Consider the following 288,358-nt stretch of genomic DNA (forward strand, 5'->3'; position numbering starts at 1 on the left):
AAAAAATAAACATGAAACCCAACATTAATCATATTATTGAATAAGTAATTAATTCATACTATAGATTTGATGTTCTCATCTACATGAGTTATGGTCACCTTGCAATTGTACAACCTAAACTCCCCTGCTTTCATATTCATCTCCCAAATAAGCGTCAATCAAGAGAAATCAAGATCTGCAACATAAATCGAGTTAAAGATATAATCACGCATTATATGTAGTGTAACTGTAAATGTAAGTATGTAATGTTGTTCAATCGATACTTTATCACATTCCTCATAAGGATATGATAACTTTTGGTTTTCTAAGAAAGAATGAGTCCCTTCTTGTGTGGTGGTATATTCAACCATTTGATGTGAACAATGTTAAGTAGTTAGTCTCTTAGTCGGTAAAGAAACAAGAGAACTATATCTTTTGAGACTCATCAAGAAATACGATGTAAGGTAAATGGTCTCTATTAGTTGTATTATTGTTGTCATGTCATGTTTGTGATTTTCAATAATTCTTTGTATGAATTTGTTTAGATTTTACATAAATAACATATGTGATACATTCATGTTAGATTTAAATAAGTCTACATACAAAAGTAACAAACAAACAAATATGCAAAATTAACACCTACAATTATGATCAACTATGTGTCCATGAAAAAATTATGCTTGGACAACTCTTCTTCTTCACAACCACGTGGTTGATTGTCATCAACCTATTTTCATAGCTAATTGCAATTGAATATATACATGTACATATAGCACCACTAATTATATACACACATAACTTATTTCATTATACATCTTACTTTTCATTATGCAACTCGTCAATCAACTGATATACCATCGCTTGACTAATTTTCAATTGCCCTTCATTAAATGAAAATCCATTAAACAAGAACATATTCCACCATATTTCATTAGTATAAAAGCAGAAAATAATTATAATGCTCAATAAATGCTCATATAGCTTGTAAAACATACCAAGGTTTAACTTTCCAATTGCCATGTGTGCATCATTTGTATATGTCATTAATTATCTCATGTCATCAGTGTCTTGTTCCTCATAACACAAAGACAAAACCACCAAATATTAAATAAAGGTTAAGAAAATAAACATAAATCATCTACAACACCAACAAATATATATCTATAAAAAAACCTAAACATAATAAACCCTAAATAAAAAATTCAGTGTCAAATATTAAATAAAACACATAAAATATATACAAATCATCTATAACAACCAAACACAAATACTACAAGGTTGTATATATATATATATATATATATATATATATATATATATATATATATATATATATATATATATATATATATATATATATAAAACTTTTTGACCTAACTGAAAGATGAAAAAGTTGACCAAAAAAATGTTGCAACCTCACTGAAATGTTGTAAGATGATTTTGCAGGAATCACCACAAAGAGGGGAGGGAAAAATGTTAGGGTTCTAACAAGAAACAAAAACAATGAAAAAAAGACCGCAATGACTTTATATATATGAATCAATAAGCATGTGAATGTATGAACATTCACAACAAAAATTTGCAAATGTCAACAAACATTTGTGAACGCATGTGAGAAGTATTAGGTTAAAGGAGGTTTGCAGGTTTTCTTCATAAAGGTCACACTATATTTGCGGAGATCAAATTAGAGTGTGAACGTCGGGGACATTCGCAATACGTGACAACAAATGTCTAGCATACATTTATGGACCTCCTTGAGGAGTATTTACTTTAAGGGAGATTCATAGAATATCTTCGCGAAGGTCATACTATATTCGCGAAGGTTGTACTATATCTGCGGAGGTTCGTAGACTTTCAATTAAAGGAGGTTCATGGTAGCAACCTAGGTTTTGGAGAAGAGAGAGAAGTTGGAGATGGCATGAGAGGGAGAGAGAGGAAGAGAAAGATTGGAAAATGGGTGCGAGAGAGAGAGAGAGAGGGGAGTTTATGAATTTGAAAAGGGAAAGAAAAGAAGGAATCTCCTTTAGAAACTCAAGGGAGCCAATCTCTTCAAAAAAGGAAGAGTCAATCCTATTATAATATTCAATAGGCCCTAAATTAAAATTAAATTCAGAATAACATGCATTTTATAATGTCTTAACAAGTATTTATAGACCTCCAAGCCACCTGGACATTTTCATCTTAAAAAATATCTCTGAGAGAGATTATCTCCCTCGACAAATGATGACAATGCCCCTAAGAGGTGTTGAGACATATAAAAAGACCACCAGGTCCCTGGTGGGGCATTGAGACAAACCAAAGGACTTCCTTGCCCTTGACAATTCAATTATTTTTTATGCAACCCTTATTGACCCTAAAAGATATCTGTATCCTTCTTAATAACTCCTAATACCCTATACATCCACTTGGATCATCAAATCCATAAGTTTATATTGAGAGAGATATCCAAACCTACTCCAATCAAAAAATACAACAAAAAAAAATTATGAGGGTAGTGCCAAGCTAGTATCCGTCTACATGACATATGCATAAATTTTGGGACTAAGGCAAATGCATGGGGCAAACCTAGCAAGCTAAAACCATTCAATTAGATAAGGCTTACATGGGGGTTGCAAACCTCAAGAGATGCATGCGCTTGATATACAAATCTCCTTTGTTAGAATAAAAGTTAGCCAAAATTCATGATGTTCGTGAAATGGCTGTGTAAATCTTCTTTTTATTGAAAGGTTTCAAACTTCCTACAACATACCTATATATCGCATGAACCTAAGTAGGTTTGCATGCACAAAGGACAGGAATGTCCTAAAAAAGTAAAAAATCAAAGATTTTGAATATGGAGGAGATTTCATCAAATTAGTAGGCATTTCATAAAGCGCACCATTTTGTAAGGACAATATAGTCATTTTTTGTTCTATAAATGTATCATTTTATTAGCTTAACCATGGGTTTGGATAGGGATATTAACCATTCTAGGAGAGAAAGTGTTTATTTTTTATAAATTAACATTAAATGCAAAATGAATTTAGAAAAAATTACAAATACCCACCTTTTTTTGACTTATTTACAAATACCTGTCAACTTTTAAAATATTACAATGGGCTGCCTGAGTTTCCAAATTAATTTGCAAATCACGTCTATCCTAACTCTGGTCAAAATCTGGTTACCAGTATAAATTGACATTTTTACCCTGCTAAAGCCCATTTTACCATTCTCTTCTCCGGTTCTCCCCCATGGAATAAAAAAAAGGTTCTTCCATATTTACCCCACCAAAAACTCGTCATCAAAGGAAAGCTTAACTTTATATTTTATATAAAATGTGTGTGTATATATATATATATATTGTAGTATGTTACCAATATATTATATACAATATGAATTATATGATATTTTTATAATGTTTAATGTATACTTTTATTAATATCTATAATTAAATTTTTATATATAATATACATAATATTCATATTAGGGTAAATATTGGCTACTAATGAGTAAAAAACCACTTTTTTCTTCAAAAAATTTCAATTCTTTGTAGATCAAATGTTACGGGTGTTAAACTTGTTTTGAATCATGTGATTATGACAAGTAATTAAGTATTTAAAAAGGTTCAAAAATCAACAGCCCACAATGTGCCAAAAATTCATAACTCAAAAGATAACATTTTTACATAAAAAAAGAACAATCCAAGGCTTGATCCTTTGCAAACAAACCATGTTGAACACATCTATGTGGTTAGATTGAGTCGATACAACTTGAACCTATGATTTCTAACTCATTAGTTCCTTACCTTCATTAGTAGCAAATATTTTTCCTTTATATTGTATTTCATATAATATATGTAACTATATACAAAATATAATATATATGTATGACTCGGCTGAGTCAGCCCATGGGCTGACACAAGTCATGCTAAAACTCGGCTGACTTGGCCGAGTTTTGTTAATTTCTGGGTTATTCACTGGGTTGACCCAATAATTGACCGAGTCACTGGGTTGACTCGGTGAGTTTTTAAACTACAACCAAAATGCAGTGAGCTCTGGTGGGTAGGCTGCAATAAAAACGGAATGGCAACGAGTCTTTGGTGGGTTGCAACCATAGGGTGCCCAATGAAGAGCGTTGAACGAATGGTGGTGATTTATACTATGGATAGGATACCAATGGAAGCAAGTTTTTTATGGTGATTGAAGGGTAGCAAGCTTATGATAGTAAACTGTGGAAGAACCCTCATCTAACTCATCCATGGGAGAGAATAGGATGGTAAATGCGTTGATTGAAGGGTGGCAAGGTTCTAATGGGTGGTAGAAACCCTTGTTTTAACCCATGGGAGAGAAGCGAATGGTAAAGGGGCTATAAGAGGGATAAAATTGTCAATTTGTAATAGATAACAAGGATTAAAGGACTAGAGTTAGGACAGGCGTATGTTTGAGAATTAGTTTGTAAACTCAGGCAGTCCTTTGTAACATTTCAAAAGGGAGGCGGTATTTGTAAATAAGGCAAAGGTTGAGTGTGTATTTATAAAATTGCTCATGAATATAACATTCTATAAATAATCAAGTGAAGTTCCTGCCGTTTAAAAATAAATGTTATGAAAGGATGGCATAAACATGAGAAGACCTTGCCAACTTGTGAGCTTTCCAAAGAAGAAAGAAAAAGCACTTCTTGCAAGTAACCTTGGCAAGTAAACGAAAGTTTAAATTGAAAAAACAACATTATGACTCTGTCCACTTCATAATCAACACCAACATAAGCTTAAACTAAATGCAATAGGGAAGTGGATGGTATGGTATTTGCTCAATGGTCTTGGTTGGGTCAGTCACACCCCATCAAGCGCACCCCCCCCCCCCCCCCATGATGGATCAGATCAAGCAAAGGGCAGCATTAAGATGGACATACTAAACCATGGGTGAATATGCAACATTAACTCTAATTGGTCAAATGTTGCAGATGGAGAAGGGAATAAGCTTGTTTATCCAAGAACAGAAGCCGAAACCTTCAACATTAAATCATGTTCAAACTCTGGAAATGTGAGTAAAATGGAAGTAGACTGTCAAAAATACTATACAAACAAAAACACAAACGAACACTAGTATTTCACAAACTTCCAGAAAAACAAAACCACTGTTTTCCTTTCTCCAAATCTTGGTATATTTTACCGAGAATGACTCACATATTTCCATATTGAATCAGATAAGCTGAGACAACAGTTCGTCACAGAAAGCCAACCTCAGGGTCTCTCTCTTCTGTTCAAATCATAGACCACACAAACATCTGCGGCAGTCTTCATCTGAAAATTTCCCAGACAAAATGTTACCTCTCTAGGATATCACAAAATTAAGGATTGAGAGCATAGTTCATAGATGGCTTAACACCCAAGGATTCATACAGATCAGTTAGTTCAGTTGAGCTGTTGCGACATCCAAGTAACAAACCAACCCGATTGACACAAACTGAATGTGTATGTGGAACCAGGTTGTTTGACCTATTCATAAATGGCTTTGAACAGCCCAGTGATCGGTAGTGGACCAGGACTTTAATAAAGTTTGGCACAATTTAATTAGCTACACGAATCACCACAAATATATATATATATATATATATATATATATATATATATATATATATATATATATATATATATATATATAATCTCTCTCTCTCTCTTGTTTGTGCTTATCTGCACCTACATGAAATATTAATTTTTTGCAAGAACTCTGTTCAGGAAGACCTAAAGAATAAATATCATAAGGGAATAATTTTAGAAAATCTAAGTAAATGATAAAAAAAGAACAAAAAAACTTTTTGACCAAGTGGCTAGAAAATATCTAAAATCCTTGAGGTTTTCTAAAGCAATGAAAAAAAATTAGATCATGAAATGGGAAAACAGTACCAAGATTTAAAATAAAACTGAAACTTTTTACAATCTTACTTAAAAAATGAAATATTAGTTTTGAACTTCAAAGCAAGGCACACAGTTATAGTTATTTGAAGTTCTCATAAATTATCATCATAAACTCAATGGCCATGAAACTGAAAACAGTCTATTTTTTCTTAGTTATTTTCTCATGAAATTTTTTCAATTGTTGGAAACAATCAACACTGTCCTAGGTGAAATTGGACTGCGTGGAGCAGGCCACAAAATCAGTGCGCCGATCCAACTTTACAAAGAGTACATAAGCTGAAGAATCAGCCTTAGTTTCAGGACCATCATAAAGAACACACAAATACAAGAGAATTCCATGTGTAAAAAGAGATTGCAATTACCTGTATAACATTTACTATTTGCTTTATAGCCCATCCAGGCAAAGCTAAAAGAATCGGAAAAGAAAATACTGATTTCTGCCTCACAGCATCCACAAGAACCTGATAGGAACAAGTAAAGATCTTTTAAGCAATCAACATGATTGAGAACATCATGTGAGCCAACAGTCCCGAAGAACACTTACATCAATCACACTTTCCGATTGGCTACTAGACAGAAGGAAGAGGATGATATAAAGAATCTGCCATATTGTAAAAGATGTTTATCTTTAGTGGATAGACAATTGAAATAATCAAGACAATCAAATGAATAATAGAAGACAGGCAAAAGAATCCCTTGCCTCGGATCCCACGCAACAATACCCCATGAATAACCTCTGTCCGTAGTAGGCCCTAAGCAGCCAGCTCGTGCTGTCCTTCACATCTTTATGGCTAGTCTTGCTTGAGAGGAAAGTACTGCCAGCATGGAACGAGAATATGAGCACACAATGAGACAAAATAAACAGATGGTGATAGCCATGTATATTAACAAGGGCAGACCAACAAGTCTGGATCAAGCTGAGTCATGAGTAACACTATGCTTGTAACTTACTACTTTTTTTAAAGTTTTTTTCATACATACTGCTGGTGAAATCATAAAAAAATATGAATTTTTCTATGACAACTTTTCTCTCAATTGGAAGTGCAAAGGAAGCTATACTTCTCTCATTTTGTCAAGGTTGTCTGTGTCATACTGTATTGTATGATACGGTATGATACATATCGTTACTATGGGGTGTTCCAATACGCTACACCCCCCGTATCTTACGATAGGCCCCATATCTTACGATACACTACGCTATAAATGCAGTTTAAATGCACTTATTTCAATTTTTTATTTCAAAAACATATAAAGCCCCTTGTGGCTAGTTCATATTCATCCCTAAAGAGCTTAAAAGTGATTTAGAGATTTTTTTTTCTAAAAAAAGAAGAAGAAGATGATGATGTAATGAAGGAACAAGTGCACAAAATACTATGCCACAAAGTGGCTACAAAGGTGCACACTCACAAGTACAAGAGCCACTAATGGGCCAAATACAAATAGCCACTAAGGGCTAATCACACAAACTCTCAAAAGAGAGCAAGAAAACAAAAAGTAAGAATCTTTATTCCAATATGCTTGGCAACAAGCATTACTTTTACAAGTGGAAACCAGCACCCAATGCTGTTCAGCAGCATTTACAAAGAAAATAAAAAACAAAAATAAAAAGAAATAAAAAATGCATGAGGTCATCAGTCCCTAGTGGACTGACACCTGTTACACAGTGAAGTTACTGAAATACCCCTCAGGGGTATTTCAGTTTACACACACACACACACACACACACACACACACACACACACACATACACACACATATATATATATATAATACAAATATGTCACATATACAATACATTTTAACAGATGATACTCAATGATTGACGTTATCTAATTCATTTTTGTTGGAAACTTTAAAAAAATTAGTTATGTAAAATTTTTAAGCATTAAAAAAAACAATGTGTTTTTTTTGTTCATGTAACCACACATTATTATGAATCTTGTAACTTATTAGCTTAGATTCATTATTTAATATGCATATTATTTCATAGTTTGCATTTTTCTTGTGAGATTGCAATTTATAGCATATTATCTTGATTATTTAAGGTTCAATGTCTCATGCATGCCATTCATACCAAGACATAAATGCTTCATATGTGATTTTATGGTTGTATTTTGTGAAATTCATCATTGTTTCATGTGTTATGTTTTTTTAGGATTTTTGCTATTTTTTCTGATTTTTCTTGATTTTTGGATTTTTTAGAAAATTTTTATTAAAAATTTAATACGTTTACGATACGATATGATACAGTGTAACTATGGGCCCGACCGATACGGGTTACGATACAATACATACAACCTTGCATTTTGTAACCGAATTTTCCCATTATTTTTGCACTTCCAAACGTGAAGGACCAAATACATATCAAGCAAGAGTGAATCATTTCCTGCCTAGATAACTTCTGGAACAGACAATGTAAAACTTAGGACCAATCTAACCAACAGGAAAACCAGAGTAGGAGAAACCAAAACCATCTGCGTTAAGAAGCAATTCAGGTGAATAATAAGATTGCTTTGATGCATTTTTCAACTACAATAATTTGCAGACTTATAACTGATCAGCACACAATGGTAATTCCCGAAAAGCTAGATTACCTGTACATCTGTAACCAATGGCTTGCAATATCCAAAGCAAGCAGTGACAGAAAGAAACCAAAGCATGATCTGCAAAATATATATTTGCTCCTTGTGTTACTCCTTCCAAACAAAGAAAGGCTAATGCAGAAAACTGCAACAACAAACATAAAATAAATTACCTGTAAAAGTGAGAAAGGACTACCAGCAGGCAAGCCGTGCTTACCCTGAGAAGGATAGCACACAAATCAGTTCAGAAGCAGACAGGGTTACTTGTGAATCAGTTCCCACCTGCATCCAGTAGCAGGGAGATTGATCCAAAGGAAATACTGGCAAACAATGAACAGAGGAACACCTATCAGTAACCATGTCAAGGACTGCTCCAAAAGTTGACACTGCATAACAAGTAAGCAAAAAAGTAAAAAGAAAAGTTAAAAGCACTACAGGCCTGAAGGTATTCTAGGAGGAAACTTTTCAATAGATTAAGCCTTGCTAAAGGATCATCACTACAGAAAACACAATATAACATTTGATACATAATAAAGGAGTAAAAATAAACTCTATCAAAACACAATGGAAAGTCTTAAAGGCTTAATGCACATACAGATGTACACTGAAGTGCAGAATACAAAAATATAAATAAATAAATAAGCCATTTTCATGGATTATGGTTTACTCTTAAATCATTAACATGCATGGATTATTGGAGACATTTAAAAATGTTTTGTTCCACAAAACTTTACTCACCTTGATTAAGCATGCGAGCAAATCGGCCGTCTAACTCATCACATACAAAGCTGGAAAAAAAATGAGAACAGGATTTGTTGGAAATCTGTTGCATTTCTTCAAAGAGAATAAGAAAACTGAACCCACAAAATTGTGTGAAATAATCACCTTATGAAATAAAGAACAGTGAAGATCTTCTTATCAGAAAAACAGTGTCCAAATGCAATACAATTTGCAATAATCCGTATGTATCCTGAATCGATTTTAGCCAAAAGTTAAACACTACAAAGAACATAAATCTCTTGTAAAAGGAAAAATGAAGCTATGTTGAGATTCAAATAAATACATGGACAAGAGCAAATCATCAGAAAAAGAACTTTTATCGGAACAACTTAATGGATTTAAACAAATCAACCATGGACAACTGAAAGTTTAACCTTTCAAGCTTTCATTGCTTTTATATGCATAGTTACATCCAAAACATTCAATAATATACTAAACCCTCAACTTCTTTTTATTTAAAAAAAATCTTAAAAATTTGATGCTAAAGTAATCAATAAGAATAGCAGATCACCCGGGAAAACAAAAGTGATCGAAAAAAGTCGAGCAAATTACCAATGATGTTGGGAACGTAAAGATACACGGGCCATGCTTTCTTTTTGGACTTATCAGCCATCCCACACCTTTAGAGCGATCTTACAATCGAAAAACGTATCTGGTTCCACACAATGTTCACCTAGTCTCTCTCGCTGCTCTTCCAACTTTAGTGATATTCAATGCAATTAATGAACATTAAGACCTTTCAGATAGAGCATTTATCATTAATTTTACCAAAGAAAAAACATCAATGATGGAAAAATGCACAAAGCAGGCGGGCCGTAGTAGTAGTTTGAGAGTAAACAGGTGAAATAGTTCAAGATCGCATCTTATGAACTCAAGGAATCCAGTAAGTCAACCAGAGAATAGGGATACTATCAAACAAACAGATCTAAGACAATGGTAGCATTAAAATAACAACAAAATGGTCGAATTCTAGTTGCTACCAATATCAATGATATTGTAAGCCCCTCGAAAATTCAAAAACACTGCTGCAGATGTTCCAACAACCAGAGCACAGCCAGATTTGAAGTTACAGTGGTATCATGAACAAAGATTCTTCTGTATTTCGCAAAAATCCGAATTAACAAGGAAAAGAACTCTCCAAATTTTTGGAGAATTCCCGAGATAACGTCCTCCAGAACGTTCTGATGCCCCAGTTATCCTTGCAACTAGGATAAGCTTGGAATTTGCGTTTTGCAGTATGAATCACAATGTAAGTTTCCCAACAGACGGGATAAGACGATATGTTGGGGTCTGGGGGTTTTAGAGGACGATCCCAACTTATCCAGAATTTCGGGATTAGCGGCTGCGTCCAAACAGTTCCGGAAACCATCGGAAATCGCCCATTTCCGAGTAGGCATGATAAAAGCCCCAAGATTCTCACACACAGACGCACATGCAGAGAGAAAACACCATCCCACCGAAGAAGAACACAAAGAAAAAACAGAAGAGAAAAATCGAAGCAAACGCTAGGTTAGTCTTTACTTTTTACCCGCAAGATTCGGAGGGCGCCGGAGCGTCGAACTCGCCAGTATCCGTCCGCCGGAGATCGAGATTCCGGCAAGTAGCGGCGTGGATTTCTCGGAGGGTCGGGAAATCTCGGGAGTCCTAAGGATTGAAGCGTCGAGGGGCGTTCTCGATTCGTTGCCCTAAGGATTGAAGCGAGGCTGGAGAAGAGCTTGTCGAGGTAAAAGACGGCTAGGAGGCTCACGTTTTGTTGAGTCAGATAAATGAATTGATCCGAATCAAAATCCGACCCGATTACAATTTTTACATGTAAATAGCTTGTTTTTGTTCTATTTTTTCGGATCTAGTATTACCACATGTGTTTCGGATTCAGATTCAGATTCAATGTGGATCAACTGCTAACACTTCGGATTCTGATTCGGATCTGACAAGATCCAGCCTGAGTCCGACCCTACATAAAAGTAGTTCAAGCATAATTTCTCAAAAAATGATTGCATTTATCCTAAATATTTGTAAAACTAAGGGGCTAAAAATCTTGGTATTTATGTTTTTTCATAAATCTGGCTAGAAATTGCTGTTTTAAACTTTCAGGCAATTTCTCACGATATTATCGCGAGATTTTCATAAATCTCACGATATTTGTCACTATGCATATGCCATACATGAACGCCCATATGTAAATTTCCCCTTTTCTATTTGTGGGTTCTGGTATTCTTTGTTTAGGATGTGTTTGGATTGGAGGAATCAGGTGGAAATGGAACCAAATTCCATGAAAATTAGCCTTTTTACTATTTTTGGCAGAAGTCATGAATCAAGGCATATGCTACATTACATATATTGCCAATATTTTGAGAATCCCCTGATTTTATGTGATGTGTTAAAAAAAGAATTTTGATATGATCATGATTAGGGATGTATCAGATCTACACATTATCGTGTCCAACTTTGATCCAGCATAATCATATCTGGATTCGGATTCAGGGCCTGATGGTGATCATCTAGTTCCGAATCCAAATCCGACTAGCTTGAAATCTGACATGTACATGTATCTGGATTAAGATGTAAAACTCAATACCCAGCCTAGATCAACTTTGGTTGCCGAATCTGACTAAAAGGATTCGGATTTGATTGGATATCCAACCTGAATCCAAACCGTTTACATCCAATGTCCATGAAATATCACTCATTCAAAATACAATATTTTCATCAATGTTATTGTTGACCATATACATATGATTTACTACTTGATTTTATAGGAATCAGCTCTTAAAGTATTTGATTTAGGTTTTTATAATATTCAAAAAGTCAACGGTCCAAAATCTTTGCAATTTTTTTAGGCTCTAAATATCACAAATTTTTTTTCATAAAAAAAAACATGATCTAAGCATCAATTCCTATTAAAGTGACCATGCTAAACTCATATATGGGATCAAATTGTGAAAAAAAAAACAACCAAAGGGGCCTCCGCTTGTCGGGCAGGAGCAGTTAGTGCACGTCACTTTGTGTTGGGTCATTGCAAGTTCAAACCCCAATGGTATATGGTTGCATAACTGGTAGGGGTCTGCCTAAACCCAGCTTTCTGTCAAAAAAAATTATGAAGAAAGCACCAAAAACTCAGAAAAAAACCCGTTTAACATATTTTCTATCACCATATATATTATGTGTGTGTGTGTGCGCGCGCCTTGTGAGTAAGGAGCTCGTCAGTTGGAACTCATAGTGGGAGATTGATTGTTTTGACCAAATCTAACCATATGGATATATTTAGCATGACCAAAATAGCAGGAATTGATTATTGGATTGTTTTTATGAGGTAAAAATATCAATTTATAAGGGTTGAAAATTTGGTACCTTATAGGCTATTCACCTTTCAACACTTGCAAAAATCTTACACGTGGGAATAACATGATCCAAGCACTGATTTCAAGGCTGGCTGGCAAATGAGTCATACCAGCCGAGCATGAAGTGTTCAAGCTTGGCTCATTCTTGTGGCCAGTCAAGCATAGTTCAAGTTCATAATGGGTCTGAGTTAAACAAACTGAGTTCGAGCTGGCTTGTTTACAGAAAAAATGCATTGTTTAGAGCTGGAAGAAATAAGATTACAAAAAAAAATGCATTCAGAGCTAGAAGTAATAAGATTTTATGATTATACTTATTTTTTGCAAATTAAGTAGTTGAATTATATATATATATATATATATATATATATATATATATATATATATATATTACTACCTAATGGCCTTGTACTAGCCCAGCAGCGCCAACCACCTATTGTTCATATTTAGTTTGTCGAGCCTATTTTACAAGTTTGAACAAGCGCTTTAAGAGCAGAACATGAGCCCAGCCACAAGCGGCCAGCTTGTTTCCCAGCCCTACTCTTAAGTTCCAACCAACTAGGTTCCGTCCTCTTTCTTTCTCTCTCTCATGAAATGAACGCAAAATATAGCAGGGTGATGCAGGGCATACCCAAGGTATTTTGGATTCAGGTTTTCAATGTCACCTCATGGTTTGGATTCAAATTGGCAAAGTGATCTAAGTTCTTTAGTAGACCTGGCAATCGACCGATGACCAAATCAAGTAAAGTGTATCCTACGCAGGTCGACTAAGACTACAAGAGGACAAAAGGGTACGCTTATAGCCTATCTGCTCCATGGTATGCATGACTCTTACCTGAACCCATCACGGATCTATGCAATTCAATGTCTGATCCACTTTTAGATCCAGTTGTCTTTATTAAACTTTTGTATATCTAAGGAAACTGAGATCCATCTTGCTCTCGTCTATAAATACATGAGGGGATTCATTAGTAGCTTAGTTTTGATGGGATATTATTTTTGAATATTTTTATTTTTCGTGTTATTTTGGGTTGTTTATTTCTTACTTACTATCAATTTCAGTTATCTTTCCAGTTAATATAGTTCTTCCCATTGCATCACAGGGTAAGGCTAAGGAGTTGCCCTGTTTGTTTTCCATGCTTACAAAATTAACTAATCAGATTCATTTAGTTCATTAGGAGCCCAAATCAAGTCCATGCTCCAAAACTATATGGGCCTGGCAGTTGGGGTAGGCGTTGGATCTATTATCTTCAACAACTGTTGTTTAGAAGAAAAGTGTTGAGAAGGAACTACTTTGGTGAGGCTACATAAGGTGAAATCACATTACACAAATGCACCTGATCACCCTTCATTTGTTTTTGTACAATAACAGGTGGAATGGAAGGTGATCAAGCATATATATATATATATATAGTATTTTTTTGAGGTAAAAAATATAGGGTTCAAAATTTGCTGGTTGTAGGCCATTCATTTTTCAACACCTGCAAAAATCTTATTAAGCATTGGTTTCTATTAACCCAAACATTAAAAAATAAAAATATTGCAGGTTTTTACTAGGAGTTATCGTTGTAGAAATTTAGCCTTCGTAAGTACATATCGTTGTAATGTTTGACCTTCATAAGAACAAATCATGCTAACTGTCTTTCAATGCCCAGAAGGTGGATAAGTACAAATCGATTTGTTTTAGTCTGAAAATAGGTGTTATATAGCCTGAACAGTACAACCAGTTATATGATTTATCATTCAAATTTTCAAATCGATTTGTTTACATAACGAAACCTTACAAAAAACTCACCGAAAGAACATAAGTTTTGTTAATCCGACAATGGAGGAGAAACACCTAGAAGGTAGATGCAGCCGATGGTGGCAACGGTGCTTTGACTACGCTCCGACGGCAGCAGATGACAAAAATGGGTGTTCTGACGGTACCAGACGACGACAAAGGGGTGCTCCAACGACAACAGATGACGACAAAGGATGCTCTTGTGGCAGCAGATGACGGCAAAGGCTGCATCGTCAAAAGGAGCTCATGTTACAGCAGATGGTGCATCATCAAAGGGTGATCTAGAATGTTTAGGGCGACATATTGCGAGGAGCTCCTGTTAAAACATAGGACTTTACTCCTTATGGCGAAAACGATGATGATTTTAACCCTTTCTGGTGGGAGAACATTTTTGTCCTTTATTCAAAATATCGTTTTATGGCGCTAATGGTAGAAAAGGTTACTTAAGTCTTTGCAAATGCACTAGACTCCGATGCTAAGTGATGCCAACACACACGGAGAAACGAGCCCTATGTGCTTACATACGTGGCACTCATTCAGACCCAAGAACATGCACTTGCATGTTTCGAGGGGAAACATATAACCTGCTTCGACCCACGAGGACATCTAACATTCTCTCTCTCACACGTGCACACACACACACACACACACACATCCTTTTTATTGTTACGAAATTCAACAAGATTTTCATCAGGATTTTAATTGTCATGGGATTTTGCTACTACAAATGAGAAAAAAAAAGTAACTCTATGGGCACGTTTGAAAGCGAGAAAAACTCTCATAGAAAAAGAAAGTTTTGCCTATGAGAAGTTAAAAAAAAAATCAATTGTTTGTGTAGCATGAGAAAAGCAGAGTGAAAAAATGAGAGAGAGGATGATGGTGGTGGTAGAGCTTTTCCACCATCTTTCATTTTTTTTCTTTCACTTTCTTATACACCGCTCCCTCATCTACAAACCCATCACCACAACCAACGTCTGAGTTGGCTAAATGACCGTCAGAGGCCACTCCAACGGGTACATCTCTCTCTCACTCTTTGTTTTTCTCATTTTCTCTTCCTCACCTCTTTTTCAGCCATAGCCGATCAAAACACTCTTTGAAGATAGGAATAGAGGTCGTGCCTGTGAGTTTATTGGATGAAGGCTGCATCATCATCGGATGGAGGCTGCACCATCGCTGGAGATGTGAGTCATAAGGGAGAGAGAAGTGGGAGAGAGAGCAGAGGCAGCAGAGGAAATGAGAGATATCGAGAGTGGGTGATGGGTCATCAGATCTGAGTGCTTGTTGGAGGTGAGATGGACGGTGGTAGTGGTGAGATGGTGGGTGGTGAGAGGGGTGGTGGAGAGTGTAAAAATAAATTTTCTCTTGATAGAAAACGTAGGGTTGGTGGAGAGTGTAAAAATAAATTTTCTCTTGGTAGAAAACGTTCCTGCACTCTTTGAGGGAATGTTTTCTATCAAAAAATATACTTTTTAAAAAACCTCTCAGCCAAAAAGTCTCTCTTGTTTGAAAGAGTGGCAAAATCCATATGGATTTTGCATCACATTTCCTACATCTTTCTCGCTTCCAAACATGCCCAATGTGACACTAGTTTGGGTGTTGATGTGAAAGCTTTTTCTCCCACCAAACCACCACAATCAATTGTTTCGTGTACTAAAATTAGTGTGCCCATTAGTCAGATTTTGCTGTTAAAATTTGCATTAAGAAAAAATGCCCAAGATATTTCTAATGTAGCATAAGTTAGGCCTATGGTGTTGGCCTTTTGACTAATCTCCAAACTTATGTACTAGAGTTCAAAATACAATGCATATTTATTCCTTATTAGGGATGGCAGTGGACTAGGAAAACGGTCTCCACCCTGCCTCACCCTATTTAGACCAAGGATGGAAGACATTAAACGGGGATGGATGCAAGGATGGAGGTTAAAATCAAAATCCGTGTGGGGATGGAGGCGAGGGTGGACTTACGCTTTCCCCCACCCCACCCCGTCTCCGTCCCCATCCCGATCCCCATCTTGCCCTGCCTCGCCCCATCCCCAATCATTCTTTAGGGATGGCAATTGACTGAGGAGAAATGGGGCCTCGCTCCACCTCGCCCCATTTGGACCGGGGATGAAAGACATGAAACGGGGATGGAGGTTAAAATCAAAACTCATGCGGGGATAGAGGGCAGGATTTTGAGATGGGAGGGGGTGGAGACCTTGTCCCCTGCCCAGGCCCCCACCCCGGTCCACCGCCATCCCTACTCCTTATGGATAGAATGATACAAAGTTGTGTAACTTAGGCCAACATAACTAGCAAACCCATGTGCTATCATTTAGGGCAAACTGCATATTCGGTGCTTATGGATGTACGTGAGTGCCACAACTTTCTTGCTAATTAATGGGGCTCAAAAACTGTTTCAAAATAGTATAAAGTTGTGTACCGTGTCTCACAATAGCCATATACAATATTATATTTAGACTCCCTAAATATCTTGTTCAAAAGCACTGCTTGAATAATGTGGATGAATTATTTTAGCACAATTTGAGCAACCTAATCAAGTTTAAAACTAGGCTTGTAAACACCATACTCTCTTTAAGTACGCCAGCAAATGAGCCAAACCAGCAGAGCATGAAGTGTTCAAGCTTGGCTCATTCTTGTGGCAAGTCAAGCCAAGTTAAAGCTCATAATGAGTCTGAGTTAAAATGAGTTGAGTTTGAGCTGGCTTGTTTACAAGAAAAATACATTGTTTTAGAGCGGGCATAAATAGGATTACAAAAAAAATGCGTTGTTTCAGAACTAGAAGTAATAAGATTTTATGACTATACCTTTTATGGTAGACCAAGTAGTTGAATCATATGTTTTGATGTAACATATATCTAAAATATAGTTTTAAATACTTAATGGGCTTGCACTAGCTGAGCCGAGCCAAGCACCTATTGTTCATGTTCAGCTTGTCAAGCCTATTTTACAAGTTTGAACACGAGCCCATAGTTCTTTCCATAGTTGGTAGATTCATTGGTGCAATCTTGCTCTCGAGATTGCATCACAGGGTAAGCTAAGTAGTTGCCCTGTTTGTTTTTCATGCTTACAAAATTAAATAATTAGATTCATTTAGTTCAATATGAGCCCAAATCGAGTCTCATGCTCCAAAACTATATGGGCCTGGCAGTTGGGGGTAGGCGTTGGATCTACTATCTTCAACAATGGTTGTTTAGAAGAAATGTGTTGAGAAGGCATTACTTTGGTGAGGCTAGATAAGGTGCAATCACATTACACAAATGCACCTGATCACCCTTTATTTGTTGTTGGGTCCCACTCTGACAGGCTGTGCAATAGCAGTTGTAAGATGATCAGGTGCAGCAACACATTGCATTTGTCTGATGCAATTGCACTTGATCCCACGAGGACTCTGGTCGTCTGGTAGGAGCTGCTTGTGCATGTTACCAAGTGAGGGTATGTTGCAAGATAAAAATCAACGGTATTAGTGTGCTGAACAATTTGAATAAATGCCATAGGGGTGATGAGCCTAGGGGTGGCAATTTCTGACACGACCCGCCAACCCCACCCGCCAACCCGCCTCTTAGGCGGGTTCGGGTTGGGCTTAAGCCAACCCGTTTAATAAACGGGTCGACCCGCCTAACCCGTTTAATAAACGGATCGGGTTCGGGTTGGGGGTATGCCAACCCGCCAACCCGATTGACCCGTTTAATAAACGGGTTAGGCGGGTGGGTCAACCCGCCAACCCGTCTGCCAACCTGTCTGCCAACCCGCCAACCCGCCAACCCGTCAACCCGACCCGCCAACCTGACTACCTGCCAACCCGATCCGTCAACCCGCCAACCTGAAAACCCGTTTACCCGACCCAACCCATTTATTAAATGGGTTGGCGGGTCGTGTCGGGTTACCCGTTTATTAAACGGGTCAGGTTCGTGTTTGCCACAGCCGACCCGTTTAATAAACGGGTCGGGTTCGGGTTGAGGTATGCTGACCCGCCAACCCGACCCGCCAACCCGACCCGATTGCCACCCCTAGGTGAGCCCATCCCAGCTTGTCTTTCCAAAAAAAAAAGAAAAAGAAATGGTATTTGCCAAATCCAAGAACTGGAGGACTTTGCTTAATCTAACCTGTTTTATCCGTTTGTGGAGATTCTGATGGCCCAACTGATTGGAGATCAACAGATCTGTGGTGCATTGAGAGAAAATAAAAGGCTTGCTTCAGGAGAAATCAAAGGTTCTTCTATAAAATAAAAAACTCTTCATTTTTAGTAGAACCTGAGCAATACATAGTGTTGCCGAGTGCCCAGAATAACCGACTCTCACAAAAAAGCACATCTCTAGTCCATAAAACATAAAAAAAAATATAAAAAAAAACAAACAAAAAAGAGTAGTTTGGATAAAGATATCGTAATAATGCATTTGAGATGAGTGAGCCCTACTCACCTCAAATGCATGGGCCCCACTAAGAAAGCACTGTGGCCATGACCCACTAATTAATATGGGCCAACATCTCCCACTTGGTCATGATGGCCGAACAAAAAAAAAATGCAATAATTTACCTTTCTTTGAACAAGGGTTTTCACATGCATTCAGATCTAGTATTGTACTTTCAATTTGATTTTAGACATATCTTAAACCCATGCATGAAACATGTATAAAAAATAATTCATCATATATATATTTTGTTAAGGGGTAAGAAACCATATCAATAGTTGACAATTTATAATCTCATTATTTTCAATCATGTCATGAATATAATGGTGATTTACCATTATATGTTTGCTTCTAGAGTTATTTGCTCCACTTTTCATCAAGCTAATAGCATATTGATTATCATAGTATAACTTTACTAACTCTATCTCCAACTTCAAATCATTCATGAAGCGGCTTATTCATACGACAAAAGTAACAACCATGTTATATGCTACATATTCTACTTTTTGTGTATGTAGAGCTATGCAACCTTATTTCTTGCAAGTTCATGAAACAACACCACCTCTAAAGAGAAAAATATAGCCTAAAGTAGATTTATTGTCATTCTTGCTTTCAACAAAATCAGTATGATAACATAATTTTAAGTTTTTAATCCCTTTCAAATATCTATATATTTCTTTTACAGCTTGCCAATAAGACCATGTAAGATTACTTTGATATCGACTTACAAGACCCATAATAAAGCTAATATTCGGTCAAGTACATAGCGTAGCATACATCAAGCTTCCAACAACTTGAGCATAAAGAACGTTCAATTTCTATTGTGCTTCACTAAGACAATCATTATTGCTTAACTTGACCCCTTTAGCCACAAGAGTTTCAATTGACTTATAGTTATGTATTTTAAACTTTATAAGTATATGATCAATATATTTCTCTTGTCTTAAATGTAAAAGCCTAGAACTCTTGTCTCGAGAAATTTATATTTCAAGAACATAAAATGCCTCACCCATGTCTTTTATTTCAAATTGAGTACTTAACCACGTCTTAATTTTGGCAATCATATCATTGTCATTTTCAATTAAAAGTATATCATCAACATAAAAAGATGAAATAACAAAATTGCTTTTCACTTTTCATAAATACACACAATGGTCAAGAGCATTAGCTACATATCCAACATCATATATGGCTTTGTGAAATTTTAAGTACCATTGATGTGGTGATTGCTTACGACTGCATAAGGATTTTTTTCAACTTATATACCTTATCTTCTTGACCATTAATGACATAGCCTTCTGGTTGTATCATAAAAATGGTTTCCTTCATATTATCATTCAAGAATGCAATTTTGGCATCTATCTGATATAGATCTAGATCATAATATGCTACAATAACAAAAATTATCCTTATGGATGCAAACTTTATAACTAGAGAATAGGTTTCTCCATAATCCATTGATTTCCTTTGCTTAAAACCTTTCACCACTAAATGAACTTTAAATTTATCAATGTTTTTATTAGACTTATATTTCTTTCTTAAAACCAATTTACACCCAATGAGTTTTCTTTCATCAAGTAAATTTGATAATTCTCATAGTTTTTTTTCAATGAATTTAATTTCTTAATCCATAGCTTTTACCTAGTTTGATGATTCATGTGAAACAATTGCTTCACTATATGTTAAATTTATCAGTTATTTCATCCAAATCTACTGAGTAAAATATCTTCTTTGATAAGTATACATAGTAATCATCTAAGTATGATGAAGGAGTTCTAGACCTTTTATGACGACTTAACATTTGGTGTGAAGATGAAGAAGTTACATATGAAGTTGTATCATCTCTTGAATGGTCAAAAGTATCTTTCTCAGTCGATTCATTATTGAATTATTTGATAGAATCATCAATATCAATAAGATCATCAAGATCATTGTCAACATCTATTAGAGCATTACCATTGACAATTGATTTTTCAAAAAGTCAACATCTTTGCTTTCAATTAGACTGATACTTGCATCATAAAACTTGTAGCCTTTTGATCCAATAGAATATCCAATGAATATACATCTAATAGACATAGTATCCAACTTGTCTCTTAATTGATCGAGGATTTTCATGTGCTATAAAACTCCACCTTCGAAGGCAACTTAAGTCTGACTTCCTACCAAACCAAAGTTCATAAAGAATTGAGATTATAACCTTGCAGAGAACTCTATTTAGAATGTACATGGCTATGCACACTATTTATCTCCAGAACACTTTAGGCAGAGACATAATAACAACATAAACTGAACCATGTTCATGAGGGGTATGTTATATCTCTCAGAGACACCATTTTATTGTGTTGTTCGAGGCATTGATGTATGCCAAAAAATCTCATGTCCTTGACAATATTTTTTAAATTCATTTGACGTATATTCACCATCTCTATCAGACCTTAAGATTTTAATATTACGTCCCAAATTGTCTTTCCATTTTCTTATGTTATTCTTTAAATTTATTCAATGCCTCAGACTTATGAGACATTAAGTATATATATTCTAATCTTAAAAAGTCATTTATAAAAATAATTAAGTATATAATTCCTCTAGGGGTCTAGACTCTAAAGGTTCACAAATATCCAAATGAACTATTTTCAATAATTCTGATGCTCTAATGACTTTTTTTGAAAAAAGGTTTCTAATCATTTTTCTCACATATACAAGACACACTTATTAAATGTTTTTGTCATTAAAATTTGCTAATAATCTCAGTCTAACCATTTTTTTCATCTTATCTAAACTAACATGTCTCAGTATTTGGTGTCAAATATTTACATCAACAATTAAGGCACTATCAATTATTCATATCATCATACTTGAGCTTAAATATCCCATGTTCTTTATCAAATACACCCTCAAAGTTAATATGAGCATGTTTGAGGGTTAAACCTAACCTTAAATCTCTTCTTTACGAGGGCTGAAATAAACACCAAATTCTACCTCATAGATGGTACAAACAATACATTAATTAACAAAACATTAGTTTTATATGTACTAACACCCAAAACATCACTATAAGTGTTGTTGTCTATGTAAATATAGTGTTTACCATGTTTGTATTCTTCAAGTGTGTTCGCCCCCTCTTTACTCTTAGCAATATACCTTGTTGCTCTTGAGCCCACTCACCATCCAGTTAGTTCTTGATGAAGATATCACACAAACATATTTCTCTTTGTTGTGCCTATCATTGCCCTTGTTGTTGAATTTGTTCTTGTGGGCGCGGCAATTCCTTTTGATGTATACAGGTTTTCTACAATTATAGCAATTGATCTGAAGGGAAGATACCTGCGGCTTGCGAAATATTAGACCATTCTTATTAAATTTACCAAATTTATTATTTGGTTTTCTTTTAAATTGTGTGTGTTTAAAGGGTCAATGACTACTGCTGAGAGCGTCCTTAGCAATTAGCAATTCATTATACTTGTCATTTTTCATGTGTTTATGTTCTATAGCTAGTTGTATGGGCAATTTGTATAGTAAGACTTGAGATGAGCTCAAGCTCGTGGAAATAGTGATCATTTTTCAAGAAAGAGATAAGTTGTTACATATTGTGGAGTTATGCATGTGGTATAAGATCACATTTCCAACCATTGCAAGGTTTTTACTCATAACCAACATATTATTCACATGATTTACGATATTATCCTTTTTATTCATTTTGCAAGAATTATATTTTTCAAGAAACAAGTGCATATGTGTCTTATAGGTCATGTTATATTTCAGAGTGATTGCCTCAAACATTTTCACAACTATAGGGTAATCTTCAAAAACCTTAATAAGGTTATCATGCGTGTAAGTGAGCATGATTGTCTTAGCTAACTTATCATCTTTTTTATATTTTTATATTTCTTTTTATCTTCCTTAGATGCCTTGTCACTTGGATTTTTCATTTCATTTTTTAAGACATATTCAATTTCTTTCGAGGATAACATAAGTGAGATCCTCAATATTCATGTACGAAAATTTGTTCCATTTAGTTTATCCGTTTTAGCTAACTTAGTAGCACAAAATATACTTGTCATTGTTCTGGATCTGGTGATCACGACATTCTATATGTTCTAATAATGTGGCTCTGCTGATGACCCAATTGATTGGAGATTCAACATATTTGCAGTGAATATATATATATATATATATATATATATATATATATATATATATATATATATATAGAGAGAGAGAGAGAGAGAGAGAGAGAGAGAGAATAGAAGGCTTGCTTTAAGAGGGTTTAAAGGTTCTTCTATCAGAAAAACTCTTTGGGTAATAAATAGTTCCACCTCCTGGTGTTGCCTAGTGCCTAGATAATCGATTCTCTCACCAAAAAGCATATCTCTATTGTGGCTTTATCTATAAAACGTGAAAAGAAATAATTTTATAAATAAAAACAAATAAAAAAAGTAGTTTGGATAAAAATAACACAAGGTTATCATATCGATACAATTGAGATGAGTGGACCCTACTCACCTCAAATGCATGGGTCCTACTGAGAAGGCACCATGGCCACAACTCACTACTGTGGGCCAATAGACTCATATCATCCTTAGATCCCTGCTATTTTATAAGAATCAAGTTAGATCAAGCATGATCAGACCTAGATCCAACCCACTTTCATATATAGTCCCCACCACCTACATGAATCAATACATGATTGTGCCAAATTAGGTAAGATCTGACTGCCCCTTCTTGATATTAAGATGGGCATTCTCCCCAGGCCTGCTGCCACTCTAGTGACCTAGACAAAAGTGTGTTGGCATTCAATAAACAATTCAGATTTCAGATAAGAAAATACATTGGGGAGTCGGATCAGATCAGATCCAAAACAACTAAATTTTGCAAAATCCCCATCCTAAATCTGAAGCAATTGCAACCCTGAGATAATTGATGTTGTTGGATTTACGCTCGAATCCTATTCGAATATGACCCAACCTCAAATATACTTCTCGGATCTGATTCAAAATCAGACTTACTACTAAAAATCATTCAGATCTGTCATGCGCACCCAACCTCTTAGGAGTGAATTAGTGCTATCACAAAAATTAAAAAATAGGCTACATCAAAGTAGAGGGAAAGATGAACGAAAACAACTTTCTCACACTAGAAAAAAAGAAGCCGATGCGCCACCAACACAAAAAGTTGAAAGGAAACGGAATCCCATCGTACACCTGTTCTTAGTCTTGTCAAGATCATCTTATATCACACCGCGTTGCATCGAAGATTTTTTTACAGAACCGTTCGAGATTTTTCTATTTGGTAGCTTCCTTAAAGACACGCGTCAATCTCAGCTCAACTCATTGGGATGCAACTCTTCCTGTCTCAATCGGGTACCATGTGTCATTCCAATAGTGGTTATCTTCTAAACATGTTCAACTTTCATTCGCTGACCCAAAGCTTAATAGAGCCACGTGTCCACCAATTCACACGGTGCTCATCCTCTATACACGCATATGCACTCGAGGAAAAAAGAAGGGTAGTGAGCAGGGGTGCAGATGGGCCAAAAACTTGAGGTCTGGTGATAGAAAAATGACTTCGTTGAGTCGGGGCTGCTGAACGAGCGTGTTTTGTTCCTGGTGTTTCGGTCGATGAATTGGAACCTTCACATGATTTGTACGACTGCGTGCATGAGCCGAAAGCTGGAGGTGATCACCAAGCGCAAAATCTGACACGAGATCTACACTGTGTGCATGCCCGGGATGATGACCAAGCTGACTCGAGCAAGCCACCAGGTGACTAGCTCTGACCAAGATCTTCCTTTTCTACTGTGGAGCATGACTGAGGCTAGGCTCGTGCCACGTAGTGCCTCACGACAGTTGGGATCACACCACGATAAGGTCGAGTTCTTTGTATGCGTCAATGACCACTTGTATAATACATGTTTGCTGGTTCCTTTGTCCAACGCTGATGATGACAATGAAGATGAGGATGATGACGTGGTAACGTCTTTGAAGAGAGAAAATTGTATGAGGTGGATGAGTGTAGTGCTTTTAGCACACGGGCTCGATAGCTCAATCTCTACTTAATTAAGGAGATTATATAACACAAAATTGTTTTAACTCATTCAAACATTGTGAAATTCAAACCCCATCTCTTGGTGACTTTGAGCATGGCCTCCTTGAACACGAATCTAAACAAAACATTTTGGATGGTTTGGTTGCCTCACGTGTGTATATATATAAAAAAATGATAGTTGTGCACTTAAGTGCACTACTTATGGTATCACGTTGGTCATCTATCACAGAGTTTGATGGACAACCAGTGCAAAAAAACATAAAAAAATGCTAGAATGTTCTTTTTTGTGTATTTTAGATTCTTTAACGGTGGGTGGTCAAATCGCCGCTAAAGGGGGCAAAAAGCAGAAAAAAGTATGTTTTGCTTTTTTTGGCCATCCATCACAGGGTGCACATCTCTCTATATATATAGAAAGAGAGAGAGGCTTTTTTTTGGGTTGTGGTGCATAGGAGAGTTTTTGGGTTGTGGTGCATAGGAGAGTTGGTTGAGTGACCCAATTTTAGGGGTTGTTTCTCTAATTAAGTACTCCCTTTGAGAGTTTTTGTTTAATGAGGTTGCTTGGCTTAATTCTTTTTATTTTATTTTCTAGCATTGGTGCTTGTAGATGGTTTTGAGGTCTCTTTGTTTGACAGTGTTGTTTGTGAATATAATGATTGAGGCGACATATAATAGAAGTGTTGCTTTGTTTGCTTGTCATGTACTTTTGTTTCTACATAGTAAAGAGAACACACTTGATTTTTGCACTTTGAAAAACCTACATGATCCTTTCACTGTGTCGAAGAGTTCCGATACGAGATATTCTCAAAAGGTTTGTTTGGTAATGAGAAATTGAACAAAAAAATGAAGATGTTGGGTCTTAACATGGAGTCACGGGTCTATAAGTCACATTTGCATCGGATATTAGCTTGACCGATTATGATACAACTGAATATAGCTTAACTCAAATGAACTTGAACTCATCCTCAAATAGCATGATCCCTTGTCTTGTTAGCTCTCACCTCTAATTGGATCTAATTTACGTGCAATTGGATTCAGAAGTTTGTTGGTATCAGAATTGAAAACCCCAAATACCAAACTCACCCATCCTTTTTTTTTAAAAGGCAAGCTGGGGTTAGGCATACCCCTACTAGTTATACAACGACACCATCGGGGTTTGAACTTGCAACGTCCTAGGTGATGCACACTAACTGTTCCTACCAGACAAGCGGAGCCCCAACATGGTAAACTCATCCATCCTTTGTGTACTTCAATCAAGTTGCTTTTGAGAGGGCTGCTCCAATTACCATACTAGGGGGTGTTTGCATCATGTGGTAATACTCGCAATGCACCAATGGGGGCTCCGCGTGGTTGGTAGAAGTTGTCAATGCATGTCTCCTTGTGGTGGGACGTTGCAGGTTCAAACTCGAGTGGTAACTGGGGGTCTGCCTAATGCAGCTTGCCTTTCAAAAAAAAACAAAATACTCTCAATGCAATATATTGTAGAGATTATGACCGCAGAGGCAAAGTCCAATCACCCCCCATTGGACTTCATTTTCACAGTAAAAGAGGGTGAAGCACATAAAACAATAGATATGGCACAAATCCCCAACCCTTTTGAAGTCGTCTTTCAAGTAGGAATGTAAACGGGTTGGTCTGGTCTAGGCATTATCATGTCTGACCCACTCAGATTTGGATTATGTTCAGAGTTCAATGGAATTAGGTAAAACCAAATCCAGATCCAATCGACCAACTTAAAAACTGACTTTTACATGTACATGGATTTGGATTTTAGTCAAATTTGGATCTTAGTTGGGTACATATGTAAAAGTCAATAATTAGTTTGGATTTTATTATAAATCAAATCTCACTTTGGATGTCCAATCTTACTAAATAGATTCATATTCAGATCCAAGTTAGATGTCAGACAACATCATCTTAATCAAGCACTTAGAACACATCTCAGATTTGAAAATTTATGAAAAAAACCCTTCAAAAACCTGGTAGGCCAAGGTCAACATGGATTAGAGTAGGCTAGCACCTACTATCACCTAAAGAAAGCTTTAATTTTTAAAATTTTTTGAGATTTTTTGTTGATTAGACTATATAGATATGATGTACATGCCTTTTTTAGTACAAAACAAGTTTTGAACCATGTGAATGTAACTTATACGTACGTTTTTTAAGATTTAAAAAAAAACTAGGGCTCACAATGTACCAAATTTTCAAGACCTAAAAAGCTTATTTTTGTGTCCAAAAAACATAATCCAAATACTAATTCCTATGAAATAAACTATGTTGAATGCATCTATGAAGTCTGATTGAGAAAATATAACTTACACGTATGGTTTATATATATATATATATATATATATATATATATACATATATATATATATATATACATATATATATATATATATACATATATATATATATATATATATATATATATATATAGAGAGAGAGAGAGAGAGAGAGAGAGAGAGAGAGCAGCTGCCTATGATAGCCTACCGTGAGTAAATGGGGGTTTTCAAGTAATTCCCAAATCTGACCGCACATTTGCTTTCAGCATGGTTGATTTGCTAGGAAATGACCTTTGGATCATATTTTTTGATAAAAAAATGTGATTTTTTAAGCTTTGAATATTTATAAAATTTTACATCATCGATTTTTAAACCATATAAAAACCTACTTGCACGTCAGAATCGAATGATGCAAGAGTATATTCTTATAAAATCAAACACATAGAACACATCTATACAGTCAGATTTGAGAAAAATAGGAAAAAGAACCGTTCAAAATCCCATAAGTAGCAGTATGCACGGATCGGTGTAGGCAACTACTCTCTCTTTATATATATATATATATATATATATATATATATATATATATATATATATATATATATATATATATATATATATATATATATATATATATATAAGGTATAACATCGAACAACCAAGTCGTTCGAAAGCAATCGGTTGCCCTAGGTGTTTTTCATTGTGAGTACGATCAACAACATATTTGTTCACAAAAATAACCTTTAGCAGGTCAGTGGTTGCTGCTAAAGGCTCTTTTTTGTACCGATTTTGCACAAAATGGACACTCAATAAGCATTTGATTTGTTTGACACTTAGGAGGGCCTGATTACCCATTATATATATATATATATATATATATATATATATATATATATATATATATAGAGAGAGAGAGAGAGAGAGAGAGAGAGAGAGTTGAGGGCTGGTGACCATTCGATTTAGCTCAAAATCTAATGGTTACATACCATCTCTTAAAAACTGAAGTTTTCCATTTTTTTTTTATTCCTATCCACATGATAAACACACATTCTCTCTCTCTAAAATGTATATTGACAATGCCCACTTGCTGAAATGAGAGATCGCCTGAACTCCCATCCACTCAACCCCTTTCTCCCTTTCTCAGGCTGGAAAATGGAGATTGCTTTTTCCATGATGACCACCTACCCTAGTTGATGGTCGGATTCCTCTGCTGCTTGCTAGGATCTCCAAAGTGCGATTGTATCCAACCTAGGAATCCTAGTGGACCAGGGGAAAATGAGGCCTTGCCGCATCTCGCCCTGTTTGGACAGGGGTTGGAGGACATGAAATGAGGAATGGACGAGGGATGAAGGTTAAAATCAAAACCCATGCGAGGATGGAGGCAGGGATGGACATACTCTTGCCCCCGCCCCACTCCGTCCTTTATTCTCATTAAAGAAATTATTAGTATACCCTTATACATATATATATATATATTCTTAACCCTAACGTAAAACCCTTTCTCAATCTCCCCTCTCTCCTTCATCTACTTTTTCTATCGAGCCACACGAGCTGCCATTTCTCTCATCTCCTTCCTCTAATGGTGGAAGGACTCGAGAAATGAGGCCCCACCCCACCTTGTCTCGTTTGGACCAAAGATGAAGGACATGAAGTGAGGAATGAACTGAGGATGGAGGTTTAAATCGAAACCTGTGCGGCAATGCAAGGATAGGGGGCAAAATTTTGAGACATGGCAGGGGTAGAAACCTTGTCTCCCACCCCCACCCAGGTCCACTGCCATCCTTAATCTAACCCTATTGCACTAGAGTTCACACCCGGTGGGATAACAATCGCTTTTTTAACAAAGCAATTTCTGCGCACCTCCAAGCTTTTGTTCTCACTTGTTGTGAAGAAAATTCTAACAAATGTTGACACCAACTTAATGTACCTTAAGACTCCTTAAAAAGTGCTCTAAAACACCACAACCAAATTAAATAAATAATATAAAAATGACCCCATAATAAAAAATGGTTCCATGTCACATTTCAAATGATTATGAAAAAAGAAATCAAATTTGGCATAGTCTATCCCAATCCAACTTAAAAAGGTGTTGGATAGATGGACCTACATGAACTCTTGAATTTTATATATTGATGTTATGTTCAATATTTTGTAAAAATAGAAAAATGACAGTAATGCATGACAAAAATAATGTGTTTTAAAAAATATCCTATAATTTTCAAAATTTGCTGGATGTTCAAATTCACAATTTTTTTATTGTAAAAGAACATTTTTACCCTTTACACAAGCGATTTTTTTTCAAATATACGAATTTTCTCTTAAATATCTAAATATATGAATTTCATTTTAAACATGCAAATTTTTTTGTAAATATAAAGATTTTCTCCCACACATTTGTGAATGTCCTCCTGCCTGTGCCCCTTATTCAATTTTATTAAAAGAAGGCTCACACATTTTGGGGACATTAACAACCATGAGTTGCTAAGGTCTCAAAAAATGTCTGCACCTTTTTTAAATAAATACCCTCCAAAAATTCTCATTTCGAGATAAAAATCAAGCTCCACACTTCTCGAACAATTCACATATTTTGGAGACTTTTGCAACTCATGGTTGCAAATATCGTAGTATATATGTGAATCTCAGGACATGTTAGACAAAGTGTCTCGTGTTTTGTATTTGCAAAATTGTTGTTAAAAATAAAAATAAAACCTTTAGCAGGGTTTTAAAAGCATTGCTAAAACCTTTAGTACTGTTTCAAAAGTGTCACTAAAGCCTTAAAAAATTTTGCATACTTAACAAGAAAAATCACATATTCTTATATTTGAGAGAAAAAATACATATTTAGGAGAAAATTCACATATGTAAAAAAAATTACATATTTGGATATTTGGAAGGAAGTAGGCTTATCCAAAAGACATTTACTTCTACAAAAGGTAAAAACGTCTTTTTATAGCTAGACATTTGAGAATTGGGCATCAGACACATTTCAAATTTGATAGGACATTTTGAAAAACACATCATTTTGACTGATAGTACCATCATTTTTTGTTTGTAAAATGTCAGAGTTCATGATCCATTGTGTTTCATCTAAACTTTTGGCACTTAATTAAAGCTACATCTATTATGAAGCAAAGCATGACCAAGATTGCGAACTGCAATCTTTCTGCTATTATGTTTTGCTTGACAAGTTGCATGAAACTTGCCCAAGTTTACGAACTCAAAAAAAGTTGGAACTTGCAACTCTTGTCCAGTTCAAAGTTCATGTAATAAGTTGGTAGGGTTCCATGTGACATCCCCACGTACCGAAAGCTGCACCCCTCCGGCACTATCATTATTGGTATGCAAAATATGGTTCTTGACATGTCCCCTTGTCCATTTTGCAAACAGCCTTATATGGCACACCATTCAGATCCTTTGCTAATGATAGTTTAACTTGGGCTCGAGTTTAATTTGGTTAATAAAAAATGAAAATGGTACTGATCCCTTTGTCCCAAGTTCGACTCCCACCGAGTTTTAGGTGCTTTTCACTGGTGGACTTCTTTTTAAGGGTTTGAGTGTCGGTGACCCACCGAAAGATTACCCACTTTGCTTAGGAACTTAGTCATTAAAAAAATGAGAATGTTATAGTTATTTTTTTTTTCGATAGAGAAAGCTCTGTTTATTAAATGAAACTAATTACGAATTTTACAGCCGGGGAGTCCAATCAGCAGTCATATCAAACCATTGTCGGTTACGGTTTGAGAAAGCAACTGGCTAAATACTGGGCTAAGGCTAGGTATTTTAAAATGTGCAAGGACATGGTGGCCCACCTAAAAGTATTAAAATAATATTCAACATCAGTTCTCCTGTCCAGGTGAAAAGATCAGGTGCAATATGATTGCACAAATATTTGTGCATTAAGTACCTGATCACCCTCCATCTTAAGGACATGACCTGTGTCAGTTGTGGGGGGATCAAGGCTTGATGGAAGGCAATCAAGTGCTTAATGCACAAATTTTGTGCCATGCGATTGCACCTGATTAATCACTAGAATTTATCCTGTTGTTTTTGTTGTTGCTCTATTATTTTTTGGCTATGTGCAATTGATGGTCTCACTTCAAAAGGTACGATGATACACCCACCCAGGTCCCCGAGTGGTGGGTGAAGGTGTTGACCCCTTCATCCCAAGTTCAAGTTCTTGGTGAGGGTTCTACGAAGATGATGAATTATGTGAGAAATGTATTTTTTTTTAAGGCAAGCTTGAGTTAGGCATACTCCTACCAGAGCAACACCCCCCACATGTGACAGAGGGATTCGATCCTGGGCCTTCGACACAGGACCCCACTTACCACATGGGATACCACCTCGGCAGTAATGGGTGAGAAATGTTATGCACACTCTGTGGATGTTTGTATGTGGTTCTAAGTTTATGTGAAATCATCTTTCATTCATGCATAGTAGAAACATTGCCTCCATCATGCCTTGTCGATATCTATTATTCCCTGTGGTCGACGTGCGATGAATCACAGATGCATGGCTTCCCCTGCAACAAAATCGCAAGGTCATGTATGAAGCTGCGTAATTTTTTCTTTTAGCTTGGAGAAACCACAGCTATAGTTTGGACGTTCCATTACGGGTCGAGAGGTGTCATGTCGATCATGGACTTGAGTCGATGTCCACAGTGTAGAACTTCACAAGTACTTACCCTGCCCAGCCGAACTGGTTTCCTACTTGGCATAAGCCTTGGGACAAAAGACATGTACTCCACTTTATAGCTTTAAGCTAACTCACCTAGCCAGGTGTCTGTGGAGATCTTGCTTGACCATCCAAACACAATCTAGAAACTGTGAACAAAACCCTTGGTGTTCATGATTTTCCTTTCACTACACACTCGATCGTGGGATCCCCCCTCCTTGTCTATCCTCTATCAGACATCATCTTGTGATCGGCACGTGTGTAGGGTCATTCTGGTCTACCTCATATCCACACCGAATTTGTTCCACAGGGACACGTGTTGCTAGCTAAGTGGGCAAGCCATAGAGAGGTTTGACACTAAAGATAATGTTTTGCTGCACATTGTGGGCCCTCCACCATGCCCAACAAAATCTGGCATGTGTGGTTCTAGCTTTCTCAAGCCTGTTTGCCAACCAAAATACAACTATAAAAAAGATTCCTAGTGAAATGGATGTATTGCTAGTGGCAGGCACAGACAGATGACGGTAGGGTCATTGCCACACGTAAGAAGGTAAGTTACTGAGGGCCAGGTCAGAAGGCCATCAGGTGCAATGTGATTGCACGCTTTTGGTGTACAGTTACACAAATCTGCTCATCTCCAAAAGTCATCCCTATCTTCCTACCATTCCTTGAGATTTCATTGACACAAATTTGTTTTGATCAAATCGAACTCCATATATGTCATCTTCTACATCATTCATTTAGTGAAGATTGGCATCAATTTAAATCTTCTAAATCAAACTTGTGTGCTTTTTTTTTTTGTGATTAAAAAAATCAACGGGTGACAAAAAGCAAATCCAAGGGTTGATTCTTATTAAATGGACCATGTTGAATCCATCTCTATGATCAGATTTGATAAAAAAAACTAACATCATAAGGTTGAAGAAGGGTATGAAGATGGAGATGACATAGGGGATGAGTCATGAAATCAAACTGTACTGTAGCACCTAATCACCCACCAGGGCCACCACATCTTTGGGATACAGCCTGTGGGACCCAACCGTTGATCAGCAGCATACTAAAAGTGTGCAATCATATTGCACCTAATCCTTCTTCTTCTTGCCAGACTGTTGAAACTGTGAATATAGACCCAATGATGAGCTGAATCACACGTATAGCAGAAACAGATCTTGTCATATAAACCCCTTTTTTTTTAATTGTTTCTGATGAGAAAGGTCTTCGTAAACCTAAGCTGGTGTGATGCCGTAACTCGCGCCAATGGCTCGAAAGCAAGCAAGATGGAAGCAAGCGGTGAGGCAACGATGGGGGAAGCTCTGCATAATGCGCGAGTGTGTGTTGATGCTGCTGTGCTGGCACAAGTATGAATATACAGATAGCATGGACGCTTGTGCATAATGTGGAGGACTATTACTGCTACCAGTTGGTCCTCATCCACAACAAGCTTTGAAGCTTCAAGACCGCTTTGCCTTGTAGATGGTAAGTAAAGTTGTTTTAGAATCCTCCAGACTAGACATTTTTGTGGTTACCAATGGCTTAGTTGAAGCAGAAGCAGACACTGAGCTGATGGATACGCTCATGGGATTTCAACCGTTTAAGGGCAAGGGGTGCGCCACTTGTTTACGCTGCCAGGAGAGCGACCTGACAGCTACCGTAAGTACCGCAGCCAAGCCAGTGTGAAGAGATCTCTGTGTTGGGGGTGGGTTTTTTTGTTCTTCATGGAAAAAAAATGTTGTTTTGTAGATAAAAAATGTGATTTTGCTACGCAGTATCTAGCGCAGAGTTGTCCATCAAAGAAGCAGGAGTGGAAAGCGATTTGGGAAGCTAAAGCAGGAAGCAAGGTACTTTTAAAATTTAAAAAAGAAAGAAAGCACAGGACGACTTAGAAGCTAATAAAAAATTATCTCGAAAGCAAAAAGAAAAATGAACTAGATTAAGCGACCTAAGAGTAAATAAGAATCAAGATTTTTAGATATTGGGCAACAAAAATTTGTTAAAAGCTCCAAGCTCCCAAAAAAACTCACTTCCTAATATTGAGAAGTGAGTGAGAAGCCAACTTCGTGCTTTCCCATAAATGGAAAGCATGCTTCCCATTTAAAAGGGCACTTCTGCGTGAGTTTTGAATTAGTACGTTTTTTGAGTTTTATAGCATTTTCGGTAACCCTGGTCTAGCTAGATCTTGTTCCTTGAAATTTGTTAGGGTGACTGCCTGACTCGGTTTCCACATCTCAAACTGCATATGACGTGCTTATATTGTGTAATGGGATGCCTTGTAACTGGTCAGGGTCTGCCTAACCCCAGCTTGCCAATAAAAATTGGTAAAAAATCCATGTGTTGGCAAGCATTTTTAAGTTGATATAGCACATGTAGACGACTGAATTTCCTCTTTAAATCTTGAAGGGGCTTTGGGTACACAAGATGGGAAGCAATAGTAGTTAGTATTAGCATATGGGTGTATTCAGGCCCGGATGGAGCCCGAGTAGGGTTGGTTTTCGTTATCAAACTTACAATGAAGGCCCTGCCCTATCTGAAAGGTTCCGCGCCTCTTCCATAACGCTTCCGTTGTCGACCTGTAGGCTTGCATAGCACAGGCTATGCATTGGAGTGGATAGTAGGAAAACGTCACACTTATACAAACAAGAAAACATCAAATCCGTGGAACTCTTGTTTGAAGACGAAACTCCAAAAAAGGCATCGTACCAGGAGCGTGTGTCCTCTTCACCAGAGTTGTCTATGTGAGCACTTACGAAAGCGCAAAAGCTCGCTCTGCGTAGGCTACACTCGTAGTAGAGCAATTACAGAATACTCAGGCCACACAAAACACATGCTGTGGGTGTAGCGATTTTCTTTGATTTGTGTTTTACACAAAATCACTTAGAGGTAGCAATTTCTTGTATTTGTTTTACACAGAAAATCACTGCACGCAGTAGACATTTTCTGTGTGTTGTGTGGCCCTGAGCACTTTGTAAAGTGCTCCAGCCCGATCGCCTAACAATGCAGTAATAAAAAATGATTATCAATCATCTTAATTTTATATGATGGATCCAAGTTTTAGATGGCTCAAGCATCTCTCTTTCTTTCTCTGGCTAAATGATCGGTGTGTTTGTGTGTGCAGAGGCTGATCCATGGGGTTAGGAGGGCTTGAGCCCCTCCTAAAGTTTTGAAAAGAAATAAATAAAAAATTTAAAAAGAAAAAAGAAAAAAAGGCAAGGTTATGAAAAAATTTTGCCCCTCTTTTGAGCAAAATTTTGATTTTTTGTCCTTTTTATACTTTTGAAGTTTTTTTGCCCCCTTTAAGCAAAATCCTGGATCCACTGTGTGTATGTGAGCTTGCTTGCATGTGCATGCCGTGAAAATCAAGAAATAGAAACTTAGCTTTAAACTGCACTTCTGTTAATGCCACATTACTTCTGCTATATATACACATAATGAATGTGACTTGACTGTTTACAAGAGTCCAACATGCAACCCTCACAATACAATACTAACAATTTTAGAAGCTGGCAGCGAGGTTGGCTGGATCCTTACCAGTTTCACTAGCAAAAGGAAAATCCCAGGCCAGCTAATATGGGAAACAAGGTACAGCAGAACCCCCTCTTTGACTGAAAAGACGGATCAGTGACACGATTTTTAAACAATTCGTGAGAAAGCAAGGTGAGCAGGTGTGCAAAACGAGCGTCATATGCACATGGAGGTGGTGCAGAGACACTTGTGAGCCCCATGGGAAGTTGGTGTTTCTGCGAAGCCTCTTTCACCATAGCTGGGAGGTGGGTCAAGACCCGACATCCACGGCAGGCTTTGCTAATCAAGAACCACCATTTGTGGAGAGGGTGGTGTATGTTCTCCCTCGATGATGCATTGAATCCCACATCTCATGTTCGGGGGTCCGAATGAGCGCCACGTATGTAAGCACATGGGGCTCATGTTCTTGTGTATGTCAACATCAATTAGCATCGGAGTCTGGTGCAGTTGCAAAGACTTAAGTACCCTTTCTTGCTATTATTGCCATAAAACGACGGTTTGAAAAAATGACAAAAATGTCCTCCATTAAAAAAAAGGGAAACAAAGGGTTCACAACATGTCCTCCATCCAAAAAGTCGAGGATGATATTGACTCTTCAAAGTCTAAATAGCGAAACGAACCTGAGCCGACGATCCGATGGTGATCCGGCGAAACGAACCTGAGCCATCAAAAATGTTTGTTTGAACTTTTTGTCACCATCTACTTCTTCCTTCTCCGTAAAACATTGTAAAACCCTCTCTCTATCTCTAGAGAAGAAATCAAGGGAGGCAAAGAGCCGACGATCCGATGGTGATTGTCATCCTTTTTCTGCTAGCAGTGGCCAGAATGCTGCCCTCATCTAGCGGGCAACCGACTGCGGCAATTTCTCCTCCGCCTTTGATGAACACCTACAACGGAATCTTCCTCCAGTACACCTACAACGGAGTACAACCTTCGACTTCTCCATCATGAACCTCAAGACTGCCATCAGGATGGCTGATGACTACAACCTGATCACGATGAAGATCGTGCTCAAAGGGACGGTGTTCGGCATCGCGATTTATGAAAATCGCGTCGCGCAAAAAAAATGGCAAATCGTAAAATCGAGTACCGATTTATGAAAATCACGTAGCAAAAAAAAATAGAAAATCGCTATGCGATTTTAGTAAATTGTTATATCGAGTAGCGATTTACGAAAATCACGTAGCGAAAAAATGACAAATCGCTAAATTGAGTAGCGATTTATGAAAATCGCGCAGCAAAAAAAATGGCAAATCGCTAAATCGAGTAGCGATTTATGAAAATCGAATAGCGAAAAAAAAGTAGAAAAAATATGGGAAAGGGTGTTACGAAAACCTCGAACAAGAAACAACTGAAGGAAACATGAGCACCACGATTAAACAAAACACTTTATTGCTCTTTTTCGATAGTTACAAGAGGAAAAGAAAAGAAAAAATTTATACAAGGCTCAAAAAAAAATTGGTCTGAAACCCACGCTGGGGAGAGCCCCCGGACCCCCCTCCTGTAAGGGCAAAAACTCTGAATCAGACTCCACAACTCATCAAGTTGAACCATGCTATAATCAGTGTGCAGGTCAGTCGGTGCTTGATGGAGCAGTGTAGGATCGTCTGCTGGATGTGCACAGAAGCAGAAAGAGAAGGGAGAGAGAGGGTTAATGTTCATGGCCTTCTCCAGGAGGGATTCCTTTCTCGGATAATCATGTAGTGCAGAAATAACCATCTTCAGGGTACTTAAGTCTTTGCAACCACTCCTCTTCTAGAATCGTCGTTTTTTTTTTGCACCAATGGAGAAAAAGGTACTTAAGTCTTTGCAACCATATCAGACTCCAATGCTAAGTGATGCTAACAAACATGGGGATACGAGCAGTACATGCTTACATACGTGGTACTTATTGGGACCCTCGAACAAGATATAGCTAACGGCCATCTTCGGGGGGGGGGGGGGGGAAGGGAACATATAACCTCCTTCACCATTTGTGTGTGTGCTTCCATTGGCAGCACAGTTGATTGCTAAGATGGCTTATCATGTCTTTCAATTGCCATGATCAATCGTGTCTCTTCGGATGAGGTTTAGCCTCACAGCATCATCCTCTTTCAGACAGGTACAGAATCTATATCTTGACAATTGAGTGGTACATCTATGTGGGCACCGTATACAATGTAAGATCAAGGCCTCAAATTGGAATGCATCCAATTATACAAATTGTTGACTAGTCATGCTATTAACAGTATTAACATATATGGAATATCACATGACGTTCCAAACGTCTCAAATGAGGATGAAGATAGGACTCTCCCAAAGGTGTAATAAGATATGGACTCTCATGCACAACGTGACTCTCTCAAATGTGGATAAACATGAGACTCTCATGCTCAACGTGCCAATCGTGGATAAACCCGTTTGGCGTGTGACGTATGCCTTGGAGAGACTCTAAGAGATAATACTGAAGATAGACGATCCATCAAGAAAAGATGGACCTCTATTTTGGACAATGAATGACAATATAAATTGTAAACAGGCTAAGCCCTGCATGAGTTACGAAAGGAAAGACTTGCTTGCTTCCCGTGGACGTAGGTGTGTTTGATCTCTCTCTCTCTCTCTGCGTGTTTTTTTTTCTACCTACGACTCCAAAATAGTTTATGGTATCAGATCTGGTCGTGTGAAACCTTCTTTCTTATCGTCAATGGCTGGTACATATCTGCTACGGCTGCTGCTCCTAAATTCACGTACCCTACGATCGTAAATGTCGCCAACTTTGTTTCTATAAAACTGTCTCACTCAAACTATTTGATGTGGAGGACCCAACTTTTGGGCCTGATAGAAAGCCATGATCTATAAGGTTTCATTGATGGCAATATCAAAGCTCCGAGCCAATATCTCATTGGTACTGATGGAGTTCGTATAGAGAACCCTGACTACACTACACGGAGGAAGTCAAATAGACTTCTGAGAGGATGGATCACTGACACTTTATCCGAGGAATGTGCTCGAATTGAGTTGTTAGCCTTGATACTACTACTCAAGTATGGTCGACCATTGAAGAAGCGTTTATAACGATAATGTTATCTCCTTCAAAAATTACAAACTTTTCGAAAGTAAAATCTCTCGCTTTCTGAGTATATTGTTGCTTTTAAGAGCATTACTTGTGATGAGCTTGCCGCTGTAGGGGAAATCTTTCGATGATCGTGTAAAGGTTTTTTACTTCTTAATGGATTAAGGCAAGGTTATGAGGCCTTTGTCACCTCTATGATGAAACCCCCTGATTCCTACATACAAGCAACTTGTATCGTTGGTTTAGGGACATGAGTCTCTCAGATCTCTGCAATCTCTAAAAAATAATCATTGACCAAACTAGAACATGACCTTTTTTAACCAACGGCAAGACAAGAATAATAATAGGCGTGGTGGTTTTCAAACCCGATTCTCATCTAAAGGGTGTGGATTCTCCCAAACAGGAAATCAACCCGTGTGAGATGAACCATAATTCTTGTCAAAATTAAGGGCTATCGAACAACTAGAATTGTCAAAGTAAACCTCCTACCAATGGCCAACAAAAGGATAAAAATATTGTGTGTCAGGTATGTTTCAAACATAATCACAACACTACCTTGAAGTACTACCATCGATTTAATCAGATGTATCAAGCAGGTGATATACCGCAGGCCTTGGCAGCTATGTCGATCTCAAATAGTAAGTCAATGCTTGGTTCTCGAACACATATGCTAATTCTCATGTCAGTGTAGAAAACATTTTAGTTGTTCTTGAGATGAAGAAAAACCTTATTTCTGTTAGTCAGTTAACATCTGATTTTTTTGAGTTTTATGTTGATAAGTTTCTTATAAAGGACAAAAATATCAAGAAAGTGATAGCATTAGTAGGCACATATTGGCCGAACCACATAAACCCTGTACTTGATCTCTCGACCTCTATCTCTCCTCTCTCTCTCTCTCTCTCTCTCTCTCTCTCTCTCTCTCTCTCTCTCTCTCTCTCTCTGCATGTTTTTCTTTCTACCTACGACGACTCCAAAATCGTTTAAACTTGGCCTCACTCTAAATTTCCCAATTCATTGCAATAAACTACTGACATCGACCCACAACTTTCTCAACCATATGATCGAGAGAGGAGCAAGGGATATGTGATTTGTTCTGCACCTGATTGCCCTTCATCTTTGAGATATAGCATGTCAAGCTGTGGGGTTGAACAGCAAATGGTGGGTGATCAGGTGCAGAGCACACCAAAAGTGTGCAATCGCATTGCACCTGATCTTTCTTCTATATGACCATAGCCCTTGACTTCTCAATTAAATGTAGCTTTGAGGAGGTGCCACCTCCATAATCCACATCATGCTGGCCACAAATTCTGGTGAGTGAACAAGTATGACTGGTTGGGCGTGCCTGGATGTTAATTGCAGGTGGGTCTATTTGCCTATTAATTTCAATTTCACCACTTGGCTGAACCTATTATAATTGTGCGAGTCCGTATCAAGATCAGGTGCCATCACATGGCACATTTTTTGAGCCTTAGGCACCTGATCGCCCTCCATCAGGTCATGGGCCTCACACCTGACAGGCCCTATCCCCGCGCGACACAAAAAATTGTGCCATGTGATGGCACCTGATCTTTTGCTTAATGGTAGACCATGGTTAGCGATTGAACAAAAAGTTGAACTGTTCACAGACACCGGTTGGAGTTTAAGAACCAGTCGTTGATCTGTCTCATATGATAGAACAGGGGATGAATTTTACCAGGTCAGAAAATGTGGGAATTAATTATAGAAAAATATCTTGTGCAACCACAAGGGCTCTCCTAATCTAGCAAGGGTGACTTGTGAATGTCATCAAGTTGACAGGGACGTTACCAGTTCGAAACCATCGATGGCGTCCCTTGCTACAAGGTCTAAACTGGGTGCACTCCCTGATGAACGTGGAGGACCTCAAGGGTTTTACCAACCTGAGGCCAGCCAATGTGGGTTCCGCGATGAGTTTTTTTTTGTTGGATTATCAAAAAAAAAAAAAAAATCTTGCTCGTGTACAAAAGGAGATATCTCCCTTTATTCTTAAGGCAAGAGGCTATCCCTTTTTAAAAAATGATTATACCTTTCCTGTACAAATCTACCCTTTTCAGCCACTCATTAGTGGCCCGTTTCTTGATTTTTAACTTTTTAAATATATTCAAAACACTGTAAACAAGCTGATTTCTTATCCTGTAAAATACGTTCAGCAAGTTGAACATTTCTGAGTTCGTTAAGTAGTAAAATATATTACATCGTATAGTATATATAAAACATATTGAAGAGATACGAAAACATACCTTTCACGTTGTTGCGGAAGCGGAAAAACAGCGGATGGATGATGCTCGCTTTTGCTCAACGGATGTGTGCTCTCACTTGGAGAGAACGATGATTCCACGAGTCCAAATGCTAATCACGTTGATTCACCACAAAACACATTATCCTCTTCTTCTTACTGTTTCTTTTCTCTGTGCACAAATCTCTCTATTGAGATTTCTCTCTCTCAAAGAGACAATGCACTGTAACCCACTGTGTACCAGCATACACAGTGCTTTCTCTTACCCTTAAGCACACTCCAAAAAGAAAAAACCAGCCTTTTTGTCTTCCTGTATATTTTCTTTCTTCTCTGTTTTCGCCAAATGAGAGAGCTTCAGTAAATGGGGAGTGGGTGGTTTCCAAAACCGTCCGTCCCCTCCTCAAATGGTGGGTCGGGTCCGGATCTCGCCCATCATGGGCGGACCCGGTACCCAACCCAACATTCTCCCACTCGCACATGATGGGAAGAGATCTTAGAAGAAGGAACATCAAACGTGCTCATATGGTGAATAACATCGTGTATTCATACTGGCAAATGGACCGTGCGACCCGTGAGCTTAGGGAGAGGAGGCATATTATGTACCGGTTAGTGTAACATAATAGCCTAAACCTGCAAACAATAAGATAACACAAGGTATACATGCACAAGCCAAGTAAGAAGCTCACTGTGTCCTAGATCAAATACATTTTTCATATTCTAGCATATTGAATCCCTCTGCACATATTATAGTGCTAAGCTATGCTAGACAATGCCTTTCATTATGCCACATGTTTCATCATAAACTCAAACATCTCCAGGATGCAGTAAAATAAGCTAGCTTTTAACATGTGCATAATCTGAAAATGTCAAATGATCTTCCTTTCCAACTCTTATTCTTTGAATCGAGATAAGTTGCTTTCCCAGACATGTTCTTTTAGACCGAATCATACATGTTCTTAAGCAACATGCTAAAGTAGCAACATTCATCTTTCTTCTTCAAATAAAGTTAAAAGTCAATAAGGACATCAATATATATATCTATATATATATATAAATTAAGGACTCACACAATGAAGAAGCAGGGATCATTCTTCATTTCCTTTTGTGGTCGACTTATAGTCATGGTGCGACATACGTGGTATGACTCACGTATTATGGCAAGACTTTCTCACTCCAGTGAGTGTATGCATACACCATACATTCTTTGCCGTACAGATCTTTATTAGTTCAGTTTCTCCCCGAGAAACTAACTTGAGTCTTTCAGGATGCACATTCCCATGCAATGTCTATCCAAGTCCTCAGATCTGGTCAACCAAGTTACTCTTGACATTTAGATATCAAGGTCGGTCTTTCCATATAGTTAAATATACACAAGACCTCATCCTAACCCGGTTAGGGCGATGTATCCCATATACATATATATGACAGATATCATAACTCATTGTACTCTCACTCTTTTGAGTTATTATCACATGATATCCCCAAAATCCGACATGCTTCTTAATTCAGCAATCATGGATTTTGTTACATCTCATCTCAGCCCGCCCACAAGCAGCGTCTGAGGCGATAAATCCGTGTGAGAAGATTTATCTCAAACCTGGTAGCATACTCATATAGATGTGCAACATGCTATACAATGATCATAGAAAGAAAAATATGAATAACATTAGCATATCAAATCTTACAAATACCCATAGATTTTACATGTTTAACATAAGAATCCCTATTGATTGGCTTAGTAAAGGGATCTGCCACCATATCTTGGGTATTAACATATGCCAAGGCAACCTTGCCTTTAGATACAATATCGCGCATATACTTGCATCTCGTATCAATATGTTTGGTTCTATTGTGAAACTTGGGATCCTTAGCAAACGCAATTGCCGCTTGATTATCACAAAATAAAGTCACTGGCAGTTTTGCTTCAGAAGAGAGTCCCAAATGTTTGATGAATCTCCTTAACCAAACACATTCTTGCACTGCGAACGATCCTGCAACAAATTCAGCTTCCATTGTGGACAAAGCTACACACGTCTGCTTCTTGCTACACCAAGATATAGCACCATTGTTCATCAAGAACACATAGCCAGATGTAGACTTACGCTCATCAGGGTCCCCACCCCAATCTGCGTCAGTATAGCCTACCACACGCATGTTACCACCATGGTAACAAAGAACTGAATCCGATGTGCCTTTAAGATATCTCATAATCCTCTTGACAACCTTCCAATGGGCTTGTCCTGGATTAAGTTGATATCTACTCACCAACCCTACTGCATAACATATGTCAGGTCGGGTGCACATCATAAGGTACATAAGGCTGCCTACTGCATTGGAGTAAGGGACTTTGGACATAGCTTCTATTTCTTTAGATTCCTTTGGACACATCTTAAGACTTAAATCATTCCCTTTTGCAACAGGAGTATCTATGGGTTTACTATCTTGCATATGAAATCGTTTCAAGACCTTCTTTATATATGACTCTTGTGAAAGAGAAAAAAGTCTTTTTGAACGGTCTCTTGTTATCTCTATGCCCAGCATAAAGCATGCTTCACCCATGTCTTTCATTTCAAAATGAATGGACAACCATTCTTTAATGGTTTTTAGAAACTCCAAATGATTACTAGCCAATAAAATATCATCCACATATAGAGTTAGAATCACAAATTTTGGACCTTGACGCTTAAGATAAACACAGTGGTCCTCATCAATCATAGCAAAGTTATTGCTCATGATAGTTTCATGAAACCTTAAATACCACTGTCTGGATGACTGCTTTAATCCATAAATGGATCGTTTGAGCTTGCACACTTTGCGCTCAAAACCAGCAGTAACAAACCCCTCGGGTTGTTCCATATATATTTCTTCATCCAGTTTTCCATTAAGGAATGCAGTTTTAACGTCCATCTGATGTAATTCTAAATCCATATGTGACACTATGGCTAACAAAAGGCGAATAGAGGTCAATTTGACCACAGGTGAGAATGTTTCATCATAGTCTATCCCTGTCATTTGTGTGTATCCTTTAGCAACCAAACGAGCTTTATATCGCTCGATAGATCCATCAGCATTTCTTTTAATATTGAGAACCCATTTGCTCCCAATAGGTTTTCTTCCTTTTGGAAGATTAACAAGATCCCAGACCTCGTTGGATACCATGGATTTCATTTCCTCTTCCATTGCCTTGTGCCATTCATTCCTTTTAGGACAAGATAGAGCATCTCTAACACTCTTAGGTATATTATCATCTTGGGGCAAAACCACAAAGGCTTCCCCTTCGATTTGGAATCTCCGACGAGGAATTCTCTTCCTCAGACTCTTTCGAGTTGTCAGATCTTCATCAAAATCAATATTCACTTGAGTGTTACTCCCACTATCCAATAGTGGTATAGACACATCCTCTTGTGTCTCTAAAACATGATGATCAATCTCTTTAGATTGATCTTCATCATCCAATTCATAGAACTGGAAGTGACGCTCTATCTCTCCCCTTTTAGAAAATTCACTTTCAATAAATGTGGCATCTCTAGAATCTATTTCAGAAATACTCCCATCAGTATTCTCTCCTAAGAATACATATCCCTTTGAATGTTCACAGTATCTTATAAAGATACACTTCTTTCCCCTAGGACCCAATTTTCCATATTGATGAGAAAGATTATGGACATATGCAGCAGACCCCCAGGGCCTGAGATAAGCCAATTCTGGCTTTCTGCCTTTCCACAATTCATAGGGAGTTGAAGAAATAGATTTAGATGGTACACGATTTAATACATGAGCGGCAGTTAATAAGCAATCACCCCAAAAGGAAATAGGTAAATTTGCCTGCGCCATCATGGACCTGACCATCTCTAAGAGGGTCCTATTCCTCCTTTCTGCAACACCATTTTGTTGCGGAGTTCGAGGAGTAGTTAATTGTCTATCTATCCCTTTATCATCACACAATTTCTTGAATTGTTCAGATAGATATTCACGTCCACGATCTGTTCTCAAAGCCTTGATCCTACGATCAAGTTGATTCTCTACTATGTTCATAAAAGATCTAAAGCAATCCAATGCTTCAGATTTATGCGTAATTAAATACACATGGCTAAATCGTGTATAATCATCAATAAAAGTGATGAAATATGAAGCTCCATGCCTCGTTGCCACATTTATTGGCCCACATATATCTGAATGAATTAATTGAAGAGGATAGGTTGCTCTAATTGCCATTCCAAAAGGTAATCGAGTTGCTTTTCCAGCAAGACAATGCTCACATATAGGCATTTCAATCTTCGCATGAGATCCCAAAAGACCCTCTCGTGCGAGCCTATCCATTCTCTTTTGCCCTATATGTCCAAGCCGAGCATGCCATACAGATACATCCACATCCATATTATTAGCAGTTGAAACAAGTGAAAAACATTCATCATTAACATTCAAATTAATAAGTTCTGTGTCCAACACATAGAAACCATTCATCAAGAAACCAGAAGCAACTAAAGTTTGTCCACAAATGATGTCAACATTGACATCCCCAAACACAAGTTTATAGTTTAACATTGACAAAGCAGAAACTGAAATCAAATTTCGTCGAATCTCTGGAACATGCAAAACATCATATAATAATAAAGATCGTCTTCCTCGCAAATCCAATTTGCAAGTCCCGATTCCCTTGACTTCTGCTCTAGTGTTATTCCCCAGGAACAACCACTTCGAACCAGATGACATCTTCCTATATTCGACGAAGTTTGTGCGGTCTTTGGTCACATGGTCAGTGGCTCCTGAGTCTACAATCCACATAGGATTAGATTCAATAATTAGTGCACAACTACAAACATTTGCACAAAAAACAGGAGTCATAAGAAAATGTACCTTCTCCTGCTCATGACATTCACGAGCATAGTGACCCAAATTTCCACACTTAAAGCATTTTGCATTTGCCTTATTTTTCTTGCTTCCACGCTTCCCAGAGTGCTGATAAGGCTTCTTTTCTTGCTCTTTGTCTTGTCCCTTCTTATTACCCTTCTTGAACCTTCTTGGTCCATAGAATTTCTTCTTAAAAGATTTTTGCTTTTTCGAACTTTCTGCCACATATGCCCTCATGCCAGATTGTTGAGTCGCTTCAAGGCGATCATTTTCCAGCTCTACATGACGGACGATATCATCGAAAGTCTTAATACTTTCATTATGAGTCATATTAATTTTCATATGTTCCCAACTGTGTGGCAGAGAACGAATCACAGCCTGTACCTGTTGTTCATCTGTAAGGGTATGCCCTGCACTATTGAGCTCTCTAATCATGTTTGCCATCTCCCTGAGATGCTGGCTCATAGTGTGCTGAGGAGACTTTCTGTATGAATCGAACCTGATGGTCAGCCTCCTTAGTTTTGTGGCTGATGTTCCCCCAAACTTATCTTTAAGGGCCATCCACATCTGTTGAGCAGTCTTATAATGCTCAAATTGGCACATGATGTCATCCTGCATAGAACATAGCATGGTGACACGCGCAACAGTATTCATGCGCTTCCATTTCTCATAGGTTTCCATATCCTTACGAGATTGTGCCCCAGTACCAATTTCAGGTCGTTCCACAGTATGGTTGAGAGCCTCCAAGGCCTCAGCCTCCTCCAGTGTAAACTGAATCTTTCTATGCCATATATCATAATTATCACCATTCAGTTTTTCAATTCGTGCTAAGTCCATTATTGATTTACTTGGTGCAGCCATGTCCTTTCAGATAAGAATAAAGAAATGCGCAAAAAATAATGTTATTCAAGCATGTTATGATCTAATCATTAGCACATCTATATGCAGTTATAATCACACGATTAGATAACATATAATTTTTCATAGGGTGTGGAATCGAAAGATCACTACGTTCACAATCATCTCCCACTTTCCCTAAGATAATTATATTCATCTAAACTGTATTATGACTGTTTGAATAAGATATTAATTCATAGAATAAGTACTTCCAAAGTACTTAAAAATTCATCGTATAATCAATATGATTATATCATATTCATTCACATACATGAATAAAATATATAATAAAATGGATTCATGAATCCCAGGCTTATCCGTGGCATAAACAAACATATGATTCCAATTACTAGTCAATATGCCTCGACCCACATGGACCCTGGCCTTGCCAGGGTTCAGCCAAAAAAAATTTTTTTCCAGCTCGTGCCGCAGTTCCAGGAACTCGGCCTGCAGCCTATGCCGCAAGGCCTGTCAGGCCGGGCTAGGTCTGTGGCCTATGCCACAAGGCAGAGAGCATAAAAGTCTGCAGCCTGAGCCGCAGGCGGGTCAGGCGGGATGACTAAGCCTGCGGCCTATGCCGCAAGGCTGGAAGCATAAAAGCATGTGGCATGTGGCATGTGCCGCTGGGCAAGGTTAGGCCAGACTGAGCCTGCGGCTTATGCCACAAGGTGGGAGCAAAAAAAATTTTGCGTCCAGTGCTGCCGCAGGACCTGGGCAGGCCTACGGCCTGTGCCGCAGGGTCTGGCCCATGGTCGGGCCTGCCCTGTAACAGGGTTTGCTGCGGCCCAGGTCTGCGACCTAGTCGCAGAACCTGCGGCTGTAGCAGACCGCCTGGCCGGAGGCCAGACCAACGTCCTAGCCGCAGGGCCGGTGGCAAAAAAACAAGCCCACCGACCAGGCCTGCGGTCTGGCTACAGTTGGGCCGGCAAAAAAAAATGATTTGGCCCGAACATTAATACCGGACGATCTCATATGACGCCCTTTTTCAAACATCCGGCTATGAAACAGCAAAAAAAAATTCTGCAAGCAAAAACGGCATCTAAAACCCGTTGCTCTGATACCAATGAAGAGATACGAAAACATACCTTTCACGTTGTTGCGGAAGCGGAAAAATAGCGGATAGATGATGCTCGCTTTTGCTCAACGGATGTGTGCTCTCACTTGGAGAGAACGATGATTCCACGAGTCCAAATGCTAATCACGTTGATTCACCACAAAACGCATTATCCTCTTCTTCTTACTGTTTCTTTTCTCTGTGCACAAATCTCTCTATTGAGATTTCTCTCTCTCAAAGAGACAATGCACTGTAACCCACTGTGTACCAGCGTACACAGTGCTTTCTCTTACCCTTAAGCACACTCCAAAAAGAAAAAACCAGCCTTTTTATCTTCCTGTATATTTTCTTTCTTCTCTGTTTTCGCCCAAATGAGAGAGCTTCAGTAAATGGGGAGTGGGTGGTTTCCAAAACCGTTCGTCCCCTCCTCAAATGGTGGGTCAGGTCGGGTCCGGATCTCGCCCATCATGGGCGGACCCGGTACCCAACCCAACACATATGATTGAACTATAATTAGTTCGCAAAAAAATAGGATTAGTGATAACATCTTATTACTTCAAGCTTTGAAACATCGTGTTTTTCTTTATAATCCTATTGCTTTCAGCTCTAAAACAATGTATTTTTTTCGTAAACAAGTTAGCTCGAACTCGACTTATTTTACTCTGGCTCCGTAGCTCGTCACAAGAACGAGCCAAATTCTGCTCGTTCGGCCTGTTTACCATCCTTACACACATAGACACCTCCTAATATTGGCATTACGGAAAAGGTTTGGATGACAGGAATCTGAACCATGAACCATATATAACAATAGGACCATGACTTGATCCACACTGGTAGGCAAAAATCCTTGTGGTGGGAAGAAAACCAAGGGGGCCCAACGGAAGCAGATCAGGTCATGCTGAACATGAGCGTTTTTGCTCATGCCGACATCGTGGCCATCAGTTTGCATTTTGGATGAATGCCACATGGTTTTGTTGACTTTTGAGCTTTTTAAAATGCAAATCGGATGGCCACGATATCGGCATGAGCAAAAACTCTCACGTTCAGCATGACCTGATCTGCTTCTGTGCCCAACAGACTGAAACCAAGGGTTAAGTACTTTATATATATATATATATATCGAGAGGATAAGTCCCACGTTGGTGGTCGAGCATATGGCTGTCAAGGAAAGGTCGCTTCCACGTAAATGGGCATGTGGCAATATCCGACCGTGGCCTTGTCACGTAGCTCAGCTGGCCATGGCCGGCCGGCCAAACTGCTATAACCAGCAACCCTTCTCTCCCTTCTCCTCCCCTTAATCATTGGTGCTTTTTCTCTCTTTATCTACTTCACTTCCTCGCAGTTAATGGGTAGGGGTGGGTAGTGCCTCGTTCCCCTTCCTGTGTGCCCTACTCACTCCCTCTTGTTGGAATAAACCACCACGTTGGTGGTGGTGGTTACCCACGATATGGGTAACGCTCCCTCATGAATGTGCTCCTTCCCTTAAACCTGCACAAAATCAGGGAGCACGGTTACACAACCGTTCTCATTTTGTGCCTATAAAAGGGTATCCATGAGCGACCCTTTGTGTGTGCAAAAATACAGAAAAGGGTTAAGGCATAAATTACCTTTTATGGTGGATTTTTTATAAAGGAACGGAAGAGGGATCCTGCGCACTGATTGTTGGATCCTGCGCTCATTGGAGGGCTGCAATCCGGCTGAGGAGCGAAGCTTTCCCCTACTCCAGCCACCACCTGCTCCTTTCCTTTGCTCCAGCCGACCTCCGTTTTCTGGCAAGCTTAGCAGCCTATCAATGGTTGCCTCAGGTACGCAGTCCTCTTCTATATTTTATTCTGTTTAATAGAGTGGTTTAATAGAGTGGTGCTCTGTGTTTTCTGTCTTTACGTAGGGCCACCACCTTTCAGGGGAGGCCAGCCGGACCAGCGACCCAACACCTCTCTCATTTCGTTCTTCCCAGCTCCTCTTCCCCAACCCTACTCTCTCTCTCTATTCTTTAGTTTTGTGCCTCCTCAACTCCTCGCTTCTCAGGTAAGATTCTGCCACCACTCTCTTCTAAGCTTTTTTTTTTCTTCTTTTCATCTCTCCCTCGTTTCTTCTTTTCTGTTTTTTTTTTCTTCTTCTTCTTTTATGTCCCTCTCCCTGTCTCTTCTTTTTCTCTGTCTCTCTCCCTCTTCTTCATTTTCTTCTCTTTTTTCCCTACTTCTCTTTCTTCTTCGGTTTCCTTTTTTTTCTGTTTTCTGCCTCTTTTCTTTGTTTCTTCTTCATCTTTTCTCCATTATTTTTTTTTCTTTTTCGTCTTCTTTTGTTTCTTGTTTTATTTTTTCTCCTCCGTGATGGTGTCTCTGTCTTTGAAATTCTGATTTTTTTTCCTTTTTTTTTCTTTGTTTATAAGGATCAATGATTGAACTTTGGTCTACTTGGTTTGGCAGTTTATAAACTCAAATATAAGCTTGTGCTTTGATCACTTTATTGACATTTTGTGTTTCACGGGCCAATAGAGGTGGAACTAAGAGTGAATTTATGTACCTTTTTGGTTGTTGATTGAGTGCAACGATGAAATAGTTTGGAGATGATTTGTGATTGATTGTACAATCGGATGAATATCTAGAAAAAGATTAGAATTTGTTCCATAAATCATTTGTTTGTTCAGGAGTTTTGGCCGTTTACTTTGTAGATAGTTTCTTATTGATGAGCTAATCCTTTGAGCCTTGGCTCTGTCAATTGTGGATTAAGTTATTTGGAAGTTTTGGATGTACTGTGAGGGTATGAAATATTTACACTGAAGTGTATTTGCTGGTTTGTAGGTGAAAAAATTGAAGGCATTGGTATTGATCGGTTGATTTTTATGAACCATTTCAGTTGTGTGGTTGGTACTTGACTTGGAAGAATACGTGATGTTTTTCTTGTTTAGTTTTGTTCTTTTGTCTTCTTAATGTGTAAGCAATTAACTCAATTGTTGCTCAATCTAGTTTAAAATTCAATTTGGAGCTAGATTGATATGATCGTTGCAGTTTGTTTCTATTTATGCTTGTATCTTATTAGTTCTCTGTCTTTTATGATGAAACTGTTGAATTCATTTAGTCTATTTTAAGTTAAAACCTTTTTCTTTCTATAGAGAATGGAACTAAGAATTTGAATAGTCTGCAATAGAATTAATGTTTAAAGTACTTGAGAGAGGACTACCTAGGTCAAATATTTGTCAGCATCTACAACGGGAAAAAGGAACTGAACTTCTTGTGGCTATGCTTATGTAAGAGCTCATTTGAGTGCTTATGTAATACAACATTTGAGCTTATAAAATAGGCTCAGCAATCCGAGTATAAGCAAGATTTATTTGTAATGCCAAGTGCGAGCATAGTATCCTGCTAGTATAAACATTAAAAAAGCAATATTTTTTTTTTTAGTTTTTTGCTTGAACTTTATGTTTGTAGTTGGAAGTCTGGTATTACTTGATATAGCCAATCCTTCGTGATGCTGGCTAGCATATTTGATACACCCACAATGTTAGAAGATATGAAATATAAAAGGGACAATTAAAACCATAAGGAGAGATAGAAATTACCTCTTCTAGCAGCATCACCCCTGGTCCTAGTGGCTAAAAGGTGTAAGTGAGAAAGTCAAGCGTTTTGCCAACCAGTCTTGCCAATGCGGCCTTGCCAAAAAAGAAAAGTTGAAAATTCTATTTAGGCTAAACTTTTGTATCTTACTCTATTTTTTCCTTCTTGTCTTTCTCCCTTTTTATTTTCGGATTCTTTTTTTTTATTCTTCTTTTTCTTCTCTTGTTTGTTTTGCTTCTTCTCCTCTACCTTGCCTCTCTCCCTCCTCTTAATTCTTTTTTTCTTCTCCTCTGTTTTTTTTCATTTTCTTTTTCTTTTGCTTTTCTTTTTTTCTTGCTTCTTCTCCAACACCTCTCCTGTCTCTCTCCCTTCGTCTCTTCTTCTTTTCCTTCTTTCTTTTTTTTCCTTCTTCTCTATCTCTCCCTCTATTTCTGTTTTTTCTTTTCTTCTTCTTCTCCTTCTCCTTGTCTCGCCCTCTATCTCTTCTTCTTCTATATTTGACTAATATAGCAAAATTGAAATTTTAATGAATTGCCTGGACATTATAATGTAAGAAGTTTAATTTGGTTCATTTTCAGTATATCATGATATATTTACAGTTCTTTTTTAATTTTTTGGAACTCCTGAAAACTGATTTAAATGAAAAAAAATGTTGATATTAATGATTATAGTTTTAAGCCAAATGCTAAGTTCGATGGGTTCAATACTTCATTATAATGATTTGACTGTCTTAATGGGTTTAGATTATGCAGATTATTCTCCTCCATGAATCCATATAGATCTTTCTGACGACTTGATTGTCTTTAAGTTAACGTATTTTATGAATTCTTGAGTGGGTCATATTTTGAGATCTTGGATGTGTTTAAGATGGAAACTTGAGATTGGTTACACTACATTATCTATAGAAGGTAATTCCTTTAATCTTTATATCAAACAAAACTAAATTTTGGAGTATACATGCAAGTTCAATCATTTTCAATAATTTCTTTATTACTGAAAATGTATTGTTTAGTTTCAAGCAAAGTTCCTAATTATGAATTATGAATGTGACATTATGTAGTTCTTCAATTTTTTTGCACTTTGCTATAGTTTATTATCATAGAAACTAATTTTTTTTTTACCTTGTATTTGTGCCCACCCTAGTTTAAATCCTGGCTCCGCCTCTTGTTCACAAGCGAGCAAAGGGTAAAGTGCGGTAGAGTCTATATACAGAAAAAAAAAGCTCAGCCTTGTTCATCACACTTCCATCCTTTTTTTCCCATTCTCAAGATAAACAGAAACATGTCTTCTTCAGGTTCATGCACCTCAAAATTCCCTAAGTACCAAGCGTTGTTGGATCGATGCTTCAGGCACGTGAGGGAGCTGAGTTCCAGATTCTACATCGTCTGGAGATGCTGACCAGTTTTGGTGGAGGTCACTGAATCAGTGGGGCATGTCGCTAGAAGGACTCTATTAAGGTAAGTGCTGACCAGGTCCAGGACACGCAGGACCAGCCCTGTGTGGCCCAAGGGTCCTTTTTGGCCTTGTAAGTATCATAGGAGACGTGGTGCCAGCCCCGTGCCAATGCGTGCCAAGCTCCCACTCATACCTAGGGGAACCTTTCATGAAAATTTATGGTTTTCAGGTGTTTTCGGATTCTTCCTATCCATGGGGTAGCATCTAAACTACTTGTAGAGGAGAACTCGTTGGTAGGTAGAACTTCGCTTGAAGGTTCACTCTCCAAGACCGTCTCACTTTACATTGCCCCCACAGTGACTTGACATATCACATTTGTGTCACATCTATAAGTGTCGCTTGGCCAACTTATGAATACAAGTTGCTTCATCAACACCGAGTCTTTGACCCTTTCCATTGTTTTGTTTAGGTGCTGCATTGCACTCGTGTGTGCTTGTAGGTTATCCAAACTCCTCGGTGATTGCTCGCCTATGTGGTCGTATGTGGCCGTCTTTCTTGGGTTGCTGTTTGCCCTCCCAAGTGCTGCGAGTACTGATTGGGCATTCACTCTCACACGGTGGCCTTTGATAGTTGTCTACAAAGGAAGAGAATTGTGACCAGACACATGAATCAAGTCAATAAGATGCTGATTGTGAGCATAGAGAAGTTTAAATTGCAGGGTAGCCAGTGTAGGGAACTCGGTTTCAAAATTGGCGTAACGGAAACTGCTTCCTCACCCTAAAATAGTTCATGCTCTTTGGACATCCCATGATTTTAAGGATACGTACCAACAGGCCCAGTCAGTATCCCTTAGCAATTCATTAGTAACTGCTCCTTTTGTAAGAGATCTTTGCAACGGTTAGAGGTATAAAAATCATAACAAAAAGAAATTGCAAAATTAACTGCAATACAATGTGCACTATGCAGTAAAGGAACCAACACTGTTATATCTATCTACAAGACATTACAGGAAGAAAGGACAAAGTATGCCAAGCAGCTTTCAAAATGTGGTTTTCTTGCTTATTCTTCTAATGTATGCAACACAGGAATTAAAAAAAAAAACTGTAAAACAGAAGCAAAACTTATCCATTTACCCATCTACTGCTTTTAGTCACACCAATTCAGCACTCAAATCAGAATCATCCTTTAAAAACTCCCATGGTTCATCCCATGACTCTTCTTAGCTAACCATCTCCTTCACTGCAATCTGCTCATCTGTTCCCTCACACTGTTCATCAGTTGCAAAGTCCGGATTACTCTTGAGAGACAAATTCAAAGATGATGAAACACAATATGTGTCATTGCTCAATTTCGAACAAAGGAAACTTGAGCTGCTAACACTTGAACCTTTATCAAATCTTTCCTTTAGTAACTTCACATCCTCACAAATTACTGAAATTTCTCCTCTGCAAACAACAAAATATAACCAAGTCAGTATCTTTGATGAAATATTGATATACCAATTAATGCCTTTGAAAATTATAGGTACTTTTATCATTCAAACAAAAGCAAATCAATTCAATATATACTTACTGCAACACATCAACAATGTGCCTACGGTCTATTAGAAATTCACGTAGCTGGAAAGCAACATCAAGAAGAATCATGTATTAATGAAATATAAGTTCTAGCCTTTTAGGCAGTTGTTGCGTCCAACATTAAATATATCACATTTTAACTAAAAATATATCACCTTAGAATTCTCCTCCGCCTGTTGCTGAAGTTTCTTTGACTCTGCAACCACTTTCCCCATCATCAGTTCCTGTTCAGCTAGAGCTTTACGTGTAGATTCCTCCTCTAATTTCTCTTGCTCTGTTGCTGCTTTTACTGCATTTGCTGCAGCTATTCTGGCTTGAAGATCTCTGCTCATCTGTAATGTGTGTTGGCCAAGTATAAATCAGACAATGAAAACATTTTCTGGCATAAACCATTCAGCTTTAGTCTTCACAGAAATTGCAGAAAGTTATGGTTGACAGTATCAGAAACACCAAGTGGGGAAAAGAACTTTATAAGAAACTGAAAAGGTAATAAACAAGCATACTAACAGTATCAGAAACTACAAGTTGGGAAAAAGCTTAAAAAGAACAGAAAAAGAGCACTAAACAAGCACAGAATAGCAACTTAATACTCAGGATGTTTACACATGAAAGGTTGCAGAATTATAACAAAAAAGGTATGCAGCAACAGTAAGTCCAAAATTTCAAACTCTCTCCAATCTTTCAGAAGTATTCTTGTCTAGACCTCAACCTGTACTTGAATTTTCATAAATCATGTAAAGAACATAAATTACCTTTAAATTATAACAGGAGCTCAGAAACTACCAAGTAAATATAATAGTGGTTGCAGTTTCCATCTATTTAAGGGCTAAAATGATGAAACCTCTCAAGGTAGAATATGCACCAGTACATGCATTAAAAAGAGTAAACTAAACACGTTCTGCAGAACATACAGTTCCTAGCTATGATAAGATCAAACTTTCTACCTCGTCAATTATGGAGAGAAATTTCTCTTTCCTCAGACAGATGCAACAACCGTGACTGTAGTTCCCATGTTTCCGTTGCCAAAATAGATTTCTCTCCATAAAGTTCTCCATCATGCTGCTATTAAGGAAAGGAAAAACATAAAAAGGAAAAACCTCAGCACTTCTGTTTATTGCTATTAACAAGAATCCTCACAGCTTAAGAAGAATATTACACAACCATGTCATTTTCAGCCTTAGCATTTGCCAACATAGTTTTGAGGTCTTCAACCTTATGGAGAGCCTCAGCCCCAGCAAGGATTGCTTTTTCTTTGGCAGATTCTGCTTCCTTCTCATGTATCTCTATCTGTTTCATCAAATGAGTGACTGATGTGATTGCTTTCAATAACATAACCTGCATCAGGATGGAACTGATTCAAAATTCCCAATTAAGAAAATAAACCGGATGGTATCTCAGTATCAAGTGAAATGAAATACACAACCAAAAAACACTTGCGTGCATAAGATACGAATCCTAAAATTACATTTTCATCTATTTTTATTAAGATATTTAACTTTTGAGAAAAGAACATGCAGAAATAGCAATACAAAGGGGAATAAGATGCAGGAATGGTTGCTATTAGTGCAATAAAAGGAACATACTTTTTATAATTATGATTACATGTTCCCAGATTAACCTTCAGCCAAATAATTACCTTTAAAGGAAAAAAATACTATCATTCCCCTGAAGTTAGGGTCAAAAACATAAATATCACGCCAAACAAAAAATCTCATCAGAGATTAGGTTGCAGTCAAATACATTGAAAGAAATGATTTGTTAAATAGGAGTATGAAGTGGTTACACCAAAGCAGTTCCAATTGCCTAAGATGTTCCAAAACATAATTCTACAGATGAATAACCCCACTGATATTCTTACTTCAACCTCCAAGAAGTATCAACTTCCCAATTGAATTTACTATGCATCATTATGCATGGCAATCATATCATTGGCGCATGATACACATAATTAACACATTTCATCAATAATGTAAGACCAACTGAATTATGCTGGTAGCCAAACTTCAACATGGCCTCATTGAGTTTTGGAATTAAGTAGTGGGACAGTATTAGCGCCTGAAGTGCTTTCTTGAGTTTTGGAAGGACAAAAACCTGTGAGCTAGAAGAAAAAGAGATGTCTTCTATCCAACTCAGCCATGAATGGAATTGTCTACACAAAATTCAGTCTCATGCATACTTTATGACCATCAACCTTGTTCTACATCTTTTAATTTCCCCAACGCTTCAGATGGACATCTATTACAGTTATGCCCACCTCAGGCTGGAGATGCAGGAGATGCTGATTGAGGAAAAAGTAAGTGATGCAAAATAAAAACCATGTTGGGCCAAGCCAAACTATGAAAAGAATTCCAATCCCAAAGCCAAGCCCGAGTTGTTATAACTGCCCAAACCTCCATTTTTGGGCCCAAATCCAGCCACATCAGCACAGTTTTCCCAAGCACATAAGGACAATTGGCCTGATTTCCTCTGTAGTTTAAATCATAATTGCAAAAAAGTGAGTAAGTAATTTTTCCTTGGGAAGTTTTTGAGAAGAAAGCTTTTGGGAAGTAATTTCTCCTTGGGAAAACAAGCAACTCATATATGAAAGACTATCCCAATGAAGACTAGGGTCAGTTCTAGTTGTTAAGATGTATGTATGTGTACATATACATATATGTATATGTATATATAAATTTCTGTAAACCGAAATACCCATAAAGGATATTTTGGTCTTTTCAATGTAATATGCATCAGCCCACTAGGGGCTGACAACCTGTTTTTTCTGTCTTTTTTTACTGTTTCTTTACTGTTTCTTTTTGCAACTTTTTACTGTAGTTTTTTCTGCTTTTTGGGAGCAACTCCAAAGTAGCTGTTGGTGTAATGAAAAGAGGTGGAAGCACCAATAGAGCAAAAGGCACTCTTTAAGAGTGACCACTAGAGCCAAGAACACAAGCACTAAAAGTGCACATACAAAAACTCTCAAAAGTAAAAATGACTCAAAGTATTGAAGAAAGGAAGAGAAGGGTGAAAACCCAATACATTTACAAGGGGGAGCCTCCTCTATATATAGAGGAGGAGAGCTTAAAGGAGAACCATAAAGGGGGCTCCCTTCTAGTCGTTGGGAGCCCCAACGGTCATAAATATGACTGTTGGGGCCCCAACGACTAGATTGGTGGGGCCCCTTATGGCCCTTTAAAGGTCAAACTGAAAAAGTAAAAGGAAAAAGGAAAAAGGGGAAAAGAAAGAAAAAAGGAAAAAAAGGCAAAAAGAGAAATACATGTGGATTTACCAAAACACCCCTATCGGGTTTTTGATTTGTACAGAAAAAGAAAAAGAGATATTATGTATATATACATATATACATATATATACTTATATATATACGAATGTATATATAAGTATATGTATATATATATTTATACATACATAATTTAACATGCCCTCTCAAACTTTACGGGGAGAAGACCGAAAGTTTGCCAAGAAGAAACATGAATCGTGGAGTTGGGAGCACCTTGGTGAAGAAGTCAGCCAGTTGATATTCTGAAGTGACATATGGTAATGTGATGGTCCCTTTGAGATATTTGTCTCGAACATAATGGCAATCCATTTCGATATGCTTGGTCCGCTCATGAAAGGTGTGATTGCTGGCAATGTATATCGCACTTTTGTTATCACAACAGAGCTTGGTGGGAGTGAAAATGAGAACGCCCATGTCACCAAAGAGACTTCTGAGTCATACGATTTTCATAGTTGTCATAGCCATAGCCCGATATTCAACTTCAGTAGATGATAGTGAGACCTTCTGATGCTTCTTGCATCTCCACGAAATGAGAGATTCACCTAAAAAAATGCAAAGGCCCCTAATTGAGATACGATCATTGGGATTTCCTCCCCAATCAGCATCAGTAAAAGCAGTCAATTCAAGAGATGAGGAAGAGGATAAAAAGAGTCCCTTGAAGATGGTATTTTTGATATATCGCACAATTCTCATCCGGCCGCCATATGAACCGAAGTAGGTGCATGCTGAAACTGGCTTGCTGCATGAACCACATGAGCTATATCTGGACGTGTGATGGATAGATAGGTGAGGGATCCGATTAACTGACGGTAGGGGGTTGGATCCTCAAGAAGAACACCATCTTCAAGTATCAGCTTCGCATTGATAACTTCGGGAGTCTCAACTTTCTTTTCATCAGATATTCCTGATTTGGTACAAATTTCTGCAGCTAATTTCATTTGAGATAGGATGTATCCTCGCGCGGAATAAGCCACTTCAATGCCTAAAAAATATCTCAAATATCCAAGATCAGACATATCAAACGTTTCTTTTAACATAGACTTTACATCATTTACTCCTTTTTTGTCATTCTCAGTGATGATCATATCATCAACATACAGTAGAAGCATAATAATGGAGTCACCTGTCTTTTTAACAAAAAGAGCAGTGTCTGTATAACAAGAAGAAAAACCTAAATTGATTAATACATTACTAAACCTGTCATACCAAGCTTTAGGAGCTTGCTTAAGTCCATATAAGGCCTTTTTTAATTTCAAATTTTTTCCATTTAAATTCATACCTGAAGGTGGTTCCATATAAACTTCTTCATTCAAATTACCATTCAAAAAGGCATTTTTGACATCAAGTTGAAAGATTGGCCATTTTTTAACCGAGGCTATAGCAATAAGAGCTCGAATACTAGTCATTCGAGCAACTGAGGCAAAAGTTTCATCATAATCTACCCGATACTCTTGGGCATATCCTTTGGCTACCAACCTAGCCTTATATCTTTCTAATGAACCATCACTCTTAGTTTTTACTTTAAAAACCCATCTACAACCAATGGGTTTCTTGCCATTGGGAGCATCAATGATTTCCAAAGTTTGCGCCCTTTTAAGAGAATTAAGTTCTAGTTCCATAGCTTCATTCCAATGAGCATATTGTTTAGCATAATTGTAATGAGATGGTTCATAAAAGGAGTAAAGAGCAAGTAGGCATGCTCGAAAATTAGGGGGAAAAGAATCATAAGAAACAAATCTATTTGGTATTTTGGAAATATGATTTGATTTTCTTTGAGAGGTTCCTTCGATCGACTCACTTTGAGAGAATTTTTCAAGGGCACAAGGAGGATTCCTTTCATTTCTTCTAGAGTAGACTTGTATTTGTCTTGAAACATTTTCTTCTAAGTTTTGATCATCATTTGGATGTTCAAAAAGATCTTCACTAAGAGATTCACTAGGATCAATATGATTATCTATGATGTTTTCTTGAGGCAACAAGTCAAATAGAAAGGAATAATCAATATTTTCATTTGGTTGGTGCGAAAAACCATTTGAAGAAGCGTACATGAATCCCCCTCCTGGTTTGTCTTTAGCACATGAAAAAACTTTCTGCTTACGTAAGGCCTTGTATAGCCTAAAGCAAGCTCCAAAAGCTTGGTATGATAGGTTCAGTGATGAGATGACACAACTTCATTTTAAATCTTACTTTACTGATACTGTATTGTTTGTTAAGTCTTCTAATGCAGGAATGATGATTTTACTACTATACGTAAACGATATGATAATCACATGAGATGATAAGTAGAGAGTTAACCACATCAAAGATGTGCCTAAAGCCAACTTTGATATGACAGATCTTGGTTTTTTATGATATTTTCTTAGAATAAAAGTTGCTTACTCACATCGTGGTTATTTTTTGTCACAGACTAAATATGAAGCAGAAATCATTGAAAGATCAGGACTCTCAGATGAAAAATTGGTCGATAGTCCGAAAGTCACAAATGCCAAAATGAAGATAGAAGATGGAGAACTCTTGCAAGATCCGACAGCCTACAGACAGATGATTGGGACTTTGTCTTATCTTTCCATTACTCGTTCTGATATATCTTATGTTATTCATTCTGCTAGTCAATTTCAGCATGCTCTTACTACAGTGCATACGAGTGTTGTAATAAGAATTGTTAGATATATTAAAAAATCTTTTAATCTTGGTATGTTTTTATCATCCTCCTCTTCATTAGAAGTCATTGCCTATTATGATTCTGATTGGGGGAGGGGATGTCAATGATAAACGCTCAACCACTGGGTTATGTGTATTTGTAGGTGACTCTAATTTCATGGCGATGCAAAAAATAACAGAAGGTGTCACTCTCCTCCACTGAAGCTAAGTATCGTGCCATGGCAACTACTACGTCTAAATTAGTATGGTTGAGACAACTTCTTGAAGATATGGGAGTTCACATTGCAGAACCTTCAAAATTGTGTTGTGACAACAAAAGTGTTGTATACATTGCAAACAAGCATACATTTTCACGAAAGGACGAAACACATTGAGATGGATTGCCACTACATTCGTGAAGAATTCCTGCGGAAGATCAACTAGCGGATTTCTTCACCAAAGCGCTACCATCACCCATATTCCACTTCTTATTTGGCAAACTGTCGATTGTTGGACCATGAGTTTTAGGGGGGGTGTTAAGATGTACATATATGTATACATATACATGTATGTATATATATATAAATTTCTGTAAACCGAAATACCCATAAAGGGTATTTCGGTCTTTTCAATGTAATAGGTGTCAGCCCACTGGGGACTGACAACATGTTTGTCTGTCTTTTTTTACTGTTTCTTTTTGCAGCTTTTTACTGCAGTTTTTCTGCTTTGGGGGAGCAACTCCAAAGTAGCTGTTGGAGCTGCTCCCAACGGTTATAATTCTAACCGTTGGGAGCAGCCCAACAGCCACTTTGGGATGCCCCCCCTTGTGGTGATTATTGTATAAATAGGCCACTAGTGGCCATGTATTCTTTAACACTCTTATGAGTGATTAATTTATATGCAATAACAACATTTGTTAAGACCCTTGTGTGGGTGGTTCCGTGATTCAATCAAGCATTTCACTTGATTGAAGGAGTGTTCTTGCATGTGTTTTGGATTCTATCCATTTCATTACACTAGTAACCTCTGTTTAAACTTTACTACTTGTACCCAGTTCCATCATATTGATACTGCTTTGCAGAAATCCTTTCTAGTGCCTACAGCTCAGAAACAATGCTACTTTCTGAATAGGGATCTTAGATAGCCTCCCCAGTATAAAAACTGCACAAGAAATGAAAGAGCAATATGTAGGAGATAGAATAGTGGGAAACAATTAATGACCAGTAACAAACTACTTGCCTTTTACAAACTGCATTTCTTGAGGATTGAACATATTGATGTCAGAGGAATCTCCTGTATTATGACCTACCCAAACTCATTTCAACCAGTCTGACATCCACCCCCCTTATTGTATGACAAGTTTTCATAGATGGAAAGATATCAATTTAAAAAGGTTATGCTCCATGAGGATCATAACATTAATAAACACCCAGATACATTAAAAAAATTTGATCCTCATCATGTTTCAACTTTCAATGTGTTTTTTTTAAAATAATTTCCTAAAATGTTCCATATTGCAATTTCAAATCAATGTCTGTGGAACTGATGCTACATTTGATACGTGAAACTAAAAGCCATCCAACAAAGTTGATAACTAATGTTTCTGGTGAGTTGTCACATACTTTATAATAAAAGAATAAAAGGCATTCATAGATATTAATTATGTTTGCCCATTTTTTTTTCCCAATCTGGATACCATGGATTAGAATAGAACTTATATTTCAAACTATCTGCTTTCGTTCCAAGAGCCAAAAATGCCCAAAATTTCAAGTGTCTTGGATCAACACAAGAATCATCATTACTTAACTACCAGGGATTAAAATATTACTGTATGCACGTAAAGATTGTAGATGCATGTTCAACTAATATGTCTTAGGGATGTCAATGGATAGGGGTTTAATTTTTATCCAGCCTAACATGATTCTGACCATACACAAACTGGACAAGAACACACCTAAGCAGACTTGACAAGTTCACTAGGTGAGTTCAGCAGGGTCTTCTACAGAGCCAGAGCTCCCACAACAGTTTCTAACTCAGGCGAGAATGCCAGATCTTGTTCGAAAAATGGAAACAGGGGGGCATAAATCAGATCAATTTGGGTTTGATTCATGCATAAAACCTGGAACAGGACATAGATTTGGATACACAAGGGTTCAGCATAGACATAAACAGACCTATTATTGGCGCCCATGAGGCACGAGCAGCTGACCACGATATCCAAACATAAGAAAGGATCCACGTAAGACCATTCATGCATCGTCAAAGACAAATGAAGCTTTAGTCTGCAGCTTCCTATCAAAATTAAAGTATGTCATCAAATAAATGATGAAGATTCAAATAGGAATACATTCAGAAGCAATTATTGTTGGTTGAAACCTATGTAGTCAAAAGCCCAAACTACACACCGACTAGTCGGCTAAGTAAAACGCCTAGGCTTTGCAATTCCTAGGTGGGTACCTTAAAAGGTACCAATTTTGCTAACTAGGCACCGACTAAGGCACCTAGTCGGCGACTAATCTACCTCCGCCCAGTCACGAGGGCAGTTTAGTTATTTATTATTCGCATATACATATATATATATATATATATATATTTTTAATATATAATTATATGTATGTGTGTGTATTTGTGTGATTTGTCCTGTGAAATCATAAAAACATGCATAGTTATTAATATTTATATGTGTGTGCTACTTTGCTTTTCAGATTTTTTTGTGAAACATTAAAAGCATGCACAAATAATTTTAATTGATTATGTTTTTTATATATGTGTGTTACTTTGTTTCCGATGATTTTTTCTATAAAAGCCTGAAAGCATGTTTAGCATTATGAATTATGTAATATGTTATTTATATATGTATGTGTTATTGTGCTTCTGTGAAAGGTTGAAAGCATATTTTGTTGATTATACTGAATATGTTATGAATAATTGAATATATATATATTCTAGTTATGTATATTAATATATTTAAGCATGTGTAATTTTGTACTTGTGTAATGAAATCATCTTATTAGTAAAAGAATTAAACATATTTTTATGTATATTTTGTGTATTTTTTATATTTAATTGGGGTACAGGCTAGTCCGACTAGTCCTTGACTAGTCTTTTTAGGGGTCTACCGACTAGGCACCGCCTAGCGCTTTTGACTACATAGGTTGAAACGCCACCCAACATTTAAACCAAACCTGCAATAGAAACATCCGAGCTTAATTCTAGAGAATGTTAAGCAATGAAAAATCAGAAGTATACCTTATTCTTTATACCGTTGTTGATCAAGTCCTCGAGAAAATCAATGTTGATAATTTGGCTAGTGTGACCAACTGCACTAGTAGAAAGAGACTCTTCAGCAGCTCTCATGGATGATTTCTCATCAGAAACCAAGTCTTCAGGACCATCATGTAGCTTCTGCCACCAAGGCTCATCATTTTTAGTACTACTGGTGTTGATATTCCTTTCAAAAGGAACATGAGACTCCATCAGATCAAATAACTTTGGAGCATTCTGAACCGAAGGCACAGTTTCTATACCACAGAAATTAGCAGTCAGCTGCAAATGCCCTCGATCATGCTCCTCAAGAGGTGTTAAATGCTTATTATTAACCACTACATTTATGACCGGGTTGAAACAACCAAAAACAGTACCAGTGGAACATTCGATCGAAACCAATCCAGGATTTGTTGAAGAGTCTTCTTCTAAATCAATGGTGGTGGTATCGGGAAACATTGAAGCATTAGCTAAAGTAGGAAAATCCTCATGAGATTCAAGTCTAAAAGGAGTTCCTTGCTTTTCGGGAGAGGAGAGGAGATCCTTGGATTCAACTAAGTAACATAAAAAAACTTCTTAGCCACCAGATGTTGAAGAAAGACATGAAAGCATCATATGAGTTAGAAGATAATTAAATCCACATAACCAAGTTTAGAAAATAATTATTTCAAGGAATTGAAGGGAGTGTTTCGTGAGTATAATTTAGACTGCAAAAGTTGTAAAACGAATCTAATTTTCACTAATGAAGGGAATCACGATGGAATAACATTTCATTATTACCTCCAGTTGAAAAACATGGCGTTCCTAGAGCATTTGCAGTGGCACTTTTTGAACCCATATAGGGAAGTGCCTCATTAACAATAAAATTTATAGCTGATTCAAGCTCATGGACATGTTCAAGGGCAGCAGCCTTTAGCAAACGATCATCAACCTGTTACACATATTTCAGAACTTTCTACTTCAGACATAAGTCACATGTGCAGGTACATGTCAAGAGCACCATCAATATGACAAGCCACAATCGTGTTATGGAGTATTCATTTACAAAACAAATCAGTAAAAGTATATGTATATGAATCACATGAATAAACAGTTATTTGTTTCATAGTTTTTGTAAGGCTACTACTAATGTTGTGAAGTACAAATCAAATATAGGGACCCAGAACAAACCATGTGAATTACATTCTGAGCCAAAAGTTTTATTCTGATGACTGAAAACAAATATTCTGTTCAATAGAAAGATATCCAAAATTCACAACAGATCACCGCATCAGCATATCATACATGGAGACCAAAAAGTGAGCCAAGTGAGAATGGAGTACGGACATGTAAAGTCACTATAATTAATGCACAAAAAGGAAAAAAATTCAATCATCCCAATCTTTTTTCAAGGTTAGGATAGGACCTTAGATTTCTTGTGTTAAGCACAGCATAGCAGACATGGACAACCACATAGGGAAGTCAAGTGGTGTTTTTTTACTTGACCCATCCTAAGAGATACAGGACTCGGATCCACCTAAGAAGAGGGAACAAGCACATCAGAGTTAGGACAATAGGGAACAATTGTATGCTGAAGCTGAGCCTGGTTTAAGCACCTACACATGAAGACCAAGACATTGGACGCCCTAACCACTATGAACTGGTTTTTTTCCCTTAAAAGAATACTAGAAAACATGAAACTTACATATCAGTAATTCAAATGTATTTAGGAAAAACTTAAAACCTAGAAACTAACCTGAGAGAGAAGAAAGAACACAGATGACTAGCTTTTCACATCAGAAATGGGGGATAACATACCTGGGGGAATAACTCTTTCAGAGTCTTATAAGGTGCGACGAAACTCATCCCTCCAAGCTGCCTAATATCTGAAAGAAAAAGGATAAAAGGTTAGATTATTCATTTTATCCATCCTCATTAGCAGCAAAGAGAAAGCGCATGACAATTTAAATTGCTAACTTCATCGCCACTAAAAAACTACGGATCATGAACAGTCCCCCCCCCCCCCCCCCCAAATCAGTTCAAAAGATGGCAAAGAAAAATAAGTCAACAATAAAGCAATCGAAGCTGCCCTATGAAAGGAAAACATCAACACCACAATACTTGACACAAGTTCCAACTTTGTCATCAGCACGGAATAGTCCTCTAAGATGCAAAAAATGATGCAACAATCTATGATAATCAAGTTCTGTACAAATCTCCTAATGTTCTTTACTGGCATAAGTTCTTAATCATCAAGACGAACAAATTTCTACAGTAAAATCCAAGCTTTGTAACAATGATAAAGGAGAGACAAAGTGCCTTGGAATAGCCAATAAACCATTAAGATTGATTCAATTTTCACAGTCCTTATCAGACAATTAAAAATTACATGATAATTTTATGATCAGAACCAATGAAAATTCCTCTGACAAATCCTAATGACAACAAACAAGCACAAAAAAAATGACAAACAATGGAACAATCCTTAGAAGAAAACAACCTTTTTTGGCAAGAAATCAAAATTAAGCCTCCATGAATTTAGATAAACACGTTGCTAGGAAAAAAAGGATGAGTCAGCGTAGGAATTTATTCTACTTCGCTCATTTTAACTCTTTCATGAAAAAACGAAAAGAGCGCGCGCGCGCGAGAGAGAGAACACTTAAAAGAAGAAGAAGAAAAACTAAAATCCCATCCATCAAACTCATACCAAAACATAAAAGAACGATAATTGCGATCGACATAAACTATTAAATTCAGGATGAAGAAACCAACGAAAACCACGCCAAAAGGGCGGGGGGTGGCGAAAGAGACTAGCAAATTCACATCAAAGAGGGAAAAAAGAAAATAAACAAAAAGAAAAAGCGAAGAACGAATAATCAAGAAAAAATTCACCGATTCGTGAGAACCAATGAGAGACTTCAAGAAACTAAGTCATTCGTACCAAAAAATTCACCGAGAGACGAAAGAAAATCTCCGAGTCTTCACAGAGAGAGAGACGATGACAAAAAACCTAATTCTGAGTGGGGAAGGAAAAAGGGAAAAAAAACGATGAAGGGAGAAACGGAAATCCCTAACTTCCAGAAACTGCGGGCAGAGCGATCTATCCAAACGCGTACTGAGAACGCGACGTAACTCCCGTTTCTATAAGGGGTAGGACGGAGGAATTCCCGGCATCGCTGGAGGAGAGGGCATCTTCGTCATTTCGCACAGATGAAGATACTTCGACAATGCGCCCGCGAGAGAAGGGGCATTTCGGTCATTATGCAGCCATAAAAAAAACCCACAGATATGTCAACGGGTCGGATCCACTTTAGTTTAGCTTAGCTTGAAAGGTTTCAATTTTTCTTTCTTTTTTTTGTGATAACCAGGAAGAAAGCGAGAGCCGATCAAGTCAGAGGTGCGCCGTTTGGATAAACGGTCGGGATTGCTTTGATGCCGTTCATCCATGGGATTGAACAGCATCAAACTGTCATGGTGTTTGCTCTTCACTCAGCCATCCATTCTATAAAAGTAAGATGCGTTCATCACGAGCATCACTGATGTGTTTCTAAAATTTTATAATTTTCAAAAATCCACCTCATGTCCCAAACTGCAAATGTTTGGCATTAAAATGATCATTTTAACCGGTGCAAGTATTACATCCAAAATTCATGCCAGACTTTGTTCCTCATTTTTGAACTAGGAAATAAAAAATTATGAAAAAAAACAAAAAAAATAAAGAAACTACACAAAATTACCTTTCCAACGATATTTAATTCGTTGAAAAATGATGAATAGACACTAAAATACAGCCCCGATAATGTTCTTAAAACAAAAGATGAAAAAACAAAAAATCTAAAAAAAATAAAATGAAGAAAGAAAGATGAGGACGTATCTTTCCAATACTATCAAGATCACCTTAATTTGATGAACTGATGAAAAAAAATGTCATTCGAAAGATAAACTGGTCATAGTTCCAAAGATTGTTTTGCAAAAAACAGTTAGATGTTTGAAAAAAAAGTTCTTAAAAAGATCTTTTTAAATTCAGATATTTACAAATTTGAACATAAGAGATAATATAAAAAATTAAAAAGTTTTTTAAAAAATACGTCAAATTACCCCTACAGTAAAATCATTTTCCGTTGAATTAATATTGCATGATGAAATCAGTAAAGAGCTCAACTCGAGGGCGATGGAGAGCCGTGACCTAGAGACGACCATAACCCTATAGTTATGCATGAAGTGTCGAACCCATGATCGTTTGCTGAGTAGACAAATCTGTCAATTTTTCAGGAGATTTTTGGTCGGGGTGATGAGGTTGGTTATAAAAGCTTCATCATGCTTGAGGTAATGTCTGCAGACTCGGGAGGGAAATGCGCACGATACACAGTCAAACTTCAATGTTACCCACAATAGCAATCAAAAGTCCAATAGAAAACTAAACATTCCTCTCCTTTCCAAGTATTCTCCATTGCAAGTCCTTCAATTGAAGTCATGGGATCGAAGGAACTCACTGTACAACATAAAGAACCAAAAATGAGAGATAACTGGCTTTCCATTCCTCCTAATAGAAATATACAAATAAAAGAAAAGAATTAAAAAAAAAACAAAGATAAACTCAACCCTGAGTTGCACATTGATCAGCTCATCTTATTTGATGCCCCATATGCCACAAACCGCAAACCATTTCTACAAGGAATTACATGATAGATAAAGATTTCTTGAATTATGAGGAAACCAGTGGATTACTGCACTTATGCTCTTCTCGTCCCCAGGAGCGACGGCTCAAGGGGACTTCCTTGGCTTCTTGCCCACTTCGGTTCTTGAGATCTTGCGGAGTTAGGTTCTTGGGATTTTGCTGAATTTGGTTCTTCATCTGATGGATTCTTTTGGACTGAGTTAAGCAGTTGGCCTTGTCTATTTTGGACACCCTGCAGAAGGATCTAAATTTCAGTCATCGACAGAGAAACAAAGATTATGGAACATGCAACAACTAAACACCAGGTCCAAGGGCTGCATACAATAGCCTCCCTAATTATTCTAGCTTACTACTCACCGTAGTCACCAGTATAGTTCTCGGCCATTTCTCGTTGAGGGATTTTATTACAGAGTTTGTAATAATTTTCTTGATAAAATATAAGGAAACAAGTAGAAAAGTTCTTAAAATACAAAAGAAACAAAGGAAAACAGGCTTAAAATATATAAAAATAAGAAAAAAATTCAGAAATCACACAAAAATATCATGACAATACCATGATATATATATTTAGGCAATATTTTGAAAATATCACAATATTTCGAAAATATCACAATACTTTCCGATAATTTCGGCTTACCTCAAAAAACTGATAATATCACAATATTTTCAAATATCAGTGTCTATGACACTGACTGATAAAGCATGACTAGCTGAGTGGAACCATCCTAAATGAGGGGTCTTAGGCTGTGGAGCCATCAGGGGTTATTCCCCATCTTGTATTTTTGGAGAAAAAAAAGATGGAAGTAAAAAGTGCTCTCAGCCAGCTATCAAAAGGTTAAGTTTTTTATTTTCCAAACATGCTTTTGGGAAACAAATGGTGAAGAGGAATTAATCTGTACCAGAAAGACTATGATGCCAAAGAATTAAACCATGCAACTCATTAGGAGCAATCATATTCAGAACATCAAGAAGAATAATCTTATTCAAGCCAGTTTAGAATCAAGGGATGCAGGGGACTCATTAAAGAATCACATACTCCCGTCTTTTGCCCAGTTAACCTCCGAGAAGATGGAGCTCGCGCAACAGATGAGGCTGCAGCAGCTGCTACAACACGAATCCTGCAAACACATCATATTCCAGGTTACAAGGTCTCAGACTATTTCAAGTTTCTACAGGAGTCTGCAGTTTCAACCAAAATAATGAAATTATAAAAAATAAACAAATATTATCAATTTTTTAACTCAAAATATGAAAAATCTGCATCCACCAATGTTCCTCTGTTCACTCACTGTAAAGGACATGGAACACCCATACTGTAGGACAAGATAACTAATCATGCTCATTGTACAGATGAATTCATCATTTGATGGCACAGAGGAGATATTACTAGTGCAATGCTAACCAATCATCTTCTTTAAATGGAAATAAGCGGGAAAGTAATAAGTTTAGCTAATGTAAACTCAGTTTTCTATTCTGCGTGTGAATTAAACAAGTCCATCATCAAATGGGTAAAGTCATGCAAGATTATTGAGCTGAAAAAAATCTAGATGATTTCGATAGCAAAACAGAAATGAGAAAGCAAGAGCAGAAAGCTATCACACTCTAGAGAAATAAGATGATTCATGCACTAATAAAGAACACAGCTTTACAGAACCAACAAAGAATAACTAGGATGGAATTAAAGCTATATGTTAAATGGGGTTAGTAAACAAGTCACTCTCACATGTGAACCATAGTCACAAATATCAGCCATTTTCTGAAAATCTCGGGATATCCCGAGATTTTCAAAAATCAATATAATACTGACAAAATGCATTGTTTTCAAAATGTCGCATATTTTGAAAACATCATTTTTTTATCCCAAAATTCTTAACTCCTGTATTTCTTTTGTTGCTCGGTCGCTTTGCTCCCTAAATGAGTTAGTTGTTTTTGTCCCTTAGCAGCCTCCAATTTGTTGCTTGGTAGCTTTGCTCCCTAACTGATTGAATTGTTTAGTGTTTGTTATCAATAGATGAGTGGTGACGTCCACTCCTCTATTGGGTTAGGCACCCATGTTATTAACTCGATATTCACATGTTTATATTTATAATGTTTTTTCTTATATTTTTAATATACCAATATTTTCCCCAGATTTTCCAAGAAAATTAATTTTTTGAATTTATCATGAGATTTTCCTTTGCTGAGAAAATCACGATAAATGAGATTTGTGACTATGATTTGAAGTTGAACTAAGGACAGGCCAGGCCAGAGTTTTATGCTAAATGTCATGTTGCACATTGATTTCACCATCTTCTATCGGGACAGGGAACTGAACCCAACACAAAATTTCCATCGTGCATGACCACTAAAAGCATTGAGTTTTTTTTCAGAAGTAATTGTAAGAGATGACATGCAAAGGTATTTTCATCATTAGACACACTAGGGGTAATCTGATCATTATACACTAGTGCAGGGAGAGATTGGTATACTTGTAATTACTCATAGTTTACATTATAGTCATAGTATATATTATGATGTTAAGAAGGTATTCTCGGGTCTCTTCTTCAACCAGCCAGGATACTCTGTCGCTCTCTCCTTCTCATCTATTGTCACAACTACCAGCAAATCTAGCATGGCATCAAAAGAGGAAGGTGATCAAAGAAATACCCAACAATCTTTTCTTTGTCTATTTTCTTGAAACTTCTTTCTTTTCTCCTACTTAATCTCTTTCTTTCCTTAAATCTTTCAACATCTCCATTACTTTTCTTAAATCTTTCAAGCTTTTTTTAAACTTTTGTTCATAAAAAAATCAAATCAGAAAATCCTTAAAACTTCTCTCTTGACATCTAGTTGTTATTTGGACTTCAGATCTAATCTAGTGTCTTGATAAGATCTTACTCCTTTTTATCCAAAAAAAAAAAAGGTTGGCATCACCTGCCATGCAGCTGATGTCAACAACCACTGGCAGTACTTTGCCTGTGTCTCTGGTTGGTTTTCTCCTTCAGCTGCAAGAGAAAAAGGGAAAGGTAAAAAAAGGAAGAAAGTGGGGAAAAGGCAAGACGGATCTGATCTTGGGTTCTTATTTCAGTTTATTTAAAAAATGTGCTCTTATATTGAACTTCCATGTTCTCTGAAAACAAATAGATCCCTTCCTTCGAAGCCTAGAATTGATGGGTCATCTCGATGGTAGCACGATTTCACCATGAAAGTACATGTCAATAGAGGAAGTTGATGAGAAAGGTGGACAAAAGTTGGCAACAAGACTCAATCCTTATCATGAGTAGGTGAAGAGTGATCAGACCACTGTGGCCTATGTGACACCCTCTCAATTGAAGTCCTCAATTAAGTCCCGGACAAATGCATTCTCGTGGCATGTCAGATCTCCTTCAGAAGTGGTTCATCCAAATACCTACTCCTCGAAACTATCAATTAAAAGAAGAATCCAACAGTCTACGTCAAGGGAGCATGCTTGGCATAGAGTACCTCAACAAAATTAAGACCATTATCCATCTGTTAGCTACTGAATGATAGTCTCGTTTCAAACCAGGATAAAACCATTCAGAAGCTTCAAGGGTTAGGACCATATTACAAGATCTTCAGCACCATGGTCACTAGACCAGTACCACAATCCTCTTTTAAAGAACCGCCTTCTATGATACTATGGTATGATTCTTTATATATGTCCAGTATGTCCACCATTCTTAGAGTCAACATACTCATGAAATGCTAGTCACTAACACTGGTGAGGAAGGTTCCCGTTATACAGGGAAAGAGGAAGGAACAATTTTCAAGGTGGACGAGGCAACTATAATGCTGGCCAAAGACTAATCCTATTGCCTAATGCTCCTCCATCACTAGACCAGTACCACAATCCTCTTTTAAAGAACTGCCTTCTATGATACTATGGTATGATTCATTATATATGTCCAGCATGTCCACCATTCTTACAGTCAACATACTCATGAAATGCTAGTCACTAACACTGGTGAGGAAGGTTCCCATTATACAGGGAAAGAGGAAGGAACAATTTTCAAGGTGGACGAGGCAACTATAATGCTGGCCAAAGACTAATCCTATTGCCTAATGCTCCTCCATTTCTTCAAAAAAGTTCATGCAACATGTGGTCTACATAATATTATAATCATAATACAGAGTTTTGCCCCCAATGTAGGATCCATTGATCAAAGATTTTATAGCATGTTGCCCACGACCATTTTATTGTCTTTCATGCCATATGCTACTCCTTCTGCACCACACGTTGCCTAACTATTGCACTTTCAGCATTGAATGTATATAATGGCGAGGAGAGTGGATGGTATCTTCATTCTAGGCTATATCATATGGACACTTAGCATATGTATCCAGTTTACATACGACACGACACTCGGACACTTCATGAACACAATTAAACAAGGGTTGAACACAGTTAACATTGTGTTATTAACTTTATCTATTTTCTTTTATGATCTTGATTACTTATTTTGTATTCACCTGAATTCTTTTTCTTTTAAATTTGACACACCAACTATATAGTCATATTACATTTCAATTTTAACTTAGTTTTATTATTTAATGTTTTTACTTATAGTGACTTAAAATTGTTATTCAAGATTTTCACTTGAGATAATATTCATGTTTTATTGCTTTAAATCATAGTCACCAGTATTGTTCTCAGCTTGTGCCATTAACTTTATCTATTTTCTTTTACGATCTTGAATACTTATATTTGTAGTCACCTGTATTTTTTTTCTTTATCAATTACATTACATTTCAATAGTTCTCTCCCTTCAAGAGATAAAAAAATCACTCACAAAACTATAGAACATAGGAACATGGATGCACCTTACAAAGCAAGAAGGGGCTGTGCTACTTTGTTTGCAAGGATTTCACGCTAGTCATGAATCCCTAGCTTGGTTCCTGGGATATCTCGACTCTTTTTATGATGATGTAAAGGTCAAAAACAACTCCCCTTGGGGAATAAGGAATCGATCGTCAACGTCTTTGGTGAAAAGAAGTCGTCATTGGGTCTTGGACCCAACTTATGTATATGCAGGATTCGACCCGATTCGTGTACCGGATCGGGTCAAGATCTAATTTCTATGCAATGTAATTTAAGATGTCATTAGAGGGTATTTTCGTACCCTAGAATTGTATATTGAATATATACTCAATAGAATGGAAGACGCAGAGGATCTGACGCCTTTTCTCTGCAGACTCTTCTTCCAATATCTCGTTCTCTTCTCGCTTGCACAGGTCAGCGTGAAGACCCTTTTCGAACATGGTATCAGAGCCAGCATAACTTTCTGGCGTGAAGAGCCGATCCCTTCTCCTCGTCGACAGATCTCCCCTTCACGTCGATAGGTCACCCTACTGGAGACTCTGCTCCATCATCGTGAAGAGTCGACCCCTTCTCCTCGTCGACAGATCTCACTACCATCATCGTGAAGAGCGGACCCCTTCTCCTCGTCGACAGGTCACCCTACTCCTCTTTTTCCTTTCAAGTTATTCTACTATTCTCCAACGTTGCCATCTGTCGACAAAATCTCCTTTTTTCTGTCAAGTTATTTTAACGTGGATCTGAAACCCATCCAGATCTGATATTACATTCTGTGTTTTGTTTCCTGCTGTCATCTTTCTTCACGCTAAAGCCGAACCAAGTTCTGTTATTTTCTTTTCTCTCACGTGACCTGCTCAGTCACGGTGGTTCTTCTGCTCTCGTTTCTTCTTTCTAATCACCTGCATCACGTCAATCTAAACAAAGCCGAACCGAGTCTCCCCTGTTTGTCCCTCTTTTCTATTTCTTTTCATTTCATCTCGACCCTTTTTGTTTGCACGAACCTTTCCCATTCATCCTTCATATCTTAATATTGTTTCAGATTCACCGTCTCTCATACACAATTCTAAAATCATATATTTAATCATTTGCTTTCATTCCCTATCTGAATATTATCTCCTTCCTTATCAAAGTTAAACAAAATATCCCTAGTCCAGACATTAATTTCTCTGTCCTAGTCCTCTCTTTTCCCAAGCTTTCAAATGGATTCACCACATCCACAGTCAGGACTTTCCTCCAATTTCCATGGCCAATTAGTATCTGAAAAACTGAATACTGGAAAAGACAGATTGTTCCTTTTATAAGGAGTCAAGACCTCTCTGGTTATCTAGATGGATCGGTCTCACCACCGCCAGAGTTCATTTCGCAAGAAAACACAGACGATAAAGGGGTGCAATTTACTGTTCTTCTCAAAAATCCAGAATATCTTGCTTGGATAAAAAGAGATCAATCATTAGTGGCATACATCACTTCAACACTCTCACAGGATGTACTTGTAGTCATTCCTGATGATTGCTCTGCTAAAGAACTGTGGGACAAGCTAGTTCAGACATATTCGCAGATCTTTGAGGCGAGAATCATGTTTCTCAAGCGAGAATTTCAAATGTTGAAGAAAGATTCAATGTCTATTATGGAATACCTGAATAAAATGAAAGGCATCATGGATCAGCTAGCCATTATGGGATGTCTAGTCAGTGATAAAGATAAGGTGCAGCAAGCCTTGAGTGGACTGGGGCCAGACTATCATGTTCTGATGATGACTTTATTGTGTCTCCCAGAGCTTCCAAAGCTTGAAGACCTTCGTGCAAAGCTATTACAGTATGAAATGACTCTGAAAGGATCTTCTGATGACACTCATGGGTATTCAGGAACCCAAGACGTGCTGGCCACAGGGATGACTTATGGTAAAGGTAGAGGAAATTTCTTTCGAGGAAAGGGAGGACAAGGGAGAAATAACTTTGGGGGTCGTGGTATACTTCCTACGCCCAATATACAATGACAAAGACCTATTCCCACCTGCTTTTTATGTAATAAGAAAGGGCATATTAAAGCAAATTGTTGGTTCAACTCTCAAAACAAGAGAAAAGCTCCACAAGCAGAGGCTAGGAGGGATGGAGAAGTAAAATAGTTGTTGTTGGCAGCCTTGGCAGGGTTGAATATGAAGCAAAATGATAAAGGCACTTGGTACGTCGACTCTGGAGCAACGACTCATGTCACGGGTGATGCGGGTAAACTCTTGAATCTCACTCCTTATGTTGGTAAGAATAGCATAGTCACAGGAGATGGTTCACATCACTCCATCTCACATATTGGAAATGCCATTATACCCATGTCCAAGTCCTCTCTTAATCTTTCAAAGGTTATTCATGCTCCTAATATTCAGAAGAACATTGTTTCTGTCTCAAAACTTGTTGATGATGTTAATGCTTTAGTTGAATTTACTCCTTCTGTTTATGTTAAGGATCTTCACAAGCGGAAGACATTCGATGAGGGAAAAAGATGGAGCAACATGTACGTCTTTCAAGAAGATCCTTCCTCTGTTCATTCTACCCGTTCATCCTTGAAGCCTCATCAACACCAATCTCTTGCTCCTTCTGATTTTATGTTTGCTATTTCTGAATGTAATAAGCCAAGACTTTGGCATAGTCGTCTAGGTCATTGTGGTTGTCATTTTATTGAAAAGCTTGTCTCGAATAATCTCATTCCTAAATCCAGTCTGAGTTCAGAAGTCACTGATATAAAGTATTCTAGTTGTCATTTATGTAAGAGTCATGTTCTGTCATTCAATCCCATTAATAAGAGAGCTTTAAGGCCCTTTGAGGTCATATGTTCTGATGTCTGGGGTCTTGCCCTGATTGTTTCTCCTTCTGGTAGTAAATATTACCTTATTTTTGTTGATAGTTACTCACGCTATACTTGAATATTTTTCATGAAGCACAAATCAGAAGTTTGTGGATTGTTTCAGAAATTTCATTCATTTGTTCAAAACCACTTATCTACCAACATTCTCAATTTCCAATGTGATGGAGGAGGTGTATTCTCCTCTACTGACTTTGTTAGTTTTCTTCAACATAACGGGATAAAGAGAAGAGTGTCTTGCCCACATACACCTCAACAAAATGTGATTGCTGAGAGGAAGCATCGACATATTGTTGAGAGTGCAATGAGCATGATGCACGGGAGCAATCTTCCTGTAGCTCTATGGACTGAAGCTTTTCACACCACGGTTCATGTGATAAATCGACTGCCCATGATCATTTTAGAAAATAAGTCACCTTATTTTTCTCTATTTGGCATTCAACCCGATTATCACGAATTACTTGTGTTTGGGTCTATTTGCTATGTTCACATTGACAGCTCATTGAGACATAAGTTTCAAGACAAAGCCTTAAAGTGCAGATTTGTGGGATATGTTGAAGACTATAAAGGATATAGGTGCTATGATCCATTGAGCAAACCCATCAAAATATCGAGAAATGTAGTTTTTGACGAAATGAATTTTGATGATCAGTCGACTAATTCAAGCCTTTATGTTGTTAACTCAAGTCCCAGTGTCGAGGTATACTATCCATGGTTAAATTCAGAACTCTTCTCCAATGCTAAGGAAGACTGCCCAGCAGACTGTAGTCAGAAGGAGATATATGAAGAATCAACAAATGCAGCTCAAACAGAAGAGATTGTCAAACAAAACCTGGAGCCAATAAGGTATAAGGGTGTTGTGTACACCAGGCGTGAGAAAGAGACATCACCCACTTCTTGTACAGATACGGGTCCTCTTGGTCTCGCTCCAAAGACACTGGATATCAGAAGATCCTCACGGACTCGACATCCACTTGACAGGTAGGTAAGCTATAAAAAATTTTCATTGGATTTTCAGTTATTCTTGACGTCCATAAATAAAGAGGATGAGCCACTCATGTTCTATCAAGTTGCAAGTTCTAGAAGATGGGTTGAAGCAATGAATGAAGAAATGGAAGCCCTACATGAATGTGGGACATGGAAGATTGTGCCTAGACCACTAGATAGAAATGTCGTTGGGTCAAAATGGGTATACAAGATAAAGTATAAACCAGATGGGAGCATTGAAAGGTATAAAGCTAGACTTGTAGCCAAGGGATTTACACAAGAACAAGGACAAGACTTCGATGAAACTTTCAGCCTTGTTGTTAAGATGCGGACCATTCGCATTGTGTTGAGTCTAGCCATTGAACATGGATGGACATTGAGCCAGTTAGATGTAAAAAATGCATTCTTGCATGGGGATTTAAAAGAGGAAGTCTACATGGAACAACCCACTGGGTATGCAGAACGAGACGCCAAGCAGTATGTATGCAAGCTAAAAAAGACACTCTATGGATTGAAACAAGCTTCTTGTTCCTAGTTCGAGAGTTTTTCGCTGGAGATACAAAGGCACGACTTCTCTCGGTCCTTTCTGGATCATTCGTTATTTATTCACAATGAACGAGATGTCACTACTCTTCTATTGATATATGTAGATGATATCATCATCACAAGGAACTGCAAAGGTCATATTGAGAAAATAAATAAGTTAAATCAGAGATTCAAAATGAAAGATTTAGGGGAGCTGCGATATTTCCTTGGAGTGAAAGTTGATAAAAGATGTGATGAACTCACACTTACTCAACACAAATACATGTTGGACATTCTCAGCAGGGCAGACATGAAAGATTGTAAGCCGTTAGCAACTCCAAGTGTCATCCATTAGAAACTGAGTTCTAAAGAAGGGGATATATATGGAGATCCCACTAAGTATCGTAGCATAGTCGACATGCTGCAATACATAACCTTCACTAGACCTGATATAGTATATTCGGTCAATCAGGTGTCTCAGTTTATGCATGAACCTCATACATCACATATGGAGGCAGTAAAACGAATACTTCGTTATCTGAAGGGTACAATTGGTGATGGACTAGTATACAAGAAAAATGAATTAGATCCAGGCGGCGGTCATGAGATCATTATTTATGTATTTATGCTGATGCAGATTGGGCAGGTGATCCAGATGAACGACGATCAGTATCTGGTTATTGCAGCTTAATTGGTTCGAACTTGGTATCTTAGAGTAATAGAAAACAAAAGGCGGTTACTAGGTCGAGCACTGAGGCTGAATACAGATCGATGGTTGCTGCCACTGTTGAGGCTACATGGATAAGACATCTCCTAACAGAAATGGGAGAACCGATTGCTCGGTCACTGCTATTGTGTGACAATCAAAGTGCCATCAATATGTCCTTCAATCCCATTCATCATAGTCGAGCAAAGCATATTGAGATAGATCAACATTTTGTTAGGAAAAAGGTTGAAGAAAAAGAGATTGAGCCCATGTTTGTGCGAACTAAAAAACAAGTTGCTGACATTTTCACCAAAGGGTTGACAAAGGACAAATTTTGGTTTCTGAAAGGCAAGTTGTTCATGGTCCAGGACCATGCACAACTTGAGGGAGGCTGAAAAGAAGTCGTCATTGGGTCTTGGACCCAACTTATGTATATGTAGGACCCGACCCGATTCATGTACCGGATCGGGTCAAGATCCAATTTCTATGCAATGTAATTTAAGATGTCATTAGAGGGTATTTTTGTACGCTAGAATTGTATATTGAATATATACTCAATAGAATGGAAGACGCAAGGGATCTGATGCCTTTTCTCTGCAGACTCTTCTTCCAATATCTTGTTCTCTTCTCTCTTGCACAAGTCAGCGTAAAGACCCTTTTCGAACATTTGGTTCCCGCCAATCGATTTTCTGTAGGAGAAGGAGGTAGCATGAATCCCCTCTTTCTTTGTTTAGAAGAGTAGTGTGAAGAATGGAAGAAAGAAGAATAACAATAGCAAGTCGCCTTGACTACTCTTGCCCTTCCTTGGGTTCGTAGAATCAGGTTTGCAATTTACAACGGAGGAGCCACCCCCACCTGGCAAGTGGCCATGGGTCATAACGCACTCTTTGCATCCCTCCCCTTAAAAAGGGAGATGGAATACGAGATTCTAGTAACGTCATGGCATTTCAACTTAGCTTTTTTTATTTGATGTTTCTATTTATAGGGACTTAACATTGTTATTCAAGATTTTTCACTTGAGATTATATCTGTGTCACATTAATATGGATGCAGGAGCGGGACACAATGCAAATATGCTTGGTATGATACAATAATTTTAAAAATTAGGACACAAGGACATGGCCATACACACATAGATGTATGTATGTGTGTGTGTGTAAAACAACAATTCTAAATCACTATAATTAGGAACATCAAATAATGAAAGTTGAAATTGAAATGTAATGTAATTGATAACAAATTTTAAAAGAAAAAAAACTCAAGTGAATACAAAATAAGTAAATAACATCATAAAAGAAAATAGATAAGTTAATGACACAATGTTGACTATGAGAGAAACTTGTTTGACTACTACATTAAATATCGTATTGTGCCCGTGAAGTGTCCAGTGTCGTGTTGTATCATCACGAGATACGCATGCCAAGCGAAGTGTCCATGTGACATAGGGTTATATTCATGTCTTATTGATTTAAATCATAGTCACCAATATCATTCTTGAGAAATTCTCACCGAGGATTTTTTTTTCTCAAAATTTTTCTTACAAAAAGTGGATTTTCCTGAGAAAATCTCTGAAAAACCTAAAAAAAATTAAATTTGAAAAAATACAAATGACAATAAGAAATGTCATGTATTGTTTTTCGTGCAAAAATATAAAGAAACAAGTTTTTAAAGTTTTTAAAATATGAAAGAAACAAAAAATAGATAAACTAGGCTTAAAATATATAACAAGAATTTTTCAAAAATATGGCAAAAATAATGTGATATCACAACATTTTGTATTATAGTGATATTATGAAAGTATTGTGATATTTTGCTGATATTATCAGCTTACCTTAAAAAAGTGACAATATTGCAATATTTTCAAAATATCTGCTATATCGGTGATTATGCTTTAACTTAAGAATCTGCACACATTTGTATGTTTTTGTATACAGTCATGTCCTCTTGTCCTAATTTCTGACAATTGACATGTCATACCAAGCATATCCCCATTATGTCTTGTACCCACATCCATAACCATGTGACAGTTCTTGAGTTGCTAATCTTGTGTTTGGAGATGCTGGTAAGTTTTTCTAAACTAGTCTATTATTGAGGAAAAGGAAATGTTATAATTGGTGATAACAAACCATAACCCATTACACACTTTGAAGATGTATGTCTAGTTCTTTAGGTTCATTGTCTTAATCTAAAACCTTCTTTGCTCCGTAGTTCAAATAAAATGTTTCTATACCATAACTGCTTGTTCAAAGCAAATTTTATGTCACTTTTTTACCTACAATCGGTTTTCATGCAGGATCCATGCATGAAGAAGATGTACGCTGAAATAGTATGACATGGGAATCTCTATTGTTGAAAGAGGCTCTAACCCATAGTTTTACTCTCAATTCTAGTCAAAATCTCTATAAGTTGAAAGAGGTTCCAGTCCATAGTTCTAGTCTCATCCTAATTCAGTCTTAGTTTCAGATGTTAATTGTTCTAGTTTTAGAAAGGATTGTTATGATGTTTTGCATATATGCCTTTATCATTGTAGTCTCGGCAATCATAAACTTATATCCAATGGCAAGGTTCATGTAAAGAAACTATGCTCTCAAGGTCCTTTATGCAAAGGTTTCTAAATATGCAAAAGTGTAAGACTCATGCTTTTAAAAAAAAATGTTTTGGATCCGACCGGATCCGGGTCTTTACCCCCCCCCCCCTCGGTATTCTATTTAAACCCTCGGGGGGGGGGGGGGGGGGGGGGGGGGTCTTTTTAACGCAAACCCCTCCCTCTGAGCCTGCCCCGACTCTCCCTGCTAATCTGACGGGACCCCTCTCTGAGTAAGACGCAACTCCGACCCTCCCCCCCCCCCCCGGAGTCCCCCGACTTGTCGGCCACCCTCCTATCTCCCTCTCTTTGCTCGCCGGAATCCTCCCTCCTCGACTCTTCTCCCCTCGACCCACCCTCACCGGAGAACCCCTACGCCATCCTGCTCTTCCCGTCTCCCCCTCTCGCTCGCTGGAGCCCTCGTCACGCTGACGCAACAGGGACCAGTGTTGCCATCCCAATTACACTACTCCCTCTCTCCCCCCCCTTCTCTTCTCTTTGATTAACGTCGGGCAAGAGGGCGTTGTCCCTCCTGCCCTCTCTCTCGTCTCCCTGTCGATCCCAAGCAGGAAGGCGCCGCCCCTCCTGCGCTCTCTTGTCTCTCAGTTAGCTCACGGCAGGAGGGTGCCGCCCCTCTTTCCCTCTCTCGTCTCTCTGTTAGCTCAGGCAGGAGGGGCGGCCCTCCTGCCCTCTCTCGCCTCTCACTGGCTCCCCTTCGAAGCCATCCCCTTGCCCCATGCCGACTCTCCTTGAGTCACCTTACTGAGTTGAGCTCGGTTTGAACCGAGCCCAGCCCAACTCTCTCAGCTGAAGGACCGATCCTAGGCTCGGTCTTGTCTGGTTTGGGAGTCAGACCCGACTCGGCTTGGTAGCCAAGCCCCTTGTTTCCCTAAAGGGGGCAGCAGCCGTTCCGACAGGCCGAAAGTGGGTAGGCACCTCCTGTGGCACCCCTCTCAGCCGAGCTGAGCCTCGACAGGGCCAACCCCTAACGCACTCCCCGCCTTCAGCAAGTTAGGCGCTGCCGAGCTGAGCCCGGCTAACACCGAACCCAGCTCGGTTCACCCTCGGGATGAGCCCGACTCGGTCTTAAACCGAGCTCGGCTCAGTCAAGAGGCAACATTGGGCTGCCTCTTACTTGGCTCAGCCGAGTTGAGTTCGGCACAATCCATCTTTTTGGTACAGAGCTTAGCTCGGTTCGGTCGGCTCGAACTGAGTTCGGGTTCGACCACTGTGACACAAACATTGCATATTTTTTGTTAAATTAAGTTTGTTGCATCATTCTTTTTCACAGCATGATAAAATATCTTTTAGCGCACCACATTGGCACAATGGACGAGACACGCTAATCAAGGCACGAGCCCTTAAAAACCTACGCTCAGAATCATCAGCAAGTCCGACCATCTCCCATGTAGGAAAAAGTTGACTAAGAGAGCAAATGACAGAATACTTCTAACTATATATATGCTTTTAACTCAAAGACGCAATTTTGCGTATTTTTGTCTATTTAAAATTATGTCATTTACTTTGTCGTCGTTATGTGCACAGGCTACTGCTTACGCAATTTATTTGGCCGATGTACGATTTCGTATATCGTGTATTGCATACGCAATTTATTTAACCAATGTACAATTTTGTACATCATGCATCGCTTACGCAGTTTATTTAGCTCTTATTTAGCTCGATGTGTGGTTTCACACATCGAGTCTTGCTTTGATATATATATGTATTTTATATATATATATATATAACTTTGAAAAGTAAGCAGTTTTGCGTACTCCTACCTACTTTGTATTACGCTTGCATTTAAAGACGCAGATTTGCGCAAAATTGTTAAGTCTTTAAAAAAAGGGGAATTTCACATGCGAGATTTCAAAGCTCGTATTATTCGCGGTTTCGAAAAGCAAAAACGAATATTTGGCGTTTGCATATTCGCAACCAAGACTTTCCCTCAACCCTGCGTATCGAAAAGGCTTCGACTGTGTAGCCCTAAGTAGTACATACGTTCGATCCTTTGTTTTGGCATCCGAAATGGCTCGAATATAACTGGCCTAAAGCACGAGACTTTGAGATTTCTAAATGATGTTAGGGTTTCTTTATGAGAAAATGATATCCTTCTCATCGTAACAGTACTATCAAACATGCACGACATATTAGTACTATGATGATTGGTTGAGAGGTTTATGGTAACCTTATAGCGTGCAAATGCACAATGATAAAAAAGAAAATTACATAAATGGTGATGATCGCGTTCACAGGCAAGATGCTCGAGTTGGTTTGAAAGACCAAAGCATGTAGAATGGGTTGTCAATTAAAATAAAACCTGACATATTCATTCATCTCTTTGGTTCTGTCAAAGGAGATGATGGGACAATACAAAAACTCTGATGGATAGGTTGTTAACAACTACGCTCCTCGGGTAGCAATTGAACTCGATATCCTCGGTCATCGGAGTTAGGGGACTGAGCTACCAAAACTGATCCTAGGTGGTAGATCCCAATGACTTCTGCAGAAGTATGGATGTTTCTCCTTGAACAAGTGACATCTGGGGAATTCTCTCTCGGTCATTGGCCCTCCCCTTAGGAGCGGACTTAGCTAGTTGTCCAGAATATCAAAATACACAGAATAACAAACCCCCGAGCAGTCTCAGTTGTTTATACGTTTCTCATCTGCGTACCCTTAAGACAATTAATATCGAAACAAGAATATCATGCTCATTTTGCTCATCACGAAAAGAACAGTGTATATGTTAGTTTTGTTCTAAATTTTGATATTTATGCACCTACCAGATTTTTATAAGTCTGACCTGTTTCATGAGGTACAGGTGATGATTAGGTCGATACGGCAAGCGATGATGTAATGATATCAAGATCCCACTCTTTCTCTAATGTTTCGTTCCTGAGCATGTTTTGTAATTTTGCATAAGGGTTTCTTTTGGACGTTGACTTGTTATTTCAAACATCATTTTTCGTTGAATTGCCATTTTAAAACTCTAAAAAATGATTGATTACAAAGCTTTCAATTTTTTCCTAAAAAGTTACAAGTTCGGGATTTTGGGGTGTTATAACTTGATATCAGAGCGATAGAGAATACAATGATTCTTGATCATTCGGCATCTGCATCGCACTATAAGTAATCATTAATTAAATTATTTTTTTATCTATTCTGATTAAAGAAATATGTTTCGGTCTAGATGTCATACAATGAAATGATTGAGTCAATAGATGCCTTGACCGGAGCACTTGAACAACTCCAATCAATGGTCTAGATCCTGAATCATAGGGTGGATAGGTTGGCTTACGAAAGCACTAACCTAGGACGATGTGATAACCGGATAGAATGCCATCAAGCTCACCCGGGTCAAATGTGCATCTAGGATCCTAGAGATTGTATCTTTTATGGTAAGGTGGGTCATTCTGTGAAAGAATGCCATCTTAAACGAGGTCACGATAAGAAGCAGCTTGTCGTGCAGAACCTGAAGGATAAAGCTTCCTCCGTAAGAGGTTCTCCTAACATACCCAACACTTCGACCTTACCTCCCTCTCCTCCATGCAAGGCGAGGCACACGAGTATTACGAAGAATAGTGTTAAGCAGTACTCGAATCTTTCTTAAGGGGGGGAGTAGAGAATGCTAGGATTTTGATGCTTTTTGTAGAGTCGGCGAACTCTTATTTGGCAGGTTTTAACCATATGTAAAATCAACCAGCAATGCAGAGTTTTTGTAAAATGCTTCGTAGTATATATAAATGTTGCCATATTTGTTTTCGACGATTATTTTAAAATTTCGACTTACACGTCCTTTGGTGTGAATAAAGGATGACGCGAAGTACGAATGACGAATCGCCTGATGAAGGGTCTGAACAATGGGGATTCGTCATGGACTGCTTGAGCACCCTCGCCAACGCAATTCAAAGTCAAGTTCATTCTCAAAGGGATCAGGCTGCAACTACTGAGGCGAACAATCACCAAGGCATAATTACTTAAGAAATTTTTTTGAAACTAGATCCTCCGACCCTCGTTGGAAAGGCTAATCCGGAGGTCGCCGAAAACTGGGTTGAGGAGACCGAGTGAGCTTTTCAGGTATTGTCGGTACCTGAGGAAAATAAAAATTTTGGTACTTATCGGCCTAAGGATAATACCCGAAAATGGTGGGATGTAACTCGAGGCATCCATTTTCCGGGAGCAACAGTTGTTCCTTGAGAAGCTTTCCATAGTACCTTTCTGGCAAACTATTTTCCCCCACATGAATAAGATAAGAAGAAGATAGAATTTTTGGAGTTATGCCAAGGTAGCTCGAGTCTAGTGGATTACACCACAAAGTTTCAAAACTTGTAACGATACCGCCCAAGCCTGTTCAAAGATGATCGCAAGCGGGCCAGAAAATTCATTAGAAGACTGAAGGAAGGACTCCATCATCGGGTCCTAACCAGTATGCCCTCAACTTTCTCTACAGCAGTTGTAACAGCCACCCTTTTAAACGATGATTAGGAGCGAGTTAAGGGTGGACAAGACAGAAAGTCTGTTGAGAATGGTGGAGGCAACAAACGACAACATGCTGACGACAAAATGCAGGGACCCCGTTTAAGAAGAAAAATCAAGATAAAAGAATCGAGCCACAACAATAGCCAAATCAATCAGGGCCAAAGTGCAACTTGTAAAAGTATCTTCAACAAGATACTTTAGCCGATAACGCAACAACCTTAAGAATAAATGTGTGAACATACACACCCAAGAACACTTGTGCACAACGAACACAACACACCGAATCACAAATGTGCACTTGCACCAATAAGTTTCATAAACACTAAAGAGGTTGGGCTATAATCCCAAATCTCATCTTACAAATACAATGGAGAGAGCCCATATTTATAGGGCTAAAGGAGACCTTGGAAGGGGCTCCACATAGTCGTTGGAGCCCCTCCAACGGTCACAAATGTGACCGTTGGAGGGGTCCAACGACTAGTGTGTTGGGCCCCTCCCAAGGTAGGTACAACTCATTTATTGAAAGAAAAAGGAAAAATAAAAATGGAAAAAGAAATTACAAGACATATTCGAAAAAGAATATGTGTAAAAAAGACTAAACTACCCCTAAGACTAAAGATAGAATTATATATATATTTTACATATATAATAGGTAGATACATATACATATATTATATATATGTATATGTATTACCTTATATATGTAAAATATATATACGAAGTTACAAGTTTGGATTACATATTTTAACACCCCCCCTCAAACTTAGGGCAGGATGACCGATAGTTTGCCAAGAAGGAAGTTGAACCGTGGAGCACACAAGGCTTTGGTAAAGAAGTCCGCCAACTGATATTCGGACGTAACATAAGAAAGATCAATGACTCCCTGGAGATATGCTTCGCGAACATAGTGACAGTCCATTTCAATGTGTTTGGTCCGCTCATGGAATGTGTGGTTTTTCGCAATGTAGATTGCGCTCTTGTTGTCGCAACACAGCTTGGTAGGCCCTTCAATTGTGACTCCCATGTCTTCAAGCAGTTGATGAATCCAAACAATCTCCATGGTAGTAGTTGCCATGGCACGATATTCAGCTTTTGTTGAGGAGAGTGACACCTTTTTTTGCTTCTTGCATCTCCATGAAATCAGCGAGTCACCTAAAAATACACAAAATCCAGTGGTGGAGTGACGGTTATTTGGGTCACCTCCCCAATCAGAATCAGTATAAGCAATTAACTTTAAATCGGAAGAAGAAGATAGAAAAACTCCCTTATTTAGAGTACCCTTTATGTATCTTACGACTCGTAAGATGGCACTCATGTGAACGGATGTAGGCGCATGCTGAAACTGACTTGCAGTGTGGACTGCATGGGATATATCTGGTTTGGTAATACTTAGGTACATCAGAGATCCTATAAGCTGTCTGTAGGGTGTAGGATCCAAAAGTGGAACCCCATCATCAATTTTCATCTTTGCTCCTACAACCGCAGGAGTTTCGCAAAGCTTCTCATCCGTAATACCTGACCTGTCAATGATCTCAGAGGCAAGCTTAGTTTGAGATAAAAAATATCCTCTAAGAGAGTATGCTACTTCAATTCCCAAAAAATAAGTTAGAAAACCAAGTCAGACATTTCAAATTTATCCTTCAAGATAGATTTTATACTCTTAACCCCGTTAGAGTCACTCCCAGTGATGAGCATGTCATCAACATACAAAAGTAAAATTATAATCCCTGCATTGGATTTTCTAACAAATAGAGCAGTGTCAGTAAAACAAGAGGAAAAGCCATTTTCAATCATAACAGAATTAAATCTATCATACCAAGCCTTGGGGGCTTGTTTTAGACCATAGAGTGTTTTTTGAAGACGAAGCACATTTCCCTCAGGAGCCTTCATTCCAGGAGGAGCATCCATATAAACTTCTTCACTTAAATCACCATTTAAAAAGGCATTTTTAACATCCATTTGATAGATGTTCCACTTGTTGATAGAGGCAACAGTTATTAGGCATCGAACAGTGACCATACGGGCTACAGGAGCAAAAGTTTCTTCATAGTCAATATCATATTCTTGACTATATCCTTTTGCAACCAAGCGAGCTTTATACCTTTCAAGGGATCCATCACTTTTAGTTTTTACTTTGAAAACCCATCTGCATCCTATTGTTTTCTTACCTTTAGGAAGATGTTGAAACTCCCAAGTTTTGGCTCTTCTCAGGGCCTCAGGTTCATTGTCCATGGCATTAATCCATTCAGGGCATCTACGTGCTTCTTCAAAATTTCTAGGTTCTATATAAGAGTGGATGGCACTAAGGCAGGCTCTATATCTTGGTGAGAAAGAGTCATAGGAAATGAACCTAGAAGGAGGCCTTCTACTTCTCTCAGTTCTACGAGGGATCACTTCATTCTGAGAGGCACTGGGACTGGCATCATTATATCTGTCAAGAGCACTCCTAAAGTTGTTTTGATCTCTATGAGAGTAGGTGATAGGGTTTCTAGGTAATTCAATAGGTTGATGTGATGAAGGAGACAAGGAGATGTTTTCCTCGGTTTCAAGTTCATTTGGGTTACTTTGATCTGACTCATTATCACTAGTATCATCGTCCTTATTCAATAAATCAAATAAAAAGGAATAATCCATATTTTCATTATGGGGGTCACAACGTTCAAACCCACTAACATTTTCCAAAAAACTCACGTTTCTGGAAACATACAATTTATCACTTTTGATATCATAACAACGAAACCCCTTTTGGGTTTCAGAATAGCCAAGAAAGGCACAAGGAATGGCTTTTGGAGAAAGTTTGTCATTTTTATCAGTAAGAACAAAACACTTACACCCAAAGACCCTTAACCTGCTATAATCAGGTTCCTTATCATACAGTTTTTCAAAGGGAGAAATTTTGTTTAAATTTTTCGATGAAAGTCGGTTTATGAGATAGACAGAGGTAAGGGCTACCTCAGCCCAAAGATTTTTTGGAATGTTTTGAGAAATGAGCAAAGTCCTAGTGGTTTCAATGATGTGCCTGTGCTTTCGTTCGGCTAACCCATTTTGTTGCGGGGTTTTCGGACATGATTTTTGGTGAAGAATTCCAAAATTTTCAAGATAACTCTTAAATTCATTTGAGAGGTATTCTCCTCCAGAGTCAGACCTAAAGATTTTTAAACATCCATTGAATTGATTTGAAATCATCATGTGAAAGCTTTTAAAGGTTGAAAAAACCTCATGTTTATGTTTAAGGAAATAGATCCAACAAAACCTAGTATAGTCATCCACAAAGATCACATAATATGAAAAACCTCCTTTTGACATTACCGGAGCCGGTCCCCATACATCGGAATGGACAATTTCAAATGGTTTTGTCGTAAACATGGATCTTTGAGGAAAAGGCAAACATTTCATTTTCCCAAGAATGCATTCATTACACAAAAAGTCACTTTTACAAAGATGTTTAACAAAAGGCAAATACAAGATTTTAACAATATTGGGATGACCCAATCTCTTATGCCATACATGAATGTCTTTGTTTTGGACGACATTGCAAAATTGACTCTTGGGAACTTGAAGAAAATCTACGTAGTAGAGGTCTCCTCTTCTAGAGCCTTCCCCAATCAATCTCCCGGACTGGCGATCCTGTATCCAACATTTATTAGAAGAAAATTTTATATCGCAACCATGGTCCGAGAGTTGGGAAACGGAAAGAAGATTTAGGTTAAGGTTTGGGATAAAACGAATTTTTGGAACAAAGAAGTCTTGTTTTTCAAAATTACCTATTCCTTTAATCTCAAGAGATGTACCGTCCGCGGTTGATACAAAAGATGGAAAAGCATTTTTAGAAAAGTTTGAAAGAGTGCAATAACTAGGGGGTCATGTGAAAGGATGCCCCGGAATCTAAAAGCCAAGATGTCTTACCGGGGGAAGAGGATGACATAGCGGCTCCGGAAGTACCTCCCTTGAGAAGAGGTTGTAGGGCTTCCACGATTTGTTGAAGAGAAAGAGACTCACTTGATAAAGAGGGTCGTTCTTCAACTTGAGATGCCATAGCCGTTGCAATCAATTTCTTCCATTTAGGACACAAGGGTTTGATATGTCCGGGTTCTTTACAATGATAGCAAGTTACTTTGCTATAATCTTTTTTGCCATACCGATCATTTCCTCCTTGACCTTGATTCTTGAAATGAGGAGGTCTATAGGTTCTCATGTTATTTCCCGGTCTTGACACGGCATTAGCCATTTCACCATCTTCTTGAGTAGAGGAAGTAACAAGAATGCTAGGATTATTTTTGCCAATCCCCATACGGGTTTCTTCACCACTTAGCTTGGTGATAACATCTTAGAGTGAGGGGGATGTGAAGGCGGAGAGAAGAGAGGACCGGACTTGTTCAAATTCGGGTCTAAGGCCATTTAAAAAATTGAAGAACCGGTCTTCTTCAAGTTGTTTGTGCCTTAATTCGATTGCCTCACCACTCCATTTAGGTTCAAGAATAGCGAGCTCGTCCCAAATAGAGGATAATTCGGCAAAATACTCCCGAATGGTCATGTCATTTTGTTGGAGAGTCAAAGCCCTCTTTTGGAGAAAGTACTTGTGGGATAGATCTCTTGAGGTGTACATTTTCTCAAGATATACCCAAGCTTCGGAAGCCCTTTTAAATTTGATGATGTTGGCATTTATCTTGGTCTCAACGGATGAGAAAATCCAAGATAAGATCTTGAAGTTCTTCATTTCTCAATCATCATGTTTCTTAGAATACTCTTCAAGGGCCTTTTGTCTTTCATCCCCTTCAAGGATCTTAATATCCCCTCCTTCAACAATGGTAATCTTGGGTTCCGGTTCCGGTATAGATCCATGAACGTAACCCCAAAGCCCCTTTCCTTTAATATGGGCTTCCATATTACCGGCCCAAACGTGATAGTTTGAGCCATTAAGCTTAAACCCAAGAGAGAAATGTGAGTCTTTTTCGCCCATTAGAGAGGAAAGAATGCAAGAGATAGAATGTACCTTAATTACTTTTTGCGTCTTTCTTGACAAAAGAGGCTCCTAAAATATTGCTCGAAGAAGATGATCCTTTTTTATTTCAAAAAACTTGAAGGCACGCTTCCCGAGGAATGCAAAAGAAGGCGAATCGCAATTCTTCTTCTTCAACGAGGCTCTGATACCATGTAAAAGTATCTTCAACAAGATACTTTAGCCGATAACGCAACAACCTTAAGAATAAATGTGTGAACATACACACCCAAGAACACTTGTGCACAACGAACACAACACACCGAATCACAAATGTGCACTTGCACCCATAAGTTTCATAAACACTAAAGAGGTTGGGCTATAATCCCAAATCTCATCTTACAAATACAATGGAGAGAGCCCATATTTATAGGGCTAAAGGAGACCTTGGAAGGGGCTCCACATAGTCGTTGGAGCCCCGGGTCCAACGACTAGTGTGTTGGGCCCCTCCCAAGGTAGGTACAACTCATTTATTGAAAGAAAAAGGAAAAATAAAAATGGGAAAAGAAATTACAAGACATATTCGAAAAAGAATATGTGTAAAAAAGACTAAACTACCCCTAAGACTAAAGATAGAATTATATATATATTTTACATATATAATAGGTAGATACATATACATATATTATATATATGTATATGTATTATCTTATATATGTAAAATATATATACGAAGTTACAAGTTTGGATTACATATTTTAACACAACTATGTTCATCGTGAACAACCATGCCCTCGAGACACTGGAGGTTGTCTATACTGCGGAAAGATGGGACATTACGTTTGAGAATGTCGAAAGAAAGCAGAAGATTGGCAGAGACGAACCTCAGTTGAAGGTTAGCAAAAACAACAACAACAACCACAAAAAGAAGTGCTTGGCCATGTCTATGCCACCATGACCGAACAAGTAGAGAATAGCGAATATAAACTCTAATAGTCTTCACGTTAAGACTTTTTGTGATTCAGTACAAATTTTGCCAAGCAAAAGTCCATTAATGAAATCACGTACAAATTTTGTTTGACCGAATTATTAGCCCAAAACTTTTCTTAGAAACTCATTGTAAGTTGTCTTGATCACTTTAAGAGCTTTTATGTTTGGGTTCACATACATGTGTTGTGCATCCTCGTTAACCCCAATTAACTTAGACTACGATCTCTACAGATAACCTTTGAAGGAAATTTCGAGAACGAAATTCTTTTAAGAGGAGTAGGTTGTAAGACTCGTGCTTTTTTTATAAAAAAAAATGTTTTTGATCTAGATTAGATCTGACCGGATCTGGGTCTTTACCACCCCCCGTATTCTATTTAAACCCCCAAGGGGGGGGGGGGGGGTCTTTTTAACGCAAACCCCTCCCCCCGAGCCTGCCTCAACTCTCCCTGCTAACCCGACGAGACCCCTCTCTGAGTAAGGCACAACCCCGACCCCCCCCCCCCCCCCCAGTTGGAGTCCCCTGACTCCCGACTTGCCAGCCACCCTCCTATCTCCCTCTCTTTGCTCACCAGACCCCTTGCCAGAATCTTCCCTCCTCGACTCTTCTCCCCTCGGCCCACCCTCACCAGAGAATCCCGAAGCCATCCTGCTCTTCATGTCTCCCCTCCCGCCCGCCGGAGCCATTCTCACGTCGGCGTAATCAGAACCAGCACTGCCATCCCAGGTACACTACTCCCTCTCTCTTCCCCCCCCCCCCTTTTCTCCCTGATTAACGTCGGGCAAGAGGGTGTCGTCCCTCCTGCCCTCTCTCTCATCTCCCTGTTGATCCCAGGCAGGAGGACACCAACCCTCTTGCCCTCTCTCGTAGCTCACGGTAGGAGGGTGTCGCCCCTCCTACACTCTCTCGGCTCTCTGTTAGCTCATGGCAGGAGGGCATCACCCCTCTTGCCCTCTCTCATCGCTCTGTTAGCTCACGGCAAAAGGGTGTTGCCCCTCCTGCCCTCTCTTGTCTCTCTATCAGCACAGGCAGGAGGGGTGGCCGACCTGCCCTCTCTCACCTCTCATTGGCTCCCCTTCGAAGCCATCCCCTTGCCCCATACCGACTCTCCTTGAGTCACCTTGCTTAGCTGAGCTCGGTTTGAACTGAGCCTAGCCCGGCTCCGTCCTGTCTGGTTTGGGGGCCAGACCCGGCTCGGCCTGGTAGCCGAGGCCCCTGTTTCCCTAAATGCGACAATATCTCCCTCTCTTCTCTGTGCATTTTCTGGCAGGCTGAAAGCGGACAAACACCCTTTTCGCACCCTTCTCAGCCGAGCTAAGCCTCGACAGGGCCAACACATGTCGCACTCCCCGCCTGCAGCTAGTCAAGTGTTGTGGAGCTGAGCCCGACTAACACCGAGCCCAACTCGATTCACCCTTGTCATGAGCCTGGCTCGATCTTCTTAAATCGAGCTCAGCTCGGTCTTCTTAAACCGAGCCCGACTCGATCAAGGGGCAACATTGGCCGCCTCTTACTTGGCTTAGTCGAGTTGAGTTCGGCACAATCCATCATTGTACACGTTGGCTTCAGATCGCTGTACATGCTGGCTTCAGATCGTTGTACACGCTGTTGTTCACGTTGGACCCTATCTACATGTGGGTCGATCAAATTAGATGCCCAGAGAAGTCAGCTAGGGTTTTGAGAAAACCAGAAGAGAGAGAGGAAGAATCGTATTTTCTCATTAGGTCTAATCTCACTTAAATAGAGATTAGACATAAAATAAAGCATGTACAATAATACCCTTTACTATTAAATAATAACTAAACTACCCTTAATGCTATGGTGATTGTTTCTCAACAACAAACATAAATAATACAGATAAGAATTCATGCAATAACTTAGAGAAATACTATTGCAATAAGAACATGGTTCAGATAAGCATTTACAACATTCAACATGCAACAGGATTTACTATCATGCATTCAATCATACAGAGCAAGTAGAGAAGCAGGTAAATATACATGATCTAATGCATAACAGGAAAATGCATGATATCTGTGCACATGCATGAATATTTTATTATCTTTGATCAAGTTCTCTTATTATATGCATGCCCCTATTAGAATGCACACAATTTAAGTTTCTCTTTTTATTACCGTTGCCCGCGAATACACCAAACGGGTAAAATTCTCGACATCAAGTAGGGTTCCAGGGTAACTTAGCACACAAGTTGTATTTTATTACTGGGTTTTAAACTTAGCCCTCGACCGAATCACCTTCGAAACATTAGACCTCCACATCTAATGTCGGGATACTAAGGACCTCCACATCCAATAGTGTCACTTTCATGGTATATAAAAACAATAGTTGTGTCTACACACCAGCCCCTGGTAAAGTGGCGGACTCTCCCTAAAACCGTAGCCAGGAGAAAGAACCTCAATATCGGGTTCAGGAGTAATCAATAATGCACACGAAGCTTTTGTATCATTGGGGTCCCCTAAAACCGAAACTCTAAGATTCTCATTCTAACCACGGGAGATCTCAGAACGTATATTACATTGTTCTTTTTCTTTATCTTGTTATTAAAGGTCAATTATTTAATTTGCAATTCAGCATGCAAAAGCAAAGGTACAAGCTCGCATATTCCCCTGGAAGAACCATCACGGGACCACCGCCCGCGGAAAAGCATGAAACAGTGCAATACAGTGCAACAACATTAATGTAATTTTTGCGATGCATTTAAAATAAATAAAAGAAGAACAAAACCAAATCTCAAGGCTCTCTAGGCCTTCAATGATTCATTTCAATCATTGATGCACCATAAGCAAAAACCATAACAATATGCCATATATGAAATAAATCACATGCTTTTCGGATGCACATTCATGTATACGAATTTTAACAATGCACATGAAACATAGACACTCACAAGCAGGCTTTTTATTCAGTTCATATGCTAGTGACAAGTGAACATATTCGAGTTAACTACATGATTCCATGTGAAATGCATGCTTCAATTCACATGTTCACGTCACATGCAAGCTTTCATTCATGAATCTCTTCACTTAAAACATGTGGCTACTTGTGCAGTTGTACATATGTATCATAATCTAAAATCCAAGATTTGCAGATGCTCACAAAATACACATGTAAATAACATTGCATTTGAGTATTGATCACTCAAAATTAATCAATCATAAGCATGTTAAAATCAATTTCTAGCATGCACATAGCCGAGGCATTCACACCGAACGAAATCTGGAAATTTAAAAACATACACAGCACATGATAAAAAAAAATTTGTAAAACAAGAATCCAGCACCCAGATTTCTTTTTTTTTTATACATGACCCAACCGACCCAGTCGGCTAGGGATGACTACCCACGGCTCAGCCGACTACAGGTCGGCTTGGCCCAATAGTTAACATTTTTTTTTCTTTTTTTTTTTGAATGCACAGTCGGCTGCACCCAACCGACTGGTCGGCTGGGTCAGCCCTAGCCCAGCCAACTCATTCGGCTTGGACCGACTGCCCCACAGCAACTAATATACGAATCCCTTTTTTTTTAACTATGCGTGAACTATGCACAGTTACATAAATTAGAAAAAAGAAAAACATGTTACAAACATGATCACGTTCACATGTGCTTACAAAACGAATTAAAACCTATACGTATTCAGAAATATTACATGAGAAATAAGCTTTCTTGAAAATACTTATTCAAGAAATCATGCATATTCATCTTTCTCCATGAGCATATACCATTATACATTTTTTTTCTGAAAAATACATGAATACAAAATCGTTTCAACACATGTTTTCATGTATCTATCTGATCCATATCATGATCCATCCGTAGGAAATCGATACTCATCAAAGAGGGTTCTAAAATAACCACTCCTACAACAATGAAAATTCTGTTATAACATGTACAAAAAAAAATTTCATGAAAAAGATGAAAGAAAAACAAGAATTTAGCCATCCTCCATCAGTTTTTGAGAAATCATCCATATAAACATTTTTCCATGGATATTCATCCAAGATATAGAATATAATCGAACCGGCATTCGATTTCTCACTTGAATCCAAAAAAGGAGACCCGTACCTTTGTGTGAATCGAGAAAAAGAACAAAATCAATGGTGAAAAACATGAATAATCGAAGAAGAAATCCCTCTTCTTCTTTTTCTTCTTTTTCTTCTTTTTCTTCTTTTTCTTCTTTTTCTTTTTTTTCTCTCTCTCTCTCTCTTCCTCTCTTTCCCCTTTTTCTTTATCATTCTTTCTTTTTGACTATTTATAGGCAAATAGGGGGGGATGCCCCCCCCCTCTCCAGCCCATTCCAAATGGGATGGAGAAGAGAGAGTTCTCTTTTCTAAGAACTTCTCTCCTAAGGGTTTTTCGAAAATTTTGGAACTCTTAAGTTGACTTTTCAAAATTTTATTTTATTTGAAACTCCTTGATTCTCAAACCTTCTTAGATCATTCTAGAAGTGTTCAAGGGCTCTTTTAAGGGTCCTAAACAAACCTCAAAATAAATTTTCGGAATTACATTAATTTAATTAGTTATTTAATGTAATTATTAAATAAATTTCCAAAAGCTTCCAAAAATTACCAAATTAACTTAGGAGACTTCTTAACATTAATAAACCCCAATTTAAATGTTTTTGATGAATTTAAAGTTGGAAAAATCATTGGGCATGGATTTGGATCTAGATCCGGATCCAAGATCCAAATCCATCTCAAAAATCCAAACGGATCTTGAGCTAGATCAAATCCAGATTAATATGAGTCTTGGATAGATTCTAAATCTATATTAATTTGGATCAAATCCATCAGATCCGGTCCGATCCAACTCCGGGTCTGAACTGATAAACTGCTCAATTTTTGAAAAAATAAGATTTTCGGGCCAACCGTAGCCCGAATCAAGGAAAATAAAATATAGTTGCACTCAGAATTCTGGGACGCATCCAACGATATGTAACTTGAATTTCGCTTCTGAATTTAAAGGTCGAAATAACTCGAATTTCGCTTGAATTTAAAGGTCGAAAATAAAACTCTTTCTTACGCTTCGATTGGCTCTCCTTGACCTTATCGATGAGACCTAGGCCCAGCCCAGACTCAAAATCATCGGTCTAAAATTGAGGCTCAAATGATTTTTCTTCCAGACTTTTTATTTCAAACATCAGTTTTTGTTGAATTACCATTTTAAAACTCTGAAAAATGATTGATTACAAAGCTTTCAAATTTTTCCTAAAATGTTACAAGTTCGGGATTTTGGGGCATTACAAAAAGTCACACTTTATCTTTTTCAATTCATAATAAGAGAGTATTTTTCCTTCTGATCTTATTCATCCTAATGTGTAGGGTCATTTACTAAACTTCCATTTCAAATTCCAGATATTATGTTACCTTTGTAGATGACCATAGCACATAGATTTGGATTTGTTTCCTCAAAAAAACAAATCAAAGGAACTTACAATGTTCGTTTTAAAGGCTCATTGAGACTCATTTTTCCCCAAAACTAGTAAATTTTCGAACTGATGGAGACAGTGAGTATGCATCTAATTACTTTTTTAAATATCTTTTAGAACATAGAATGTCATCAGACATCATGCTCATACAGTTTGGAAAGGGACTTATAGAGTGAAGTCCTTTACACATTTATATACCCTCAAGGGTGTTGAGTGGGGACACACCCAATGTTGTCATGTATCAAAAGCAAGTTGATTATCCACAGTTATGTGCATTCGAGTATGCAATTATGTACTATAGCAAACAATCAAGAATTTGAGCTAAAATTTTCAGATTTTGGCCGACCTCCTAATGAGAATATACAGCCCAATGTTAAAATATGTGTATTATCGACATTTGTAATCTCGTATATATTTATATTCATATATATATAGATATATATACATATATATATGTATATATATATATGAATATAAATATATATACTTTATTTCACCCAAAAGGGTATTTCTGTAAATTCCTGTTTTACGCATATTCCATTTTGGAATAATGCTTGTAATTTTTATTTTTATTTTTCTTCTTTATTTTTCTTCTTTTTCCCTTTTTATTTTTTGGCTTTTGCGCCACATAGGGAGGCTCCCCAAAGAGTCGTTGGGGAGCCTCCAACGGTCACATATGTGACCGTTGGGGGCTCCCAACGACTCTCTTGGGAGCCCCCTTTGTGGCTCCTTCTTATGCTTATAAATAGGGGCTCTCCCCTTTGTATTTTTGTATCCTAGAGGGAGCTTATGCTCCATTGTAATGGGGTTTTTACCCCTTCTCCATTATTCTTCAATGATATGCAACTTATGACTTTATGTCATATTTTTCCCTTTTTATGGGTTTTATGTGTTAGCACATTATGTGCTTATGTTGTTTCCCTTTAATGGGTATATTTGCACTTCACGTGCATAATTATGGGTTCATTATTGAACCCAATGTATTCCAAGTCACTTTCTAACATGGTATCAAAGCGAGGTCACGATGGGGTTGTCCTTTGGTGCAACGGAAAGCGTGTCGCTCAAGAAATGGTGAAGTATTCATTGCTCTTCCTTTTTGCTTTGAAGTTATTCGGTATGTATCCCTTTTCTTAAAATATTATGCATTTGAAAATATGTTTCTTGCATATAGTTTGTTCGTTTAATGGTTATGATAGTTGAATTATGTCTTTTCACATTTCGTGTGCTCGTATATTTTAAAATTATCTCCCTCAAATTTGGTGAACTCGTTTGTTGTTCAAATATATAATTTGTGTTTATCGAACTACTTATCGCATATAATAGCAATTTATGTTTTTTGTTAAAATTACCTTCAATTATGTGAGATTTATAATTCCTACATAACTATCTCATGATTGACCTATAAGTTAATTTTTTAAAATTATATATATGATTTCTTGCTAAAGTAATGATCTTTGCTTAAAATTTCTTAACTCTCATATGAACCCATATTTGATTTGAGTTCCTCTTTTGATTATAAATTTTAGTGCATTTTTTGAAAAAATTGATATAATCCTTATATGAAAATCTCACATCTAAAAATCTTTGTTGAATCCTAAAGTAGTTCTTGTTAATGATAACTTATAAGAACTCCTAAAAGTTTTTCAATGTTTCTTTTTTTTGAAAAATTGTTTATGATAAACCATTAGGAAAGATTTTTTAAAAAGGAATTTCTCACACTACATAGAGTGCATAGTTCATCTTTTGCATCCTTTTGGTCTAAATGATTTCATTTTTCATCTTTATAAACTTGTTGGTTTGTATTTTTCATAAGGTTTCGAAACCTCTTAATAATATCTTTTAAAAATGCCTACATTGACCATAATATGGTTTTTCTTTGTCCTCAATTGCAATTGTTAAATTTTGAGAATTTCAAGCATTGCTCTTTTTATAAAGTGCATACTTGCTCACTTTTGTGTATTTTTGTGTTTTGTGCACATTTGTTTCTCAAATATTTGCGCTTGTATGCACTCCCTCTTTTTTATGAAATACATGCCTTAGTGCATGTTTGTTTACACCTTGGTGTGTATTTGTTCAAGTATTGTATGAGTGCCTTCGTGCACATCTTTCATAAAGCCTTTTGTGCTCACATGTGTATTGTCTCTTCGTAGACATTTTTACATTATGGAGCCTTTATGCACATTTATTTTTGTGAAAAATATAATGAGTTTAGATATTGAGTCCTTTTTAAATCATCGTAAGGGCTTTTAGCACTTTGAATGTTTCCGCATATCTCATCACAATCAAAGGTTTTTTAAAATTGTTGTATGGGATTTAATCCCAAATTTATAAATTTTCAAGTGTTTGAAATATTCATTCCTTGAGTATTGTGTTAAAGCCTTCTTTGTGAACCATTACGGTTCTTATGATTTCTTTGATTAAAAGCTTGATTGTCTTGATGAATTCTTTATGTTGTTGTGTTTATTGCTTAATAAGTCCTTTTTGGTATAAATGACTTATTTGAAGATTAAGCATAATTTGTGTTTATGCAAAATTGTTGTTATAAAGCACATTATTGATTATTGGACCTTTTGATCGGTCCTCTTTTCTTTATTCCTTAAGTGTTTATTGCCTTTTTGTGGCATTTATATTTGTCCATCACATGTTATTTAATGCATCTTCTATTTGGCCTTATTATTATATTAGAGATGTTTGTTGAGGTGAGTTATGGGCACCTCGTGTTATATCATTTTAGTTTGTCCACCTTCCATATTATAGATGGTTGTTGAGGTGACTTATGGGCACCTTGGGACTCTAAAATGATTTGTTGTATGATCTCTAATTATGAGTGTGTCACTCATTTTTTCTCTTGTGGACATTGATATTATGGATGCTTCTATGTAAATGTGATGGACATATGATGTTTTAAAACCTTAAAAGTTTTAAGGTATATTAAATCAAGGGTTTTGGGATTATTGCCCAACCTTTTCTTGTTTATGAATCTTATGAGTGCATTTGCATATTTATGATTTTGTGTTCTTGTGATTTTGCACAAGTATTCTAAGTGTTCTTGGTGTGTGTATGTTCACACATTTGCTCTCAAGAATTTTATTTTATCGATTATAGTATCTTGTTGAAGATATTTTTTACATGCATGTTATTGTTATGAGAATTCATTTTAAAAGGAGTATTGTTTTATTCGAGGTTTATTTTCATTACAAGTTTATTGCCTCAAAAGTCTTTTCCTTTTATGCCCATTATCTAAGTGTCATCATATGTAGACAAGAATTTTATTACACCTTCGTGTGTTTTTAGCCCTTTGTTGGCTTTTGCTCTCTTGGTCTAGTAGCTGAACACACTTGTCTTGAGTGTTTTTATATGTAGACAAGGCACGTTGATTCAAACCATGGTGTGTGATTTTTAGCTTATGTTGGCATTTGTGTCCTTGTTCTAGTCGCTTTAGATGTATGCCCATGGTTGGCTTTTTTCACTCATTTCAAGTGTTATCATATGTAGACAAGAGATGTATTATGTTTTAGCCCATGGTTGGCTTATTACTCTTGCTCTAGTAGCTGAACATACTTGGTTTTAAGTGTATTTTTTACGTAGACAAGAGATACTTTTTAGTCCATGTTGACATGTATTCTCTTGTTCTTGTCGTAGATGCACTTATTTCAAGTATTATTATATGTAGACAAGAGGTTCTTTTACACACCTTTGTGTGTGTCTTTGGCCTTTAATGGCTTTATATTCTTGATCTAGTAGCTTATACACTTGATTTATGGGTTTTGGAGGACTAATGAGGAAGATGTTTGTAATGGATAAACTATTGTTGAAATTTGCAAAATTTCATTCATGACTTGTGTTTTTCAAGCAAATCATATTTTTGATAAGCATATCAAGTTGATTTCTTAGCATTTAATCTATATATTAAGTGCTTATGGTTTTTGCCACCCTTATATGCAAAATGTGTATTAAGTATGTCTTTCATAAGTGATTTTAAAACCTTGTGAACTCTTGGGTTTATTTTGCCTAAAGTATGCTTGGAGACTTTGTTTCTCTTGTTTGGCACTTCATTACATGTTTGAAGCATGTTCATTAATGAGTTCTTTGAGTATTAATTCATTTCATGATAAGTATATGCATATGCTCTTTATGGCCTTTTTGGGCCCTCATTCAATAATGTTTATGTATATCATGCCTCTTCGTAGGCTTATTGTGGTGTCCCTTAGTGGACCATTTTGTTATTCCCCATTATGGGGTTATATTTGTCCAATATTGGACCTTATGAATGCATTATGCATTCTTGCAATTTATTTCTGCATAATTTGCTTCCGCTCATTTTGTTTTAACATGATGTATGATTTTGAAACTTTGGTGTTATTTCTGCATAATTTGCATAACTTCTAACATGTGTCATCCATAATTATGCTAGTTAGAAATGTTCCATTTGAGTAAAAGTGCAAAGATATGTTTTACTTGTTTCTTTGTTGTTTTTCTACAGGATCGCTAAGATGTGGAACGTTAGGTACATCATGGATTCGATCGATGGTGACTTGGATTTGAAGACCTAGCTCCACTGTCATGAAGATGGAGCTTTTTCCTTAAAGATTTTTTGAAGAATTGGACTTTGTTTCAAGACTTCCCTCTGTTTTGAAGAAATGTTTTTCCAAACTTTCGGGTTTTTCCCCGCAAAGTTTGAGGGGGATTTAAAATATGTGTATTATCGACATTTGTAATCTCGTATATATTTATATTCATATATATATAGATATATATACATATATATATATATGTATATATATATATATATCTATATATATATATATGAATATAAATATATATACTTTATTTCACCCAAAAGGGTATTTCTGTAAATTCCTGTTTTACGCATATTCCATTTTGGAATAATGCTTGTAATTTTTATTTTTATTTTTCTTCTTTATTTTTCTTCTTTTTCTCTTTTTATTTTTTGGCTTTTGCGCCACATAGGGAGGCTCCCCAAAGAGTCGTTGGGGAGCCTCCAACGGTCACATATGTGACCGTTGGGGGCTCCCAACGACTCTCTTGGGAGCCCCCTTTGTGGCTCCTTCTTATGCTTATAAATAGGGGCTCTCCCCTTTGTATTTTTGTATCCTAGAGGGAGCTTATGCTCCATTGTAATGGGGTTTTTACCCCTTCTCCATTATTCTTCAATGATATGCAACTTATGACTTTATGTCATATTTTTCCCTTTTTATGGGTTTTATGTGTTAGCACATTATGTGCTTATGGTGTTTCCCTTTAATGGGTATATTTGCACTTCACGTGCATAATTATGGGTTCATTATTGAACCCAATGTATTCCAAGTCACTTTCTAACACCCAATTAGTGCCATCAGCATGTACCTGCCATTCTTTAAAATGATTTTATGCCTCAAATAAATGTTCTCCACAAGGACTCCAACGCAGCAACCTCCAAATAGCACAATCCTCCTGTTAAGATGTATAGGTATTTACATATGTATACATACATATATACATGTGTATATAATATATATATAACTGTTTTCTAAATGTAGTAGGTTATGTCCATTAGGAGCATTTTTGTCATTTGTAATGAAACAAAGACAAATACAAAGAAAAGGCCACTAAGGGCATACAAGAACCAAAGAAATGTGCAGAAGCACTAGTCCACCAAGGGACAATAAACAAATCACTTAATGACAAATACAAAGATTCAAAATACACACATAAGCCACCAATGGGAAAATATAAGAAACCACAAACACATGGTTTTAAAACTCGTCACTCGGCTCGTCCTTGAATGACCCGTGACTCGGCCGGGTCATGTTAACTTTATATTTTATAATATTTTATCAATATATTATATATAATATACATTATATGATATTTTTATAATATATTTAATGTATAATTTTATTAATATATGTATAATAATCTATGCACAAACAAGTAAAAATAATAATCTTTTATTCTCACAAATATGCTTGAGAAAGCATACATTCAACAAGTGAAAGAATTCCTTTAAAATAGAGCAAACAACCAACACATGAGGCTAGTCCCCATCGGCTAGATTACAAAAAAAATAAAAAATAAAAAAACAAAAGCCAAAAGTGCCCCTGGTCATTACCTATTACATATTTAGAAAATGATAAAAATACCCCTAAAAGTTATAACCTATTACATTTAAAAAACAGTCACACACACACACACACACAACAACAACAACAACTACGCCTTCATCCCAAAACAATTGGGGTCAGCGATATGAACCAAAAGAGAAAATCATTTTGGGTCTTCCACATGAATCCTTTTCCTCCAATCATTTCTATCCAATGCCATGTCCTCGGTGAGGTTCAAAGCATTCATATCTTTTCCTATCATCTCCATCCAAGTCTTCCTAGGCCTACCCCGACCTCTTTTAACTAATATATTTTCCCATTTCTCCAACCTTCTAACTAGAGCATCATTAGGCCTTCACCGAATATGTCCAAACCACCGTAAACGATTCTCTCGCATCTTATTTTCAATGGGTGCAACACCTACCTTCTTACGTATCTCCTCGTTCCGAATCTTATCTTTTATTCTATTTCCACACATCCATCTAAGCATCCGCATCTCAGCTACACTCATTTTTTGAATATGATGTCTCTTGGCAGCCCAACATTCCGTACCATATAGTAAAGCGGGTCTAATAGTCGTCCTATAAAACTTTCCCTTCAACCGCAATGGCATATAAATAAACACACACACACACACACATATATATATATATAAGTGTATATACGCAAGTATATACTTATACATCTTAACACTCTCCCTCAAACTTATGGTGTGATAACTGAAAGTTGCTAAAAGAAATAAAGCGAGGTGAAGATAAAGCCTTATATAAATGTATATACGTAAGTATATACTTATACATCTTAACACTCCTTCAAACTTACGGTGTGATAACTGAAAGTTTGCTAAGAGAAATAAAGTGAGGTGAAGATAAAGCCTTAGTAAAGAAGCTCACACATTAAAAAGTCACACAGGGCAACTCAATTGTTCTTCTTTGACATAGTGGAAGTTCATCTTTATATGCTTGGTTCGTTCATTTTAGGTGTGGTTGCTCACAATGTAGATAGCACTTTTATTGTTGCAACACATTTTCCATGAATGCACCAAGCATATAGAGATTGACTATCACTGTGTCAAAGAAGAATATTTGAAAGAAACAATTGAGTTGCCCTATCTGATTTTTGAATGTCAGCTGACAGACTTTTTTACTAAGGCCTTACTTTCACCTTGCTTTATTTTTTCTTCTTGGCAAACTTTCGGTTATCGCATTATAAGTTTGCGGGGGAGTGTTAAGATGTATAGGTATATACCATAGTCACCTATATCATTCAAGGTATTATCTGGCCGAGGATATTTTTTGGAGAGATTTTCAAAAGTTGAAAAATCTTGAGAGTTTAAAAAAAATTAAAAATATATAAATAACAACAAAAAAGCTAAGAAAATAATAAGTTTTGTATTATTTTTCTTCCAAAAATATAAAGAAACATGTTTTAAAGATTTTAAAATATAAAATAAACAAAAAATAGGAAATGCAAACTTTAAAAAAAAGAGTTTTTCCAAAAAATATCGTGATATTTTTGTCTTCTGGTGATATTTTGAAAATATCATGAGATATTACCTTTAATATCGGCTACCATAAAATATTGATTGTGAAAGTGGTATATATGTATGTATATAGATTTATATATACATAAATGTGTATAATATATATATGATTGTTTTCTAAATGTAATAGGTTATGCCCATTAAGGGCATTTTTGTCATTTTCTAAATACATAATAGGTAGTGCCCATTAAGGCCACTTTTGGCTTTTGTTATTTTCTGTTTTTTTATTATTATGTAATATAGGCATTGGGGACTAGCCCAGCGGATAGTTGGCTAGCCCCATGTGTTGGTTATTTGCTCTATTTAAAGGGATTCCTCTCCTTGTTGATTGTATGCTTTCTCAAGCATATTTGTAAGAATAAAAGATTATTATTTTTACTTGGTTGTGGTCCTTGTGTTTCGACGTTGGTGGCTTATGTGTGTATTTTGAATCTTTGTATTTGCCATTAAGGGTATGTTTGGCTCATGGTTGCCAGTCGAGGAAGCGGGAGCGGGAAGCGAGGCACTTTCAAAATTTTAGGAAGCGAAAAGCATGGGACGACTTAGGAGCGAATCAGGAATCGTCTCGGAAGCGAGGGGGAAGCGAAAAAAGAGAAAAAAAAGTAAAAATAAAAATAAAATACAAAAAAAATTGAAAGCGAGGGGGGAAGCGCGCTTCCCTTCCCAAAAATAAGAAGCACGCTTCCCAAAAAATTGGTGCTTCCCAACGCATTTCGGAAGCACGACCTTTCGCGCTTCCGAAATGTGCTTCGGGGAAGCGCGCTTCCCCACTTACCTAGGCGTAACTTTGGTTTGGCTGTTGTTTTCAAAAATGAAAAGAAATCTCACGAGAATTGAGATCTCATGAGACTCACAATCATATGATTTGGAATCTCATGAGAATTAAGATCTCATGTTTGTTTAATGTGAGGAAAGGTCATAAGAGAACTCCAAGAATCTCTCTTAAAGGGAGCCACCCCACCATCGCATGTCGCTCCTCCACGCATACAAGAGAGAGAAGCCTAAATTGGGGCTGCCCCTGCTTTGATTGCTCGACTCGCTGATGCTCTCTACCCACAACAGCACCGAGCTCGCTGATTCGGTAGTAGACGACGATACACTCTTCCTCAAGAGCTTCTTCTCTGACCCCTTTATCACCAATTTCAACCACGCACCCCCAATGCCAAACCACCACCTTTGGCCTGAAATATGAAGACGGTGTGACCACCACCATTGAAAAGCTAGTTGTAGACGTTCTAGAAGATTTCCACCGTCGGCCTGAAATATGAAGACGGCGTGGCCACCACCATTGAAAAGCCAGTTGTAGACGTTCTAGAAGATCTCCATCGTCGACCCATCAACGATCACCCTCTAATTCCCTCGGAACTTCCATGCCAGCCTCTTCACCACTAGCACCGACTTGTCGTCCACCCTCACCATTGCACTCGATCCTGATCTCATGCTCGCGGTCGGTGCGGCCGAAGCGGACAATGGGTTGCGGCGCTGCCTCATTAAACAGGCGGTGAAGTCCCACCACCTCTTCGCAGCTGCCCACTCCGACTACATCCACCACCCCCGCCTCACCGGCTCCGCCCTCTCCCACTACTCTGTCGGCGAGTTCATCGCCGTCTCCGAGGAGACCGCTCTTGTCTTCCTCCACCGCTCTCTCCTATGTCGATCCTCCACTACTCTCTCTCCTCTGCAACCCCAGCGTTCACCCATGAGTGTGATTTCAAATCGTGTGATTCAAAATCACACCCCTACCTGTGAGATTCAAAATCTCACGGGTTGACGTGATTTTGAATCACATATGATTCGAAATCACGTGAGCCCAAATCCCATGTTTGGTTGAGCATGAGATTTGGGCCCCTGTGAGAATCACTCTCTCATGTGATCCAACCAAACATGCCCTGAGTGCTTGTACACATTCTTTTGGCTGGTGTATGCCCTTAATGGCCTTTTCTTTGTATTTCTCTTTGTTTCATTACACCTCCTATCACATATCATAGGCAGGAGCAGCATGATAATAACGAACCTCGTAGAAGTGATGATGCTGGTCAAGCATAGATTCTTAAGACCAGCAGGGCTATCACATCTAATTCCCAACTTAATATGACTGCATTGATAGAACCCATTAGGAGATTTACTAGAATTTGAAACCCAGGTGACCGTTGAGTTATGAAAGATGTTAGCATCTTATACATAATACAACCATCAATGAAGAACTAACTCATGTTATCAAGCATATAAAAATGATAGATACTTAAATAGATTTAGACAACAAATACTGAGATGCAAGCTTTAAATGTGATACTTAAATCATTGATCATCTGAAAGACAAGCATGTTGTAAGCATCACATAGGTGTATAAAATAAAATATCAAGCAAATGAGAGAGCGTTAAATGATTTAAAGCGCAGTTAATGACAAAGGGGGTACACTCGAGCATGACCTCGATTATGATGAGTCACTTAGTCTGACAACACAAATGGGGACAAGAAGAGTTGTATCATCCCTTGTTGTAGCCCATGGTTGGAAGCTTCATTAGTTTGATGTTAAAAATGCATTTTTGCATGTAGAGCTCAAAGAAGTCTACATGGAGCAACTCTCTAGGTATGCTAAAGGAGATTCTGCAAATAAGGTGTTGCACCCAAAGAAGGTTACTTATGGCTTGAAACAAGCTTCAAAACCATAGCTTGAAAACTTTTTATATGTGGTAAGGTCCCATGGATTTGTTCATACATGATTTGTCTGTCATGAACCGCATGGAATCACAATGATAATGTTATATATGGATGATATTGTGATTAGTGGTAATTATGAAACACATACTTCTCGTGTTAAAAAGCTACTACATGATAAGTTTTAGATTAAAGATCTAGGATCAGTCCATTACTTTATTGGAATTGTGATTGGCAAACTCGTGACTCAGGCTCATATCAGACCCCTACTGGGCCACCGAGTCAGCAGGTTGACTCTAACGAGTCAGGACTATATATTTTATAGTGTAAGCACATGAATAAGACATGGAAATAACAAAACTTTAGGCTAATATATCGATAGCTAAGTTACAAAAACATATACTTATACATCACTGTTGTTAAAAATGTGCCTCAAGGTGCAAAAAGCACGCCTCGCCTCAAGGTGAGGGCCTTTTTGCCTTGAGGCACAAGCCTGACACGTGCGCCTCACGATAAGGCGCACCTCAAGCATGAGGCGTGCGCCTCATATTTATCGAGTCAAATGGGGGACAAAGCCTCCATTTGACTCAATTTTAGGGCTAAATAGCCCGAAGTCTCCCTCCCTGCTCTCTCGGTCTCCCTGCGTCTCTGGCAAAGAAGAAGGTACGCTTCTCTCTCTCCCTCCTTTGTTTTTCTCTCTTCTGTCTCTTGGTCTCCCTGCTCTCCCTCTCTCCCACCTTTGTCTCTCTCTCTTTGTCGGTCTCTCTCTCTCTTTCGTCTCACTCTCTCTCTCTTTGTTTGTCTTTTTCTCTCTCTCCTCTTTCGCTCGTTTCTCTTTGTTTGTATCTCTCTCTCTCTCTCTCTCTCTCTCTCTCTCTCTCTCTCTCTCTCTCTCTCTCTCCATTTTTTTTTTTGAAAGGCAAGTTGGGGTTAGTTAGATCCCTACCAATTATACAACTATAGCATTGGGTTTTAACCTGCAGCACCCCAACACAAGGTGATGTGTACTAGTTGCTCCTACCAGACAAGCCGAGCACCTATTGGTTTTTTTTCTGCTTTCTAAACATATCCATGATTGCCTTTGATTTTTGTTTATATTTGAATTTGTTTTGTTTTATTTTAATATCAAAATAATGTTGTTTTTTGTTGTTTAATATACAATCAATATGGGCAATAGGGAGTCATCCTTTAATGTGACTGCATTCAGATCTGTTGAAATTCATTGCAATATATGTTAAATATGAATTTGAATTCATTAAATTAGATAAAACATTGACTCAATTTTTTTAGGGCTGCCATGTGACTCTTTGAGTTTTTATAAATTCCTGTGTTAATATATATTTTCTTATATGCATTTTTGCAGGAAGACATATTTTATAACGATGACATGATGTTGTTAATGCCAATATGCATTTGGTTGTTAATGTTAATTTTTTATTAAATGAATGCTCATATTTTATTTCGTATACTTACGTAGATCAAGTTGCATTAATGTTACTTTTACATGTTAATCTCATATTTTTTCGGTATTTATTTGAGATTTTTTATTTCTTGTTGGTTACTGCTTCATCAATAAAGCATTTATTTATTTATTTGTAATTTTTTTATATTTTTTATAGTTTTTTTAAAGTTTTCAAAAAAAAATTGAGGCTTACACATTACGCCTCGCCTCGGTTTTTGGTGGAGCACCTCGCTTCGCCTCAACGCTTTTTACAACATTGTTATACATGATTATTACATTTCCTCATTAAACAATATTAGATTCTTCATAACAAGTGACTTTATATAATAATTATGCATTAAAATAATAAAATACATGATAAAAGAATTTATTTAATGGTTTAGATCAGCAGTCCTGAATGGTGACCCAGTTGGGGTCCGGTCCAAGTCGACTCGGGCGATTCCCGAGTCGACTCGCCAGGTTTGCCAACTATGGTTGACAGGAAAGATGATCAATTACTCTCACACAAGTATGCCCTTGACTTCCTGAAGTGCACAGGCATGATTGACTGCAAAGCTACGATAAGTCCAATAGCATTAGATGCTTGAGATATGATGAAGGGGAGTTGCTGCCCAGACCAGAGGAATATGAAAGCATAGCTGGAGCCATTACGGTATTTGAACTTCCACTCAACCACAGTGCATGCAGTCAAATATACCAATTTATGTATGCACTAACAACCACTGGTGGAGCCAGGAATCTAAACTAGGGTGGTCACAAATTCACAGTAAAAATAATCAAATCAAAACACTAAATCCTAGCAAATATCATTTGTAGATATGATAATTTAAAAAAAAAACTAAAATTCTTCCCAAATCAAGCATGCAGTCATGTAATCCTGATTAATGTTGATTAAAAAAAACACATAAATACCTAATTAAATATTCATCTCATGTCTAATGCTATTTGGTGTAAAAAAACACAAAATCTAAAACCATAACTAAACATTCATACCATTAAAAAAACAAATCAAAATCCTAACTCCCAAAAAACACAAAAAACCTAAACCTTAATTAAACATTCATGCTATTAAAAAAACAACTTAAATGAAAAACATAAACACCTACAAACATCACACATTATGTTAGTTGAAAAAAAATAAAACCCTTAAAATCCAAACCCTATCAAGTGATCAATGGAATAATTAAAAAAAAACTAAATGCATTCATGATTCATGGAATAATTAAAAAAATGGATACAAGAAGAAGAAGATGAAGAGGACAAAGAAGACCCAGCCACACAAGGGCGTGCATGGGAGAGCTGACGAATGGCAGACGGCTGACCCCAACGCAGTTATGCAGAGAGAGAGAGAGAGAGAGAGAGAGAGAGAGAGAGAGAGAGAGTAAAAGGATTGGGTCTGGTCAGGGTGCACGTGCCCACCCTGGCCCCAATGTGGCTCCGCCACCGCTTACAACTCATTTTAAGACAGTCAAGAGAATATTAAGATAAAGGGACTTCTTTATAGAAGAGCATAGTTGAATAGTGGAGTTGGTCTTCGTATGGCATATTTTGATGGTGATTGGGCAGGAGATGTAGTACCAGACACTTGTGTTTGGTTTCTATGCATTTTTATGCTCACACTTGGTGTGTTGTAGCAGCAAGAAATAAAGTACCATGGTGAGCTTAAGCACAGCAGCCGAATACCACACGCCCTGGCATCTCAACATTGGGATCACTTGGATGATTGGATAAGTTTACTTCTCTACATCTCAACATTGGGAAATTTGTGCTATAAAAACTGAAGTACATTTTCCATATCTATAAATTTGGTGCAGCACAATAAGCATTTTGTGTGTGAGAAGATTGAAGACCAAGAATTGGAACCACAGTTTGTTAGCACTCATTTACAAATAGTGGATATTATGACAGACTCTTTCTTTTACACATCATTGCATGGTGAAAGATAAACTCTCGATGATCATAGACCATGCTTGGTTTGGCAAGGGCTGTAAGAGAAGTGGAAGGGCATTTCTGCCAATTGAGACACTCGGGGCAATCTGGTTATTATATACTAGTGAAGGGACAGATAGGTACACTTGTAATTAGTCAAATAGTTTACATTGTAATGCGGTAATTTCACATGATGCTAAAATGTGTCAACTACATGCCTAAAGGGCAAAAATGCATTTGAACCCATTGAGATTAAACATAAATAACAATCTGATGGGAAGTAAGCCTAAGAAGGTATCCTGGGGTCTCTCCTTCAACCAACCAGCATAGTCTCTTTATTTCTTTCATTCTAATCTATTGTCATGAATAACAGTGATCACAGGAAAGGATGCTGAAACTAAGAGGTTATGCTGTCATACTAAGTGCATAACTGGGAAGAAGGGATAGGAAGTAGGATAAATGAAGAAAAATGAAGGATCTAGGAAATAATCATTACAAAAAGCCTTCGCTTCTCTTCAAAGTTTTAAAATAAGTCATATGAAATCCTGCAAGGCAGAAAATACATGCTTTCATGTGACACTGCATGTATAGCATGAAGACTGGGAACACAACTAAACACTGTCAACTCCCACAAAACAATCACTCCAGGAAGTTCTTTAGATGATAGAATATCATAAGAGCAAACTGCTTTCTTATACCTTTTGTGCACATCGACGAATTCATCTGTCTCATCCACAATTTCCTCCTGCATTGCAGAAAACAGTAAGCAATTAGTTAACTGGGTATGAAAGAAAAAAAAATTAAGACTTCTTGTTAGATATCTTTTGAGCCATAAGGGTAAGGATGGGCAACATAATACAGGTTGTAGGAATTAAAAAATCACCAAGGAAATGGGAGAGACACATATACAAAAGAATGTGGAGAGATTTGGGTGTTTAATGTATGTAAAATTTTGCAGGGGTTGAAAAATCAATGGCCTACAATTTACTCTCATAAAGTCGTAGTTTTACGCCAAAAAATATGATCCAAGAGTTGAATCCTACTATTTTGATGATGTTGAACACATCTATGGGGTTAGATTTTGTTAAAACTGTTAGATACTATGAGAAAAGAGAGGAAAAGGAGCTACGGTTTACAAGGAGTTCAAAATGGAGAGAAGAAACAAAGTTTCATTCTAATGCAATATCGTGTGAGGAGGTCCTAACTAACATAAAAAGTGTTGACCCCTTTAGTGTACAACGTAAAGAAGAAGCAAAAAGTCTAATATACCCCTTTTAATAGTGTATGTACAATAAGACCTAATAAAGTGACATGTAATACATTACATTACATAGACTTTCGATACTCCCCTTCAAACTTGGAAGGATACAAAGGAATCACTCCAAGTTTGAAAAGGAAAGAATTGAAATGCAAGAGAGAAAGACTTTTCGTAAACACATCTGAAATATGATTCTTCGAGCTGACATGCTCCAAAGCTATAATCTCATCTTCATAAGCCCTTGTATAATGGCAGTCTATTTCAATGTACTTGGTACGCTCATGAAACTATGGATTCTTCGCAATATGAATAGCATTTATATTGTCACAATATAATTGAGTTTTCTTTTCACACGGAATTCCTAATTCATTTAATAGCCATCGTATCCAAATAATCTCAGCCACAACTTGAGTCATAACTCTGTATTTTGCTTCTGCAGTAGACAAAGCAACCCTCTGCTACTTCTTGCTCTTCCACGAAATCAAAGAGATTCTAAGGAAAATACAAAACCCTATAGTGGAAAGTGTATCTCTAGTGGGACTTTCAAAATTGGCATCACAAAAAGCTCTCAACTCTGTGTTTGATGAAGATGAGAAAAACATGCCATAGTGCATAGAATCTCTAACATATCTGATGAGTCTGAGTACAGTTGCCAAGTGAACTGATCCAGGAGCACTCATAAATTAACTAACTGCATGAGTTATGTTTGGTCTGGATATAGTCAAATATATAAAGCTCCCAACTAAGTGCATGTATATTACAGGATTCTCTAGCTCAACACCATTAGTAACCCTCATCTTCAAATTTGTCTCCATGGGGATTTTACTTCTTTTGAGTCATCAGCTAATCTTGCTTTTACAACCAAATCTGTAGCATACTTATGTTGAGACAAGTACAATCTCCTTGGAGAGTAAGATATCTTAAGCCCGAGAAAATACTTTAGACGACCCAAATCTTTCATTTCGAACATGTTGGCCAGTTTTTTTTGGTCTCTTCAATCTTCTTTATGTCATCTTCAGTGAAAATCATATCATATACATAAAGAAGCAATATATATTTTTCAAGAGCAGAAGAACAGACAAACAAAGCTTTTACGTACCTAAGAAGACGTGGAAGAAGAAGATGACGACTCTAAATTTTGTTGTTGTCCTGAATCAGTTGTTGCATGAATATGATTAAGATTGGTCTCTTCACTTTCCTGGTCTTCCACTTGATCTAAAAATAGAATTTCAATCACATCTTCTTGTCCCCTTTAGTAGGTTTGACCAAACCTATTTTCTCTAGTCAGAACTTGTTCCCTTTTTTACTCTTGACTCTCAATCCTCTCTCTCTCTCACCTTTTACTTCAAAAGGAACCAAAAAAGGACAAGTCAGACTCATTTTTTGTCTTTTCTTCATACTGACTAAAATATAGCATACTCATGAAAAACAATGTCGAGATATCCACACTTTCCTTCCAACAGGATCATAGCACTTGTATCTTTTTTTTCTGTCATACCTTATGAATATGAACCAATATGAGAATTTTGTTGTGGCGTTCCCTACTGAGCGACGCACTGTACTCTATAGGCCCGGAGGCAGTGATAAATGGGCAGGGGTTGCTAGGTCGTCGCTCGGAAGCGACGCGTCACACCGGCGCCCGAGTGTGGTGTCAAATAGGCAAGGGTTCCCTCACTTTGTTGGACGGGTGGGGGTAAAGAAGTTAGTCCAAGACCATAAAATTAGGTTAGCCACTTGGAACATAGGGTCTTTAACTGGTAAGTTGGTAGATGTTATGTGTAGGAGAAAGATTGATATTTTATGTCTACAAGAGACCAAATGGGTAGGTGAGAAAGCAAAAGTGATAGAACCTTAGGGATCCAAGATTTGGTATACAGGAATAAATAGGAATAGGAATGGAGTAGGGATTGTTATGAGTCGTGAGTTTATAGATAATGTAGTTGAGGTCCGTAGGAAGGGTGATAGGATTTTACTTATTAAATTAGTATTAGGTACGGATATTATTAATATTATTAGTGTTTATGCACCTCAAGTAGGTTTAGATGATTCCACTAAGCGTCAACTTTTGGGAAGATTTAGATGGAGTAGTACAAGGGATATCTTATGGAGAAAGGCTTTTCATCGGCGGTGACCTTAATGGGCATGTAGGCATTAGTAGGGATGGATTTGAGAGTATCCATGGAGGCTATGGTATAGGAGAAAGAAACGATAGTGGAGAAAGGATTTTAGATTTTGGTTTGTCCTATGATATGATCTTAGCAAACACTTGGTTTAGGAAGAGGGAGTCTCACCTAGTAACATTTAAAAGTGGGGTTAATACGAGTCAGATAGATTTTTTCCTACTTAGAAAGAGAGATAGGGGTTGTTGCATCGATTGTAAGGTTATACCGGGAGAAAGTGTAGCTACACAACATAGAGTCTTAATTTTAGATCTTAGAATTAGACAATGCCGCAAAAGGGATAGACATAGGATAGATCCTAGAATTAAGTGGTGGGCACTGAAAGGAGCTAAACAAGGAATGTTTGTAGAGCAGGTAGTTAAGGAAGCTGATTGGTGTCTCGAGGAGGATTCAGAATCAATGTGGAATAAGATAGCGGGTGGCATGAGAAAAGTGGCTAAGGAGGTATTGGGTGAGTCTAAAGGCGGTGCACCACTAGGTAAGGATACATCATGGTGGAACGAGGATGTCAAATTAGCTATTAAGGTTAAAAGAGAGTGTTATAGAAATCTAAGTAAGAGTCGTGATAATGAGAATTTGGAGAAGTATATGATAGCAAAGAAGGAAGCTAAAAAAGTAGTTCGAAACACGAGGGCTAAGGTATATAAGGAGGTTTATGACAAGTTGGATACCAAAGAGGGTGAGAAGGATATTTATAGGATTGCAAAAATGAGAGATAGGAAATTGAGGGATCTGGGTATGGTTAGATGTATCAAAGATGAAACGCAAAGTGTTTTAGTCAAAGATGAGGAGATTAAGGAGAGATGGAAAGATTATTTTGATAAGCTATTTAATGAAAGTCATGCTCAGGATCTTGGAGACTTTTCCATTCCTTTTCATGAGATGAATCGTGACTTCATGCGCAAGATTCAAAAGAAAGAAATTGCAGAGGCTTTGAAGAAAATGAAATTAAGAAGGGCAGTTGGCCCAGATGGTATACCTATCGAGGCTTGGAAATGCTTGGGAGAGAAAGGTTTAGAATGGTTGACAAATCTTTTTAACAAGATTTGGCGGACAAATAAGATGCCTAATGAGTGGAGGAAGAGCACTTTGGTGCCTCTATATAAGAATAAGGGTGATATACAAGATTGCATAAACTATCGTGGTATAAAACTTATGAGTCATACTATGAAACTTTGGGAGAGGGTGATTGAGTCTAGGTTGAGGAAGGTTGTCATGATATCGGAGAATCAATTTGGTTTTATGCCTGGAAGATCAACTATGGAAGCTATACATCTTCTTAGACAACTTATTGAGAGAAATAGAGAGAGGAACAAAGATTTGATATGGTTTTTTTGATTTGGAGAAGGCTTACGATAGAGTACCTAAGGACGTTCTCTGGTGGACAATGATGAAGAAAGGTGTTTCTCTCAAGTACATTAGTATAATTAAAGATATGTATGAAGGAGTAGTAACCAATGTCCGCACTTGTGGAGGGGTGACAACCAATTTTCCTATAACGGTTGGGTTACATCAAGGATCTGCTTTAAGCCCTTTCCTATTTGCTATAGTGATGGATGAGCTTACGAGATCAATTCAAGAAAATGTGCCGTGGTGTATGTTGTTTGCTGATGATATTGTTTTGATTGATGAGTCTAGAGCTGGGGTTAATGCTAAGTTAGAATTATGGAGACAGACATTGGAAGCAAGAGGTTTTAAGTTGAGTAAGAGTAAGACAGAATACATGGAATGTCGATTTAGTAAGCAACGAAATAGAGATGGGAGTGTAGTGAAGCTTGGTGAGCAAGAAATACCGGTGGATGATTCTTTCAAATATTTGGGATCTATCATTCAAAAGTATGGAGAAATTGATGGAGATGTAAATCATAGGATAAAGGTTGGGTGGATGAAATGGAAGAGTGGAACTGGAGTGTTGTGCGATCGTAGAATGCCATTGCGGTTGAAGGGAAAGTTTTATAGGACGACTATTAGGCCCGCTTTACTATATGGTACAGAATGTTGGGCTGCCAAGAGACATCATATTCAAAAAATGAGTGTAGCTGAGATGCGTATGCTGAGATGGATGTGTGGAAATACAATAAAAGATAAGATTCGGAATGAGGAGATACGTAAGAAGGTAGGCGTTGCACCCATTGAAAATAAGATGAGAGAGAATCGTTTACGGTGGTTTGGACATATTCGACGAAGGCCTAATGATGCTCCAGTTAGAAGGATGGAGAAATGGGAAAATATATTAGTTAAAAGAGGTCGGGGTAGGCCTAGGAAGACATGGATGGAGGTGATAGGAAAGGATATGAATGCTTTGAACCTCACCGAGGACATGGCATTGGATAGAAATGAATGGAGGAGAAGGATTCATGTGGAAGACCCAGAATGATTTTCTTTGTTGGTTCATATCGCCGACCCCAATTGTTTTGGGATGAAGGCGTAGTAGTTGTTGTTGTATTGTATTTGCAGCTAGCAAGACAAAACATACACAACTAAATACCTTCAACACATCATAGTTTGAGACTTTTACGTACAGTTTTTGAAAGAGGGATATCCCTTTAAGTACTCTAGAAGGCATACAATTTATCTGATAAATAATCAGTTGAACTGCATCTACCCAGAACACTTTGGGCACTTCTCCTATAAACAAAAGAGATCTTATTGTCTCCAAGATAAGTTTGTTTTTCCTCTTAGCTACACCATTTTGCTCAAGAGTGTAGGGACAGGATTTTTGATGAACCACACATTTCTCTTGCAAGAACTTTTCAAACACATAATATCTTCACCACCAAGAGTCAGTTAGAATAGTTTTAATCTTAGCTGCAAATTGATTCTCAACCATGGCACAAAAGCACTTAAATATTTCAAAAAGGTACTTTTTTCATAAAATATATACATGTAAATCATGTATACTCGTCTATGAAAGTCACAAAATAAGATGATCCTTCTCTTTACACAACCGGAGAAGGACTCTGTACATCTAAATGTACCAGATCAAAAGGATTTTCTTATTCCCTATCACTAGACTTGAATGGCAGGGCATGACTCTTAGCCAATCTACAACTCACACAATCTTTAATATGATTTGACACAACTAACATGAATTTTCCAAAACTTCCTCAAGACACTAAACTTTGCAACCTAAAGTTGGAAATATGCCCCAATTTTTGGTACCACAAAACAAACTCATCTAAAACTGAAGTTTCATATATGATTCCAACTTCATTTTGCTTCCTCGTATCAATCCAATGTAGGTAGTATAAATCTTGTTTTCTATGACCAATCTCAATCTTCTTTCCTGACCACATAATCAGACAACAGGAGAGAAGATAACATTATAGTTAAGTTTGGTAATTTGACACACAGAAATAAGATTTATAGTAAAGGATAAAACATGGTAAACTTGAGAGATATTGAATTTACTAGCAGGATAAGAATCACAAGTAATTGAACCTACTTTAGAGACAGACATAGAAGAACCATCTGCAGTGCTAAAGATATCACTACAAAATCGACAGTTAGCTAGGACAAACTTATGAGGTGGCATATGCCATGAAGCTCTAGAGTCTATTAGCCAACCAGAAAAATGACCTGAGATACCTGAGAAAGCAGTACCAGAGAAGAAGGTAGGAGTGGCAGAGGAAGAAGGACCAATGGTTGACTGAGCAAGAAGCTGCAGTTGTTGAATCTAATGTTGAATCTCATGTTGAACAAGATCTAATCTCTAAAGTTGCCCACTACCTATCACTTCGCTACTAGTAGATGATGGGCCAACTGACTGCTCATCCTTGGGCATTACACCCTCACACTTAGAAGAAGTTGCATATGCACTACCTTCTTTTACTTGAAAATGAGACAATAATTTTTCATATGACCAAAGCTCTTGTAACGGTGACACTAAATAGAGCTAAGGTCACTTCTTCCACCAAATCTCATCTCTTCTCGTCCTCTAGTCCTACCACGAACTCTACCACCCATCTGCCTAGATACAACCATGACATTATCCCCAGATGAATATGATCCAAGAGACTTTATCTTAGTATCTTCAGCACTTAATTGTGTAATGACTTGAGTTATAGATGGTAAGTGAGAGCGATACAAAATGGCACTCCTCGCAGTTATTATATATATATATATATATATATATATATATATATATATATATACACACACATGATAAGGGTATTTTGGTCATTTCACTATACATTTTATTTTTATGTATTTTTAGATTTTCTTCTTTTGTATTTTCTATTTTTTATTTATTTTTATTTTTGTTTTTTGGGTACCATTGGAGGCCCCACCTAAATAGGCTTTGGGGTCCCTAACGGTCGTATTAATGACCGTTGAGGCTCCTCAATGTCTATTAGGGGAGCCCCAATGGCCCCCCTTTTTTAGCCCATTCTTTTTGTATATATAGGGGTCTTCCCCCGCTCTTTTGTAAGGAGTTTTCTCCTATTTTCTCTCTTGAATAATATTATTTTGCCTTTTGGCTTTCACCCCATAGTGGGTTTGTGTAATTTGCACATTAAGTGCTTGTGTTATTTGGTTCATTATTGAACCTTTTTGTATTTTCGCATATCTCATTACATGGTATCAAAGCCAATTGGGTTATTTGTAGTCTTGGAAGTATTTTTCTAAGTTCCTTCTCATCTCTACCTCTCTTTGTCATCATGGAGCACAACACAAGAGTTGAACTTTCCTTCAAGCTCAACGAATCAAATTATTTGATGTGGGTGTCGGCTATGGAGAATCACCTTCGTGGCAAAAAACTATGGGGCTTCGTGATGGGGACAACTCTTGAACCAACGTTGAAGCTCACCAAGATTGAAAGTGGCGTTGAAAAGACTCTTGATGGTGAAGATCGCATTAAGGCAATCACTGAACATCAATCTAAGGTAAAAGATTGGGAGAGTAATCACGCCAAAATTTTGGCATGGTTTATGAACAATATTGATATAAAAATTTGTGCCAACATTGTCAAGTTTAAAAGAGACAATGAAGCTTGGTTCTTTCTTAAGGGTATGTATAACCAAGAAGATTTAGCTAGACAATTTTTTTGTCAAGAAAAAATTTGATCTACTAAACAAGGGGACATGAGTGCCCGAGATTACTTTAGTGTTTTATCTCCCCTTTGGGATGAGCTTGCACTTCTTGAGCCAAAGTGGGTGGCTCCGGAAGATGTTGAATTAAAAAAATAACAAGTTGAGAAATAACATTTCTTTCAATTTCTCTATGGTCTTAGACCGGAATTTGAACAAGGGCATCCCTTCTTTATAGAAGCAAGGACTTACCTATTGAAAATGCCCTTGCCGAAGTATGCCAAGAGGAAACTCGTCTTGGCATGACTCACAAAAGTGATAAAATTTTGGTCGTCACTAGACCGGGATCCAATGTTAAGCCTTATAGGCCTCCCCATTTTGCCAAAAATAATAGCTTTAGAAAGGGTGTAATTTGCCACTATTGTAATGAATCGGGTCACATCAAACCGGTTTGTCCTAAGCTCAAAGGAAAAGTTGTCGCAGTTGGTGAAAATGTCCAAAATAAAGAGGAAGTAAACAACAATAGAGGAGACATTAAAGACACCCTAAATCAAATTTCGGAGGCACTTCAACATCTTCTCAAGTGTTCCTCTACTTCGGGTGCCGGTATGTGGATTTTGGACTCCGGTGCTTCTTTTCGCATAACATCTCATAAATACATCCTTTCTAATGTCCATTCAATTCCCATAACAACTTATGTTTCAACGTCCGATGGGACTTCTTTGAAAATTGAAAACATTAGAACACTTGATTTAAAACATTCTCAAAACTTTTTCGTTCTGAAAGCAAGGGTGGTTCCAAAAATCAATTTAAACTTATTTTTTGTTTCTCAAATTACCGATCTAAGATGCCAAGTCTCTTTCTCACCTAAGGATTGCACCGTGCAAGATCTCCAGTCAAGGAAGTTGATTGGGCAAGGCCATAGGAGGGGCGATATGTATTTTATAGTTTTTTTGTCACTACCATCCAAGTCATCGGAATTTTTCAAAAATGTCTCTCTTCTCTTTTTGGGAAACTCTTGTAATGAAAAAGTTATGTCTGGTAAAGATTGCATCTTTGGTAAATTAAAAGTCACTCATTTTTCTCAAAGAAGCATTGTCTCTACTCGACCGTTTGAATTAGTCCATTCCGATGTTTGGGGTCCTTCTCCTATCATGTCTAAGGGAGGTTTCTTATATTATGTAATTTGTGTAGATGATTTCACTAGATACACATGGATTTTCTTTCTAAGTAGAAAATCCGATGTGTTTTCCATCTTTAAAGATTTTCATGCAACGATCAAAAATCAATTTCTAAGTATTTTATCTATTCTAAGATTGGATTCCGAAGGAAAATATATGGCAAATGAATTTCAAACTTATTTGCGACAAAATGGAATTTGTCACCAAAGATCTTGTCCTAACACACCGCAACAAAATGCTCTTGCGAAAAGAAAACATAGGCACATTATGGAAACAACTAGAACTTTACTGATTTCTAAAAATATTCCAAAGTCTTTTTTGGGTTGAAGCCGCTTTAACTTCAACATACCTTATTAATAGAACTCATTCGTCGTCTTTAAAAAATGTCTCTCCTTTCGAAAAACTTTATAATATGTCTCCGGATTTCAAAAGGCTAAGAATTTTTTTTGTAAATGTTATGTACTTGCACACAAAAATGATAAGCTTTCACCGAAGGCTATTGAATGTATTTTTTTAGGATATGGTGAAAAACAAAAAGGATATTGATGCTTTGATCTATCAAATAATAAACTTTATATCTCCAAAGATGTTACTTTCCTTGAAGAAAAAGATGGTTTTGCAAATCTTGAGCAAAAAGAAAACAATGACTATGCTTTCTTATTTGATTTACTACCCTGACAAGATGAACCAAATTCAATTGAAAATATTGAACCTCTCAATGAAATTGAAAATCAAAATGATCAAGTTTTTGACAATGAAAGAAATGAATCTCATGAAAGTATAGATGAACATATGACAAACAATACTCAAGTTTATACTAGGACAACTGAAAATACTCATCCATGTGCTTTTGATAAATATTCTCAAAATATGTCTTTGGAAGAATCATCTTAAAGAAGGTCAAATTGTATCTCTAAAGCACCAAATAGGTTTGTGTCTTATGAGTCTTTTTCACCACATTTTAGAACTTGTCTATTAGCCATTCACTCATTTTATGAATTATCTCATTATAATGATGTTAAACAATATGCACATTAGAAAGAAGCCATGGAACATGAACTTAATGTTCTTAAGAAAACCCAAACTTGGGAAATTATGGATCCTCCTCAAGGAAAGAAACTCATAGGATGTAGATGGGTTTTTAAGGTAAAGACGAAAAGTGATGGATCTTTAGAAAGATATAAAGCTAGATTGGTAGCTAAAGAATATGCACACAAGAGTATGAGGTAGATTATGATGAGACGTTTGCCCCGGTTGCTCGAATGACAAGTGTTCAAGCTCTTATTGCAATTGCTTCTATCAAAAATGGCATATTTATCAACTTGATGTTAAAAATGTTTTTTTTAATGAAGATCTTAGTGAAGAGGTTTATATGGATCCTCCTCCTAGTATGAGTTTAAATGAAAAAGTTTTGAAACTAAAGAAAGCTTTGTATGGTCTTAAACAAGCTCTCAAAGCTTGGTATAACAAATTTAGTAATGTATTGATTAACTTGGGTTTTGTATCACGGTATACTGACACTGCTCTCTTTGTTAAGAAAACAGGTGATTCTATTGTAATTTTATTTCTTTATGTTGATGATATGATCATCACAGGAAGTGACAAAGAGGAAGTAAATGTCATTAAATCTATGTTAAAGCAAACTTTTGATATGTTTGACCTGGGTTTTTTGAGATATTTTCTAAGTATTGAGGTGGCCTATTTACAACGAGGATATATTCTATCTCAAATGAAGCTGACAGCAGACATTTGTGCCAAGTCGGGGATTTCAGATGATAAGAACGTAAAAACTCCTGAAGTTATAAATGCCAAACTAAGGCTTGAAGATGGTGTTCTACTTGATGATCTTACTCCTTATCGACAATTAATTGGACCACTTACTTATTTGTCTATCACCCGACCAGATATTGTGCATGTCGTTCATTCAGTAATTCAGTTTCAGCATGCCCCTACGACAGTTCATATGACAACTGTCATAAGAATTGTGTGATATATTAAGAGTATTATCTAAAAAGGGCTTTTCTTATCATCTTCTTCTTCTTCTCTTAATTTGATTGTTTATACTGATGCAGATTGAGGAGGAAATCCCAAAGATCGAATCTCAACTACTGGTTTTTGTATTTTCTTAGGGGATTCGTTTATTTCTTGGAGGTGCAAGAAGCAGCAAAAAGTATCCTTGTCGTCAACTGAAGTTGAATATCGTGTCATGGCTACTACAGTTATGAAGATCGTATGGCTTAGAAGTCTTCTTTGTGATATGGGGGTAGTCATCTCAACTCCTTCAAAGATGTGTTGTGACAACAAAAGTGCGATCTACATTGCAAGTAATTATACCTTTCATGAGTGCACTAAAGATATTGAAATGGACGGTCACTATCTTCGAGATGAATATCTAAAAGGGATGATTTTCTTGCCTTATGTCACATCAGAATATCAGTTAGCCGACTTCTTCACCAAAGCGCTTTCAACTCCTCGCTTTATGTTTCTCCTTAACAAACTTTTGGTTTTCTCCCCGTAAAGTTTGAGGGGTGTTAATATATATATATATATATATATATATATATATATATATATATATATATATATATATATATATATATATATATGTTAGTATATATATACCAAAATACCTGATAGGGGTATTTTGGTCTTTTCACTATGCATTTTATTTTTATGTATTTTTAGATTTTCTTCTTTTTGTATTTTTTACTTTTATTTTTTTTATTTTTTTATTTTTTATTTTTTGCTTTTTGGGTACCATTGGGGGCCCCACCTAAATAGGTGTTGGGGTCCCTAACGGTCATATTAATGACCGTTGGGGCTCCCCAACGTCTATTAGGGGAGGCCCCAATGGCCCCCCTTTTTTAGCCCATTCTTTTTTTATATATAGGGGGTCTTCCCCCTCCCCCCCCCCCCCCCCCTCTTTTGTAAGGAGTTTTCTCCTCTTTTCTCTCCTGAATATTATTCTTTTGCCTTTCACCCCATAGTGGGTTTGTGTAATTTGCACATTAAGTGCTTGTGTTATTTGGTTCATTATTGAACCCTTTTGTATTTTTGCATATCTCATTACACTCGTCCCATCAAATTCTGGTCAAAGAGACATGAGGAACTCAATAACTCTGTCAATGTAACAGTGTTGATCAAGAAGCCCCAAACAGGTTTGACACAATGTACAAGACATATTTTGTACATTTGTCACATTTTTTCTGGCCCTCCGTAAGTCAAAGGGCATCCCAGATTCTCTACATATCTGAATAAAATTCTTTAATGGATTTGTTTCTTTGATGCAAAATTATTAACTCTTCATTGAGTTGATAATGCCTTGCTTAATTCTCTTGTCTATAAACTTGCCTGAGCCGCTTATTTCGCCTTATGGGATTTTGAAATATTCATTGCAATTCTCGGTTCCACATACCCAAGAATTCATGTCTTGACTCTCGCATTATTCATGACCCATTCCTCTATAGACTTATCGAAACCCTTCATCAGATGTAACGACCCCAACCCATACCACTTGAAAATGCGAAATTTTTTATTTTAAACAATTGCGGAAACATTCCCAGAGACCCGGGATCTTTACAGTTCCACTCCCAATTGGATAAAACAATCAACCACAATAGAGATTGCACTTATCATCCCAACCCATAGCAACTCATTATTTATTAATCATGAAAGAAAGAGTATCTAACAATAATTGCAAAAGACATATCAGAGTTATTTTAATGACATAAAAGTAAATAAAGAAAAAGACCGAGCCATGTTGTCCCTCTATGAACTGTCAAATAAAAGTGTAACACTCGTAGCTCTACCAGAAGCTAGTCGCTTCACTGGTCCCCTGCGACTGCGAAAAACCACAAATAAAGGGTGTCAAAAATCCGAAGAATTTTGCGTATGAATCCCTCCAGTGAAATAAATAAGCATAAAGAATACAGATAAGATTTCATACAATAATTTAGATGAATGAATTGTGACAATTACATAATTCAATTAAGCATTCATGCAACAGGAAACATTTATTAAGAAACATATAAGCAATAGCAGGAATCACTATTTAAGCAATACAACCATATGACATGTATTAAGAAACAATAATATGCATTCATCAACATTTAACATTTAAGAAAACAAATAAAATATGCATGTTCTAATGCATAGCAGGATTATGCATGATTTATATGCAATGCATGAACACTTTATTATCTTTCATTAAAGTTTTATTTCCATATGCATGCATTTAAGTTTCTCTTTTTAATTATCGTTGCCCGTGAATACACCAAACATGTACAATTTTCTGAGGTCATGTTAGGTTCCTAGGGTAGCTTAGCACACAAGTTGTATTTTATTTACTAGGTTTCAAACTTATCTCTCGACCGAATCACTTTCAAAACATTAGACCTCTACATCTAATGTCAAGACACTAAGGACCTCCACATCCAATAGTGTCACTTTCTTGGTATACCAAAACAACAGTTATGTCAAACACACCACCTCCAGGTAAAGTGGTGGACTCTCCCTAAAACCGTGGTCAGGAGAAAGAACCTCAATATCGAGTTCATGAGTCAAAGTAAAGCACACAGAGTTTTTGTATCCTCGTGGTCCCCCAAAACTAAATCTTTAAGATTCTCATACTTCATATGGGAGATCCCAAAACGTATATTACATTGTTCTTATTCATTATCTTTTTATTAAAAGCCAATTATTGAGTTTTGTAATTCAGTATAGAAAAGCAAAGGCAAAAACTCGCATCTACCCCTGCGAGAACCATCATGGGAATCCCGCCCGTGGAAACACATAGAACAGTGCAATAAAAATAAATGTGATTTTTGCGATGAATTTAAAATACATAAAGAAAGAGCAAACCAAAGCTCGAGGCCCACTAGGCCCATAATGATTCATTTCGAACATCGATGCATCGTATGCAAAAATCATAACAATATGCAATTTATGCAATGATACCAACATGATTCCAAATGCATAATCATTCATACCAATTTAACAATGTGCATGAGCTACCACAGTCATATGCATGTGTTCACCATCCATGTGAAATTGTTTTCATGTAATCACTTAACACGCATGCATTCATTCATGATTCATAAGTACATGAGAACATTTATGCAGGATTGTACATGCTAAACACACATTGATTTTATGTATGCACATGCACTTGAAACCAATCCATAAATGCACGATAAATAAACATGTCCTATAAATGTAGGCACATAAAACTTTTCATTCATAACATGTGTTAACATCCACACACATGAACATAACCCGAATCTAGAAATTGAATTTCAGGCACATGTACCAAAACAAACTTTGCAATAACATGTTAACAGACATGCATTCATATCCAACATGCTAAAATCAAACTAAAACATAAGAACTCCATTCATCATATTAAGTCCACCATACTTATGTCACACGCAAGTTTACATTCATGGATCTCTTTAAACATATGCCCCCTTGTGCAACTAATACATATGCAACATAAATCTAAAATTTCAGATTTTACACATGCTCACAAAATTCTCATGTAGTTGACATTACATTTGGACATTGGTCGCACATCAATAGTTAATCAGAGGCATGTGAAAAATTTGTTCTAGCATGCACATGGCTGAAGCCTTCATGGCAAAAATCTGGAGATATGCAAAGGCAGCACAAAATACATGATTTGTTTTTGTAAACACAAGGATTTAGCACCCTTAATATTTTCTTTTTTTTTTAAAGAGATTTGCACCCAGCCGACTGGTTCCAAATCAGGCCCAGCTGACCTTAGTCAGCTAGGTCAGGTTTGGTCAGCCCCAGGCCGGGCTGCCTGCCAGGCCGGGCTAGCCAAGTCAACCCAGCCGACCCTGTTGGCTGGGCCTGACAGCCCATACACAGGTTCCGCTTTTATTATATATATATATATATATATATATATATATATATATATATATATATATATATGTATATATATATATATATTAACTGCCCAGGTCTCACTCAGTGATACTACTTTGGTTGCTTGTCCAACAGGTGCTCAACAAGTGGATCAAGGTCAGAGCTCCATGATGGAGATGCACAATAATTACCTGTCCAGTTGATAGAAAAGCACCCACACAGTCCAAGGCTTTTTGTTCTTCACAATAAGCCAATTTAGGATCCATTGCACAGGGTCAACATGAATAAGTAGGGGCCAAATTTCCTGATAGTGAAAGGAGCACCTGTCTAAGAAAATGGTAAAGACTAAAGACCCTAACAATAGATTTTTTTTTCTATGATACGCCCTCTATATCTTCAGCTATGAAGATATCTATATAAAAATATGTAGTTGCAAATCCATAGCCATATGTTCAGCTATGAAGTTTACAATCTCTGGCAATTTATAGCCAGCCTCATGGTAATCACTGCTGAAGAATAACATAGCATATTATCTACTTATCAGAGGTAATTAAGAAGAGAGGCATTCTTAATTTCGGCTTCCTAAAAACAAAATCAACACTCGAGCAAGATAATGATCAAAAGGCAAAAAGAGCCACAAAAGATTGTCACACTACAACCTACATAACTATCCCACAAGTTATGTCACACGGACACTCTATTAGTCTATTTTGACTATCCTTCCATATCCCTTCATATACAAGTTGTATTGAAAATTTCATAAAAATTGTTGTACCCCGTATCCGCAGCCATATCCATGTGACATCCAACAAGCCAATCTTTTTATATTCGGCATAAAAATTATAAATGTAGTCCATGGCCAAAATCTGTTAATGATTGTTCATCTATGAAAATCTAGAACCCCTTCACAAGCCATCCAGTATTTTAGCCTCCTCAGAGTGAGCTGTGAAGAGTACAACATAACATATTTGAAAGCACTGTGTCAACATTTAAAGCTATATCTTAATATCTTTAGCTGCTAACTATAGGATTTGACCATACTACATACTTCATACATGTGTTATGCCATACTCCAGGATGGAGATGCTTTGTTCTTGGGATTGTCTGTGCCAAAAGGTCAACCATGTATAATGAACCAAAATAACTTTTAAAAACAATATTCGAAGATTAGCATAGCACTAGAACTACATTACTAGGCAAATCTGGAAGCTCTTGAAGAATATTTTGTCAAGCAAAAGATACCAAGAAGTTGAAGTCGCAAAGGAACACTATTTCCAAATTTTATACCATTTTCAATCTTTTCCACCTAGTTTGTCTCATCTCCTTAAAATGCATTATATGACTGAAATGAATGTATCCAGGTGATGACTTGTTAATTGGATCCATTAGATAATCTACCGGTTATGGTGATGATGTTTTATCTCTTACATTGAATCCATTAACTATTGCATGAGAAACGCATATGTGCTCCTTTTCTCACTCGAGATCAAAAGTGGAACCCGTACCTCAAAATCGACGCGGGGGCGAGCGTGCTCTATTGCGCGAGATGCAAAAAAGGTAAATAGTTAGCAATTTGTAAAGAAACGAGAGGGGCGGGGTGGACTTGTCTGTGAGCCCGACCCAACCTGGCATTCATTAAGGGAGGCAGAGGCATGAAATGACGAAGGCAGGGAACCCAGCTCCCTGTATGTTCGAACAAGAACAGGGGACACCAAACAAACTATAATTGATTTAATAAGCCCCTCGTAGATACACAGTCTGGATTAGTTCATATTATCACATGCATGGCTTAAGCAAACGGCTACTAGCCGGGTCGACCAGGTAGCACCCCTTGCAAACGTCGCAATACTGGCCCAAAGGCCAAGCCACTGCAAAGCGTCATCCGCCGATACAGACATTGAAAATATCAGTGTAGGAAGGAGAGTTGTTTTGACTCCCAATCCTGAGCCAACACATACTGAACATCCGAGAGCTCACGTAGCAGCAAGGGAACCAACGACAACAGTGGTCTGCCAAAACCGCAAGACCAAGCCCTTTGGCAAGAATGCACAAGGAACCTTGCAGTTGGGTTGGTAGCAACGAGTAGGGACCCAATTCAGCTGCGGCAAAAGGGGGAAAGCAAACACAGAGACTCGAAAAGCACTAGTCGTGCATACGAACATGTGCACGATGGTCATGCGGAGAAGCCAAGCACCTCGTGGTAAGCTAGCATAGCTCACAGCCACGACGATGCTGGGCATCAGAGCCAACACTACTCATGCCCAAAGCATGAGTAGCATGCCCAAAGCTCTACCCACTAGCTGGCACAGCGATCGAACGAGTGAGTGAGCAAGCAAACCAAGGGCAGCAGACACACCGAAAGCGAGAGAGAGAGAAGGGGAGCAAATAGGGGATTGGCCCTTCCCTTGCACACAGAAGGACCAGGGAGGGGCTTGGCCCTTACCCTGTGGAAACGAAAAGGCAGGAAGGGCAACGCAATGGCCACCAGCCACCTGTGGGCCCTCAAACAGGCAAAGGAAGAGGGGAAGGTACGACAGGGGGTCGTCGACCTCCTGCCGACCTTCCGGCAATCTCAGAGAGAGGGAGGAGACAAAGAATAGAAGGCAGAGGGCGATGACGATGCATACCTGAGAGAGAGGACGGGGTTGCCTGTTGTGCGAAGTCGCCAGCGGCGTCGGCCGGCGTCGACCAATCGTCGAGGTTGTCGCACACAAGGAGCGAGAGAAGAAAGAAGGAGGAGGAAGAGCACACGGGTGAGGGCTCCTCCCTCACCCTTGCGTGCTCTTAAAGGCACGGGGGGTGTAAATCAGGAAACCCTTCGTGGGTTTCCCTGTTCGACGAGAGGGAAAATGGGCGCAGCTGCAGCGCGGGGGAGAGGGTTTAAAAGAAACCCTCGCCCCTGCGGTTTTTAACCCTAACGGGTTGGCGGGTCCGGGTTTGGGTCAGATCCGAATCCGACCCAGGTCCTTTTTTTGCATGGGTTTTGCATCAGAAACCTTGGATTTTGCCTTTGAACCATTGATGTAACCTCCCAAACCTTTCCCAACAACCACTGCTTCGAAGAAATCAGCCCAATATGCATCATCAGTCTCATTCAACTTAATCGGGATAATTTGAATCCCTTCCTTCTCCATAATACCATAGACACTCAATGTTACCAAAAGTAGAAGGAATTAAGCCCATCAAAATCTCAACAAATACACACCAAAAAGCAAATGAAAGACACAAGGCATAAATGGAAGTCACAAAGCACTCTCTACACACAAGAAATGTTGAACAAACACAAACACAGCCCAAACTCAACAAATAGGGGCAGCCAACACTTTGACATCCCCAAATATAGCTTACCGCAAGCTATAGACACCTCAAAACTTGCTCAAATATCCTCCAAAATCCCAAAATAGCTGATCCAATCACTTTCTCCAACCTTCTATAGCAAAAAACGACCTGAATATAACTGATTTAAGCCTCCAGAAACCAAAAAGCTGAAACAGATTCAATGTTTTTCTCAAATCTGGACTGAACTTTTCAAGAAACTCAGAAAATCTTGAAAAAAACACCAAAAATCCAAAACAATTCCAAATCCAATGGGGTTTGATTTGTAAATCTTCTAAAATCAAACCCTAGCAAGTAGATGAATCAAACTAACCAAAACTGGTCTGAACGGACCAGTTGTTACTCTCTAAAATGACTCCAGATGATGTCAACCCTGTACCGATCTTCTTTCTTCTCCTCCTTCCAGAATCAGTTGCACATCTTTCCTACACCCTCTAGCTCGGATACCATGTTAGATAATATGAGAAAATAGAGGGAAATGAGCTAGGGTTTACAAGGAGTTCAAAATGGAGAGAAGAAACAAAGTTTCATTCTAATGCAATATTGTGTGAGGGGGCCTAACTAACATAAAAAGGGTTGACCCCTTTATTGTACAACATAAAGAAGCAAAAAGTCTAATATACCCCCTTTAATAGGGTATGTACAATAAGACCTAATAAAGTGACATTACACAAAACTGTAATACATTATATGACATAGACTTTCAATAAAAACAACCTCCCCCTATGAGTTCCAACTAGGAGGTTCCTCACACACGAGGGTACCAAATACTTATATATATATATATAGAGAGAGAGAGAGAGGAGAGAGAGAGAGATCTTGACCTGCAAGAGTTCTTCGAACACATCCTCCAGGGTGATGATACCGATGACTTCCCCATCTTCAATATCCTCTGAAAATTGTGCCTCAGCATTGAATGCTCCATCAATCTGCTGGTAAGAAGACCTCTTATTTGGAGGGGCCACAACATTTGTTCCTTTCTCCACATCAATAAAATGATCTGAACACTCATCCCACTTCGAGAGCAACGGAGAAGTAAGGGAAGAGTCTGCACTGCTAACTTTGTTCTCTTTAGATTTCTCATCATCTCCACTTTTTGGAGGATTTCTAGCCTTTGCTCTGGTCTTCACTACAGCTGCCATGTGGCTGCTTCCTTTTTGAAATTCATTCAGGATGTCATACAGAGGCATGTCCGCTGGAACCCTGTTTAAAGATGTTAAAAAGTCATAACTAAGCCAAATCTAAGTTCCCCAAATATAAATTACTGAACAGTCAATTCTATTACATACCTTGGAATTCTCCTGATGGAAACAGCACTCACGGGAGTCTCTGTCTCAGCACGCACTGTTAGAAGACTTTTCACCTATACCAAATAATGATACCTTTGCATTCAGAGAACAGAAGTAAGCAAAAACTTAGCCCTTCTTTTTTTTTTCCAACCTACCAGGAGAAGCCCAATAACATTTTTTGGATTTCCAGAATATACAGGAACTCGACTATGCCCTCTAGCAAGGATTTTCCCCATTGCTTCCCTGATATCACCAAACCAGATAAAAATTGGAATATCTTTCATAACAAGTAATGTACCATCTAATGGATAATCTACTGATTATCTCTTTTACTTCTGAATATCCAACTGATCTCAAAGAAGGAACTCGTAGTCAGCTAAATCTCAACTCCTAACATAACCAACTTATACAAATTGAATACAACCAAGACTCACCAGTCCAACTTTGAGTTAACATCCAAAGAAAAAGTTGATTCTATGGGTGTCATGGCCTCCTCAGCAGTCTGTTTAATCAAATTAAAGAACATGATAACAGAAACATCAGATGCTATATTCTTTCATACATATGATAGCAGTATAGCACCCATAGTCACAAAAAATATTATAGGGAATTTCTCTGAAGGAAAATCTTGGGATAAATTTAAAATTTGTTTTTCTTGGGAAAATATGGGTATATTTAAGTACATAAGAAAAATATATAAAAATACAGGAAAACATTAAAAATATAAAAAATATAAGTATCACAGTATAATGCAAGGGCAAAGCCAAGATTCTAAACTAGAGTGCGCACAAGTACAAAGTAAAAAAGAAAAAATAATTACTAGCAATATATTTCAAAAAACCAAATCAAAACCCTATTTTCTACAAACATCATAAATTATTCATTTATGCTAGTTGATAAAAAACCTAAATATTCTAACCGAAATAAAATCACACAATATTTATATATTCATGTCTAATGGTAATTAAAAAAAACACAAAAAACCCTAAAACTATAAACTAAACATTTATATCATTCTAAAAAACAAATCAAAACCTTAATTACTATAAACAACGTAAATTATGCATTTATGCTAAGTGATAAAAAAACACTAATATTCTAACCAAAATCACATCTCGCAATAGTCATATATTCATGCCTAATGATAATTGGAAAAAAAACACAGAAAAGCCCTTAAACCATAACTAAACATTTATGACATTAAAAAAAAACAAACCAAAATCATAATCGCTACAAACATTATAAATTATGCACTTATGATTAATTAACAAAAAAAACCCTTAATATTCTAACCAAAATTAAATCACATAATATTCATGGAGTCACACCTTATGGTAATTAAACACACACACACACACCTTAAAACCATAAATATAAACATTTACGACATTCTAAAAAAAACAAATGATAACCTTAAATCCTAACAAACATCACATTATAGATATGCTAATTGAAAAAAAAAGACCTTAAATAAATATTTATGTCATTTAAGAAACCAAAATAAAAGACATAAATCCTAACAAAAATCAAAGATTTAGGAGTTTCATAACCAAAATCAAGCATTTATTAATGGAATAACGATTAATGATAATTAAAAAGAAAATAGTATATCAAAAACCTTAATTATATATTTATGTTATTTGGAAAAATCCAAATCAATACCAAAAATCCTAAAAGAAATCACAGATTTATGCTAATTGAAAAAGAACAAATAAAGCTCCTAATATTCTAACCAAAAATCAAGCATTCATTATTCATGCATAATGCTAATTAAACACACACACACAAAAAAAAAAAAAACTTAAAACCCTAATTAAACATTCATGTTATTTCAAAAAATAACTAAATAAAAAACCTAAACCCTAAAAATATATTATGCTAATTGAAAAAAAAAGTAAAACCCCTAAAATCAAAACCCTTAAAATCAAGACCCTATCAAACATTTTGAAAAAAAAAATGAAACGAAGACCCAACCACCAGGGCTAGGTGTGTGCGCCAGAGAGGCCGTCGGATGGCAGATTGCGGGTCAGAATCCTGCAAAGTTTTGACGGGGAGAGAAAGAGGATGTAATATCGCGAATTTTCACACTTAGTTAAATTTGAGATTTTCGAAAATTTGGCCAAGTCTGGGAGAAAAATCGCTTGAACCTTGATATTAGACTGATACTTTTGATAGACTGATACTTTTGAGTCTAGGCTTGGCCCAGGTCTCATCAATTAGGTCTAAACGAGCCACTTAAAACATGAGAAAAAGTTTAATTTTTTACTTTTAAATTCAAGCAAAAATCTAAATTTATATTTAAGTTATATATCGTTGGATGCGTCTCAGAATTTTGAGCGCAAAGATATTTTATTTTGCCGAATTTGAGTTCCAGTTAGCTCGAAAATCGCATTTTTTCAAAAAAAGAGCAGTTTGTCGAACTGGATCCGGAGTGGATCGGATTGGATCTAATGCTTTTGATCCGAATTAAAATAGATTTGAACTTTATCCAAGACCCATATTAGTCTGGATTTGATCCAAATCATAATCCAATTTCGTTTTGGATATGGATTTGGATTTTAGATCCGGATCCGGATCCAAATCCATGTTCAATGAAAATCTAGCTTTAAATTCAATTTAAAGCTTTAAATTAAAGTTAGCTGGAGTTAAGAAAACTCCTAAAGTAATTAAACTATATTTGGAATTTCAAAAATATTTAATTAATAATTAAATAATTAAATCATTTCCATTAATTCCAAAATTTAATTTTTATGTTTATTTAAGACTCCTAAATAGAGTCCTTATTGAAGTTGTGAAGGCGCTAGAAGATTTGAGAGACTTAGAGTTCTCTTGAAAAAGAATTTGAAAAGTCAACCATAAAGTCCACGATTTTCGGAAAACCAAGGGAGAGATAGAGTCTCAAATGAAGTAGAGACCCCCTCTCCAGCCCATCTAGAAGGGGTTGGAGGAAAGGGGGCACCCTCCCCTATGAGTCCTATAAAAACTAAAAAAAAAGAAAGAAAAGAGAAAGAGGAGAGAGAGGAAAATAGAGGAAGAAGAGGAGGAGAAGATCAATTGTTCCCCATCCATCCACGTTTTTTTATCTTTCACCACTATTCTTGGGTGATCTACATCGATAGTATGGGTTTCCTCTCTTGAATCAAGTGAGAAATTGACTATAGATGGGATTTCCATGCAATATTTTGATGAAAATCCATGAAAAAAGTGTTAATATAGATGTTTTCTCAAAAAATACATGGAGGATGATCCATGTATCTTCCTCCACGGTTGTATTACTGATTCTTTTCATCTTTTCAATGAAATAAAATTTTGTACATGCTAAAACAGAATTTTTATTTATGGTAGAAGTGTTTGTTTAGATTTTCTTGATGAATATTGATTTCCATGGATATTCCAACGCATGAGCCGTTGAATGCATGTATTAAAAGAAAAAAATCAGTGTAAACATATATATTTCAATAACAGTTTGCATAAGTATGTGAAAAGTTAATGTATACTGGATTTCGATCATGCCTATGAATGTATACCTCACATGTTTGTATGCAAGCATGCATATGGAAGCATATTCGATGTATGAATCAATCATGCCTAAATGTAAGTTTGATCATACATGCATATTCGTGCAAACACGTATATGCAAGCATACCGAAACGAAGATTTCCATATGCACAATTATTTGAGTGAGAATATACATATGAACGCATACTTGAATTATTAATCTGTAATATGCATGCATTCAAAGGCCCTGAAAAAAAAAATCTATTATTGCTGGCCATGTTTTTTTATAGCCGTTGCTGGGCTCAATGACAGCCCAGCCGAGTCATGCTAGCTCGGCTGGCCTGTCATATCTTGGCAGACCTGCACAGGTGCAGCCTGTGCAGGGCTGCTGCACAGTATGTTCTGTAAAAAAAAAAAAAAAAAGTTCCTTGGGCTTGCCGGCAGTCAGCCGAGTGGAGCTCGGCTGACTGCCAGGCCTTGGCAGTCTGTGACAGGCGGTGCACAAGCCCAGTCTGGGCCGTGCGTCACCCTGCCAGGTGCTGGCCTGTTTGGTGCAAAAAAAAAATGTGTTTAAAGTTTCTTTTACAGAACTTGTGGGCAGCCTTCTGGGGTGACTGCCAGACCCTTGCATAGCTCCCACACAGGCAAATATACTATTACTAATAGTAATTGCTGTTAATATTTTGTAAACACTAGGCGTCAATGTTGAGTCGCATTGGTTGTTTATTTGCCCATTAATAACATATGCTTTTGATATGGTTGTTGCTTCCAAATTGCTTCAGAATGATAATTGATATCCGTTGGACTTTTTTTTCCCCAATATCAAGAGGTACTTTGTGATCATTTGTTGCTTAACGATGAACATTGTGTTCCTCCATTTCTTCTGTTCATGGGCCTAAGATCTTAATATATAGGTATCTAATACACTGATGTAACAATTCATGAAAACTGAATTCAGATTATCAGTTAGGATTATTGAGAATCTTGTTATCCAACATTAATTTGTAAGGGTTTATGATGTATTCTAGACTAAGAACAACTTAAGGTTATGTGCATGTATTTTGATTTTAATACATGTTAAAGATGAAATTTTTCACATTCTCTGACTCGATATGACATGCTTAAGCATTTTGCTATATGAAGTTTGTGTGCATGAGCATACATGAATTTGAGGCGTGTTTCGCATGTACATAAATACATGAATGTTCACTTGTCCAAATTTAGACGGTTCATGAATGAAAGAATGGTTACATAAAAGCACATGAATGGTGAACACATGCATATGAATATTGTATTTCATGCACATTGTTAAATTGGTATATATGAATGTACATTGAAAAGTGTGTGACATCGTTACATATATAGCATGTTATGATTTTTGCATGAGAATGCACGGATGGTCAAAATGGATCATCATAGGCCGTGTGAGCCTTGAATATGTATTGCTCTTTGTTTTAGTTATTCTATGCATTACAAAAATCAAATCTGATATTATTGTTTTAATTGCATTGTTTTATGTTGCCACAGGCTGTGGTCCCGTGAATAGCTGCGCATGTTGATTTGCAAGCTTGTGTTGTTAATTCTGCATGTTGAATTGCAAATTAAAGAAGATGAATTAATAACAAGATAAAAGAAATTAAAGAGCAGTGTAATCTACGCTTCATTGATGTCCCTTCTATAATATGAGAATTTTGGACATTGCAGTTATGGAAAAACTGTAAAGATACTAAAACTCTGTGTACGTTGTTGCTCCTGAACCCGATATTGAGGTTCTTCTCCTAGCCACGATTTTAGGGAGTTTTTGTCACTTTGACTGGGGGTGATGTGTAGACACAGCTGTTGTTCTGGTATACCAAGAAAGTGACACTTGTGGATGCTCATTTTCATGATGTCCCAACATTAAATGCTGATTTCTAATGTTCTGATGGATGGTGTTGTTTCCTGATATCGGTCGAGGACTAGGTTTGGAACCCAGTAATAAAATTCAACCTGTGTGCTAAGTTACCCTAGAGACCCTACTTGACCTCAGAAATTCTTACCTGTTTTGAGTATCGGCGGGCAATGGTAATAATAAAAAATTAAACTTAAATGTGTGTGCATCCTAATAGGTGAAAAAGGTGAAAAAGGATCCAGATCCGATCTGTTTCCACGTCGATCCATGGATTGTGTATCCATACTTATGCATTGTAAAACACTTAGACTGTCGGGTTTGGATACACCAGACCCGGATCCATACCTCTGTGTTGTAATTATAAAACACTGTTTAGGTCACGATTCTAGGTATGAAAAAAAGAAAAAGGAAATTGTATTAGCCGAAAGCCTTGGGTTTCCTCTTCGTCTCTCTCTCTCTCCCTCTCTCTCTCTTTTCTCTGTACAGGTGAAAAACTTTCATGGTATCAGAGCATAGATCCGGCTAAGGCTGATAAGGATTCCGGCAAGAGCGAAGTTCGGAAAATCGAGTTTAAGGATTCCAGCAAGAACAAAGTTCGGAAAATCGAGGTTTTTTGTATCCCTTTCCTTTTTCTTCTGTTTCTCTCCATTTCCTCTCCTCTTTGCTCATTCGTTCCTTCTTTTTTGAAATCTCTTGTGTACCCACACCTCACGTGGGTTTCTTTTCTCTGTGAAACCGTGATCCACGTGAACTCTATTCACGTGGGTTTCACATTTGGTGAATCTGTGATTCACGTGCACCATTTTTACGTGAGCACAGACTTTGGGTGACTGTTTCACGAATCTTCCCTTTTTTTTTTTAATCTTCCTCTACCTAATCTCCTCTAAGTCTGTCTTTGCATATTCGAATATTTTTTTTATGATTCTTTATTGTTATGCTGTGAAACTTGTTCCTTGAGTATCTATTTCTATTCATGTCAAAAAAAAGGGGGTTTTCTTTTAACGTGTGAAGGCATTCTTCATCACGTCAATCTCAGTTTCTGGACTGTATAGAAAAGGTACAGAAACTGATTTTCCTGAATCCGACAGCCTGCGATTCTCCTAAACAAAAAAAGGAAGAAAGCGGGCTGAACTTTTTGTGAACACTCTGGTTGACATTCTTATTGTTTTTCATTCTCAAATGGACCCTTACCTCTCTCAATCAAATCTTTATTCAAGCTTTCTCAACCAACTTGTTTCTGAAAAGTTGAATACCTCAAATTTCTTGATTTGGAAGAGACAAATTATTCCTTTTATAAGGAGTCAAGGTCTCTTAGGTCACCTGGATGGAACCACTCTCGTTCCACCGGAATTTGTCCCGAGAGAAGAGAAAGATGATCAAGGGGTGAGTTCGATCGTGTATGTCAAAAATGTAGAATTTCTCAATTGGGAAAGGAAAGATCAATCGGTTGTCGCATACATCACCTCAACCCTGTCTCAAGAAGTTCTAGTTGTCATTCCCGACAATTGTACAGCGCTACAACTCTGGGAGCGATTGGTTCAGACGTACTCGCAGGTTTCTCAAGCAAGGATGGTTTTCCTAAAAAGGGAGTTTCAGTTGTTAAGAAAAGAATCCATGACCATCATGGAATATTTGAACAAGATAAAGACCATCACAGATCAGCTTGCAGTTATAGGATGTACCGTAAGCGACAATGACATGGTGCAACAAACTCTGAGTAGATTGGGATCTGACTACAATATGATAGTCACTTCACTATTATGTCTTCCTACTCTTCCTTCCTTCGATGCGTTACGAGCGAAATTGATTCAGTATGAAATGACTCTCAAGGGATTCTCTGAGGAAACTCACATCCACACAAATTCTCAAGAAGTTTTTGCCACAGGAGTGACTTATGGTAGAGGACGAGGACGAGGAGGACAAGGGCGAAGTGGATACGGAGGGCGTGGTCTACTCCCCACTCCAAATATGTCTGCTCATGCGCAGGGATCAAGATCCATTCCCACTTGCTTTTTTTGTAACAAAAAGGGGCATATCAAGGCGAATTGTTGGCACAATCCAGAGAATAAAGGAAAGGGTCCACAGACAGAAATGAAAAGAAAATTCACCAATACCAGAGATAGTGGAGAGATCAAAGATCTACTAATATCTGCCTTATCAGAGTTGAAATTTAAGCAGAATGATGAAGGCACTTGGTTCGTGGACTCAGGAGCAGTGACTCATGTGACAGGTGATGCAAGTAAGATTTCTAATCCTATTCCTTATTTTGGAAAAAGTAAGATTGTTACTGGAGATGGATCTCACCATCCTGTTTCTCATGTTGAAAAAAATGTCATTCCCATGTCACATTCCACTCTTACTCTCTCTGACGTTCTTCATGCTCCTGACATTAAGAAAAACATTGTCTCTGTCTCCAAGCTTATTGATGATAATAATGCTTCAGTTGAATTTACTCCCTTCTTTGTGCAGGTCAAGGACCTACGCACGAGGGAAACATTCGCTGAAGGAAAAAGACGAAGCAATATGTATGTCTTTGAAGAAGCTCCATGTCATGTTGTCCGCCCTGCTCACCTGAATTCGAAGCCTTCGTTAGAGTCGTGTTCATCTTCTTCTGCTAATGGTTTTAGCATTTCTGAATGTAATAAGCCATTCTTATGGCATAGTCGGTTAGGACATTGTGGGAGTCATTTTATTGAGAAACTTGTCTCTAATAATCTCATTCCAAAAGAAAGTCTTAATGGGAATGAGAGCAGTCATAAGTGTTTCAGTTGTCTTTCATGTAAGAGTCGTGTATTGCCTTTCCATTTCATTAATAAGAGATCTTCAAAACCTTTTGAGATTATTTGTTCTGATGTATGGGGACCCGCCCCAATTGTCTCTGGATCTGGGCGCAGATACTATCTAATCTTTGTTGATAGTTATTCTTGATACACTTGGATATATTTCATAAAGAATAAGTCGGAAGTCTTCTCTTTGTTTCAAAATTTTCTTTCCTTGGTCAAAAATCAATTTTCTGAGTCCATTCAATTTTTCCAATGTGATGGAGGTGGGGAATTCTCATCCCGTGATTTTGTTTCTTTTCTTCGAAATAATGGAATAGGAAAAAGGGTGTCCTGCCCCCATACTCCTCAACAAAATGGGATTGTTGAACGAAAACATAGACATATTGTTGAAAGTGCCATGAGTATGCTTTATGACAGTAATCTTCCTATCAACCTATGGACAGAAGCCTTTTATTCTGACGTGCATGTGATAAATAGACTGCCCATGGTTGTTCTGGAAAATAAGTCTCCTTATCACTGCCTTTTTGTAGCCCATCCTAGTTATCATGATTTGCGTGTTTTTGGTTGTGTTTGCTATGTGCATATTGATCAGTCTCTGAGAAACAAGTTTCAGGACAAAGCCCAGAAATGTAGGTTTGTGGGATATGCAGATGACTACAAAGGATATAGGTGTTATGATCCCACCAACAAACGTATCAGAATCTCAAGAAATGTTGTCTTTGATGAACAAAACTTTGATGACGAAGCTGATGCAACGAATATGCCAACTGAAGTTTACTATCCTTGGTGGAGTTCAGAACTTTTTGTTAACTCAAATGAAGCATGCTCCTCAGATTGCATGCAGCAAGAAGAAGAGAGTTTTGAAGACACTGGGATGTCGAGATCACAGAATACAGAAGAAGTACCAGGAAGATACAAAGGCATTGTCTACTCTAGACAGAGACCGACATCATCAAGCCATTCAGATCATGTCTCAGACGGCAATCCGACTACTTCTCATACTCTTGAGGTCAGAAAATCAAACCGCATACGACATCCCATTGACAGGTGGGTTAGCTATAACAATTTCTCATTGGATCTTCAACTCTTCTTAACTGCTCTCAATAAGGAAGATGAGCCCATCATGTACTACCAGGCAGCCACTTCTACCAGGTGGGTAGAAGCCATGAATGATGAAATGCAAGCCTTGCATGAATGTGGAACCTGGGAAGTTGTTCCCAGACCACCTGACAAAAATGTTGTCGAATGTAAATGGGTCTACAAAATAAAGTACAAGTCAGATAGAACCATTGAACGCAACAAGGCAAGGCTTGTGGCAAAAGGATTCACTCAAGAAGCAGGGCAAGACTATAATGAGACCTTCAGTCCGGTTGTAAGAATGGGAACAATCCGAATTATTATTTCACTGGTTGTTGAACATGGATGGAAGTTGAGTCAGCTTGATGTAAAAAATGCATTCTTGCATGGGGATTTAAAGGAGGAAGTATACATAGAGCAACCCCCTGGGTATCAAGAACAAAATTGTAAAACTCATGTGTGCAGGTTAAAAAGAGCTATCTATGGTCAGAAGCAAGCATCTCGCTCATGGTTTGATAGCTTCTCGGTAGAGATTCAGAAACATGGATTTTCACGTTCCATGCTGGACCACTCATTATTTATTTTTAGAAGTCAGATTGTGAGCACTCTGTTATTAATTTATGTCGATGATATTGTCATCACAGGAAACTCTGCGACACACATCCAAGAAGTAAAAGACTTACTAGGACAGAGGTTCAAAATGAAAGATCTTGGAGTTCTACGTTATTTCCTTGGTGTAGAAGTTGATAACCAGGCTCATGGCTTGACACTCACTCAGCACAAGTACACCGTAGACGTTCTCAGCAAGGCAGGCATGCAAGACTGCAAACGTCTGGGAACTCCGAGTGTGCTTTATCAAAAACTTAGCGCTCAGGATGGAGATCTGTATGATGACCCCACCAGGTATCGAAGCATAATAGGAATGTTACAGTACCTCACATTCACCAGACCTGATATTGTTTATTCAGTCAATCAAGTGTCTCAATTTATGCATGCGCCACGCACTGAACATATGGAAGCGGTCAAGAGGATCCTTAGATATCTGAAAGGGACTATTGGGGATGGATTGATATATTCACCACAGTCATATGGCAAAGATGAGCACGGACTCACTGTATATTGTGATGCAGACTGGGCAGGAGATCCTGATGAACGAAGATCTACATCAGGATATTGTGTCTTTATTGAAAAAAATTTAGTCTCTTGGAGCAGCAGAAAACAAAAGGCCATCGCTAGATCAAGCACTGAGGTTGAGTATAGATCTATGGCTGTTGCTACTGCCGAAGCCACATGGATCAGGCATCTACTAACTGAAGTAGGAGAAAAGATTTCCCACACTACTTTGCTATGTGACAACCAAAGTGCAATCAACATGTCATTCAATCCAATACATCACAGTCGTGCCAAGCACATTGAGATCGACCAACACTTTGTGAGACAGAAGGTTGAAGAAAAAGAGATTGAGCCTGAGTTCGTCAATACTGAAAGACAAGTTGCAGATCTATTTACCAAAGGGTTAACAAAGGATCGTTTTTGGATGCTTAAAGACAAGTTGTTCATGGTACAAAACCATAATCAACTTGAGGGGGGGTGAAAAAGGTGAAAAAGGATCTGAATCCGATCTATTTCCACGTCGATCCATGGATTGTGCATCCATACTTATGCATTGTAAAACACTTAGACTGTCAGGTCTAGATACACCAGACCCGGATTCATACCTCTGTGTTGTAATTATAAAACACTGTTTAGGTCACGATTCTAGGTATGAAAAAAAGAAAAAGGTAATTGTATCAGCCGAAAGCCTTGGGTTTCCTCTTCGTCTCTCTCTCTCTCCCTCTCTCTCTTTTCTCTATACAGGTGAAAAACTTTCAATAGGGACATGCATATGAAAGAGAACTTGATTAAAGATAATAAATTATTTATCATGTACACTGACATCATGTATTTTTCTGTTATGCATTAGATTATGCAATATTTACATGCTTCTTTACTTGTCCTGTAAGATTAATTGTTTGATATTGCATCTTGTTACATGATGAATATTCTTAATGCTTACTTGATATGGTGCAATTATTCTAGTAGTATCCCTTTAAATTATTGCATGAATCATATTTGTATTCTTTATGCTTATTTGTTTCATTAGAGGGACTTCTACTCAAAATCTTTGGTTCTGATACCCATATTTTTATATCTTGCAGCCTTTGATGCCCAGTGATGGGACTCGCTTCTAGGAGAGCTACGAGTGCATTACGAATGCTGAACAGATCACTTAAGAGCAGCATGGCTCTACTCCTTCACTATCTGATTCTTTTATTTTGCATTTGTCTCAGACTATTGGATTCTTGAATTAATAAAGTTGATTCAGTTTGGGTTTGGTTTGAAAGATGGGGTGTAAAATCCCTTTTAGTTTTGTGGATGTGAAAAGGAACTGTAAAGGCCCTGGGTTTCTAGGAAACTTTCCGCAATTGATTAAAAAAAAATCCACACTTTTCATGGGTATGAGTTGGGGTCGTTACAGAGGACCTCAGGGCAAGGGCATGAGCACCAGCATTGCCAATAGTGTTGTTGGACTATGGATGGACTGATGTCGTAGGTCCCAGAGTGCAAGGCATCAGGGGGGGGTCAGGGTGCAGAAAGAGAGAGAGAGAGAGAGAGAGAGAGAGAGAATCGAGGTCGAGGACTTAAAGGTAGAGGGGGAGAGGCATGGGTTGGGTCTGAGTGTGCTCGCCCAGACCCGACCTTTATGAGGGTGAGGGTGGGCATGTCATGAAAAATGGCACGAATCCTTATGCACTCCAGAATGGATACCAAGAAAAAAAATACAATGTAATTGAATACATACCATAGAAGTAACAATGGAACACAAGAATTATAAAATGAATAATTTCATTAAGCATAAAATTCAAATAATACAAAAAAAATGCAAAATTACAAACCCATCACTCTCTCAACCCATTCATTTGCACACACCCACACCTTTAAAAAAAGAAGAGGGGAGAGAAGGGAGTACCCTTCTGGCCATTGGACTAGCCTCCAACGGCTAGAAATCAACCTAAGTTGACTAATATCCTAGTCAACCTAGGTTGACTAAGATATAATATATATAAAATACATATATATTTATATATATATTATATATACAAATAAATAAATATATAAATACATATACATACGTATATACGTATAATATATACAAAAAAAAGGTCATCCATCTTAACAGGGCACTCACTGCCCAAACTGTTGAACGTGGCTCCGCCCTTGTTATAATGTGATAATATCATGATAAAAACCCGATATTTTCAAATAGACGATGTTTTGAAAATATTATGTTTTCTCAGGATAATATCAGTTTTTGAAAATCTTGTGGTAAAATCGGAAGATTTTCAAAAAATGGCTGATATTTGTGACTATGATAGTGCCTTCTATAAGAATATCAAACAAATACTCTACTTTGTGAGGATTCGAAGGTCGAGGTTCCACTACAATTTAGGCTTGAAAGAGATGTCAAGTTCTCATAAACCCTAAAATTCAAAACATGTTTTTGAAACCTAACTTTATCAAGATTTTCCATTTACCACCCTTCTTATAGTGGCAAGCTTCTGATTCAAGCTTCCTACTTAACACTCATTCAAATACATTGGGATCACCACTTCAGCTATATGTCAGAAAGTATATACTACATCAGTTCAATTGCATGCCAAGAGAAAATTCAAGACATTGTTTCTCTTGAAAGACGGTCAAAGTGCATGTTGTCTACACTACATCCATTGCCAAAGGAACATAATAAGCTTAATATTTTATTAACTTACTCACACCTTATGAATATGCCATAACTCTGCTTGTGTATAACTGTTTAGTTATACATTGTCGGTCCCAAGCCCGGATAAAGGAGGAGGGTTGCGGTAGGCCAGTGACAGCCAGCATAAAAACTTAGTCACACCTTATGAATATGAACCAATTGTTAAAATGTATCATTCGACAATTGTAATATTATATATATTTTATATATATAAAGGATAATACATATTCATATATGGTATATATGCATATGTATTATCCTAATTATATATATAAAATATATATTTATCTATTTATAGGCATAGGGGTAGTTTAGACATTTCACAGTTTTTACGCATATTCCATTTGGAATATGTTTGTAATTTTATTTTTATTTTTATTTTTTATTTTTCCCTTTTTTGTGGTTTGCGCCACCTAGGGAGGCTCCCCAAAGAGTCGTTGGGGGCTCCCAACGACTCCTTTGGGAGCCCCCTTGGTGGCCCCTCTCTTGTGTTATAAATAGGGATCTCCCCCTTTGTATTCTTTACTCCTTGGAGGAGCTTATGCTCCATTGTGTGTGGTTTAACCCCCTTCTTCCTTCTTCTTCAATAATATTCAACTTATGACTTTATGTCATATTTTTACCCCTTGTGTGGGTTTATGTGTTAGCACATTATGTGCTTGTGTTGTTCCCTTTAATGGGTTTATTCGCACTTCATGTGCATGTGTATGGGTTCTTTATTGAACCTAATGTATTCAAAGTCACTTTCTAACATGGTATTAGAGCCAAGTTGAGATCGAGTTGCTCTTTGGTGCATCGAGAAGCGTGGTATTCAAGAAATTTTTAAAGAAAAATGGTGAAGTATTTATTTCTCTCTCTTTTCTTTCTTAAAGTTATTAGGTATGCATTCTATTTCCTTAAGTATTGTATGAAGAATTTAATATGTTTTTTTTATGTGTACTCTTTGTCATTATGTCTTTTTATAAAAATTTGAGTTACTTGATATTCTATTGAATCTTTTTCGTATGTTTTTCTTTGAAAAATTTGAAAATAATAACGCGAAAAATTAGATATATGATTGCTCAAAACTTAATGGGTCGGTAAAGATTTATGACCATTGGAGCCTTGAATTTATATTTTAAATCTAACTTTGTTTATAAGAATACCTTTTATATATGGTAAGTCTTTAAAGAAAGGTATGTTAAGATTAAAATGTTTGTGAGATATAGTTTTTCGAAAAATGCTAAATCCCTTAATAAGTTTTGATTCACTTACTCAATGTGTCCTTTTTATATGAGCAACATTTAATTAAGAAACTTTTTTTTATATAATTCCGGTTGAATTACGTTTTAAAATAGTCTTATGGAATATGGTGATTTTTTTTGCATCTTTATAATCTTAAAAGATTTTTCAATTTGATTTAAAGAGCTTGTCTCATTATAAAATTTATGGTCTTCACTAATGTTTATTGTGTACTTATTACATTAAGAATTCGTAATAATCTATTAAGTCATGTTTTTTGATAAAACTTAAAAGCTTTTGAATTTTTCCTCAATAAATGTTTACTTTTATAGATTTATGCCATAGTACAATCTTACTTTATCATAAGGTTTTTTTAACAAATATAATATTCTTCTTTGTTGGAATTTCTCTCACTTTAGTGGAGTTTCTCCCTTCTTTGGGAATTTTGTGTGTTTTGAGCTCTCTTTAAGGAGCCTTTCGGTCCTTATAATCTTCTTGTGAGTATATACTCTTTTATGAAGATTTCATGGTTGTTGTGAGAAGATTGTTTGTGAGTATCTTTTTCCTTGCATAATATCCTTCAACGATTCATTAATACTTGTAACCCTTTGTGGATCTTTTGAGATTGGTTCTGAGCATCATTTTTTAAGTTACAATAGTGGATTTCATAAGATTTTTCAAACTTCACCATCTTTATGAATGCCTATATTGGCCTAAGTTTGTTATTTGCTTATTCAAGATTATTGTCATTTAAAAATCTTGCATTGCATAAAAGTGCATCTATTATCATTTGGTGTGCATTTAATTGCACTTTATCTCTATCATAGTTGAGGCTTGTTTTTGACTTTTTTATTATTCCAAATCGGTTCTTACGCATGATGTTGCTTAATATTTCATAATTGTGTTGGTTGCATAATAAGTCTTTTTTGTATAAATGACTTCTTTTGAAGATTAAGCATAATTCATGTTTATGCAAAATTATTGTTATAAAGCATATTATTGTGATTGATTATATTGGACCTTTGATTCAATTTTTAATCGGTCCTTTTTTCTTTGAAAAATGATTCCTAAAGTGTTTATTGCCTTTTTGTGGCATTTATATTTGTCCATCACATGTTTCTTTAATGCATCATTGTTTTGGCCTTATTATTGTTTTATTAGAGATGTTTGTTGAGGTGAGTTATGGGCACCTCGTGTTATATCATTTTAGATTGTCCAAATTGTCATATTATAGATGGTGGTTGAGGTGAATTATGGGCACCTTGGGACTCTAGAATGATTTGGTATGTGATCTCTAATTATGAGTGTGACACTCGTTGTTATGTCTTTTTAGATTGTCCACTTACCATATTATAGATGGGGGTTGAGGTGAGTTATGGGCACCTTGGGACTCTAGAATGATTTGGTATATGAGTGTGTCACTAGTTTGATGTTGGCCATTGATCTTATGGATGCTCTTATTTATATATAAATGTGATGGATATATGATGTTTGAAACCTTAAAATGTTTTAAGGTATATTGAAATCAAGGTTTTAGGGATTATTGCCCAACCTTTCATTGTTTATGAAAATTATGAGTACATTTGCACATTTGTGATTTTGTGATTTTGTGCACAAGTGTTCCATATGTTCTTGGTGTGCGTATTCACACATTTATTTTCAAGAATATTGTTCTATTGGTTGTTGTATCTTGTTGAAGATACTTTTACATAGTTTATTCCAAAATGTTATTTTTATGGGTATTCTTTTTTGAAGAATATTGTTTTATTGATTCAAGGTTTGATTTATATATATGTTTGTCATTACAAGTTTGATTACCTCAAAAGTCTTCTCCTTTTATGCCCCTTATCTAAGTGTCATCATATGTAGACAAGAATTTTATTACACCTTCGTGTGTTGGTAGCCCTTTGTTGGCTTTTGCTCTCTTGGTCTAGTAGCTGAACACACTTGTCTTGAGTGTTATTTTATGTAGACAAGGCACGTTGATTCACACCATGGTGTGTGATTTTAGTCCATGTTGGCATTTGTGTCCTTGCTCTAGTCGCTGAGATGTATGCCCATGGTTGGCTTATTTCACTCATTTCAAGTGTCATCTTATGTAGACAAGAGATGTATTGTGTTTTAGCCCATGGTTGGCTTGTTACTCTTGTTCTAGTAGCTGAACATACTTGGTTTTGAGTATATTTTTACGTAGACAATAGATGTTTTTGGTCCATGTTGGCGTGTATTCTCTTGTTCTTGTCGTAGATGCACTCATTTCAAATATTATTATATGTAGACAAGAGATTCTTTTGCACACATTTGTGTGTGTCTTTGGCCTTTAATGGCATTATATTTATATTCTTGATCTAGTAGCTTATACACTTGATTTATGGGTTTTGGAGGACTAATGAGGTAGTTGTTTGTAATGGATGAACTATTGTTGAAATTTGCAAAATTTCATTCATGACTTGTGTTTTAAGATATTCAAGTGAATCATATTTTTGATATGCATATTTTAAAATCAAGTTGATTTTTTGACATTTAATCTATATATTAAGTGCTTATGGTATTTTGGCCACTTTTGTATGCAAAATGTGTCCTTTTTGTCAATTGAGTGAGATTTTCCTAAATCGGTAAGATTCTCTACTCAAATAACACTATTCGTTTTGCCTCGTAAATGGATTTAAAACCTTGTGAACTCTTGTGTTTATTTTTTGTCTAAAGTATGCTTGGAGACTTTGTTTCTCTTGTTTAGCACTTCATTACATGTTTGAAGCATGTTCATTAATGATTCTTTTACGTATTAATTCATTTCATGATAATATATGCATATGCTCTTTATGGTCTTTTAGGATCTCATTCAATAAAGTATATGTTGTTTATGCCTCTTCGTAGGATTATTGTGGTGTCCCTTAGTGGACTATTTTGTTATTCCTCCATTATGAGGTTGTGTTTGTCCAATATTGGACCTTATGAATGCATTATGCATTCTTGCAATATGTTTCTGCTCACTCTTTAAACATGAGAAATGATTTTGAAAACTTTGGTTTTCTAAATTTTCTTTTCATGCTAAAGTAATTATCCTATTATGCATAAATTTTGCACCTTGTTAGGAATGTTCCATTTTGAGTAAAGTGCAAAGATATTTTTTACTTGTTCTTTGTTGTTGTTCCTCAGGATCTTGAAGATCAGAGGAAAAGAAGTACCTTGGATAGATCATGGAAGGTGCTCATCGTTAAAGACATTGAAGGGAGACATTTACAATGGCATTCGTCCTGAAGGCTCTTGAAGCCTTGAGATTCTTCCTCTTGCTTTCTTCAATCTTTTTGTTCCCCCACGCAAAGCTTGAGGGGGGGTGTTAAAATATATCATTCGACAATTGTAATATTATATATATTTTATATATATAAAGGATAATACATATTCATATATGGTATATATGCATATGTATTATCCTAATTATATATATAAAATATATATTTATCTATTTATAGGCATAGGGGTAGTTTAGACATTTCACAGTTTTTACACATATTCCATTTGGAATATGTTTGTAATTTTATTTTTAATTTTCTTTTTTATTTTTCCCTTTTTTGTGGTTTTGCCACCTAGGGAGGCTCCCCAAAGAGTCGTTGGGGAGCCCCCAACGGTCACAAATGTGACCGTTGGGGGCTCCCAACGACTCCTTTGGGAGCCCCCTTGGTGGCCCCTCTCTTGTGTTATAAATAGGGGTCTCCCCCTTTGTATTCTTTACTCCTTGGAGGAGCTTATGCTCCATTGTATGGGGTTTAACCCCCTTCTTCCTTCTTCTTCAATAATATTCAACTTATGACTTTATGTCATATTTTTATCCCTTGTGCGGGTTTATGTGTTAGCACATTATGTGCTTGTGTTGTTCCCTTTAATGGGTTTATTCGCACTTCATGTGCATGTGTATGGGTTCTTTATTGAACCTAATGTATTCAAAGCCACTTTCTAGCACCAATATGAGAATTTCGTTGGGGTGTTTCCTACTGAACGACGTGATGTACTCTATAGGCCCGGAGGCAGTGATAAATGGGCAAGGGTTGTTAGGTCGTCGCCCAGAAGTGACGCATCACACCGGCACCCGGGTGTGGTGTCAAATAGGCAAGGGTTCCCTCACTTTGTTGGACAGGTGGGGGTAAAGAAGATAGTTCAAGACCATAAAATTAGGTTAGCCACTTGGAACATAGGGTCTTTAACTGGTAAGTTGGTAGAGTTAGTAGATGCTATGCGTAGGAGAAAGATGGATATTTTATGTCTACAAGGGACCAAATGGGTAGGTGAGAAAGCAAAAGTGATAAAACCTTGGGGATATAAGATTTGGTATATAGGAATAAATAGAAATATAAATCGAGTAGGGATTGTTATTAGTCGTTAGTTTATAGATAATGTAGTTGAGGTCCGTAAGAAGGGTAATAGGATTTTACTTATTAAATTAGTATTAGGTATGGATATTATTAATATTATTAGTGTTTATGCACCTCAATTAGGTTTAGATTATTCCATTAAGCGTCAATTTTGAGAAGATTTAGATGGAGCAGTACAAGGGATATCTTATGGAGAAAAGCTTTTCATCGGCGGTGACCTTAATGGATATGTAGGCATTAGTAGGGATGGATTTAAGAGTATTTATGGAGGCTATGGTATAGGAGAAAGAAACGAAAGTGGAGAAAGGATTTTAGATTTTGGTTTGTCCTATGATATAATCTCTTAGAGGGAGTCTCACCTAGTAACATTTAAAAGTAGGGTTAATACGAGTCAGATAGATTTTTTCCTAATAAGAAAGAGAGATAGGGGTTGGTGCATCGATTGTAAGGTTATACCGAGAGAAAGTGTAGCTACACAATATAGAGTCTTAATTTTAGATCTTAGAATTAAAAAATGCTGCAAAAGGGATAGACATAGGATAGATCCTAGAATTAAGTGGTGGGCACTGAAAGGAGCTAAACAAGCAATGTTTGAAGAACAGGTAGTTAAGGAAGTTGATTGGTGTCTCGAGAAATATTCAGACTCAATGTGGAATAAGATAGCGGGTGGCATGAGAAAGGTGGCTAAGGAGGTATTGGGTGAGTTTAAAGGCGGTGCACTACTATATAAGGATACATCATAGTGGAACGAGGATATTAAATTAGCTATTAAGGTTAAAAGAGAGTGTTATAGAAATCTAAGAGTCATGATAATGAGAATTTGAGAATTTTGAGAAGTATATGATAGCAAAGAAGGAAGCTAAAAAAGTAGTTTTAAACGCGATGGATAAGGTATATAAGGAGATTTATGACAAGTTGGATACCAAAGAGGGCGAGAAGGATATTTATAGGTTTGCAAATATGAGAGATAGGAAATCGAGGGATCTGAGTATGGTTAGATATATCAAAGATGAAACGCAAAGGGTTTTAGTCAAAGATGAAGAGATTAAAGAGAGATGGAAAGATTATTTTGATAAGCTATTTAATGAAAGTCATGCTCAGGATCTTGGAGACTTCTCCATTCCTTTTCATGAGATGAATTGTGACTTCATGCGCAAGATTCAAAAGAAAGAAATTGCAGAGGCTTTGAAGAAAATGAAATCAAGAAGGGCAGTTGGCCCAGATGGTATACCTATCGAGGCTTGGAAATGCTTGGGAGAGAAAGGTTTAGAATGGTTGACAAATCTTTTTAACAAGATTTGGCGGACAAATAAGATGCCTAATGAGTGGAGGAAGAGCACTTTGGTGCCTCTATATAAGAATAAGGGTGATATGCAAGATTGCACAAACTATCGTGGTATAAAACTCATGAGTCATACTATGAAACTTTGGTAGAGGGTGATTGAGTATAGGTCGAGGAAGGTTGTCATGATATCAGAGAATCAATTTGGTTTTATGTCTGGAAGATCAACTATGGAAGCTATACATCTTCTTAGACAACTTATTGAGAGATATAGAGAGAGGAACAAAGATTTGCATATGGTTTTTATTGATTTGGAGAAGACATATGATAGAGTACCTAGGGATGTTCTCTGGTGAACAATGATGAAGAAAGGTGTTTCTCTCAAGTACATTAGTATAATTAAAGATGTAGAAGGGAGCAGCCACCTGTGTAGAGAGAGAGAGAGAGTCAGCTGCACAGAAAACTAATATCGTATTTTTAGATTAGGGCTTCTCTCTATATTAAATAGAGAGAGGCTAAAAGGAAAAATTACATTTAAGTCCTTATGAGAACAAAATTTCAAAAAAACTCTAATATAAGAGAACTTAAACTAAAACCACCTATTCTCAACACTCCCCCTCAAGCTGGAGCATAGATATCAATCATGCTCAGCTTGTCACAACATTTTGAGAAATTTGGCCTAGCAAGAGGCTTTGTAAACATATATGCAACTTGCTCTTCCGACTTTAGGTATTTGGTAGTGATATGACCAGCTTGAATCATATCTCTTACATAGTGGCAATCAACCTCAATGTGCTTTGTTCTCTCATGAAAACCATGATTGTTTGCTATATATGTTGCTGCTTTGTTATCGCACATCATGGTCATTGGAGAGGAAACCTTCACCTGGAGATCATGAAGAACAGTGTGAACCCATATCAATTCAGCAGCTGTTTGTGCCATAGCCCGAATTTCTGATTCTGCACTCGACCTGGAAACCACATTTTGTTTCTTACTTCTCCATGAAATCAAGTTGTCTCCCAAAAACACACAGAATCCTGTGGTAGACTTTCTATCTACTACAGATCCAGAATAGTCAGCATCAGAATAGGCTACTATCTCTAGAGTTCCACCTTTCCTGAACAATAACCCTTTTCCAGGAGAGGATTTTAGATATTTGAGAATCATTATGGTTGCATTCCTGTAACGCCCCGGATTTCCAAAACAAAGCTAAGTTAAAATTTTCATGGATTTCTTTTTTTTTTCTTTGCAGCGGAACTTAGAAAAGCTTTTAGCAGCGGAATCAGACGATAATGAGTCGTCAGTTTTAGGAAACTCCGAGCACGTTGCAGGTATGTGGCCAAGCAACTCATTGACCACCAAAGTGTTCCATTTTATCGAAAGCACATGTTTATTACAACAATACTGCTTAGAAAAGCAGTGAAGGTTCAATAAAAAGGAAGCAGTACAACTCTGTCTAGAGAAACCCTGGAACTTGATGCCGCCTTGCTCCGCATATCGCCACGTAGGTTCAACACCTGAAATCCCCATTAAACGGGGTCAGAACCACTGATGATCTGGAAAGTAGGCAAACACCTATCTATTCAACTCAAGTAAATGCATAGACCACTCAGGGTCGCAGTTCGTAATACGACGCTCAAGCCTCCATGACTTAGCGTATATCGCAAAAAGCTTCATCAGGGCTATGAGTTGAACATCCACGCAAGTCGTCATGACTTCGCATAAGCCTCTTCAGGGCTGTGAGTTAGAATAACCTCTTAAGTCTCTACGACTTAGCCTTGACTTACTCAGAGTCACGAATGGATGTCTAGCTCAAGCCTTTATGCTTGGCACATCCGTATCCTACGAATCTAAGGACAGCTCTCTGAGCTTCACTTAGTCGTACGGATATCAATGGGGTTCTTTCACAATCGGTCCAGTAGTATACCGACCATGACATCTTCACAAAGGTTATGCAGGACTGACTCAACAACGTCATCCACTCATACATTCAAAGTAGCGTTGTACCTAAGCTAATGCTTTGTTTCGATAATTGCACCTCCCCCTGGGCTTAGGGGACTCATATCTGGGCGACAACGCGACGATCTGGGGGTTGATTATTCTATGTATTTTAGATACCCCAGAGGCCTGTTGACCCCATCCCTCTAGTAGGACGGTACAGCATACCGGAAGAGATCCTTACTAGGTATCCGAATGCATTCTACTACTGCAGTAGTTGGGTTCAATCCTTAGATATTTAAGGATAACCACGACCTCCATACCTCTGAGTGACGAAGGTCATCAATGAACTCTATCAGGTTCGGGTGAAATATATGTCACTCAAGGCTGCGCCATCACCGTCTTCCTCGGTGAGAAATTCTGAAAGGGGCCTGCCGGTCTTACAATTACTTGACGAACATTGCATGCCTATAGGGCAGCCTTTGAGAAGTATGTACCTGACCCCAATCAACCACACGGTTTTTACCGTGGAACAAAGGTTTTACTCATATGCATGCTTAACTCTGCTCTCGGCACTTCGGCCTTGACGAGCACTTCACCTCTTTCGGTGGAAACAACTCACTCCGGCTCAGCGGCCCTTACGAGTCTGGTTGTCTGATAATTATCAATGAGCATGCACATGACTCGATCACTACGGATCGGCTACTCGGCGTATTTTTACGCAACGAGCTCAGGACCTTGTCAAGGCGCTACCACTACTTTGGCGCAACGGCTCTTACAAGTATGATGCCCTTGCAGGTGTCAGGGAGACGAGTCATTCTGACATCGTTCCAACAAAGGACATCATTGTGCCACTTAACTGGTTTTGGCAGCTCTTCTGCCAACCATTTTGTCAACACCTTCTTTGCTCTACCGGCAGTGGTGCGACGAACCTTTCTACATCGTAGAAGGCGTTCCATAACTGGGTAGCACTTCTGTTACGTTCTTTCTGAGATATTCTTAGCCCTTCAGGAATTTTAGCAACACTTCCTCTCTTTAACGGAGAAAGCGTGCCTTTTCTTTTATCCATTTCAGCGGCATCTCCCCTCTTTGGTGGGAAATCGCTACGCTTAACTCGGGAAATGGATGTGCACCGTTGTGCGTACTTTGCATCCATTAAGGTTACCGGAACCTTGGGCCATAGCCAGGCCATACGTAATTGATTTAGTCTTTACGTAAAGAGCATTTTTGCCAAAAGGCGAAGCCTTTCCAATAGGGGCTTCATTCGTCAAGCAGAATCTTGTACGAGGAGCGGTAAGGGAATCGCATGGGCGATTTTGGAGTTGATCTCCGTTTGAACGCTCACTTACGCGTCATATATGTAATATAAGCAGAAGCCTGTAAAGGAAATGCATATACTATTGTTTAGGGTGTGTAACTGAACGAAATATTCTACATATATAACAAAACAGGAGCCTTGGCATCGTTCGACGCGACGGCGTAAGTAAATACATTGCAGAAAGCAGGAGCCTTGGCATCGTTCGACGCGACGGCGTAAGTAAATGCATAATCGGAAGTGCAGTAATCGGAAATACAGAAAGCAGGGAGCCTTGGCATCATACGACGCGACGACAAAGGTAAATTACATGGCCTATGCGATATAAGACGCGTCGGCAGTATCAGCAGATATACACCTAGATCTGTATCCAACGATAGTTACGAGGCGAGCGAGTGAACACCGAAGTGTCCTAGAGGGCTCAACCAAGAACTAGGGTGAGATACTATTTTGAAGAACGCATATACTGCGTATTCGAACATATATATCCGACGATAGTTACGAGGCGAGCGCGTGAACACCGAAGCGTCCTAGAGGGCTCAACCAAGAACTAAAGCAAGATACTACTTCAGAAAGTATATGCTATATACAAACAATCAAATACTTGAGAGAGATGGATCAACGAAGCGAACTTACATCAAATCGTGGAAGAAACGGCTCCGGGTTGCTTCTTTGGCTTCGAGCCTTCCTTCGAGAGGTCAGACTAAGTCAGATGAAGCTGACTTAGTTGAGAAAGAGGTAGAGCAGATCAAGCTACTTAACCTAAGTGGTTTGAACCAACCAGGGTTCGATCCAAGTCAACTGGGTTCAGCAGGTTCGAACTCAGCTCAAGTAGGCTAAGTCTGGGTTCAGAAATCCAAACCAAAAGCTGGACCAAAAAGGACTTTGACTTTGACTTCAAACCCAACTAGGTTCAAGTCAAGTCAACTGGGTTTGAGCTAGGTCAGGTGGGTTCAGACCTAGGTCAGGTGGGTTAGGACCAGGTCAGGCAGGCTCAGGCTAAGTCAGGCAGGCTCAGACCAGGTCAGGTGGGCTCAGGTGGGCTAGGCTAGGTAGGGGAGGTTTGGAAAAGGAGGAGAGAGAGAGGGCTCCTCTATTTATAGATTCTAAAACTTGAGCCCCAAGTTTCAGAATTTTCATTTTAGTCCATAGCTTTTTCAGAAATTCCCTTCGATCTTATCCATCTGACTGTTTGATCTTATCCATCTGAGATATTTCCATGAGATATTTTCGTGGGTCCCACCGGATATTTTCTGAAGAATATTTCTGTGGGTCCCACCAACATTTTCGTGGGTCCCACAAAAAAGTTGTGTTTTCGGCATTTTTTTCTGAAAAAATTCTGAGTAGGACATTATCTTCGTATTGATGCAACTAAGAAAGTTGGCTCGCAGGAATCTCTTGATTTCGATCAGGGAGGAAGTTATGATCTCCAGAGCGTTTGAGCATATATTCGTGAAGATACGAATATCCTAAGTATATTTGGATCACAGGAATAAGTTTGATTCGCTTTACGATAAAAACGCTATTTTTCACTGGAAAAATGCCTCAGGAATTTATTCAGAGTTATCTGATAAATTGCGGGTCTTACATCATTACCCTCTTAAAGGAATTTCGTCCGCGAAATTCAGTTAAGAGTACTAAGTGCGTAACTCGGGATATTTCTCTCATATGTTAGATTCATAATTTTATTCACTTAGTTCAACATTGTATTTATTCCAATCATTACCTCATATCATGATTCATGATCGATGAGGTATGTTTCTCATATCTGAGTTCAAATCATGCTACAACCACGATAGTTTGTTGAATCAACGTTCTTCCAACCGGCTATTTAACATAGCCATCTTGTGTAACTATTTTGTACACACAGATCATTCTTGTAGAGATTAACCATATTGGAATAAGTCCCCTGTCAGACTACCTGGTATTGGAAACGTACCTCCTCACAGGTTCGCCTTCGTCAGACTTACCTGATATTGGATCAGTACACCCTCACAGAATCATACTAGCCAAGCTACTGGTTTTGGAACATATACACTCGCACGGAGCTGTATACCCTCACAGGCTCACTCTGGCTAGACGATCTGATCTTGAATATGTAAAACCTCACAGGACTCTCTTCTTGGGAACAATTCCTCGATGGTTTATTTTATTAAGTAATTTTTAACGTTCTAATTACGCAAACTTAATTTCTCAATCATGTGGTCTATAGCCATAAATTTTGGGCATAAGCACTTAAGATTTAATTTAACAAATCCAACATTACTTTAGAGAGCAAGGATACATATCGATCCAGATGACCGTACACAAGGTCATAAGCCTCTTGTCTCGAGCGATTATTGGATCTTGTCCTTTGATAGCTTTTTACCCATTACAACTCTATCTATCAAGGTATCCAGATTCCTTGATATGGTCATCATTCGTGAGTTGTTCGGCTGTCACTGCATAGACACGACCTGCCACAGGTTTCTGCTCTATCCTGGGTAGTGGCAGTCGTTGTTGTTGTATTTGTTGAGAGGGTCCTCCAGATCCCATATTTCTCTGTTGAAGATCTGAGGCCTTCTTGCGACATTCTCTCACACGATGCCCTGGTTTGCCGCAATACAGGCAACCTCCTGTATCGCGAGGACAAACCCCTCCTGGATGATCTGAGCTACACCTCGGGCATCGAAAATTAGACTGTTGGTAGGGCTGATTGGCTTCTACCATCTGTAATGGCCGCTCGACCGGTGGAGTAAAGTTGTTCTCCTGAAAATCCCTCTTATAAAAAGCTGGTCGTGATTCTTGGCCACCGGGGAACGTCCTCTTATTGTTCTCATTACTTGCTATCGGTCGCTTTACTACGACCCCTTTGCATCGCTCCCAGTCTACACTAATCTTTGAAGCTGCTGCCACAGCGGCTTGAAATGTTTGGGGCATGCTAGTTATGACTCGAGATCGTAGCCCTTCCCGAAATCCATTGATATATTTATCGGCCCTTTCTTGGTCAGTATCGAATAACGTGGAGCAATATCGTTCAAGGTTTTGAAATTTAGTGGTATAGTCCATCAGACTCATAACACCTTGCTCCAATTCCAGAAACTCCATCTTCTTCTTATTTTTGGAGTGTATCGGAAAGTAATTATCCAAGAAAGTTCTCCGAAAATCATCCCAAGGGATGACTTCAAGCTGAGAGAACTGGATTATCTTAGTGGTATCCCACCACTTCCGTGCGTTGTCTTTCAGCCTATATGTGCCGAAGTTTGTCTTTTTCCCTTCCGGTACTCCCAGTACAAGGAAAGTGCACTCTGTCTCCTCGATCCAGCTTTCTGCAAGCTCTGGATCGGCACTACCAACGAAAACAGGTGGGTCGAGTTTGAGGAACTTTTCATAAGTCACTCCTCCCAGATTCTCATTGCGAGGTGGGGCTGGTGCTTGCCTTGATTCATGAATGGCAGACACAAGCCTGTTGAGTGTTTCCAGCAGGAAGCCCTGTGTATGGGACTCCTCACTCGGCATGGTTCTCCTCGTCCTAGGAGTCATTTTATCTATTCACACAAATACACCCAAATCAGAGAAAGTATAAAATTTATACTTACAGTGCGATACCGCAAACACGACGAATCTTGAACCAGGTTTCTCAGACTCAGGCTCTGATACCAATTCTGTAACGCCCCGGATTTCCAAAACAAAGCTAAGTTAAAATTTTCATGGATTTCTTTTTTTTTTTCTTTGCAGCGGAACTTAGAAAAGCTTTTAGCAGCGGAATCAGACGATAATGAGTCGTCAGTTTTAGGAAACTCCGAGCACGTTGCAGGTATGTGGCCAAGCAACTCATTGACCACCAAAGTGTTCCATTTTATCGAAAGCACATGTTTATTACAACAATACTGCTTAGAAAAGCAGTGAAGGTTCAATAAAAAGGAAGCAGTACAACTCTGTCTAGAGAAACCCTGGAACTTGATGCCGCCTTGCTCCGCATATCGCCACGTAGGTTCAACACCTGAAATCCCCATTAAACGGGGTCAGAACCACTGATGGTCTGGTAAGTAGGCAAACACCTATCTATTCAACTCAAGTAAATGCATGGACCACTCAGGGTCGCAGTTCGTAATACGACGCTCAAGCCTCCATGACTTAGCGTATATCGCAAAAAGCCTCATCAGGGCTATGAGTTGAACATCCACGCAAGTCGTCATGACTTCGCATAAGCCTCTTCAGGGCTGTGAGTTAGAATAACCTCTTAAGTCTCTACGACTTAGCCTTGACTTCCTTAGAGTCACGAATGGATGTCTAACTCAAGCCTTTATGCTTGGCACATCCGTATCCTACGAATCTAAGGACAGCTCTCTGAGCTTCACTTAGTCGTACCGATATCAATGGGGTTCTTTCCCAATCGGTCCAGTAGTATACCGACCATGACACCTTCACAAAGGTTATGCAGGACTGACTCAACAACGTCATCCACTCATACATTCAAAGTAGCGTTGTACCTAAGCTAATGCTTTGTTTCGATAATTGCACCTCCCCCTGGGCTTAGGGGACTCATATCTGGGCGACAACGCGACGATCTGGGGGTTGATTATTCTATGTATTTTAGATACCCCAGAGGCCTGTTGACCCCATCCCTCTAGTAGGACGGTACAGCATACCGGAAGAGATCCTTACTAGGTATCCGAATGCATTCTACTACTGCAGTAGTTGGGTTCAATCCTTAGATATTTAAGGATAACCACGACCTCCATACCTCTGAGTGACGAAGGCCATCAATGAACTCTATCAGGTTCGGGTGAAATATATGTCACTCAAGGCTGCGCCATCACCGTCTTCCTCGGTGAGAAATTCTGAAAGGGGCCTGCCGGTCTTACAATTACTTGACGAACATTGTATGCCTATAGGGCAGCCTTTGAGAAGTATGTACCCGACCCCAATCAACCACACGGTTTTCACCGTGGAACAAAGGTTTTACTCATATGCATGCTTAACTCTGCTCTCGGCACTTCGGCCTTGACGAGCACTTCACCTCTTTCGGTGGAAACAACTCACTCCGGCTCAGCGGCCCTTACGAGTCTGGTTGTCTGATAATTATCAATGAGCATGCACATGACTCGATCACTACGGATCGGCTACTCGGCGTATTTTTACGCAACGAGCTCAGGACCTTGTCAAGGCGCTACCACTACTTTGGCGCAACGGCTCTTACAAGTATGATGCCCTTGCAGGTGTCAGGGAGACGAGTCATTCTGACATCGTTCCAACAAAGGACATCATTGTGCCACTTAACTGGTTTTGGCAGCTCTTCTGCCAACCATTTTGTCAACACCTTCTTTGCTCTACCGGCAGTGGTGCGACGAACCTTTCTACATCGTAGAAGGCGTTCCATAACTGGGTAGCACTTCTGTTACGTTCTTTCTGAGATATTCTTAGCCCTTCAGGAATTTTAGCAGCACTTCCTCTCTTTAACGGAGAAAGCGTGCCTTTTCTTTTATCCATTTCAGCGGCATCTCCCATCTTTGGTGGGAAATCGCTACGCTTAACTCGGGAAATGGATGCGCACCGTTGTGCGTACTTTGCATCCATCAAGGTTACCGGAACCTTGGGCCATAGCGAGGTCATACGTAATTGATTTAGTCTTTACGTAAAGAGCATTTTGCCAAAAGGCGAAGCCTTTCCAATAGGGGCTTCATTCGTCAAGCAGAATCTTGTACGAGGAGCGGTAAGGGAATCGCATGGGCGATTTTGGAGTTGATCTCCGTTTGAACGCTCACTTACGCGCCATATATGTAATATAAGCAGAAGCCTGTGCTTTATACAGCGGCGGCGTAAAGGAAATGCATATACTATTGTTCAGGGTGTGTAACTGAACGAAATATTCTATATATATAACAAAACAGGAGCCTTGGCATCGTTCGACGCGACGGCGTAAGTAAATACATTGCAGAAAGCAGGAGCCTTGGCATCGTTCGACGCGACGGCGTAAGTAAATGCATAATCGGAAGTGCAGTAATCGAAAATACAGAAAACAGGGAGCCTTGGCATCATACGACGCGACGACAAAGGTAAATTACATGGCCTGTGCGATATAAGACGCGTCGGCAGTATCAGCAGATATACACCTAGATCTGTATCCAACGATAGTTACGAGGCGAGCGAGTGAACACCGAAGTGTCCTAGAGGGCTCAACCAAGAACTAGGGTGAGATACTATTTTGAAGAACGCATATACTGCGTATTCGAACATATATATCCGACGATAGTTACGAGGCGAGCGCGTGAACACCGAAGCGTCCTAGAGGGCTCAACCAAGAACTAAAGCAAGATACTACTTCAGAAAGTATATGCTATATAAAAACAATCAAATACTTGAGAGAGATGGATCAACGAAGCGAACTTACATCAAATCGTGGAAGAAACGGCTCCGGGTTGCTTCTTTGGCTTCGAGCCTTCCTTCGAGAGGTCAGACTAAGTCAGATGAAGCTGACTTAGTTGAGAAAGAGGTAGAGCAGGTCAAGCTACTTAACCTAAGTGGTTTGAACCAACCAGGGTTCGATCCAAGTCAACTGGGTTCAGCAGGTTCGAACTCAGCTCAAGTAGGCTAAGTCTGGGTTCAGAAATCCAAACCAAAAGCTGGACCAAAAAGGACTTTGACTTTGACTTCAAACCCAACTAGGTTCAAGTCAAGTCAACTAGGTTTGAGCTAGGTCAGGTGGGTTCAGACCTAGGTCAGGTGGGTTAGGACCAGGTCAGGCAGGCTCAGACCAGGTCAGGTGGGCTCAGGTGGGCTAGGCTAGGTAGGGGAGGTTTGGAAAAGGAGGAGAGAGAGAGGGCTAGACGATTTTTCAAAGGAGGGGGGCTCCTCTATTTATAGATTCTGAAACTTGAGCCCCAAGTTTCAGAATTTCCATTTTAGTCCATAGCTTTTTCAGAAATTCCCTTCGATCTTATCCATCTGACTGTTTGATCTTATCCATCTGACTGTTTGATCTTATCCATCTGAGATATTTCCATGAGATATTTTCGTGGGTCCCACCGGATATTTTCTGAAGAATATTTCTGTGGGTCCCACCAACATTTTCGTGGGTCCCACAAAAAAGTTGAGTTTTCGGCATTTTTTTCTGAAAAATTCTGAGTAGGACATTATCTTCGTATTGATGCAACTAAGAAAGTTGGCTCGCAGGAATCTCTTGATTTCGATCAAGGAGGAAGTTATGATCTCCAGAGCGTTTGAGCATATATTCGTGAAGATACAAATATCCTAAGTATATTTGGATCGCAGGAATAAATTTGATTCGCTTTACGATAAAAACGCTATTTTTCACTGGAAAAATGCCTCAGGAATTTATTCAGAGTTATCTGATAAATTGCGGGTCTTACAATTCCAGTGTACCTCAGTTGGTTTGTCCATAAACTGGCTAACTTTGCTTACTGCTAAAGCAATATCCGGCCTGGTCACAGTTACATATAATAGCTTCCCTACTAGGGAGCGATAGCTTTTGCTATCAACTGGTTTTGACCCTTCTTCAAACAACTGAACTTTATGATCCATGGGAATATTTGATGGTTTAGCTCCCAACATGCTTGTTTCCTTTAATAAGTCAAGAACATACTTCCGTTGAGACAAAACCATCCCTTCACGGCTCCTAGCAACTTCTATACCCAGAAAATACCTGAGTGAACCAAGGTCTTTTGTAACAAAGTGTTTTTGAAGATGGGCCTTTGTGGCTTCAATAGCTTTCACATCATCTCCTGTAAGAATGATGTCATCCACATATACCATCATAACAACTATGTCAAAGCTAGTTTTCTTTATAAATAGTGCATGATCTGCTGCTTATCTATTAAAGCCAAAACTTGACATCACTTCAAACAACTTTTGAAACCATGCACGAGGACTTTGTTTCAAGCCATAAATCACCTTTCTCAATCTACACACCTTCTGACACTCCCCCTCAACCTCGAATCCTGGAGGTTGTTGCATGTAAACGGTCTCAGATAGATCCCCATATAGAAATATATTTTTCACATCTAATTGGCACAAGCTCCAACCATGTTGAACAGCTACTGAGAGAACAAGACGGATGGTACCCATCCGTGCAACAGGAGAAAAAGTTTCAAAGAAGTCAATACCATATGTCTGAGTATACCCTTTCGCTACTAATCTGGCCTTGTACCTTTCAATAGAACCATCAGATTTGTACTTTATTGTATATACCCATTTACATCCAACAATGTCAGCATGTGTTGGGGAATCAACTAGATCCCAGGTATTCTGAGATACTAAAGCATTCATTTCTTCTTGCATAGCCAGCTTCCAGCGATTATCAAGTTTTGTCTGTTGATAGTTCAGAGGAATAGTTTCAGCAGATAAGGCTGAAATAAAAGACTTCATCTGATGTCCAATTTTGGCATGGGAGACAAAATGAGATATGGGATATAAGGTACATTGTCGTGTCCCCTTTCGTAGAGCAATGGGCCTGTTATCATCATCCTGAAGATCACTATTGTCAGTAGAACTTACCTGAGGAGAAGATGAAGGCTCTTGCGGAGGTGGAGCTTTACGCACATATACCAATGGGGGATTATGAAATCTGGAAAAGGATGAAGTTTGGTTCGGTAATAAGGGCACAAATTCCAAAGGAAAATGAGGTATAGGTAATGGAAAAGACTCAGCTGGATCAACCTGCAATGGGGAACCGGAAATAGAGTAATATGGAGAGGATTCCAAGATATGTTTGCACCGACATACTCTCGGCGAGAAATAGGATCATAACATCAATAGCCCTTTTGATTTTTTGGATAGCCTATAAATATGCATTTTGTAGCTTGAGCGGCTAATTTATCACGATCAGGGCCAAGTTTGTGTACAAAACAAACACATCCAAATATTTTTGGTGAGAAAGAAAAAAGTGGGGCATTAGGTTTTAGGATATGTAATGGAATTTGATCACCCGCAGAAGACGAAGGCATGCGGTTGATCAGATAGCAAGCAGTGGTAATCGCATCACCCCAGTATAACGCAGGAACATTGGATTGAATCATAATGGTCCTGGTAACATCAAGCAGGTGCCGATGTTCGCGCTCAGCCACCCCATTTTGTTGAGATGAATAGGCACAGGAAGTTTGTGGTTGGATGTCATGATCTTGGAAAAATTGTAATAGACCTTTTGATTTAAACTCGAGAGCATTATCAGTGCGAACAATCTTGACAATAGATTCAAACTGAGTTTTTATTTCAAGAATTAGGGATTTGATAATACTTGGAACTTCAGATCGTTCTTTTATTAAAAATACCCATGACAACTTAGAGAAATCATCAACAATAACAAGATAATAACGACACTGAGTCCTAGTAGGAATCTTACTAGAACCCCATACATCTGCATGAAGAAGTTCAAAAACTTTATTACTAGACTGACTCTGACTCGAAGGGAATGAACTTCGATGATGCTTTCTCAACTGACATGCTTCACACTGAAATGATGTGGTAGAAGGAATTTGAGGAAAGACCGAACGAAGCTTTGACAAAGAAGGATGACCAAGACGACGATGCCACTAAACAGGACTGAATGAGTGTTCCACTGCAGCATGAACATTACCCATTGGATGATGTAGATAGTAGACTCCATTTTCTTCATAGCCTCCACCAATCTTCTTCCCCGTCAGCAAATCCTGAAAATGACAACCCATCGGATCAAATATTAGTCTACAGTTTTGCTCTCTTATAAGGCAACTAACAGAAAGTAAACTTTGAGGAAAGTTTGGAGCATGAAGAACATTTTGCAACTGTAATGAGGAGGATGTAGAAATATTTCCCTGACCAACGACCGGGGAGGAACTCACATCGGCTAATGAGACTCCTCGATGAGCATTAATATCCTTTATATCTGAGAAAACAAGTGAATTTCCACATAAATGTCTGGATGCACCAGAGTCAATAATCCACTTACTGTCAGTCGGATGAAGATAATTTCCGGTTGAATAGGCAACACCAGCTACAGGAGGAGTGGAACTCAAAGGACGAAGAGCTATCAACTCATCATATTCAGCACGACTGAGAGTGATACTACGGTCACTTGCAGAGATATTCTCTTGTACATTTGTTGCCTCGATAGTAGTAACATTTGCTTTAGGAGTATATGACTTTGATGGAGAAGAGGTTGGCCGACCATACTTATCCCAGCAACGATCTTCTAAATGTCCAGATTTTCCACAGAATGTACATTGAAGCTTTCCTGTGCCTCCCATACCATGTCCACGTCCACGTCCTCGTCCTCTGATATTCTGAGTATTTCCACGCCCATAACCAGATGAGACAGCAAGAGCAGATGACTGAGTCACAGGCTGAGATTGTGGTAGAGAAATCGCAAGTCTACTCAGACGATTATATGCATCTGCAAGAGTAGGAACATCTGATCCAGTCAACATTTGAACTTTTGCAACAGAAAATTCTGAAGAAAGACCTGTAAGAAAACAAGCAACCATAGTTTGTTCTTGATGATCCTTTTGCTTCGAGCAACAAAGAGGCCTGTGAGCATTAAGTCTTTCAAACGCAGCTTTGACAGAGGCATAGTATTGGGCCAAGGTCTGATCTCCCTGCTGCAAATTATAAATCTCATGTTCTACTTGCAGGATACGACTCACATTTGTTTCTTGTGAATATGTATCACGAAGATTGCCCCACATCAGTTTGGCTGTATTATAGTAGATCAATCCATCAGCAATATGGGGTTCGACACTATTCATGATCCATGACATAACTACGTCATTATCTTCATCCCAAGTAACATATTTTCCCAATTTTTCAGGGGGTTCGTCTTCCAACAGAATATGTTTTCGACGATGTCCAGATACCGACATCATAAAAGTTCTGGACCACCTGGCATAGTTGGTTTCATTCAACCTTACGGAAGAGCCGTACGAGAAGGGGTTGGCAAAAGCCTTATACTCCCCAATATGTTCCATTTTAGAATCACATTTCGAATTTTCAACCATACTGCTCACTTGAACAACAAGTATTCAAGTAGAATTTTCCAACACTGTAAGGAATCAGCACTGCTGTTTCCAAAAATAAAAACAGCCCACAACCAGCAAGGAAACACTCTTGATGCTTTCACGACAAAAGGATAGCTTAAACTAACACAGCACGAAACAAAACTCGATACAACAGGGAGTCACGACCATTGCTGCACCCAAACACACCACGACCAACAATAATATTCAGTTGCAACACAGATCAACACGACAACTGCTGTTCCCCGAACATATAAAGCATAACGGCTAATAAGTCTTCAGAAGACAATTAAATAGATCAATCATATCTCGATCACACGCAGCAAACACAGGAAATAAATTTCAGAATCACGGCAGGCACGCAATCAGCACAGAAAAATGAAAATCACGGCTGGCACGCAGCATCACAGAGACTTGTTGCGTGACCCAAACAGCAGGAACAGCCAACAGCTCACGGCTGGCACGCAGCAGCACAGAAACCTGCTGCGTGACCTAAACAGCAGGAACAACCACCAGCACGTCAATCACGGCAGGCACGCAACAGCAGGAACTCATCAATCTCCAGATAATCACGACAGGAGATCAAAAAAAAAACCCACAAAGAGAAAAAAAAAACTCCAGATTCAAAAAAATGGTTACGGCTCCAGGAAATCACGACAGGAGCTCCATCCTTAGATCTGACGACAGATCTGGGTAACATCCCAGATTTGTTATCAGATCTTCCACACTAGTGTAATAGCAAACCTGATTTTCACGCAGTCTGGATTTTTTTTTCTCTCATTGGTGAAGATCAGTCCTCTCGTGATCACGCTCCCGAGATCGAAAACTCTGATACCATGTAGAAGGGAGCAGCCACCTGTGTAGAGAGAGAGAGAGAGAAAAAGGAAGAGAGAGAGTCGACTGCACAGAAAACTAATATCGTATTTTTAGATTAGGGCTTCTCTCTATATTAAATAGAGAGAGGCTAAAAGGAAAAATTACATCTAAGTCCTTATGAGAACAAAATTTCAAAAAAACTCTAATATAAGAGAACTTAAACTAAAACCACCTATTCTCAGCAAAATATATGTACGAAGGAGTAGTAACCAATGTCTGCACTTGTGGAGGGGTGACAACCAATTTTCCTATAACGGTTGGGTTACATCAAGGATTTGCATTAAGCCCTTTCCTATTTGCTATAGTGATGGAACTTACGAGATCAATTCAAGAAAATGTGTCGTGGTGTATGTTGTTTGCTGATGATATTGTTTTGATTGATGAGTCTAAAGTTGGGGTTAATGCGAAGTTAGAATTATGGAGATGGACATTGGAAGCAAGAGGTTTTAAGTTGAGTAAGACAGAATATATGGAATGTCGGTTTAGTAAGGAACGAAGTAATGATGGGAGTGTAGTGAAGCTTGGTGAGCAAGAAATATCGATGGATGATTGTTGCAAATATTTGGGATCTATCATTCAAAAGTATGGAGAAATTGATAGAGATGTAAATCATAGGATAAAGGTTGGGTGGATGAAATGGAAGAGTGCAACTGGAGTGTTGTGCGATCGTAAAATGCCATTGCGGTTGAAGAGAAAGTTTTATAGGACGACTATTAGGCTCGCTTTACTATTTGGTACAAAATGTTGGGCTGCCAAGAGACATCATATTTAAAAAATGAGTGTAGCTGAGATGCGTATGCTTAGATGGATGTGTGGAAATACAATAAAAGATAAGATTCAGAACGAGGAGATACGTAAGAAGGTAGGCGTTGCACCCATTGAAAATAAGATGAGAGATAATTGTTTACGATGGTTTGGACATATTCGGTGAAGGCCTAATGATGCTCCAGTTAGAAGGATGGATAAATGGGAGAATATATTAGTTAAAAGAGGTTGGGGTAGGCCTGAGAAGACTTGGATGGAGATGATAGGAAAGGATATGAATGATTTGAACCTCACCGAGGACATGGCATTGGATAGAAATGATTGGAGGAGAAGGATTCATGTGGAAGACCCAAAATGATTTTCTTTTTTGGTTCATATCGCCAACCCCAATAGTTTTGGGATGAAGGCATTGTTGTTGTTGTTGTTGTTGTTGTTGTTGTTGTTGTTGTACACGCCCCAACATTGACCTAAAGAGATGAGCAAACCATGCCTAACATTAAAAATTAAAAAAGCAACACATTTATCCTAACATGTCTATAATATAATAAATAAATCAAAGAAATGGAGAATCAAACCAAGTTTCTTATTATAGGGCATTCGATATGCAAAACATACAATTGCAAAGAGCTTCATAATACTGACAACTATACTAGATGAAAATTTCTTATAGTACTATGGTGCCACCTTAACGAGAACAAACCTTTCATATTCATACCTTTTCAGTCAAATCAAGTGCACCACTTATAATTGTCGTCTCATCATGTGTTAGCTCCCCACCTTTACCAGCCTGGGAACATTGCAAGAAACACAATCACAACATATGTATCAGTAATGCACGACTAGAGGGAGGAAAAGAAAAATTGGCTGCAAACATACACCACTACAGAAACACGAAAAAAGTAGTTTTTATTCAGAGTAAGACTACCTCTTTACCGTGGATAGAAACAAGGGCTTTTAATTGAGCACGCCTGAACAGTGCAGACTCATTGTGCCCAAGCACAAAATCCAGAATCTGCAAAAACAAGGGAGATGATTAGAAAGAAAAAAATAGGCTCTTTTCAAAATGGCTGCTATTTCTCGTCTTGATCAGCACAGATGCAACTTCAATTAATATTGGTTTTAGGCTTCAAAGTTTCAAAATGACTGCAAAAAGTATATCAGCAAAACATTTCTAAGATCTATCAAAACTAACAATTCTGATGGTAGACTTCTGATCATATATAATGCTAATAGTTTGAAGCACGACCAAACAAAATCTAGAATATTGTTTTATGGCTGTTAGGTAACAAAACCAACTTTTTGAGCAGAGAAATCACCTTCCCAATAGGATAAGCTATGGGATAGCAAATTATCATTAGAATACGAACAAGCCAAACAAAATTTGCACCCACAGCAAGTCCATATCTTGAACAGATGGCCTGTGGAATAACCTGCAAAAGTTGAACATTACAAACAAAAGACCATTTAATTAGAACCATATCTGTCAAAAGAAAGAAGGATATGATAGAATTTCTTATGATCATGAACTCAAGTAGATAGTGGGCTTGAAGCATACCTCCCCAAAAGCTAAAACGAATGTGACAGACAAGATAACTGCAACAAAAGGGTTGAACATCTTATCTAGATAAATTGGGAGAGCCTGAAAGAAGCATCAGTTAGAAATTTCAAATATGTTATGTTTTAACCATAGTCACAGATATCGAAGATATTTTCAAAATATCGTGATATCATTGCTGTAAATTCAGCAAACAATAATATATGTAAAATATCGCCATATTATCAAGAGAATATCGTGATATCCTCATGATATTATCACGATATTATCAATTAGCTTTACTGTTTTTATTTAGTTTTTACATTTTAAATATGTTTTTCTTCTTTCTTTTACATTTTTTACTTGTTTCTTTTATTATTTATGTATTTTTTGTCTAAACATGATATTTTCTTACTTATTTTTGTTATTTTTTATATTTTCTAAGACCCGAGATTTATCACCAAACCTATAATACGCGTGAAATAGCCTCATGGAGATAAAGCCGATACTGATATTTGTGACTATGGTTTTAACTGTAATCAGCTACCAGTATCTAAAACTGCATGCAGAACAATAAAATCTGCTCTCTGTAGCTTAATCAACGTTTACACACAGCACTATTAGATTCACTTAGCTAATGGAATTCATCATTTCAACAAATGAATTGCTGTAGTAGCGCGACTTTCCCTAAAGCCCGCCACCGGCCCAAATCCTTTATGGGTCTTGATTTGTTGCATCGTCTAAACTACTTCCCCACAACAATCAACAGTGCATTTTTTGTTTATACCACTTCTCCAACATTTTAAGCAGCTAGCTAGGTGGCATACACCCTCTCACCACTGTCACATTACTATGTTATTACAATAAGAGGATACAGGATGACGAAAAGTCACTGAAACAGTTCAATAAGGTATCATGTTTACGCGCAAAAGAATCATGACATGAAACAGAGCACAACTAAGCAGATGAACAAAAAGTCACCCGCAAATACATTTTTTTGTGAAACTCAGGAGAGAGCAAATACCTCCATCGCACACGCATTGCATAGAAGTAGCGTCACAAGAAGTTGGTGTTGCTTCTGAACAACTGGAAGGATAGCAGCTGCAGAGAAAATCATCTTTGAGCACCCAAAAAAAGAGAAAAAAAACTATTAATTCAACCAATGCAGTAACAATAAAAATTGCCAATTGTCATTGCTATTCTTTGTCGTTGCTAAAATTCCAGCACTTATGTGCCGCAAAGCGGCATGATCAACGAGAACAGAAATGAGATCCTAAATCTCCAAATCCTTCGAAAATAAAGAAAAAATAACGACAAAATTTTCATGATTTAGCTAAAAGGCAGAATCATTAGAAAAAAGTCAAAAGAATTCGAGAAAATTAAAAAACAAAAAAAAAACATTCTCCAAACTCAAACGAAATTGCTACCATTATTATCACCAATGTCGTTGTTGTAGACATTGTTATTATTATTTACGAGCATTTATCCCCATTATATTTCTTATTAAATTGCATAAAAATACCAACTTGCAATTTACCTAGCAACACCAATTCTGCACATCCACCCAAAACCGAAACCCCCAAACAAAAAACCCACAAATTCCAGAGTCTCAGATAAAAACAGAAAAAACGAACTTGAAAAAAGCTAATTATGTAACAAATGAAGCAAAACCGCAAATTTGAAGAAGAAGAAGGATGAAGTGGGGTTGAGGGAAGCGCACCGGCCTGCTTCTTCTCGATAGGGGTGCCGCTGCGCTCGAGTACGTCTAGGTCGACGAGTCCGAGGGACATGAGTCCGAGGGTGAGCCCCGACATGATGCCCGCGAACAGCACCATCAGACACGACACGCCCGCGTCCGCGAACCACCACAGCGACCCGAACACCGCGTGTTGCTCGCTCATCACGAACTCTCCCTCGCCCGTCGCCATCCGAACCGCCTCCACCAGCACCATCCCCCTCCTTCTTATTCTCTCTGCGAGAGTTTTTGTTTTTCCTTCTTTCCGCGAGAGAGAAAGAGGAGGCCTGCGAAGGTATTGGATCATTTTTTCGTGTTTCACTACTGTTTATTCTGGGGGGTACGAACAAAAAGACAAGAACGAATAATTACTGAAATACCCCTTCGTGGTGATGCTCAAAGTCCTGACCTCGTGATATTTGATTGGACCAGTTACCGAAACGGGTCGGCTATGATCTGGTTTCGACTTGTACCGGGTCCGATAGGATTTGGGGTTTGGTAGGAAAGGAGAAGGTCTGATTAAGAATTCAGGTAGGATTTATAGGGACCAAGTAATATTCGGATCAGGTATAGTTTCATGAAAACTCGGATCGGACCTGAGTTACAATTAAGTCAGCAGTTTTTCAATGCGAAAAATGAGAAACACAATTGAAGTGAATCTCATGTGATTCCCAAACACAGGGTGGAATATGTGATTTGAAATTATATGACTTCAAATCACATTTGATTCCATCTCGGATGACTTTGGTTTGTTGGACCACATGTGATTCCATATCAAATTTTTGGAATCATATGAATCAGAATCACATGAGGCTCCATGTGATTCTAATTCTCACTTAAATGAGAAAGTTATTATCATTTGTAAAGCCAAATGAGAGTCCATTTTTTCACCACTCATTTTTTCATGTTTGTTTAGTTGATCCCAATGATATTCATTCTCTCATTCGCATGAAAATCCAAACCTCGTGAGACTTGACCAAACATAACTCCATGCGATTCCAAATCACATGAAATGCAACCAAATCACATAAGTGTGATCTCTAACGAGTAAAGGTTCTAAAAGCTTTTATCAACTTGCCTATTTAGGATTGATGATGACATACTTTCCCTCAACCTAGCCCAAAAACTAAAATCAAAGCAAAAGTAAAGAACTGGAGGCAATTTCCAATTACCAGACCTCCAACATACAACAAAAAACTCAACTATGTTTATTTAAGACCTTGGTCACAAACCAGCTACTCAAATAATGGAATCTAAAGGACACTTGTCTAGAAGTGCATCTCCACTGTGTAATTGGTTTATTATAGATGGAAAACACGATTTTCATGATGTGCAAAAATATGATTTTGCTATAAAAGTTTCGGATTGGTTTTGCCCAATGTTGTCGGTATCCTCTATCGGCGGCCAATACAGGAATCATTTTGAATTGGCCAAAAAAATAATTAAAAAAATATTGTATGTCAATCATAATCTAACACGTGTTAAAACCATTAAAAAAACATTAAGTACACTTTTTATATTTATTAAAAGGTAGTCTATTCATAGGCCAAGCATATCATTTTCTGTCTATAAGATATCGAAGAGGTTATATGTTTGCGTGTTCTTGGGTCTGAATGAGTGCCATGTATGTAAGCACGTGGGGCTCGTTTCTCTGTGTGTCGGCATCATTTAGCATCAGAGTTTGGTTTGTTTGCAAAGACTTAAGTACTCTTTCCCACCATTAGCGCCATGAAACGATGTTTCGAGTAAAGAACAAAAATGTCCTCCTACCAGAAAGGGTTAAAATTATCATCATTTTTGCCCTAAGGAGTAAACTCCTCTCCTTTAAGAGAAACTCCTCGCAATATGTTGTCCTAAACATTCTGGATCACCCTTTGACGATGCACCATCTGTTGTAACAGGATCTCCCTTTGACGATCGTTTGCTACCGCGGGAGCACCCTTTATTGTCGTCTACCATCGTCAGAGCACCTCTTTTTGTCGTCTACTATCGTCGGAGCATAGTCGGAGCACCGTTGCCACCATCGGTTGCATCTACCTTATAGGTGCTTCTCCTCCACTCTCGAATTAGCAAAACTTGTGTCCTTTCAGTGAGTTTTGTGTAAGGTTTCGTTATGTAAACAAATCAATTTGTAAATCTGAATGTTAAATCTTACAAGTGGTTGTACTATTTATACTAAATAACACCTATTTTCATATAGAAACAAATCGATTTGTACATATCCACCTTCTGGGCATCAAAAAATTGTTAGCATGATTTATTCTTATGAAGGCCAAACATTACAACGATATGAGGGCTAAATTTCTACAACGATTTGTAAGTTTGAATTTATCAATGATTTATACATTTAATGCAGTAGCAATTTGTTCGCTGCAACAATAATTTATATGTTTCAAGCAATAGCGATTTACGATTTATGATTCATGATTTATACATTTAATGCAGTAGCGTTTTATGATTTACAACGATATTTACTTATGAAGGGTTTGATTTCCATAACGATATGTATGTTTGAAGGAACGATTTGTACGTTCGATGCAACAATGATTTATTTGTTTAAAGCAGTAGACATGTGTATTTATGATTTATGAAGTTACTGCGATTTGTACTTAAGTTTGCTAGATTTTACTACGCTGTTTACTTACGAAGCCAAAATGTTGCAACGATATGTACTTACGAAGGGTGTGATTTGTACAACGATTTGTATGTTTGAAGCAACAATGATTTATACATTTGATGCAGTAGCAATGTGTAATTATGAAGTTACCTCGATTTGTACTTAATTTTGTTAAATCATACTATGATGTTTACTTATGAAGCCAAATATTGTGATGACTTGTATTGTTGGTGATTGTGTAACGAATGTGATAATTTGTAATAATATATACTTAGGGAGGCAGTTGTAACATATAATGATGTGGTTAAATTTATGTGTTGTGCAAGTTAGCAATGACTGTAATTCATAAGACAAGAAAGCCTTCGCCGTTGGAGGGGATGACTCTTGGAGAAATCATCCGCCAATCCGATATATATGAGGGTTATGTAGTGTACCAAAATATAATAAAAAAATTTTAATAAAAAAGACATGAACAAATTATTGGATATTTATTATGCAGAGCCTGGTCCATCAGATATTGAAGATGAAAAGCAAACGAAGAAAGATGAGCGAGAACTAAGGATGAAGAAAAAGAATAAGGATGACGAAGAGAAGGAAAAGTAAAGGAAGAAGGAGGAAAATGAAAACTACGTGCACTTATGAGGCAAAATAATTTCTTCCTACCGACCATACAAAATTAAATCTACATGCACATCATTCTTCATGTTATCTGTCATGATCATCAGTTGCATCGCACTATACTATGCATCGAGTTGTTATTTACCATGCCAATAAAAGAAATGACTTATCGTATATGTGTATTGACGATAGCAATTCATGTGACAGCGATTTAATGACAACTATGATGTTGTGAAGCGATTTCAATATTAATCGCTAAATAAACAGTGATTTGAATACGCAAATCACCATCGTAATCACACAATAATGTAAATGTTGCATGCACATGTTTTAATATCATAGTACAAATATCTTACAAATTGACTCTAGTAAACACATAATATGTTGCAAATCGATATACATATTGCATAATATATTACAAATCGATACAAAAATTTAGCATAATAGCTTACAAATCGATATTTACAAACAAAACAATATCTCGCAAATCGATAGTATGTTACTACAACCGCGATTTGCGTTATACTATTCCAATATTTTCTATACAAAGGCAAATCGTTGTGGCTGACATATACGTCATTGCGTAAATCACATAAATCGTCAACCAGGATCTAGGTCTCACAAAACATATCAATTTTTGACAACGAGTGAGATGTGGAACAATGATTATTGTTGAAGCCGAGATGTTACAACAATATGTACTTATGAAGGGTGTAATTTCTATATCAATTTGTATGTTTGAAGCAGCGATTTATACGTTTAAAGCAAGAACAATTTATATGTTTGATGAAATAGCAATTTATACTTTTTGACAATAGCGATTCACTTGACAACTATTTAATTACAGGTATGAAGCTTTGAAGCAATTTCCATAGACATCATTAAATGAGCAACGTAAATTCACCTCATGTCGCTACAACATAAATTTTTATAGAAATTCACCTCATTTCGCTACAATATAAATTCTTCATGCATAGTTTTCAATTACATACTACAATATCTAACAAATCGACACTATAAAGTACTTAATATTTTACAAATTGGTACATATATCCCATAATATATTACTATACCTAACCCTATACCCTAAACCCTAAACCCTAAACCCTAAACTCTTAATATTTTACTAGACCCTAACCCTAAACCCATAATATATTACTAAACCCTTAACCCTAAACCTAAATTGTAACGACCCCAACTTATACCCCTTAAAAATACAGATTTTTTTTTAATTTAGTGCGAAAAACTTTTCAGAGACCTGAGGTCCTCACAGTTCTAATTCCAATTGGATAGCCAAACACCACAAAGGTACTTACATTTATCATCCACAAAGAACCAAACAAAATCTTTTTATTCATGAATCAATGTGAGTCTCACACTCAACTAAAAGTAAAGTAGCTACTAACTGAAACAAAAGAACTGAAAGAAACAAAAAGAAGAGTCACTATGTTCATAGGTGAAGCAGTTTAAAATCAAGTGTGACCCTCGTGCCCTCCCAGGAGCTAGACAACTTCAATGATCACCCGTATCTACGAAAAACTAATAAATAGTGTGTCAGAATCGAAATCTTGAGCACAACTACTTCTTAGTAAAACAGATAAGATAAAGAGTATAGACAATATTTTATGCAAAAATTGAGAGAAATATAAATATGACAATTTACAGCATTTAAGTAATAATCCATGCAACAGGTTACATATGCTAAGCATGAAGAAACATTAAAGCAGTAGCAAGTAGCATGAACTAAGTAAATGCGACTTTTAGCATGCATTAGAAAGTAAATAGCATACACTCACCATCATGTAATGACTAAGGGAACAATTAAAATATGATGTTTTAATGCATAATAGAGAAAATGCGTGATTTATGTGCAATGCATGAACCCTTTTATTATCTTTCATTTAAGTTTCCCTTTTTCATATGCATGCCCTATTAAATACATACAACTTTAAGTTCCTCTTTTTAATTATTGTTGCCCGCGGATACACCAAATGGGTAAGATCCCCGAAGTCAAGTTAGGTTCTCACGGTAGCTTAGCACACAAGTTGTAATTTATTTACTGGGTCTCAAACTTAGCCCTCAACTAAATCACCTTCGGAACATTAGACCGCCACATCTAATGTCGGGAGCACAAGGGACAGCCCACGCCCACAAGTATCACTTTCTTGGTACCAAAACAATAGTTGTGTCAAACACACTACCCCCAGGTCAAGTGACAAACTCTCTCTAAAATCGGGGTCAAGAGAAAGAACCTCAATATCGGGTTCAGAAGACAAAACTAAAGCCCACAAAGTTTTTTTATCCTCATAGTCTCCCCAAAACCGGATCTCTAAGATTCTCATTCTTTCGATGGAAGATCCTAGAACGTAAAATATACTATTCTCAATTATTATCTCTTATTAAAAGCTAATTATTGAAGTTTGCAATTCAGTATGCAAAAGTAAAGGCAAAAGCTTGCATCCATCCCTGCAAGAACCATCATGGGATCCCCACCCATGAGGACAACCAGAACAATACAGCAGTGTGCAGTACCAACAAATGTGATTTAAGCGATGCAATTAAATGTTTAAGAAAAACAACCAACCTCACGGCTCTCCTGGCCTGTGATGGTTCATTTAGACAATCGATGCATCGCATGCCAAGACCAAGCATTGTGTGATTTATCATACAAGACTCATGTTCCAAATGCATGTGCACACATGCAAAACAAAACTATTCATAAACATGAAAGTGCTTAATTCATATACATCTTTCCCCTATGAAATCTTGCATCAACATATATGTACCTATGCCAATGCATACTCTTTTCAGTGTGTGTGTGCACATGAAAGTATATATTCCCATCAAGTACGCATGTTCATATTAAATATAAAACATCAATGACCTGGCAATGCATGACAACACAACATCCACAAGTTTTAATTGCACAACTACAATAATGTACATAAAAATAAAATTATGCATGTATAAGATTCATACTTCCTTGTCAAAACATATAATTCAACAAATGGTTGAGCTGTTGGTCGGGTATGTCAGCCCCGGACCAGACAACCTACTGGTCGGCTAGTCAAACCAGTCCAAAATACACGTGGATACTGATCATGCATACATTTTGCACTTTTATTCATTTTATTTTATGCATGATCCATGTTAAAATCGCTTTAAAAACTCATTTTTATCGTTAGTTAGAAAAACTGCATCGAAATTGAATTTATTGAAAAATCATGTATTTCGAAGCTTTCTCTGCATTTGCTTTAGTGTTTTTATTAGTTAAGAGTTTTCTTAGTTATATTGTAAGCATATTAAGTTTTAATTGGCTAATGTAATTAGTTGAGGAAGATTGAATTTTGACAAACCTGTTTTCTAAAACTAGGCCTTTGTTGAAAATTATTGAAAATTCTTGGACTGGTTTTGAAAAATTGGTTTAACCTAATTATAATATTATAAAGAGGAGGTGAGAAGAGGAGAACACGTTTTTCCCCTGGTGGATTGCACGCCCCCCCCTCTCTCCCTCTCTCTCTCTCTCTCTCTCTCATCTCTCTCTCCTTTCAGCCGGTTCTCCTTCCTCCCTCTATTCTTCTTCTTCTCCCTTCCTTCTCGCCGGTGGATTCTTCTCCTTCTTCCAGCACAACAGGGCAGCATGTCGATTTCACCATGGAGAGACCACTCTTCTCTCAACCCGTCCGTAGAAAGCACTAGTGGGTGTTCTTCCTTTTCTCCCTCTTTTTTTTTTTTACTTATTTCAGCATAGTATCCCTATTTTCATGTTTTCTTATTTACATTCATCGTTTGATTTAGTTCTGCTTATTATTTTATTCAGTGGGTCATCATTGGGTTATATACATTGTTTCATTTTTGTCATTCACTCAGATTAGTGTTTTTGTTAGCAACACATAGCACGGTTTATAGGCAAGTGAGATTAACGTTTTTCTTTTCTCTGTGTAGGTTTTGTCAGTCGTTTCCCTACAGTGTATTCTAGATAATTTGTTTTACAATAAGCACAACCTAGTGATTACAGGATTGTTTTATGCTATTAGTCGGTCTGTGCTTTACTGTCATCGGTGGTGCTTTCCAGTATGTATTCTCAGCATCTAGGTTCAGCTCACTAGTTTGTTCAATCTGTGCGTTTTAATTTTTTAGTATACATGTGTTTTGTTCTTTTTAGTTTGTAGTTCTTCATACGTAGGTTTTCAATCAACGTTTGTGTTTAGTTCTGTTAAAGCACCAGCAAGAGTACATTAGTGCTTTTGTAGCCATTGATTTTAGTAGTCACAGTGTTTTTTTTGGTTAATTGCTTTCATTATTTAGCCTTAGTTCAGAGTCAATTAATCAGCCATGCTAAGATTGCATTAGATGTTCACGTATTTCACTGGTTAATTGCTTGTTTGGGTACTTAATTTAGTAGGTATAGTGCTTAACGTTTTAGTTCACTTGTTGTTGTTAAGTGGTTGGATGATATATGGACATTATTAGATATCAGCAATAGTAATTAATGGGTTTAGTCAATCTTAGTTAACCACTTTTATTCAGCAATAGGCACTAACTTAGCCGTTATTTGTTTGGATACTTCATTAACCATGTTTGACTTCAGTAGCTATAGTCTTGGTAACTTATTTCAATAACAGTGATTCAGCACTAGTCGTGGTCTAAATAGGGGTGTTAAATTGTTTTCGTGTTATACTTTTCTTGATTGAGTTGTGTTAAATTAGTTAAATTGTCAACAGGTGCCATTCTTTAGTTCTTGAATTTGTTTAACGTGTGTTAATAGTTACATTATTCCGTCCTTTAGTGCATAATAGCATGTTGGTGTAGTGGTTGGATTTCTGCTTTTACTGAGTTTTTAAGTGTAGATCGTGTTTAGTTTCGCCGTTCTGCTGTGTTTTTGGTTTTTGTTTTGTGTAGGCAAGCGCTTGGACGTGCCAAGGGAGCCCTCAAAGAAAGAATATACATGAGATTCACACAAGGGACAGAGGAACTACAAAAGCCTCAAGCACTAAAGACTTGTTTTTCTTCTTAGATTGGGATTTTAATTCTTTTATTTAATTCATTGGGTTTGTAATAAGGCACTTTAATTATTTGTTTAAGCCCTCTGCGTAGGGTCGTACTCTCGTAGTTAGTTAATTATTTAATCAATTCTTTTCATTTTGGCAATAAAGAGTAGTTTAGATTGTGTGTTCGAATACGAAGTATTTTTCATTCCCTGAGTTCGACCCGGACTCCACCACTAGTGCGAGCCGATTTTTATATTTTTGGTGTCTGGCTTTCACTGAACTTTAATTAAAAATATTATTTGAAAAGGGTTTCATAAAACTCACACCAAATTTTGGCGCCGTTGCCGGGGAACGGCGAAATACTAGTATTCACTTGATTGCCTTGTGTTTGTTCTCATATTTATAGGTTGTTAGTTTAATTCAGTTCTTTAATTAGGATTGTTTAGTTTGCTTTTCGCATTTAGGCTTAGAACCACGTGTGTGCATACCGTAGAGACAAGCTTACTTTTATGCACAGCTCACCCATTAGGATCCCCTTAGAAGTGATTGTGTACGATTGGTACCGTGCACATAGAATTTCATTTTTTGTAAATTCTCTACTGAGTGCAACTGCGTGGTGCTTGTTTATTTCTTGTTTTCAGTAATTGTTTTTGTTACTCGCTTTATGGTTTGTGTGGTTTGGCCGTTAGCGCGTTAGTTAGGTAGAAAAACCCAATTTAGGACGGTTGTTGCACCGGTCTACCCTTTGGTGCATGCACGGGCGACGTTCGCTTGAACCTGAGCTTGCCGAATTTGTTGAGGATCCCGAATCTTTCTTTAAGAGAGACCATCAATCCCGCCCCATGGCTGAAGATCAGCAGTTGATCCGTCCTCTTAGGGAGTACTTCATGCCCAACACATACACTCCTGCCTCCTGCATCACAAGACCTGATGTGGGAGCAAACCATTTTGAAATCAAGGCCAGTGTCATTCAGATGTTACCCTCCTTTTATGGCCTTAGCAATGAAGACCCATACCGTCATCTCGACGAATTTCTCGAGATCTGCTCTACGGTGCGGATCAACAATTTTGGAGATGACGCGTTAAGGTTGACGTTATTCCCCTTCTCCCTTAAGGATAAAGCCAAGCATTGGCTGAAGGCCCTCATTACAGTTCAAATTACCACTTGGAAACATATGCAAAAGGAGTTTTTAAAGAAATACTTCCCAATTGGTAAGACGAACCAGTATCGAAAAGTCATCACCAGCTTTTCACAGATCGAGGGAGAAATGTTTCATGAAACGTGGGAGAGGATGAAAGATCTTCTCCGCAAGTGTCCCCACCACCAGGTGCCCCGCTGGCAGCTGGTGCAATATTTTTATGACGGTCTCACTGAGAAGAACTGTCAAATGGTTGACGCTGCCTGTGGGGGCACTTTTATGCTTAAAAGTGAAGATGAAGCATGGTCCCTTTTTGAGACCTTGAGCGAGAACTCCATGCACCATGCTTCTGCTTCACGATCTGAGAGGGCCACACCTGTGCAAGATGGCGTGAAGAAGGCTGGTATATTCGAGATAGGGATGCACCTTGAGTTGCAAAACAAGGTCGACCAACTATCCCAGAAATTGGATCAATTATTGTCGGGTCCCTCTACAGTCCTACAGGTGTGTGCGTTGTGTGCTAGCCTTGCACACCATGTTGTTGATTGCCCCGTTGCGCCACAGTACATTGAGTTTGTCCAGGAGCAAGCTCAGATGGCGCAGAGTTTCTCTAGGACCGCACCCAATCCATATTCCAGTACATATAACCCGGGCTGGCGGAACCATCCCAATTTTTCATGGAGAAATCCACAAGCCCAACCTCCCAACCCGTCCCAAAGTCAACCCAGGCAAGGCGGTTATGCGCCTGGATTTCAGAGAACCAGCTACCCTTCAGCTCAGCCTACTTATAGTCAACCTCAGTCCCAGAAGCCTTCGTCCAGCCAGTCTTTTGAGGACAAGATGTTGCAAGCCTTCTCGGATATCAAGGCCAATCTGAGCTCCCATACACATTCTATTGCGAAGCTTGAGACGCAAATGGGACAACTCGCTGAGGCGCTTAGCAGGCGGAGTAAGGGAGCTTTACCTAGCCAACCGGTGGTGAACCCTAGGGGTAAGGAGCCGATGCATGGCCTGCATATGACAGATGCCCATCAAGAGCAGGCGCAAGCGGTAATCACCCTTAGGAATGGGAAGCAATACCAAGCGAGGGAGGCTGCAGAAGAAAGAGAGAGAACGAGTGAGAAGCAGCCTGTCCCTACCGTCCCACCTCAGGAAAGCGAGAGAGCTCTACCATCTGAGCCTTCAAAGTCCTATATTCCCAAAGCCCCCTTTTCTGAAGCGTTAGAGAGGCCGAAGTCATTAGGCAAACATGGAGTGAATATGCAGGAGATGCTTGAGATATTCAAGCACGTTCAGATAAACCTCCCCTTGCTTGATGCCATTCAGCAAGTCCCTGCATACGCAAAGTTTCTAAAGGAGCTTTGTACGCAGAAAAGAAAGTTGAAGTCACAAGTGCCGAAGAAGATATACTTGACTGAGCAGGTGAGTGCGGTGCTGCAGCACCAAACCCCACCAAAGCTTAAGGACCCAGGGACTCCAATTATTTTGTGTGTCATAGGAGACATCACTGTTGAGCGTGCATTGCTCGACCTTGGGGCAAGTGTCAATATCTTGCCGGGTTTCTTTTATGACAAATTTGGATTAAAGGAGATGAAGCCAACACCTATGACCCTGCAGCTTGCAGATAGATCAATCAAGGTCCCGCGAGGGATTTTGGAAGATGTTTTAGTCAAGGTAGAGGACTTCTACTTCCCTGTCGACTTCATCATTTTAGATATGGAGGGAGTTAACGATATGCGACAGACCCCCATTATTCTTGGACGCCCCTTTCTGGCCACTGCCAATACGTGCATTAATTGCCGCACAGGTGCGATGGATGTCTCATTTGGCAACAGGAAGATGAGGCTGAACATTTTTCATGCGGCGATGGGACCTACCGGCGATGAGGCTTCTTTCGAGGTCGACTTCATTCAGGACTTGGTAGAAGCAGAGCATACCTGGTTATTGAGTGATCCACCTCAGGAGAAGGTTGATGAATCACTCAAAGAAGATTGCCATGGGTCGATAGAGAGTCAAACAGGTGATCTGAGTTGGACCTGGCACTTCGAGCCGCTTCCTGAATTGGCAGAAAAGCCAGCCCGACCATCCATAGAGAGTCTGCCTGAGCTTGAGTTGAAGCCCTTACCGACCTCACTCAAGTATGCCTTCCTAGGCAAGGATCAGACTCTCCCCGTCATTATTTCCGCAGACCTGACTTACACACAGGAGTGTCAGCTTTTACAGGTCTTGCACAAGCATAAAGAGGCAATTGGATGGTCGGTGGCAGATTTGAAGGGGATAGATCCCTCCTTTTGCATGCATCGGATTATCATGGATGAGGGGGATAAACCCTCAAGAGAGGCGCAAAGGAGACTAAATCCCCATATGAAGGAGGTGGTAAAGAAGGAGGTAGTCAAATGGTTGGATGCGGGGATCATTTATCCCATCTTCGACAGTCAGTGGGTGAGCCCTACCCAGGTTGTCCCCAAGAAGTCTGGGCTCACTGTAGAGACGAATGAAAAAGGAGAAAGTGTCCCCATGAGGACTACTACGGGATGGCGAGTATGCATAGATTATAGAAAGTTGAACAATGCAACTAGGAAGGATCACTTCCCTCTGTCGTTCATCGACCAGATCTTGGAGAAACTCGCGGGCCAGCAGTATTTTTGTTTCCTGGATGGTTATTCAGGATACAACCAGGTGGTCGTTCATCCCGAGGACCAGGAGAAAACGACGTTCACCTGTCCATATGGCACTTTTGCTTATAGGAGAATGCCGTTCGGGCTCTGTAATGCCTCAACTACATTTCAGCGGTGCATGATGGCGATCTTCTCAAATATGATGGATGATGTCCTGGAGATTTTCATGGACGATTTCTCGGTCTATGGCTCTTCATTTGACGATTGTCTCCAAAAGTTATCTCGTGTGCTTCAACGTTGTAGGGAGACAAATCTGATTCTTAGTTGGGAAAAGAGTCATTTCATGGTGAGACAGGGGATTGTTCTTGGACATATTGTGTCTGAGAAAGGAATCGAGGTTGATAAGGCCAAAGTGGAGACCATTGCTAGATTAGCTCCACCGACCTCTGTGCGGCAGGTGCGATCATTTCTAAGGCACGCAGGTTTTTATAGAAGGTTCATTAAGGACTTTAGCCAGATTTCTCGACCGTTGTGCAACCTGCTAACGAAAGAGCAGTCGTTTGTGTTTGATGATGCCTGTCTGAAGGCATTCTTGGCCCTGAAGGAAGCTCTGACTACTGCTCCTATTCTTCGATCTCCTAAGTAGTCAGTGCCATTTGAGATTATGTGTGACGCGTCAGATTACGCGGTTGGAGCGATTCTCGGTCAGAAGATTGAGCGACGATCTCATGTGATTTATTATGCTAGTAGGACCCTCTCTGATGCGCAAATGCATTATACCACCACAGAGAAGGAATTACTAGACGTAGTTTTTGCTCTTGAGAAGTTTCGATCATATTTGTTAGGCTCCAAGGTCATCATTTACTCAGATCATGCAGCATTGCGATATTTGATGAGTAAAAAGGATGCCAAACCGCGTCTCATTCGATGGATCTTTCTGTTACAAGAATTTGATCTCGAGATTCAAGATAAGAGTGGATGTGAGAATCTTGTAGCAGATCATTTATCCAGACTGACAGTGGAGACATCCACTGATCAGGGGCAGATTGATGATTCATTTCCGGATGAGCAGCTCTTTCATGTCAAGCATTTGCCTTGGTTCGCGCATATCATCAACTTTTTGGTGACTGGAGAGTACCCTTCGCACTGGAACCGCAATGAGAGAGATCGATTTTTCTCGCAGGTAAAGCACTATTTTTGGGAGGAACCAGAATTGTTTCGATTATGCCCGGATCAGATGATTCGGAGGTGTGTTCCTGAGGAAGAGTTTGACTCCATTCTATCATTCTGTCATTCCTTGGCTTGTGGATGTCATTTTTCTAGTTGAAAGACAGTCGCAAAGGTCCTCCAGTCAGGATTTTGGTGGCCGACATTGCATAGAGATGCTCACGATTTTTGTAGGAGGTGCTTGCGCTGTCAGCAGACGGGACGCATCGCCAAGCGTGATATGATGCCCCTCCTTCCTATTTTGATTGTTGAGATTTTTGATGTGTGGGGCATTGATTTTATGGATCATTTTCCGCCTTCGTTCGAATTTATTTATATTCTAGTGGCGGTTGATTATGTCTCCAAATGGGTCGAGGCCGTGGCCACCCGAACCAATGATCATAAGGAGGTGCTCCGATTTATCAAGCACAACATTTTTAGTCGGTTCGGAGTCCCTAGAGCGATCATTAGTGATGGTGGTACGCACTTTCGTAATGTACAAGTAGCTTCCTTACTTAGGAAATACTCGGTACATCATCGGATTGCCACACCGTACCACCCACAGACTAGTGGCCAAGTCGAGGTCTCCAATAGGGAGATCAAGCAGATTCTTGAAAAAACAGTCCGGCCAGACCGCAAGGACTGGTCTCAGCGCCTTGATGATGCCCTTTGGGCCTATAGGACTGCTTTCAAGACTCCGATTGGCATGTCCCCATACCGATTGGTTTTTGGGAAACCATGCCACCTTCCTGTTGAATTGGAGCATACAGCATATTGGGCTATCAAGAAGTTCAATTTTGATATGGTCCAAGCTGGAGCTGAGAGGAAGTTGCAGTTGAGTGAGCTTGAGGAGTTGCGCAACGAAGCCTACGAGAGTGCCAAAATATACAAGGCTCGAACCAAGCATTTCCATGATCAACATATTGTGATGAAGCAGTTCGAGCCTGGTCAAAAGGTGTGGCTTTATCATTCACGTCTCCATCTTTTTCCAGGGAAGCTGAAGTCCAGATGGGATGGACCATTCATAGTCCATAGAGTTTTTCCACATGGAGCGGTAGATCTTTTGGACCCTCGAACAGGTAGCATTTTCAAAGTTAATGGGCAGCGACTGAAGCCCTACATTTCTGATATGGTGGTGCAGCAAGACATCGAGGCTATTAACCTCGTGGATGCATGAGGGGGAGCACAGGTTTGTATGTTGTATTTTTAGTAGGATCTAGTAAATATCATAGATGGTTTTTTGTTATTTTGCTTTGCTTTCTTGTATCTCATGAGTATATTGTTAGATCAGGTATCCATTCTTGTGCATTCGTAGGACATGCATTTATATGTCAGGTGACTTCTACACTTTTCTCCCGATTATCTTGTTTTCATATGCAGTCTCTTAGTTTCATATAAGCATGGGGGAGTGCCACTGAGGACAATGTCATTCAAGCATGGGGGAGGGTGTAGTTTGCACACCAAAAAAAAAAATAAATTTTTTTTCATGTCTTTGTACCTGCATTTTTATGTCAACTCAAAAAAATTAGGCTTTTAGGGAACGAGTTTGAACTTATATAACTGCTTTGCAACATCTAATATTTTTAGAGAATTTTTAAGCCCCACGAAAAACTTTTTCTAACACGAATCTAGAAAACCATGGTTGTTTATGTGGATTTCAAAGAAATGATTATGGATGCATGTTAGAGTTTATTTTGAATCACAAGTATGAATATGCACAGTTTTATTTTTGAAAACTAAGCAAATGAACAACGTTGCAAAAGAGCTCAAAAAGTGAAACGAGCATACGTTTAGTTGTTTGATATCTTCGTACTCCCTAGTAGCTGGGCTTAGACACAAGTTGAAGTGTTTGAGTCCTTGTTGAAAAGGATAACGAAGGAAGTCAATTCTTTGTCTACGTTGATATCTGTGGCCTATTTTGTTCGAGCAAGTAGAGCCTGAGGGGTGTTTACACCTGGTGCCCTAAAGCCATCTGGTTTGGGAGCCATCGGCCCGAAAGCTCGTTACATGGACTTTATAGAGAGCCTAATAGATATTGACATTGCACATGACAGAGAAGTAGACTATACGTAAACTATAAAAAATTAAAGGTCTAGTGACTCGAACAATTAAGTCTGAGGGATACTTTGTATCTGGTGCCCTAAGGTCGTCTGGCCTGGGAGTCACTGACCCAAAGCTCGTTACACGGGTCACGAAACTAGAAATTGGGTATAGTGCTCAGAAAAAAAATGAAAAATGAGAAAAATTGAAAATCAAGAAAAAGAAAAGAGCGTAAAAGAGAAAAGTTCATTGCTTAAAAGCAAATATTGAGAAAACCTGTGTAGAACACATATGAGTGAGGAGAAGTAAATAATAATATGTATGTATTTGAATTTTTGAGGATGAAACATACATGATTATGCTATTTAGAAAAGTGAAAGAAAATATTTTATTCTGTGGTGGTAGGTAGAAGACTCTAATCATGTTTTGATAATGCAATGGCATGGAATATTTGTGAAAACAAACTCCTTAACTGCCTATTACTTTGTGTTTTAAAATTTTTATGCATACTTGACACGGATGTTTGTGGGTAGCATCACTGCAAACCCTCACGAGACCTTACTCATCCACTGGGGTAACCCAGGGGTTTAAAGGGCTTGTTGCATACGCTAAATGCAACCGTGATTCCTACGAAAGTGAGTTAGGTTTTTGTTTTGATTAGTTATTATTTTTGTTTTGCTTTAGTTTGCTCGAGGACTAGCAAACGATAAGCATGGGGGTATTTGATCATGCATACATTTTGCACTTTTATTCATTTTATTTTATGCATGATCCATGTTAAAATCGCTTTAAAAACTCATTTTTATCGTTAGTTAGAAAAACCGCATCGAAATTGAATTTATTGAAAAATCATGTATTTCGAAGCTTTCTCTGCATTTGCTTTAGTGTTTTTATTAGTTAAGAGTTTTCTTAGTTATATTGTAAGCATATTAGGTTTTAATTGGCTAATGTAATTAGTTGAGGAAGACTGAATTTTGACAAACCTGTTTTCTAAAACTAGGCCTTTGTTGAAAATTATTGAAAATTCTTGGACTGGTTTTGAAAAATTGGTTTAACCTAATTATAATATTATAAAGAGGAGGTGAGAAGAGGAGAACACGTTTTTCCCCTGGTGGATTGCACGCCCCCCCCTCTCTCCCTCTCTCTCTCTCTCTCATCTCTCTCATCTCTCTCTCCTTTCAGCCGGTTCTCCTTCCTCCCTCTATTCTTCTTCTTCTCCCTTCCTTCTCGCCGGTGGATTCTTCTCCTTCTTCCAGCACAACAGGGCAGCATGTCGATTTCACCATGGAGAGACCACTCTTCTCTCAACCCGTCCGTAGAAAGCACTAGTGGGTGTTCTTCCTTTTCTCCCTCTTTTTTTTTTTTACTTATTTCAGCATAGTATCCCTATTTTCATGTTTTCTTATTTACATTCATCGTTTGATTTAGTTCTGCTTATTATTTTATTCAGTGGGTCATCATTGGGTTATATACATTGTTTCATTTTTGTCATTCACTCAGATTAGTGTTTTTGTTAGCAACACATAGCACGGTTTATAGGCAAGTGAGATTAACGTTTTTCTTTTCTCTGTGTAGGTTTTGTCAGTCGTTTCCCTACAGTGTATTCTAGATAATTTGTTTTACAATAAGCACAACCTAGTGATTACAGGATTGTTTTATGCTATTAGTCGGTCTGTGCTTTACCGTCATTGGTGGTGCTTTCCAGTATGTATTCTCAGCATCTAGGTTCAGCTCACTAGTTTGTTCAATCTGTGCGTTTTAATTTTTTAGTATACATGTGTTTTGTTCTTTTTAGTTTGTAGTTCTTCATACGTAGGTTTTCAATCAACGTTTGTGTTTAGTTCTGTTAAAGCACCAGCAAGAGTACATTAGTGCTTTTGTAGCCATTGATTTTAGTAGTCACAGTGTTTTTTTTGGTTAATTGCTTTCATTATTTAGCCTTAGTTCAGAGTCAATTAATCAGCCATGCTAAGATTGCATTAGATGTTCACGTATTTCACTGGTTAATTGCTTGTTTTGGGTACTTAATTTAGTAGGTATAGTGCTTAACGTTTTAGTTCACTTGTTGTTGTTAAGTGGTTGGATGATATATGGACATTATTAGATATCAACAATAGTAATTAATGGGTTTAGTCAATCTTAGTTAACCACTTTTATTCAGCAATAGGCACTAACTTAGCCGTTATTTGTTTGGATACTTCATTAACCATGTTTGACTTCAGTAGCTATAGTCTTGGTAACTTATTTCAATAACAGTGATTCAGCACTAGTCGTGGTCTAAATAGGGGTGTTAAATTGTTTTCGTGTTATACTTTTCTTGGTTGAGTTGTGTTAAATTAGTTAAATTGTCAACAGGTGCGATCCTTTAGTTCTTGAATTTGTTTAACGTGTGTTAATAGTTACATTATTCCGTCCTTTAGTGCATAATAGCATGTTGGTGTAGTGGTTGGATTTCTGCTTTTACTAAGTTTTTAAGTGTAGATCGTGTTTAGTTTCGCCATTTTGCTGTGTTTTTGGTTTTTGTTTTGTGTAGGCAAGCGCTTGGACGTGCCAAGGGAGCCCTCAAAGAAAGAATATACATGAGATTCACACAAGGGACATAGGAACTACAAAAGCCTCAAGCACTAAAGACTTGTTTTTCTTCTTAGATTGAGATTTTAATTATTTTATTTAATTCATTGGGTTTGTAATAAGGCACTTTAATTATTTGTTTAAGCCCTCTGCGTAGGGCCGTACTCTCGTAGTTAGTTAATTATTTAATCAATTCTTTTCATTTTGGCAATAAAGAGTAGTTTAGATTGTGTGTTCGAATACGAAGTATTTCTCGTTCCCTGAGTTCGACCCGGACTCCACCACTAGTGCGAGCCGGTTTTTATATTTTTGGTGTCTGGCTTTCACTGAACTTTAATTAAAAATATTATTTGAAAAGGGTTTCATAAAACTCACACCAAATACATGGTTGCAATACAAAAATTTAACTCATATGCATACATTTATATATATATATATATATATATATATATATATATATATATATATATATATATATATATATATATTTGAAAGAACACATACCTAGTCGATCACTCGGCTGGGCCGGTTCAGCCCACACCCAGCCGACCACTCGGCTGGGCTCACCTGGCACCCGGGCTCGGCCTGTCAGGCCAACCGAGCCAGGCTCGGCTGGTCTGACAACCAACCCAACCCATATGCGCATGTATACACATTTGTTATATGTGTATTTATTTTATTTTATTTGAAAAACAATAGAAAAACCCTAGAAAAATACATAGTATATAATAGTGGAATCATAGTTCTACTATTTGCCCATGGATTTTCATCAAAAGCATGCATGGAATCCATCTACATCCGATTTTTCATCCAATTCAAAGAGAAGTACTCATACCTTAGAACCGACGCTTGAAAGAAAAGCTCAGAGATGCCGATGGCGAGGAACGACTCAATCGACATCGTCGGAGGTGTCTGCCGAACATAGGAAAATCGGTAAACAACCATTCAACATGCTGGGTTATGCAACACGGCAAGTGAAAAAAATAAAATCTCAGAAGTGCATAATATATATATATATATATATATATATATATATATATACCATGGTTTATTTGGGAAGTACGACCCCCACGTATCCGGGCATATACCCTTATAAAAAACATCTAAGACATTTAGGGAGTTTAATTTGGGGAAAATCCCCAAAAATACCTTGTTTCCCATGCTAGTGAACATCCTTTTGTTCAAAATTTTGGAACACAGTGATTTCATATCCCCTTCAGCAGAAATTGAAAAGAACCCTCCTTTATCCCTAATTTTTCCAATTTGGGGTCTGAACTTGCAACGTCTCAACATAGGGTGACGTGTAGTAACTGCTTCTGCCAGACTTAGCGAAGCCTAGTTGGTATTCCCCGAAAAGAGGGATCAGGCAGATCTCTGCGGGATATACCACTATAAGATTGGGTTTTGAAGTAGTAACGTCCCAACACAAGGCAACATGCCCTAGCTGCTCTTCCCGAATAAGCAGAACCCGTGTTGGTTTCCTGACAAAGGGGGAGGGGGGGGGGCACAACAGGGGCCTCTGGCGTCCTGTCGGCCTTCCGATGAACACAGGGAGAGGAACAACGAACACGATAGGGGGGCAACGGCCTCCTACCGGACTCCCAATAAATACAGAGAGGGAGAGGAGCAAGACACGACAAGGAGGGCTTGGCCTCCTGTCGGTCTCCCGACAACCACAAAGAAGCAAAAGGGGAGAGAGGCACAACAGAGGGGGTGTCGGGTCCCTGCCGGCCTCTTGGCTACCTCGAGAGCAATAGGGGGAGAGAAGAGAGGGAGAAGAGAGAGGAAATAGAGTGGGAGAAAAGAGCATACCTAGTCGGCCAACGTTGATGGTTGTCGCATGTAGGGAGGAAGGAAACAAGAGAGAAGAGGTTGTGTGATGCCTCTCCTTCCCCCTTGCGATTTTTTAAAGAGAGAGAGTCGAGCGGTTACGAGGGAGGAAAAGAAAAGGCCTCTCGCATGCAGATAGCATTTTTTTTAAACCCTACCTGGCTATGGATCCGGGTCGGGTCTGACCCGGGATCCAAGCAAATGTTTTTTAAAATCTATTTCTTTTCAAAAACACAGGTTTTACATAAATCCTAAACTTAAACCTTTAATATCTTAATAAATTGTAACGCTAAACCCTAAACTCTTAATATATTACTAAACCCTAAACCCTAACCCTATCGCTAAACCTAAACCCTAAACCCTTAATATCTTACTAAACCGTAACGCTAAACCCCAAACCCTTATTATATTACTAAACCCTAAACCCTAACCCTAAAACATAAACCCTATACCCTAAACATAAACCATAAACCATAAACCATAAACTATAAACCATAAACCATAAACCATAAACCATAAACCATAAACCATAAACCATAAACCTAAACCCTAACCTAAACCTAAACCTAAAACCTAACCCTAAACCCTAAACTTTAAATTCTTAATATTAATTTAAGATATTGTTTTGATTCTAAATATCAATTTTTAAGATATCAATACGAATTTTCAAATTGATTTAAGATATTATTCTAAATCTTAATATCGATTTCTATGCTCATTCTTAATATCAATTTAAGATATTGTTTTGATTTTTAATATTGATTTAAGATATTATTTTGATTCTAAATATCAATTTTTAAGATATCAATAGAAATTTCTATATCGATTTAAGATGTTCTTTTGATTCTTAATATTGATTTAAGATATTGTTTTGATTCTAAATATCAATTTTTAAGATATCAATATGAATTTTCAAATCGATTTAAGATATTGTTCTGAATTTTAATATCGATTTCTATGTTGATTCTTGATATCGATTTAAGTTATTGTTTTGATTCTTAATATCGATTTTTATCCTGATTCTGTATATCAGTTCTATATAAACCTTTAACCCTAAAACATGAACCGCTTAAAGGTATATGTTATTTTATTATAAAATCTTTAAAGGGTCCCATGAGCATTAAACTCCTCTGCTATAAAAGGAGCTCTTCGCATTATTTCTCCATAAATATTTCACAAAAAATCTAATGCTTCGTCTTCTTTCGTTGGAGCACCCTTTGCCATCTTGGTGAGTTTTTATGTTGTGCAGATTAGCAATGGCTTACATTCGTAAGAGAAAAAACACTTCATCGTTAGAGGGGAAATCTCTTGATGAAATCATCGAACAATATGCTTTACATGAGCAATTAGAAGCGTACTACAAAATAATGATGATTGAGAATGATAAAGAAAGGGAGCAATTGCTGGTAAAGTATAGAGCAAAGCCTAATTCGTCAGATATTAAAGATGACAATCCAATTAAGAATGGTGAGGAAGAAGTACAAATGAAAAGGAAGAAGCAAAAGGAAAGGAAGGAGGCGGATATTGAAAAAAATAAGGAAATCAAGGCAAAAGAAGGAGGAGGAGAGGAAAAAGCAAGGAAGAATAAGGAGAAGGCGGAAGAGAAGTGAAGACAAAAGAAAGAGGAGGAGGAGGAGAGGGAAAAGCAAAGGAATAATAAGGAGGAGAAAGAGAAGCGAAGGCAAAAGAATGAGGAGGAGGAGAAGGAAAAGCAAAGAAAAATAAGGAGAAGGAGGAAGAGAAGCGAAGGGAATTGAAGAAAGAGGAGGACGAGAAGCAAAAACAATTTAAAAAAAAGGAGGAGGAGGAAGATAAGCAAAGACAATTAAAGAAGAAAGAAGAGGAGAGACAAATGAATCAGATTCAGGATGAGGAAGAGAAGGAAAGGCAAAAGAAGAAGAAGGAGGGCGAGGAAGAGAAGAAAATGCAAAGGAAAAAGAAGGAAGACGAGGAAGAGAAAGAAAGACAAAGGAAGGAGAACAAGGACGAGGAAGAGAAGAAAAGACAAAGGAAGAGAAGGAAAGGAAAAGGAAAAAACAGAAGGAGAAAGAGAAGGAAAGGGAAAGGAAAACACAGAGGATGGACGCGAAAGAGCGAAGAAAGGAAGAAGTATAGAAGTAGAGGAAGGGAGGAAATGAAGAGGAGAAAAGTGTGACAAAGGTACGTTAATCGCTACTGGATGTCACAATGTACTATGGTAGGTATTATTATGTATAGCAATTACTATGAATAACAATTACTCTGTATAGCGATTACTGTGATAGTGATTACTATGTATAACGATTACTCTATATAGCAATTACTGTGATAACGATTACTATATATAGCGATTAATTGTGATTTGATATTTTGTATTACAGGCAGGTCAGAAGAGAAACAGAGCAACAAGTGAAAAGCTGAAAGGGCGGTGTTAGTGGCCTGTAGTTCTGTTCTGGTATAGAAAGGTGAGTAAATATCATAAAGACCGATTACGAAAGATGCACTTTGGCGGCCTTCTGGACCAACATTATTTTGAAATTTGCTGGAACACCATGACCCACCTGGTCAACAAGTGAAACCATAAGACGAACACGTTCCAGTTTGGGAGTTTTGAGATCACCATGACCCTAGAAGATGTGGCACGAATTACTAGTCTTAAGTGTCATGGAAGTGCTATCCTAACACGGGATTCGAACTATAACCCAATGGACAATTGCATGACCCTTTTAGGAATATTGATGGCGGAATAACGTGGGTACATTTCTGGTGAAAGCAATTCCTCATCGATGAAAGTTCATTTTCTCAGTAATAAATGGGAAGGTCGGTCCACTGCATGTGCATTTGAAGTAGTTGACCAAGAGTTGCGCAACTTCCTTCTTTATTTTTTTGGACTTACTTTAGTTTTCAATTGTTCTGGTTCGAGAATAAGTTACTTGTGGCTGTAGTTCCTGAAAGATTTAGATGAAGTCGACAACTGGGTATGGGGTGTTGCTATGCTCGCGGACTTGTACAGTCAACTTTACCGTGCGAGTAAAGGTACAAAAACCGTTGGGGGAATTTTAGCCATTTGTTCAGATATTTGTTTATTACATATTTAGTACTTATAGACTAAGCTCGTTGAAGGTTTTAGTTTTACTAATATATTGTTTTTGTAGGCCTGAACGTGGGAGCATATTGTCACCTTGCGTCCTTAGTGTAGCCCTGCGGTTTGTGGTTTTCTCAAGATCGGCCAGTGGGATTCAATAAATGTCAAGGAGGAAAAAGCTCAGGTCATTTTAGATGGACTGCAATTAAATGAGGTAAATGTTTAAAATCATTGTAATGTTTAGCATTCTTAAGTAATCATCGCTTTAGGATTTTGTCTTTCTTAGTACAAATCATTATCTCCTTAGCATATAACTTTCATTAACATAAATCGTTATAATTTTTAACATTCTTAAGTAATTATCCTTTTAAGATTTTGTCTTCCTTAGTACAAATTGTTATCTCTTTAGCATCTAACTTTCATTAGCATAAATGATTATAATGTTTAGTATTCTTAAGTAATTATCGCTTTAGAATTTTGTCCTCGTTAGTACAAATCGTTATCTCCTTAGCATCTAACTTTCATTAGCGTAAATCATTGTAATGTTTAGCATTCTTAAGTAATCATCGCTTTAGGATTTTGTCTTCCTTAGTACAAATTGTTATCTCCTTGGCATTTAACTTTCATTAGCGTAAATCATTATAATATTTTGCATTCTTAAGTAATAATCGCTTTAGGATTTTGTCTTTCTTAGTACAAATCGTTATCACATTTGCATCTAACTTTTATTAGCGTAAATCATTATAATATTTAGCATTCTTAAGTAATCAACGCTTTAGGATTTTGTCTTTCTTAGTACAAATCGTTATCGCATTTGCATCTAACTTTTATTAGCGTAAATTGTTGTAATGTTTAGCATTCTTAAGTAATCATTGCTTTAGGATTTTGTCTTTCTTAGTATAAATCGTTATCACATTTAATATTTTGCATGAATAATTATGTCTATATCTAAACCACAATCTTGATTGTATAGGTTGTGTGAAGACTATTTAAAGATGGGGAAGACGAGGATGAAAATGTTGTTGTTGCTGCTGTGAGACTGTCTACCTGCGATATTTGACTCTTTAGCAAATGTGAAGCTGAGTTGCAGCATGGTAGTCGAGTACTCCTACAAGCTGGCTTGGGACAATCGATACCAAAAGTGCTTATGGTATTGAGAAGAAAGATGAATAGTGATGAGGCCAAGAACGTGGATTGACATGAACGCTTCAAGAAACAATTGGATAGCTGAAACAAATGAGGTGTTTGTGCCATACCATATGATTATAAAGAACGACAATATGACTCCAACTATTTCAAACAATATTGGGAACCCATGTATCGAAATCGACAGATTGAGGAGAAGAAATCTGAAAGTAAGGTCACTCTTGTCCCCGAGCATGTCATCTTCTAGCATAGACATAACATCCATCGTGTCCCTTTGGCACTTTCTACGATTCTCTCTATTGCAGTACACGATAAGGAGCAAACGCAACTCCCAAATGAGAATATATTATCCGAGAAAAGGTTAGTGATACTGGAGAGGGAGAATAAGGAGTTATGAAAGGACTTGCAGAATTTGATGAGTCAAATTGGGTCACTGGTTGAGATAATTACCAATGGGTTTAATAAGATCAAGGGAACAAAGAGGCCACCGAATAAAGATACTCCACCAAGTCCAAGAAAGAGATGATTTGTATGTCCATCTAAGTCGTCAAGTGCCAGTGAATAAACATATTATATGATTTGTGTATCTCGATAATTCTATGTTGTAATTCTATCATTCTTTGTTGTAATTATGTAATTCTTTCCTTAATAAGTGTAACACAGAAGTGCCACTGAAAAATTGATAAGACTACATAAACTTAGGTTTGTAATTATATAATTCTTTCATTATTTGTACTTATGTTTGCTAAATCATATAGCTATTACTGGCTTAGGGTTTATTAAGTATCGCGATTCCTGTGACAGCGATTACTCTGTATAGCGATTACTATGTATAACAATTATGAAGTTGCCATGATTTGTACTTATGTTTGCAAAATCGTATAGTGATTCTAGTTTTGAGTTTATTATGTATAGTGATTTATGTAATAGCGATTACTCAGTATAATGACTATGAAGTTACCATGATTTGTACTTATGTTTGTTAAATCGTATAGCGATTATTGGTTTAGGGTTTATTACTTATAATGTTTCATGTTATAGTGATTACTTAATATGGTGATTACTCAGTATAGTGATTATGAAGTTACTATGATTTGTACTTACGTTTGCTAAATCATATAGCGATTACTGGTTTAGGGTTTATTATTTACAACGTTTTCTTTGATAGCGATTACTTAGTATAGCGATTAACAGGTATAGCGATTATGAAGTTACCATGATTTGTACTTACGTTTGCTAAATCGTATAGCGATTACTAGTTTTGAGTTTATTTTGTATAGCGATTCCTGTAATAGCGATTATGAAGTTACCACGATTTGTACTTAGGTTTGCTCAATCGTTAAGCGATTACTGATTTAGAGTTTATTATTTATAGCATTTCCTTTAAGTGCAAGGAACGCCACATAACATTAGTTTAGGGTTGAGGAAAACGTCATCTGACACACTACTCATGTTATGCGATGGGTCATTCATTTACACATACTAACGTCATTTCGATGATACTAGCAAATGAAACGTCTTTTAATTAATGCGCAATATAATTTATTTATTTGTTATTATTCTTTGGGCATGATTTTTGAAAACTGGTGGGACGTGAAATGACGTGAAAAATAAATAAATGAAGCGTCACATAACTTCAGTAGTGTGTTCTGCAAGGAACACAAGATGTTTCCTTTAAGATCATGGAATATGCGATGTTTCATTTACCAAAGAACCAGAGCCTTTCCTATAACCTGCTTCGTGAGCAACGAACAGAAAAATCGATGTTTCCTTTAACCTCCTTCATCGTAAAAGCTGTATCGATGTCGAAGAAGGACATTACGATTCAGTCGAATGTCCACAAAAAAGGGTATATTCGATTCCTTTAACCTGCTTCATCTTTTTTATGTCATTTACAGTTGATTTACTGAATATTCAACTAATTTTAGTGCAACATCCACAAAACAAGGTACCAAAAAACTCAGCAAAGTGCTCGAAGAGAACATCAACCAGATGCGAGATGAATTTTCAGAAGGAAACACTATCAGTAATTTTGTACATATGAAACCACTATCAGTTATACATTTACGTATGTCATGGGTATGTATATTAACAAGTGTATATTTGTTGTAAACAAACTATACACGATTTTGTCATGTATATCAAAGCAAGGAAACAACCATGTCGGTTTGCGTCGTCGCCCCTTATTTTATGGTATATCAGTTATCTTATATGTTTATTTTCTTTTTTGATTTACTAATGTACCTTCGTGTTTTAAACTTATTATTATTACTATTTCATTCAACAGAGTATTGTTCGTCGAATGTCATACACGGCTGGATTTCTAGACGGACTACAATACTGGGGTAACGATGACCAAATGACAGACTTTTATTCAAGTGAAAAGTGTATATTTGTTGTAAACAAACTATACACGATTTCGTCATGTATATCAAAGCAAGGAAACAACCATGTCGGTTTGCGTCGTCGCCCCTTATTTTATGGTATATCAGTTATCTTATATGTTTATTTTTTTTTTGATTTACTAATGTACCTTCGTGTTTTAAACTTATTATTATTACTATTTCATTCAACAAAGTATTGTTCGTCGAATGTCATACACGGTTGGATTTCTAGACGGACTACAATACTGGGGTAACGATGACCAAATGACAGACTTTTATTCAAGTGAAAAGGTTTGTGACCATATCAATTTATAAGATGTTAAATCTATTTAAGATCTTGTTTTGATTCTTAATATCAATTTTTAAGCTATCAATAGGAATTTGCATATCGATTTAAGATATTGTTTTGATTCTTAATATCGATTTTTATGTTGATTCTAAATATCGATTTTTAAGATATCAATAGAAATTTCTAAATCGATTTAAAATATTGTTTTGAATCTTAATATCGATTTCTATGCCGATTCTTAATATCGATTTAAGATATTGTATTGATTCTTAATATCGATTTTATGCTGATTCTTAATATCTATTTTTAAGTTATCAATAGGAATTTCTATATCAATTTAAGATATTGTTTTGATTCTTAATATCAATTTAAGATATTGTTTTGATTCTTAATATTGATTTATATGCTGATTCTTAGCATCGATTTTTATGCTATCAATACGCATTTTCATATCAATTTTATAAGATATTTTAAAATTGATTTGCAGATATTGATTCCTACATTATGGCAATCAAAAAAGCATTGGGTCTTATACGTGTTGAATGTACAAAAACAAAAAATATTGTTATACAACTCTTTGTACTATAACATTGGTGTAGACTGTGACATTGTGCATTTGGTAAGTTTCTATCTATAAGATTACCATATCTTGTACCGTGGCTCAGAATTTACGTGCTTTTACATAAACAACAGGTTGGATTTTTTAGAGACATGTTGGGTGTCAACATTGGCCCATGGAGGCTTCACGTCGTAGAGGATGTTCCTTTACAAGATAATGACGTCGATTGTGACATCTTTGTAATGAAGTATATTGAAACAATATACTGTGGACGACAACCAAAATTCACCGTTGTATGTTGTACACTTAAGCATATTTTATTATCCTATATTGTTGGTGCAAGGGTTTCTATATTGGTTTGACTTTCAGTTTTTTTCTTTCTAGGATGATATATCTGGATTTCGCACAGAACTATGCAAAAATATGATGGATTTTCTAATTGCAGAAGATACAAAACCCCAGACTGCAAGATTACCTAGAAAGCAACGAAGGACGTGAGACCCCCAAGAGTAATAGGAAGCCATTTTAAACATCGACTGTTCTCAAGGATAACGTGAAGAGAGTTACATTCTACTGCTGAGAGAGAGAGCAATTTTTTATTCAACATTCAATTTCCTGAACATGATTTTTTTTTGTGTACATACATTTATAATAGATTTTGTAGACTGTGTATACAACTTTTGTAAGACCACAAAATTAACATTGATCCATAAACCAAAATTATGCACCTGGCACACATGTTTTGAATACGCAAATCACCACCTAAAGTGCGCAAATTGCAACAATGTAAATTATGTAGGCACACATTTTAAAATCAGAATACAAATATCTTACAAATCGATATAATATTGCATAATCATAATACAAATCGATTTTTGTGAGATATTATTTTGTCTGTTAATATCGATTTGTAATATATTATGCTAAATTGACGTATATCAATTTGTAAGATATTATGTGTTTTCTAGTATCGATTTGTGAGATATTATTTTGTTTGTTAATATTGATTTGTAATATATTATGCTGAATTATCGTATATCGATTTGTAAGATATTATGTGTTTTTTAGTGTCAATTTTTATGAGATATTGTTTTGTTTGTTAATATCAATTTATAATATATTATGTTAAATTGCCGTATATTGATTTGTAAGATATTATTTTGAATTATCGTATACCGATTTATAATATATTATGTTGAATTGTCGTATATCGATTTATAAGATATTATGTATTTTCTAGTGTCGATTTGTGAGATATAATTTTATTTGTTATTATCAATTTGTAAGCTATTTTGCTGAATTGCCGTATCGATTTATAATGTATTATGATGAATTGTCGTATAGCGATTTGTAAGATTTTATGTGTTTTCTAGTGTCAAGTTTTATGAGATATTATTTTGTTTGTGAATATCGATTTGTAATATATTATGCTGAATTGTCGTATATCAATTTATAAGATATTATGCTGAATTGCCATATACCAATTTATAATATATTATGTTGAATTATCGTATATCAATTTGTAAGATATTATGTGTTTTCTAGTGTCAATTTGTGAGATATTGTTTTGTTTGTTATTATCGATTTATATGCTATTATGTTGAATTACCATATTGATTTGTAATATATTATGCTAAATTGCCGTATATCGATTTGTAAGATATTATGTGTTTTCTAGTGTCGAGTTTTATGAGATATTATTTTGTTTGTTAATATCGATTTGTAATATATTATGCTGAATTGCCGTATATGGATTTGTAAGATATTATTTTGAATTGCCATATACCAATTTGTAATATATTATGCTGAATTGTCATATATCGATTTGTAAGATATTATGTATTTTCTAGTGTCGATTTGTGAGATATGGTTTTATTTGTTATTATCGATTTGTAAGCTATTTTGTTGAATTGCCGTATCGATTTATAATATATTATGCTCAATTGTTGTATATCAATTTATAAGATATTATATATTTTTTAGTATCGATTTTTATGATATTTGTAGTATGATTTCTGTTGTAGAATTACAACAATGAATTATAACATTATGACAAAAAATTATCGATTTACAATAAAGAATTATAGAATTATAACAAAGAATTATCGATTTACATCAAAGAATTATAGAATTACAACAAAGAATTATAGAATGCTAAACATTACAATGATTTACACTAATGAAAGTTAAATGCTACAACTATTTTGTTGCTGAAGAATCCACACACGATTCCTGTGTTGCGTTGCTCACTTTTGAATTGAGCTGAGTCTGTCATGAAACATAACAATATCAGACACTACATTAAGTTCAACAAGAAATGCAAACATCCTCCCAAAATTGTTATATACCAAAAGACTTGTCAAACTCATGCCATCATTTCACTCAAATAGGTCCAAAGGATTGCATGTTCCAACGTTGTAGTGCAAGTCTGTAGAGTATTGCTGCATGCTAGAAATTACACAAGTTAGATATTGATAAGTTGCACGTAATACAATTTACATAGAAAACAATATACTGTATTACATACTTGTTCATGCGAAGGGCTTGGCTGCTTATGGGTTGGTTGTTTCTTAGACATTTTCTTTCCAACCAATTCTAGTGCACCCTTTGTCCTCTGACGACTGCAATCAGAGGTAGGTTTTTTTTTTATACCCTTCGCTAGGTGAATATTTTCATCATAATCTACAACGTTTACTCTTGATTTGTCGAAGATGAATTTTATGCTTCAATACAACTTCTCATAAGGGTCAGGAGAAGCGTGATTTTCACCTACGTTGTTTGATTACATTTTCTTAGATTGGTCTTTATGAGTTGCAACAAACTCATGGTGAATTAACTGCATTTTTTCAAGTAATTTTATTGACACTTTTCTCATACATACATAGGCTTATTCGCTTTTCGATGCCAAATCTGCAACATGTATAAGTGACCTACATAGTTGTTGGTAACGTGAGGCTATGTGGCACTTCTCATCAACACCAGATGGACTGACATTATTTGTATCCAGCAGTTCAATCTTTGCTTGTCTCGTCCGTCTTTGCATTATATATGACTCAGGTATTTCTTGTATCTTCTCTTGATTAAGTGCCTTTAATGCATGACTGGCATAAAATATCTTTGAATTCAAACATTTTGCACGTACATTCAACTATTTTGTTGTCAACATTGTACGTAACATATGCTTCTTTCCTTTTTGGATGCTCTTTGCCCTCCCATACAATATGGTATTTGTGCATATTCCCATATTACATGCATCCTTCTATGTTGCAATTCATGACCTGTATAACCTCCTTCTTAGTCCATTCAAATACAGTTAGTGTATACAGATCTGCAGATCGCGTTAATATTTTTATGCCCAAAGTTACAAAGCGGGTGTTGAAGCATTTCACATCTTGTTCAAGCTCATTCTGTCTAAGACCGTCTATAAATAATTCACATTATTTCATGAAGTGAAACATTGTTAAACATGAATACATGGTTTTTTTTCAGTGTGGTATGCATAAACTCAACTCTTTGTGTGCTTTTCATACCTGCACAAAAGTTTTGTCTTCCATATGCCAATGCTCACTTCACTTTTTCTGCGTATAAATTTTGTAACCACACACAATCTTCAAGGTCGTACATTTGAATTATTTTCTCACAATCAAACATAAAGGCGACCTCGTGTATGCTCTCAAGTACACACTTTCTAAACTTTTTATAAAACCCTGTCTTCTGATTAAAAATATGTCCTATGTTCTTTGCTGCATTTTGAAAGATATGCCATAAACATAGGCGATGATGTGCATATGGCCATACATGAGGCATTGCAGCCGCAATTGCATGATCACCATCTGTAAGTATAGCTCTAGGGTGCTTCCCATTCATTGTCTGTGTAAATACTTTGAACAACCACTCAAAGGTTTCCTTGGTCTGGTCATACAAAAAAGCGTCGCCTAATATGCAACTCCGTGAGTGATGGTTCACTCCGACAAACTGCGTAAATGGATACTACTTTGTATTAATCTTCACTATAGTATATAAAATAAGCACATCATTGAAGCATTCATAATCTTCTCTTGACTTTAAATCTACCCAAAACATATTAACAACATACCCATCTTCATCCAGTTGCATTGCACTAAAGAAACCAGGGTTATGGCTTGAATGCTTTTGTAGGTAATCAACCAAAGAACATATTATTCCATTCTTCATGTTGTCTGACCTCTTCCTTCTCAAGTGGTTTCTTAGATCCATAGGTGTGAATGGTACATTCTCGCGATCACCATCTATGTACGCACACAAATTATATGCCTTCCTTGGTGCAATGCCGGTGATACCAGATATTTCAGCAATTATAGCATGCACTATAGTTACTTTACGATGTGACCTTAACATAGGAGTCATAAATGAAGCGGCTAATTTATGGTTATGATCATTGATTAAAGTATGAACTACATATTTCCTATTCGAAAGTCTTCTTAACACCATTCTCGCTGGACAACCGTATCTTGAATCTGGCTTGCTCCTTGTTGGATTTCCACTTGACTTCTTCCAACCTTGCTTAGAACAAACATATGCCTTTCTCACCATAACACCCTATGAATTTTTTGCCCAAGAATACCTTCTAACACTGAAGCCAAGTTTTAAAGCATAATCATTGTAAAATTTGTATGCAACTTTCTCATTATTAAACTGCATTCCCACTACGAGAACAAAGTCAAGTGTACTATCACGTAGACTTGAGGTGACTGCACTTTTGTCAAGTACACTGTCATAATCGTCTACCTCATTATCGAATTGCATTTCGTCTGCTGGAATATTCAAGTCAAGAGTGAATCCAATGCCTGCACCCTTCTTATCATGTGCATCATTGGTGCACATATTCAATTCTTTAGGTGTGTCAATAGTATGGATGTCCGTTGCTCCATGACTTTCCAATGATTGAGATACATCATCTTCACTGCAATTAGTTGATATGCTCAACACTGTCATGAGTAAAATGTCAATTTGTGTTAGCCAGCGCATACGTTTACTACAATTTATTCAGGATGCATATAACAACATCTATAGATTAGTTAAGCAAGTCAAAGAAACGATTGAATGAATCATAGTATCAAAATAACAACATAATAGCTTAGAAATCGATAATAACAAACAAAACCATATCTCACAAATCAACACTAGAAAATGCATAATATCTTACAAATCGATATACGACAATTCATCATAGTATATTACAAATCGGTATACGACAATTCAGCATAATATCCTACAAATTGATATTCTACAACTCAACATAATATATTACAAATCGATATTAACAACCAAAACAATATCTCACAAATCGACACTAGAAAACACATAATATCTTATAAATCGATATACGACAATTCAACATAATATATTACAAATCGATATTAACAAACAAAATAATATCTCATAAAAATTGACACTAGAAAATACATAATATCTTACAAATCGATATACGACAATTCAACATAATATATTACAAATCGATATTAACAAACAAAATAATATCTCACAAATCGATACTAAAAAATACATAATATCTTACAAATCAATATCCGGCAATTCAACATAATATATTATAAATCAATATTAACAAACAAAACAATATCTAATAAAAACTGACACTAGAAAACACATAATATCTTACAAATCGATATAAGGCAATTCAACATAATATATTACAAATCGATATTAACAAACAAAATAATATCTCACAAATCGATACTAGAAAACACACAATATCTTATAAATCGATATATGACAATTCAGCATAATATATTATAAATCAATATTAACAAACAAAACAATATCTCACAAATCGATACTATAAAACACATAATATCTTACAAATTGATATACGACAATTCAACATAATATATTACAAATCGTTATTAACAAACAAAATAATATCTCACAAATTGATACTAGAAAATACATAATATCTTATAAATCGATATACGACAATTTAGCATAATATATTACAAATCGATATTAACAAACAAAACAATATCTCACAAATCAATATACATGTTACTACAACCGTGTTTTGAGTTATATTGTATATACTGAGTGAATGAACGATACCAGATGGGGTAGAGGCCCTTGCTCGCATCTGTAACCAAGCATTCTTGTCAACAGATCCCATTGCCTTACAAATATCTTTAAGTTTTCAACAGTCGAAACGATAAAATCTACCTGCAATAACAAAACAATGCCTTAATGACACTCACGATGACTTACGTTCTTCAACAATAGCATGATGACATGGAAATGTACTCATCATGCTTTAATGGCACTTGTTGGAATGTTTGTGCATCATTGCTTTTTCCATACTGCCTCACAAAAATGAAGAAGAAGAGAAGACTGTAAAAAGAGATGGCCAACAAATGACCCTATGACGCCCACCAATGATCGAACTAGTCGTTCAATTTATAGTTATCTCCACGAGGTAGGAACGAAGCCAGAAAAGTTTTCTATATAACACAAGGCAGGAACAAGAAGACGACCATGTGTTGTAACACAAGCTAAAAACAAAGGCGGAACGTGCAAATCTATATACAGGGAGCGGGAGGACATTTTTGTCCAACTCCTATCTATCTTACAGAAGGACATTTTCGTCAAAAGCATATCTACCTTTTTTTATGTGTTATTTTATTATAAAGTCATCGTGGGCAACATTGACATATGAATTATCGCGGGTCCCAAGATATTCCTCCGTACACACCAAAACACACAACACCTTCCCATAAGATATGTAGACAACATTGGTTTTGCCCAAAGTGTTCAACGGCACCAGGGATGCATACTAGCAAAGTTCTAGCTGAGTCTGGGTTGTTCGAACTTGGCTCGCTTCAAAATGCATATGTTCAAGCTCTGCTTGAGCTTAGAGCCGAATCTGATCATTATTAAAAAAAAATTTTGCCAAAATAGACCAGTTTCAATCCCCAATCTCTTCTAATAAAGCACAACAGACCCACCATTAATCCCACTTTTATTTTGAAATTAATATGGCCCTTCGAAGTCAAAACCTCTTAAAAAAGAGGCCAACAACCTAACCACTACAAAGACAACTACTTTTGTGAATTAGTTTGCAAATATGTTATATATACTCTAATGTGAGCCTTAAGGAGCTTTTTAAGCTTAATCGAGCTCAACAACTTGACAGCTTGTTTATTCACACCGAGCCTGGACTTCAGTTCAAGCTCAGCTCGTTTATTTTTTGAACGAGCTCGAGTTGAGCTTAAATGGGTCGAGCCCAAGCTAGCTCGGCTCGTTGTGCATCCCTAGCAGTCACCCATATTGGCATTGTTTCATATGGGTGTGGTCTCCATCTCGAGAAATGTTAAGATGGATGGATGGATGCGTAAAAAATGTCCTCTTGCCAAAATGTGGTATTAAGGATAGATAAAAATGTCTCACTGCTAATGAACACGCTGCACCGGTTAGAATAATTGAATCAAACTTTGAATTTGTAGACGTCTCCTCCCTCAGCCTGGATGAAGCTTGACCACAGGCAAGAACAAGACTCGTCTCTGACTTGCGTACTTGAGTCCAGTCAGAAGGGCAGAAACAAAACTGGCATGAATCAACATGGCCCTCAGTACATTTACATGAAGTCTTGAATGACCAGAGCAATGCAACAAGCAAGAAAATGCCCCATTTAAGTCATTCTGAATCACCAGGTGAGCCTGAATCGAGTTTGACCATGGCCTTGGCTTGAGTCAGTCCGAGCCGTGGAGAGGGCTGCTAAAATCACATTTGACGGCATTTCATGAATTAACTTAAATTGAACTAAGAGCATCTAGCAAAACAAATTTTGCCCTTCACTTATTACTCACTGCAAGCTAGGGATGTAAACGGTTCTGGTTTGGATCCGATGTGGCCAAATACCATATTGACATTGGCTAAACAGATTCGAATTCGGATGGTGAAAAACTCATATCAGATCCACTTTTTTAAGTGTAAACGGATTCAAATTCAGATATTTGTCTGATTCAGTCGCAAAAAATCAAAACCATAGATATGGTTTTGGCTAAACAAATTCAACTAAACAGAATCAAATTCGGTCAAATATCGAATAAATTCCCATTCACTGACATCCCTACTGCAAGTGCAACATTTGCCCGCATGTATGCCCATTGATTATCATATTATTTCCCATATATATATATATATATATATATATATATATATATAGAGAGAGAGAGAGAGAGAGAGAGAGAGAGAGACATGCATAAAGCTCCTCTGGTGATGATTTTGTTGGAACTCTGAAAGTGACGGAAGGGTTGCACATGTGTGTAGTGGGGTGTGAATCTACATTTTAGTAAGAGTTTGCGATACAAGAAGAGCGTACCGACATATTCCATGAACTTGAGAAAATTCGCTCATGCCAAGGTTAAAATAGTCCTTTTAAAGCCAAATATTTGTGAATTTTGACATATGGCAAATTTCAAAAATTATAGGGCATTTCGAGAAACAGGTCATTTGACGTACAGTACAACCATTCTCCAAAGAAACAACTTATCTGCTGATCCACGCGGGATCAGCAGCGGAGAACCGTCCAATAACAGTGGACACTGCATCTACTGTTACGGGCTTCTCTCTCTCTCTCTCTCTCTCTCTCTCTCTCTCTCTCTCTCTCTATATATATATATATATATATATATATATATATATATATATATATATATATATATATATATATATATATATATAGACACACACACGCACACAGCGCCCAACAAAACTGAGCGTGTATGCCAAATAAAATAATTTATTTAATAGGGGAAAAAATGGGCAGTAAATTGAGCGCCAATACAGCTAAAGCAGCATGATACAAGATGAATGGAACAAGGGATAAGGAAAAACAATGAGAAAGCCGAACCCCAAGAATTCACCGTGACCAAAATAACAATGCCTAGAAAGAGAATAACATGAGACGAACAGAGGACGGAAAACTAGCTCCAAGGGTCATCCCAGCCTTTTGGCCCTTCTCTCTTAACAAAATCTACAATTGCTTGCACTGCTTCTTCCACTCTATTAGAAAGAGAATGGTTTCCCCACTCAATCTCAGCTTTCTCAGCTCCTCCCATGGCTTTGCACAGCCTGCAGAGAAGGGGAAAAGATAAAGAGTCCAACAAGTTATTGACCATTACACTGTTCAACAGTAGAAAACTGTTGAACTCAGGCAAGAAAAGGTCAACTGAAAGACGAACAGAAAGGGAAAAAGAGGAAATGAAAAGATTCACCTTTCAACTAGTGCTTTCTTATCAACATACTCTGGCACATATTCATCGTTCATGGAGAAGATGACCTATATATAATCAATATCTTAAATGATCAAATGCTTGACAGTACAATGTCAAACCAATAGAAGATACAGTATGGTGGTTAAAGCTTAAGATAGAAGCAATCACAAGTTTCCATAGATTTTCCGCTTCAGATCACCAGACACATCTAGTGGGTCATAATCGCTTCCATAGTACTCCATATCTAGTGACTTTGCATGACCAAATGAGCCAGACATACAAGCCTGCAAGGCCCATTTTGACTAGGCCAGGATGGCCCAGTGTAACTCGAAACCCAGCCTAGGCAGGCCAGGAAAAAAGCTGCCACCCTTTTAAAGGTCAGGCTGTACCACAGCGGCCCATCAATGGATTGCAGCCCAATCAAAACAGCCCATCCATTTGGACAAACCGGAAAGCAGCTCAAAACCTCAGCACAGGCCTTCCCTGCCCAACCTAGGTCCATCTTGGATGACAAGTTATTGATGGACGGCAGAAACCATAAAAATTTTGGGGGACCTCAAGGCGGCCTGGGCCACTGGCCAGCCAGGTTGATGCCCAGCATTATCAACAGACATCAGATTCGACCCTGTTTCTAGCTTAGAACATATATAGATTTATTTAGTGATGCCGCCCCAGTGCACCAGCGTTCATAAGTATCTAGCACCTCATGATTCAAATATACACGATCTCTGTGACCATGATACTTGTCAGTGTATCTTTATAGATATTATATATGAACGCACAAATTGCCATCAATATATTAGAAGACATTAAGATTGCATGAGGTGTTCAAATGCTGAAGAAACTGTTTCGACCAATTAGGTTGTGTAGGACAATACTTCAAAAGATTTTCAAGAATTAGAGAAAATGCAAATTTATTGAGCAGTGAGCACAGGTTTGGATGACTACCATTTAGCTTGTTGAGAAGCACCATTTGTAGGATAAATCAAGCTGAAAGTTAGTTCCTTGTCTTTTGTCTTCATTACTTTTCTCATTTTTCCTTCATTCATTCTTCTATTTTCCATAAGAAATCAAACTAATAGTGGCAGGGAAAAAGAGAGGGAAATGCATATGTGACACCTATAAGGTGATCAAGGGCTTAATCATCCCGTAGTCACTGTGTAAAAGATCGCAAGAGCTGGTATTGTAAGGACATGAAGGTCCTTAAATGACCAAAACCAGGAACTTCAATTAACAATGGCTATGCAGTTAAGGTTTGTGGGTTTCCAAGATCCACCACTAGGACCTGCCATCACTAGGACCTGCCATCAGCAACGCGTGAGAGAGCTACCTAGCTTGGCTTGTATACATCGCGCACACACACACACTCCACTGAAAGATAAGGAATATATATATATATATATATAAACACATACACGGAGTATAAGTAACATGAGCATATGCAATTGGAAAATTCTCAAAAATACACAAACTAAAGTGCTAGTGATAATAAAAAACAAACTTGAATTTTGCACACACCTAAACTTATGCTCCATTAATTAAAAAGATATTTCCATTAATTTAGCTTGGGTTATCACTAACCCAAGTTCCACTAATAGGTTAAAGTACCAATTTACCCTCAACAATGCTTTTTTTCTCTTTGTTAAGATTTCCCATGTAATTCTTTCCCACCCACCATTGTTTCCTACCTACGAAACCTCTATTGTTAAAGTTGCCTTCATAATCCCTTCAGTATCCATCATATGTATAGGTGCTAAAGGCAACATTCATGACTATTATTAAAAAAATTGGTGCCTTTTAAGCAACACTTTTGAGAATAAAATGGCAATTCCAGAACACATTTAACAGCAACCATGACAGAATTAAACCATGGACCTTTTTAATTACCCATAAAACATATTTTAGAGTGCATTTTTAACAATATCCAAAACATAGGTGGCTTTCTTATTATTGCCAAACTTTAGGCATGTTTTCTAAAATTTCCCTACATAATTTATTTTAATAGTCTAGTACCATATAATATGCATAGAATGTAGATGTAGCTGTTAATGTATATATATATATATATATATATATATATATATATATATATATATATATATATATATATATATATATATATATATATATATATATATATATATATATATATATATACGAAAATCTTGGTTCATATCAGTTTACATATTTGACTGGTTTACATATTTTAGTTACTATATATATATATATATATATGCATTAACAGGTACTTCTACAGTCTGCATGTTATATGTTACTACACCTACATAATTTACTTTAATAGTCTAGTACCATATAATATGCATAAACTGTAGATGTAGCTGTTAATGTAAACATATGTATATATACAGAGAGAGTAAGTAAAATATGTAAACCAGTCAAATATGTAAACTGGTATGAACCGAGATTTTCATAGGTTTTTTTATTTTTTTCTAAAATTTCACCATGCAGATGCGATCTAGATGCATGGTTTTATAGAAAGACTCTTGGATCATCCGATTACGATGTATACGAAGGATTTTTTAAGGCTTGAAAATCGATGACTCAGAATTTTCATAAATATGCAAACATAAAAAATCATATTTCTTGATCCGATTACGATGATCCAATTGTCGATTTCAAGCAAATGGACCACGCTGAATGCATTTGCAGGGTTAGATTTATAAAAAAAATTTCATACTAGTTTACATATTTGACTGGTTTATATATATATATATATATATATATATATATATATATATATATATATATATATATATATATATATATATATATATATATATATATATATATATCAGGGGCCTTTTGGTCTTTTCACATGTAAAGTCAAAATAAGTGTATTTCTTTATTTTTATTTAATTTAATTTATGTAAATATTCCCAGCCTAAAGGGATTTTTGGGAATACTCCATAGAGTCGTTGGACCCTACCCAACAGCTATATTTCTAGCTGTTGGGTAGGTCCCAACGGCTCTATAGAGCCCACTTAAAGTGTATATATAGGGGTGTGATCCTCCTCTCCATGTAATCTTTTTTTCTAAAGGGAATTTCCCTCATACAAGATACATTTTTTTATGTGTTTCAGCCCTTAAGTGGCCTATTTCAATATTGACTTTGTGTTGGACCCAAAAGTGGTCATCTCTCGTGTTGAGTTTAGCCCATAAGTGGCTCATTAAAGAATCATATTGATTCGTGACATGGTATCAGAGCAAGATCGATTCCTTGGTGATATTTGGTTCTTCTTCAAGCATATTTGATTGTTGCGAAGATCGAGTCTTGCCTTGGGAAGCATGCCGACCACTCTTGGAGATTTATCATTCCTTGAATGCATAAAAGGATAGCTTCACCAAAGGAAGCAAGTACACATTTCTTTCATTTATTCTATCTCTTGTCTTATGTATTTTGGTTTCATGGCCGATAAAGAAGCAGTGACGGTTGTACCAATTAAATTTGATAGAAAGAATTATAATCTATGGGCTACCACCATCAAGAGAATTCTTATTGAAAAAGGTTTGTAAGAATATGTTGATGGTTCCGTAATTGAACCACAACTTACACTCACAAAATCCATAAAGAAAAATGATGGAACCATTAAAGAAGTTCTTAAAGGAGATGAAAGAGAGAAGGCTCTTGTAAGTTATAAAACAACTTTGGAAGAATGGGAAATAGCTCATGCCAAAGCTCTTTCTCTATTCATGGGAAGTATGAATGAAGATACTTGTGAGATTATTCTTGAGTTTGAGAGAGCCAATGAAGCATGGGTTTTTATCAAGCAAAACACTCAATGTGATGCCGCCTTTAGATGGGAACTTCAAGATATACATAATTGTAAACAAAGTGAAAAGAGTGTTAAAGAGTATTTTGGTTCATTAAAGAAATTATGGGATCAAATGGCCAAGTTGGAGCCCATTTGGGAGTGATGTGGTACCGACCGCGGGTCAGTCCACGATTCAAGATCCAAGATCCAAGATCCAAATGGATCCTCATGCACGAAAGCTATAAACTGGTAAACTATATTCTGACAGGGTTCAGTCGAGAGTCGTTTAGACTCAGTTACATGCTTAGTCTGCCAATGGTGACAACACGAAAAAAGAAGGTCACACTTTTGCCTTTCCAACGAACCCAAGTTTGCAATTTTCTGACCAAACGTAGTCGAGATACAACTTTGACAAGAGGATAGTTGACTGGTTTTGAAACCTGGTACTCTTGCAACAGCTCAGTTGGGACAGACCAGAACGAGGATGATTTTTAAGGAATCTACAAAAGACCCAAACACGAAAGTTTTAGGAAATATTATTGTGGTCGATCGAAGTACGGATGGCTCATATACGACTCAATCACTGGGCCAGACTAGTACAGTCCTAGTCACCCGCGGGACTGTCCACTCTGTTCTTGAGCATTTTTATCAAGATAAACACCGGAATCAGAAAATGGGCAGAACATAAAACTTGTAGGCGTGTTCGATAGCTTTCCAACAAGCTATGACACACAGAGTTTTGAATCTGAATCAAAGAGTTATGCTCAAAACAATGAAGATTGGTTCTCTTTGACAAAGTTTCGAGAATCAATAACACATTCATACACTCTTTCAAAAACCAAAATTATATCAATTCAATTTTTATTTAATATTTAAAGTTCAACCTGCATAGACAATCACTTCAAATGGTAGATACTACAACGAGATTTCTCTTACGCCTTACCCCGACTTCAGTTAGTCTAAGCAAGAAGAATATCAAACACAATAAAAAAAGTTGTCTAAGCAAGATTCTCAAATCACAAAACATTTTTTAGAAAACGTTTTCTTTCGAATAAGAAGTGCAACAAACTTGAATCTATTGAAGTGAGTTCTAGTCAAACCAAAGTTACAGACAATAGACAAAGGTTCCAACAATATTTCGGAAGTCCAAGATGAAACAAACAAGTCGTGTCCAACAGTGACACGAGTTGGTTCACGATAGCTGAAGGCAATGGACAGCAGCAACGATGGATGGAGATGAAAGCTAGGAATGAAGCGGGTCACAACAATAGCATACCCACGACTTGCAGTTCTTCCTGAGGGTTTCTTCAACAACGTGAGAAACAGCAGATGGTCACAGTATTAGTCACGATTCTCTCAGACCAATGAGAGCAACAACGGTTCCAACACACTAGGAATGGCAGTAGGGATTTGGACAAATGGCTCACACTTCAGGCTGGAACTTCACAACAGCAAGACCTTCACCCACACAGCAGGAACAACAACTTGCACAATGGTCTGGCTACAGAAGTCTTCAGAGAAACTCGTCTAGATGTAGAAGACGCCCATGGAGTTTTCCACCATTCTTCTTGAGTAATTTTTTTTATAAAAGTTAGCAAAGATGGGTTGCACGACTTTCTCAGAGGGAATATAGAACTCAACAAAGGCTGAGTAAAGGTTGATGCATGATTCCAATGCCACCTCCAACGTGGCCAATGGTTGAGCATGTTTTGATTTTTTTTTAACTTAGCCTTAACTCATTTTTCCAATAGTCAAAAGCAATAATAGGCTTACATGATTTTTCCTAGAGCTTCATAACTCACCTTTCACGCCCTTTGTGGCTGGTTTAAATAGCTAGAGTGTGGGTCCATACGTTTGAGGTATTGGATCTTTTGCAAGATCCAATACTTGCAAACTGGATCTCATAAACAAGTGATTTTGACTCAAAAATCAAAATTGCAAAAAATATAAAAACTACCGAAATATCACCATACACCCTCTAGTGCCCAAAATAAATCCTAACGGACACCAAAACTATCTGAATCCGTAGAATCTGGCACAGAAAAAAAATAAAAATAAAATAGAAAAATACAAGAATGGTTTCATCATTTACAAAAATAGAATCACAATATAAAATGTATTTTCTAGAGAAGATAAAAATCAAAATTCTCAGAAAATAAGATATGCATACAACAACAACAACAACAACTACGCCTTCATCCCAAAACAATTGGGGTCAGCGATATGAACCAAAAAAGAAATTCATTTTGGGTCTTCCACATGAATCCTTTTCCTCCAATCATTTCTATCCAATGCCATGTCCTCGGTGAGGTTCAAAGCATTCATATCCTTTCCTATCATCTCCATCCAAGTCTTCCTAGGCCTACCCCGACCTCTTTTAACTAATATATTTTCCCATTTCTCCAACCTTCTAACCGGAGCATCATTAGGCCTTCGCCGAATATGTCCAAACCACCGTAAACGATTCTCTCGCATCTTATTTTCAATGGGTGCAACACCTACCTTCTTACGTATCTCCTCGTTCCGAATCTTATCTTTTATTGTATTTCCACACATCCATCTAAGCATCCGCATCTCAGCTACACTCATTTTTTGAATATGATGTCTCTTGGCAGCCCAACATTCCGTACCATATAGTAAAGCGGGTCTAATAGTCGTCCTATAAAACTTTCCCTTCAACCGCAATGGCATTCTACGATCGCACAGCACTCCAGTTGCACTTTTCCATTTCATCCACCCAACCTTTATCCTATGATTTACATCTCCATCAATTTCTCCATACTTTTGAATGATGGATCCCAAATATTTGAAATAATCATTCACCGGTATTTCTTGCTCACCAAGCTTCACTACACTCCCATCACTACTTCGTTGCTTACTAAACCGACATTCCATATATTCAGTCTTACTCTTACTCAACTTAAAACCTCTAGCTTCCAATGTCTGTCTCCATAATTCTAACTTAGCATTAACCCCAGATCTAGACTCATCAATCAAAACAATATCATCAGCAAACAACATACACCACGGTACATTTTCTTGAATTGATCTCGTAAGCTCATCCATCACTATCGCAAATATGAAAGGGCTTAAAGCAGATCCTTGATGTAACCCAACCGTTATAGGAAAATTGGTTGTCACCCCTTCACAAGTGCGGACATTGGTTACTACTCCTTCATACATATCTTTAATTATACTAATGTACTTGAGAGAAAAACCTTTCTTCGTCATTGTCCACCAGAGAACGTCCCTAGGTACTCTATCGTATGCCTTCTCTAAATCAATAAAAACCATATGCAAATCTTTGTTCCTCTCTCTATATCTTTCAATAAGTTGTCTAAGAAGATGTATAGTTTCCATAGTTGATCTTCCAGGCATAAAACCAAATTGATTCTCCGATATCATGACAACCTTCCTCAACCTAGACTCAATCACCCTCTCCCAAAGTTTCATAGTATGACTCATGAGTTTTATACCATGATAGTTTGTGCAATCTTGTATATCACCCTTATTCTTATATAAAGGCACCAAAGTACTCTTCCTCCACTCATTAGGCATCTTATTTGTTCGCCAAATCTTGTTAAAAAGATTTGTCAACCATTCTAAACCTTTCTCTCCCAAGCATTTCCAAGCCTCGATAGGTATACCATCTGGACCAACTGCCCTTCTTGATTTCATTTTCTTCAAAGCCTTTGCAATTTCTTTCTTTTGAATCTTGCGCATGAAGTCACGATTTATCTCATGAAAAGGAATGGAGAAGTCTCCAAGATCTTGAGCATGACTATCATTAAATAGCTTATCAAAATAATCTTTCCATCTCAACTTAATCTCCTCATCTTTGACTAAAAGCCTTTGTGTTTCATCTTTGATACATCTAACCATACCCAAATCCCTCGATTTCCTATCTCTCATCTTTGAAAGCCTATAAATATCCTTCTCGCCTTCTTTGGTATCCAACTTGTCATAAACCTCCTTATATACCTTAGCCCTCGTGTTTCGAACTACTTTTTTAGCTTCCTTCTTTGCTATCATATACTTCTCCAAATTCTCATTATCACGACTCTTACTTAGATTTCTATAACACTCTCTTTTAACCTTAATAGCTAATTTGACATCCTCGTTCCACCATGATGTATCCTTACCTAGTGGTGCATCGCCTTTAGACTCACCCAATACCTCCTTAGCCACTTTTCTCATGCCACCCGCTATCTTATTCCACATTGATTCTGAATCCTCCTCGAGACACCAATCAGCTTCCTTAACTACCTGCTCTACAAACATTCCTTGTTTAGCTCCTTTCAGTGCCCACCACTTAATTCTAGGATCTATCCTATGTCTATCCCTTTTGCGGCATTGTCTAATTCTAAGATCTAAAATTAAGACTCTATGTTGTGTAGCTACACTTTCTCCCGGTATAACCTTACAATCGATGCAACAACCCCTATCGCTCTTTCTAAGTAGGAAAAAATCTATCTGACTCGTATTAACCCCACTTTTAAATGTTACTAGGTGAGACTCCCTCTTCCTAAACCAAGTGTTTGCTAAGATCATATCATAGGACAAACAAAAATCTAAAATCCTTTCTCCACTATCATTTCTTTCTCCTATACCATAGCCTCCATGGATACTCTCAAATCCATCCCTACTAATGCCTAGATGTCCATTAAGGTCACCGCCGATGAAAAGCTTTTCTCCATAAGATATCCCTTGTACTAGTCCATCTAAATCTTCCCAAAATTGATGCTTAATGGAATCATCTAAACCTACTTGAGGTGCATAAACACTAATAATATCTGTACCTAATACTAATTTAATAAGTAAAATTCTATCACCCTTCCTACGGACCTCAACTACATTATCTATAAACTGACGACTCATAACAATCCCTACTTCATTCCTATTCCTATTTATTCCTGTATACCAAATCTTATATCCCCAAGGTTCTATCACTTTTGCTTTCTCACCTACCCATTTGGTCTCTTGTAGACATAAAATATCAATCTTTCTCCTACACATAATATCTACTAACTCTACCAACTTACCAGTTAAAGACCCTATGTTCCAAGTGGCTAACCTAATTTTATGGTCTTGGACTAACTTCTTTACCCCCACCCGTCCAACAAAGTGAGGGAACCCTTGCCTATTTGACACCACACCCGGGCGCCGGTGTGACGCGTCACTTCTGGGCGACGACCTAGCAACCCTTGCCCATTTATCATTGCCTCCGGGCCTAGAGAGTACAGCGCGTCGCTCAATAGGGAACGCCCCAACGAAATTCTCATATTGGTTCATTTTCATAGGGTATGACTAAGTTTTTATGCTGGCTGTCACAGGCCTACCGCAACCCTCCTCCTCTATCCGGGCTTGGGACCGGCAGTGTATAACTAAACAGTTATACCCAGGCGGAGTTTTAGAAAATAAGATATGCATAATGACAATTTTACCCTTGAGATCCATTTGGACCTGAATAGTCCAGATTTGGATTGGATCTTCTAGGGTACCTCATTCTAGATCGAGTTTGTAGAGTTGGATTCGCATCCAACTCCTCTTCAATGTGATGGTGATCCGGATGCTCTGCATCAGGGAGACTCCTAATGATGCTCAACTTAGAAAAAAACAAATAAATAATGAGCATTTTTTCCAATTTATGAGGGGATTAAGAGCCGAATTTGAGCAAATGAGGAGTAACATTATTCATAGTAGACAAGATGAGTTTCCTCTTATCCAAGAGGTTTTGGCTCAAGTGTGCATGAAAGAGACTAGATTAAGGTCTCAAAATGAATCGAGCAAAGCCAAAGATAATTTATTGGCTGTTTTAAAATTGAGAGCCAACACTCATACATACAAATCATCACACTTCTATAAGAATAATAACAACTATGAGAAAAATCGTATGTATGAAAGAAAAGGGAAAGGAAAGAAAGGAAGCATTATTGTTTGTCATAATTTTAGAGAATCAGAACATATTAAACCATATTGTCCTGAATTGAAGTCAAAAGACTTAAAGGACAATCCGTGACCGGTGTCACTGTCTCCACCTCTTCTTCTCTAGGTATGGCTCGTTGGCTCTTAGATTTTGACGCTTCATTTCATATGACTTATGATAAATCTATACTTTCTTATTGTAGTAATATTTTTAATAAAAGAAATGTGTTTACTGTTGATGAAACCTCTCTTGATATTAAAGGAATTGAAAACTTTGAAAAATCTCCCAGTTTTAGCAATAAGAATTGCTCCAAAACTGAATTTAAATTTGCTTTCTATTTCTCAAATCACTGATCATGGATGTAGAGTCTCCTTCACTTCTAACTAATACTTAATACAGGATCTCCAGTCCAAGAAGCAGATTGGGGAAGGGCATAGAGAAGGACACTTGTATTAAATGGATCAGTTGAAATTTTTGATCGGAACTTTTTGTTTTAATGTTAAAAAATTGGATAAAGTTTTGTGGCATCAAAGACTAGGTCATCCTAGTATGTATAAATTATCCAATGTTCCTCTTTTGAGGACATTTTGTAATGAACAAATTCAATATACTGATTGCATTCTTGCTAAAATAAAATCAATTCTGTATCAAGAGAGATTTTTTTCTGCTTTTAAACCTCTTGAATTGATTCACTCTGATATTTGGGGTCTTGTCCTTGTTGCCTCTAAAAGAGGATATACTTATTATGTTATCTTTGTGGATGATTACTCTCGCTTTATATGGATATGCTTTCTCAAACATAAATATGAAGTATTTGAGAATTTTAAAAATTTTCATAAGTTAGTTATAAATCTTTTGAAAACTAATATATCTATTTTTCGTTCTGACTCGAGGGGAAAGATATGTCCAGTGAATTTTCAAAAGTATCTAAGAGAAAATGAAATATTTCACCAAAGGTCCTCTACTAATACACCACAAAAAAATAGTTTAACCGAAAGAAAACACCGACACATAATAAAGACCACTAAAACCTTACTCATATCTAAGGGTGTTCCAAAATATTTTTGGCCTAAAGCAGCTAATACTGCGGTATATCTTATAAATAGATTACCTTCCTCGAAAATTCAAAATCTTTCACCATATGAAAAGATTTATAAAGTTATGCATGATTATCTTAGACTAAGAATCTTTGGGTGTAGATGTTTTGTGCTTAGTTACAAAAATGATAAATTATCTCCAAAAGCTATCCCATGTGTATTTTTAGGTCATGAAGAAAGTCAAAAGGAATTTAGGTGTTATGATCTTGAAAATAATAAATTATATATTTCTAAAAATGTTACCTTTTTAGAACAAAGAAATGGATTTGATACTAACATATCAAAAAATGAGAATGAATACAATTTTTTAGAGATTAATCCTGAAAACAAAGACATGCCCAGTATAGATAATGAAAATTGAATTTGCAATGAATCTCAGCCTAACATCCAGTGTAATGAATCCCAGGATCACCCAAAAGTTATTCAATAACAAAGTAAATATAATGAAAAATTAAATGCCTTGAAAAAATATTCAAATATAGAAGAACAAGAAACTACAACCATTAGGCACTCAAAAAGACTACATAGAGCTCCAGATAGGTTTGTGCCATATGAATCATTTGAGCCTCATTATCGAGCTTGTTTAGCAAAAAATCTTTTCGTATTTTGAACCTACTACATATAATCAAGCAAAGGACTATTCTAAATAGAAAGATGCTATGAATGAAGAGATTAGAACCTGAGAAAAATCCAAAACTTGGAAACTATCAGGCATACCAATCAATAAGAAAACAATAGGTTGTAGTTGGATTTTCAAGGTTAAAACTAAAAGTGATGGAACTCTAAAAAGGCATAAAGCTAGGTTGGTAGCCAAAGGATACGCTCAAGAATATATAATTGGCTACGATGAAACATTTGCTCTCGTAGTTAGGATGACCATTGTTCGAATTCTCATACTTGAATTAAAAGAAGTATATATGGATCCACCCCTTTGATATAATGTCCCTAAGGGAAAAGTTCTTCGTCTTAGAAAGGCTTTACATGGTCTTAAACAAGACCCAAAGACTTGGTATGATCGCTTTAGTTATGTTGTGATCAAACTTGGATATATTTTTTGTTACACCGACACTGCTTCGTTTGTTAAGAATTTCGTTGTAGGTATCGTTATCTTACTGCTTTATATTGATGATATGATTATAACTGGAGGAGATAAGTAGGGAAGTAGATCAAGTTAAATTTATTCTTAAACAAAATTTTGAAATAACTGACCTTGGTTTTCTTAGGGATTGAGGTCGCATATTCTCCTAGAGGATACTTGTTATCTTAGTTCAAATTTGCAATTGAAATTATTGATAGGTCTGAAATCACTAACGACAAAAGAGTGGATACACCTGAAATAATAAACTCAAAGATAAAAATTGATGATGGAACTCCACTGGATGATCCCACTCCATATCAGCAGATGATTGGGGCATTGACATATTTGACTATTACCATACCAGACATATCACATGCAGTTCACACGACCAGTCAATTTTAACGCTCTCCTACCACTGCGCACATGAGTGTTGTTATGCGTATTGTTAGATATATGAAAAAATCTACTTCTAAAGGATTATTAGATATCTAAAAATTTTTACTTCTAAAGGATTATTTCTATCTTCTTCTCCTCTTGATTTAATTGCATATTCTGATTCTGATTGGGAGGGAAACCCTAATGACAGGCTCTCAACTACTGATTTTTATGTTTTTTTAGGAGATTCTTTGGTATCATAGAAGTATAAAAAACAACAAAAAAGTATCTCTATCCTCTACAAAAGCCGAGTATTAAGCTATGACAACTACTACATCTGAAATGGTTGAGGTGTCTTCTCAAGGATATGGAAGTGATTGTGACAGAGCTATGACGATTATGTTGTGACAATAAGAGTGCCATCTACATTGTTGAAAATCATATTTTTCATGAGCACACTAAACACATTGAGATAAACTGACTTTTTTTTGAAGAAAACTATTTCACTGCCATATGTAACCTCAGAATATCAACTTGTAGACTTCTAGACAAAAGATTTGCCTTCCCCAAGGTTTTATTTTTTGTTGGACAAACTTTCGGTGATCCCACTGTAAGTTTGTAGAGGAGTATTAATTTAAGTATATTTCTTTATTTTTTTCTTTAATTTAATTTTTGTAAATATTCCCAGCTTAAAATGCTTTTTGGGAATACTCCATAGAGTCGTTGGACCCTACCCAACGACTATATTTCTAGTCTTTAGGTAGGTTCCAACCAAGGTTGTAAGTAGAGTATCCTTACCCGTATCGATCAGGCCAATAGTAACGCTATATTGTATTGTATCGTAAATGTACCGCAAATTTGTAATAAAAAGATTTTAAAAATAAAAAAAAAACAGAAAAAATAGTAAAAATTCTAAAAAAATCATATCACATCAAATAACGATGAATTGCACAAAATACAACCATAAAATCACATATGAAGCATTTATGTCTCTATGAGTTGCATAAGACATCATCAAACATCAAACATCAAACATCTCACAAGAACAATATGCAAAATATTAAATATCTTGCAATTAAGAATATGCCACAAGACTCATACTTTCATACTATATAAGCAAAAATATTATGACAATAGATGCACTCGATTTTCAAACGGTTTTCACTCATTACTTGAGTGTCACATTGCTATGTCGGATCATTTGATGCCATCTTTGTTGGAGGAGTGTAAAGCTTGATTTCTACCTTGATATAAATATTTAATTTTCGCGGATTCAACTTCATGGTAAGTTGGCAAAGGGTTGTAGGGGGGCAACGCCCCCTACGGCAAATTTTTTTTGGAGAGTAGCTTTGTAATTTTACTTAGTGATAAATTTTTTTTTTACCTTAACCCATTTTCTTGAGTGAAAAAATAGTGTAAATGCATTTTTTTATCTTAACCCACTTCTTTGGATGAAAAAATAGTAGAAATGCACTTCTAATAGCTCTAGACAAATGGAGAAGTTGGTCCTCCAAAAGTATTTAAAACCCAAAATGAAAAAAAAATAAATTTTGGCCTTTTTAAAGTGCACCGAAGGTGTATTGTACTATACGCCCTGTATCATACAATATAGAGGTGTATCGTACAAAACACCCGATACGGGTACGATACAAACTCTTATCGCGATACAAGTGTGTATCGTATCGTTAACCCCAAAAGTAATTATATGTATCGTACCATATCGTATGATACAACATGATACAAACAACCTTGGTCCCAACGGCTCTATAAAGCCCTCTCAAAGTGTATATATAGGGGTGTGATCCCCCTCTCCATGTATTCTTTTTCTAAAGGGAATTTCCCTAATACAAGATACATTTTTTATGTGTCTTTCAGCCCTTAAGTGGCCTATTTCAATATTGCCTGTGTTGGACCCATAAGTGGTCATCTCTCATGTTGAGTTTAGCCCATAAGTGACTCATTAAAGAATCATATTGATTCGTGACAGTAGCACCACCCCAAAGCATCTAATACCAGCACCTAAAAGTACCATCATCAACATGGGAATGTTGGCATTAGAGTTTAGGTTAGGTTAAATGGTACAATACTCTGAATACAAACATAAAAGAAACAAGATCATAAGGTCACCCTTACCTGGCATGGTGTACTTGTCATGTGGCCAAGCCTCAATCTCAATTGATCATCAGTAAGGTCTGAACTGAACATGTCATCATCTCCCATGTAAGCACATAGCGAGTAGTACCTGTACAAAAATCCTTTCTTCTCATGAGCAGCAAATAGTGTAACAAATGTTCTAACAAAATATCCTTGACTAGCAGCCATGGTTATGCAACAAAAGTCATTAATGAGTTGAACACAGGCACAGGTGTGTGTGTGCGTCACACATATGAGTTTTGGGTCACAACCAAAATCTGAAACCAAACCCAATCAGATGTAATCTCCATTTTCAGAGATCTTGATCTACTTCACATTCAAATCCATTTATACCTCATATTCATCCAAAGAGGGCTGAAATGGTTTATATATTTGTCCTGTTCATGCTCCGCCCCATATTAGCAACCAAACAAATTAAGCTCTGTTTGGGAGCCAGTGTTGGAGTGGATATGAGATGGGCAATTGGAGTGGAGATAAAAATGGGTGAAGGAAGTGGAGTTGACAACTGCATCCTCACGAAGATACAGTTGAAATGGAGAGATGGGAGGCCATCTCCACTGCCATCTTCCAAATCCAGGATGCCAAACAGCAATAGTGTGGCGGATTCAATGAATTCTCATCTCTCTACCAAATCTGGCTCCCAAACAGAGCCTTAATGCATGGAATTACCCCATGATGCAAGAGAGAAAACAAAATTACACACACACACACACACAGCACATCTGCCCTGATCTGCTACCATCATATTTATACAAATAGCATGCATACTCCGTCTGTCACTTGCGCAATATATTATCAAAGAGGAGTTTCTACCCTGAATTCCTGAGATCAGAAGTTTTTCATGCTTTCATGAATAAAAAAGAATATTATCCTAAGCACAACTTTTCTGCATCAAAAGTTCAAAACCATCGTTTAAGAGATCAATCCTTTTATTTAATTCATTGATAACCTACGATAACTAAGAGGTCTTCTAAATGCCAGCATTTTGGCCATACTTAATGGTTGTAACCTGCATTCTAGACAAGGTTGCTGATGTCAGAACTTGTTTTTATAAGTGTTTCACCTTTAACATGGCAGCCAACATTATAGACATGGATCTGTCTACCATACATGTGATTCAAGTACTCCATAGCCTTCTAGAAGAATGCTTCTTGTTCCCGAGCAAACTTAGGATATGATTACAACTTACTGCAGTTTTAGGTAACATGCATCATCCTGTTTATTTTATCTTGCTAATATACATGGAATGTCAAATTAACATATTACTGAGTATTTGGTTGCATATTTTGGGAGAAATATATTTTGGATAAATATATTTTACATAGTTATAATACCAAATTTTATGCTATTCACACCTTATCCCAAAACTCACACCAACTCACATGTATGCAAACAGGCAAAAACTAACCAATCGGTTAAACTTATCAAACATGGCAAACTTCCATGTCTGTTCTATAAAAACTCACTCGAGGGTTCAACCAAACACCCCTATAGGTTTACAATAAAACTAGAGAAAAAACTAAAAGTGGCACATATGTGAGGGCAATACCAAATAATCAACTCGGGTGATAGAAAAAAGTTCTCTTCTAACTGACTATACAGTGATGTGAAATAATGGTTTTCAAATGAAAAAATATCTACAAGAAAAACATAGTAAGATACACAGATAATGACAGGTAAAAAATATCCAAATATAGTTTTTTGTCATATTACCCACCTATAAGCAGTTATTGGAGCTTCTGGATTTGCTTCCCTGGGCATTAAATCCATTTCTCGACCTTCACTAATCATTTTTGCAGCCAGATCAATCATTGCAGCAGTTTCAGGAAGAGTTGCTCGATACTCTCGGTCACTCACTGGTGCCTAAACAATATGAGTCAGTTGAACTTAGCTGTAAAAGAACTAGTAGGTCACCATACACTTAAATCAAGTACTATTGATGCTAGTAAAGCTTCACAAAGACATCATTTTTGCGACATGGATGATAGTTTCAATACTTTGCACTATTCTCATTCCTTCCTCTTAGGCATCCATTAGGCATAAGCTTAGCAAAATAGGTGACAGACATAGTGTCACCCATAAAATATAGACAGTGAAATATGACTTTTAATCACCTATGACAATTTTATGGTCACATTCTAGTCTAAAATTAACAAAGATTCCCTGTGTCTACTTGGCTTGCTCAAAAAAACATAATCTAGAAATGAAAACCAATTAATTTGGGTGAGCATGAATATAGCCAATTTACATCACGCAAGAATTTCTAGATCAGAAAAATCAGTAACATACATTAAAAAACCATCACATTCTCATATGAATTAGCGTGATCTTTGGATCTGAAACATTCAATATTTTATCAGAGAGCTCCAATTAACGACCAAATGTCTGAGTTATATATAGAAGTTTCCTATATTTGTTTCCTGAACTTTACATAAATATGGTAACTTCAGCAGGGATGTGCATGGTAGAGCTAATTTGGGAAGGAGGACATGAAGTTGGCCCAGTGGGTAGCATGTACACGAGTCCAAACAGATAAAGAATAGAATACTTGATGATCTTATGAAATCATAAATTTTTTTTTACCTAACACAGGATCATACTTAAACAAGTGACCTACATTATCTATCAGATGTGTAATGAAAGACGCGGAAGCATCAACATGCGAATAGAGGAGAAGCAAGGAAGCCAACAACACAAGCACACAATGTGCAAAAGAGAACACAAGCACAATACAAGTGCAAATAACCCACTAAGGGCTGAAAAGCCTTCAAAGGCAAAAATAACTTTATTGAATGAGAGAAAAGGAGAGGCTAAAAGCCTTACAAGGATGAGGGAGGAGCCCTTAATTTATAGAGGAGGGAGGACCCAAGGGACTGAAAAGAGACTTACAAATAATCAAGTTTTCAAATAACTTGATAATACATACATTCATCGAATACGCTAGAACAAAAATAGCATATAAATGCTTCACAACACAAATGTAAAAGAGTGCATAAAAAGCACTTCAATCTGAATATGATTGAGAGGGAGAGCTGTAACGCCCCAAAATCGTGGACTTGAAACCTTTTATGACAAAGGTTGAAAGCTTTTAAATCAATCATTTATCAGAGTTTAAAACAGAAGTTTAGCGGAAGATTAGGTTCAAAACAGCAAGTCCCTAGACCTTGGGCGCATTACAACACAAAAGCAAACGCCCCTTATAAACCGATTTGTAATTCAAGTACACATTTTATTGAAATGAAAAGAAGAACCACGTTTTGCTAATACAGTTTTAGAAATCCAGAGTTCTAATCAGAAAAGATGCTTTCAAAGAAACTTTATACCACATCTATCAAAAGGGTCCCCAGGAGCACAACGTCAGGAAAGAGCATTGCCTTGAATGCATCTCGTCATCGTGCCATCGCAAGCTGTCTCAACCTGTCAAGCACCTGCCCATGAAATGGGTCAGTCTCACAACAGACTAGTAGGGGTGCAAAAGACAAGAAAGAACAAATGCTGCAATAAGCAAGATAATCACTAGATCAAGCAGGAAAAACAATACTAACAGATCTAACAAAAGTATTGTGAAGTGAGCCAAGCTCTAGTAAAGCAAACAGTTACATACAAGAGCAAGAAGGATCATAGTGCTAAACAAGCAACTATGGCGATCTCACAGATACTATAGGTGAAGAGTAACTAACTCTATCCACCAGTCAAGCAAAGTAATTGCATAAGACAAGCATTCATAACAACACTCGTAATATGTATACAAGTACCATTGGGTGGCTCAGTCCATCGACAAGTAGCTACATAAATCGTAAGACACAAACCATCGCATTACAACAATTCATATGCTACACATGATACGCAATCATACGGTAGCAATTATATCACAAAACGTAACAGCTAGCATAATGCTAGAATTATAAGTAATTGACTAGCATAAGAAGCTAGTCATTACTTAGCAGAACTGCATAAGCAGCTTAACCAACAAGAGTAACGCCTCGACAAGCGTACATAGCTCAACGAGTAGCGCACTAAACTACCGAGCTAACAAGCAAGCAAGCCATGCACGTCACAACACGCATATCTCATGATCATGTGTGTAAGTTATATCTTGTCTCATTATGAGCAGGCCGTTGTGGGTACGCACAAGGCAAAACGTAGAAACAACCGAGATCGATTCGGGGGTCTATTATGCTATGTATTTTATTATACCCCGAATGACTGACTGAGTCCGCTTCCTAAGGGGACGGCCAGTGACCAAGAGAGTAAATCCCCAAAGGCAAACAAAGGCCCAATGGATGCGCATCCGAACTTCTGCAGAAGTGGCCTGAAGGATTTCCCCTAACCTCCGATGACTGAGGAAGGTCGGATCTTTGCCCGAGATTGCCATTAATGACTGTCCATCGGAGTTTTGTACCATCCATCCTCTCTCTTGATGAACCGTCCCGAATGAGCACGACGGAGGGTTTCTTAACCGCCATCCCATTCTATATGCTCTGGTCTTTCAACCCAATCGAGTATCTTGCCTGTGAAGGCGCATGACCGTTATTTAGGTGAATTATACACGCCATTGCGCGTTCGAGGCAACCACACACTTCTCATCCTACTCACCGCAGTACGCAACATACCTATTCAAATGTACAACCACGATGAAAAGGGTCAATCCGTAGTGAGGGTAGAAACATCATTCTTGTGATCTCAAACACATGCCATTGCATGTTCGAGGCAGACATAGACCTCTCATCCTACTCATCGTAGTACGCAACGTACCTGTTCAAAAGTACAACCACGATGAGAGGGGCATGGATCTCTCGCAGGAAATCCCAACACTTCTGCTTTACAAAAGTCTACAGTGAACTCATTCAAGTTCCAACTTATCGTGCTTGGGTCCTTTAGACAATCACAAGCATTCTGCCTATTAGGCAAAAATCAACATAACAAGATTTACCTTAATGTGTCAATACACGCTTAGAGGTTACTATAGACCTTTCGTCCTGCTCTTCGTAGTCTAAACATATCGCACGTGACTAAGGGTACAACTACAAGAGGAGGAACATGGATCCCTCGTAAGAGATCCAACAATACCTTCATGAAGGAAGGAAGGCACTACTATCTTGGTTGAACCAGAAAGCCTAGAGACTAGGGCTCGCATCAGAGGCGAGGTAACGTCGATCTAGCGATGGCGCAAGTACCTCGCTAGGATCCCCGCCCTACTCGTGCACAGACCCCTAAACAAGGCTATCTGAGTCGTATCGGATAGGCGAACTAAGGTTATAACACACCTATCCCAAATACATCGATTTGGGAGATCCGTCCGCTATCACTGCTTTACAAGCTATACATTCTTGAAAATAGGTTCGCACCTAAGACCATCATCTTTGAAGAACCGAAATGCATAAGTGTGTGCGTCGTGGCCTTAACGACAAGTGAACGGTATACACTATACACTCGAAGCTGCACTCAGGGAGTGCAAGCTGACAAGGGTCAAACCCGTGCACATACTAATACAATGGCAAATCGAGAGGCAAGACTTGATGGGCGAAGCCGCACCGCGAGAGTAGAATGCTAGAGCTACACACGAGGTATGAGATCACACCTCGATCATCGAAATACACAAGCAGGCAACTACGTAAGCAACTCGTGAGGTATGAAATCCTATACTTACTACGCGAGTGTAAAGGACGACTCACGAGGCATGGGGTTGCACCTCGATAGATCGATAAGCGTAAACAAGTAAAGAAGCATACAACAGAGATACGAATACATGCACAAGCAAAGCATATGCACGAAGTGAGGCAACAAGGTAAAGATGAACACATACAAAAGTAAGTGCAACAGCATCACAGCACAGGAACGTAAAGTACGAAGAGTAAAGCAAGTAGCAAGGTCAGGGCGCGTAAAGCACGGGGCAACAAGTAAATGCAAGGAAGTAAAGTGCAAGAACGTAAAGGAGGACTAGGATTGCATCCTGAAGAACAAGGTAAACATAAACAAGTAAATGCCATGGCGCAAAGCGCGGGGCAGCAGGAAAGTAAAGTGCGAGAAAGTAGAGAGGACAAGGATCGTGAAACCGCGTCCTTGAGTTAAAAGACATGAAATATAAAGACAGGAATAAAAAGCCTAGGCACATATAGCGCGACGGTGACAAAAAAAAAAAGAAGACAAGGATCGCGAAACCGCGTCCTTGAAGGTAAAGACGTACATATATATATTATACGTATACATATATCATCCTCTTTTAGTTATTTTTTCTTATTTTAGCATTTATCCGTTCATTGTCCTTTCATGCAAGAATCCCCTACCTTAAGGGGTTGCGGGTCCTCGTACACATGCAGCGTAGGCAAGCAAGAGCTTGAGCCATAGAGGGCGAGCTGGATCCACCGTTCAACCTGAAAGCTTGGAACGTTAGTATCCGTCGTAAAATAAACGAGAAGCAACAAACGCAGCAAGGTCTTCGGCCTGCAGAAGGCAGATGCAGGAACTCTGCATCCTGCAGACAAGGGTGCCCCCTGTCTGGCAACAGCAGCAGAGGCAGAAAGCAAAAGCTCCCTGTCTGCCAGCACAAAGAAAGGCAGGGGAGGGGGCAGAAGCTCCCTGCCACACCTGCCACAACAAGGCAGAGGGAAACACCCCCTGTTAGAACACGAGACAGGGGCGCAGCCCCCTACTGGGAACGAAACAGGCAGGGGCCGGCAGCAAGAACAAGGGGCAAAGCCCCTTGCCAGAGAACAACCACGGTGTAGGGGGAAAGCCCCCTACTCGAAAGCACAAAGAAGACAGGGGGGCTTCACCCCCCCCCCCCCGCTGGGAAACCGAAGGAGGCGGGGGGAGCCCCACCCCCTGTCAGCAAAACGCAAGAGGCAGGGGGTAGAACCCCCTGCCGAGAAGCAACATGATACCCCCTGCTGTGGAACAATAGAGGGTAGGGGGAGCCTCTCCCCCTACCGAGAAACAACAAAAAAGCAGGGGGCCTCGCCCCCTACTGGGACACAATGCAGGGGGAGCTTCGCCCCCTGCAGGCAGGCACGAAGACAGGGGGACAGAGCCCCCTGCCAAGACAGGAAGAGGCCCGTGGAGCCCCCCCCCCGAATGACTGACTCCCAAAAGGAAGGCAGGGGGGTTAACCCCCTGCCGACAAGAGGTGACGACAAGGGCTCAGCCCCCCCTGTCGACCAATCCAGCACAAAAGAGACGGGAGAAGAGGTTTATACCTCGAAAGACCGCAACGGAGGAGTCGTCGGGGAACGAGGTCGTCAGCACGATGGAGGCCGGAAGCGGCAGCAACAGGTCTATGGCCAGAGGAAACGGGAGACGAACAGGTGGCTGACCTCCTGCAGCACACAGGACGAAGAGGAGGGGATCTCGCGTCGTCGGGGCTGAAAGGTCGACAACGGAACTCTCGGGCTCACCGGCGTCAGGAGGCTGGTAAAGAGAGGAGATGGTGACGATCACCGACAGTCAGAGGTCATCGAAGGTCGAGGGCCACTGTCGGTTGAGCTGCCTCGGCAAGGGTGGCGACGTCGATGGCCGGCAGGTCGTCGACGACTACGATCGTTGGCGACAGCAAGGAGAAAGGAAGACAGTGGGCCGTCGGAGCTCAGAGGCCGCCGTCGATGTCAATCGTCGGCGTCCCGCACCACAGGGAACGAAAGGGGGTCGACACAGGTGGGGGGTCACAAGAGCATGGAGAGTGGCGACAATCGGTGGCGGCTGCAGCACCCAGGACGGAAGTAGTGGCTGACGGCGAGTCGCCGGTGCTCGGGGTCCCTGGCGCAGCCGTTAGCCAGATAGGGAGGTCGGCGACAGAAGGGGGAAGGGCCGACGATCGCAATCGCTGGCGACGGGGAGGCAGAGAGGGATGCTCGCGTCGCCGGGAGGCCTACCGGACTAAGAGAGGAAGCGGCCAGACGGAGTTGCTCGCCGGCGTCTCCGATCGCCGACGTTAGCGCGAGAGAGACGGAGCAGATGAGAGAGAAGGGGCGAGGGTTTTGAACCCTCGCCCGAGACGCCTGCGTCTTTAAAAAGACGCAGGTTCTTGAGGCTTCGAGAACCCGGGTCCGGGTTAGGCTCTGGTCCGGTTCGGACCCAGATCCGGGCCCGATACGACGGTCCAGACCCCGACACGTGCAGGCTATGTCACAGGGACTCGGCAAAACAGATGCCGCACCCGCGTCAACGCGACGCGACGCGGGATCGCGTGCGGGTGCGGCACCGGGTGCGGTCAACACGACCCTGGGTGCGGTCAACGCACCCAGGATCATTTTTGTCCACAATTTTAGGCGAAAAAAAAAAATTCCCCCCCCCCCCGATGAAAAGGAGGAGGATTAGGGCAAATTTTTTTTTGCCTTAATCTCTCCTCTCTCTCCCCCTGAGCTCGAGCTCTCCCATCGTCGCCCAGCTCCGCTGCCCCCAGCACCGCCGCCCCCAGCTCCGCCTCCCAGGCTCCTCCTCTCCTTTCGCAGGTATGTCTCTCACTCTCTTGTTGGGTCGGCTGGGGAGGGGCCGAGCACCCCCCCCCCCCCTCTCTCGGTCTCTTGTTGGGTCGGCAAGGGAGGGGCTGAGCCTCCCCTGCTCCCTCATTTTTCGGCAGAGGAGGGGCCGAGCCCCTCCCTTTTATGTTTTTCTTTTTTGGGTCGACAGCCTTTATGTTTTTCGTTTTTGGGTCGACATGGGAGGGGCCGAGCCCCTCCCCTTTATGTTTTTCTTTTTTTGGGTCGACAGGGGAGGGGTCGAGCCCCTCCCCTTTATGTTTTTCGTTTTTGGGTCGACAGGGGAGGGGCTGAGCCCCTCCCCTTTATGTTTTTCTTTTTTGGGTCGACAGGGGAGGAGCCGAGCCCCTCCCCTTTATGTTTTTCGTTTTTGGGTCGACAGGGGAGGGGCTGAGCCCCTCCCCCATCTGTTTGTTTTTTTCTTTGGGTCGACAGGGGAGGGGCCGAGCCCCTCCCCCATTTGTTTTTTTTTTTTGGGTCGACAGGGGAGGGGCCGAGCCCCTCCCCCATCTGTTTTTTTCTTTGGGTCGACAGGGGAGGGGCCGAGCCCCTCCCCCATCTGTTTTTTTCTTTGAGTCGACAGGGGAGGGGCCGAGCCCCTCCCCCATCTGTTTGTTTTTTTCTTTGGGTTGACAGGGGAGGGGCCGAGCCCCTCCCCCATCTGTTTTTTTCTTTGGGTCGACAGGGGAGGGGCCGAGCCCCTCCCCCATCTGTTTTTTTTTTTTTGGGTTGACACGGGAGCGGCCGAGCCCCATCTGTTTTTTTTCTGTGGGTCGACAGGGGGCCCCTCCCTCATCTGTTTTTTTTTTTGGTCGACAGGGGAGGGGCCGAGCCCCCCTCGCTCTCGCTCTCTTGTTGGGTTGGCAGGGGAGGGGTTGAGCCCCCCCTTCTCCCTGTGTTTTCGAATTGATTTGAAAATTGTAATGTATTTTTTTTTGTGTTTTCAGGATAAAAATGACGGATAAAGGGAAAGGACTTGCGTCATCCTCATCCCAACATGTGAGTTCTGCTGCTAGTTGCAGTGGGATTGATGATGTGGGGCCACTATGGATACATGTAGATAAACTTGCAAAAACTGGAGAAGGAGGTGGTGGAAACAAAAGATTTCGATGCAAGCTCTGCGAAAAAAATTTTGTTGGGTCTTACACAAGAGTGAAGGCTCATTTGTTGAAGATACCAGGACATGGCATTTTAGCTTGCAGAAAAGTTGATGAGGCAATACAAGAAAATACATGAAGAATATGAGAAGAGAAAGGCAATGGCCGATTCTTCTGCAGTCAGTGTGTCATTTGCAAGCCACCAAGAAGATGCTGAAAAAAAAAAGAAAAGTCAATCTAGGAGGTAGAGGAACGATACAAGCAGCATTCAATACATATGGAAGAGAAGAATTGGATAGAAAAGTTGGGAGGTATTTTTATTCTGGTTCACTCCCATTTAATGCGGCTAGAAATCCTTATTGGAAGGATTTAGTAACATCCTTGGCAAATTATAATTTGAGTGGTTATGTGTCTCCAAGTTCAGAAAAAATATGAACCACACTTCTTGCAGAAGAGAGAGCAAACGTGGAGAGGTTGCTAGAAATTAAAAAATATTCATGGGAGCAAAATGGAGTTTCCATTGTGTCTGATGGATGGACAGATATTCAAAGGCGTTCATTAATCAATTTCATTGCTTGTTCGCTCAGTGGCCCAATATTTTTGAAAGCAGTTGATGCATCTGGGGAATATAAAAATGCAGAGTATTTGAAGGGATTGTTTATAGAAGTGATAAAAGAAGTGGGTGATCAGAAAGTGGTACAAATCATTACAGACAACGCTCCGGTTTGTAAAAGTGCAGCGTTGAGTTTGGAGAGTGAGTACCCTCATATTTTTTGGACTCCCTGTGTAGCACACAGCTTAAATCTAGCCCTAAAGAACATATGCAACCCCAAAGAAGAAGAAAATTCACAAGCATATGCTTTATGTTCATGGATTGAAGATTTAGAAAGAAATGTCAAAAGCATTAGGAATTTTGTTGTTAACCACCATCGTGCTAATGCTATATTTAATAGGCATTCTGATTTGAAATTGTTGAAGGTCGCTGAAACACGTTTTGCGTCCATCATTGTGATGATGAAGAGGATTAAAAGAGTGAAGAATGCTTTGATTAACATGGTGACTGATCAAAATTGTACATTCTATCGTGTTAATGATGATATGAAGGCTCAAGAAATTAAGAAATTCATTCTTGATGATGAGTTTTGGGACAAAGTGGTATACTTCCTTCAATTTACGCAACCTATTTGGGAAATGTTAAGAGAAGTTGATAAGGATGAGCCCATGCTTCACAGAGTTTATGAAATGTGGGATAATATGATTGAAAAAATACAAGCTATAGTTTTCATGCATGAAGAAAAAAATCCTGCATTGGATGATTCAGATTTTTTTAATCATATTCATTCAATTTTAGTCAGAAGATGGGATAAGAGCAATACTCCTTTGCATTGCATGACACATTCTCTTAATCCAAAATATTATGAAAATAAGTGGCGGGCTGGTGGTATTGGTCGTGTCCCTCCAAATTTAGACCCAGAGCTATCAAGACATAGAAATATGTGGATGACAAGACTTTTTCCAAAAGCATATCTTCTACATCAAGTCACACAAGAGTTTGGAAAATTTTCATCTTCGAGATTATATGCACCGGCATTATTCGCAAGAGAAGAAGATAATATAGATCCTATCACATGGTGGTCAACATTTGGATCAGAAACACCTCTTCTGCAACGTCTTGCATTAAGATTGCTATCGCAGCCTGCTAGTTCATCTTGTTGTGAAAGAAATTGGAGCACATATTCTCAAATCCACAACATGAAGAGAAATAAACTCACCAGCAAGCGTGCAGAGGATTTAGTATATGTTCATTCAAATCTTCGATTACTTTCGCGAAGCAATGATGAATACAGGTACTAATTTGCTCTCTTAGTTATTTGATTATTTCTTAGTTTTCATTTAAATATACTTGTATTGTATTTATCATTTTCAAATTGGGTTTATAATGCAGACAAGGAACATCCAAATTTTGGGATGTAAACCCAGAAGAGTGTGACTTCGAGGGAGAACATGAATTCAACGTAACAAACATGGATTTAGCTGAGCCCAGTATTCCTTCTAATGATGCATTTGATGATGAAGAAGAAAATTATTAGCATCCATTACTTCATCAGGATATACTTTGGTATGTAATTTAGTTCTTTTATGCAATACTTATTTGATTGATATTTAGGTCGATTTATGTAATTGCTTTACTTATTTGATTGATAATTTGATATTTAGGTTGATATACTGCATGCATGATGAATCATATTATGAGTTTATGACAATGTTTACTGTTAAATGTTAAACTGTTAAAACTGTTAAAACTTCAAAATTATATATATATATATATAATTTTTTTTTACATTTTTGCCCCTGCCGCACCCCCGCACCCGGGTTTTTTGGAAGTGCCGAATCCCCGCACCCGCACCCGCTCCCGCACCCATGTGACATAGCGTGCAGGGCACGTGTCTGACACGAGTCGAACGCGATTTTTTTTTACACGGGCGTTACAAGAACCCTCTACAAAAAGTGAATTACAATGGGCACAAATGGCCTTATTTATAGATTACATATTCTCTTGAAAGATCTGTTGGGAATAGTTCCCAACAGCTCTTTGTCAACAGTCAAATATTGACGGTTGACAGTCAGCCAGACTGTACAGTGACCGTCATTATGACTGTTAAGAAAAAGACAAAAAAGAATATAAAAAAGGAATAAAAAGAAATAAAACAAAAATACAAAAAAATAAATATTACAAAGATATATGTATATACTTTAAATATATATTTATATACACACACACACACACACATATATATATATATATATATATATATATGTTATTTTCTAACAGCCTCCCTCAAACTTATGGTGAGATCACCGAAAGTTTGTTAAGTAAAAAGTTGAATCTTGGTGAGCATAGTGCCTTGGTGAAGAAATCAGCAAGTTGATATTCTGATGTCACATAGGGAAGATCAATAGTCTTCTTTAAATATTCTTCACGAACGAAATGACAGTCCATCTCTATATGCTTAGTTCTATCATGAAAAGTATGATTTCGAGCAATGTATATCGAGCTTTTGTTGTCACAACACAATCTTGTAGGATTTTGAAAATGAATTCCCATATCTGAAATTAGTTGCTTGAGCTACACGATTTCCATGATAGTAGTCGCCATTGCTCTATATTCAGCTTCTGTAGATGATAAAAACACCTTTTGTTGTTTCTTGCACCTCCATGAAATCAAGGATTCACCTAGAAACAAACAAAAACCAGTTGTTGATCTCCTATTATTTGGATCCCCTCTCCAATCAACATCAGAGTATGCAATAAGATCTAAGGAGGAAGAAGAGGATAGAAAAACTCCCTTATTTATTTTGTCTCTAATGTATTTGATAATTCTCATGACTGCACTCATATAAGCTGAAATTGGAGCGTGTTGAAATTGACTGGCTATATGTACAACATGAGCTATGTCCGGTCTTGTAATACTTAAATACATAAGAGACCCCACGAGTTGTCTGAATGGAGTTGGATTGTCCAAAGGAACTCTATCGTAGGCTCACATCTTCATTCCAACAGTCTCTGGAGTGTCAACAACTTTATCATCTGATAGTCCTGACCTGTCAATAATATCTGAAGCAAACTTTGTTTGTGACAATATGTACCCTTTGTTAGAGTATGATACTTCTATACCAAGAAAGTATGTTAGGAAACCAAGATCTGTCATTTCAAAAGATTTTTTCAAAAACTGTTTTACTTTCTTGATTCCTTCTTTGTCACTACCTGTAATCAACATATCATCAACATCACAAAGAAAGAAGAGAGCCACCACCATGAACGAGAGCAAGCACACTTTACGAGGCAACCCACCAATGCACGATTGATCATAAACCAAGCTCTGATACCATAAAAAGAGACTTACAAATAATCAAGTTTTCAAATAACTTGATAGTACATACATTCATCGAATACGCTAAAACAAAAATAGCATATAAATGCTTCACAACACAAATGTAAAAGAGTGCATAAAAAACACTTCAATCTGAATATGATTGAGAGGGAGAACCCTCTACAAAAAGTGAATTACAATGGGCACAAATGGCCTTATTTATAGATTACATGTTCTCTTGAAAGAGTTGTTGGGCTATTCCCAACAACTCTAATTAGAGCTGTTGGGAATAGTTCTCATAGGCTCTTTGTCAACAGTCAAATATTGACTGTTGACTGTACATTGACAGTCAGCCAGACTGTACAGTGACAGGCATTATGACTGTTAAGAAAAAGACAAAAAAAATACAAAAAAGGAATAAAACAAAAATACAGAAAAATAAATATTACAAAGATATACGTATATACTTTAAATATATATTTATATACATATACATATACGTACTCTTGTATTACGAAGAGTATGTATATATATATATATATATATATATATATATATATATATATATATATATATATATATATATATATTCAAGTATATACATATATATGTTATTTTCTAACATGGACTACATAGAGGGGCTCCCTTCTAGCCATTGGGAGCCCCAAACAGTCATATTTATGACTGTTTGGGGCCCCAACGGCTAGAAGGTGGGGCCCCTTTATGTGGTCCAAATTCATTAAATAAAAAAATAAAAAATAAAAATAAAGAAAAAGAAAAATATCTAAAAAATAAAATATACAGTGAAATTACCAAAAATACCCCTATCAGGTATTTTGGTTATACAGCATAATTATAGACTTAAATATATGCATTCGTATGTATATTTAAGTATATAATTTAACACCCCCTCAAACTTTACGGGAAGAAGACAGAAAGTTTGTCAAGAAGGAACATAAATCTTGGAGCTGGTAGAGCTTTGGTGAAGAAATCCGCTAATTGAAACTCTGAAGTAAAATATGGCAATGAAATGGTCCCTTTGAGGTATTCATCTCGAACACAGTGACAATCCATCCCAATATACTTTATACGCTCATGAAAGGTGTGATTGCTAGCAATATAGATGGCACTCTTGTTGTCGCAACACATCTTGGTAGGAGTAGAAATGAAGATGCCTATGTCAGTGAGGAGACTTCTAATCCATACCATTTTCATAGTTGTCATTGCCATTGTCCGATATTCGGCTTCAGTGGAAGAAAGAGAAACTTTTTGTTGCTTCTTACATCGCCAAGAGATAAGTGATTCTCCTAAGAAAACACAAAAACCAGTGACTGAGATTCGATCATTGGGATTTCGTCCCCAATCAGCATCAGTATAAGCATTTAATTCAAGAGATAAAGAAGAGAATAAGAAAAGCCCTTTAGAGATGGTGTTCTTGATGTAGCGCACAATCCTCATCACGGCCACCATATGTACAGAAGTAGGAGCATGCTGAAACTGACTTGCAGCATGAACCGCATGAGCTATATCCGGACGGGTGATGGATAGGTAGGTGAGAGAGCCAATCAATTGGCGATAAGGCGTAGGATCTTCAAGGAGAACACCATCTTCAAGTCTAAGTTTTGCATTTATAACTTCCGGGGTCTCGACTGTTTTTCATCCGAAATTCTAGACTTGGTACAAATATCAACTGCCAATTTTATTTGAGACAAGATATATCCACGAGGAGAATACACCACTTCAATACCTAAAAAATATCTCAAATAACCCAAGTCAGACATATCAAAAGTTTTCTTTAGAATAAATTTCACCTCGTCTACTCCCTTTTTATCATTTCCTGTGATGATCATGTCATCAACATACAGAAGAAGAATGATTATAAGATCACTTGTTTTCTTAATAAAGAAAACATTGTCAGTATAACAAAATATAAAACCCAAATGAATCAAGACATTGCTAAATTTGTCATACCAAGCTTTAGGAGCTTGTTTAAGACCATATAATGCCTTTTTTAATTTTAAGACTTCCATTTAGATTCATACCAGGAGGAAGTTCTATATAAACCTCTACGTTAAGATCATCATTCAAGAAAGCATTTTTCACATTAAGTTGAAAAATGTTTCATTTCTTAATAGAAACAACAACAATAAGAGTTCAAACACTAGTCATTCGAGCGACAGGGGCAAATATCTCATCATAATCTACCCCGTATTCTTAAGCAAATCCTTTTGCTACCAATCGAGCTTTATATCTTTTCAAAGACCCATCACTTTTGGTTTTAACTTTAAAAAAACCCATCTACACCCAATGGATTTCTTCCTTTTTTGAAAATCAACAACTTCCCATGTTTTTGTCCTTTTAAGAGCATCTAGTTCAAGTTCCATAGCCTTAACCCAATGATCATATTGTTTAGCTTCATTCTAATGATTCAGTTCATGAAAGGAATGCAAAGCTAACATACATGCTCTAAAATTTGGTGAAAAAGATTCATAGAATACAAATCTATTTGGTGCTCTAATTACACAACTTGACCTTCTTTGAGATGATTCTTCCGTAGTGTTACTTTGAGAATATCTCTCAAGAGCACAAGGAGGATTTGCCTCTTCTCTTCTGGAATAAACTTGAATTTGCCTAGATGTAGGTTCATTTATATTTTCTTGTTGTTCAGTATCCAAATCATCTATATGTTCTTCCTGTTGTTTATTAATAGACTCTTTAAAGCTATCATCATGCGGTAATAAATCAAAAAGGAAAGAGAGATCTATCTTTTCATTTGATTTGTGTGAAAATCCATTTTCATTTTCTGAGAGGGTAACATCCTTTGAGATATACAACTTGTTATTTGTTGCATCAAAGCACCTATAACCCTTTTGTTTTTCACCATACCCCAAAAATATACATTCAATCACCCTTGGAGAAAGTTTATCATTTTTACGAGTTAAGACAAAACATTTACACCCAAAGATCCTTAGCCTTTGATAATAAGGAGTCATGTTGTAAAGCTTTTCAAATGGAGAGAAATTCTTTAAAGAAGATGAGGGAGTTCGATTAATTAAATATATGGAAGTCAGAACCGTCTCAGCCCAAAAATATTTTGGGATGTTTTTGGAAATCAAAAGTGTTCTAGTCATTTCTATTATGTACCTATGTTTTCTTTCCGCAAGACCATTTTGTTGCGAAGTGTTTGGACAAGAACGTTGATGACAAATCTCATTTTCTATTAAGTAATTTTGAAATTCATTTGACATAAATTTGCCTCCTGAGTCGGATCTAAGGATAGACAAGTTGCCTAAGAATTGATTTTTTATCATTGCATGGAACTCTCTAAAAAAAGAGAAAGCTTCAGATTTCTTACTTAAAAAATAGATCCATGTGAATCTAGTAAAATCATCAATAAACAGAACATAATATGAAAAACCTCCTTTGAATACAACCGGAAAGGGACCCCATACATCAGAATGTATTAATTCAAATGGCCTAGTGGAGACAAAATTTCTTTGAGGAAAAGGAATAGCTTTAGATTTTCCAAAGATATAATCTTTACAAGACATGTGATTGTTTTTACAAGAATTGCTCAAAAAAGGAAAGAGTAACATCTTTAGAAAATTAGGGTGGCCAAGTCTCTTATGCCAAATATCAATATTTTTGGCATTTACAAGATTACAAAATGACTTGGTTGGAAGAGCCAAAAAATCCATGTAGTAAAGATCACCCCTTCTATGGCCGCGCCCAATCAGCTTCTCTAACTGGAGATCCTGCACGGTGCAACCTTTGAGTGAGAAAGAGACTTGGCAACAGTGATCGATAATTTGAGAAACTGAGAGAAAATTTAGATTGATTTTTGGAACAACTCTTATTTTTGGAATAAAATTTTGATTTAAATCAGGTGTCCCAATACAATCAATTTTTAAAGATGTCCATGAAAAAGTGTGTTTAGGGTCTGGATATTATACCAGACCCGAGTCCTTTTATGTATAGCCTTTATGTATAGCTTTATATACTTTTATTTCATTCTGGGTCTAGATATTATACCAGACCCGGACCCACAATGTACACTCAAACATATTAATACATCTTTTAGGTCACGGTTTCATTAGCCGCAGCCCCTTCTTCTTCTATTCCTTTCTCTTTTCTCAACATAGGTTCCAAAGAAGATTCTAACATGGTATCAAAGTCGAGATCCATCTAGGGGTTGAAGAGGCTTCTGAAAGGTGCAATCGACCAACCATAGGTTTGAGGGCTCCTTCGTCTCCCGTCTTCTATTCTCCTTCATTTTTTTTTTACTTCTTTCTATCTCTCGTTTCTTCATCTCTTTTCTAACTCCTTTCTGGTGAATTCACATCTCACGTGGGTCTGATGTCCACGTGAATCCTTGTTCACGCAAACCCTGCATGTCAAAAAAAAGGGGGAAATTTTGTTTCACGTGAATCGCTGAAACAGATTCACGAGAAACGACCCACGATTCATCTTTTCCTTTCGCCTGGTATTTCCAGATCTGGTGCGCCAGATCTGTTCTCTTTTGCACATTCTCCTCTTCGCATCTACTCTGCGTACCCAGATCTGACGGTGAAGTTGCATTAGATCTAAGATAATAGCCCTCTTTGTTGTTCGTATTTGTTGTGTAACAACAGTTTTTTTTAATCTGATTCTGATTCTCCTTTTAAGTGTCTCCTCTTGCAGTCCTCTCGCTGTCATAGCTGGTATTCACATTGCCTTGTCTGAAAATACATTTAGATTAATATTCTGTTCAACGTGTAAAAAAAAATTTCATTACGTTAATCTCAAATCTTATAAAAGTGTAAGGGAAAACTTAGGTCTGATTCCTTTTAAATCTGACAGCCTCTGATCGCCAGTTTTAAGGTTACTTAGCCGCCAAAAAAAAAAGGGTCGATCAGCAAACTTTCCTGGCAGAAGACTGAGCACTTTGTGAACACTCTTGTTAAATTTCCTTTCTCCATGGATTCTTATTCTTCTCAATCGAGTCTCTCTTCAAGCTTTCTTAATCAACTCGTTTCCGAAAAGTTAAACACTTCAAACTTCTTGATTTGGAAGAGACAAATCATACCTTTTATAAGGAGCCAAGGTCTCTTAGGTCACCTGGATGGAACCACTCCAGTCCCGCTAGAATTTGTTACGAGAGAAGAAAAAGATGATAAAGGGGCGAGTTCAATTGTGTATGTCAAAAATGCAGAATATCTCAACTGAGAACGGAAAGATCAATCAATAGTTGCATACATCACTTCCACCTTGTCTCAAGAGGTTCTTGTTGCAATTCCCGACAATTGTACAACCCTACAACTTTGGGAGAGATTGGTTTAGACGTATTCACAAGTTTCACAGGCGAGGATGGTTTTTCTCAAGAGGGAATTTCAGCTACTGAGAAAACATTCTATGACCATCATGAAATATCTCAACAAGATAAAGACTATCACAGACCAACTTGCAGTTATAGGATGTACCGTAAGTGACAATGATATGGTGCAACAAACTCTGAGTGGATTGGGACCCGACTATAATATGATTGTCACTTCACTATTGTGTCTGCCTACTCTTTCTACTTTTGATGAGTTGCGAGCTAAATTGATTCAGTATGAAATGACTTTGAAGGGATTTTCTGAAGAAACACATGCTCATACCAATTCCCAAGAAGTTTTTGCCACATGAGTAACTTGTGGTCGAGGACGAGGGCGAGGGGGACAAAGGCTAAATGGACATGGAGGACGTGGATTGCTTCCCACTCCAAATATCTTGACTCACACTCAAGGACAAAGGTCAATCCTCACTTGCTTCCTTTGCAACCAAAGGGGGCATATCAAGGCAAATTGTTGGCACAACCCTGAAAATAAAGGAAAGACTCCACAGACAGAACAAAAAAGAAAGCCCACTAATATCAGAGACAATGGAGATATTAGAAATTTGTTAATATCTGCCCTGTCAGAATTGAAATTAAAGCAGAATGATCAAGGTAGATGGTTCGTTGACTTAGGGGCAGCAACTCACATGATTGGTGATGCAGGTAAACTTTCTAAACCTATCCCTTATTTTGGCAAAAGTAAAATTGTCACTAGAGATGGATCCTACCATTATGTTTCTCATGTTGGAAAATTCGTCATTCGCATGTCACATTCTACTCTTAACTTACTGATGTCCTTCATGCTCCAAATATCAAGAAAAATATTGTCTCTGTTTCTAAGCTCGTTGGTGATAATCATGCTTTAGTCGAATTCACTCCGTTCTCTATGCAGGTCAAGGACCTTCGCACGAGGGAAACATTCATTGAAGGAAAGAGACGAGGCAATATGTATGTCTTTGAAGAAGCTCCATATCATCTCGTCTGCCCTATTCATCTGAATTCAAAACCTTCATTAGAGTCGTGTTCTTTCTCTTCAGCAAATGTTTTTAGTATTTCTGAATGTAATAAGTCTTCCTTATGACATAGTCGATTAAGACATTGTAGGAGTCATTTTATTGAGAAACTTGTTTCTAATAATCTCATTCCAAAAGAAAGTCGCAATGCGGATGAGAAAAGTCAGAAGTGTTCCAGTTGTTTTTTATGCAAAAGTTATGTATTGCCTTTCCATTCTATTAATAAGAGAGTTTCAAAGCCTTTTGAGGTAATATGTTCTGATGTATGGAGACCTGCCCCAGCTGTCTCTAGATCTAGGAGCAAATACTACCTAATCTTTTTTTATAGCTACTCTCGATACACCTGGATATATTTCATAAAAAACAAGTCGAAAGTTTTCCTTTTGGTTCAAAACTTTCTTTCCTTAGTAAAAAATCAATTCTTTGAGTCCATCCAATTCTTCCAATGTGATGGAGGTGGGGAGTTCTCATCTAGTGATTTTATTTCTTTTCTTCAAAATAATGGGATAGGAAGAAGGGTGTCCTGCCCACACACTCCTAAACAAAATGGGATTGCTTAGCGAAAACACAGGCATATCGTTGAAAGTGTCATGAGTATGCTCCATGATAGTAATTTTCTCATTAATCTGTGGACAGAAGCTTTTCATTCTGCCGTACATGTGATAAATAGACTGCATATGGTTGCTTTAGAAAATAAGTCCCCTTATTAGTCTTTTTAGAGCTCATCCTAGTTATCATGATTTGCGTGCTTTCGGATGTGTTTGTTATGTGCATATTGATCGGTCCCAAAGAAACAAGTTTCAGGACAAGGCTCAGAAGTGTAGATTTGTGGGATATGCCGAAGACTACAAAGGATATAGGTGTTACGATCCCGTGAATAGACGTATCAGAATCTTAAGAAATGACATCTTTGATGAACACAATTTTGATCACAAAGCTGGCACAACAGATATGCCCTCTACCACCACCGAAGTTTATTATCCTTGGCTGAATTCAAAACTGTTTGCTAGTTCCAATGAAGTCTGCTCTCCAGAGTGTGGGTAGCAGGAAGAAGAAATGTCTGAAACTATTGGAACATCGGGATTACAGAATGGAGAAGAAATACCATCTGTACTGGGCAGATACAAGGGCATTTGCTATACTAGACAGAGAACGACAACGCCAGATCTTTTAAATCACACCTTAGCAGCTGCACCTACTTCCTCTCATACTCTTGAGGTCAAAAGATCCAATCGCATGCGACATCCTATTGATAGGTGGGTCAATTATAACAATTTCTCCTTGGACTTTCAGCGCTTCTTAACGGCTCTGAATAAGGAAGATGAACCTATCATGTACTATCAGGCAACTACTTCTACTAAATGGGTAGAAGCCATGAATGATGAAATGCAAGCCTTACATGAATGTGGAACCTGAAAAATTGTCCCCAGACCACCTGACAAAAATGTTGTTGGATGTAAATGGGTCTACAAAATAAAGTATAAACTAGATAGAACCATTGAACGATACAAGGCGAGACTGGTTGCAAAATGATTCACTCAAGAAGTAGGACAAGACTATGATGAGACATTCAGTCCAGTGGTGAGAATGAGAATGATTTGAATTATTCTTTCCCTGTCCATTGAACATGGATGGAAGCTGAGTCAGCTTGATGTTAAGAATGCATTTTTGCATGGAAATTTGAAGGAGGAAGTCTACATGGAACAACCCCCTGGATATCAAGAGCAAAACTGTAAAACACATGTGTGCAGGCTAAAAAGAGCTATCTATGGCCTAAAATAAGCATCTCGCTCTCGGTTTGACAGCTTCTCACTTGAGATTCAGAAGCATGGATTCTCACGCTCCCTACTGGATCACTCATTATTTATTTTTAGAAGTCAGAATGTGATCACTCTATTGTTAATTTATGTTGATGATATAGTTATAACAGGAAACTCTGAAGATAACATAAAAAAAACTATTAGAACAGAGGTTCAAAATGAAAGATCTCAGAGCCTTGCGCTATTTTCTTGGCGTAGATGTCGATAGCCAGGCTCATGGCTTGACCCTCACTCAACACAGGTATATGATTGATGTTCTCAGCAAGACAGGTATGAAAGACTACAAACCTTTAGCAACTTCTAGTGTGCTCCATCATAAATTAAGTACTCATGATGGAGACCTATATGAGGATCCCACCAGGTACCGCAGTCTAATAGGAATGTTGCAGTATCTCACATTTACTCGACCTGATATTGTTTATTCAATCAATCAAGTGTCTCAATTTATGCATGCACCACGTACTGGACATATGGAGGCGGCTAAGAGCATACTCAAATATCTGAAAGGGACCATTAGAGATGGGTTGATATATTCTCCACAGTCGTCTGAGAAGAATGTGCGTGAACTTACTGTATATTGTGATGCAGACTGGGCAGGAGATCCTGATGAGCGAAGGTCTACGTCAGCATATTGTGTTTTTATTGGGAGAAATTTAGTCTCTTGGAGTAGTAGAAAACAAAAGGTTGTTGCTAGATCAAGCACTAAAGCTGAGTATAAATCCATGGTTGCCACTACTGTTGAAGTCACATGGGTCAGGCATTTACTAACTGAAGTGGGAGAAACGATCTCTTAGTCTACCTTGTTGTGTGACAATCAAAGTGCTCTCAATATGTCATTCGATCCGGTACACCACAGTCGCACTAAGCATATTGAGATCAACCAACATTTTGTGAGACAAGAGGTTGAAGAAAAAAAGATTGAGCCTGAATTTGTTAACACTGAAAGACAAGTTGCAAACATTTTTACCAAGGGCTTGACAAAAGATCGCTTTTGGATGCTTAAAGACAAGTTGTTCATGGTTCAAAACCATGATCAACTTGAGAGGGGGTGAAAAAGTGTGTTTAGGGTCTGGATATTATACCAGACCGAGTCCACCCGAGTCCTTTTATGTATAGCCTTTATGTATAGCTTTGTATACTTTTATTTCATTTCGGGTCTGGATATTATACCAGACCCGGACCCACAATGTACACTCAAACATATTAATACATCTTTTAGGTCACGATTTCATTATTGAAATCGTGACAGCCACAACCCCTTCTTCTTCTATTCCTTTCTCTTTTCTCAACACAGGTTTCAGAGAAGATTCTAACAGTCCCATCGGTCGTTGAAACATATGAAGGTATGGGGTCGGTAAACACATTTGATAAAATATTTTTATGAGATGTCATATGGAAGGATGCGCCAGAGTCAAGAATCCACATACCTAGAGTGATGAAGAGCAGGCAACCGCGGCAACCGAGGTAAAGGAAGATGAATTTTTGAGAAGATGTCAGAGAACTTCGGAGATTTGATTGAGAGCTACTTTAATATCACCTCCATCTTCCCTTTTTGAAGCATTTTCTTCAACGGCGGTAACCTTAGCTTTAAGCTTGGGGCAAACCGGCTTAATGTGCCCCGGTTCATTACAAAAGTGACATATGATACCTCTTCTATTGTTCTTTCCAAAATGAGGAGGTTTATATGGTTTAACACTATTTCTGGGCCTAGTAACGGCCAATACATCATCATTTTTTAGGAAAATGCCAAGACGAGTTTCAACTTGGCATATTTCGGCAACAACATCCTCAATAGGTAGAGCTTTGCTACGATGAAGGAGAGATGCCCGAACTTGCTCAAACTTCGGTCTAAGACCATAGAGGAATTGGAAAAAATATTCTTTTTCAACTTGTTCCCTTCTTAATTCAATATCTTGTGGAGCCACCCATTTAGGTTCAAGGAGGGCAAGCTCATCCCAAAGGGGAGTAAGAGCACTAAAATAATCCCGGACACTCATGTCCCCTTGTTTGGTAGATCTAATTTTTTCTTGACAAAAGAATTGCCTAACAAGGTCCTTTTGGGTATACATACCCTTAAGAAAGAACCATGCCTCATTGGCTCTTCTAAATTTTGCAATATTGGCACAATTCTTTAGATCAACATTGTTCATGAACCATGCCAAAATTTTGGCATGGTTACTTTCCCAATCCTCTAATTTGGATTGGTGATCATTGATTGCCTTGATGCGCTCATCGCCATCCAAAGCCTTTTCAACATCTCCTTCCATTTTAGTGAGTTTAAGAGAAGGTTCGAGATAGGTTCCCATAACAAAACCCCAAAGTTTCTTACCTCTTAAGTGATTCTCCATAGCGGAAGCCCACATAAGATAATTGAATCCATTGAGCTTAAAAGAGAGCTCTACCTTTGATTTGGACTCCATAGATAGCAAAGAGGATTCCGTTCTTCAAATAAGTTGAGAGGCACGCTTCCCAAAGGCTTCAATAAGAATGCAAGATCGTCAACCTTGCTCTGATACCATGTAATGAAAGACGTGGAAGCATCAACATGCGAATAGAGGAGAAGCAAGGAAGCCAACAACACAAGCACACAATGTGCAAAAGAGAACACAAGCACAATACAAGTGCAAATAACCCACTAAGGGGTGAAAAGCCTTTAAAGGCAAAAATAACTTTACTGAATGAGAGAAAAGGAGAGGCTAAAAGCCTTACAAGGATGAGGGAGGAGCCCTCAATTTATAGAGGAGGGAGGACCCAAGGGACCACATAGAGGGACTCCCTTCTAGCCGTTGGGAGCCCCAAACGGTCATATTTATGACCTTTTGGGGCCCCAACGACTAGAAGGTGGGGCCCCTTTATGTGGTCCAAATTCATTAAATAAAAAAAGGAAAATAAAAAATATAAAAAAAATATCCAAAAAATAAATGTACAATGAAATTACCAAAATACCCTTATCAGGTATTTTGGTTATACAGCATAATTATATACTTAAATATATACATTCGTATATATATTTAAGTATATAATTTAACAAGATGTTGTTAACAGTCATGGCATTTAGTGGATGTTAACAAGTTTACCACACATTTTTTGTCCCCAAAAGAATTTGGAATACCATGGTGACTGTTCTGTGTTAATTGTCACCACGAATGGCATGCTAATAAATTAAACGAAAGGAAGATGCATTATATTCCCAAAGTGCAACTGATTAATGTAGTTTTGACTTTTAATAGAATTACTTGGTTACCCCTATTGGTGACAATTAATTTTTGGAATAACTGTTAATTTAGAAGTTGTTACAGGCAAAAAGATTTAGTGAACTTGTCAGTATCTAATAAAGAATGTGCATGCAGGTGACATCCTTAATGACTTCTCTTTTTCTATTCAGGTTTTAAACTGATATACAGACACAAACAAGATATCCATCAAGACAGATTTTATACACAACTCATATATGTATCAACAATCCAACAATGCAAGCTTTTACCGAAACAAATCTGGTAATTATAAAAAATGATGCTAATAATTTTCCGAGTGAAGAAAAGTGGTAAGCATAGTCACCAATATAGCCAATATTTTGAAAATATCGCAATATTAACGGATTCCAAGGTCAGACTATATTTTCCAAAGATTCTCAAAATAGCGCCAGAACCTAAAATATTGCGATATTTTCCTGATATATTCCTGAGATTTAAAAAAAACTTATTATTTCTTAATGTATGTTACTGATTTTTGAAAATATCTCCGAGAAAAACCCTCGCCGTGAAATTACCATTGACGATATAGGTGACTATGGTGGTAAGTAGTACCTGCAAAATGGCCCCACGAACAGCCCTGGAGCATGCAGTATTCGTGCGCATGTAATGCACTATATCCTGACACATAGTGAAAATGCAATGAATCCATTTAGGTTCATGAAAAAGCACAAGTATAATTAACTTTTCAGATTCTGACAAAGTAGCCAATCCATTACCTGACACCCAGTACTGTGACCAAGCAATACTACACCTTCTGAGTTTTCCTTATTTATTAAGTAACTTATCAGTTGATCAATCTCCAGAGAGTCCTTCAGTGTGGACACCAAAGAAATATTAGGAAATGATATCATATACATGTGAAGCTGATGGCCATTCTAAAACCTTGAGTATCTTTATGTAAGGATGACGGCATAATTAAGTAATGAAAGTACTTCCACTTCAGCTCAGAGAATAAAAAAAAAACATAGGCCTTGGGATGGTAAAAATCATTCTTCTAGTTGCACATATAAATAAAAGTGCCAACCTATTGAGAAACATCCTCCTCAGTATAAGATTTGAAATGTATACATCTAAAATTGTTATACCAAACAATCAATCACAATCCTAAATGCATCAAACTAAAGAATTTAAAGTCAAATGATCCTCCGATTCTCATGCAAAAGCAGCATTTTAGTTAAATTGTAATGGCAATTTTTGTGGTATTGATTATAACTGACAACTAACTACCATACTTGAATTATCATATTAAATTATTATTATACATCAAGCTGCAAAAAAGGTTCAATTTGATTGCATGTAGAGAATCCCCAACCAGCAAACTCAAGCACAGAAAGTGAACATAGATGTATAGTACAACCAGACTTAACCAGTAACAGATAGTGACGGAACTTCCGAGAAGAACACAAACACATCATTAGGTGGTAAAAGAAGTAACAGCAATCAATGTGCACAAGTAGCAGACTTTAACAAGTTCACTTAGTCATTTTGCTTCAAAATCTTGAAATGGTGGTCCTCGTGCTTCTTTTATGCAAAGTTCAAAATGTCATCTTGAAAATGGCAGTAGATGTGTACATTTATATCTATCATGGGAACATGGTGAAATCAATTTTCAACCAGCAGTGAGCAGCACTCTAATGATTGGACAAACAACTCCCTAAATTAATACCACTAGGATAACATGGGCATCATTGAAATCAAAACTGTATCATGGCCTAGGAATCCAAACAAGTTTTTAGGGGTGTGTAACAAGTTTTAGGACAAATTGACATAAAAAGAAGTCCAGCGAATGTGACTTAATGTGTCTGTATCAGAGACTGCTTACCTGCTTCAAGCTAGAGGTGCCGTAGCCTGTATATGAGGATGACAACAGGGGTTGAACAAGTGACAACTTTTCATTTTCCAATGCAACAGATAGAGGTTCCAAATAACTGAAAAAAATTAGCATTCTTATAAGAACAGGATTCTAACTGAAGAAAACTAAACCCATTCCACAATTATGGAATATATTGTTGTACAAATAAATAATGCATAATTTATGCAAAAAAATTGGCATAATCCAGGCAATGCTTCATGTAGTAGGAAAAGGTCATTAGTTACATCAGGATTATCATTTTTCAGACATAGATGATACTGTATAATTATGAATATCACATTAGAAGACTGCTACAACACAACTACCATAGCTGAGGATATATCAATTTATAGAAATTATTGCAATAAAACATGCTTAACGTACATGAATTACATGCTTTTTTTCACACAAAGAAAGATTCAACAAAACAAGTAATAACAAATAAAACCAAAGAAAGGATAAAACAAATAAGGACAAGACAGAAAAGAAAAAGTATATTAGTGATAAATGTCAGCTAGATAAAGGATGCTGCAGATATGCAGTTTCCCCATCCAAATACTTGAACATTTTCTATACTTTTTGTTCCCCCTGTATTGACATCAGCAGCTAACATAGTGGAAAGTCAGAAAAAAAAAATCCAAAATCAACTTTAAAAATTGGAATTTGTGCTTTCATTCATATGCTAATTACACTACTTGGAGTCCCTAATGTAAAATGTGGCTTTCAAGAATCAAAGCTAATAGGCAACCTTCTTCCTAGCCTCAACAAAAAATACCCATGATTCCGAAAGAAAGAAACATAGGAATGGTGGCCACTCTCAATCTGGTGGAGTGCAGCCTAATTTCAATACGCATATGATTGTTCAGAAATTAACATAGGAGGTGATTGATGAAGATTTCAAAGGATAGAGTCCCTCATAATGATTGACGACATCCGACATCATTACATGTTTGAAACCCAAGATGAACAATTTCACTATTCCGCTTTTCTTGAAGGTGCCTTCTGTGACCTTTTCCAAAACAATTGCTTTTGGATAAAGAAATTCTTCCTTCATGTGCATGTGTGCTTTTCATATCGCACTAAAATGGCTTCAAAGCACCATAGAAATGAAAATTTCCAAGTGTATCACTCATTCAACTATGTATAAATTTCATCTTTGATAGGTGTGTTGTATACTGTATAGTTCACAACAACAATTAACAAATAAGAAAGATTTCAATTCCGTCCAAGAAACACAAAAGCATAAGCATAAACAGAGGATGCTTGATGCAAATGACAGGAAGACTGCTCCTGAAACTTGTGAATTTGATACCATAATTAGAACCAATTAAAGAATAATCTATGTACAACTAAGCAAATACCTAATGAAGCAAGAAATAAAGGAGGGCTTTTCAGTCATTTCAGAACTAGTCCTCTCCTCCTCATCTTCTTATGTAGTTGAAAATTCCAATTTGTGTCTAATGATTCTCTAAGAATCCTAATTTGCAACCAGTTACAATTTAATCACTCAGATCTTGGGCTTAAATTAAACACACACGAATCTTGACCTGGAAAAGATCTGAACTACAATGATGAGTTGTATACACAATTTATTTTTCCTTTAGTATGCCAAGTCAATCTGTGTACAGTAGGGTTCACTTGGCTTGGCATTAGGTCCCCAACTACATCCACTGTGGAGACTGAATCACCCAGACTATGTTGATTTATATTGCAATCATAGATCATACAATCAATTGCATCATTCTCTCTGGGCTTGAGTAAATTCATCTTGGATGAAAACAGATATTTATGAAACACATTAAGATTGGTCAAATTTGCCAATCATTAGACACCTCAATCAAATATTCATTATTCCAATCAAGGTTGTCTGTATCGTACCGTATCATATGATACATATCATATCTATGAATAAAATCAATAAAAATTGTATGTATCATATGATACAGGCCCATATCATACAATACAGGTGTGGCACACTTAAAAAATGGTAATTTTTTTGTATCCACGCACCCTAGGACTCGTGAGAGCGATTTGGGAGCCGATCCGTGCGCGCGCGAGAGAGAGGGCTTTTGCAATTTCATCAAGATTACATTTCCACCATTTTTTCACTCAAGAAAGTGGGTTAAGGTAAAAAAAACTTTATTTTTTGCTTCTTATTGAGCTTTTTTGAGAGAAGATGACATCAAATGATCTGGCCTAGCAATGAGGGTTGTAACAACCCCAACTCATACACCTTGAAAATGCAGTTTTTTTTTACCAATGCAGAAATCTTTTCAGAAACCAGGGGCTTTTACAGTTCCACTCCCAATTGGATAACCAAACACACCACAATAGAGCTTACACCTATCATCCATACCAAACCAAACCATTATTCATTCATTTGAAAGAAAGAATGTTTAAGCAATAATTGCAAGAGACATATCAGAGTTATGTAAATGACACAAAAGCAAATAACGAAAAACTGAGTCACGCTGTCCTTCTGTGAACCGTCCAGCAAGAATGTGACACCCGTAGGTCTACCAGAAGTTAGTCGCTTCACTGGTCTCCTGCAGCTGCGAAAAATCAGAGATAGAGAGTATCAGAAATCTGAAGAATTCTGCGTACGAATCCCTCTAATGAAATAAATGAACATAAAGAATACAGATAAGATTTCATACAATAATTTAGAGGAATGTAATTATGTTAATTACATAATTCAGTTAAGCATTCATGCAACAGAAAATATTTATTAAGTATGAAAGAACATTAATCAATAGCAGGAATCACAATTTAAGTAAGCAAGACATTTAACATGCATTAGAAATTAAACATCATGCATCCACCAATATGTAACAATTTAGGAAACAGGTAAAATATGCATGTTCTAATGTATAGCAGGATTATGCATGATTTATGTGCAATGCATGAACACTTTATTATCTTTCCTTAAAGTCTTCATTTTTCCATATGCATGCCCTATTAAATGTATACAATTTAAGTTCATCTTTTTAATTACCGTTGCCCGCGGATACACCAAACGGGTAAAATCCCTGAGGTCAAGTTAGGTTCCCAAGGTAGCTTAACACATAACTTGTATTTTATTACTGGGTTCCAAACTTAGCCCTCGACCGAATCACCTGCGAAACATTAAACATCCACATCTAATGTCGAGGACATTAGGGACACTCCACGCCCACAAGTGACACTTCTTTGGTATACCAAAACAACAATTCTGTCGAACACACCACCCCCAGGTAAAGTGACGGATTATCCCTAAAGTCGTGGCCAAGAGAAAGAATCTCAATATCGGGTTCAGAGATAAACATTAGTGCACACGAAGTCTTTTTTTATCCTCGTGGTCCCTCAAAACCGAATCTCTAAGATTCTCATTCTTTCGATGGGAGATCCCATAACGTATATTCTATGTCACATGGGTGCGGGTGCGGGTGCGGGGATTCGGCACTTCCAAAAAACCCGGGTGCGGGGGTGCGACAGGGGCAAAAATGTAAATATATATATATATATATATATAAGAGGGTCGGGGTTTCCCAGGTTTTTCTGCTGTCAGCCCTGACAGACAGCTGCTGTCAGCAGATTTTTTTTAAAAAAAAATTCAAATTCGCAGCCAATTTTTTTTTAAAAAAAACAGCAATTGTCTGTCAGCTGCTGACAGACAGCTGCTGTCAGCCCTGACAGACAGCTGTTGTCAGCATATTTTTTTTAAAAAAAAATTCAAATTCGCAGCCCATTTCACAGGGCAATTTTTTTAAAAAAAAAAATCCAAAAAACAAATGGACCTAAATGATCCTGGGTGCGGTCAACGCACCCAGGATCGAGTTGACTGCACCCGGTGCCGCACCCGAACCCGCACCCGCGTCGAGTCGCGTCGACGCGGGTGCGGCACCCTGCTAGCCGAATCCCTGTGACATAGCGTATATTACACTGTTCTTATACATTATCTTTTTATTAAAAGTCAATTATTGAGTTTTGCAATTCAGCATGCAATGCGAGAACCATCACGGGACTCCCGCCCGTGGAAACACATAGAACAGTGTAATATAGTGCAATCAAAATAAATGTGATTTTTGCGATGCATTTAAACTATATAAAAAAAGAGCAAACCAACGCTCGAGGCCCATGATGATTCATTTCGACCATAGATACATCGTATGCGAAAATCATAACAATATGCAATTTATGCAATGATACCAACATTATTCCAAATGCACATTCATTCATACCAATTTAACAATGTGCATGCGCTACCACAGTCGCATGCATGTGTTCACCATCCATGTGAAATTGCTTTCATGAAATCACTTAACACACATGCATTTATTCATGATTCATAAGTACATGAGAACATTTATGCAGGATTGTACATGCTAAATACACATCAATTTCATGTATGCACCTGCACTTGAAACAAATCCATAAATGCACGATAATTAAACATGTCCATAAATGTAGGCATATGAAACTTTTCATTCATAACATGCGTTAACATCCACACACATGAACATAACCCGGATCTAGAAATTGAATTTCAAGGGTTGCACACATTCATATCATGTATGCACCTGTACCAAAACAAACTTTGCAATAACATGTTAGCAGGCATGCGTTCATATCCCACAGGCTAAATCAAACTAAAGCATAAGAAAAATTTTATTCATCAGATTAAGTCCACCATACTTATGTCACACACAAGTTTACATTCATGGATCTCTTTAAGCATATGCCCCCTTGTGCAACTAATACATATGCAACACAAATCTAAAATTTCAGATTTTACACATGCTCACAAAATTCTCATGTAGTTGACCTTACATTTGGACATTTGTCATGCATCAATAGTTAATCATAGGCATGTGAAAAATCTGTTCTAACATGCACATGGTTGAAGCCTTCACAATGGCAAAAATCTAGAGATATGCAAAGGCAGTACAAAATACAAGATTTGTTTTTTTAAGCAACACAAGGATTCAGCACCCTTAATAATTTCTTTTTTTTTAAGGAATTTGCACCCAACCGACCAAGTCGGGTAGGGTTCCAAATCAGGCCCAGCTGACCTTAGTCAGCTGGGTCGGTCTGGTCAGATCTAGGCCGAACTGCATGCCAGGCAGGGTTAGCCAAGTCAGCCCAACCGACAGGGTCGGCTGGGTCTGACAGCACATCATAGCAACATCTAAGACACTCTCCATATTGATTACTTCATGAGTATTACATAACCACAATCTTTCAAGAAATACCATTATCTACAAATATATTCCATATTCTGAAGACATCTTGTTATTTTAAGAAATAATGTTAAACGCCATTTACAATGATACATTTGAAAACTTCAAACCATTTTCAGGTACATTGTAACATGATAAAAAAAAGTTCTCATGTTTCTTCTTGCTAAAGTCAGTCACATTAGGAAGACCCCTATTTTTTTTAACATATTTATTTATTCTTTTGAAAGGCATGCTCAGCCGACCTCTCGGCTGGGCTCAGCTGCCAGATGGCTCGGCCTGTCAGGCCAGCCGAACTGGGTTCGGCTGGTCTGACAGCCAGCCTACTGACAAAGAAAAACCCTCTCTTTTTTTTTATTAAAAGCATACCCAGTCGACCTCTTGGCTGGGCTTGACAGTCAAATGGCTTGGCCTGTCAAGCCAACTGAACTGGATTCGGCTGGTTTGACAGCCAGCCCAAAAAAAAAACTTATATGTTTTTTTTAAGAAGCCAACAAGGAAACGTATCTTCCGAATATTGGTTTGAATAGAAATACAATTAAAACGTACAGGGGAGGGAAAAACTCATGGTCACTAAAATGGCACAATTAGGGAAAAGTTTTAAAAGGTATTAAACAATAGCTACAGAGGAATGATATGAGACACAACTATCCAATACGCATGTTCTGGTGTTGAACCCAGTCATGAAGAAACAAAAGAATGGGCTTTGTAAATACCGGAACATACTCAAACATCACCCCATACGGATTCACATCAAGGGCTCATAAAAAGGAAATCAGAACCAATAAGGTCCCAACTATTAACTTGTGACATGCCATAGAGAGTGAATGTCATAGTTTATTGCGACACCAACTAATCATAAAAGATTTAATGAACGAACATGTTATCCTTAATTGGGATTTGTATTCATGACAAAAAGTAACACAGATCTAACATCATATTAGATATTGCAACAAAAATAAATAAGCAATGTCTACAGCAAGTTCTGATATAAACATCCTCAAATTTGTATTACTGTGCACGTATAAGATATCCCGAAAAATCTGAAAGTCTATAAGGTGCACAACTTGGCAAACTAACTGAACACACCCTTCTAAACACATACCAATTCACAAAGCTTTGTCAAACTACAAACCACCTTAACAGAAAAACTGGTTCTCTTTTTTTTTTTGAAAAAGATCTCAACAAAAAGGGGAAAAGGTTAGCTTCAACTATGGATCTTAGGTAATATTCACTCTTTTCTCATTGGATTCACTAAAATATTATATGAAACGAATCTGTGTCCTTTTTCTCATTCGAAATCAAAAGAGGAACCCGTACCTCTAAACTGATGCCTTGGAGGGGAAGCCCAGGGATGCTGACGGTGAGAAACGGCTAAAGCAAGGGTCGTCGGGGGTGTCTGCCGAAGATAGGGATATGAAATTCTTTAGCTCAGAGTCTTTTTTTTTAAGGCAAGCTAGGGTTAGCGACCCCTACCAGTTATACACCTATACCATTTAGTTTTGAACCTCAAACGTTCCAACACAAAGTGATGTGCACTAGCTGGTCCTGTCAGACAAGCGGAGCCCCAATGGCCTTACTGAAAGGGGGGGGGGGGGTCACCCCGGCCTGTCGGCCGGAACAAAGAGGCGGTAGGGGTCGAGCCCCTGCTTGCCGAGAACAGAAGGGCGGCAGGGACAAGCCCCTGCCTTCCGAAAATGAGAGGGCGGCAGGGGCGAGGCCCCTGCCTGCTGGAAACAGAAGGGTGGCAAGGACCTCACCCCTACCTGCAGGGATCCCAGAGGCAGCAGGGGGCGAGCCCCTGCCTGCTGAAAATCCACGAGGCAGTAGGGGGCTAGCCCCTGCCAGTCGACAACAGAAAGGGAGGGGGAGGTGGAAGGCACGACAGGGGCCACCGGCCTCCTGTCGACCTCCCAACGAACGCAAAGAGAGAGAGGGGAGACGCGGCAGGGGACCACCAGCCTCCTGTCGGCCTTCCGGCAAAGCCAAGAAGAGGGGGAAGGTGCGATAGGGGTCCATCGGTCCCCTGCCGACCTTTCGGTAGGCACGGAGGGCACGACAGGGGTTGTCGGCCTCCTGCCGACCCTCTGGCAACAGAGGAGATCGAAGGAGGGGGAAAAGAAAACAGGGGGAGAAGGAGAAGAAGAATACCTGGGGAGAGGCAGGTTGGCATCGTCGACCGACGTCATCGATGTCGCTGCACGCAGAGAGCGAAAGAAGGAGGAGGGGGAGGAGTTGCGAGGTGAGGGCCTCCCCTCCCCTCGCGGGGTTTTAAAAAAAAAGGGGGGAAACGGGGAGCCGAACAGGAAAACCTTGAAAGGGTTTCCTGTTTTCACCAAGGGGAAAGGGGGAAGGTGTGTGCGGCACGGGGGTAGGAGAGGAGGGTTTTAACGAACCCTCGTCCTAGGGTTTCTTTTAACCCTAGCGGGTTCGGGTCCGACCCGGGTCCGAATACTTTTTTTTTTAAAAAAAACGTGGGTTTTACAAGGGCACTCGAATAATGAGTGAAAACCAGTTGAAAATCGAGTGCAACGATTGTCATACTGTTATTTTAGGTGGTATCTCTTGGTTGAAGCATCATTTAGCCGAGATACATCTAAATGTTGCAGACTGCATGTCAAAGACTTTGTTGGATGATGTAAAAGTGCAATGCCAACAATTACTTATTAGTTTGAGAGAAAAAAGACAAGAAAAAGAGATGAGTGAAGCAGAAATAGGGTATGTGCAACCCTGGAGAACGAAGATGAGCTCCCTACTTCTGATCCTACAACTCCTAGCGTAGCATTAGAAGTAGGAAGTTCTGCAGTAAAATAGAAATGTTTGGTTGATACTAGTAGTAGTGTCGGGGGAACAAAAAGAAGAGGAGGAGAAAGAGGAGCATGAGGGAGTTCTTCGAGAGGAGATAGAGCTAGAGACTTTATTAAGAGCTTTTTTCTCTTAGGATTGCCCCTGGGGCATAACCCGACATTCATACTGCTATGACTCCTCAGTATTTAGTCAAGCAGGCAAATCTCGCATTTAGTCAAGCAACCTTCTTCCTAGCCTCAATCAATATTCATTACATTTTCAAGTCATGACAGATGTCATAACCAGTATTGGACCTAGATACAAGATGCCTTCAGATCATGCTTTGAGAAGAAATATTTTATATGCGAATGCGAATGAAGTGAAGGCTTATTGTGATGAGATGAGGTAGTCATAGAGAGATACTCAGTGTAGCATCATGGCAGATGGGTGGACAGACAAAGTCGAGGACTTAAATAAAAAAAATTGTCTATTATTCCAAAGGAACCATGTTTTTAAAATCAATTGATATGTCTGATACGCTCAAGACAACAAATGTATTGTTGAGGGTTTTTTAACAGGTTATGAAAGATGTTCAACCTCAAAACATTGTGCAATTCATTACTGATAATGCAACGAATTATAGGGCCACATGTAAAGAATTGGCAGAAAACTATGGGTCATTCTTTTGGACCCAATGTGTTTCCCATTGCATAGACCTCATACTTGAGGACATTGGCAGCATGGATGAGATACGACATACAATTGAATGCTGCCAAGAAACTACACAATTTATTTATAATCATGCATAGGTGTTGAGCTTAAGAAGAAAGTATACTAGTGGTATTTAGTTGATTCGTAACGCAGTTACTAGATTTGCTATGAACTTTTTAGCAGTGCAGAGTCTTGTAAAGAATAAAAGTGCACTTCAAAAGATGTTTTCTTTAGATGAGTGTAATGCATATTCTCATTCCCAAAAAAGAAAGCCAAGAAAAATTGTAGATATTGTATTTATAAGTAAATTTTGGGATTCATGTGTTAGGTTGTTGAGAATAAGTATACCTTTAGTGAAGGTGCTTCGATTGGTTGACAACGAAGACAAACCAGCTATGTGTTATCTCTACGAGGCTATGGATAAGGCAAAAAAGGTCATTAGAAATAATTTAAATGGAAAGAAAAAAAATTATATTTGCCTATATAGAACATCATTGACCATAGGTGGAGTGAGCAACTTCATCAACCTCTTCATATTGCGGCGTATTATTTATATCTTGTAGCTAGATACTCCCTACATTTAGATTGACAGGAATGAGAGAGAGAGAGAGAGGTTAACATCAGTAATGTATTTATTGTTAATGAACCATGGTTAAAGGGACAACAATGACTTGGCCATGCATATGAATAACTAGGGCAAAAGACTAGATATGCTTTTGGATTTTTTCTGAGCAAGACTCTGCATTATGAAAAACAACTAAGTACGATCCGCTCTCTTTCTACACAATGAAGAGTACACTCTCAGCTTCGACTTTACAATAAAGGGTGCTCTTCATGGGTTTCGAACTCTGTTAACTGCGTTCAACAAGTCACTCCTACCAGGCGATCAGAACCCTTTAGGTGTTTGATCAATCGATTTAGAACCGAAACAATTCTGCTATGGGTTATTTACAAGGAGGATCTCCAGGGATTTACCAATCAGAAGCTTGTCACTAGGAGAATTTTTCCTTGACCTAGCCAAAAAAAAAAGATGGCCCAAACATTTCAAGATGGCACGTTTTGGTTACTGTGAATGGCTCCCACTAAAATAGTATTTGAAATAAAAGGAAAAGAAGAAGAAAATGGGGCAAGCATTAACCGTTAGGTGCAAAATTTATGGATGACCAGTGCGATATTTCAAACAATGAGAGGGGCATAATGTTTTTTTTTTTCGAAAAGGGTCTCTTGGATTGCATTGAAAGGTTGAACCCTGACTATGGCATTAAAGATCACTTTCATAAGGAAATGAAAATTTATGATAATACATTGTATGATATGGGGAGACCTGCAACAGTGTGAAACCATACCACTGTTAAAATGTATTATTCAATCATTATAATCATATATATATTTTATATATATAAAGGATGATACATATACATATATGGTATATATGTATATGTATCTTCCTAATTATATATATAAAATATATATTTCTCTATTTTTAGTCATAGGGGTAGTTTAGTCATTTCCCTATTTTTACGCATATTTCATTTGGAATGTGATTGTAATTTTCTTTTTCTTTTTCTTTTTCTTTTTTATTTTATTCTTTTTGTGGTTTGCGCCACCTAGGGAGGCTCCCCAAAAGAGTCGTTGGGGGCTCCCAACGACTCCTTTGGGAGCCCCCTATGTGGCTCCTCCAAAGGGTTATAAATAGGGGTCTCCCCTTGTAATTTACATCTCCAAAAAAGAGCTTTTGCTCCATTGTAATGAGTGTTACACCCTTCTTCTCTTCAATAATATCAACTTATGCCTTATAGGCATTTTTGCCCATTTTGTGGGTTTATGTGTTAGCACATTATGTGCTTGTGTTTTCCCCTTTAGTGGGTATATCCGCACTTCATGTGCATGTGTATTGGTTCATTATTGAACTTAATGTATTCAAAGCCGTTTCTTTACAATCACGATGTGCCCAGGTAATTTATTTGTCTATTTCAATTTTAATATCATATTATGATTTAATTAGTCCGAAAGCGACGCGTCACACCGGCGCCCGGGTGTGGTGTTAAATAGGCAAGGGTTCCCTCACTTTGTTGGACGGGTGGGGGTAAAGAAGTTAGTCCAAGACCATAAAATTAGGTTAGCCACTTGGAACATAGGGTCATTAACTGGTAAGTTGGTAGAGTTAGTAGATGTTATGTGTAGGAGAAAGATTGATATTTTATGTCTACAAGAGACCAAATGGGTAGGTGAGAAAGCAAAAGTGATAGAACCTTGATGATATAAGATTTGGTATACAGGAATAAATAGGAATAGGAATGGAGTAGGGATTGTTATGAGTCGTGAGTTTATAGATAATGTAGTTGAGGTCCGTAGGAAGGGTGATAGGATTTTACTTATTAAATTAGTATTAGGTACGGATATTATTAATATTATTAGTGTTTATGCACCTCAAGTAGGTTTAGATGATTCTACTAAGCGTCAACTTTTGGGAAGATTTAGATGGAGTAGTACAAGGGATATCTTTTGGAGAAAGGCTTTTCATCGGCGGTGACCTTAATGGGCATGTAGGCATTAGTAGGGATGGATTTGAGAGTATCCATGGAGGCTATGGTATAGGAGAAAGAAACGATAGTGGAGAAAGGATTTTAGATTTTGGTTTGTCCTATGATATGATCTTAGCAAACACTTGGTTTAGGAAGAGGGAGTCTCACCTAGTAACATTTAAAAGTGGGGTTAATACGAGTCAGATAGATTTTTTCCTACTTAGAAAGAGAGATAGGGGTTGTTGCATCGATTGTAAGGTTATACCGGGAGAAAGTGTAGCTACACAACATAGAGTCTTAATTTTAGATCTTAGAATTAGACAATGCCGCAAAAGGGATAGACATAGGATAGATCCTAGAATTAAGTGGTGGGCACTGAAAAGAGCTAAACAAGGAATGTTTGTAGAGCGGGTAGTTAAGGAAGTTGATTGGTGTCTCGAGGAGGATTCAGAATCTATGTGGAATAAGATAGCGGGTGGCATGAGAAAGGTGGCTAAGGAGGTATTGGGTGAGTCTAAAGGCGGTGCACCGCTAGGTAAGGATACATCGTGGTGGAACGAGGATGTCAAATTAGCTATTAAGGTTAAAAGAGAGTGTTATAGAAATCTAAGTAAAAGTCGTGATAATGAGAATTTGGAGAAGTATATGCTAGCAAAGAAGGAAGCTAAAAAAGTAGTTCGGAACGCGAGGGATAAGGTATATAAGGAGGTTTATGACAAGTTGGATACCAAAGAGGGTGAGAAGGATATTTATAGGATTGCAAAAATGAGAGATAGGAAATCGAGGGATCTGGGTATGGTTAGATGTATCAAAGATGAAACGCAAAGGGTTTTAGTCAAAGATGAGGAGATTAAGGAGAGATGGAAAGATTATTTTGATAAGCTATTTAATGAAAGTCATGCTCAGGATCTTGGAGACTTTTCCATTCCTTTTCATGAGATGAATCGTGACTTCATGCGCAAGATTCAAAAGAAAGAAATTGCAGAGGCTTTGAAGAAAATGAAATCAAGAAGGGCAGTTGGCCCAGATGGTATACCTATCGAGGCTTGGAAATGCTTGGGAGAGAAAGGTTTAGAATGGTTGGCAAATCTTTTTAACAAGATTTGGCGGACAAATAAGATGCCTAATGAGTGGAGGAAGAGCACTTTGGTGCCTCTATATAAGAATAAGGGTGATATACAAGATTGCATAAACTATCGTGGTATAAAACTTATGAGTCATACTATGAAACTTTGGGAGAGGGTGATTGAGTCTAGGTTGAGGAAGGTTGTCATGATATCGGAGAATCAATTTGGTTTTATGCCTGAAAGATCAACTATGGAAGCTATACATCTTCTTAGACAACTTATTGAGAGAAATAGAGAGAGGAACAAAGATTTGATATGGTTTTTATTGATTTAGAGAAGGCTTACGATAGAGTACCTAGGGACGTTCTCTGGTGGACAATGATGAAGAAAGGTGTTTCTCTCAAGTACATTAGTATAATTAAAGATATGTATGAAGGAGTAGTAACCAATGTCCGCACTTGTGGAGGGGTGACAACCAATTTTCCTATAACGGTTGGGTTACATCAAGGATCTGCTTTAAGCCCTTTCCTATTTGCTATAGTGATGGATGAGCTTACGAGATCAATTCAAGAAAATGTGCCGTGGTGTATGTTGTTTGCTGATGATATTGTTTTGATTGATGAGTCTAGAGCTGGGGTTAATGCTAAGTTAGAATTATGGAGACAGACATTGGAAGCAAGAGGTTTTAAGTTGAGTAAGAGTAAGACAAAATACATGGAATGTGGGTTTAGTAAGCAACGAAGTAGTGATGGGAGTGTAGTGAAGCTTGGTGAGCAAGAAATACCGGTGGATGATTGTTTCAAATATTTGGGATCTATTATTCAAAAGTATGGAGAAATTGATGGAGATGTAAATCATAGGATAAAGGTTGGGTGGATGAAATGGAAAAGTGCAACTGGAGTGTTGTGCGATCGTAGAATGTCATTGCGGTTGAAGGAAAAGTTTTATAGGATGACTATTAGGCTCGCTTTACTAAATGGTACGGAATGTTGGGCTGCCAAGAGACATCATATTCAAAAAATGAGTGTAGCTGAGATGGATGTGTGGAAACACAATAAAAGATAAGATTCGAAATGAGGAGATACGTAAGAAGGTAGGCGTTGCACCCATTGAAAATAAGATGAGAGAGAATCGTTTACGGTGGTTTGGACATATTCGGCGAAGGCCTAATGATGCTCCAGTTAGAAGGATGGAGAAATGAGAAAATATATTAGTTAAAAGAGGTCGGGGTAGGCCTCAAAAGACTTGGATGGAGATGATAGGAAAGGATATGAATGCTTTGAACCTCATCGAGGACATGGCATTGGATAGAAATGATTGGAGGAGAAGGATTCATGTGGAAGACCCAGAATGATTTTCTTTTTTGGTTCATATCGCCGACCCCAATTGTTTTGGGATGAAGGTGTAGTTGTTGTTGTTGTTGTATTATGATTTAGTTATGATGTTTAGTATGATTGTATGATTTGTATCAGTTATTGTTGTATTGATTTCTCATTTTCTTGTTTTTTTCAAACATGTAGTGGACTAGGTTTGAAAGTGATGTTCCAAACCTAAGAACTTTTGTTATGAGCATCCTAAGTCAAACATGCAGTGCAAGTGGCTAGATTCATAAAGCGAAAAAATAAATTAGAGCACAAAAGGCTCAATGACCTTGTGTATGTTCACTACAACCTACGATTGAGGCAAAGGTAATTTTAAAATTATAAAGTTTATTTGTCATATTCATGTGTTATTTAATATTTTTTTATGCATACAAAACTCAACTAATTTTAAATTTTCATGTTATCCTTTTAGGCAAATACAAAAGTTGTCATCAAAGAGGAACAAAGAACAATTTGATTTCATCGATTTAAAGAACTTCGATGTATTGGATGAATGACTTCAAGAAGAAGTAGACTGTAATGAAATGGTGGTCTTCAACAAATGCACAAATAACTCACAAACAAGTGTCTATTGGAGACACTACAAGCATGACCCTTGAAAGGGTATAAAAGGAAGAACACTTGAAAAATAAATAATACTTTATTCATGAACAAAATGCTTAAGAAGCATAGTTATTTACATTGAAGGGGTTCACCCCTATATATACAAAAAAGCGGGAGAGAGGAGAGCTCATTTTGAGCTCTCCAAAAGAGACGTTGGATTTCAACGTCTCTTACAGTCCAACAACATTTATTATTATAGCTGTTGGACTGTAGTCCAACAACATTTATTATAGCTGTTGGACTACAGTCCAACAGCTATTTGCACAGTCAAGTTCCAACAGGAACTTCACTGGATCAAATATCTAGTTTCTATTGAACTAGATGCTAAAAAAGAAAATAAAGAAAAATAATAAAAGAAAATATAATAATATTAAATAATATATATATATTACAGATTACATTTTAACACTCCCCCTCAAACTTACGGTACAATGAGCAAAAGTTTGTCTAAGAGGAAGTGAAATCTGGGAGCAGCGAGAGGCTTGGTGAAGAAGTCTGCTAATTGATATTCTGATGTAACATATGGCAGATCAATGGTTCCATGTAAGTATTCCTCTCTGACATAGTGACAGTCCATCTCAATGTGTTTAGTGCGCTCATGGAATGTCCGGTTGCTTGCAATGTAGATCGCACTTTTGTTGTCACAGCACATCTTTGAAGCTTGCGTTGCTTTAGCTCCCATATCCGCTAGCAATCGTTTGAGCCAAACAACCTCCATAGTGGTAGTTGCCATGGCTCTGTATTCAGCTTCGGTGGAGGAAAGAGAGACTTTCTGCTGCTTCTTGCACCTCCACGAAATTAAGGTTTCACCTAGGAACACACAAAAACCAGTAGTTGAGTGTCTATTATTGGGATCAGCTCCCCAGTCAGCATCAGTATATGCAATTAAATTTAATGAAGATGAAGCAGACAAGAAGAGTCCTCGTGAAAGAGAGGATTTTAAGTATCTAATAATACGCAAAATCGCTCCCATGTGCACGGAGGTGGGAGCATGCTGAAACTGACTGACTGTATGAACCGCATGAGTTATATCTGGCCTAGTAATGGAAAGATAAGAAAGAGCTCCAACAAGCTGTCTATAAGGAGTAGGATCATCAAGAAGTTCTCCATCATCAATTTTCATTTTAACATTGACAACTTCTAGAGTGTCTACTTTCTTATCATCTGTAATTCCAGACCTGGAAACGATATCAAAAGCAAATTTAGATTGAGATATCAAATACCCCCGAGGGGAATAAGCAACTTCAATGCCTAAAAAATATCTTAATAAACCTAAGTCAGTCATTTCAAAGTGAGTTTTAAGAAGAGATTTGATATTTGCAACTCCCTGTTTATCGCCTCCGGTGATGATCATATCGTCCACATAGAGAAGAAGAATAATGATGCCTGCATCAGATTTCTTAACAAACAAAGCAGTGTCAGTTAAACAAGGTTGAAAACCAATATCAAGCATAACACGACTAAATCGGTCATACTAGGCTTTTGGAGCCTGTTTAAGACCATAAAGAGCTTTTTCTAGACGAAGAGCTTTACCCTTAGGGATACTAATACCAGGTGGGGCTTCCATGTATACTTCTTCAACGAGATTCTCATTCAGGAAAGCATTTTTGACATCTAATTGAAAGATAGGCCATGTTCTAATGGAGGCCAAGGCTATTAAAGTTCTAACAGTGGTCATACGGGCCACAGGAGCAAATGTTTCTTCATAATCGATGCCATACTCTTGAGCATATCCTTTTGCTACTAAACGGGCCTTATATCTTTCCAGGGTCCCATCACTTTTGGTTTTGACTTTGTATACCCACCTACAACCTATAGGTTTCTTACCCGGAGGAATATCTTGTATCGTCCAAGTATTGGCCTTTTCTAGTGCATCCAATTCTATTTTCATGGCTTCTATCCATTCTATATGATTTTTTGCTTGAGAATAGGATAATGGTTCAACATATGTGGGTGAAAAAGATTCATAAGACACAAATTTTTCTGGAGGTTTAGAGATTCTAGACGTTCTTCTAGGTGAGACTTCAGAGTATTTTTGTAATGCACATGGAAGATTTTGCTCTCTACGTCTTGAATATTGTAGACTAACATCCCTATGGATTTGCTCTTCATTATCATCATTTTCAACAGCAATAGGACTTTGATCATTGTCAAGGTCACATCCAACATCACATTCATTGGATTTTGAAATTAGATCAATTAAAAACGAGTATTCAGTGACATCCTTGGATTTTTCAAATTCAAAGAAGCTTTCTTTTTCCAAAAAAGATACATTTCTTGACACATATAATTTGTCATTTTGAAAATCGAAACACCTGTAACCTTTTTGATTATCAGCATATCCTAAAAAGGCACATGGGATTGCACGAGGAGAGAGTTTGTCATTTCTGTTGGTGAAAACAAAACATTTGCATCCAAAGACTCTTAATCTAGAATAATTTGGAGTTAAGTTAACAAGCTTTTTTATTGGAGTTGTATTCTTTAATGAGGAAGATGGCATCCTATTAATGAGGTAGGTGGCAGTTAGGACCGCTTCAGCCCAAAAACTTTTTGGAACTTGATTTGCAATTAGCAATGTCCTAGTAGTTTCCATAATGTGCCGATGTTTGCGTTCGGCTAGGCCATTCTGTTGTGGAGTGTGTGGACATGATCTTTGATGTGTAATACCATGTAAATTGAGATAGTCTTTGAATTCGTTGGACATAAATTCTCCCCCTGAATCAGTGCGAAAAATAGAAATATCATTTTGAAACTTATTTTTAACCATTTTATGAACTATTTGGAAGTTAGCAAAGACATCAGATTTATGTTTAAGAAAATAAATCCAAGTATGTCTAGAAAAGTCATCAACAAAATGACATAATATGTATAACCACCTTTGGAAATTACTGGTGCGGGGCCCCAAACATCCAAATGTATTAACTCAAGTGGTCGTGAGGAAACAAAAGTTCTACTAAGAAATGGTAACCTTTTCATTTTGCCAAGAATGCAGTCTTTACAAGAAAAATTTTCAGAATTACAAAATTTTTCCAAACTTGGAAAATATTGAATTTTAGACATATGAGGATGGCCAAGCCTTTTGTGCCATAAATCAATTCTAATTTCTGAATATTATAACAAAATGCATTCTTGGGTAATTCCAAAAAATCCATGTAATAAAGTCCTCCTTCTCTATGGCCTTCCCCAATTAGCTTCCCTGACTGGCGATCCTGTACCCAACAACCATGAGAAGAGAAGGAGATATTACATCCATAATCAGATATTTGCGAGACAGATAAGAGATTCAAATTAAGTTTAGGGATATATCTAACTTCTGGGATAAAAAATCTTTTGGATTTTTGAAGATTTTCAAAACATCCTATTCCTTTTACTTCGAGAGATGTGCCATCGGCTGTAAAAACCTTTGACACACTTGAGCTATTTTTAAGACATTCGGATAGACTATTAACATTTGGGGTCATATGAAAAGAAGCACCAGAATCTAAAAGCCAAGGAAAGTTACCTGGACCGGAGAAAGATGCAACTGCCGCTCCAGTTGAGGCTTCGGTTAAGGAGGATACCCCTTTGAGAAGAGGTTGAAGGATTTCCATCAATTGAGCCATAGACACAGGTGCATCTTGATCTTTTGACTCAGATTCAACAGATGCAACTCTTTTTTCTTCTCTTCTTTTTAACTTTGGACATTGAGGCCTATAGTGCCCCGGTTCATGACAATGATGACAAATAACTTTTCTTTTATCAAAGTCGCCGTTTTGCCTTCCAAAATGAGGCGGCTTGTAAGTACGAGTATGATTCTCCAGTCTAGATACAGCTAAAACGGAGTCATCATCAACTTTTGGAGTACTTTTTCTTAAGTCTATTTTCCTCCATAGTGAGCTCTTCTATAGTATCAACAATAGAAGGAATTTTTCCACGATGTAAAAGGGCCGATTTGGTGGATTCAAACTCCGGCCTTAGACCATTCACAAATTGATAGAAATGTTCCATATCGAGTTGCTTTTGACGAAGCTCGATGTCTTCGGCACAATGCCATTTGGGCTCAAGAAGAGCCAACTCTTCCCAAAGTTCGGACAACTCATTATAATATTCTCGAATAGTTTTATCTTTTTGAGTCATTGTCCGAACTTTATCTTGTAAATTGCATACATGTGCAATATCTTTAAGGGAATACATGTTTTTAAGGTATTCCCAAGCCTTATCGGCATGCTCAAACTTAGCTAGACTAGAGCATTTTTTAATGTCTATGCTATTGATGAGCCATGACATAATTTTTGCATGCCCTATCCTCCATTCTTTCAATTTCTTTTCATAAGTGGCTAACGCCTTACTCTTCTCTTCTTCCGTTAGAGGAACCTCTTTATCACCCTCTTTCTTGGTAAGAGATAGTTTAGGTTCCAAATCGGAACCATCCACTATACCCCATAAACCTTTTCCCCAAATGTGGTGCTTCATAATCGAAGCCCACATTACATAGTTATTATCATTTAGCTTCATAGGAATGATGGTGATCTTATCATTGTCATCCATCTTTTACAAGGGTAAGAGAGGAATAAATAGGAGGAGAGAGAGAGAAAAATAAAAAGAAAAGAAAAAGAGTAGACAAAAGAATAAGAGAGGATACAAAACCAAATTTTTTTGTAGCACAAGTTCGCCTTTCTTCAAACAAATCTTCTTGAGCCAAGAACAAGGTGATGAAACACCTTTTATAAATGTGGCACGAAAATCGAGGCAGAAGCACTTCAAGATCTAAGGATTTCGTAGCTCTGATACCATGTAATGAAATGGTGGTCTTCAACAAATGCACAAATAACTCACAAACAAGTGTCTATTGGAGACACTACAAGCATGACCCTTGAAAGGGTATAAAAGGAAGAATACTTGAAAAATAAATAATACTTTATTCATGAACAAAATGCTTAAGAAGCATAGTTATTTACATTGAAGGGGTTCACCCCTATATATACAAAAAAGTGGGAGAGAGGAGAGCTCATTTTGAGCTCTCCAAAAGAGACGTTGGATTCCAACGTCTCTTACAGTCCAACAGCATTTATTATTATAGCTGTTGGACTGTAGTCCAACAGCATTTATTATAGCTGTTGGACTACAGTCCAACAGCTATTTGCACAGTCAAGTTCCAACAGGAACTTCACTAGATCAAATATCTAGTTTCTATTGAACTAGATGCTAAAAAAGAAAATAAAGAAAAATAATAAAAGAAAATATAATATATATATATATATATATATTACAGATTACATTTTAACATAGACTTCATGAATGAAGATGACATTCAATGGATAAACGTGGAGGGAGCTCAGAACGTAGATGACGAAGACCCCACGTATATTAAAGATGATTTGAACATCGGAGGAGAAAAAGAAGATGATGAAAAAAATAATGATGATGATTGATGGTATATTTCTTAAAAACTTGTTTATGTATTGTAACTTGCAATTGTTAAGTATTCATAAACTTGTTTTTTTTTCCTTTTGATGAATCTTGTGGCATGTTCTTACTTGTTAATTGAGGATATTATTATTGTTCGTGTGAGATTTGATGATTGATGATTGATGATGTGATATGTAGCTCATAGAGACATAAATGCTTCACATGTGAATTTATGGTTGCATTTTGTGCTTTTCATCATTGTTTTGTGTGTTATAATTTTTTAGAATTGTTGCTAATTTTTTTGTTTTTTTTAGAATTTTTATTTTTTTCAAAATTTACGATTTTTTACGATACAATATGTATCTTATTTTGGGCCCGAACAATACGGGTTATGATACGATACATACAACCTTGATTCCAATTTCTTAACAACCTTAGTATCAAAGAAAATATATTATTTTGGCTTCCTAGATTATTGCCTAACTATTAATTAATAGATTTCTAAGTTCAATTTTATTTCTAGTATTAAAATCTACAAGCTTAAGGAACAATGTTCCTTCCTTCCACATCAATATCTTAGGAAAATTGTAAACAACAAAAATAAGCATAATATGGAAAAGAACTTCATACTTTGTTGCCAAAAAACCATCTGTAAGTCCACCAATAAAAATAACTTGTTGCTTGAAATCTCCAGTTTTAAATGCAACCTACATCATGAAAAAAGTTCACGATCAAGTTTGACAACATAGAACATATATAAACAAAAAGGGGCAATATAAGCGAACATAACAGAAGCAGTTGACAATAGATAAATGCATAAGAAAATTTAAATAGAGTAATCAACCCTCAAACTAAATATATCCCACCAAAAACTAATCATTGAAGTATACAATGAAATAGCTACAAATCTTGTATTCAATTTGCTAATCCAACTCTAGCAGCTACATTGTTTATTGAGCGAGTTTGCACCACCCATTGTACTGCACTTTTATTCCAGTATATGTGAAAATCCCTGGTCTTCCATATGAAGACTAATGTGGCACTCCTGAATGATAATGAAAAAACTCACTACGCAACAAAAAAAAGTTACCTGTAAAGTTTCTCAATTCAATATAATAACAAATAGGCACTTTTAAGCTTTCTGTCCTATTGTCTGCCTACCTATCTAGAGAAAGAATAATAAAAACTTGATATTTAAACTCATGCAAAAAAAAACCACCAAAAAAAGGAATGGTCAATGATGTGTTACTTTCATTTTTGTATTTAAAACAGACTATAATTGCCATAAGAGAGAGAGAGAGGGAGGTTGCCAAAGTTAAGCTGGTAGCTATGTCACAGTGACAAGCCCAAATGGGCCCGTGTCATGGATGACATACTGGAACACGAAGTCAGACACATTTTGACGCATGACAAGTTGATGACACGCCGCAACGTGTCCGACTCATTTCAGTTGTGTCTGAAATCTATTTTGTAAAAAATGACACCAAAAAGACAGAGCCTTTTGCTGTTTGTGAGGGGCATCGACCAGTCCATGTGGAGAGAGAGAGAGAGAGTTGACATGTCATTAAAGAGACAAGACATCTCATTTTTTTATTTTTTAATAAAACACGTCACTAATCAGAAAAGGCTCAATGGAGAGAGAGAGAGACAAAGAGAGGACCATCTCATCTCACAATAGGTTTATAAAAATGGCATTGTAAGTGAGCAATATAAAATATTTTACAATAAATGTATTACATTGATATAAATATTTTTAGAGGTATTAATTACAAAACACAAAAATAACTTTTTAAACTTAAATGATCAATAAACATTTTTTATGCTAATATAGAACACTTTATATATATATATATATATAGTGTGTGTGTGTGTGTGTCGCCGTGTCGCACTTTTCAAGATTTTGTCGAATCAATGTCACGCTTATGAGTCACATACACGTCCGTACTCGTATCTTTGTGACAAAGGCTGGTAGAGTCACCAACTTGTTGTCTAGTATACAAAATGACAAAACTCTCAAAACCATAAATTGTGTATGGGACATGAACAATTAGACCTATCTCCCGCTGCTCCAATCCTTCTTTTACTAAAATGTTTATCGATCAACACGTATATCATGAGAATTAAAAATGAATTTTATAATCAGTTGGTAGATTGCCTTCCAGGTGCAAATATTAGAACTTCATATTATTTTCCTTTATCAAGGTGGGCCAAAATAATTTTTACACAAGAAATCAAACTAGAGTTCTTTGAAAATAAGTGCAAATAAGCTTTAATCTTAAATGTTGGTTTCTTGCATACACTTCTTAGTGAGCATGTTTTGAACAAGCAGCAAGTGAATCAGGAAATAAAGCAAAATTGGGGAGCCGTATCATATTTAATTCTTTCATCTTACCATGACATCATGTCTTTTTAATATTTATAGTGAGAGACTTCCTTGGACATAATAAGCAGCATTGTCACATACATTAGTCTTGGCAGCAAGCAAAAATATCAGCAAAACAAAGGTTTTCTAATAAATCTAGAAAAATGTTTGCATGCAAAAAATATTAAAATGATAAACAAGAAAAGAATAATATTGAAATAATAATGTGGTATTTTTTGTGATATTTTAAAAGTGCCACAACATTTTAGCTTTTAAATAGGATTTCCATTTTATGGTGATAATCAATACTTTCAAAATATCAATGATAACTGTCATATTGATAAGAAGATACATCCTGAACCATCATAGAATGAAAGACAACATTAAAGTATAAATGTTAAAATGTCATCAAAGGCCTATGCGTCTTGGACTATGAAAAATTGTTGCCAAGCAGAAGTGATGCAGGGAAGGTCCAAGATGCCATGTATCAGTCAAGCAGCCTCCCCAACCTCCAAGTATTGCAGACATGGCCCACAGGGCACACTAAAAGCCTTGTATAGCAATAAACAGCCCTAACAAGCCAAAATAGCCATTTACATGTGTCATAAACTTTATAAGCATGTAAACAGGTCCAGTCCTTGAGTGTTAATTTATTCCCTCAATGTAAATATAAGGTCTTCATCGAGACTAGAGAACCCATATGGAGCTCACCTTGTATCAAGGTCATGTTGACTTGCATATCTTGTACACCAGTACTAATGCAACTTATATGTATAACACTGGCCAGTTCTTTCTTGCCCATTCCATTAACTACTTTCATCTTGTCCTGCTTTCCCGATTGATTTTTTCTCCTTTATTCATTTGGCTGCTTGCATATTTGCTTATGGCTGTTATGATTTGCTTGTTTGCACATTGGCTTATGATTGTTTTCACTCATTGCTTTCATTGTTTTCTTTGTGCATGATTGTTGCCCCACTAATGCAAACAATGCCCTACTCACAGAAATATTGCACTGTTGCCTAACATCCTAGTTTGGCCAAAGAGAGTTGATATTAAAGCTCCAGTTTTATGTTCATTCAGGCATAGAGAATGGCAACTTGAAAAGGAAAAATGCTAATATGAGGGATGCAACTCCCGACATGGTGAACCAACATAGGTGAGAATGGTCTGCAAAGAGAGCTTCCACCAAAAAATTGCCTTAAGTTGGAACTTGCTTCGATATATTGTGAGGTGCAGCTTCACGCATAAAGAATGATGTAACTCAACCCATACACACTGGTCAGAACCTTGAATAAGACATGAAGTATGCCATCAAGGTATTGAAGGCCCGTTTTGGTGATGCTATTGATGATCTAACCAATGAAGTAGAGGAACTGCAAATGCACAACGTGATCTTTAGGGTTATTGCAAATAGCAATGTTGCTCATGAAAAAGGATCTCTTCACCCGTGTCATATAGACATGCCTGGGAGGTCGTTGTACTCGTATCGACATGGGGGCGGGTACCGGGCCTAGTGCAAGTATGCCGTGGGTCAGGTCCCACACTGTGTCGGGTCGGGTCTGCATTAAAACCTTGGTTTGACCAAGGTCAAATGGGTGGGCCATTTTGGTTCCTCCCCACCCGATAAAACCACCCGCATCTCTCTCTCTCTCTCTCTCTCTCTCTCTCTCTATATATATATATATATATATATATATATATATATATATATATATATATATAGTCTCGCTCTTGATTTGCCTCTCTCAATCCCTCTGCTCACGATTTCTCTCTCTCGATTCGCCTCTCTCTCCCTCCCTCAATTTCCCTCTTTGGCTCCCTCTCGATTCCCCTTTTTGTTCCCCCCCCCTCTCTCTCTCTCGTCTTCTCCCTTTCTGTTTCTATCTCGTCTTCCTCTTTTCTATCTATCTTTCTCTCTCGCGCGACACTCTAGCGACCTCCGACACTCAAGCAACCTCTAGCGATTGAAGGAGCTCACCCGTGACCTATGTCACATGGGTGCGGGTGCGCGTGCGGGGATTCGGCACTTCCAAAAAACCCGAGTGCGGCAGGGGCAAAAATGTAAAATATATATATATATATATATATATATATATATATATATATATATATATATATATATATATATATATATATATATATATATATATATATATATATATATATATATATATATGAATGTATGGTAGCTGTTAAGGTCCATGACATTTATGCCCAACTTACTTTTTACCATATTTTTATCTTATATGGTTGTCCCCAAAGATGAAAGTGATGAGTTGTGGAGCCTGATTCATTGTTTTTGCCCTTGCAGGAAGGGGGGTCCGGGGGCTCCCCCCGGCGCGGGTCCCGCTGCACGGTCAGCGGGCGGGGGTCCAGGGGGGGCCGCCCATGGCGGGGGTTATAGGGGGGCAGCGCCCCCCCCAAAGAATTTTTTTTAAATTCCGCAGCCCATTTCATAGGGCAAAAATTTTTTTAAAAAAAAATCAAAAAAATGGACAAAAATGACCCTGGGTGCGGTCAACGCACCCAGGGTCGGGTTGACCGCACCCGGTGCTGCACCCGCACCCGCGTCGACGCGGGTGCGGCACCCTGCTAGCTGAATCCCAGTAACATAGCCCGTGACACTCCAGCAACCTCCGGCAGACAACAAAGAGGTAGGAGCATCTTTCAATGACTGATATAGGGTTTTTTAGTTTATATTTTTATACATTTAGTTTACTTGGTTGTTAAATGTTAATTGTTTAATTATTTTATGTTGTCTTGTTGGAAAAATGGATTTTGATTTTTTGGACTTATTTCGTATTGATGTGATTATATATATATCACCGTGTCACCGTACCCACATTTTTTGGATTTGTCGTGTCGTACCCTCCGTACCCGTACCCATGTGACATAGCTTCATCTAAACTTTGGTGTTGCAAAGGTGCTTGTAATGCCAAGGAGCTTGAGAACTACCCAAGTCAAATGGCACAACACTTTAAGGCCAAAAAGACTCATGGCAAGGAGATGGAAGTTACTATGGTGATCATGTTCCTTGATGATGACAATATTTGTGATGGAATCACAAGTATAACGATGTTGAGTATGGGTCGTGCATAGTTAACACCTACATGATCTAAGGAGGGAGTTGTATACTATAAACGATTCTCAAAAGTATCAAATGCATGATGCATAAGATCTTTGCTCCTTCAATCTCAAGAAGACAATCTAGGATTACATGAAATATTTCATACTGATCACACCCAACATTATCAAGATGACAGAGGGCACCAACTATTGCCTTCATCAATAGTTGCAACCTTAAGCAAAAAAGTGGAAAACTTATCTAATTGTATCGACTTGGCATTGGCTTTGGCAGTAGCAAGGTGTTTGGTTGAGAACCCTTGCAAAGAAGACAGCAGGGCTCATACATTGTTAATGATGAAATGAGGCCAACATGGACAACAAGGTTCCCTTTTGCAACCCAATATTTCAACTTTGTTGATTGCTTTTGCAACAAAGTCTGAGTTTTCAATATCAGCACTAAAGTTTATAATTGCATTTGATCTCACAGACATACATCAAACAAAGGAAATTGATGTCTAAGAAAACATAGTGGAGAAAAGCATGAAAAGAAGAACATGATTTGTAGACCACTCTAAACTCTTACAAGAGAACCAAAACCAACAAGATGAAGAGTTTGTGCAAAATATCAAGACTCATCGATAGTCCTCCCAACATAGGGTTTTATGAATGTGTCCCTCAAACACTTCACCTTTCAGTGTTCAAGCACACAAATGGAAGCTTCCTTAAGTAAAATTCAACCAAAACAGAGGAGAAAAAATACATGTTGTTGATCAGGCCATTCCTCACATTGGCCATACCCTTCACAGGTTGTATGATGCAATTCAAAGAAGACTTGACAAAACGAAAAGATCAAAGCATTTCAATTATAGAGCATGAAGGCGGCCCAGGAAGTTCCACACAGGAAGCATCACGCCCAAAATAGACAAAGATGCAGGAAACAACCAGTCATTCAAAATCAGATGCATAACATGAAAAACTTGCAAAAAAGTTAAAATGGATAGAAAAGGTTTAGCTAAAACCATGGTTGGCAAACTTGTAGAGTCAAACCATTTGACTTGGCAACTTGGTTCAAGCTAGGACCATATTATTTCCAGTACGAGATAAAATAAAAAATTACCAACACTTGGCATAAATTGGTTAACTCGCCTGAGTGCCAAGATTATGAAGAACCATGTGATTTGGGCACATTTTCGCATTTTGCCTTTTAGAAGTTAGATTTGAAAAGGAAAGAGAAATGTCAATTGAGTTTCCTAATGCCATCTTATTCTTGTTTCCAATATCCTAATAACTAATTACTAATGTGTTGCCTTCTCCTTATGACATGCAACCTTCGAGAAGAGGGTTATTGTGTCCTCTTGATTGCTCTAAAAGGTAAAAGCTACCATGAGGTTGAGACCCATTGAGAGTGGGACTTTCAGTTTCATGTTTGTATTAGTTCATTTGCTATGCTGAGAGCGAGAGAGAGAGGCTACAATTTATGATGTTAGAAGCATGTGTGTAATTTTTTTAAATTATAGAAATGGTGTACTTAATGATTCTTGTGAACTAAAAGCTTGTTATAGGATTTGCTGTTCCAACCAAGATTAGTTGCATTTCACAGTCCATGTTTCATGGCGATTTTGTAAGGAAGAGATGTAAAGCATTGAGAACAATTTAGTATAGCATACAAATTCTTGAAAAGAAACAGGATGTACAATCACGCCGATGGTTGGAAGGATTGCAGGAATAGAACTTTTATTAATTTCTTGGTCTATTGCCCACATGGTTTATGCTTTGTTAAGTCAACTGATACATCAGGGATTGTGAAGGACAAAAACAACCTTCTCAACCTTCTCAACATATTAGAAGATAAATGCTTCTAATAAAATTCAAACAAAGATTCTACAAAATAATAAAATAGAGCCAACGGTTAAAGGCTTTACACATGGTTGCTCGAGATGATAAACCACAAATGTGCTACATATATGAAGGGATTTTACAGAGATAAAATGGCAATCAAGGATGTCTATTGTATTGGTAGAAGCAAATACAAACGTTATTGGAACATAATTGATGATAGATGGGAGTTACAACTTACAACTTGGACATCCAATTATGCAGCTGATACTTCTTTAATTGACAAAAACAGAGGCAAGATAAATTAGAAATAACACTAATTTAAATTACTTGTGTTATATTGTTACGTTTAACTTTAACATGCTTGAAAATTCTAATATATTAATTCTGTATTTTGATGACCTGCATGAGGCATCAATGCATCTCGAGGGATCCAGAAAAACAACTTTCAATAGGAATGAAAGGTAGCACATCTTTTAAATAATATCAAATTTAACACGTTTGGTATTTTTGGTTTTTGTCTTCATGCATATACAATTCCTTCAATGTGAATGTTTACAAGCTTGAGGATTTCATGAATGCAATTGCTGACTTTGGAGATCCTCAGACTATTAGATCTAGAAAAAGGCAATTGAAAGGTGATTATCAACTTGGTGTATAATATTTTTCAAAGATAATATCATTTAATTATACTAATCTCTGATTTGAACCTTTATTGATTGCCAAATTTCTCTTTAACGAGAATATCTAACTTATTATTGTCTTCAAGTATTTGGTCGAAAATATATGCAGGATGAATAGAATTATAAAATGTTGCTTTCTGTGTTTTTAATCAAACTTGCTCATCATCTGGATATGAGCGAAATTAGAGCATGTCAGACCAAATCTATACAAAAACAAGAAATTGTTTGCAACAAACAATGTTGAATGATCTTGTATATATGCATTATAATTGGAGCCCGTGAGATGCTCAAATGATGAAAATTGTGAACTATAATGTATGACCTAATATTACCATATAACATTTGCTTGGAAAATCCAAGTATTGAGTAGGATACACCAACAAATTACAATGATGTTTTTGACATGGGAATTTTGTGGTTTCAATATCAATATGTCATATCATGTTACATGTTCATTTTCATAAAAATGTTTCATGTTTACAATGAATTTTGTAAGATTTTATGGATAAAGTTCATGAGGTCTCTGCATCATTCAAGGATGATAATGAAGATGATGGAGAAACCATTGGTTGTAACTTTTTCACGAAAGATGAAGGATGATTCAATTGAGATAGCAAATCCTTTTGCTGCTGATGATGATTATTATGATAGTTTTCTATCTTAGTAGATTGTTCATTTTTAGAATAAGCCATTGGTTTTTTGCCGATGCTTTGTAGACTTCTATTTTGTTGGTTGACGTAGCATCTAATAGGACAGAAAGTCTCGAATGCACTTTTTCTAGAAGTAGAAAACATTATATAATATGCATTTTATTTTAGTTAACCTTTTAAACAGTCTTTGTTATAGTTTATATTATGAATTGATATAACTTTAGATATTTAGTTGCTTAAAATTTAAATTTTGAAAAATCACTTCATGATTTTGCATGATACGAGTATATTCATATTTCAGGTTCAAGTGTTCCATATGCTTAGTTCAACTCAAGCCTATGGTATGAAATATCAAGTATGCCCATTGTGTTTAATTTCCATTCTAATTGTGACTTTTAATCTTTCACCTTAATCCCATTCCCTTTTTTTTACATTTTAAATGTATCTTTATTTGATGGAGAATTTCATTTTTAAAATATATAAAAAAGAAAATTCTTCTGAGTCATCCAAGTTGACTCGCCAAGTCGCGAGTTGCAGGTCACCCGAGATTTGCCAGAATTAGTGGATCGGCCAACCATGGCTAAAAGAGGCCAAAAAAGATACGAACACATCAATAGAAAAAATGGTCAAGATCGGCATGTAAGAAATGGGGGGATGCAAAGCAAATCTCTCAAAGGAACGGTCTGCGAGCCTCGTTACGCAATTCATCATCAACACATCAAGATTATCAAGCCTCCGATTATTAACAACCCAAATGCAAAACTACCCATTGAACGCATTGCACCGCATTGTGTACGGTATTTGCGGGTGCAATGTGCAACAATCAAACGAATCGACAGAAAGAAATTTCCAGGATTCATAAACCAAAACGGACGCCAACCATGCAATAATTCACGATTCTAAAATACTATGGAAATCCTTACCATCAAAAAGCACAAACCGAAAGAGAGAGAGAGAGAGAGAGAGAGAGAGAGAGAGAGAGAGAGAGAGAGTGAGAAGAATACCTGGACGGGGTTAGAGCCATACTTGAAAAGAACTCCTCCGAGCTGGTTCTTCCGGTGGCCGGAACCGGAGAGGGCGTCCCCAGAAGCCGGTTTTCCGGGGTTGGCCATCTTGGGCGTGCTCGATTTAATGGTGCAGCTGCGGACGATACCCGAGAACCAAGAAGACGAGGAAGAGAGGGGAGAGGACGGATTCATCGAAAAATCTCTTCGCCCATCGAACCAATTCCAAACTTTGAGGTCTCCTGCAATCGGATCGCTTTCCCCCCCTTTTCCACTGATCAGGGGATCGGGAAAACCCTAAAGACTTCGCACACTGCAAGAGAGAGAGAGAGAGAGAGAGAGAGAGAGAGAGAGAGAGCGGATTTACGGGTTTTCGGATTTTCTCGGCCACGGAAAATATAGCGATAAATTCAAACAGTCGACTTTCTGTCGCGACAATATAAGCAAAATGTCCTGTGTGACATTAAAAGTATATAAATAAGTTTTGTTTAAAAAAAAGTATATAAAATATTTCAATACATGAGAAGAGGATATAAAAACAAAAAGTCCCAAGGGATAATATCGTTATAAAAACAAGATCTATCCAGAATATGAGATATTTTTTATCTTATCGCATAATTTAAGATATCTTCGATATTTTCTTACCTTGATGGTCACGGTGAAGAGAGGGGACACACTGCAAAAATTAAATTATTGACATGTGCTGACACTGCAGCCTCAAGTGTGGCAGGCAACGGGTCGGATCCATTCTGCGTTACTCAATTACTAATGCAACAACGGTGATGGTTAAATAAGGGTGCAAAACGGGTCGCACAAGGCCCATGTCATATGGATCAGATTTTAAGCAGCAGGTATAAATATAAGTCCTGATCAGAAGTAGACCCGATGCAGTAGAGTTGGATACATGTGAGAATTCACAAGAATCTAAATTTTTTATCAACTCCAAGACCAAGTCAACATAGGAGGCTAATCTTTTTTGCTTAGTCTTCCATGCCCTAGTGACGTGCTTGACATGGACTTTTTTGGCTCCCACTTCGATCAAAGTTTTTAACCCTTGGATCAAGATTTCAAACTCCACTATGTTGTTGGTACATACAAAGTCTAACTTAAAAGCACATGTGATTTTCTCACCTTTGGGAGTGATGGTAACAAATCCAATTTTGGATTTACTAATATTTCAAGATCCATCAAAATACAAACACCAAATTTTATCAGGATCCTCTTTTGTTGCCCAAATATTTTCATAAGTCATCATTAACTCTGGTTTTTTCAGTTATGGGTAGGTTGGCTAGATGATCAGTTATAGTTTGCCCCTTGATCGATTTTTGGGAGACATTTCAGATCAAATTTCATAAGACTTGTCATATTGTGATTCTTTCAGTCATGAACTGTTTTTCAAAGATGTATTTGATTGGATCAAGTCTAAACAAAATCCTGAATTCACATGTTAGCATATAATGTCTTAAATTCTGGGTCGCCCAAATGAGACCTAGACATGTTTTTTTCTAATCTATTATATTTCTTTTCATAATCCAAAATAGTCTTACTTATATAATAGATAACATATTTAGTATTTTTATCATCTTCATACAGGGTAAGTAGGTATCCTAGGGCTACCTCATTGACAAACAAGTATAGGAGCATTGACTTTCCTATAGTTGGAGGCTTCAAAACAGGATGGTTGAGGAGATACTACTTGAGTCTATCAAAAGAGTTTTGACATTTTTCATCCCAAACAAACTCAAAAAACTTCCTCAAGAGCTTATTAAAGGGTTTGCACTTAGTACCTAGGTTAGAGATGAATCTCGAGATAGCTTGGATTTTTTCTTGGAGGCCCCTTAACTATTTGAGATTGGTGGGTGGAAGCATGTCCATGATGCCTTGAATTTGGCAGGGTCTATTTAATATCATGTTTGCTAACAATGAAGCCAAGAAGCTTACCTATCTCAACACCAAAAATACACTTTTGGGGGTTTCATCTTGAGTTTATATTTTCTTAAGCATAGCATTCTAAAATTCTTCTTAATGACCTTGATCAAGATATCATCTATATAGACCTCTATGCTATAATGGATTTAGTCATGAAAGGTTCATAGCCCTCTCTTAGGTTGCCCAACATTTTTTAGGCAAAAGGGTATAACAATATAGTAAAAGGTGCCCCTAGGCATAGTGAACACGATCTTGGATTGATTGATCACATCTAACATAATCTAGTTGTATATTGAAATATTGTCCATGAATGAGAATATGTCATGATTAGAGGTGTTATATACTATGAGGTCAATAGTCATCCTTAGGTATATCCTTATTGAGGTCCCTAAAGTATATGCAAACTCTTACTTTGTCATTCCATTTAAGGGCAACAACAATATTGACTGACTATTCTAGATAGTCTATTGATCTAATGAATCCTACTTTCAACATATCTTTTAGGCTGACTTTAACTTATAACTCTACCCTTTGGTCAATTTTTCTAAGTTTATGCTTAACAAGTTTGGTGCTTGGATCATATACCTGAGGTTTGGATATTGCAATCCAGATCTTAATCAGAGTCATGGTTGATTTCCTCAGTAGAAAGTTGTTCTCTGGCTATAAAAAGAGAACCCGCATCAACAGACATGCCAAAGAACAAAATATCCAAATCTAAGGTTTCAAAACCTGAGTCCATAGCCATATTTTTGCCTAAAGTTCCTGGAGTTAAAGATTCCTCGATTACCATGTGGTCATGTTTTATTAGAAGATTCATAGGGAGTGATGACGAATCCCTTCCTTTAGGGAATCCTTCTAAATCTTTTTGGAGGGACATGAATCATATCCATATTGATTTGAAAGAGATTTCACAATCCAAAGTCAGATCATTCTGAATCAAAAGGTCCAGGTAGGTTTCTCTATTGCCTTTTATAAGAGTTTTGGTTCACACACCTACCAAATAGAGGTTCCTAGAATGATGTATACTAATATCATATTTTTTAACTAAAGTCGATGCACTCTTTCCAACGCCACTCGATTGTTGTCACTGGTCTTGGAAGCTCCTCTTACAAGTTTAGACCCATCTTGAGCATATGCCGCCAACACCATACTCAGGTTTTGAGGTATGCTAGGTAGGGATCGATGGGTTTTGGAGGCTTCCACTTTAACCAGGGGTCATCCAGCTCAGGAGTGGGGGGCAGAATTAGTTTTCTTATTTTCTTCACTCATATGGTCCAGTTCTCTCTGAATATGCTCACAAGTCTCTTCCTCAGTAGAGAACTGTGTTCTTTGCTCCTTGACTCATTCTTTGTACTCGACCTAAATTTGAATAGACTTGTCTTGGTAACAGGTTATCTCATATGTACGATACTTATTTATGCCGTAGACACTGACCACATTAGAGAGAGAATGGGGCTCAAAGGGGAGACCCTAAAATTCTTCTTCTTACTCTAATATTTCTTTTTGTGATTGCTTTGTCCTCCTTATGATTCCTTTACCCTAGGGGTATGGGCCCTTTGGCAAGGATTCAACACCAATGTCAAGGTGAGAATCCTTCTTGCAAAATTTTGCCTATATTTTTTGTTGGTATAGCTCCAGTTGAGAGAGCACAGGCAACCTAGACCATGGTCATTGGTACCTGAGCCCACTGAGGGCCCTTTTGAGAAAGTTTTCCTAGTCTTCTCTTGTTGGACTTTAGAACCAACATGCTTGTTGCTGGCTTTCCCATTCATCATAGTCCTAGTTGATTGTCCTCTTGCTCAGGGTCACTTTCACAGTGTGTATAGCTGAGATAGTTCACAAACAGTCAGACCTTCGGCCTGATGATTGGTCCTACCACATCTAGATCTTCTTTGTCCATTGATATAGGTTCTACTTACATTGTTAGATCTTCATATCCTAATCCCTGAGTCTGACATTTAGGGCATGTTAGGTGATCTTTACTTTCTTCTTGTTGATTTGTAGGTACAAGGTTACTAGATATGTATTGCTTATATTCAAGATCTTCCTTTGACCTTAGACCATTGAGTGCCTCGCATAGGAATAACTCCCATTCTTTTGCTTGAGCTCAACCTAGAATTGGGTTCTAACTCTTTCTTCCCATCTGTCATAAGCTGCCTTTACCCAGGCTTGATGCCCTGTGTAGCCAATCCAATGGGTGTAGCATCATAGGTCTGCCTACACTTTGACTTTCATTCTAATTCTTGGCCGTCTTTCTTGAGGAATTTCTCATCTTTTCGCCTCTTAGGTCAACTAATATAGACTTTTATGAAAGCATTTTTCTAGGTCTTTCTTGAGGGGTTATGTCAAAATTCTTCCTAGATTATCTTAGCCCATTTATGAAACTTTGTTTTTACCTTGCATTTCAAATGATATTTTCCTATCCAATCTTGATAACCAACTCTATTTTCGAAACAATTTTCATGCGATATTGGTGATGCAGAATAGTCAGGGTTGTCAAATTATTCCCAAGAATCCATACCTGAATTTTAGTGATCAGTTGCCTCATAGTTATAGAATCCATCACCACCAATTGGCATAAATAGGGCTAAGACATAGCCTCTTTCATGGCTAGGGGATGGTGAATGGGCTGTCTGAGGTTGGGATCTAGTGGCTAGACCTTCAACTTCAAACTTCATTTCAAACACAGCTTCCCATAAGCAATATTCTCAGCAATAATTAATTAGCAAGTTCAAATAGATATTGCTCCTTCAATTGGCTCTCACAGTACCAACACTCGAATTCTATCAAGTGCTTTTTATCGGTATCTTCCAACCACTTGGAATACCCTCTCCAATTAACTTATATTTTGATTGCCACTTTAGGGTATTGTCTATTTATTTATGATGGTTTTGTTATGCCTTAGAGCTCAACCAAGGTGAACAACTGCAACCTCCTTTGATAGTAGTGTACCCACTATTCTTGAGGTGCATCTCTTTCAAAATCATTTTGAATAGAGATAATCCATTTACTAAAGGCTGACTCAATCTCTACATTAAGGTTGTGATCTTGTCCCCAGGCACCACATCTTGCCCAATTTGCAAAGAGTGTGATTTTCTAGTGTATTGGTAACAAGCCCTAAGGTTGTCCACCTGGCTCCAGGTGTTCCTTGAAGGGATTTAAGTTCAACTTACTAAGATATTCCTCTAGATCACCCACATCTCCCTAGTTCAAAGTGACTATCACAGTGTCTTCCAAGCTAGCTTCTTAAAACAAGGTTGTCAAACCTTCGAGGCCTGGATCCTCAAGGAACCTGGGAGGTTCTTGGATGACATCATTGTTCTCTGTCCTATCATCTTCTTCAGGGATGGGATCTAGAACAACTTTAGGGTGGATGGTTTCACCTTGAACAAATTTAGCTAGTAGCTTTAGAGCACCTTTGGTTGTCGCCTTTCCCTTACCCTTTTTGTTATATCCCAAGCCTACCCCTTAGTTGGTCTTACAGGCCTGGATCTGAGTTTGAATGCTTTGTTCATCCTTTTTGAAGCCTTTAAATGGTTTATATCTTATTCTTAAGAGCATTGGATATCTTTTAATGCATTTGGCAAAGTCTAGGTACCTTTCACACCCTCTAAATGTTGAGTCATCAATTTTGCCTAGAGCTTAAGGAATTTAGGCCTTTTTTAATAGTCAACAATAACTACTTTGGATGGTTTTCCCAGTGCAGACACTATGGCTGAAGACATGGTCTCTCCTTTTTCCCAAATGGAGGGGATGTTAGTTAGCCGATCTAACCTAGGGAGAATAGGTTGAGCAACCTTAATGGTAGAATCATCTGCAAATACCACAATAATTCAATCCCTCAATAATTCTTAACGCATTGGTGATTAGTGGACGAGATTGCATTTAAGTCATGGATCCACAACTAACATAAGAGAAGATTGTAATAGGCCATGATATCGACCATATAGAACAATTTTTTTTTAGAAATTGGGCAAATTTCTATATAGAAGATTATAGTCACTAAAGTCATTGTGACATTACCATCATAGCCATTGAATTGTATTCAATGGTCCTTGAATTCAGACCTGGTGATATCGAGCTCTCGAGTGATTATGTAGGGACAAATGTTCAGACCCACCACCATCTATGAAGCAATTAGGAATAAAAAATCCTTTGATCTAAATAATGATGTGCAAGGCCTTAGTATGAGGGAATACAACTTAGGCAAGACCTTCTAAAAGTGTAATAGGTATCTAGGTCATGACCTAAGATACCAACGCTATTAGACTGTCTGGTTCTATTATCGATAGGACTTTGACCTTATTTAGAATGTCTTCCAATGCTTTCTAGTGCTCGATTGACACTCTGATTAGTTCCATAATGGAAATGAGAGCTAAGAGCTTGGACAAATGACCCTTGATGTCATACTATCCTTTCTTTGTAGGATCTTCCCCAGTGGAGTCAGCCAATACTTCCACTTCAAGTGTTGACAGTGTATGGGATCCTATTTGGTGGGGGAGGAGAGGAACACCCTTTCGTTGGTGCTCGGGTTGATAGACCTTTCTGGATCATGTGACGTGGTCGACCCCTCTTGTTGGGGCCTGATCTAAAGGGATGGTGATAGAGGATAGTGCCTTTGACTCTCTTGACTCACTACTCTCTTGTGGATTGATCCAAGTATATGACGTTGACCTCTCATTGGCTTGAATACTATTTTTGTATTGTTTGGCCCACCTTAATGACTTATATGGTGGTCTATTTAGGTACAATCTGAAACTGGTTTTTGTCCTCTTGGTTGACACTGACCAAAGAAATTATCATTGCATTGGATTGTCTGTGGCGTGAAGACTCCGACATCTGTCCCATGATATCTACATATTTGACTGCCTCTAAGTTGTTAGCCTACTCATGACTAGGAAACATATTGGTGTAGATGCCCAGATTCTCATTTTCAGGTGATTGTTCTTTATCTATAGTGAGTTTAAGCTCATCTTTATCCAAGAGATTATGGATGATGTGCCAGAGAGTGATACACCATTCGGTGTCATGCCCCATGGTCTGATGGGATTTGCAGAAATTTGCAGGGTCCTTTCTCTTAACTGGAGGAGGGTTAGGAACCTTTGGTAATTTGATCATCAAAGCCTACAATAATGATTCCATGACCACTTTGAAGGACTACCAAAAATGAGTAAACTTACGATCTTGCATCTAGTTGGGGTTATAATTGGAACTGGGAAGTTCCTTCTTATGATCCCCTTGTAGTTTGTACCAATCTTGAGTTTTTTGTTGGTTCTGGTTCTAGGAGGATCGAGACAATCCCTTGTTTTTCCTAGAATTGACAATACTAACTTGATTCTTCGGATCTGACTACTTGGTCTCCGAATCCTTGTTGTTCCTGACCCTGACAAGCAAATCATCATACATCCTCTGTTTATGGTTGGATTCCATCTAGTTGGCTGCATCAATGAGTTTCATAAATGTCTCATACATTTGGGTGGCTAGGAGTGCTTTCAGTGGTTGGTTGAAGTTGTTCATAATGAGGGTATTGGTATGGACCCAAATTGTGTTCGTTATGCGATGATACACTAATCTCCAACTATTTATGAAGTTTTGGGCATCCTCATCTTTCTTTTGTAGAAAGATCATAGAGTTGACCAATCATTGACCAATAATTGACAAAGCATCAAATCTTGAACCAAAAGCACTTAATAAACAAGTTCACCAAGGTTTGAAACTTTCTGATCTGGTGGATGTCTAAAGTGGAGAATGAAGATAATGCCTCTCCTTCGAGACTCCTTGGAAACCATCGGATCAGAGCACATTTATTTTTCAAGCAGTCTAAACAAGTCCTTCAGCTGGGGAGTTTTGAAAATATAAACAAGAAGATAGAGGCTCTATAATCAGAGTTTTAAGAAATGAGAATAAATCTGAAGAGAAGCAAAGAAAATGCAAACAGAGTCCCACACAAAGTGAATGCCTATCTTGTTGGAGGTTGTTGAGTTTTTTTCTAAGAAATTTATGTGTTAATATTTTCTCCAACAAGTGTCCCTAATTATATTTTCTAATCTAGAGAAAATAAGAAAACACTAAGTTTTACCTATGAAAACGGGAAATAAACACACACACACACACACACACACACACATATATATATATATATATATATTTAAAAAAGTGTTAAGAGGCCAAAAAATAATTTTTTATAAGACACATCTCTCTAACGAGATCCAATTTGCATAAATACAGATCACAAGATCAAAAATTGGATCCGGAGGAAACCTTTACCTAAGGATTTCCTGGGTCCAAACTGCAACACACTAGTAGCCAAATAATAATATCAGAATGATAAAAGACTCAAGGTGGTGGAATCGCAGAATTTCAGTACCTAAAAACAAAGTCTGATCTAAAGTCGGTGTGTTATCGAGGTAATTCTAAAATCCAAAATTTGTACCAGATTTTTGACACTAATTTTGGACTCAGAAAATGATAGAATCCAAAAAAGCTCCTAAAAGAACAGAAAAATAGGACTTAGAGATATTTCCAACGACACTCCATTCGTCAAAAAAAGATCAGTGGGTGATTAGATACAACCCCAACAACATAACTAAAACAATTAAAAAATAGACACAAGATGCTTATTTCAATTAATCTAGTCTATTTTTTGGTCACCAACTCAAGAAATCATGGAAAATAACAAAAAGAATAAAAATAGTTCAGTAAATCGTGGTTTCTAAAAGATAGACAATCTAGTCACTATCATCTGAAGACCAAAATTCTGCCCTGGTTTTGCAACCCAGAAATATAAAAAAACAGTCTAGCTAACATCAAGATGCAAGGATTTTGAAGTTGTTGATTTCGATGACTAAGCGAGTGGTCCCACCGTGATTGCCATTCAATGGATCTCTAAAATTTAAAAACCAAAAAGAGAGTTTTATCCAGGAAGAGTTTTGGATTGAAAACTAAATACAAACTTTAGATGAGAGAGAGAGAGAGATGTGGGGTTTGCTCTTCAATTTGTGTGTTTTTCCTCCTCCACCGAGCAATGATCAACTACACTAGAAACTCAAAATCTTCAATGTAAGGCTTTTAGCTTGCGAGTAGTCATACCTTGTACGCGGATCCTAAAAAAGAAACAAGATTGATAGTGTGCGCTACCACCAATGCTTGGGAAAAACACAAAACATGAGCAAGTATATGAAAGTTAAAAAAAATCTATACTTAAAATAATACAATAGATAAAATAAACACACAAAAGAGACCAAATCTCACCTCAGTCTTAGGTAGCCCTTCTCTTTGATGATGACGATTGCAATGTAACTCAGGCAACACTCCAGCTAAGCATGGGCTCCAGGAGGCTAGGTGAGATAAGGGATCTTATGCTAGGTTAAATAGACTTAACTAGGCTAGACCTAACTGAATAGGGTTGGACGCTAGGCTCTAGAAGGCTAGGGTGAGTAGAGATTTTTGCAGAGTAATGCTTCTAGATCTAAAAAACTAGATCCATAATTAGAAAGACAAGACCCCTATTTATAGATTTTCTAGCAGATACATGCATTGTTCTTATATATTAGGAATTTGAGGATCTAGATCTGTCTATAAATGAGATGGTGAGATTTGATTTGTTGAGGGTTTGATGGTCTCTTTCTTATTGGTTGAAGGTTTTCTGGCCTAAGAATTAGGGTAGAGATAAGCAAGGGATCATTTAGGGCTCTAGGAATGAAACTAGGTTCACAGAATCCTATCTCACAAGTTTGAGAGATATGGATCTTCATATGGTGCATATCTTTGGACCAAATGAACCACTAACGACACATGGTGCTAACAACCAATAGGATCTCCTAATGACAATTTATGTGTTGTTAGAAGGATGCTGACGACATATCATGGTTCTGGCCAATTGCTGACAACAATCAATGTATCATTTCCAAATTGCTAACGACACATCCTAGTTTAGGTCAACTGTTAACGATAATTCATAGTTTGCTAATGACACTTCAAAATCTCCTAACAACACTCTATATATCGTTAGGGGGCGTTGACTTGTTTTGGTTATAAATTTTTTATCTTGATATCAAATTCTCCTGATTTTTGGTTTGTTTAAAAGCTAAGATCCTTTTGTTTAATTCATCTTTTGAAAAAAAATCCTTAGGATGCCGTTTTAACGACAAAAAATGAAGTTGAAGTTAGCATCACTTCAAAGTGAGCTGAAAACATTGGATTTTATCATATGACTCCTGTCATAAGATGACTCAGTCAAAATTTGGGTGTCTATAATGTGTTATTATGAAACATTATAAATGCATGAACAGTGAAAGGTCGTTTTCAATCATGTCACCATGAAGTACAACTTAACATAACTTGTTTATTCCTATTTTGATGTGTTGAAGATCTCGTCTTTTGGCTATCTTTCTTTTTTGTTCCACGTTGTCTTGCTTTCATCATCTTTTCCACGATAATTCTCACTCACTACATAATTACATAGCTATATACAGGCAAAGAAAATAGGATAATGCTTTCTTATATCAATATCCCTATATCAATAGCATAATAGTACTGAAATATACTTTTAATGATGACATCGTGTATTGTGGCCAACCTCACCATAGATGCTACACTTGTATAGCATGACTTTCTTTGGTGTTGTCTTTCTTCTCTTGATCTTAGGATGCTCTAGTTTGCATGCTACTTTTGGTAGAAGAAGTGGAAGAAGAGTTTCTGTTGGGATGTGTGGAGCATTATCTGCCATCAATATAAATAGAATGTATTATATATAGCTTTATACACTTCAACCTTATAGTATTCATCACAGAGATTTTCTGGCATCTTCCTCTCATATTAGATGCATGTAATTACATGCACGCATGGAATCCTATTTACCTACCACTCCAGACATGAGCATGCATGCTTCTCAAGATCAACACTATAACCATGATTCTGTTCGCGAGCCTCGTACTAATGATGAAGGCAATGTACGACATCGATGCATATTCGTTGTACTTCTATTCTTAGTTTATCTACTTTTTTTTACATGAGGCACAACAATGATTGTTATTTTTTGCTTGATCTCATTTTGTTTTTAAAACAATGTCATCAACATGAGGCGAAGTCTTTTGATAATAGGAATTAGAGACTTGTCATGCAAGGGAAAATCCATGCATTGAAGGACATCAATGCATTGGATGTTAAGTACCCATATCTTTTTCCTGAAAATATGAGTTCGCCCAATACTTTAGCTCCATTTCTGCGGTAATGTCAAATGTGACTTAATCTTGTTCTCGTACATTCTCAAGAAAGTATTGGCATTGTTCTTTCATCACCACTTGTATTGCACTCTACCAAAGTGCAATCATAGGTGAACCAAAGTTATCTGTCAGGTGTTTCATGTAATATCCGATGTGACATATTCCTTGCCATAAATCATGAATAGCATACAACCTTGGATGCCTATCTGAGATCACTGTCAACTCTTTTCTTCTGTGAAAAAAGAGTCAAAGTGGATAAGTTCTTCATTCACACCAACTAGAAATCATTCCTATGAATATTTTGACTTCTTATCTACCACAACAAAGGCTACAGAAAACAACTGACTACACAGATCTATAACAATCGCAAACAATAATACTCCCATGTATTTTTCTTTCAAGAACGTCTCACCTACCATAATAACAGGGAGACACCCTTGTAAAAAACCATTAATGCATAAACATAAAGATAAGAAAACTTACTCAAATCTTTCCTTTCTATCCATCTCAATGGCCCCTAGTGTTCCATGGTTCACTCTCATCAAGTAATCCAAATACACAAGAAGTTTCATGAGGGATTCTTCAAATGTACCATATAATGCTTCCTTTGCACGTTTTCTTCTACACCATGTCTGTTTATAAGTAATCTCCACGCATTCCTCATGATTGATGTCATTAACGATTTCTCTGGGAGTCGTGTTTGGGTTATCATGCAACCTATCATGAATGATACATGAGATCCACATGGTAGGCACTTTCTTCGCTCGAAGGTTGCTTGATAAATTGCTGCAAGTATGATCACTTATATACATTTTTACTTGAAAGAAAGAAGATCAATAAACTATGGTGCAATAGATCATCCATGGGCAATCCTCCTCACTTTGCTAATTTTTGCTTGTACATACAACAATCACTCTCTTGTTGTCATTGCTAGTGTATTTTGTTTTGTAGTTATTTTTAACCATGCAATTTTTCAAAAAATCATGACAATGCTTTACATCATTAAACATTTGACCAACACTGATGTTTATATTATTTGAGTGTGTTGTTAACCAAAGAAATGCTTCCCGATTGTTTCACTTTGCAACCATTCAACCAATTTACATGCTTCTGCTTCTATGATTTTCAACTCCTCTTCATTATAAAAGAAGTTGGTGAAGGAGAACCTATGCAAAAAATTGCATAAAATAATGTTAGGAGTCAAGTTTCACGTTGTATAACTGCTTATATACCTTAACATACCATGGACCCGACTTTTCAACTACAAACATTGAGTTATCTTCTTCTGGCATTACAAATGCATAATCATTTATGCCTTCTAAATCTTCTGTTGTTTCAGAGTCTCCCTCATCCTCAACAACATAATCACCATCATTTTCATCATTGTCTTTTGAAACACAACTACCAACAGGTGGCTATTTAGATGTTCAAA

The 288,358-nt window shown here is 37.7% G+C and overlaps 4 protein-coding genes, 1 long non-coding RNA gene and 1 pseudogene across 8 annotated transcripts; 2 read left to right on the forward strand and 4 right to left on the reverse strand.

Moving 5' to 3' along the window:
* Window positions 1-4,941: 4,941 nt before the first annotated feature.
* On the reverse strand, window positions 4,942-10,936 carry LOC149837148 (putative CDP-diacylglycerol--inositol 3-phosphatidyltransferase 2). 2 transcript variants are annotated; one of them, XM_090007262.1, is made up of 11 exons: window positions 10,766-10,936; window positions 9,790-9,935; window positions 9,343-9,427; window positions 9,196-9,245; window positions 8,804-8,843; window positions 8,631-8,675; window positions 8,470-8,538; window positions 6,576-6,690; window positions 6,420-6,476; window positions 6,238-6,336; window positions 4,942-5,260 (listed from the first exon to the last, which is right to left on the reverse strand). In XM_090007262.1, the coding sequence occupies exons 2-11, from the start codon at window positions 9,848-9,850 to the stop codon at window positions 5,201-5,203; spliced, it is 681 nt and encodes a 226-aa protein (XP_089863388.1). In that variant the 5' UTR covers window positions 9,851-9,935; window positions 10,766-10,936; the 3' UTR covers window positions 4,942-5,200. The 2 variants fall into 2 exon arrangements, with proteins under 2 accessions (XP_089863388.1, XP_089863387.1); XM_090007261.1 differs by having other exon boundaries at window positions 10,759-10,936.
* A 4,714-nt stretch (window positions 10,937-15,650) lies between these two features.
* LOC149837149 (EID1-like F-box protein 3) lies at window positions 15,651-33,220 on the forward strand. Its single transcript, XM_090007978.1, has 4 exons — window positions 15,651-15,674; window positions 24,328-24,447; window positions 24,535-24,741; window positions 33,146-33,220. Exons 1-4 carry the CDS (start codon window positions 15,651-15,653, stop codon window positions 33,218-33,220), a joined length of 426 nt encoding a protein of 141 aa, XP_089864104.1.
* Window positions 33,221-52,074: 18,854 nt separating this feature from the next.
* LOC149837150 (uncharacterized) lies at window positions 52,075-53,397 on the forward strand. The gene is made up of 2 exons (XR_016431891.1): window positions 52,075-52,414; window positions 52,582-53,397. It is a non-coding gene; the product is annotated as an uncharacterized LOC149837150 (long non-coding RNA).
* On the reverse strand, window positions 53,390-66,208 carry LOC149837151 (uncharacterized; annotated as a pseudogene). Its single transcript, XR_016431890.1, has 10 exons — window positions 66,031-66,208; window positions 64,908-64,975; window positions 63,891-64,041; window positions 63,488-63,664; window positions 63,096-63,367; window positions 55,091-55,264; window positions 54,874-54,988; window positions 54,085-54,261; window positions 53,925-53,971; window positions 53,390-53,797 (listed from the first exon to the last, which is right to left on the reverse strand). The product of XR_016431890.1 is annotated as an uncharacterized LOC149837151 (transcript).
* Window positions 66,209-67,471: 1,263 nt separating this feature from the next.
* LOC149837152 (DUF21 domain-containing protein At4g14240-like) lies at window positions 67,472-169,217 on the reverse strand. The gene is made up of 13 exons (XM_090005851.1): window positions 169,010-169,217; window positions 168,314-168,390; window positions 167,311-167,394; window positions 167,072-167,185; window positions 166,681-166,767; window positions 166,471-166,542; window positions 130,384-130,451; window positions 130,105-130,192; window positions 129,950-130,023; window positions 129,485-129,863; window positions 110,488-110,534; window positions 68,804-68,885; window positions 67,472-67,999 (listed from the first exon to the last, which is right to left on the reverse strand). The coding sequence occupies exons 1-13, from the start codon at window positions 169,215-169,217 to the stop codon at window positions 67,823-67,825; spliced, it is 1,557 nt and encodes a 518-aa protein (XP_089861977.1). The 3' UTR covers window positions 67,472-67,822.
* Window positions 169,218-204,865: 35,648 nt separating this feature from the next.
* Window positions 204,866-276,087, reverse strand: LOC149837153 (UPF0613 protein PB24D3.06c-like). 2 transcript variants are annotated; one of them, XM_090005852.1, is made up of 9 exons: window positions 275,774-276,087; window positions 266,803-266,879; window positions 246,464-246,569; window positions 245,358-245,450; window positions 245,194-245,259; window positions 221,477-221,622; window positions 219,739-219,847; window positions 205,357-205,421; window positions 204,866-205,213 (listed from the first exon to the last, which is right to left on the reverse strand). In XM_090005852.1, exons 1-9 carry the CDS (start codon window positions 275,966-275,968, stop codon window positions 205,066-205,068), a joined length of 1,005 nt encoding a protein of 334 aa, XP_089861978.1. In that variant the 5' UTR covers window positions 275,969-276,087; the 3' UTR covers window positions 204,866-205,065. The 2 variants fall into 2 exon arrangements, with proteins under 2 accessions (XP_089861978.1, XP_089861979.1); XM_090005853.1 differs by lacking the exon at window positions 245,358-245,450.
* Between the last annotated feature and the right edge of the window lie 12,271 nt (window positions 276,088-288,358).

This window comes from Nuphar pumila, chromosome 5 (assembly GCF_984573655.1).
Source record: "Nuphar pumila chromosome 5, dmNupPumi1.hap1.1, whole genome shotgun sequence".
Taxonomy (NCBI): domain Eukaryota; kingdom Viridiplantae; phylum Streptophyta; class Magnoliopsida; order Nymphaeales; family Nymphaeaceae; genus Nuphar; species Nuphar pumila.

Excerpts from the sequence above, each read along its gene's own strand:
- LOC149837148 (XM_090007262.1), bottom strand. The coding sequence starts at position 9,850 with ATGGCTGATAAGTCCAAAAAGAAAGCATGGCCCGTGTATCTTTACGTT. Across the intron at positions 8,676-8,803 it reads CTTGACATGGTTACTGATAG|GGTAAGCACGGCTTGCCTGC; the intron begins GTGTTCCTCTGT and ends TATCCTTCTCAG. Across the intron at positions 8,539-8,630 it reads GTCCTTTCTCACTTTTACAG|ATCATGCTTTGGTTTCTTTC; the intron begins GTAATTTATTTT and ends TATATTTTGCAG.
- LOC149837149 (XM_090007978.1), top strand. The coding sequence starts at position 15,651 with ATGGACGGTGGTAGTGGTGAGATG. Across the intron at positions 15,675-24,327 it reads ACGGTGGTAGTGGTGAGATG|AAAAATGACTTCGTTGAGTC; the intron begins GTGGGTGGTGAG and ends GTCTGGTGATAG. Across the intron at positions 24,448-24,534 it reads GCATGAGCCGAAAGCTGGAG|GTGACTAGCTCTGACCAAGA; the intron begins GTGATCACCAAG and ends GCAAGCCACCAG.
- LOC149837153 (XM_090005852.1), bottom strand. The coding sequence starts at position 275,968 with ATGAATCCGTCCTCTCCCCTCTCTTCCTCGTCTTCTTGGTTCTCGGGT. Across the intron at positions 266,880-275,773 it reads ATGGCTCTAACCCCGTCCAG|GTTGCATTTAAAACTGGAGA; the intron begins GTATTCTTCTCA and ends TTCATGATGTAG. Across the intron at positions 219,848-221,476 it reads GCTCCAATAACTGCTTATAG|GTACTACTCGCTATGTGCTT; the intron begins GTGGGTAATATG and ends ATTTTTGTACAG.
- LOC149837152 (XM_090005851.1), bottom strand. The coding sequence starts at position 169,217 with ATGGCGACGGGCGAGGGAGAGTTCGTGATGAGCGAGCAACACGCGGTG. Across the intron at positions 167,186-167,310 it reads TCGTTTTAGCTTTTGGGGAG|GTTATTCCACAGGCCATCTG; the intron begins GTATGCTTCAAG and ends CAACTTTTGCAG. Across the intron at positions 130,452-166,470 it reads CACTTGATTTGACTGAAAAG|ACTGCTGAGGAGGCCATGAC; the intron begins GTATGAATATGA and ends TTGATTAAACAG.